At 47.8% G+C, this 262,735-nt stretch overlaps 1 protein-coding gene and 1 long non-coding RNA gene across 7 annotated transcripts; one reads left to right on the top strand and one right to left on the bottom strand.

Moving 5' to 3' along the window:
• Positions 1–27,826: 27,826 nt before the first annotated feature.
• Positions 27,827–31,479, bottom strand: LOC125633764 (uncharacterized). The gene is made up of 2 exons (XR_007355701.2): positions 30,686–31,479; positions 27,827–30,075 (listed from the first exon to the last, which is right to left on the bottom strand). It is a non-coding gene; the product is annotated as an uncharacterized LOC125633764 (long non-coding RNA).
• A 519-nt stretch (positions 31,480–31,998) lies between these two features.
• MDGA1 (MAM domain containing glycosylphosphatidylinositol anchor 1) lies at positions 31,999–222,737 on the top strand. Of its 6 annotated transcripts, none has more exons than XM_048843497.2 (17): positions 31,999–32,808; positions 94,896–95,035; positions 101,763–101,937; positions 106,788–106,984; positions 110,359–110,491; positions 117,194–117,463; positions 117,916–118,245; positions 122,064–122,357; positions 156,441–156,710; positions 161,575–161,726; positions 183,941–184,118; positions 185,145–185,168; positions 193,547–193,699; positions 195,426–195,560; positions 214,984–215,114; positions 216,702–216,810; positions 218,946–222,737. In XM_048843497.2, exons 1-17 carry the CDS (start codon positions 32,742–32,744, stop codon positions 219,134–219,136), a joined length of 2,949 nt encoding a protein of 982 aa, XP_048699454.1. In that variant the 5' UTR covers positions 31,999–32,741; the 3' UTR covers positions 219,137–222,737. The 6 variants fall into 6 exon arrangements, with proteins under 6 accessions (XP_048699454.1, XP_048699451.1, XP_048699450.1 ...); XM_048843494.2 differs by having other exon boundaries at positions 218,861–219,089; XM_048843493.2 differs by having other exon boundaries at positions 218,858–219,089.
• The last annotated feature ends 39,998 nt before the right edge of the window (positions 222,738–262,735 follow it).

Below are 262,735 nucleotides of genomic sequence, written 5' to 3'. Positions count from 1 at the left end.
AAACTCCTCTCCCTCACAGTGTGTTGTGAGTGTTTGTTCATATTTGTAAAGTGCTTTGAGTTCTTCAGACAGAAGTTGCTAAAGAAATGCCAGGTATTGTTATTTAAGACCTTAGATAGTTATAATATAAAGCATTTCAGTTCACAATTAAAAATGTAATTGAGTTCTATATACATTGTTTCTGTAATCTGCCCTGTTTCTGATGTATTCACATGGTAGTGCACATGGGAGAGAATTGCCTCCCTTTGGATGGATGCTCTAGACTAATTGTTTTATCCTGTCTTTTTCCTGCAAACATCCCTTACATATTAATGTGTGACAATGAAAGGATTATGATGCCATGCCAACTGCAACCTTTAGTTAACGTTTTTTCATGCAATCTCCATTTTTGCAATTCCAGCTTTAAAATGTTTGTTTTCCTACTGCTTTTGTCCTTTCACACTTGCCAACCAGATCATATTTTTTTTCCCTCCTGAGTTTCCAGTGAAGCGGAACATATGACATGACTTTTGCCTCTGTTTATTTGCACAACAGCCTTCATAACATAGTCACAACTCTGGGAATTGGGATTGCCGTACGACTGCGAAACCAGGTTTCACTTAGCAGATTAGTTCACACCCTAACAGATTTTAGTTAGGATGAACTTCCCCCCTCACATATTCCTTTTGTATCTTACCTTTATTCCTAATTGGATCACCTGCAATAATTCCTCTCCCTCCTTTGTGTGTTAAGTATTTTCAGACTGTTACCAAGTGCCCCCTTTAGTTGTCTCTTAGACACACTACAGATTTAGCAGTTTTTAAAATCTTTTCTCATATAAATCTCTAGCCCTATGATAATTTTTGTTGCTTTTCTCTGAACCACCTCCCTGTCCAGATGTGATATTTACTATCCTCTGAAGCCTTTTACCTGTTAATTGTTTTCTGTGGTCTGATGACACTGGAACAGATGAATGAATGTTCCTGTTCCTTGTTCGTCAAGCAGGACGTGGCCAGTCTGGATACAGGATTTTCACACCTGGCTCTACCCACCTCTAGGGCTCCATGCTAGCAGATTCCCCAGCTGATGACTTTCAAAGCTGCATAATATAGGTTAGCCTGTGCTACCCTGAGTGACTAGAGTTAGGAAGGTATGTCTACATTGCTCCGAGGAGGGCGCTTCCTGGCATGGATAGACTAACGTGCTAGCTCTACTCAAGCTGGCATGCTACGAACAGCAGTGTGGCTGCCGCAGCATGGGCAGTGGCTCAGGCTAGCCAGAGTCAGGCGGGGTTGTACTTGGGCAGGTAGCCTGAGCCCGCCATCCATGCTGCCATATATGTGTACCCATGATTGAAAGCATCTCCTAGCTGCTGTGTAGACATACCCTCAGCCTAGGCCTTACATTAATGGGACATTTGGGTGGGTGTTTGCATGAGTGTAACTTAAAACTGTAGTTAATGTGTGTAACTGTACTCAGAAGCAAGGATCCACAATGCCCATTGAAGTCAATGGCATTACTTCAAATTTACTGTATGCTGATGTAACTGAGATCAGAATCTGGCCTTTTAGTAAGAGAATTCCAGGCTTGTGGAAAGCTGCAATGTTATACCATTGCTTCACTCCTGAACATCAAACCTGCTTTACTCCAGAGCTCTCTGGCAAAAGAGAAATTAGAGATAAAAGAATAGCTGTTAGATCATGTATTTCATCCTCACTCCCCCCAGCCCCTTCCTGACCAGGACAAATTTGTCCTCTAAACGGTCTTTCAAGGTTTTATCTAGTCTAGTTTTCAAGTGTCCCAAGCCCTGGGGCTTGAGGTACTTTCCATGCTGCATGAACGCATTAGGACCCTCCTGCTCCCATGTCTGTTCTACTAGCAGTCCTCAACAGATGACCTGGCTGCACTGATCTGACTTGCTGGTGATTCTGAGGAACTCTCTGGCGTGTACTTTGCAGTACTTGAACTCCTTTGCAGAATTTTGAGGTAACTCAGTAATGAACGTTACCATCCCAGCTCCCTGAGGAAAGATGTTTTCTTCTTTGTCTCTCTCTCCTCCCTGCCCCCAACATGTGGGCTGGATGGGACCAGAAAGAGCCAGGTGTCTGCAGCACCAAGAGGCAATTTGTGAACTGCGGGTATTTTGTCTGTTTACTTGAAAGCACAAAATTTGTCACTTGTATGAGTAATTTTCTGCTAATTATGAGCTTACAATCTGCAGATAGAAAAATCAGAGCCAATGTGCATTTTCAGAGGAAAAGGAAAATTACCCCAAGTACTGTATAATTATGCACTTAGCAGAGATTCGCTCCTCTGCCCTTTCCAGAATGTTGCGTTTGCTGTACAACTTGGGATGTTTACACACAACTGTGTGTGTGAGCAATACATATATAAAATGCCATGACCAATTGTAGAGAGAAGTTGAGGATAAAATCTGGGGCTCTGAATGGTTGGAATTTACTTGTAAAAGTCCAGGGTAGCAGTAGCTATAGCCAAACACTGTGCAAGCTTCACCTAGCCCTGCCCTATACCTCAATCTTGGTCTACAGCCCCCCTGGTATCCCAGCCCTGGGCTCCCCACACACAGTTCTGTCAATGCCCCTCACTCCTGACCTGCAGCCCCCCGCTATCCCAGCCCTGGGCTCCCCTCCCACAGCTCTGCCCATGCTCCGCACTTGCAGTCCCCCTCCTATTCCTGTTCTAGGATTCTCATGGTCACATTGTGCCAAACTCAACAGAATTTTTGCTTATTACCTCTAAGTGAACATGAAGAATACTTGAGTATCTCACTTTCATTGTTGACCAAATGTGGGATTTGAACGCAGGGCTCCCAAGTTGAAAGGCCACAGCACTAATTCCCTGCAGCATGTAGCTGAATGCAAAGCAGCCGTGAGAAGGGATGTGCCAATACAATGCAGTACAGCTTTATTTTGTCTGTCTCCTACAAAGTGAAGCCCAGACCATTGTAGAGAATTAAATTACACTATTGCTGAGATAATAGCAGAAGCAAGAAACACAAGAGCCAGAGAGGTAAGAGATGTCATTTGAGATGAGATGGAGAGTCAATGAGGCAGAGAGCTACAGGAAGGAAAATGTTAAATACTTAATTGAATTTGCATAAGTGATTCTTTAATGTTAAACTAGGGACAGGTGAAGTGGAGAAGTTAGAGATGGAAATGATTTATTAGGCCATTTTGCCCATACACCAGTTCAGATAAAATAACACACTCCCACTCACTGCTGCTGTCACTGTCTCTCTGACACACTCTTCTCTTTCCTCCACCTCAAATATTTTCCTCCACCATGTCAAATATTTTCAGATTTTTTTTAAATATTTTTTTTCCTTTGAATGAAGTTCTGGGTTCATTAAAATCCTTGGAGACTGGAGCTCTTGTCCATCCACACAACAGATGCAGTGAGCATTCCTGCTTCTCCTCCACTGCCCCTTCCTTCTGATGTGGAGGGACCACCTCTCAGGGTGAAAAGGGAATGGGCCACAGTGACTGAACTCAGCTCTTGGTCTGTCTCCTGAGATTTCCATCTTCGTGGGCAATTAACACCAAATATAGCTGCAGTTTTCATTTTGTAGATATTTGTCTTCCTGGCACCCAGCCAAACTCATTATTCACAGGCTGTTGAATAGCTGTGAGTTGGTCATGATTGTGGATTCCTGCTGGGTCTTGGGTGACTCTCAAGACTGCTCCTGGGAGGCAGGCACTCTGATATTAATCCAACATCCCTTTTAGTCCCCAGACCTGCCCCGAACCCTTTCTCTAGTGGCTTGAAGGCTGGTTAACTTTTGCTCCTGTTTTAATTTTCATGCCTTGTGGTTCCATCTGGGACCTTGTGAGAGAGGCTGGGGCCGCAGCCAGAAGCCGGAATGTGTTCTAGAGACCCTGATAGGGCAGAGAAGCATACACACTTTTGGGTGCTTAACTGAACCTACAAATATTATGAGCTCTACCCGTGACAATAATCAACTCCAGAATAAAGCTTCATCTGCCAGCGCCTTTATAGAATTATTTATGGATTAGCAGACTTTTCTCCTTCCCACTCCTCAGAAGAATGGTTAGGAACAGCGCCAGCATCGCTGGAGACAAGCTAACACTGCAAACTCATTTTTTCATGAATAATTGTTTGAATTTTTAAAGTGAATTTTCTTCACCTGTGTTCGCACTGCCTCTGCCCTCCCCTTTCTCCAACTGTTGTCGCGGATGGGTTTGCTGGCAGGACCATTTGCAGAAGCAGTGAATTTCAAGTGATTATTGGAGAAAGAGCATGAAAAGCAAATTTCAGATTCACAGTGGTGAATATTCTAAGAGTTTACTCATCTAGTCAGAGACCAGAAACACACCAGGTGACCTATAATCCCCATCAAAACAGCTTCAATTTTTCACAGGGAATATTTGCAACAAACTAGCCACTAACTGAGAATTGTTTCCAAGACTTAGTCAAATAACAAGTCCAATAGCAAATACACTGAGAAAAGCACAATTTGTCCATACATAGCCAGAAGAAATTAAATTAATCAAATAACCAATTTATGAATTATTCTCCCAGTTCCAAAAATCACACAGGATTCCAACTGCAGGGTAAATTCTTTCTCATCCAAAACTCCTCTGGCTCCTTATTGAGACTTCTCCTCCTTTAAATGCTGTTGTATTGTTGGCCTAAATTATTCATGTGTTGAAATAAATTTATTAGTTGTGGATTTGTCCCATATTCCTTTCCCTTAGCTGAAAATATTATTTAACTTCAAGGTGGCAGTTATGCAATTTAGTCTTTGTCTTCCATTATTGATGAATTTCAACATAAAATATTTAGGCACTTCCCCTGTTCTGCCTTATGTAGCACTGGCCATAATTATGTCAGATGGAATTTTCTCCTTTTTTGAAGAAGTATTTAGTAGAAACCATCCTCTGTGGCCCTGACATTGGATATTTAAATGGAATAGTAATTTGTGCCTCCTTATTTTTAGCCCTTTTGGTTCTATGCTGTTTTTAAAAAAAAGGACTCTTCCAGTTCCTTGCAATCTGTTGGTCCTGATCATACAACCCTTACTTGTGTGATTAATCTTTACCCTTCCAAGCAGATCCACTGAAATCACCATGGCTATTCATGAGAGACTAAAGGTGGCAGATTCAGTCCTTACTTTTTGACCATCTTTTCTCCACAATAATAAGACTTTGCCCTGCATTAGCACCTGTAGACTATAAGAGAAATTGGTGAGAAAAATAAGATATCATGAAGGAACACGTATAAACAATATGCAGCTGTTGCTTATTATTGTCTGTAATAAAGGTGTAAATGCTTGCTCTAATTGTTTATCTTTAGAGAGACCTGCCTAGGTGGGGGAAACCCTGTGCACTCTCTCCCTCTGTGCAATTGCTTGAGATAATAAAGTGTATCTGACTTGCTGCACCCAACCTGAGAGTGAGAATTGTGTTTTTCTCCGACACACCGTTCACTTAGGTGATATCAAAGCATTTCACAAACTTTAATTAAACGTCGCTCAATTCCTGGGAGAGAAGTACTATTATGCAAATTTTACATATGGGGAAACTGAGGCTCAAGTTCATACAGAGACTCAGAGCTGGGAATAGAACCTTAAAGCACCGACTGCTTCCCCCCCTCCCCCGCCACTCTCTGCACTAGACCACACTCCCTCCCAGAACTGTGATTAGAACACAGGAGTCACAATGTTACACACACAGTTACACTAATGACTCCTATGGTCTAGCCTCACGAGCTCTCTCTCTCTCTCTCTCTCTCTCTCTCATGCTTTATGGTGCCAGTATTTTCACTCCTGTTTGCAGACACAGATGGAACTCAACAGATCATTAATATCATCCTCTACTTAATTAACATGCAATTAACCTAATGAACATTTTAACCTCATTATGTAATTATTCATCTTTATATGTTGGGTAAGTCTAGTGCCCAGCTATGGCCCTTTGTAAAGACAAGCCAAATGAGGGTTAGTTGTGCAGTTATTTCCACGGGACCTGTTTGGGTAGTTGCTCCTCTTGGTTCTTGTTTGGCATGTCTGTGCTGATGGGGCTGGGCTGCACAGTGCTGGGGAGCAATGAATGGCATCTGATGCGGGAAGAACTACTCAGCACACAAACGTAACCTTTTATGAGGTTTAAAACCATTCGATGAACATTCCCATTCAAATGCTGCTAGTTTCCACCTGCCTCTGCGCTTTCTGCTTTCCTCAGGGGTTGGTAGAGGAAATAACCTAAGATGGGCTCTTACAGAGAGAGGGCATGAGGGGAAATTCTGTGTCAGGGGCTGCTTCCAGTTAGAGCATCCCAACTCACCCCTGCAGGTAGCTAAGAGCAATCAGCTGTGAACATCTCTTCTGCCTGCCTCACTGCTGAGTTTGCTCTGCCTGCCTCTTGAATTTGGCTCCTCTGTGCACAGAGCCAGGACCCCAAAGATCCTATCTCAATCCGCCTGCCTGCCTGCAGTTAGGCTGTTCTTTGTCCATCCAGGCTATCTTAGGTATGAGGCATCCTGTGTGTTGTGTCCAGGTACATGTACTGAGGGAGTGGATAATGGCTCTGCATGGGGTTCAGTGGCTGAGCGCAGGAGCCTTATCTCAGGGCAGCCTCTTAGCAAAGAGTTTCAGAGGGCAGTTGCTCCATCCTTGGCTCCTGCCCCATCTTGGTCTTGCTACTTTATTTGGCTGTATAACGGACACCAACTGACATGGACTTCGGGAGAACTGCAGATTCAGACAATGTGGAAGCCTTGCAGAGTTGAGTGGAGCCCCATAGGCTGCACTGGGTATTGCATGGCATCTCAGGGCAGCTGATCGCTATGGAGCTGTTTCGGGAGTTTCACATGGAGAGGGTGTAAATTTTAGACCTCACTAGCATGTCACACACTAACTGGCCCGTGTGGATCCCACGGGCTTGCACTAAAAGTTCCCTACTGAGTGTTACTGTAGTCCTGTTTTGGGCAGTCCTATATTAATGCACACTCAAGATTTTTAAGTGTGTGTCACACAGGCCAGTTAGTGTGCAACACGCCTTTGTGGGTGAAAATTTACACATCTCTGATCTTGACCAAAGCACCATGTAGACAAGCAAGCCCAGAGTCTGCACTGGGCACGTGACGATGCCCTGGTGGGAGAATCTCCCTCTTCTGGCCAAAAGTAATGTAGGAAGCAGGACATGAGGGAGAATGTTTGTCCTCATCACAGTGATCTCATCAGCAAAAGTCACCCTCTAGGTGTCCTAGTACTGCCTGGTAGGAGGCTGGATTTGATTCTTAGTCTTCATCTCTTGCTGCCTCAGCCAACAGGCTCATGAAAGCAGAGTGCTTGTCTGATGAGGTGGAGGGAGCATCTTGCAGGTTCAATAGCAACCCCATTAGCTGACGACAAAGCAGCATTAACGGTGTCTAAAAAGGAGACCTGTTCAACCTTCCTGGGCTGGAAGGATGGTGGCAGGAATAGGGGGCCTAGGAATAGAAAGAGGGATGTGGAAGAAATTTTCACTCCCTTAGGAGGAAAATCAAGACTTGTTTTCTGTTGACAATTCGGCAGCCCCGTCACCTCCTCTTCCTTGTCATTACAGGCCAGGGGAAGGCAGTCATGCTTTCTACCCTATACCTGGGGAAACTTGCTGGTAAGAGCCATTCTGTCTTTATGGGAATCCACACAGAGAAAGCAATGGGTATCAAAGATATTAAAAAACAAAACCCCCAAACCCACTCCAATAAAATACCATTGTAAAGTCGGGGAGGGGAAAAACCACACTAAGCATTATTTCCTCCAGGCTGTGTCTGTTGCTGTTTTGAGTCAGCAAGGTTAACCAGAGAAACAGAGCAGAAAGTTGAGATTATTGGGAACAGATGCAGCCGGGTTCTCAGATCCTTCCCTGATACTTCAACGGAAAACAACAAACTTTATTTCCCTAGCACACACCCTTGCCTCTTCAACCCAGAACTGGCTTTGCAGAGAGGGGGAGAGATGAGATGAGAGAGGCGCACGAGCAAACAACAGGCACAGGGATGAAGAGGGGTATTTTCACCCAAGGGAAATTACCCCTATTCAGTCTCACCCAACCACAAAGCAAAGGGGCTGATCCTGCAATGTGCTGAGTGCCCTTGTTGAATTCACATGGCTTTAATGGTGCTCAGCTACCCCCCAGGTCAGGCCCAAAGTTCTCAATCAACTAGTTCCCACTCCTAGGGCTTAGCTACACTTTCACTTAGAGTGCATTAAGTCAGCCCCAGGTGCCCTATCTCCTGAGGTGTCCACACTGGCAAGGCATGTAGAGCACCTGGACTCTGCAGCGGGAGCACTCCTGGTAATCCACCTCCATGAGAAGCATAAAGCTTGCTCTGCCCCGGCTGAAACACCCGGGTGTCAGTGTGGATGACGTGTTGCATTACTGCACTGTGAATGGCCTCCGGAAATGTCCCATAATCCCTTGAAGTCAAGTGGCCACTCTTCTCATTGTTCTGAACTCAGCTGCAGGAATGCGGATATCCCCTTTCAAAGCTCCGTTTCTGACAGCCGGCTGCTTATCTGCTCTGGGACAAAGCAAACCATTACTGTGGAATGCTGCTTGCGGAGAGTGGGTGAGAGAGAGAGAGAGGTGGCAGTGGGGGCTGATGTCAGAGTTTCCCCCTTCCCTCTGCCACTGTCTGAACTTACAAGACAGCTTGCTGACACACTCTCTGCCCCCCAAAACACAGTCTCTCCCCCCACATACACACGACACACGGTCACACTCTGAATACCACCACCCCCAATTTGAAAAGCACGTTGCAGCCACTTGCACGCTGGGATAGCTACCACAATGCACTGCTCTCTGTGGTGTTGCAAGAGCTGTAATGTGGCCACGCCACTGCGCTTGCAGCTGACAGTGTGAACACACGGCAGCGCTTTTCTTGCTGCGATCTCCGTGGGCTGGTTTAACTCTCAGCACTCTACATCTGCAAGTGTAGCCATGCCCCTAGTTAGCACCACTTTTTAAAACTCCTGTGGTGGGATCACACAACTGTTGTCCTTATGCAACAGCAATGGTGTTCAGTGAAAGAGCATCTCCTTGACTATCCTATAGATACTGAGCAGGAATGATTTGTGGGTGCACATGGGTCAGGCCATGTAGCCTATATAAAGAGCAATAAGTCTGTGGTACTAATCTTCACCTGAACTCTTAGGAGAGCAGCTGTTATAGGTTCTGGCTTAACATACCAGAGGAAAATATAGCTAGGGTTGTGTTGCATCCTGAAATCTAGAGGACTGTCCCACATCCCGCAGTACTGTGACTGCTAAAGTCCAGAAAGAGACCAGGACTGAAACCTGCCCTCTCAAAACTGCCTCTGGCTGAATGGAATGCGCACTGAGCTAGGACGCCATGAGTTGAAGTCTCAGCTCTTCCTATTACTACTGTTAATATTTCTGGGCACTTCACGAGGTCTCATATTGATCAAGGCCTTCTGCCCCTACCCTAGTAGGCAAGAAAGTATCCTCCATGTGACAGGTGAGGTAATGGTGAAGCTGCATGCACAAGGCATGTTGCAGACCTAGGAATACGACCCAGGTATCATCCACTTAGCCACCGTGTCTTCGAGAAAGTATCTAACAACTCTGTGTATTTGAGTATCATAAGCCAAATCCTCAGCTGGAGTAAAATGGTGTCTAATGATTAACTTCAGTGGAGTTATACTGATTTACACCAGCTACGGATCTGGTCCCCTGACTGTAATTGCACTAACCAGTGCAGCACATTCCCTTCCCAGAGCCAGGAATCCTGGTTCCCAACATTCTGCTGGTCTTGAGCAAATACCTGTGTAACCCATTGGCAAAGTGTGTGTCATGTACCTCTTCAGTGGCTGCTCCACAGAGAATCAAAACTTGTCACTGCTACCAGTTACTCCTTGAGCACAAGTGGTAGAGTTCTCTACTGGCTGCTTGAAGGGCCTAGAGTCAAAACACGCTGATGGCCCCTGTGGTGGGGAGAAACAAAATACATGCCCTCCTCATCAGTAGTACTAATTTGGAGAGTGGAGACCTCCGAGCATTGCTCATAGATATTAGAGCCATACACCTGTAAGTCACCAGTTTGAATCCAGCCCACTACAGTAGGACCTCAAAATTGTTCCTATTAAATGGATTTTTAGTGGCCCATATAGGAGATGAATTTGGTGGGCCTCAGTTCTGGCTTCCACATCACAAAGTCACCATCATGCTTTGCACTAACTGGCAGATGCAGTGGAGGCCAAAGACTGCTCTCCTCACATCTGTCCATGGATGCCCTGCCAGCATGCCTCTATGTGTGTGGGAAGCTGGCCCTGCTGCTGGCCTTCATTCACCATGGCTGTCAATCTGACATATTTCACTAGCATTAACTCTACAAGAAAAAAATTAAAATGAAAGTGTATTGTCATCTGCACTTTATTCACTAATATGCAAATTATGATAATCAAGTCATTTGCATACAATATTTGCATGCCAGCAATTAAGCATCCCTATTTTTTCCTCTGAAGGTAATAACCATAGGTGCTGTCAGAAATTAGGGCTTGCAAATGAGCCTGGGACCAGCTAGCTTCGCCTCCCAACTAAGCAACAGAGGACTTGTAGCTGAATCACAACCGGCTTGTAGCAGAATCACCTGATTGACCAGACCACTTGACTGGCTGTAGGAACCAACAGATATGCTCTTAAGCCCACCAGAAGCATTAGGCTCAGTTTACACCCACAGCTGTGATCGCTCCTGCTCCTGCTCCTGCCTTTTTCCCAGGCTTGGACCAGTCCAAATCCTGGCTGCTGTTCTGCTCCAGCCTTACTCCCCTGCTCAGTTCCTGACTCCTGGTTCCTGACTCTAGCTTTGACCACGAGGCCTGACCACTACTGCTCAACCACTAGGCCTGGCTGCCCAGGCCTTGGTCCGTGACAGTTTGAGCAGCCCAAATAAAAGGGGGTAGCTTCCAGGATGGATCCTATGCAGCCTAACATCCCTTTGTTGGGGTTTGGAGACCCCGCAGAATTTACAAACCCAGATTAGTGCCCTTCAGGTGCAGAACTCTGATTTCCAGACCCAAGCTGTGCCCTAGGTCTATGGAGAACCGAAGCTCCCTTTACTGGGCAAGTTTGACAGGGATCACAGAAAGATCCATGGCTTCTTGAACTAGTGTCTGCGTCTGTTCCTATTATACTTATAAACTAGGGTGGTCCAGGGTGGGGCTCATGATCAGCTTGCTGACCATCAAGCTGCTGGCCTGGGCCTTTCCAATACTGGAGAAATCTAGCTCCTTCCTGGGCCAGTTCAAGAATTTTGTCTGTGCCGTGGAGGTAATTTTCAACCACCCAAATCAAGCGCACGTGGTGGAAGCTGCGCTCCAGGCACTGAGACAGGGATGCCGACTGGTTACCAACTACACCACAGACTTTTGGTGCCTGATAACTGATACTGAGTGGAACAAAGCTGTGCAGTGGTACCATTTTTGGCTCGGTCTGAACAACGAGATCAAAGATGAGCTGTTAGAGGTGGAAGCTCTGACTGATTGGGATGCCCTTATTGACCTATGCCAAAGACAGACAATTGCCTGTGGGAATGCCAGCAGAAAAAGAGGGCAGTTCCCCAGCTTCTACCTGGCTTCTCAGCAGTAGTCAGAAAACCTGCCATATCCAGCCTGAGCCCATGAGCTGGATATGACATGACCCCATCTCTCTCTGATGCAGAGAAACATCAGTTATGGGCATTGGGTCTAGACCTTTACTGTGGAGATGCAGAATATTTTGCTTTGACTTGTCTGGCAAAGGGCTGAGCTGTTTTTTGGGTGAGAGAATGCCAGGTTCCAGCCCCAGTATATGGGTCTAGGCAGGGCTGGCATTATTCCCTGCCTCCATTCCTCCTCACTCCTGTCCATCACCCCTGTACTTGTCCTCAGGTATCTTGACAACATTTAATGAGCACCCAGCACACCTTTGGCTCCTGCTCTGTCCATGACACCTCCAATGACAGAGTCAGCCTGGGAGCATTGATGGAGTCTGGTGCGTCCAGTAACTTTCTGGACGTAGAATTTGCCCTAAAACATAAGATCCTGACACAGCATAAGTCTATTCTTGATCTAATAGAAGCTGTTGGCAGTGCTCTCCTATCTTCAGGCCTGGTCACACAAGAAACTGCACCCTTGGAGGTCACCACCTTTGGGGTCATCATGAGTCCCGACAGTTTGGTTGGTACATTCCCTGCACTTTCTGGTCATTCTTGGCATCACGTGGGCTGTCATGCCTGACCCCCACATCCTTTCGGATTCAAGCACAGTGCATTTTAATTCCCTGTACTGCCAGCAGTCCTGTTTTTTCTGAGCCCAGTTGCAGTTTAGTGCTTCTCCCTAGTGTGACTCCAAGTGAGCCTAGCCCAGCCCCCCTGAGGACAAGAACAAAGAACAAAATTGTCAGACACATAGATGAACATAATTTGTTGGGGAAGAGTCAGCATGGTTTTTGTAAAGGGAAATCATGCGTCACCAATCTACTAGAATTCTTTGAAGGGGCCAACAAGCATGTGGACCAGGGGGATTCAGTGGATATAGTGTATTTAGATTTTCAGAAAACCTTTGACAAGGTCCCTCACCAAAGGCTCTTAAGCAGAGTAAGCTGTCCTGGGATAAGAGGGAAGGTCCTCTCATGGATTGGTAACTGGTTAAAAGACAGGAAACAAAGGGTAGGAATAAAGGGTCAGTTTTCAGAATGGAGAGAGGTAAATAGTGGTGCCCCCAGGAGTCTGTACTGGGCCCAGTCCTACTCAACATATTTCTAACTGATCTGGAAAAAGGGGTAAACAGTGAGGTGGCAAAATTTGAAGATGATACAAAACTACTCAAGATACTTAAGTCCCAGGCAGACTGTGAAGAGTGACAAAAGGATCTTTCAGAAGTGGTAATGAAATCGCAGATGAAATTCAATGCTGATAAATGCAAAGTAAAGCACATTGGAAAACATAATCCCAACCATACATATAAAATGATGGGGTCTAAATTAGCTGTTAACACTCAAGAAAGAGATCTTGGAGTCATTGTGGATAGTTCTCTGAAAACATCCACTCAATGTGCAGCAGTCAAAAAAGCGAACAGAATGTTGGGAATCATTAAGAAAGGGATAGATAATAAGGCAGAAAATATCATATTACCTCTATTTAAGTCCATGGTATGCCCACATCTTGAATACTGCGTGCAGATGTGGTCATCCCATCTCAAAAAAGATATATTGGAATTGGAAAAGGTTCAGAAAAGGGCAACAAAAATGATTAGGGGCATGGAATGGCTGCCATGTGAGAAGAGATTAATAAGACTGGAACTTTTGAGCTTAGAAAAAAAGACGACTATGGGGGGATATGATAGAGGTCTATAAAATCATGACCGGTGTGGAAAAAGTAAATAAGGAAGTGTTATTTTCTCCTGCTCATAACACAAGAACTAGGGGTCACCCAGTGAAATTAATAGGCAGCAGGTATAAAACAAACAAAAGGAAGTATTTTTTTCACAATGCACAATCAACTTGTGGAACAATTTGCCAGAGGATGTTGTGAAGGCCAAGACTATAACACGGTTCAAAAAAGAACTAGCTAACTTCATGGAGGATAGGTCCATCAATGGCTATTAGCCAGGATAGGCAGGAATGGTGTCCCTAGCCTCTGTTTACCAGAAGCTGGGAATGAGTGACAGGGGATGGATCAGCTGATGATTACCTGTTCTGTTTATTCCCTCTGGGGCACCTGGCATTGGCCACTGCCGGAAGACAGGATACTGGGCTCGTTGGACCTTTGGTCGGACCCAGTATGGCCATTCTTATGTTCTTATGACTTCAGAACATGGGGACCCAGTTTGAAGGGATCCCTACTGGCCCCAACAACCACTGTAGCAGCCTTTTTGGGTACCAGCCAAATACCAGGACTTTGACAGGAAGAAGGCTTAACTTCTTGCCCCCTCACCGTGCTATGATTGCCCTATAGACCTCCAACATGAAGCCCAGGTTTCCTTTGGGTGTATCTACTCTCTCACTGAACTGTAATGGCAGACACTCAGACTATTTCCCAGAGAATTTGGTAAAGGGTTTCATCCATCCTTCCATGTCCCCAGCTGGGCTAAGAAAGATGGCTCTCTGCACCCCTGCCTAGATTAGCAGGTGCTGAATAAAATAATCATACAGAATCAGTACCCACTGTTGCTTATGAATGAGCTCTTTGTGAGGCTTCGCTTCCCCAGGGTCTTTATCAAACTAGGCCTATAAGTTGGTTAGGATTCAGAAAGGGGTCATGGGAAAGACTGCTTTCTGCACCCGGTATGGCTATTTTGAATATCTGGTGATGCCCTTCGGGCTGTGCAATGCCCCAGTGACCTTACAATGTTTTATAACCAATATCTCTAGGGACATGCTAAAGCAGTTTGTGGTGGTATACTTTGACAATATCCTCATCTTTTCTGAAGTCCAGACTCTTTGTGATCAGTGTTTGCACAGAATCCTGGAAAGGCTTTGCCTGAATTGACTCTGCGTGGAATTAGAAAAGTGTGAATTTGATCAGAATATGATTGAGTTCCTAGGTTATATTTCTCCCTGGGGAATAACTATGGATTCCCAAAAAGAAAAAGAGTACTTGTGGCACCTTAGAGACTAACCAATTTATTTGAGCATAAGCTTTCGTGAGCTACAGCTCACTTCATCGGATGCATACTGTGGAAAGTGTAGAAGATCTTATTATATACACACAAAAAGCATGAAAAAATACCTCCTCCCACCCCACTCTCCTGCTGGTAATAGCTTATCTAAAGCGATCACTCTCCTTACAATGTGTATGATAATCAAGTTGGGTCAGAAATGGATAGCTAAGCTTTAGATAAGCTATTACCAGCAGGAGAGTGGGGTGGGAGGAGGTATTTTTTCATGCTTTTTGTGTGTATATAATAAGATCTTCTACACTTTCCACAGTATGCATCCGATGAAGTGAGCTGTAGCTCACGAAAGCTTATGCTCAGATAAGTTGGTTAGTCTCTAAGGTGCCACAAGTACTCCTTTTCTTTTTGCGAATACAGACTAACACGGCTGTTACTCTGAAACCTATGGATTCCCAGAAGGTTGCCACCATTTCGAACTGGACACTTCTCCCACACTATCTCCCCATTTCCAATGTGCATGTTAGCCTGTGGTCTTCTGTGTAGTCAGGCATAGCATTTGCACTCGGCCACCATGCCTTCCTTCTTTGCCAGTGCTTCATCCTCACCCCTTTGCGTGCTGCCCACAATGTAGAATCTCAGATCTTAGATGGGCTTGACAGCAGAGGAAATGTCTGTGATTTTACTTCTGAGAACTTTCTTCTCCATATGCCTTTATGTAAAGAGACTGGGGGAAAGAGGTGATTGGATTGTCGGTTGCTCTTTGGTATCTGCAGAACCTGTTTACCCATCTTCATCTGGAACTTTAAAACAGCTCTTTCAGGAATAAGAGACTGCTCACCAGCTGCAGGTCAGCAGCAAGTCCTTCTCCACAAAGCCAAATTCCTGATCGCGGCTGCCATCACAACAATTTTAAGGCAGACTTTTCCTTTTGTGACCATATTTAACAGTTGACCCTGGTCTGTTTTTTACAGACTCTCAGTGGCTTCCCTTGTAAGAGGGGTAGGCAACCTGCCACCCCATTGCAAATCCCAGTTTAAAATTACCAGTTGGTTCCAGCTAGCAACTAGGGTTTGGAACATGAGCAACTAGTGTATTGGTCTTCCAGTTCCTGAGACGCCAATAAAAACCAATAGAGACCAGCTGAAGGATCCTTGTTAAGTCTCCTGGAGTTTCCAATAGGTCTGCTAGCTAAAGATAGCTCATGGAGTTTTACAATATGGCTGGTTGCCTCCCTAATATTTAATATGGAAGTGTGGCCCACAGAGTGTCTCTGTGAAATGTAGGCCTCTCTTGGCTCAAGATAGAGCACGGTGTGCATTGCCTGCTGGGACCTGTTGTCCCTACAAGCCACCCTTCACCTGGTTCTAGTTTATGCATGTTTGATGCAGCCCTCAGACCTCTGGCAGGTGGCTAGTGCAACCCTCAGCTGGACAGTTGGGCACCCCCTTCCTTATGGTAAAGAGTTTGAAGTTGCACTGACTTCTTCTGGCTTCCACCTGCAACTCAGCTGCTGTGGAAAATGTGGGGAGAGTGGGAGGAGTGCTTGTGAGCTGCAGCTGGAACTAGAGGTCTATGGAGTTGTGCTGTTTGCCTCAAACACACAGGCAGCATGACAGACACACAAAGGGAGCAACTGGGGTTCTCCAGAGACTCCCAGGCAATGCACATGAAACTGACTCATCTCCAGCTGCCAAGAGGCTCTTCTGTCAGATGGAAAGAGCTGAGCTGTGACAGTTACAGCAGAGGATACAGTAGCAGCTGCAGCACCTTGTCCTCTTCATGAGCTTTTATCTACTCCTCTCTGCCACAATTCACAGCTATTTTGCCTCCTAGCCAATTAAAACCATGCCCTGGATTGTATTATTTGTGTATTGTTTTATTTCTGGCAGTTCTGGTCCAATCTCAACTGCGGTTTACAAAGAGAATCAAAAACTACCCCCTCCCTGCCAATTCCCAGGCTTAATCTCCACATCAGCTATTTTCCACAAATAGCCATCCATATGTATGGATGTGGGCTGCGTGTGAGAGAGTGGGTTGGGGGCAGGGGACGAAATGCAGAGTCTCGGAAGAGATTAGTGTGCAAACACAGCCGTCGGGTTTTCCTGGAGAAGGCAAGATGCTGGAAGTTCAGTATTTCCCCTTCACTGGTGATTGATGGTCTCTAAGTCTTGTGGGGGGATTAGAATTCTGCATTTTGATTCACTCTTGGCAAGTCTAAAGCTAACGAACAGTGTCCCAGAGATGTGAAATTGGGCCTCAGCGTACTCTCAGAAGACACATCTGTCTCTTGACTTTGCAAATATGCTTTTTTAACATACATTATTATCTATAATGTTTAATAATCTCTTATACATGTATGGGCTGTAGCACTTCTCATCCCCAAGCACTTGATAAATGACCATAAAATGAGTAAATGCCGCACATAGTGTTTCCCCAGGCTTTGGCAGATTAGTGCAGATTAAATTCTGCCCTAATATGCCTGAGGCCATGAATGTTCCATTAAATTTTACTGACTTCCAACAACTCTGCTGACAATATTTTTGTGCTCCTTGTGCAATACAAAATATTTTTAAATCAACACTAACTTGTGTGTGTGAACACTCAACATAATAATACAAGGCGCTCGGTGCTGTATAAGGAGTGGACAAGGTCCCTGCCCTGAGGAATTTACAATCTTACATATATATTTTTTTAATTTATGAGGAAGCTCAATTTATGGGACACCTTTGAACTTTTGTCTTGGGAAATTTTGGCTTGAAAATGACCAGATTGACTCTGAAACCAAGGGAGAGTGTGTGTGTCTATATATATATATATATATATATATAGTGTGTGTGTGTGTATGCAATATTTGAAGAAAAGTTTCCAAAGATTTGTGAGTTACAGTTAATTAAAAGTGTAACCTCTGACATTTCCCCTTTTGCATAGACCCTTCAAGCTCACAAATATCTTGTTTATTAGTCTTCACATTTTCCATACAGTTAAATCTTGTTGGAAGCTCATGAACTAGCTATAAATGAAGAAAATAGATTGTAAATAAGCAATGTTATTAATGATTTTGTTGGTGCCCTATATTGCTCCCATTGATTTCAGCGGAAATCGCCTGATCCTATTCCCACTGTTGTCAATAGAAGTTTACCATTGATTTCAGAGGTAGCATGAGTGGGCATTATGTTTGTGTGAACATATTGCCCTCTATTCAGCTGGTTAACTATAGGATTTAAACTAAAAGCAAAGGGAGTGCTACCCCTCCTCTCTGTGGCTTGGGAGGAAGGGGATGAGGGCTCTGGCTGGAGCTGTGGGCTCTGGGGTGGGCATGAGGGGTTGGGGGTGCAGGAGGGTGCTCCAGGCTGGGACTGAGGGGTTCGGCGGGTGGGAGGGGGGATCAGGGCTGGGGTAGGGGGTTGGGGCATGGGAGGGGGCCAGAGGTGCAGGCTCTGGGCAGTGCATACCTCAAGCAGCTCCCAGAAGCAGTGGCATGTCCCCTCTCCGGCTCCTATGCAGAGGCATGGCCAGGCGTCTCTGCACACTGCCCTGTCCGCAGGCAGAACCCCTGCAGCTCCCATTGGCTGTGGTTCCCCGCTCCTTGACAGAAGTTCGAGGGCCAGATTAAAACATCTGGAGGGCTGGATGCGGCCCCTGGGCCGTAGTCTGCCCACCCCTGCTTTGAGAGATATATTCTGTCTACTTGCCACTGTAGGATAAGAATTCTAGATCCAGTTTCTCAAGTGTATATGTGGCTTGTCAAAGCAAGGTAGCAACCTCCTCAGAGTTAAGATTACAGCTAGGGGGTCATTATGAGGTTGTTTTTGATCCTCTTTGTAAGAAAAAGAAGAAAGAAAATAAAATTCCTCACACTTGCACATTTCTACAATTAAGTTACATTGGCAAAAGAATATTTTTTGAAAATTTTAAATGAATTGAATCGATACGTTTTGAAATTAAAATACTTTAAATGGTCTCCTTTTAAAATGTGTGCAAAGTGCCTACTATTTCTCCCTACCCAGTTAAACCGCATTATATCGCACAACATACAAGATAGGTAGATTTTTACAATGGCTTCTGCAAGAGGCAATTTACAAGGTCAGGAATAGTAAATATTTAATAAATTTCCGTTATTTGAAAATTAGACACTATTCTTCATCAATAAAGCCAAAGGAGAGTCAAGTATTAATGGCAAATATTTTTGTTGTTGGTATCCGAACTCGCCCAAACTCCTTTTCAAAAGAGAGAGGAAACTCTAGGCTCTCATAAAATGATTCTTTCTCTCGCATTTCCCACTAATATGCCCTCTTGATCTAGGACAAAGTTCAGAGTTCCATTTTTCAAGAGATGGCAAATGAGGGACAGAAAGCTTAACTTGAGAAAGGTTAATAAGACATTTTAGGGCAGAGGTGGAAACAGAACCTGCTCTCTGAGTTGGAAGAGCTATATTTTATCCACTAAACCTCATAGCCTCTTATGTCAATTGCTCCAACTCCATGCAGCCAAATGCCATGCATTTGATATAACACTTGAACATTTGGTAACCCTGTCCCACTTTGCCCTGTCCCATCTGCTATAGCCTAACATTCAGCTGGGTTTTGGGAGTACAGCTGCAGTTGCTTCTCCTGGCTGCTGGGGGCCCCTGTAGCACTGGGTTCAGGCAGCCAGCTGGCCTTTCTGCATCTCTTCTCTGTGCTCCCCCTGCTGGCATCAGGTGTGTGGTGCCTCTAGGGAGGAGGTGGTGCCTGGGGCAGCTGGTAGGCAGGTGAAGGGAGCAATGGGGGGGAGGGGAAGATTGGGGAGGCTAGCGAGGAGAGGGGCAGGAGGAGGCCCAGGGTTACCCACATCCCCAACGTCTTCCCCGGCCCCATGCTCCTACTGACCTCCTAGCTGCCCTGCCCCACCCCAGTCACCCTTCAGCCTCTTCCCCCTGCCCCTGACATCTTTATTCCAGACCTTTCCCCCCACCAACGTCCCCTTGCCCGCATGTGACCTCTGACTCCTTCCCATCCCCTTGTCCCCATCGCTCCTGGTTGCCCTTGGTTCCCTCCAAACCTGCCTTGCTTCTGGGATGTGGGGGAGTAGGTTTCCTCCCCTCCCCCAACACACACCTACTGCCCCTGATTGAGGGGACTCAGAGGGAGAAATCAGAGACTTTTTCTCACCATTGAGAAATGTCACTCACGGAGCTGCACAAACTTGGCAGCAATGCACATTTCTGTGCTTATCTGTACAGTTCATCGTAACACAACAGCCTTAACTCTGATCCCAGCTGAATACCATTCTCTTAGCGATCAGGTTATTGTGTTGTGGAGCAATATGCATTACTTTATGGTTGATAAGAATAATTGGTTTATTATGTGGGTAGTATAAAATTTACAGTATCTTTTAACTATTCATTTCCTTGCCTTTAAGTGCTTGAGATTGGTAAATGATACACTAGGGAAGTTGCTGTTGTCACTCAGCAACCATAATTGGATTTTGAAATGAAGATTTGTCTGGTTTTGCAGTAGGAATCACTTCATCCGCCACTGAAACGCAGGATGGAGCCACTGTTTAAAAACACGTTGCCACAATATGCAAGAGTTTAGGACAGGATGGGAAGCGAATGAAAAATACTTCAGCTGCTGGAAACTACCGGAGGAATTTTGTTCAGCACAGTGGGCACCAGGGATAATGTTGTTGTTCCTTGGGGAAACCTGAGAGTGTTTGGGAGAAATGCATGCTCCTGTTATGAAGATATTATGATTATTGTGAAATAGCTTATTTCAGTGTCTCACAGGATTGCCATCCAGGAAGACAGCTACATTGTGTACAGAAGGCAATTACCAGCTAGAAAAACAAATCTGTAGTATGTGAACAACAGACCTTCCAGAGAGACTAGAGCAGATCACATGACATGTTCAAGCTAGAAAAAGCCTCTCATACAACAAGTAAACTGAGGCCCATCTTGGAAGCCAGATGACAGAGATGCATGGTGGAGCTACTATCCTCTCAAGCGGTCTATATTCTTCCCACCATCCCATTTGCCTTGTGCAATGCTGAGAAAGTGTGCGTCATAAAGTTGGTTTGTTTCATTGTCTCTAGGGGACTTATTGTAGGGACACTAATGCAGAAACACAAGTCTTACACTTCGTTCTGAAGATGATAACCTCCATGATCATTGTAGTACACAGTGACCTGATTCAAGTGGTGTGCGCTAGTATCAGCTAGCGTGATCATGCTATTTTTGTTTGCAACTGAAAGATCAAACTTCAACCCTTTGGAGGCTCTGAGAAGTGGAGAAGGTTGAAGCTTCCATTGGGGAGGGTTGGTATGTTTATTCCAGGGAATGGGAGGAAGTGCAGGGAAAGAAGAGGTGCGTCTCCTTTGCATTTTCACTAACTTCACTAGGGAGCATGGATCAACGTTCATGGGGCACTCCCCGTCAGTACCTGGCCCAAGCTGGGGAAGCTAATGATCCAACCGGCAGACCAGACTGGGTGATGAATCCTGGTCACGTGCCATCTAAGGCATGTTGCACGTATGCTAAGAAGATTGGTATGATGTACAGTTAATACAGCAAGTAACTATACAGTGGTAAAGTACCTGGCCAGTGATAAAGGGGTTTGGCTGCACTTGCAGTCGGGAATGTGGGAGGGCTGCCTAATTATTAGGGCAGGGGACTAGGCCCCTGGAGTCCTGGATTGTAGCTCTGACTTTGACTCTGATCTGCTTTCTGAACACGTCTCTCATTTTTCCCTATCTCACAAGAGGGGCTAAAGAATTTATGTGTCTAAAGTGCTTAGAGACCCTCAGAGAAATGAGAAGAGCACACATGTGATTGTTATTTCTGTAATCTCCTCACACTCTGATTTCTCACTTTGGTTTGTTTTAGGCACAATCTAACATTACTTGGATTTACAATAATGCCTTACTCTTTTTAAACTGAATCTGTATAGAAATGTACTATGTAAATCGGGACAGCTTGTTTTCTAAAATTTTACACTCTAACAGTTTTGGGGTGAAAAACTGCATAGTCTGCTTCCACTAGGCTTCACGGATGTAGGGCTTTTCTATTGTATTATGTGACGGAGTGGCCTGTCCCTGTAAGGGCAGTGCTGCCTAGGGATTGGCCCACCCTGTAATGTGGCATGGCCCTTTAAGATTTTGGGAGGTCTGATGTATACAAGGACCTAGGATATATTGGGAGAAAGTAAGCAGTGCTGGGAGGAAATCCTGCTGCTGTTTCTTTAAGACCCTGGGACCAGGAGCCTTGCAGAGTGGGAGGGACAAGGCTCCCCTCTGCACCAGCCAACTGGGATGAGCTTTAGGAAGGGGACCAGCATATATGCTGCTTCCTCCCTTGTAGTAGGATAGACATAAGCAGGAAAAGGCTGGTTTGCTGAGGCAATACTTGGGGAAGAGGGGTAGTTGAAGGAGAAGCTGGTTAAGGCCCTACAGCTGGCCTAAACTGCAACATCAGCTCTGAGGAGGAGAACTGGGTGGGAGGGCCTTCCTGTCTTAAAGCGGAAAACCAGAGAGACTGTTCAAAATAGAGCTCAGCTGCCAGAGAGATTTGTGGAAGCTTCTCAGTAGACAGCAGGGAAGAGGCTGTGAGAAGCCACAAATCCAGTGTGGGAGTAGCAGTCTGCAGACCTGGTGAAGACCCTGGCAAACTGGGCAAAGTAGAATAAGCCCAGGCAAGAGATTGAAGGAAGAGTCCTTAGCTACCTAAAGCAGGGTTCCTGGGCTGGAACCCAGGTGAGAGGGTGGGTCTGGGTTCCCCTATCTCTTCCCCCAGACCAAGAAGGGAAATACAAGTTTCAAGAATGAGAGGCTGAGAATGGGGATTCCCAGATAGGGTTGAGGGCCTGGCATAGAGGGCACTAGGCTTTGGTCTCTTCTGTTTTAGATGTTAACCCCAGAAGGGAACTGGACTGACAGGTGACCTAGCTGAAGGGCTAGACGATGGAAGTAGCAGATCACTCGCAACAAGGGGTGCTGGAGTGGAGGAACCCCTGCAATGCTGTGTCCTGAACCAACCGGGTGTTCTGGTGGTGAGTGTGCACCATAAGGGACAACAATACACTTAAAGCATGTAAGGGACAAGCTTGTGGAATTCAGTTGACAGCTCTCCCAAAAGATGTGGAAGGTGCTGTAATCCTTCTGGGGATCTGTAGTTTAAATGGAAGTAGTTCCAAATATTTTATTCACTTCCGTATTTCTTTGCATTCGTGGCTTTGTGTACATCTATAAAATACATTAAAATATTCACTGGCTTGGCCAATGTGATTAATTTTAAGTGTACTTTTAACTTTTTTCTGGACAGGAGGGGAAGGTGTGAATGCATATCTCTGTGTAAAGGCATAGGTCATTAGGCCCTTGAGCCCAGAGACCTCCCATGAAGGCCAATGGAATCTGAAAGTAAATAGCATAAACTCACTTCAAAGGTAGGTGCAGCCTATTTACAGCATCCGACAAAGGTCATTCTGTGTGTGACCCTTCCAAGGCTCTACGGTTGACCTGAGTCTTGCCCGGCCTGAAGAATCTAAATCATTTGGGCTGAACACGTTGTGAGTTGGTTGCATGCAGTGCCTGGATTTGGGAAACAGCTGGACAATGGCATCTACATATAGTATAGGTAAGAGGTCTCAAGAACCCCTAGTGGTGTCTTCCATGCTTCTCTTGGACATTTTGACTTTTAATGTCCAATATATGCCAAGCTATAAGCAATCAGATTAGCTGAAAGAAGCAGTAAGTACACACATGTGGCACTTGTTTGAGGAAACTGCTGCGAAATGGAAATATGGACTTTGAGACACAAAAAGCAGCTCTGGTACATGAGCTCAAGGAGAATATCCCTTAACTGGTAGCAGTTGTAGCACCTTACATTATCCCTTCAGGCCTGTGACCACTAGCAGGCGAGGCGATTGCAAACCAAAAGCAAGAAAAGCCCAGTAACATGGAAATTTGTCGTGTCCAATAAAGCAGCAACCTATCTCCCCTCTCTGGCTCTGAAAACCCTCTACATCTCAGGAGCGCTCGACTCCCATTTAGGCACCTGAATAAAAGCAGACATTCAAAATTGCTCAGCACGCTGGGTGTTGCTGTCTTTTGAAAACCTGGGCAAAAGTATCATTTTAAAATTATATAGGTGAACAACCATGTTCTACCACAAATGCCTGACTCTGCTGGCAATGTGGGAAATGGTGAACAGCCTGTGAGAGAGCAGAGGTGGAGGTCTGTCATGCTCCTGAGGAATTGTGCTGGCTAAGGTACACTGAATTAAAGCAGCATGTAGTTGAGGTGGGTGGATGGATGGATGATTGACCTAGGTGTGAGTGCATAGGCCTATGGTCAACCCTTCACCGTGGGGTGGAGCTCCTACTGTGTGTGTCGTGATTATTGTTATCTGTGTGGGGCAGTGCACATAGGCCCTATTCACTCTTCTGTTTAAAACTCCTCGGGGGTCTCTTCACTCTTGATGTTACAGAAATCCTGCCTGGAGATGCAATCAGATACCCCACTGATGAGCACAGTATAGATACTTAGATTAGATACATATCTGGATCAGTTTTGTCACAGAATTTCATGGTATCGCTGCAATAACTCTGCATTGTTGTTGGAATGGCTCCTCTGTTAGCTGCTTCTCATAGCTATTTGCAGTCTATGATCAATAGCGGGGGAGATTCTAGAGTGTTTGACTTGCACGTTCCCCTCTTCCATGTCCTAATGATAGCTGCTCTTCCTTGTCACATAAGGACCTTCTTTTCTGGGGGCATACAGGGACTGTGGGCCCTCACATGCTCACTTTCAAACCCATGCAATGTTGACAGATCAGCTTCCTGTGTATTTAAAGAGGATCCCCAAAACCAGATTTTAGTGACCCCACACTCAGCGGGATGTAACCAATGAGGACAGTCTCCTCTCCAGCAGCTAATCTTAGGGGGGGTGTGAATCTGGCACTCTATTGCAGCCTAGTCTCAAACGGATCCATAAAAAGATGGGCCTACAAGGTGAATTGAAGGGGATGCTCTCCCAGGCAAAGCTGCTGGAAGCCATCCTAAGCTGGTCCTGGCTGGGAGTTGCCTCCCCCCGGGGGCTGAGCAGGTAGGGGCTGTGCTAAACTGGCCTCCACTGGGAATGACTCCTTGCAGATTTTACATGGACTTATGCCAACCTGTTTCCTGTGGTGAGGTGGATTTTAAATGCTTTACAACAAGCAGCTCAAACTGCGCAGTCTCCTTGCAGTGACAATACCAGCTAGAGCTTACACCTCAGGCTGACGCCATCTGTTTCTGGAGCCGCTCTCTTATCCTTTCCAGCGATGTTGTACCATTCCCAAGGCAGAGCTCAGTGGTTTCAGATCATTCATTGGCACCAAAAGGATTAGCAGTCGACGCCATTTACTGATTATGGTGGAGCAGAGGGGAAGGGGAGAATTGAGACCTGGATAGTTCTGGTTCCCTTTGTATGAGGCTTTTTTTTTTTTTTAATCACTTTGACTTAGCAGTCAGAGAGGTGTGTGTTAAAATAGGTGGCTGGGGTGATGAGTGGGGGGAGAGAGAGAGAAAGGGAGCATGAATTTCTTTAACTAGCACCAGTTTGTGTGGGGTTTTTTTTGGTTTGTTCTAAGGGGGAGGGGAGGAGAGAGGAAGAAAGCATAGATACAGAAGGAGGCAGAGAGAAAGGAGAAGGGAGGAAGAAAACAGAGAGCAAGATGCTACATGGCAGTGGTTGGATACCCACACTTTGCATATTGACTTCAGCCCTCCGCTGAGCTGAAGCAGAGAAGCAACAGATCAGCAGCATGTATGACAAACCCTAAGGTAAAAGCAGTGCCAGATTGGGGGGGGGGGGGAGGTAGAGCCCAAAGTCTCCAGTTTTAGAGCACCAGGGGTGGGGCAGGGTAAAGGGCAAGTGCACTTGGTAGAAGAGCAGCTGAATGTACTGACCAAAGAGCTGAGGGCTCACAATGGCAATAGGAGGTCTCCCAAAAACCTTATCAATGAAATGTAAGCATCCCTCCCGCCCACCAAGTAGAAAGCAGGTGAAAGCTGGAAAAGGCAAACCCAACAGAATAGTGACCACCTGCAACAACTTACCAGCCTGTCACAGAGCAGCTGCCTCAGACTTGGGGGGAATGAACATTAAGGGTGAGAAACAGAACTGGATTCGCTTCTCCTTTCTTTCTGTACCGATCATTTGCTGTAAGGAAGGAAGCTAATCAAAAGGGCAGGGAATACCCGAGGGGTTCGGAGGCACTAGTAATGCTGTAAAATGAATCTGGGAAGGAAGCAAACACAGCCTAGGGGTGTATCCCCCAGAGGAGGTCTGACACCTGCTGAGAGCGAAGCAGAGCTCCTCACGTGCATTAGCCCACAGTGCCGCCTTGGCAGGGGGAGCAGCGTGCTCGGATGGGGCAGGCATCCCCCCCCCCACACACACACACATAGCATTCAGAGGGAGGGGGAGCTCCTAGGAACTGAAGCACAGAAGGGTGTTGAGGGTACTGGCTTATGTGCTGCCACCTGACAGGTGTCCCCCTGCTTTCCCGGCTCCCCGCTGCTGCAGAGTTACAGGCGTCCGGCCGCCTCCTTGCCTAGGTATCTCCGCTCACACCCGCGCTGCAGCGGTGGGAGTCGCCCTGTGTCCCCACCTGCCTGCCCCGGACCCGCGCTGCCCTGTTTCCCTCCCCCGCCCCACCCCCCCTTTTCTTTCTTTCTTTTTTTTTTTTTTTGATTTCTCATTTTAAGCCCTAACAGCGGGACCCTACTGTGCTTGTGCCCCCCTCCCCCCGGGGCAGTGGGAATAAGCACAAACCAGCCCTCTGGGTTACGTGGTAGTCCCGGGGCAGAGAGGGGACGGAAATGCCGGACACCAGAAGCAGGAGCTGGCTGGTGCCCAGGAAGAGCGGCTTCCGCCGGGCGGCCCCGCAGGAAAGGGACGGCCGGATGGCGGCCGCGTGCAAACCGTGACCCCGGGAGAATGGAGGCCTTTGTAACTGGGCCTTGGCCTCGCCCGCTGCATCCTTCGTCTCCAGCACGGGGCCGCTGTGCTATGGCCCCGACTGCCTCGCTGGGGACACCACATCTCTCCCAGCGGCTGCCTGCCTCTGCGGGTCTCCCTGGAATATGCGCTGGAGCGTGTATGAATATTTCAGACGGGCAGGGCTTGTTTGACAAGCGGGGACTGACAAAGAGACCAAAGGCACTTCCTTGAGAGGATGGGACAAATGTGTTCTCGATAAACGAGTTGGGGGGGGGGGGGGTACCGACCCTGATCTATCTTTCTGACAAGTGGAAACCCCGGAGGTTCTTGGTTCCCTTGTAGTTCTATGGCAGATAAACAGTGCTGGGGAGCGGTAGGAGGTTTTTGCCTTACGCTTCCCGCTGGAAACACTGACAATTAATATTTTTAAAAATGTTACTTGGGTAGACCTGAGCAGATCATTCATAAATAATTCAGCAACTGTCGTCTCTTATTGCTCCCAGAATACCCCACGAACAGAGCTGTTTCTTCTCATGACTCCTGATTCAATTACTTCTCTTAACTCCGTCGACTGACCTCAGCCTGTTCGCTGCAAGTATACCGTATTTGCTATTCAAGCCGCATTGTTCGAGCTCTGATTAGTCAGTTAATTGTGATATTTCTTCCTGGTCCCTAATTGGATGACTTCACAGGTACTTCTGGCACAAAGACTTGCGTGTGCTGATTTAAAATTTGGTGGCTGTACATGCTTTGGTGGCTTGCTTTAGAAACGCATTTTCCATGACCACTTGCTCAGTGAAACAGGAGCATGTGAATGTTCGCAGAGAGCTAACATAAAAGGGGTATGACTATAGCGGAAGCAAATTAATGTAAAACTCGGAGTGAATGTTGCTGGAATTGTGCACCATTCAGATAGCTCTATAAGTCGTTGCTGGTACAAATCCTTAATACGGGTTAATAACTAAATTAAAAACCCTGCAAAGGGTTTCATAGGTTACAAACTACCCCATACTTATGCTTATCCCTATAATCATTTAAAAATGTATTAAAGTGTATTTAAAGCTGAAACCCTGTAAACATCTGACACTTCTCACTGTTTGTTTCCTTTTTGTGCTTCACAGTTTTGATCAATTCCACCTTCTGTCTCGAGGCGGTTTCACTTCCCTGCTCTCCGCCTGCACTACCTTAAAGTTTCAGAGTAGCAGCCTGTTAGTTTGTATCCGCAAAAAGAAAAGGAGGACTTGTGGCACCTTAGAGACTAACACATTTATTAGAGCATAAGCTTTCCTGGGCTACAGCCCACTTCATCGGATGCATAGAATGAAACATATAGTTAGAAAATGTATACACATACAGAGTAGGTGGAAGTTGTCATACAAAGTTGCTCACTTTGACTTTTTGGGTCTCTCTGCAGCTGTCTCATGCGGCCCTCTTTAAGCAGCCGGGTGCAAGCAGCTGGATTTAAATTCCTCCCAAAACAGGGTTTATTGAAACTTCTTAAAAGTCAAGAAGACATTTCTACTTGTATGGAAGTTTGGAATCCCCTCCACTCCAAGCTGTCGTAAACCTATAGGGTTGAAACCTACAAGTACTTGACGAGTGTTCCTTTAACCCATCTTTACAAAACTCCTGATCCTGCTTGGGGGAAGAATATGGGCCTATTATAAACCCTATCAGCCTTCTCTGCCCCATTAATAGGAAACTGGTCCTTATAATCCAGCTAGTCTGGCTGCTCGTGCTACCTTTGTCGCTGCTGTACATTATTGCTCCTCTCCATGGTTGAATACAGTTTATAATAGAAATACCTGCTTACTAATTAGCGACTCTATCTGTTAATTGCTTATTTGTCAGAGCATGAATTAGTAAGCAGCCGTTCTCTGGGCGATCACTCTTTCTTTCGTGTGTGTGTGTGTTTAACCCTGGGTATGATTCTTGTTCACACGATGAATCAATCCCTGCCACTGCGCCTTTTGCAAGTGCAGTTTTTCCTTTTCTCTCTCTATCTGGCGGCGGCACAGGTTCCCATCAGCGATCCCAGGGACAGAGGGCTGAGTAACACCTCTGCCGGGGGTTCACTGTATAAAAGTGTGTGATTAGCAAAGGCAGCTACTTTCCTTAATGCTCTATTACAAAGTGTCTTCTAAAATCGCGGATAACTACAGCACCGATGATGCTGGTCTAGAAGCATATTTGGGGCCAAGGCACTAGGAAATCTCCTGTCTTGGAGAAGACTGGATATGTCTAAATACCTTACCTTCAGGCGGACTCTTGAGTGGGTCACTTTGTTTGTTTTTTTTAAATAGGGCTCGAGAGTTGAATGATCCTCCTAGGAAATATTCCTAGCGGAACAATCATACCCACTCAGAGAGGTTTCTAGAGATCTGGCTTTACAGCTCTAGAAGGAAACAGCCGGCTGCGCGAGAGACCTCGAGAAAATGGAAACTCCCCTATTTCGGCTTGCCAGGGATAACTTTGCTGGCGGATCCTCCGTTCGGCGTTTGCTGATTCCCTGCGCCAAGGGAAAGGGGAGAGGCTGGAGACACGCAGAGAGGCTTAAATCCCCTCCCTTGTTAGAGTGTAGTTAACCGCCCCTCTCCCAGTCCTGAAAGATCCTACCGGTATGGCTATCCAAGCCGTGCCCACACGCAGAGATAAATAACAGTGACAGGATAACGCAGGAATAACGAGACATACCGGGGGGGGAGGGGCGGGAACTCTAACCTCCCCTTCCCTGCCTCCCCCAATAATCCAGATATCTTGGAATTCCTGATTCGTCTTCGCATGTTTACAAACCCACCGCAAAGAGAGCTGATACAGTCTGCTACTATCTGGAATACAGCTCCTCCGAAACCTCAGCCGTGTGCGCGGTGAGAATAATATGAATGGGTTTCTCTCCTGAAAAACGTCAGGGCACTTGCAGTAGCCCCCACAGGTTCCCTGCTAACACATCCCCCACCCTGAGTCGCGTTGTCTAATCTGCTTCCTGCACAGGCTGGTTGCGAGGAATAAAGAGCGGCGTCTTTCCACGGGAACTCGGGCCAGGGAGCTCGATATTTCATGAGGCAGATTTGGCTTCGATTGGAAGCAAAACTCAGCAGAACTCCTCTCCCAGCAGCTCCTGTGCCCTCCCTGTTTAATATTGCAACCGCTTCTCCTACATCCTGGCTCCATCTTCCCTCCAGCCCCCGAACCAATCGTTTTTAACAACACTGGGGTGGGAATAGATTTGATTCTAGGAGCAACTTTGATTTAATACTCCCCCTACAAGGATGTGAAGGGGGAGGCGGGTGTTTGTCTTTCACATGGCGTTCATGGAGGGAAAAGAAGCTTCCTGACCTACTGAACAGAAGTAAGACTTTTGCTCCACCACCTAGGAGCAGAGGGGACAGCTGGAGCATCTCATTCACTGGGGCGGAGGAGAAGCGCCTTCTTTCCGCGAAACCAGGCAGAGACGTTGACAAGAAAGGCGGAGTGCTGCCACCGAGGCTCTACAGGGACCTGCAGCAATTGGATTATTATTATTATTATTATTCCAGGGGGTTGGTGTATTTTTCCCCGCCTCTCCGGATTGCTCTCCGCCGGGCTGCAAACTCGGCCGCGGGAGGTTGTCTTTCCCGTTGCCCTGCGAGGAGCACGAACGCACCAGGCGGCTGGCTGACTGCAGCGAAAGCATTAAGGAGCAGAAGGCAGCCTGGTGTAGACTCATCCGCTCCTCCACACGGCTGCCTTCGCGGCCGAGCCCCAGCCCGCCTGCAGACATGAAGGATGGGTAAAGGGAGCCTGGCGCGCCCCAGCAGCCTGACACACACCTGGACAATGTGCACATGCACGCCCCGCGACGCCAGCAGACGCGCAGTGCAGACACATCCCACACAACCCCACCTGTGCACAAGCATCCAGGCGCGCTTCCACCACATGCAAATGCGCAGCCGTGGAACACAACCATGCACGGATACGTGTGCAGAAACGTATACACTACACACGCACACCCCCTTGCCTCCCAGGAACTATAAGCGTGCAGGCCGTGCAACACACCCAACACCCCGGTGCGTTACCCACCTAGGCACCCTGCCTGCACACATGCTTACTGCACATCACGGCCACGTACCCCAGTGCTACACTACGGACACGGTCCAAGCTGTCTGTGTCGCACACATCCCCACGCTCATTGCACCAAGCGTGTGCACCACCAGCTCCTCCCGTCTCCTCTGCCCGGGGCCTCGAAGCCGTGTGTGTCCCCAGGATGAATGGATCCTTGCCTGGTTTCTGACATTTCTCTGCAGGGGGAAGGGAAAAAAAGGAGAAAGAATGCGAAAGAAAAGGAGGAAAAAGCCGCGCAGATGCGGGGTTTCCCCCCCCCCCCCAGCCCTGTTTTCTTTTCTCTAATTTGTCCTCGGGGAGGCCGGGGAATTGGGCAGGAGGCAGGGCTGTCTTCAAGCACAGCCGATTTAATTGGCTCTCTCCCCCCTCCCCTTTAACTGGAGGGGGGGAACCAAATAGTGGAGAGGAGTCAAAAAATGAAAAGCCCAAAGGGGGGACGGAGTGGGGCGGGGGGTGAGGCAGAACTTGCAGCCGGGGCTTGACGGATTATAGATTCAATTCGGGGGAGAGGCGCCGCGAACAGAGGAGCCACCGTCACTCCGGATCTGCGCAGGGGCCCAGGACACCTCACTCCGCAGGTCAGCCCGAGGCGGGAGCGAAGAGGCTAGAGAAGCGGGCGGCCAGAGGCGCCCAGCCCGCAAGGGTGGCCGAGTCCCTGCCAGGGCGAGCGGCATTCAAAGGGGCCAAGTGAAGCCGGATCCAGGCACTGGATGGTACAGGCGCACGCAGAGTGAGCCTCAGATGCCGCAACTGGCTTGAAAGTGCGGGTCCAATACCTTGGGGCGAAGGAAGAAAAGAATCAACCCCCCCTCCCCCCCGCCCGGACTTTCACACTTTGGGAGGAAGGGGCGGGGCCAGGACCTGTCAAGCGGTGTCTCCAAAGCCTCCTTCAAGAAGAATCCAACTTTCTCCAGCCTCCTCAAGCCGCCGCTGGCTTGGCAGCTCGTAGCCACCAACTGCTAGGAAAGGGAGAGAAGGGCGGGGGGACGGGACACAAAACCATTAAAAAGCCCCCATCAAAACCAGTCAACACGACCTCAGGGAAACTTCGGGAGCCAGAAAGATCTGCCAGGTTGGCTGGGGGAAGAGAGAGAGAGGGGGAGGGGAGAAGAGCCACGCGGAACAGCAAAGCACTAAGCAGGGGGCGTGTGTTGTAGCGATTCCCCCCCCCCCCCCAGGGCTAGCGGGGCTGATGTGATGCACCTGGGCGACGCCGGGCTGGGGATCGAAGCTCAGCAGCTGGGGGAAGCTGCTGGGAGCTGCTGTTAAAAAAAACAACCCTCCCTGGCTGTAATGAATTACAACACCGCCCCTTCCCCGAAAGAGCTGGAGACTAAAAGAGAGAGTCACCTATTCCGCCCCCCTCCCCTCCCTCCCTCCACCAGCTGGATCGCAGCCTCCCCCCACCCCTTTCTCCTCCTCCTCCCTCACTTCCCCTTGTTCCTTCCTGGGGCTTCAGCCAGCGCCTCCTTAGCGGCAGGGAGAGGACTCTCAAGTTGGCCCCAGTTGGCAGCCAGTTTGGGAAGCCCGGGAGTTCAGGAAGCGCTTGGCGTTTCTTTGTGACCCCCGCCCCCTTTGACAGGAGCGGGGCAGAGCCGCGGCTGGAGTTTGTCTGGGTTCTGCTCCCCACTCGGAGCCGTGTCTTCTGGGCTCCGGTGTGATCGTGCGTGTGTGTGAGTGAGTGCGAGGTTGGGTTTATTTTCCTGGAGCTCCTAAGGAGCCTGGGAGGGAAGAGGGGCCCTGGTTTTGGTTTTTCCACCTTCCCTCCTCTCTTCTCTCCCCCCCCCCCGGTTTATTTTTAACTACTGCTCCTATTTTGGGCTATTTTCCCCCCCTTCGTCCAAGTTGACTGTTCAGAGATCGGCGACTTCCAGGCGGCGCTGGCTGACTTCGCTGGCCGGGCTGAGGCGCTCTGAGCCCGGGCAAGCCTCTCCTGGATCCCTCCCTGCTCAGAGGCTGTGGATGAATTAGCTTTCGCTTGTATCTCGTTTCCCGCCGCCGGATGCTGCCTGGCATTTTGGGGGCTGCTTTTCTTCGCCGGCTATGAGGGATCTGCGTTGAAGATGGAGATGATTTGTTTTTTCTTGCTGGCGGTGGTGCCGGTGTCTATCAGGGGAGACGGGGTTTATGGTAAGAGACGTTATTGTTCTATCCCGGTTTGGGAGGGGCGGGGGGGGGGCGGACAAGGCGATCGGATCCAAGTTAAAAAGCACCTGCAGGAGAAAGTCAATGATGCTAGTTGCAGCCCGGGGGAGGAGATTGATGCAGCAATAGGGCTTCCAGACCCTGTCGCCACTTCCTAATTCCTGCCTGGAACCCTGCCCTGGCCGCCTGAAATGTACGAGAGCGGGGAGATTGCACCGTGTAACCCTTTCCGAGTCTTTCTGGGTGGATGCTGTTTAAGGGGAAAAGCGGCAAGTTGTGTCCCATGGATCAGCCCTGAGTCTCTTCCACCCCACGCCCCCCTTGCTCAAGGAAGAGACGTTCTAGAGCAGAGATTTGGCTGCAAAACTCGGTGTCACTCTTGTACTGACGTTTGCAACAAGAGCTGAAAGTTGCAATCTTTCCTCTTGGTTTTGTTTGCCTCTGTGCTGCCTTGTTTCCCTCGTCCGAGGACACCACGTCTGTTGGCTCTTTGCTGCTGGGCTTCCTTTGCCTTTAATCTTCCTTGCTGAGGCCGTATGGGAGAAAAGCTCGGTTGGTGTGTGCGTGTTTGGTGTTGAATACTCTTCTAACCGGTCTGGCTTTCATTATCCTGCTGATCTGACAAAGGGCCGCTGCACTGGGAGCCCCCGCTATCACCTGCTGCAGGGAAAGTAGTACAAGACAAATAACATAAAAGCGCTTGTGGGGGCGGGGGGGATGGATGTCAGTCCACGCAGTGCTGGGGGTTTTGAAAGCAAGCGGGTCCCAGGTAATTGCTGCAAGAGTCAGCGCACGTGCAGGGAGGCTATTAGGAGCTAGATAAGAGAGATGCTCAGGGAGCCGTGATCGAGGTGTAGACTGGATGCGCCTGGCTGGGTTGAGAAAGCATCTCCCCCAATCCCCAAGGATGGTACAGTGCTCACATCTAACTGAAAGGGGCGGTGGGGGTGACTTTGCCTTTAAATCCTACTGAGCTGTGTTACTTTGCTGTCATTCTTTAAAATTATTTCCTTGGCAGGGCTCAGGTTTAGCTGCTTTTTGTTGTTGCCATTTGCAAATGAATGCAGGCAGCGAGCAAACTGCAAGCGCAGATGACACCCAGCGTAGGACGGTTCCCACGGACATAGATTATTTATCCCTTCAGCTTCCAGGAGGGCAGCAGGGATGACCAGCAACACATGCTGATGAGAACAGTCCTCTGTCCTGAAGACAGGCTGCAAGTTAACAGTACACCCAGGATTTGCTTTGGCAAGCACTGCAGTTCCAAAATACAGCCTCCCTGCCCCCCTACTGACTCTCACAGTTTTTTGCTTTACCAGGAGAGCTGCATTTCCAGCAAATAAACTACTCTTCCCCCCTCGCACCCCCCCGGACATGCCTCTGACAACAAGCCTGCTTTATCTTGGCTTACAACTCCATTGTGCCGTGCTATAAAGTTCCTCTTGAAGATGTGCCTTTTCCTCTAACAAGGAAAGCGCTCTGAGCATAGACCTTCAGTGAGAGGGCTCCCAATCCCTATGTGTGTGTTGTAAGGTTTTAGCTAACCTCTTGTTTGAGCTCTGATAATGCAGAGTCCAGTCTTACTGACTGTGGCTAAGTCTTTGTAGGTCACTTTTTTTTAATGATGTATTTCTCTGATGGGAAACGAGTCTTCCTCTCCCCCTCAGGGCTGGGATGTTAATCTGAGTTTACATCTGTTTTGTACAATAACTACTTTAAGTAGAGGCTTTACTCTTTTTTTTTTTTTTTTGGAATGTGTGTGGGTAGAGGAGGGATTGATTGCAGGTTCAGGGGGAAATTGGCAGAAGCACCCAAGAGCAGTGAGATGGAGAGTCTAATGTATTTACGGCAACAGAAAGATGGTATGTGCAGCTTTTTTAATCCCTGAGGATGGGTATTGTGCTCCGGGACAAACTTTTATTTTTAATTACTATGAGTGCTGCCGTCCAACTGTTACTAGTTTTCTTTGCTTTAAAAGGCCTCTTCAATGAGTTTTAAGCGCTCTCACTCTTGTCTCACTCCTGTTCTATTTACACCTTCCTTCGAGTGTGGTTTATTATGCTGTTCATCCAGCCATCCATGCCAGGGAATTCATATTTTAGCAGAGATGCTGCAAAACTAGATCTTCAGAATATCTTCCTGATGTTTTATTTTTTTCAGAAAGAAAGAGACAGATACACTGAGATGAAGGCATCCTTTAAAGTCAGAATGGTGCACTGCCAATATTTATTTTGCTATTTCAACTGCACAAATAAAGGAAAAATCCAGCCTCCTCCCCCCCCCCCCCTTAAGCTATCTGTCAAGAGAATCAGGGATTTTAATATAGAGCTGTCTCTGTGAGTACAACTCAGAACATTGGATGCTGAAGTCAGCACACCACAAACTTTTATGGTGACTAATAGTTTCAGATTCTCTTTTCCAATCCTTCCTCCAGTCTCTTTCCTAACACTCGATCTGTGCACTCTCCAGCCAGAGCTGTTTGTTTAGATGTGAAATTGCTGTTATTGCTGGCTCACCCGGTGCTTGAGTGAGGCCATTGTATTTGCAAGAATGTCTAAAACAGGATTAGAAACGCACACTTCCCTTACTTTTGTCCTACATCTTAATCTCCAGCTATAGCCCCAGGCTAAATATAGTTGGAGTATTTTGTGGTTGAAATGCTTGTCTCATGTGGCACTTAATGTGGGAATATTGGGAATTCAAGAATCTTGTTTCAGAACATCTTCCTTCTTTTAAAATATTCTAATGGCGGAGATGGGAGCGGAAGAGAGGCATTTGTAGGAGGATTATAAATATATTTTATTAGAGTAAATCTAGTGTGATTTAAATCAGATTAAACCAGATAAAATAGCCATGTGATGTACCCTTTAAATAATACACCCCCCCCATGGGTGTGCACAAAAGACTTCTGTCTAGGAGAGCTGAGTTGTTGGAGAGGCTTATTGAGATGGATAGTATAAATAAAATGTATGTGAGGCATTGTAGGGGAAGAAGTGCCTACAAAGGAGACTAAATTTAATTTGGAGTCAAGGTACTTTTATCCTGTTACCTGAAGAGGCTTGTTACATAAATTGGTGTTTGTTATAATGACTGAAGCGTGTCTGAAACCCAATAATCTTCCCTCTCCTTGTTAGCTGATTCCATCTGTTCAACCCTGTTTGCTAAAAGGGCACGGTGAGGCTAGTCAAATTAGTTCATATAGTGTAGTATGGCAGTTCAGTGGCCAAGAGACAATGCTTATTAGCCCACTGCTGACTGGGTGATAGACCCAACCCCAAATGGAGTGTGTGTTTCCAGGCAGCTAGCCATGCTCATGCCTCCAAGCCACATGCTGAGGCAAGCAGCAGGTTGTGATACACTTACCAAATGATGCTCCAAAATGCAGAAAAACAGACAGGAAGAAATGCATCCCCTGTCTGGGAAGCTCTGAACGTTTAGAGCAAAGGAACCAAAATGTGGAGCAGGGAGGATTCTCTCTGGCTATTCCTCTACAAATAACGCATTGGAGTTTTTGAAGTGAGATGGGGTGGGCGGGGGGACGGGACGGGGACGTGCCCTTTTCCCATCACTTTATTTAAAGTTGGCCCCGAGGACTTCAAAATCTTCTCCAGCTTTGTCTTAGGCTGCTGCTCTGCTTACTCTACGTACAGCAGTTCACAAGCATTGATGGAGTGTTTTTATTGATACGTTGTCAGCTTCCCAGTGTTAACATACTGCTTTTGAGCTGTGTCAAAGTTGGTGGGTTGCTGTCCATTCCACCCAAAGCCCTCCAGCTGTAGAAAACAAGAGAGTACTACCTTTCAGGAATTTCTTAGGGTACAGATAAGGGCTCTAGCTAATGGGATGAAAAGGAAGATTTTTAGCCTGGATATCAGGGCAAATGTCCTGAAAGTAAGATGTGATGGCTTCTTAACAGGAGGGGCTGGAAGAGACCTGTCATTTGGGATATATAAATCTGACTGGGCATAGTGCTTGCAATATGGAGCAATCCTGTCTCGGCCTCTGAGGATGGATCTAAATGACGAGTAAATCTCTCTCTCTGAAGATATGACCCTGTGAGTCAGCTGTAGATTTCCCAGTCTGATGGGGTGGGCTGCAGGCAGCATAAAAATCTATGGGGGAATCTTTCCTTGCTTCTGTCATACGAGTGCTTTGGGGAAACATGTCCTAGGCTAGCACACAAACCCTCAATCTCTTTCATTTAACAAACACAGGCATTGTGTTTGTTTCCTGGTTCCTGACCCCTTGTCTCTTAGGCCAGGCCTACAGCTTCTACATCCCCTTCACCCAAGCAGGATGACTCCTCATCTCTTGCAAGCTCTGTGTGCTTCGGTGTTGGGCTGTGAGTGCACACAGCTATACTGTAATATTAATCTCTAGCCAGCTGATCTGAACCAACAGCTCCTTTCCCTCCCCTTCCTTTGTCCAGATGTTCTACCAGCTGAGCCACAGTGCCAGATGGCACGCTTTGCAGCCTCTTTGCCATTCTGCCCATCCCATCCTTCGGGGCTGCTTCTTTAGGACCCAATCCTGCTTACGCTGAAGTTGATGAGTTTGAACGTTGACTTAACTGGCAGCAGGGTTGCGTCTGTAAGCTGCTTCTTGTCTGATTTTTATTTTAGAAGGTGTGTTGTAGGTAGTTTGTATAAATACAGCATCTCTCTTGGCTCTACTCAATGTGTCCCTTCCCCTGTGGTCAGTCAGTCTTCCTTGTTAGCCATTGGATTTAGGTCAAAAATACCCTTTGTCTTATATCTATAAATTGCCATTTACGCCTGTGGTGCTGTATAAACATAATCTCCCACAGCATGCAGGTTGGGCCAACTCTTCCTGAGCCTCTCCAGCAACTCCTTAGTATCAGTGAGCTAAGTATTCTCAGCACCACTCTACAAATCCAGCTTGACTCATCCTGCCCTCCTCCTGTTGTACAGCATGCTGGTTCCTTCCCTTTGCATAGCCAGAGCCCTGTTTTAGGTCAGTAGAACTGTGCTCCAAACAAACTCTGGGATTATTTTAATATGCAGTACTTGGAAACTGACATTATCCTCCTGACAGGTTGTTTGCAACTTACTGGTAGAAGTCAAAATATTTCACTGTAGGTGTCGTCAGAAACCACTATCCTATGCTAATTTTTGTGGGAACTCGAAGACAGATGTTGAATAATTTGACATGAGCAACATAGTTTATAAAATTATCACCATGTCAGGTTTTTGTCGGATTTTGTGGAAATACATATTTCAGATGACTTGAAAAGAGTATGACAGAAGGGTGTGTGGATACAGTAAGCAGCTCCAAAGGAAAACCCAAGGTGCTGCAGGCAAAGACCCAGGTGGTTCAGTAGGTGGTGCTCTTCCCTATGAGTCTCTTCTACCAAAGAGGTATATCAGCAGTGGTGACGGGGCACGGCACTGCTGGGGCCGTTCTCTTTCGAGTATGAAGTCAGACTGCTACGTAGCTATTAACGATCCTATGTCACTTTCTGTAAGCCAGAGCACTGGCCCTCGTGCCCTGCACAGATCTCATTTTGCGTAATTCCATTCCACTTTCCTAAATTCATTCTGCAGTTTCAATTACAGAAATTATTTGTCATTCTTTTATCTCTGTCTGCCCCACGCTGCACCTTCTATTCCCCCCGCCTCCCCCAAAAGAATTTCAAACCCCAACAACAAAACCTTCCATACTACTCTGATTAGCTAGGCCTGGGCTACACTTACAAGTTTTGCCAGCACAGCTATGTCGGGGGGGGGGGGGGGATTACATCCCTAACCTTCGTACCTCTGCCAACAAAAACCTCAGCATAGATGCAGTTTGTTCAGGGAACTGGTATAAGCTATAACAGCAAAAGGATTCTTTTACTGGTATAAGCTTCATCTCAACTAGGAGGGTTTGAACCAAAGTTCAAATCCCTGATCCGATGGCTATTTTATAATTTAAACCCCATGGACCAGTGTCAAGAGGCAGGATTGCGAGAGACCTGCCTGATGCTACCCAATAGTCCAATGGCTAGGACGCTTTGTTGGCATGTGGGAGGCTCATGTTCAAAACCCGCCTCCATGTTAGGCAGAGGGGGGAATTGAACTTCGGTTTCCCACAACCCAGGTGAGTGCCTTAGTAACTAGACTAAAGGTTATAAAGGAGCCAGCTTTCCCCTCCCCCAGTTTTGTGACTGGTGCCTAAGTCCTGCAAAAATATTTTGGCTGAAACTATTTGGTGAATTTGGGTCAAATCCCCAAATGGTTTTGGGTGGGCTGAAACTGCCTTCTTTGGCAAATAAACTATTTATCTCCAATTCTACCCAGTTCTACCAGCAAAGACTTTCTAGTGTGGACAAGGCCTTAGTGTTACTGGTGCAAAAGGGTTGCTGGGAGCCATCCCCAGACGTGACGGCTTATCAGTTCCAGGTGAATGAGAATACTGTTTGTAATGTGCTTTTCTCTTTCCAGATGAAAGGCATTGTACAATGTTATTTTTTGTTAGAAACACAGCAGGTGCATTCACCTAAAAATACCTTGGCGTACATATCGTCTCTCTATTGAGTGTTTAGCATGCTCACCAAAGCTGAGACTAGGCTTACTGAGAAGAGCCTTCCAAACTTTCCGCTCCAGAGTGTTCTAGGCCTGGAGTGCAAGAGCCCCTGACCCAGTCACCCTTGTCCAGGTGGTGGCTGCCAGTGCTGCATTAGCAAGTTGTTTCATTCTGAACCGAGCCAATATCCTCCAGGCTTGGGCGATGTGGAGCTGACACCAGGTAGCAGAATGCAGATCTGGCGGATCCACCAGGAGAAAATGAGACATGGTAAGGAGTGCGGGGAGAAAGGGAGAATATTGGTGGGTTTTTGTGTGTGTGCACCAGTGTTTAATTAGAGAGATCTACCCAGTCAGGATCTAAAGTGTTTGTTTTTTAAAACTGCTTTAATCCTCCCTTTCATTTAAGAGACTCAAAGGTTTGCTTTTGAGCCAATAATTAGCTTAGCAATAAAAACGCTTCTAAAAATGCTTGTTACTCCATGGAGGAGATCAAAACCACAGCATACATTAATAATGAAAGGGATCAATAGTTGGAGCAAGGGAAGGGGAACCCGCTAGTCCTGGCTCAGTAAAAGAGTTAAGCTAGAGAAGGACCACTACCAAAGAGGTAATGGGTTACTTGGGAGTCCTGCTGAGCACAGCCTGGCAGGACTTGTTGTGAGGCAGTGACCTTCCTTGCCTTGCAGTGTGTGTTCCAAGAAACAAGGGCCCTGATTCTCCTTTTCCTCACTTCAGTTTTATACTGCTGCAATTCCATTGACATCAGCTGTGTTACTGTTGATTTTACACCAGTGTGCATGAAAGGTGAATAAGGCTACAAATGAGCTGCAGCCACTGCTGTTCTGCTCCATCTGTAGAGCGGAGAAGTGTCCATCAGCATCAATTCCATTGCAGTATACGGTTCTGTATGAACATCTGCTATGGATCCTGCTTCCCTGAGCTTTTACAACCCTTGTTCTGGTCTGGCCTGTCTCACTTCCGTCCACTCAGGTTTTTCACTGGCCACGGGTGGGTGGTGCACAGCGGGCTGGGGAGTCAGTGTTGTTGATTCACATCTGACCAGCAGGGGGAGCTCTTGCCTACAGCATTCCTTATCTGTAGTTTCGAAAGGTGTGTGCCTGTGTATCTGTCCTAAAGCCTGAGTTCCCCAGGGATCAGATGAACTTGCGATTGCTGTTTTCCATTCTAGTAGAGGTCATCTGAATCGTTGTCACTTGTGCCATGTTCCCACTCATACACACGCACTTGTGAGCGTGCGTGTGTAGATACACTCGTAAAACTGATGATAGTGAAATCGGTGAAAAACGATGAAAAGCTATTTGTTTTATTTCACTGCAGAGTGAAAATGGTGCTTTTAGTGACAGCGACTCTCTGCTTGTGGGGAAGCTGGTGCATGTGTTTGTGTGTATGTGTGGGGAGGCCCTTTAAGTTGTCCCCTGTGTCTGGAGCTAAGGTTGCACTGAAACGTGCACTTGAAGCAAGACTAAAATCTGTTTCGTATTTGAATGATTGAACTTAACCTCCATGTTTGGCCCAGTACTGGCCTCTGAGGACCAACTGAATTTTCTATGTAACCTCCTTGGCAAGTAGTTTACTAATTTTGTGAAAAGAATAATTTTAAAATAGCTCCTTTGAAAAAGCTTGCTCTGTTCTCCTGTTTCTTCGGGTTCCTCTGGCCCAACTCCCACAACCTCCAAATTTCACAAAGTCCTGTTCTGATAGGCCGCTTCTGTCCCTTTCCTGTTGTGCTAGGTACGCAGTACAAAGTGAATTTAAAGCAGCTAGAGATTGCTGCTGGAGAATTCCCCCTGTGTTAGCTCCCTCCTCCAAAGTGCCTGGGTGGACTGCGGTGCAGTGGAAAATCGGGCCCATCAAGTTATTCCCCATATTCAGGCCTTTGTGCTAAAGTGCATTGGATCCACTTCATTCCAGGCTCCTGCTTTACCACCATGAGCTTTTAAACTTGAGCTGTGGCTGGAGAAGAGAAGTAGTTAAGGTTGAGCAGGGGAATGGATGAATGGAGTGTAAATGGGAGTTGAAAACCGAGCTACTTATTTCCATGCCTTTCCCACTTTGCCTTAGTGGGATATGCGGTCTAGCAACTTTAACAGTGTTTTGTGAGGGGATATATCATTAATCTGTAAATCTCTCTGGGGATTTCAGGAACTTTTAAATTCCTCTGAGCGGGGACCTTTGTGCTTGTCTGTGAAGTACCATGCACATTCTTGGTGTTCTATTAATAATAAAAGGCTGTAGACATGTGGTGATATTTTAGTGGCTTCTAGGTGTAAGGGAAGGTGGACCATCAGGGAATTACAGTGGATCCTGAGAGTCCTGTCTTATAATGATCCCATACTTGCCTTTGCTAAGAGTAAAATTCCCCTTAGAGTGGCTGAGGTCCCCAGATGGCCAAGTCGCTGCTCTGTAGCATTGGAATGCAAAGCTGTAGACAACAGATGGTTTCCTTGTGCTCTGAAATATTACCTAAGTGGCCTGTATGGATCTGGCCATTGTTATGTTTCCTTGTGCTTCTCTCTCATTTTGCAATACACTCAGAGACGCAGTGTGTCTTGCTGCCCTTGGTAGTCTATCCCATAGACTATCATCTTGCATATGGAAGGTCCCACAGAGCTCACTCGGTGACCATTGTATGTGTGAAAATCTGCATCTAGCCAGGGTAAAATGGCTTGTGATTTAAACCACTCTTTGGAACTATTTATATATAGGGTAATCGGGATTGAAGTGCTCCTGTTGGTGTACTGTAAATGGAAAGAATGTCAGGATGAGGATAGAAATCATCCCAAGTGTTACAATCCCTGTAATTTCTGTAGAGAAATTTTGCAAATGTTACACTGAGAGAAACTGACATAGTATTGAACATTAAAGTCAAGCTGCAGGATAAAGGTTTTGAATGTCTGTGGGTGAGTGTAAAATACATGGATAGTTGTTTGCTGTTACTATTTGTTACTAAAGAAATGGGCCTTTGCTAATTGGCAGAGATTGGTTTAACAAGATAAATCTGGATTGGAATACAGTGCATCACTTGTATGGTCTGGTGATAAAATTCAAAAACCCAGAATCTGTTTTTGATTCAGGCAAAGGCTCAGCGAGAAAGCATAATGGCAAAATGACTTGGACTTAAGAGAATGTGGAATGATATTTTTAATACTCACTCTGTGCCTTGTGTTTTTTCAAGAACCTGCAGGAAAGCAGTTTGAGGAATTAGAGAAGCAAAGAATGATTTTTGCTGTTGAGTTTAGTGAACGGGCTGCACTGGGTGTGTGTGTGTATGTGAGAGACAGGGAGGGGGCGTGTTTTCCTAAAACTGATGGCAGGATAAAGATTTTGTGATGTCTATAAAGTCATCATCAAACTCCTGCTTGAGATAGTTCAGTGACTAGTTCCAAACCCATCAGCTGTATTTGCCAGGAGGAGTGAAGTTTACAAAATCTGGCCCAAGCACTTCCACTGGTTGTGTAAAGAGGGTTTGGGGTTTTTTTTAAAAAGGATCTTGCTCTGTCATTGAGTGTACAACTTTGGCTATTTAAGGACTTATATGGCCTCCATCACTGTAGGGTTTGATCATTTCACACATCTTTAGCAGAGCTATCTTTATACTGCCCAGCCTTTGGTAGTGTTACCCCATTTTGAACTTCGGGACTTGAGAGAGAGATTAAGTGAATTTTGCCCACAGGCCCACCATGAATCTATGGCAGAGTTGGGAATAGAGCTCAAATCTACCAAGTCTTAGTCAGGTCTAATGCCTTAACCATCTTTCCAATTTTTGAAAGACTACCACATGGCATAATTAATATCCCAATGAATAATTGATTGAATTCTCCAAAGTTTAAATTTTGTCTGCTAGTTTAGAGGAAATTTTTAAAAAAGTATTAATTTAGGGAAACTGTGGAGAAACCTTGAAGAGGTTCTAAAATGGTTACAAAAAACTAGAATGAGGATTGAGAGAGAAATGTGCTTTCTTCCAGAACTAAGTAGCTTGTTTAGGGCATAGCACAGATTCTGAGTGGATCCATCCTTTCATAGGAAGAAAAGGCCATTGAGACTCTGACTGTAAACCAAAAATATTTCAGCTTTAAGATAACTTTTTAAAGCAATGTTAAACTACTATGGAAGATTCATTCCAAATTTGTCTCCACTAATAAAGCCAAGGGTTGAATTCAGCTGGCTCCTGATGGCTCAGCAAATTGGCATTTATTTTGGAAGCTGCCTTCTGACAGTGGTCCAGAGTCTGAGCTTTCCTTTACAACAAACAATTGAAGTCTGTAGCAGTCTTTATGGATAAGTAACCCCTCCAAATATGAACCATGTGCAAACTGATGCAGTAGTGTCTGTCTGAGTCTGCAGACAGCCTGAAATATAGCTCTGCGAAACGTGTAAATGGCCCTGTTCATCACAATGGGGCGTTGATTCTAAAGCCCTTGATGATAGCAGTGTTGTTAACTATTTCAGTGGTCAAAGCAAACAAGGAAGGACTGTTTATGCTATGAAGAGCTGGCATTGCAAGGTGTGATAAAAGAGACAGACAGATAAAGGGGGAAAGCAGAGTTTTGCAAGGCCCTGAAAGGAAAGACAAGAAACTTGAATTTGATGCTATAGAGGAGCAGAAGCCAGTGGGAGGGGGAAGGATTCAGAGTTAGGGGGGTGACTTGGTCAGAAGATGAACAAGGAGGAGCATCTTGGGAGCAATGTTCTGCACAGACCAGAGGGTGACAACATGAGTGTCGGGGAAGCCAGGGGTGAGGAGCTCACAGGAATTGAGACTGGGGGTGATGAATGTAAAATAGGTTTGGATGGAAAAGAAAGGCAAAAGTTTTGAAAAGGAAAAGAAAATCTGAGGAATTCCACCATCCGGGTACATTTTAGTCCAGAGTTTATTACTATGAGCAAGTGACGCTCTTCATTATGTGCAGGAGCTGTAATTGTTTACGTGGGTAAAGATGGAAAAGAGAAAGCCATAACTTTTTACTTCACAAATGGTTAACAAAGGCTGCAGTGAATTACACCCTGTGCTGCCTTCTCAACTGAGGTATTTTTGGAACAATTAAAATTCACAAATATACATTTGAAAATAAATCTACCTTGATCACTGATCAACACCTTGAGTGAAAAAGACTGCAAAGAAAGTATTCCACCTATTGCAACAGCTAGGATTCAGAGGTGGGCTATAATCTTAGCTGCATATCCATGTTCTACCCAGCACAAGCCTGAGTGAAACTTGCTCTCTCAGTTGCCTCTAGAAGTAGGGACACAACTGGAAGTAGAATCAGGATATAGACTTTTCCCATTACTGCTTGAGAAAGAGTGGTTACATTTTTCTCCAACATCTAAATGGCTTAGGAGCCTAAGGGCTTGTCTACACAAATACTTAGTTTGCAGCAAGCAGGGGTGTGAATCTACCTCACCCTAGCCTGCTGTGCACTAACTGTCTGTGTGCGCCCTGCTGACATGTACTAACAGTTTAGTGTGCTTTGATCTAGTCCCATTTCAAAGCAGGTTAAAGCAAAGTGTACTGTTAGCGCACATCAGCGGGGTCCAGCAGGCTAGCGCAGAGCAAATCCATACCCCAGCTTGCCACAAACTAAATATTCGTGTAGACAAGACCGTAATCCTACTTTGAGAAGTGGTTGGAGGTACAGATCCTCAAAGGTAGTTTGGGACCTAAGTTATAAGAATTAGATGCCTAACTACCTCTTGAGGACCTGGAACGTAGTTCTCCTAATTCCCATAAACTTTCAAAGAGATTTAGGTGCCTATGTCACTTTTGAAAGTGGGACTTAGATGCTTTTGAAAATGCTACCCATAGAAATAAGATCTTTTGTTTGATAAGATAATGTGGTGTAGTTTTTCTGGTTGGCCAAATCATATAGCAGGTGAGAAATTTCATCCTTATTCCTGTAGAAAAATGGAGTTGACAGCAGGGAATTATTGTTTACTATCGGTTATAAGATTAATACCATAAAGCATACATGCTAAAATTACATGAACGTCACCAAAGCAAAGCGAAAATGAGAAGTGTGGTGGTCAGACTTAAACCAAGACATAGCAGAAGAAATTAGCCAGTGTGAACTCTGAAACATGCCAGAAATTGCTTCATGGCAGTGGGGTATTAGGCCTTGGCGAAGACAACGCATTGATTTATTTTTCCCCAGATCAGAGTAAGCATATGTATGTACTTGTAGCTGATGCATTTTCCAGGTGGTTGGCAGTAACATGTAGTATATTGCAAATGCTTTGGCTGTGCAGACTATTGAGCCATTGCCGACTATGTTGGCATCATATGGTTTGTCTAAAAAGATGAGACATTCGGTAAATCACACGTAATCAGTTTTATCTCTTGGCTTCAAGGGTGTCAGTGAGGTGTTTTGTGTGAACGCTTAAAAGCGCAATAGAGAGAAAGGAAGGTAGAGTTCTGCAATGCATCTTTGACTGGTTGTATAGCTCAGCACTACAGACCCCAGCCCAGGAAATTCCGGCAGCGCTAACTACTAATAACATCAGGTAAGAATTAAATTTGTTGAAGCAAATCTAGCAAAAGAAAGGAGAGGAATAAACAGCGCAGAGGAAGAAACCCATAATACAAGCCTCCCAGGCTTTTGTGTGTAAACCAAAGAGCATAAGTTTTAAATTACAGGGGAAGACCAAACCAGGGAAAGGTGCTGTAAGAAAAGCATGAGGGCTAGTGACACACTTGGGGAGGTATATAGAGAACGGATGATGAAGAAACATGTTGTCTAGCTGTTACTAGATTAAAATATAGTAATTACATGGTCACCGGCAACCTCAGTTCCTTTTCTAAAAATGAGAACGTTTGTTTCTCTCTCTCTCACTGGCCTGGTGATGATACCAATGGCATTGTTACGGTTGAAAACAAGGAACTGGAAGAGCAAGTGACAACAGCTGTCCCTGACATGCAAGTCTTGCCAAAGCAGAATCTCAGAGCTTCCAAAAGATGATCTTTGTAACGTGAATATTACACAGGAGGAGTCTGGAGTTCTTAAGAATATGAACCATGTGGTTCCTGCATTTTTTTTTTATTTTTATTTTTTTTAAGGTCTGGAACGGCGTATGACATAGGTAGAAAAGCTGTCATTTGGAAGCAGTTGTAGGCTGAGTCCAAGAATGGGGTAGGATGGGTAGTAGATAAATCCCTCAATGTGTTTGACTCAGATGCTATTGTGATGGGAGCAATGTAAGTACACAGACAGGCAAGCTTGGATTTTGGATGCGGGGGGAGGGGGGACGAGGTCACAGCCTTAGGGGTTTTATGGAAAGGTGTTTGACTTGGGTGACAGAGACTTCAGTAGCTGTTAGGTGTTGGTTCATTGAGACTCTTCTGGAAGCGTCTGCTTTTCCAGAAGCTACTGTAACCACCTCCTGTTATCCAGAAGCAACGGGGTGGAGGGGGATGTGTGTGTGGTTTTTTTTTTTTTTTAACGTTAGAGGAAAAGTGAGCCAGAATACATTTAGAAGTCTGTAGCCACAGGTTCTGGGAAACCAGTTCTCAGCCAGTTCTTTAACATCTGCTGTGCCACATGTGAAACTCAGTCTTGAGGAAAAAATCTCTGTAGTTTTTAATCAGTGCAGTTATAATGGATTCTTATCCTGGTTCCATACTTTGAACCAATCCATGTATCAGCTTGATTGCAGCCCGCGTACACCCAATGGTACGTGTACCTTAGCTTGAGAATTGCTCTTTTCTGCATGCCAGTTGAGTAGAGCAGTGACTGCGCATGGTCACAATAGAGCAGATGCCCTGTTGGGACTGAATCCGATGCCTGGGTCTGGGGCACAGTTATTGAAGAGTTCTGATGATCTAGGTAATGCTTCTAGAAATGCCAAGCTCTGCACTTTGCTTTTCAGAATCTGTTGCCTGAAGAAGATGGTCTGGAAGGGGTTTCTTCTTTTCCCTAGGTACTAAAGATCCAGTGACCACTCTGGCTTCAGGATTCAATTGGTCCCTAATTGTGGGTGGTTTCTCTTCCTTTTCCCGCTCTCCCACCCACACCATTATCCTTGGCCAGTCTGGAATAGTGGGGCTAGGGGTCTCTCTGTCTCTGTCTCTTTCTCTGAACCAGCAGCGGTTCCCAAATTTATTTGATCGTACCCTCCTCCTTTGTGTCTGTAGTAGATTACGGCCCCATCCTGCCACACAAGAACATATACCAATTAAAAAAAATCAAGATGCAACTCTCACTAAATATTAAAAATAGTACAGCATTGATTCAAACAGAGCCATTTAAGACTATAATAATGCAAATTTTAAGTGAGATATTGCTTATTGGCATCACACTAGTTACTAGTGCGATGAGTGCGCCTGGTTTTTGGAGCAGAGCAATTCCAACCTGGGTTGGCAATGCCATACCATGCCACCCTTATTTCTCTGCTGCTGCTGGTGGCAGCGCTGCCTTCAGAACTGTGTGGCCAGAAAGCAGCAGCTGCTGGCTGGGTGCCCAGCTCTGAAGGCAGTGTGCCCCCTCCCAACCTCCGCCGAATACATTCCGCACCCCCCAGTTTGAGAATCTCTGCCCCACGGCAGAAGAAGCTGGTGCTGTGTTGCTGCTGGTGGCAGTACCCACCTCTTCCCGGAGCCCAGGGGACTGTAATTGCCATGGTACGCAGCCTGGGGAGGGGGCAGGAGTTTGCTCTCCAACCTTTGCTTTCTTGCATGACCACTTATACTGCTGCTGTGCAGTGCTGGAGTATTAGGAGAATTTCCTTTTCTTTGTTTTATTACATTATTACTCTTAGCTATATCCACTCTCTGCATGTCTCTGGATCACCTTGAACTGCTCCCTGCCCTCCTTGGGGTGGGGTTATAAGCATAAAGATAAATGGAAGTACGGGGGATCATCTTCCAGTCCTGCTGGCTCCATGGGAGCTGATGTTGCTCAGCACCTTGCTAGGCTGAACTGTATGATTTTTATCTGGACAGTTGTTTTCAAAAGGTTGGTCACAAACTGCTAGTGAGTGATGGCTTGAGAGGGAACCCCCAAGAGGCTGTCCCTGAGTCTGTCTCCCATCTGAGGAGGCTGTCTGCTCTTCTCCTTCTCTTCCCAGGGATTACCATAAGGGAGGCAGAACCAACTCCACCTCCTGTTTGTTCATGGTGGCCCTGGCAGATGTGCCACAGCTTCCGGGGGCACAGGTTGCTTCTTTGTTTTGTCCTGCATTTTCTGAACACTCAGCGTGCTGGGTAAGATGCACAGGGAATGTTGCTGCTGACTTGGGGATCTGGGCTGCTCTGTCTTCTACAGATAGGCCTGCAATTATCCCAGGTGAAGGAACAAGAAGATGCAGAGACTAAAAAAAGAGCCACCTCTGATTGAGAAGAGCTTGGGGATGCTGTATCTCCAAACTCTGCTGCTAATTATTCTGAACACACATGCTTTCTGGCTGTGCCTCCCTCTCTCCCTTTTCCTGTCAGTCCACCTGCATCGGTTCAAACAAATCGGAGTAGGTCAAAATCACTATCAGTCTTCCAAAATATTCTCTCTTTAGGAGGAGAATGAGGTGTGGTGGTTAGCAGGGGAACTGGGAGTCAGCTCTTCCTAGGTCTGTCAATGATTTTGTGTGAGACCGTAGGTAAACTCAGGCAAAATGACTTGACCATCTGTTTTTATAATCTAAACCTTGGCTTCCCCCACAAACACACTTGTTACTTCTGCTCATGTCCTTTCACTGCTGAGCACGTGTGGGGCAAGTCATGTTCTCTCAACTGTGCCTTGGTTCTAAACAGCTTTGTCTCTCTTCTCAAACAGCCTCTTCTGTCTCCCATCCTGGCTGATTCTGCTTTGCTTTCTGTTCCTTCTTCTGGCCATTCTCTCAGCTTCCACCTCCTTCTTCACCCTTCCTTCACACAAACTTACTCAGACTTCTTTGCCTAGGTTCTCCCTAGATTCCTGAAAAGCAGATTTGTCAGTATTGAGCAGGATCTCTCACTGGCTCTCTCTCTCTCTCTCCTCCCTTTCCAAGCTCCAATTTTATCCTCCTCTGCTTTATTCTTGCTTTTGACTTGCATCTTGCTTCTGTTTGCCTCTCACTCTCCAACAGGTTTGGCAGGACAGACAGTCTTGAATCCTACTTAGTCAAAGGGCTTTCTGTCACAGTCTGATCTGGCTTACATTGGTTTTATGCTGCAGACTTACTCCTGACTTACACCCATGTATGTATAAGAGAAGGTTTCTTATTGAGTCTCTGGACTGGATTGTGCCCCCAGTTACATCGTAGAATAAGGCTGGAATAAATGAAGGTTTACAGGTGGGATTTGGCCAGGTGGCAGAATTTTATGTGGCCAGAAGCTGTGGGTTCATCCTGAAGCTGTCTGGTGTAGAGGCTGTCATCTGACTGCTTGGATGAAGAGGGCTCTGGTTTGAAGGGGTGAGATATTTTGGATAACTTGTCCTTCCTGTTGTTAAAGTGTCCTTTCTCTTCACACCAAATTGGGCCCTATAACTTCAGAGGTTGCTCCAGTAGAATTACTTGTCATGACCCTATTCAGACTAACCAGCCCCAGGGACAAGTGTAACCCCGCTCCCCAATTTTTAAAAAATAATTAATTAAATGAAATCCTCCTTCAAGTGTGGCAAACCAACTTCCTTCCCAGCCTCAGAGGAGGGGGGGCATCCCCTTCGCTGCAGTGGATAGTCTCTTCCATCCTCTCCTGAGACTGATTTTTCTCCATTGCTCCCTAGTATGGCTCCTTGAAGTATCAGTGCCCACACACTACAGCAGTTAGGTGCCAAAGCGTGAGTATGTATAATAATAAGGCTGCAGTTTGGAGAAGTTTTGGGAGAATTTTTCTCTCCTAATAATCTGTTGGAGTCCATTGGAATCTTTGCCTGGGAAAAGTAGCTGCTTCTGGATTGTTGTGTGTGTATTTTGGCCTTTTCCTCTACAGCCCTCCCAGGGGAAACAGTGTTGCTACAGGGTAATTTTGAAAATCAGTGCCTTTTAGAGAAAAAATATTTTGTTTCCTCAGAGCTGAATTTTGCTGAAAATGGTGGTGCTTGGTCCATCTGTGAGCCTCAGTCTCTGGGATCCCAGGGCTTGGGGATTATAATAAATAGAACTAAAGTCCATATAAAGATTCAACCAGGAACCCAATGGATGGGCTGAGTGAAATTCCTATTCATTGCACGCTCCCCCAAGAAAGGGCCTGTGTAAATAGATGGATTTTCAACAAAGGTGTCGGAGGATTTGGGATCCTCCAAACCAAAGTGTGAACAAGGTTTGGATCAAGCCTTTCATTGAAAATGCCCTGCCAGCAACCCACCGGTATGGAAATCTAGAGACTGTCATTACTAATACAAGTGGTGGTGTTAGGCTAGAGGCAGTCCTCTCTCCTCTTGCTCTAAGGCAGAGAGGACTCGAACCCTAAAGACCACGGTAAGTCAAGGACAACACATAGAGTTGCACTGAGCTATGAATGAGAAGCCAGTGTGCTAAGTGAACTACCAGCCGGAATGTGCTCCCTGCAAGGAATACCCCTAAGTGGGCAGCTGCCTTTTGCAGAAGCCTGGATGTGGGTGGTGAGATGCCAAATCCTAGAGAAAAGGTTGCAACCTCCTGGCCAGGAGCAGGTGGGAAATGTGGGGAGAGGACTCCTGGCTATGAGTGCATCCTACAGGAGCCCTGAACGATACACCAACTAACAGAAAGCGGCCAAGCCCTCTCTATGGAAAGGCAGATGGTAGCTTGGAGGCAATGGAATGGGCCATGTTGTGGATCTTTAGCTCAGTTTCTGAGGGGGACACACTGCAGAGGGAGCATCAGGGACTGCTCAGCCTCATGAGGTCTCAGCAGCTTTCAGTGTGGTTAATAAGCAAAAAAGGCCCAGACTCATGTGGTGTGTGCTGGGCCTGCTTTAAGTTTCAAGTTCTCTATACACACCCAGTTGGCAGCTTTGCACTATAGTGTGAAGTGTCGGAGTCTGAGGCTCAGTAACTCGCCTCGCTTTATGTTGGTCTGGTTGTATGTGGCGAGGGTGTTGCTGCGGGGAGGAGGGGGATTTTGTGGGATGCTGCAGGACGGATTTGAGGGGGTTATTTTACTCCCATCCTCAGATTTATTTGGGAAATTTGAGCACTTTTTAAACAATATTTTAAAAAGGTGCTTTAAGGCTTTTGATCACGGACAGCTCCAGATTAAAATGAGGCAGAACTTGCATGCAGATGTCTGGGTTGTGAGGAAGGGGTGGCAAGACTCAGGGGTCTGATGCAAGACCCTTTTGGTCTCCTAATCAAGAGCCAGTGAGAAACTGTTCATAATTTCTCCCTCTTCACTTCCACCCTGCCACTTTCTTACGTGTTGTAATGATCTTTTAAAGGAAAGGGATAGTCTCTGATTTCTGTCCCTCCCCCCTCCCGGGGTCTCAGAGCCCGGGCTTCAGCCTGAGCCTGAACGTCTACACTGCAGTTTTACAGCCCTGCAGCTGGAGTTTCATGAGCCCGAGTCAGCTGGCAGATGTGTAACTGCTGTGTACCCCAAGTGTCTCTCTGAAATCCAGCCCATGTATAACGACACAGCATTACATTTGGCTAAGCCACCTGACCTGTTTCATTGTGATGTTTGAAACCTTCTCATTGCTGCACCCCTGAGTTTTGTAACAGGCTAATGGGAATCCAATCCCTGCTCCTGTTGTGTGCTGCGGAGCATCTACACTGACTCTCTGTGGGTAAGAGAGTGAGTGAGTGTATCCCACTGCTACTCCAGAACTCTCTCCTCTCAGGGAAATGGCAGCCCTGCCATTTCACGGGCAAATACTAATGCGTGTAAACATTTTTCAAAAGGCATTACCTCTTTCTGCATGTACTTTGTTACATTCCCACAAACATGACTAGGTTTGATAGATGGGTAAACAGGGAACAAGGAGGGGAGAGGGGCGCGGGAGTGAAATAAACACACGAGCCTGCTGTAATTCAAAGCAAGGCAAAATCAGATTGTGCGCTTTGGCTAATTTTCTTATTCAGCTATTGATCTAGTGGCTGCTCTGGAGTCTATTAGCAGTCAGCCAGTGAAAATATTTCCCACTGGGGGCTCTGACCTGAGACGGGGGTGAATCTATAGCAATTTGTTCAAACAGAGGAAAGCTTTTCCCTCTGATTTGTATTCCAATTTGCACCATGTACAAAGGGGGCCCCTTCCTGGGGGTTTGCCGGACAGTGCTTGTCAAGTGGGAGTCAGGCTCCAGCCAGCTGAAGAAAACCTGGTTGATACCCAGAGCCACCCTCCACCTGTCTCTCTCTCTCTTCATTATCCATCCTCAGTATCTGCCCCTGTAACCGGTAAGCATCTGTCTTCCAGGGGAGCATCCTGGCCCTTTGTGCCCAGGCAGCAGTGGGAGGATGTAGGGCTGCAGCCTGTCAACGCTGCCTGCGAGGGGCGAGGAGGCACCTCCAAAGAGAACTGTTTATCAAAGAGGAATAGTTGTGCTGTTAAGGGGACATGCACAGACACTCCGCCACTTCTTGCTGAATTTAGTGCTGGTCTAAGGTGTCAGTTTGACAGCAGCCCTGAAGATTTAAGTCATCTATATTGTGGTCCTGGCCACTCGAATCTACCTGCCCTGAAGACTGAATTAAATTGAAGACCATTGAAGTGCTTCCCTTCCTGCCTTTCAAGTAGCCAGGACTGTACAAATGCCAGCAGTACAAGCTTCCTGTGCACCCCCTCCCACCCAGCATGAGCAGTGGTAGTTTAAACTTCCCTTGAAGGCACCCAGAGCCTGCTACCAATATGCTTCAGTTCAGGCTCTCTGCTGGTTAGATCCTTGCCTTTTCTGTTTGACAGTGCACACAAGGGTGCTAATTGTAATGAGTTCTTGTGTTGCGGGCTGTTTTCTATTAGGAGCTCAACTGAAACCCACTGACCCCTTTCATGGGGGGTGCCAAACAGCCATCTGGTAAATTTCAGTCCCTGTCCTCCTGGGATGGATTTGAACCGGTGTCCTAAGGATGAAAAGTTCCCCCTCTTCTTCCCCTGAGCTCCTGGTTTCCAGTGAAGGTAATTCTTCAGGGGTAACCTGGGCGAGAGATCATTTCCTTGGCAGCCTTTAGTCTTATTCTTGGGGGTATTTTGTAGAGCACTTTGAGATCCTCAGATGGAAAGCCCTAGAGCAGTGGAAAATATCATGGGAGAGCCTGGGGTGCGCAGCTGCTGGCTGGAGAGGTCACAAGCAGCTCCAGTTCTGTCTCCGGTCTCCTACTGAACTGGACTGACTAGATCGGGTGCCAAAAGCTCACTGCAACCCATTGTGTGGATTGCTGTGACTGTCCCTGTCTAGAAATTAGTCCAAAGGTGTCTGGGATGTATTGGATGGACTGGTTAAATGTGGGATCATGATACGAAAGGCTGAGAGGTGGCCCAAAAAGCTCCCTGTTTGTACAGAACGGGGTGGGTGTGGTGGGGAGAGGAGTGACTCTAGGAATCCTCAAAAGGCTTGGACTCTCCAGTGATCTGATAACCTCCCAAATGCTAGGGGGCACTGGGAATTGGAGGGCATCTTTTGAGGCTGCCTGTATGTTCTAAACTGAATAAATCCCTAATTCTTAGTAGGCCATTAGGCTTCAGTATGGACTGGTGACGACAACTAATACATCTCAGCTGTTTGTGGCCCAGGTGGGAGACTTGTTCTGGGATTTCAGCGTGGAAAGTTCTTTGGCATCCTGTATTTAAAGTGGAGGAAGAGGAGAGGGGTGGAAGAACAGGCAAAGGGAATAGGGGAGACAGGAGGGTTGGATTGACACTCCCATTAATTTTTCAGATTTTGGAAATTGACTAGGGCTTTGCTTGGCCTTTGCTGCTTTTGGCTTTAGTTTAGTGCCAGTCATTGAGACACCTGGACTTATGTAGAGAGAGAAAGCGAGAGAGCGAGAAGGGGTAGAGTGGGGAGGAGAAAATAAATCAGAGCCTTAAATCTTAAATCCATTCAATTTTTAAACCACAAGTTTATTTTTGACTTGGCCATAACTTTCAGGGAACCAGCCTGGATTCCAGGGAGAGCTGTAACTCCAGCTTCAAGAAAGAGTGTGCAAGTTTATGAGCTTTTTAAAGCAGTCAAGCAGAGGTCCCTGTAGGAGCTGACATCAGGGGAATGGGGGAGTCAGTGTGTTGTAATATTTAGGGGATTATTTAACAGTGTCAGGGGCAGGCTGGGACCTGCTTTTTTTATAGGGAGTAGAATGCTCATTAATGTGCTGGGGAGAGGGAGAGAGAATTACCAAAAGAGGCTACATCCCTTCTGTCCAGCCAGGAGGGATGTTGAGTGCAAAGAACCAGAACCAGCTCTTGTTATCTGCCTGTTCCCTACATTTGAGGGAGATCCTGATCCCATCAGCTGAGTACATAGCTTCAGGGCAGTAGGCAACATGGGTACTACACAGTTAAAGCAAAGGAAGGAAATTAAAATCCAAGGTGATGCTTGATGTACACTGAAGATTAGGTCCCATCAGGAGCAGGCACTTAAGAGTTTCACACCAGATAATTGGTCTAGTAATTCTAGCATCTTGCTTTGGGCATGGCCAGGCCCTGAGGCTTTAGAGGAAGGTGGAATGACTCATGTAATGCAATACATTCATTATTTTACATCCTCCCCTAGCCTCTTCATTGAACTGAACCTGCTGCCCTTTAATTCCATTGTCTTTTTGTTCTTGGGTTGTGAGACTGGCCCCAAGAGGGAGAACTGAACAGGTTTTCACTGGGTTCTTAACACTTTGACTACTGGCTGCAGTGCCAGTCCCGCAACACAGGAAGCAGGTTGTTGTCCTGGAGAAGATGCTGCTATGACTGCATAATGCCCTAGTGTGATTCCCATCTGGGATTCTGTGGGCAGGTCAGAGGACCATTCCACAGACAAGAAAGTGCCTTGGTGAGAGGGTACCAGGAGGCAACCAAGATGCACTGTCTTGAGAACTAATCTTAGTGAAAAGTTAAGGGTGTTGAGCTGATTTCCTTTGGAAAGAAAAGACTTGAGGTGATAGTCTCCTCAGATCCTCACATGGACAAGTCCAATGGCTTCCTCTGCTGAAGAGTCTGAAACCCACAGCAAATTGTAACTTTGTTATAGAACTTTTTCTGTAGAAGCCCTCTGGAAAAACATATGGGTTATCTTTAGAAAACCTAATAAGTTACGTATCAGAGCCTGGAGAAGTTCTGTAGAATATTAGCCTCTGGGCTCCATGTGGCTTGGTAAGAGCTCAGGGTTAGTGAATAATCATCCCATTTCTTCTCAGTAATGTTCCATGTCCCATCTAGTTCAGAACCAAGGACAGCAGCCCCCATTTCTTTCCATGGCTTCTGTGGACTCACCCATTCCAATGTATTTCCTTTAAAAAAAAAAAACCCACACATTTTGTACAATATATTATTGTGAGGTAACAGGGCTGGCAGAGGGGTTAGATTCCCTGAAAGGTCAAAGAAAGCCTGTTCTTCACAGGCTTTCACTCCGATTCCTGTTTACACGTGTCTGCCCAATCACACTGTAGAGGAAATCAGGCTGCATCAGAAGGGAATGAGAAACTTGATCCTAAGTCTCTCTTCCCATTCAAAATCATATGCTTCATAAGTGTGTGCACAGTCAGGTGCCAGACACTGATGTCCCCTGGAAAAGCTCAGCACAACCAACAGCAAGGCAAGTTTTCTACACTCCCCTTTTCCATTGTCTCTCCCTTGTCACCCAAGATGTGGACCTCTAGGAATGTGAGGGAGTTCAGATTCCATGCTATGGTGCAGCGATCCCCACCAAGAGGGGCAATAGGTCACAAAATGGGGGTAGTTGGTACTGTAGACATCTGGACACTAGACTGAGAGCCACCAGTTGACTTTCCCACTGGCCCTGAGAGCATAATGACTGTTCTGGGCTGACTGAGAGCCTCTCTGGGTTATGTCCTGAATTTGTGTATAAAGTAGAGAAGGAAGAACACTGGGAGGCAAAGGGAAAGCAACTTAGCCAAGCAGGAGCATTCAGGCCCATCTCTAAACTCCTCTGAGGCTCTGCCCCCAAGGTCACTCTATATTGCAAGAGGTTGAATCTCTTGGGCTACAAACTTGTCTGCTCCCTGATCCATGACTGGTATTGTGTTTGCAGCCATAGTCAGGAGGAGATTTTGGAGGTAATCTAGAAAAATAGCCAAAAACCAAAGAAACCAAAAATTCACTCTAGAATGAAATCAGCCCCTCTAGCTCCCCACAACAGAAGCTCTGCTTTCTCCCCATCACTAATCCCTCTGTCTCCCTCCTCTGAACAAAATAACTGCTTTCCTGGCCCCCAGCCAAGTGTAAGAAATCCCCTCCCCCAAGCAGACCTAAATCCCCCTGCTTCCTCTCCGATAACAACCCCACTTCCCTGCAAGCAGCCATTCCAGGCTCCTTAACTGTACTTCCTTATCCTGTATTGTCAGAGTGAACCCTCACCAGTTTCTGGCTTGAGGCTGGGTTTGGCCACCAGCAGCAATGGGGAGGCGGGGAGTGCTGAGAGAGAAGAGCAAGTATGTGTGGGTGGTGGTCTCAGCAGGACTTTAGAGTTCCAGCCTGACTTTGCCTGCTTAAGGCTGGAAACCCTCCCTGCCATGATGCCATTGGTGGCCATTCAAAACTCTTAAGGACTAGCCAGTCTCAGGTGACCACCCAAAGTATACTGGTACCCATGTGCATTCATGGTAGGATTAGCCCGTTTCCAGAAGGTTAATGGAAGAGCATAACACTGGAGGCAGTTCTGGACTATTTTATGGAGAGCCCATCTACCCACTCCTGTAGGTATTGCATATCAGCATGCTCAACCAATGAAATACGAGCCTGACTTCATCAGCACAAATGGAGGGCAGGACACTGTTTTTTGCAGTTGCTTGAAAGCTGCCTGTTACAGGTATTCTATCATTCACATCTTTTATCTGGGAGTGGGAATAATACACTTCCCACCAGCCCTGTGCATGCTAAGTGTGCTTTGCTCATGTGCCATTCCATCTGCCCGTCTTTAACCCCATCTCCTGTAGCCGCCGCAGACTGCACGCAGCTGTGTACTTCTGGGAAGTCTCGCTGAGCTCTGATGTGCAGAAGCACCGGATATATAGTTTCTGAGAACTCTTCTCAGCAACTGGAGCTTCTCCAGGAGGGGAAGGAGTGTTCAGCCAAGGAGATGTGCAGAGTACATGCTTGCCTGGTAGTGTGGTGCACCTGGAAAGCTGCAGGCTCTCTCCATTACACTAATGGCCCGACTCACCTGGATACTGTGCCATAGCTCCATTACACTGGTGGATTATTGCTCTGGCTTCTATTCTTCAGCTGAGGAGTCAGTTTCTGCCCATCTCTAATAGGCTGTCATGATGGAAGGGCTCTTTACTTATAGAGTTGATGGCACCCCCTTATGCTGCCCCAGTCTGTGTGTGAGGGCTGCTGAGTGCAGTACAGTTGCTATATTGCCTTGCACAGTTGCTGCTGGTGTCTGACTCGTGACTTTGTAGAGCACTTGCTGACCCTGAGACTATGACAAGCGCTAGAGAAACCCCAAGTATCTCTTGATTGATGGTCCTGGTGTCCTGTCATCTGGGGCCACTGTACAAAGGAGATGTGACAGGACAGGAAGAAACCTTTGCTTGATTTTAACCTTACTGGGGAATGGAGGAGCTCCATGTTTGGTACCGATCCCATTAAACAATAGGTGAGGTATTTTTTTCCCCCACTTCCCGTTGTAACAAAGTTCCTCCTCTACCTTGGTGGGTCTTGCACTTATTGGCGGATTTGCTCACCTTGGAGCTTCATGGCAGCCCTCAGTTTGACCGTTTTTGTGAATCCACAGTCCAGGTCGACGACTCCTGTGTCTGACTAGGAGTTGGGAGGTTTGGGGGGAACCCAGGCCCACCCTCTACTCCGAGTTCCAGCCCAGGGCCCTGAGGAATGCAGCTGTCTAGAGTGCCTCCTGGAACAGCTGTGTGACAGCTACAACTCCCTGGGCTACTTCCCCATGGCCTCCTCCCGACACCTTCTTTATCCTCACCATAGGACCTTCCTCCTGGTGTCTGATAATGCTTGTACTCCTCAGTCCTCCAACAGTCCGCGTTCTCTCAGCTCCTAGCACCTCTTGCTCCCAGCTCCTCACACGCACCACAAACTGAAGTGAGCTCTTTTTTTAAACCCAGGTGCCCTGATTAGCCTGCCTTAATTGATTCTAGCAGCTTCTTGATAAGCTGATTAGAACACCTGCAGCCAGTCTGTCTTATTTGTCTCCAGAAGGTTCCTGACTATTCTGGAACCTTCCCTGTTACCTTACCCAGGGAAAAGAGACCTACTTAACCTGGGGCTAATATATCTGCCTTCTATTACTCTCCTATAGCCATCCAGCCCGACCCTGTCACACTGTCCTAATCAAGTACTGTCTAACGGTGCGGTGCACCATTAAACAGTGGCTGTGCTCTGCCCTGACATGAATGCATATCCATGGGGGTGTTGGGATGGGTACTTGAAACAATTTGTGATGATGGCCCACGAAACTGTCTCTGCATTTCTGGTTATGAAGGAGGAGATAAATGAGAGGCACCACAGCCTCTCATACTGAGGGGCTCTGGGCTACACCAGGAACCCAGGCCCGATGTCAGGTGCATGCTTAGTAGCTGGTCACTTCTTGTTGAAACGGACCTTGTGCCTTTCCCAGGGCAGGATGCAGCCTGGGTCAACTCTGAACTATGTTGATGGGATAACAGGGAAGGCTGCACAGGTGGTTGGTTTTGGGACACAGCTTCCCCAGTTTCCAGCTGACTCCCATGATCCAAGCTGGCCACTTTTAGCAGCTGATGTGATTTTACTGCTAATAGATGAATGCTACAGCTCTGCCTCCTGTATCTTGCATTTCCCCCAAACTGACCCCCTCATCTATATGGATGCTCCTTTAGCTGGAAAGTGAAACTGTGCCTTTCTGGTAGATACTGCGGCCTGCCTAGCTAGTGCCTGAGGGGCAGAGCCTGCTGGGTGCATGGCTGGATCTCCAGGAGGAGGTCAGCGATTCCTAAGGAGCGTGCTCATGCAAGGCGACAGATTGGAAACAAAAGGCTCACAGCTGGGAAGGGAGCCGTCTGCAGCAAAGAGATAGCCAGACGGGAGCGTGATCAGAGGCCCCTGTGAGACAAGTCACATACTGCTTGTGTGCCTAACTCGGCACTAATACTTTTCTCCTGAAAGATTCAATAGCTGTGGAGCAGGCTCCTGCCTGTAGGTGCTGTTTTATAGCCTGAGTGCTACCGTGACCTCAGACTGCGAGAAGGAGTGACTGCCTGTGTTAACAGTTCCTAAGAAGGCTTGCTCCATTATTGCTTGTGTGGCTCTCTTCTTCTGCCCGTTATTCCACTAGGGCCATATCTGTCCACCACCAAAGAGGGTGGTTAGAGATGGAAAAGATTGCCTGGCACTTGCAACACCTTTCTTCCAGAGAGCTCCGTGTCCTGCAGTACCAGCTGTGTGTGTGTGTGTGTCTCGGGCTGTAAGCAGTTACTCCAATAGTCATAGGGCCCCGGCTGTCAGGTCATGATGTTGCAGGGGTCCTTTGCCTCTAGCGCCCCTATTCCCACCATTCTAGTTCTGCAGCACTCTAGGTCTTCTCAGTCGGAGCCCTCTGGCCAGGCCACCTTTCAGCTCAGTTTCCCCGGAATAACCAAGCTCTCCAAAAGAAAATCAAAACCCTTAGTGAGCAGGTAGCAGGCCTTCAGCCCCTGTCTGGGGTCAATGGTCCTTGCACCTCTCCTGAGGCTTACACTGTCCCTCCTGCAAAGAAGAGGATCTCTTCTCTGGATCTTAGCCTAGGGCGTTTTTGATCAGCAGCTATGGTCTGGTCCTTATGATCCCTTGCTGGTTCCCTGAGCAGCTTCCTGCCTTTGCCTGCTTGCAGGTATTTATGGAGCTGCACTCACCAGGCTGCTCTCCCTGCAGTTTTGTTCCTCCATTGCAGCATTTCCCAGGCTGTTGCTAAGCAGTTTTCCCTGGCAGCTGCCTGGAATCCATCACTTTTGCTGGTTTCTCCCTTTAAGGCCAATCTCATGGTATGAGCTCTCCTCTCTGTTCTCCCTCCCTGGCCCTGCAGTCCTTCCTGTATAGGAACCACCCAGTCTGGTTTCTCCTCAGATGGGTCTAATCCTTCATTAGTTGTCTCCCCTCCAGGTGCCATGGGATGGGCCCTCAGATGCCCTATTAACCCTCTACTTGTCAGTGTGGGACATGCGCCTTATCACAAATGCCAGGCAGCTGATGTTAATGCAGCCTGGCTACTCTACAGCAGAAGGCTCTTGCTCTCTCTGCCAGGCTGATTCCGTCTGAGGACAGATTGGTAGACATGTGGCCGAGCTGCTGGAACATAAACAACAGAGTCAGACCACTGGAGACTATTCCCCCTCCCTCCACCACTAATAGCTAGAACTATCTTCAGGATGAGACAAGGACAGAAAGCTATGGGTTGAACACCAAGAGCCTCCTGACTCTGCCACCAACTCCTTCTGTGCCTTGGGCAATTCCTTAATCTCTCTGTGCCCCAGTTCCCCATCGGTAAAATGTGGATACTGACACTGACCTACCACCAAGGCGGGACATGAGGAGTAATCCACTTTTTGAACAGCCCAGTCCTTTGCAGATCAAAGGCCTGCATCACTGCTGAGTGGAGAGGGATTGGACCAAAACCTGGATCCAAGCCCCACCCTCCGATCTCTCCCTAAACTGCAGATTGGCTCAAATGTAGAGCTGGCCTTTGTGTCTCAGGCCCATCTCTAGCGTGTGATTATGGGTGTTATGTGTGTGCCCTTTTCTGTAGCAGAAAGAGAACAGGCCAGGTAATAGTAATTCTCCTGGGGAAACAGATGTGATCACTTTCTTTACACTTGGTATGGAGCCAATTCCCAGAGGGGACCCCACACCAGACGAGAGTAGATGCGATTTATGCAGAAAGCAAGAGTAAGGGGATAATTAGAATTAAGGAGAAGAGGCATCCTCTATTATCTAAGCCTCCAGAGAGCCTCCTTCCATCTGGGTACCCCTAACTGCCCTTGCATAGAGAGACTTTCAGTGCATCAATGCATGGGCATTGCTCTGAAAATCTTCTCTCCCAGCTCCTGACAGACTGCCATCATCGTTGCTGACAGCTAATAAAATTATGCTGTTTGTGGCTAACGTGTCCACTAAACAATGTAATCTGTGCACAGTGAGAACAATGCATCATGTGGGTCCGCAGGGCCCAGTGATATTGAGTTACTGTTAGTCAGCAGAGAAGGGATGCTGAATTGAATGCAATAACATTCACTCAGCACTCTCCGGGGAGAGGGGGAGCAGAGGCTGAGTCCTGTAAGGAGGGACATGAATTACATGTAGAATCTCGCTTAATTCATCTCCTGAATTCTTGGGCAACTTGGTGCTCCAGGGTCTGCCTGGCTGTAGAGGATGCTTAGCGAGGTGACTCGGCTTCATTACAGCCGATTGTTCTGCAGCTCCCACCCCATTTCTCAACTCCATTTCCCCTCCTCACGGCTGCTCTGGGGCAATAGGACCGGGCCCAGTTCTCAGGAGTGCCTGAGCTGCTGCTGAAAGAGATCAGTTTTCTGCAAATAGCCCTTGCAAAAGGCTTCAGAGCTACTGAGCCCCACTTGTGTCAGATCTTGACCCCCATTCCTTCCTCCACCCCACAGACACTCTGAATACCTAGTCTCCTGCTCTTTGACCTGTATGATCCACTCGGTGGCTTAGTTAACAGGAAGGAAAAAGTGCAGCCATGGGTAGCGTCCCCAGTTACCAGAGACTCCTCAGCTCATGGTGCTAAGACTTGATAGTAAGGTGTGTAACTCTGACCTTTATTGCTTATGTCAGGAATAGTCTGGGCATCTGCATGGCACTGACTAGACTCAGAGTCCTGTCTCAGTAGGTGGCAGCCACTCCTGTTGCATTTCTCACTCACTCTCTGCTAATCGTATCTCTTTAAACATATCGTTGGGTTTGCACTGTGACAAGTGACCCATTCTGAATAGAATAAGAAATTACTTGTATCCCAGCTCAGATCTGAGCCTCTCAGAGGTCAGGCAAGGTTGGTTTAAAACTCCTTTGTATGGTGTGTGTGTCTAGTCCACTTACCTCACCAGTTTTCTATTTTGGCCAGGAGAAATATCCTTGAAGCAAATCAACACTCACCGGATGGTGCCTCCTGCTGGTTGTCATAGGAATTAGCTCTTGTTTTGCCTCAGAGCACCCTCTGCTGGCCAGTGGCTCGCCTGCCTCAGGCCCCATGTCCCTCCCAGACCCTGGTGCCCCTTTACATCAGGGTTCTGCTTCAGCAGTACCCCTACTCTCTGGGTCTCCCCTCCCAGGGGAACCCCCACCCCTCTATCTCCACCTTGCCTCAGTGACTACTGTGAGTCATCATCTAGCCTCCTTTCACTGGGGCAGACTGCAGTCTGTAGTGGCCACTCATCATCAGCAAGGAGGTTAGGACCAGCTGCCTCTGCCTATTCCCAAGCTGCACCTCTGTAGCCCCAGTACCTTTGTAGGACTTCACCAAGGCCTGCAGCCTGGGAGTTTACCAGGTTGGAGCTCCCCAGCTCTGCTTACCCTTCCCCAACAGTGCTCTGCTTCAGGTACCTTCCTCCCAGGCAGCTAGCCCTTCCCACTCCAGACCTAGAACGAGACCCTGTCTCCTGGCTCACTGCCCTTTTATCAGGGCCAGCTGTGCCCTGATTGAGCTAGCCACACCTGGGGCCAACCAGCCTCCCTCAGCAGCTCTTAATCCCTCTTCTAATTGGGTCCCAGCCACAGCCCTCTCAAAGGGTTGCTTTTAACCCCTGCTTTCCTGGAGTGGGGCAGCTGCCCCACTACGGTCCGCCAGGCAGCTGTTCTCATGGCATTTCTGGCCTGGCTGGAACCAGAAGAGTCTGGAAATCTCCTGATCTACAAAATTTCCAACCCACAATGAGGTCTGAAAGATCTCACCTGCACTGAGCTATGGCCACCGTGGATCCTTGCCAAGTAGGTGGTGGTAGGGGAATCTCACTCATTAGCTCAGTGTAGGTTGGATCTTTATCTAAAGTTGTGTGCTGGAAATCCTGTCGGATCGGACTTGCACAATCATAACATTGATTCTGCCCTCTGTTAAAAAGGTGTAATTCACATCCTCCTTTGTGAGAGCTAAGATTGTGTATCCGAGGGCAGAATTGGATCCATATGTATCAGAAACAGAAAACTCACTGTAGGTCTCCTGTGATCCCTCTCTCCAAGACCATTGGGAGACTCTTCCCTAGTGTCTGTTGACAGGGCTTTATCCAGTCTTGTCTGACCTAGCGTGCTCTCCCTCACACTCCGTGATGTGTTCTAGAGAGCCCCTTCCTAAATTCTGAAATCAAACAGCAGCAAAGTTTGGAGCGAGGTCACTGCTTCTTCTCTCTGGCTGCTCCTAAATGACTTATCCCCGGCTCATAAAAATATTTGGGAACAGCTTGTCTTTTTGCCTTTTGAACTGCAACAGATTGCACCAGATCCTGAGTACTTTCGTTGCATTTCCTAGTAAAAGACATCCCCAGGCCTCACTAAAAGTCCTTCAGCCCCCTCTCTCCACCCACACTCCTAATTACAAAATAGAGCAACAATATTGTTAACTGGAGCTGAGTGAATGATTTTTACCAAATAACAGTCAGTGATTTATTTATGTGTCTTCTCCAGTATATAATTCCTTATAGGAGGAGGGAATCTCCCACCCATCAGCTCCTTCAGGCCCCAGTTCAGGAAAGCACTGAAGCATCTGCTTAAAGTTACTCATGTACCTTGCTGAACTGGGGCTGGGTGACTAATAATAATTCAAATAGTATTTCCTGTATATCACTTTCCAGCAGTAGATCTCAAACCGCTTCAACATCTTTTAATGTATTGCTCCTCAACCCCTGTGTGAGGTTATTATCCCCATTTTGCTGTTCCCAAGAGTTTGCTGGGCAGTGCTGCCTTCGTTCTGGTCAAATCACCTTCCGTAATGGGACTGGGCTGCCTCTGGAGAATCCAAATGAGCAGTTGCAGTGGGATAAGCTGTAGGGTGCCCCTTATCCTGGAATGGTCCACCTGAAAGCTCCCATCCTTGGGGGAGGGGTGTGCTGGGACAGGCTCGGAAGCACAACATGGTTTAGGTGGCATGGTGTGGAGCCCCAGCAATGCTGTGCCTCGTCTGCATCTAGAGAAGGGATAGGAAGGAAGGAATAGAGATGTTTGCTGACAAGCTCTCCAGCAATGATTGGGGGGCCGGAGGAGGCAGTACAGCTGTTGTAATGATACGTGCTGTCTGTACTCACAAACTGTATATCACCACAGGGCAGCAGGGATAAGGGGGATAGCCTGGCCTCTAGGGTATTAGTCAGGCTCACTGTGATGATATTGGTGCCCTGCCAACTGGTCTGTTTCAAATGGCAGGCCCATATCTTCCAGGAGGTCTGATGGCGGAGTCCCTTCCCCCTGGTCTGGATCCCCAATCAGACCTATATCTCTCACTCACGCTGCTGGGCTGTGATTGGGTAGAGAGCCTGATCTCCATGTATGAGACAACAGGGTGCAGAAGAGTCCAATGCTGAGAGCAGGGAAAGATCTAAGCCCTTTGATTCCCCCACCACCACCATGTCCCTGAGCCAGTGCTCAAAGGGGAGGTGGAAACATTTAATCCCCCATTCAGCACAAAACTAAAGGGTCTGGATGTGTTTGGCTGGCTACTTATAATGTGTCCCTCCCTGGGGTGTCTGAGCACGGCTCTGTTTGCATGCAGATGAAAACTGTTTGAGTGTCATGTATGTGACATGTTTGAATGTGCTGGTGCACAAAGAATGCAGGTCATACTTACCGGATGGAGGACTCTGTCCAGGGAAGCAGTAACTCTGAAAAAGATTTGGGGGTGACGGTGGATAATCAGCTGAATGTGAATTCCCAGTGTGATACTGTGGCCAAAAGGACTAATGTGATCCTTGGATGCATAAACAGGGGAATCTCGAGTAGAAGTGGAGATGTTATTTTACCTCTGTATTTGGCACTGGTGTGCCTGCTGCTGGCACACTGTGTGTCCAGTTCTGGTCCCCATAGTTCAAGAAGGATGTAGATAAATTGGAGAGAGCTAAGGGAAGAGCCACGAGAATAATGAAAGGATTCAAAAACAGGCCTTATAGTGATAGATTCAAAGAGCTCAATCTGTTTAGCTTAACAAAGAGAAGGTTCAGGGATAACTTGATGCCAGTCTATACGTATCTAGATGGGGAACAAATAGTTCAAATAGGCTCTTCAATCTAGCAGAGAAAGGTACTGATTTGATCCCGGGGCTGGAAATAGAAGCTAGACAAATTCAGGCTGGAAATAACAGTAAGAAAAATTAACCATTAGAACAACTTAACGAGGGGCTTGGTGGATTCTCCATCAGGATTAGGTGTTTTTTCTAAAAGTTCTGCTCTAGGAATTATTTTGGGGCAGTTCTCTGGCCTGTGTTATATAGGAGGTCAGACTAGATGATCACAGTGGTTCGTTCTGGCCATGCTGACACAATGCATCTGTGAATGTGTGGGCATAAGTGTACATGACGCTGGGTGGAGCAGAATCCTTTCCTACCGGTCACCATACACTGCAGCAACATGGTCCTTACTCAGCCGGTCCGGGTAACTGCCTACAACAGAGTCCCCAAATGTGTATGTGACTGTTCTGCTGGTGAAGCCGGTGAGCAGCAGATGGGTTGGTTCTTGTGTTGTTCTCTTTTGACTCACAGCCTTTTGTGCATTTTGCTGATCCTTTGGGTCCAGCAGGGACACAGCACATGGAATATCCGAGGAATTTTCCATCCACCACGTACTGCAGACTTTTTCAAATGGAAATTTTGGCGATACCATGCGATCTGTGGATCCGTTAGAATGGGCTGTAACTGTAGGAGACACCATTACAGGCAGAGTGGGAGATGTCAGGTGTGCAACTGAGAAGGTGGAACTCTTTCCACCTAGGCTGTGAAAACAGCCCTCCTGCTCCTTACCCTATTGATTTTCAGAGCTCAGATAGCCGCTTTCCCGCATCTGCTCTCCGTCACAGTGGCTCTTCTCCCCATACTGCCTGACTCCCTAGAAAGCTCAGCAGACTGATGTTTCCAGGAACCCTCACCATGTGCCCTGATTATAAATAGCTGTTGAAGAAAGAGGCAGGCTGGCCTGGAGGGAGTTGGAGCAGTGCCTCTTTTCTCTCTGCTAAAGACTCTATCGCTGCCCTCTGTAGCACTTCCCTTCTCCCTGTGAACACACAGGCTGCCCGTGTAATTACACACCTATGCCACCGGCACTTGCACAAAGGTCCATGTTCCTGGACACGCCCACTCTGCTTGCACAATACAAATCTGGGTGCACAAATGCTCCATATACGCTTGCAACCCTTACCCAGGCGTACACCTCTCTGTGCACGCACTTGCATATCTTGGCAGATCTACGCCCTGTTGTGTGTAGGCGCCTATATTTACACACACTTGCACTCCCTCCCCCTCATTCTCAGTCATTCCCCTGTGCACCCGCTTGTGCATGCCCCCCTCTGCAAGCTCCCCCGCACCCGCTGCATGCAGTCACGCTGCAGGGCTACCTCCCCATACCAGCGCTCACCCCCCTGTACAGTGATGTTCCGATGAATAAAAAGCAGCATGTAGCACGCATCTTTGCTGGACGAAGCCTGCTCCTGGACCAGCACTGAAGTAGTTAATGTACAGGGCCAGAGGTGAAAAGGCAGGAGACTGGCCTAAATGACCTATTGAGGTCCCTTCCCATTCTATAATATGTCACCTACTGGTCCCAAAAGCCAGCATTTCCCAGCCAGTCACATATGTTCATCAGGAATAAGGGAGAGAAGGAGAGACCTCCAGAGGATGAGTGGACACCTGAGGCGGGTGGTTATAGACTGTTCAGGCACATCCCAGTGACGTACAATGGGAATTGGGCACCCTAGACTGCAGAGGGCTGTGAGACCTGGCATGCGCATGCTTCAGCAGATTTCGTTCTAAGGCCATGGAGAGCAAGAGAGGCTGCAGAAGAGTGAATGTCCCCTCACTAGTGCTTTACAAAAGGCCTCCAGAACTAACTGATTAAGGACTGGCTGAGAGTCAGTTGGGTGTAGCTAAATGAGCATTTATTTTATTAAAATCCCCTTCCACCTACAAAATGTATATAAATATCACAATAAAAATCCTACACTAAGGAGTGTGTTAAGGTTGCAAAGTCAAGCACTCAAAAGTTAGGAAATGCCACAATTAAAGGGACCAGTGCAACTTTAATTCGACTCCATCTGCATGTGCATTATTGATACAGCCTTTAATGACCTGATCACATGTGTAAATCCAGTATTGACTTGAAGGATGCAAGTTAAAGATATACATTGTGTAGATGAGATCAGGATCTGGCCCGGTGTCTTTTGGATGAAATGCACAACTGAGATCTTGATCACTTTTGGGCACTAAAGGGCCAGTGGCTCTTTTTGCAAGAGTACTGGCCAAATTCCAACTTGGGTAATTACATTTTGCCTCCATAATTCCCTGTGTTCCTTCAAATCCAGGCTCCTCCTTCCCTTTACGTCCTAAACTATTGGATAATGTTGTTGTGTACTGTGAAACAGATGCAGTGTACCACCCCAGAGGCAGCGGCATTTCAGTGCTGACTTGAAGTGATCCCTGGGTGTAGCTTGTAAAGCTCTTTTGGCATGAAAGATGCTATAGAAGTGTGAGGCCGCATTATTTCTCTAGTTTTGGGCTATTTTGTTTCTAAACTCTCCGTTAAGGGAGATGTGCTGAAGGGGCCAAATATGCCACCCTTCCCAGAACATGCACCAGCCACCCTGGATGCTTCTGTTAACGGTCACAAGACCGACAAAAGTGCATACAGAGAAGGGGAGTCTCTTGTATTTCAGCAGTGTGAGTGCTGCTTGGAGTAACAGGCTGCAAAGAAGGAAAGAGATAAGGGCTGTGTTGGGAAGGGGAGTGCAGCAGGTGTGACAGTTAAAAATTATCATCTGTGATATGGGGCGTGGGCAGGGGGGAGTATGATTCTGCCTAATGGCTCCATCACTGCATATATGCATCCAATTCTCCAAGCTGTACTTCTCCGCACAGCAGCTGGTGATGCTAATCCTTTGCCCTTATCAGGCTCACGTAACAGTGATTATAAGTGTGTCCTCTAAGGAAGCATTTTCCCCCAAAGAGGAGGGGTCTGGGAAGTGCGGATGGCAGAGGTTCTTGTGTCCTGGGGGAATGGTTTTGGTTGGACCATGTAGTCTGGGCTGGGAACTAGATTGCAAACAGGTGGGATGTTGCCTGGGTATTTCTCTTGAATGGAAGTTATTGTAAGGAATAATGTCTCTTCTGACTGAGAAGTGAGTGTCAAACGGTGCCTGTTACATTTAAGGATGCTCATTTAGTTTTGCATGGCCCCTTGTGGACTCCTCAAGGGTCTATGTCACTTTCATTGTGGTTTTTTTTATCATGTTGCTGGCCAGTGTTCAGAGTCCTGTTAAATGCAGTCCTGTTTTGTTGGCATTTTTAGCCCAACCAGAAGCTGGAATAATCATTTAGTATTACAGACGCTCCCCGGGTTACGCAAGACCCGACTTATGCAAATCCGCATTTATGGAAAAAGTTCCATAAGCTAGAAATAGGAGTGTGTTTTTTGTTTGTTGGGTTTTTTGTTTTTCTTTTGCGTAATCATGTCTATAAGGATCGGATCCGAAAGCCTCAACCAGGGTTGGGACCCCATTGCTGGGTGTTTTATGACAGCAGCTGAAGAAACAATCCCCGGAGACAAGAAATAAACCTTGCACAAGATGGAAGCTCTTTGCATTTGCTTTCCTTCCTTGTTTTGTACACCCAAGCAACGAGGGCAGTTCAGACTGAGTATCAGGGGATAGCTTCCAGTTGCTGAGCTCTATGAAGCTGTAGAATTGTCTCCCCAAGGGAAGCTGGGAGTCCCCTTGTCTGCAACATTTAAAACTAGACTGGACAAAATACTAGACAGCATGCTGTGGGGAAACAATCTGTGGAGATGGGTAGGTGTAAAAAGGCCTGTGTGGCTTCTTCTCAGAACTGTCCCTCTAACCTATCTGAGCTTCACCGGTTAACCCATTGAAACACCCACCCACCAACCCTGGTCTCAGTTTGATCTTCTTGGTGGCTAACCAGAGACAGCTGGCACCAGAAAGCCCCATGTGACCCAATGGAACTCCCGTGAAACAGTGATTAATACTCATTTTTAAAATGGCTTCATTTGGCTGTCCTGTGGATTCATTGGCCTGTGGATTCATGGCTGTGCCTGGGAAGTTGTCGTTGCTACACTTGGAGTCGCAGACAGGGAACAGTGTGCATATCCCCTTCCACCCAGAAATGGGAAATAAATTGCAGCACTGAGCATCCAGAGGGCTATTTTGTTTAGTGTGTGTTCTGGGGCCTCTCAGCCTTTCAGCATCTGCTGTGTTCAGGAGGCAGCTGGTACTCAAGCAGCTAGTGAAATTGCCACTGATCTCCCTTCTCTGGTGAGAATAATTCTCCAAGAAGATCTCTGAAGGCTCCTGTCTCCCCGCACCGTTTGTAAGCTCTTGGCTTGGCTGCGCAGCACTTTCTGCCTCCACCTCTGTGGGAATTAGCGGAAAGCTGGAATGGTGACAGCCTGGAATGGTTCATGCTGGGGTTTGGGGTCTGTCAAGTCAGCAGCACTTTAATTATACCCCTGTTCCTTTCAGCAGTGTCTCCAGGGAGCAGTCTGGGGAGTTCTCTCTCTATCTACACTCCTCACGTCTCGATCTAGACGGGTAACAATGGACCTCTCTACTCAGACCTTCCATGAGAGAAGCAATAATCGTGATGTTCTAAACACACAGGCACCATGTCTGCCAACGTGCTTTGCACACAAAGCATTCAAGAAGAGCTATCAGATCATGACAGCTTTTGATGACTGTTGATCTGGGCCATATTTGAACCACCAACCTTGGGATGACAGACTCCTAATTCCAATCCCTTGAGCGAGCGAATTGACCTGCCCTAGGATTGGATTGGAGACAGTGTCCTAGAAATCAAATGCCTCCATTGCTCATTTTCAATCCTTTGAGTCACTCAGAGGATTCACTGAGTGCCTTTTGCTTAAATATAGATATTTATTATTTGTATTGCTATAGCGTCTAAGAGCTGCAATGGTGGACCAGTACCCCATTGTGCAAGGTGCTGTACAAAAACAGAACAAGATGGGCCCTGTTTATAATCTTAAGCATAAGACAAGAGGCAACCAGTAGATACAGCAGACAGACAGGAGGGAACAGAAGGAAACAATGAGACAGTACTGGGCAGTAGGCTGGGTAGTTGTCTCATGTAGTAAATATACGTCTCTAAAGTTGGTTTTGTGCATTATATTAAGCTAAAAAGATAGCAGCTGCTGCACTCTAGGACAGGGAGCTTCATTCCACACAGGAGACTTGGCTCACCTTCTGCAATGTGAGTGAGCTTTCTTTGCTGTCCTTACACTACTCCACGCCAATGGGCTGGCAGTTGGAGACTGGGAACTTGGAGCACTGGTGAAAGTAGCACAGGTTGCTCTGAGTCTTCGGTGTCTTCCAGATCTGAGACTACTAGGAGCCCTGAGATACAGCTTTGTCTCCCTCTGTTTAGTTCCTCAGGCAATGTTTGCTGTTTAATAAGGTGTGAGGCTCAGAGCTGTTCTTCCTGAGCCTTGTTCTGCATTCTTAATTGTGAAGTGATTCTGTTTAGGGCACTTGCACGTTCCAGTTACCCAAAATGAGTTTGAGGGTTAATGCATGTTCATTGCAGAAGCCAGCAAGTACTTTGTACAATCTTATAAATTGATGGTATCTGCCTTAACACCTCGTGCTGAGCTAGCCATCCACACGTCCTTCTTATTGGCAACAGCTGAGACTTGCATTTCAACTTTCAGTTTTATTAAATCAAGTGTTGCACAGAACAATAAAGCTTAGATTAGATTATGGAGCATTTTAATCTTTTGCATATCTCTAGCACATTTCATCTGGTGATCTAGGATTGTTTTACAAACATTAATTATGAAACTGCATGGTCTCCTTCTGAGGAAGATAATAACTGCAATAATACTTAGCATTTACACAGGCTTTGGATGTACAAAACACTGTACAAACAATAAGCTTTAAAATTGAATGCAGGGTAGTAATTATTGTCATTCTTATTACACACGAGAGAAAACTGAGACACAAAGAGGTGAAGTATCTTGGCCAGGGTAATGCATCAAGTCAGTGATGGTCAGAAATAGAGCCCAGGGAGTGTGACTCTAAATTCCTGGCTTTAGTTACAAGGCTACACACCATTCCTTGAGTTGGGTCTGAATGATGAAGTCTCAGGGTGGCATAGATTATGGCAACTACAATTCACTAGCAGAACACAATCTGTAATTGAGCATAATACTGGATTCCACTTCTTCTGAACTTTTTGTTGAGTAGTTTGGTATATCCAGCTCCTGGGCCAATAAAAGATCCTTCATCTGGGTAATCGATTGTCCTTGGTGCTAGATGGTATCAAAGGGTGACTTAGTTGGAATATTTTTGCCATTTCAAGACAACATGAATCCATTTAACTTTTAATTTACTGGGTTTCCCAATTGTTTTCCTATTAGCATTTGAGATCAAAAGAAAAAGCAAGGTAGAAAAGTTGACCAATGACTAAATTTTTATCTCCTTTTAAAAAAAAAAAAGGAGGGGGGGATTGTGGGTTATGATCGTACAAGGGTAGAAGGGTGAAAGGTCATTCATTGCAATGCATGGGTCAGTGAATTCCTTTCCCAGGCAGTCAGCATGCTGCATATTATCATTGCATTATGAAGAAGCCCAACCTTTGTCTCACCTGTGGCTGCAACAAGGCCAAACCTACCTTTCTTCCCAGCCTTTGTCTATGTGGAGTGTAATCTCTTCAGAGCAGGGGCTGTCTCTTACTATGTGCCTCACACCAGGTGTCCCCAATCTTGGCTGGGGCCTCTAGGTGCTGCTGTAACAGTGCTTTCCTGCACTTTAACTATGCTACTCTGAAAATAAGGTAGACAACCAAATTTGCCCCATCTCAGAGGAGTAGGCTGATTGGTGCTTGAATGATCTGTGCGGTATCTGATTACTCATAGAACAAGTACTGGAGAGTGAATTCTGTTAGCAGGGAGGAAAGGAGCTAGGCTTCCTCCAGCTCTGTCCAACACCAATGCCTTCACTGGGCAGCAGAGATGGTCAGACTGAAGCAGCAGGAGGAAGTAGATATGAATAAAATTATGCTCTCATTGATGTGACTAGGACAACTAGTTGTGGTGAAATAAGAACTGGCCAAAACCAACTCTTTGAGGTTCAAATAATTGGATTCCCTTTTAAAAATATTTTTAAATCTCCTGCACTCTGGCCTTAGCCAGAACTTGAAGTGCTGAAATAACTGACCAATGGACCATCTATTTCATGAGAGAGCCTGTTCTCTGTAGACTTGTAGCCCAATTTTGCACACCAAGAGATTCAACTAAGCACACGTTTTGGGACCTTATCAACTTTTTCCTACTTCAGACTTGTGGCTCACCTGTAGTCTTTAGGCTTTTCCTGTTCTTTGGGTCAGCCGCTGCCAGAGCACAGAGAGCCCTTCAGAAGGGCTCCTTGTGTAGGCCTTGAACTAGGAACAAAGGTTGGATTTGGGACTAGATCTTCTTCTTGCTTCTCCTCAGAGGCCAAAGGCCTGTTGTTTTGCTTGCTATGGACTGTACTAGATTAGCTCACCGACAGCCACAGACCCAGAAGTGTTTTTAAAAATCCCAAATGTATGAGAATATCCAATAAAACTCAAGAAAAATGGTATTAAAATATCCCTAGGTCTTAGCCTGCCCCTGGACTTGCCTAACTAGGGCGAAGCCTTTTCAGTTACAGACACGAGAGTAGAAGACTAAAAGCCTTTGTCTTAAGAAATCGTGTGTTTCCATTGCTTGCCTCTCAAGGCTCTGCCTGTCAGCATTTCAGTCTCGCTGAGCTCCATTTCCTCGGTGTCAGAGATCATCTTGCTAACTTTGATGACTTGTCATCTATCCTCTGGTTTCTTTGATGCCACCAGGTGAGTCCCAGAGTCATCTGTTGTATGAGCCGCTTGACAACGGTGAGCTTGTGGAAACGGTATCTTGGGAAGCAAATTAATTTCTGCCCCTCTTCCCAGTGCAATAAGCCAGTTGACAAATACTCTTGTTTTTAAATGTCCCACGCACACGTTACACCTTTCCCAGTTTCCTCCTGGAGGCCCTAGCGTTTCAAATGGTCTTTTTGCTCTGCACAGTTATCAAGTAATAAATTCATAACTTTGCTTTGTATATCTCTTGCTCCAAAGCCCATTTGCATGGGTCTCCCACTGGGGAGGATGGGGGGTGGGGGAGGCTGTGTCAACCAGCATGCGATTCTTTTTCGGTCTCCGTTGTAAAGGTGTTACGTTTTCCCACAATTCCCCATTTTTCAGTATATATCAAATGTTTCATGATGGACAGTTACAGCTGGACACACCAATGAACAGTGATGGGAGAGGCTCAGATTTGGGGTGGAGCTGATGTGCTCTCTTAGAATTGCCGACAGCTCATGTGTTGTAGGAGTTTGGTGAGCTACAGAAAGCACCAGCTGGAAATTCAGTTTGGAGAGAGCTCTTCACAACCGACAGTGGCCCAAAGCCATTCCCAGGGACAGAACAAATACTGCAATATTTTGAAAGTTAACAGAATATACACAGACTGTGGCTCCAGTTGTACTGAGCAATAGCCCCAGGTACAGTGATGACTGCAGAAGGCCAAAGCAGATAAATAAGTCTTTAAGAAACCAAAAACTGGCCAGGGTTTCATCACTTCTGACATCTCTTGGGAGAGCTGCTCGCCCACAGAGCATTCCTTCCTCCCCCAGGGCTGAGCAAAGACAAGCAGAAATACAGGCATGACTGGCATCTGCAGAGTGAAAGCAGCCAGCTGTTCTGCACAGCTGCATGGGAACGTATGGAAAATCTATTAATTGGAGTCGGGACACAATACAAGCAGTTTGTTATGGTGTCAAGGATATTTCATTGCACAATCACACAGCAGATGTGAAGTGATGCAAAATGCTACATATGTACAGATAGCTGGACGGGCGGGGGTGGGGGAATCAGCTCTTTATTCTCTTATAATATGCTGAATGGTATGGAACGATGCCCAGAGTTTGTGATCAGGTAAAGAAACATCCCATTCCTACAATTGTACAAAAGGGGGCAAAGGGGAGATTAAGCTAGGAGCCTCAGCTCTGAATTTGTGATTCTTGTGAAATATAAAATCTCAACTTTAAGTTGTAATATGCTAGCTTTTAGGCATGCATCCCTGCTCCTCTACTGGGTGGAATGCTAGACATGCACAAGTCTGTCTCATAAACCGTTTGCTGCTCCACTTAAAGGGACACTCTCCATTAGTTCGTGACACAGGGAAGGGGCTATGCTTTTGGAGCAGAAGGACCTGAGTTCTGTCCCCACTAATGATCATAAGTCCCTGAATGTCCATAGCATGTATGTTTGTAGGTCCCATCCCAAGCGAGCCTCATATGCCTCAGAAGCATCTCGCTGGCTGGTGCTTCCTTGTGAGTGTGGTGTTGCTGGGCCTTCTCCTTGGTTGTTGCCTCTGTCTGGGTCTTCCATGGCCTAGCCCTCCAGCCAGGTTACTTAAAAGTTCAATCCTCTTTCAAGGCATTCAAGTCCAGCTGTAACTGGACAGACCTCAGGCTGGCTTCTCCCAGCAGACTTCTTTAGATTCTCTTCATCCAGCTTCTCCTGGGCCAGCAGCAAAGTCCTTCCAAAGCAAACAGAATCAAATCAGCCTTTCACAGAGCAGCAGGTTCCAGGGCTTCTCCCTGCCACTCCTCGTTGGAATTTCAAAGTACATTGGCCCCAGGACTTCCTCCCCAGAGTCTGGCCCCTTGTTCTAGGGGCCACCACAGAAGCTGACCCTCCACTCTTGTGGCTTAGCTCTTCAGCCACAACCCAGCTCAACTGGTCTCCTCTACAGCCTGTCCAGAACTGCTGGGCTTCATCTCTTTTAAGTCCTATATCCAGAGCAGCACAGGTGTGTCAGGGTGGGGCTAATGAAACAGGGCGGGCTAGATCTGGGCATCTTGGCTGTGAAAAGCCACCCTGTTATAGTGTGGCATTGTGGTGGCCAGGGACATATTAGTTGCATTGACTTGTGTGCATTATGGAGATGCTGGTTGCAGCTCCGTCGTTAAGGTTGAGTTTGACTTTGCACTTAAAACAGGGATTTAATCGCTTTGTTATGTATGAGAAATGCAGCATACCCTTTCCAGAATTACAGCACTTACTCTTTGAGCAAAGAATGAATTTACCGAACACTTACAAGTAAATCCATTAATTTGAGTTAAGATCAATTTTAAAATGATCCTTTTAAGAAATGTAACATTTGTCAGTCTTGTCTTTGTCCTGAATTATCTTAATAATGGAAAAGCACAGACTATTCAAATATTACATATAATTAAAATTCATTAAATCTTCTGCCTGGATTATATTTGAAGAAAGTAGGTTATAATTACAATAATTGTTAATAACTTAGTTTATCTAATTGTTCTGAGTATATGGGATACAGGCAGGGTCAGGTCAATAGCTCAGGGATTTTGTAGTTTCCAAAATGAAGCATTATAAAACCAGGAAATTCAAAGTTAAGATTACAATGAAAAGAAATCCAAACTAGTTAGACTATGTATATGCACAGTTAAAACTCCCAAACAGCCTTAGCTCTGCCCTCTCTTACTGTCATATCATAACCTTGCCATTATGATTTGAGGGATATTTGTGCTTGTTGTCCCAGATTAGATTAAAATTGATTTTTAAAGATGCTATTTCTCTTCCATATGTTTCTTGACTCATGGCATCACTATAGGGCAGACTTAAGTGTGCATTTCTATACCCTGACATGATTGACTTTCTTTAAGTGTAACTGAAATTCCTGGGTGTGTAATATTTGCTTTAGGGATAATTACAGCAGTCCTGTACTTTAACCCTTAATTAATTGCGTACTTTCAAGTTTAACACCTTTTAAACACTGGTTCTTGTCGTGAAGCTGACTGCACCGCTTTGCATTGTGGGCATCCCAAATCCCCCCTCGCACAGGAGGCAACTCTTACCAGGGAAGTTTTCTCTTCTCCTCCCTCCATCTTTATTTAGAGAAAAGGGGAAGTGGTGAGAAAATAAATAACGGACAAAGATGAATAGACTCCCTGAGATTGTGAATCAAAGCCTCTGGAAATGCCTCTGTCTTTTTAAGCCAGTAGGAGACTTGTACAGTTTCAACTTCACCCCCCTTGGCAAAAAGGCCTAAAAGAATTCGGACGAGAGCCCTTTAAACAGATCTCTCTAGCACTCCTTTGACTTTTTTGCTACAGCTATTTAAAAGAGAAAAGCCTTTTAATATTTAAGCACCATTAACTTGGCTGAATTATTAAATGTCAATTTGTATTATGTGCATAAAAGGATCAATAAACAAAGAGAATAAAACAATAGACTTGGCTGAGGTTAGGGAGATGTCAGCTCCTCTTATCGGAGCTGGAGGGAATCTCTCCCCTGCCTGTCGGGCTGTGGTTATTCATTATTGGCACAGGAGAGGGAAGGAATTAAGGACTGCACAGGACTCTTCACACCAAAGGCTTTGCAGAGATTTAAAGGGATGCTATCAAGATGAAAACTATTTGGCTTGGTTTCCAGGGGTGCTGAGCATCCACAGCCCCCTCAGCATCTCTGGAAAATTCCTTTCTGCAATTCCACTCTATTTACTTGGTGAAACTGGGTTGTGGTGTGTGTCTTTCTGTTTTCTGTCAATTTCACTGCTGATAGTTGCTTTTGGGTTGGAGTTCCATGTGCCGGAAGGGTGGGTGGGGAAAACCCAGTGAAAACACCAGTTTTTGTTTAATAATAAAAAAAAAAATCCTGAAACTGCATGACAACATTTTTCTGTTTGTGACTGAGTTTAGTGCTGGATTAAACAGCCCTGGAGACTTAAGGCAGGTTTTGCCATTAAAACATTGGACTGGAATTGGGAGAGGTGTATTCAATTCCCTGCTCTATCACAAACTTTCAGTGTGACCTTGTGCAAATCATTTAATCTCTTTGTACCACAGTTTCCCCATCTGGCAAAGGGTGGTGGTGGTGATACTTCCCAACCTGACAGCAGCAATCTCAGGATAAATGCATCCAGGTTTTGTGAGGTGCTCGGATAGTACAGGCACAGGGGCTGTCTGAGTAGATAGATCATTCTGTTTCCACAGAATGGGTAAAGCATGGGCAGAGGCAGAGCAGGCTTTCCCTGCATCATCCCTAAATGTGCCTCTGCAATCCTGCCCTGAAGGGACAGTGTCTAGATGTCAGAGGGGAGTTCAGTCTCTTTCACTGACTCCATTCTTCACTTTTCCGCTAGTGCTGCCAGCAAGAGGACTGGTTAATGCCAGTTGTGTTGGGTTTGTGATGTGAACACCAGTCCCCTGGGAGCTGGTTTGAGATCAACCAGCTTCCCTCACGCAAGCCGCAAAACACTCATCAGATAGCAACAATTCAGTCACTATTGACCTGTGCTGAATTCAGACCTAGGTACCAGTGTGCTTAGATCCTCTGTAAACACCGCGCCGGACAGAGTGAAATGCTCTGTCCCTGCCGCATACTGTTCTGCAGCAGAAAACCCCGATTGGAAATACTTGAATTTAAGGGAACATTTTTGGTTCCAGCTATTTCAGGTCCTAGTGAGATGAAAAAAGGAGGGTTTAAACATATTCTGGTTGGAATCTCCTTCTCCCCCGTCCCCTGCCCTCCATTGCAGGGGTTTAAATGGCTTCTGACTTTCAGATAAGGTATGGTCCAGTGGTGGGTAAACAGACCCACATGTTGAATTTTTCCCTTTCAGCTGTACTTTACAGGTGAACCTGTGTGGCACACGTTCAATACCTAGGAGTCTCCGCCTTCCCATACCTCGTTTATCTGTACCTCTCCTTCTGAGACAGTCACACTGTCTTAGAGCTGACGCTGAATATACTAGGAGATGTGGAAAATGAGTGTCCTCCAGCTCTCTCTGCAGAAGGTCCCTCACTTTCTTCTGACAATTCCCTTCTCCTTCTCTCCTCCCTTCTGTCTCCTATCCACTTCTTACATTTCTTCTGGATCCCAAGCTCCACCAAGCTGGAAGAGATTGGTCCTTTATCTCTCACTTTGAAGGACGTGGCTTGATTTGCATGAAAACTTTCATATTCCTATTCAGTGTAGGGAATTCATAGATTTAAAATGCCAGATGGGCCACTGTGATAATCTAGTCTGACCTCCTGCATAACACAGGCTGTAGGGCTTTCCGGAATTAATTTCTGTTTGAACTAGAGCATATCTTTTAGAAACCCATCAAATCTTGATTTGTTTTTTGAAGTCTCCTCTCCTCATTCGTAAACAAAATGTATGGTTTGGGTCTCCTTTATTTTGGACCTTGTTCTTTTTAAAAATAAACCTGCTAGGTGAGTCTGTACCTGTGTGTCTCTGTGTTTTGGGGGTGGACATGTGATTGTGGTGGTGAAAGTTTGCACTTGTCCCCAAATGTTCTCAGTGCTGCCTGTCAGGAAACCATGTATGGTACTGTTCTCTCTCTGCCTTTTTTTCCAACTTGGAAGTCACAGCTGTTGCCTGATGACTTTTTATATGAAAAGGAGCCCATACCCCCTCATTGATCAGGTCACATGCACCTTCGCTGCTAATCCAGTCGACAGATGATTAGCAAATTGACATTTTCCTTTCCCTTTTGAAGGGCTAAAGGCTGCATGTATGAGCTTGCCTTTCATCTCTGTTACATGGTCTAGCAATAAAACAGCAGCCGGAGTTTCAAAGTGCTCTGCTTTCTGGATCCATAGCCACAGATGCCTTTGTTGAAACATTGCAGTTGTTGTACCAAAGTGTGTGGGTTTTTTGTTTTTTTTTAAAAGAAAGGGAAAAAAGAAGAGAGGAAATAAAACAAACGACGCTAGCAGTGACCTTGGGAGTGAGCTGATCTCAAATGCAGGGATGACAGGAGAGAGGTAAAACCCTTGGGATGGTTAGAGCAAAACACACTTTCTTACAAAGGTTATTAGCATCAAGTGACAGTTTTCCTTAGGACATTCATCTATTAAACTCCACTACCTGCATTGTCCAGTTACTGTGCACCTGGCTGACTCTCAAGACTTGCAGGGTGTCTCAGTCACCGCCATTGGGAGGGGAAGGAGAAGAAAGACAGGAAACCAGAGGGCATGAGATTTGCACAGAGTAGCTGGCTTCTAGCTGAGTCCTGTTCAGGTCCAGTGGGTTTAGCCCTTCCAGCTCCCCAGGCACAACTGTTGCTGTCAGATCATTTGCAGCATGGTGGTCAATGGGAGCAGAATGGACCTGCTTGCTTGCCATGGGATACAATGGCAGTATGTTGAGATGCAGACAGCAGCCTAAGAGCAGGATGGCTCATGAAATGAAGGATCTTTGAGAGGTTTTCTGACTGTTATCATTCGGTGCTTGTATGGAGGTGCCTGTGTGAAATGAATTGTCGGGTCTCAGCCCAGCTCCTACTGGGCACTGGTGCTCATCACTAACCACCATCACTACTAGCATTAATCCCTCCCCGCCACATTGGCAGTCTCCATAGAGAAGCTAAGGATTGAATAGGACATGGAGGCTGGACTCCCCTTTCCTTGCTAGAGGAGATTCCTGCAGGGGATGAAGCTCCTTAGAAGTTTTTAAGGTCAGGCTTGACATAGCCCTGGCTGGGATGATTTAGTTGGGGATTGGTCCTGCTTTGAGCAGGGGCTTGGACTAGATGACCTCCTGAGGTCCCTTCCAACCCTGATATTCTATGATTCTATAAGTAAGATGGATGGATAAGTAAGGGAGTGCTCCACTGTCTGTGCTGGCTCCAACCCTTCACCAGTGCTGCATCTAATTGAAATGTTTTTAAAAGTTAAAAAAATTGGTTTGTAATTGCAGCTGGAGTGGAACCCAACTGGGCCACGGCATATCATCTGCTGCATCCCTTTTACTTTGTGGATGCTACAGCGAGATTCAGGGATACGGCAAAGCTTTGCTTTTGCAGGCAGGGAAGCAAGGCCCATGTAGTGAAGGAGGATTGAATCCTTTCCATGGCTGGGCTCAGAGGAGGAGACATTCTTCTTTTCCTCTCATTGTTTGGAGTCTGAGTATAATGTGGCTGCATAACAGGATCCGAATATAGCTAACCTCTACAAACAGTACTTAATGCAAGCGAAAGCAAGTCATTTTCCCCACCTAGAGAATTGCACTAGGGATATAAATATTGAGCTGCTGCAGGCCAAAGGGAAGGGATGGTCCTGCTTGGACAGTTAAATGTTTCATTGAAGCCCACAATATCCTTCCTTGTAAAACGAATCTAATGCCGTTGCCCCAAAACCAAGCCAAGCCTTCTGGGTCACACTCTCTGGGTGATACGTTCTGTGACTCCTGCTGGTTTTTTTTTTCTGTTTGCTTGCTTTGTTTGTTTTTAAAAAAGAGCAATGTTGCCAGAAGAGTCACTGGTGTTTCAGCGGAGGGTTCTCCCCGCATGCTGCTGGGGCGATGTTTTGCTGGAGGTGCCATTGCTTGGAGATGTAAAGCTAAGGTTCTGACCACTTCTGAGTCTTAAAGAGCCCATATTATAAGTGGCTAGCTTGCCTCCTGGGTGATTCCATCCTACATCCCTGAAATTCCTCTGTGCAGTTTCCATCAGAAACAATATTCTTCACTTGTTGTGTAGTGTTCTGGAGTGTCAGGCAGATGTTGCTTTGTGCACCTCCGCGACAGCTAAGTTTCTGTGGTGGGTGGAGTGATTCCTGTATATTTATGTAAATGCCACAGAGGCATCTGGCACTTTCCAGATGAAGTAAAGCAAGTTCTCTGCCCCCAAAGTACTGTATTTGTAATTGAATATAAGCAGACAATCCAATGAGCAAAGCTGGTACGAGCACTTGGGGTTCAGGGTGGGAAAAGATGGCTGGCACGCTGGGAAAAGAGATGTGCTCAGCAGAGCTTGGCTTTGTTTTGCACACTCTTTGGGTTGCAATCCTTAGCATTATCATGTTAGATTAGCATCATGGTGGCTTTGTTTTGTGATCCTCTCCTGAGTGGAGCCAGCTGTGCAGAGCAGCAGAGTCAGGGTAGTGCTGGAAGGGTAGTTAAAAGGAGTTTAGGGGAGTGGCTTGGTCAGTGCTTAAAGAAGTGGAAAAAGTGGAGGGTCTCTCATTTTCTACAGAAACGAGTGACACCACATCTGCCTGTCCCCCCAGCCCTGATCTGTTCTCTTCTGCATCAATGCTGCCCCTCCACATCTGTTCCACACCCCCCCACCCATCCCCAGCCTCACCTCTGCTCCTCTTGCAACTCCAGGGGCTCTTCATCCCCTCTACCAGGATGGGGAGGCTGCAATGGGGGAGGTGTCTTTCTCCCCCTCCAAGACAGGAGAGCAGCTCCAGGGGCTCTTTACCCCTTCTGCTAGGGTTGTCCACCTCTGAGATGCAGGAAAAAAAAACAGCCACTGGCTACTTACCCACCCACCCACCCACCGAAAGGGTCCCAGTGCTAACTACAGCTGATTCTCTTCCCTCCCCCCACCCCCAGTCATGAACCCCTGCCTCCCCCATCCTCCTTCTCACCCCTCCCCGCTGGTGAGCCTCGTGTCTATCCCACTTCCTGGCCCTCAGTGCTGAGAGGAGCCACCATGGTTTCAATGGGTTGAGGGTCTGGTGTGCACAGCAGGTGCCAGCTGCAGGGCAGTTACAAGATTACTGCATGTGCACACAAATTTCAGGGAAGGTTGGTCCCAAGTGGGGAAGAACTTGACACATGACATATTTTTGCCAGCGACTGCCAAGCCAGGACAAAAACTGGCCAGGTGGCAGCCCCGCCCTGCCCCTTGCCAGCCTGGGTGTTGCAGGGAGGGGAGCAGAGGAATGGTCCCTGTTGCGCATAGGAGGGGAGGAGGACACGGAGTTGCTCTAAGTAGCTGGACTCTTTCTGTTCCCTCCTCCCTCTGTCCTGAGAACAGTTCCTGAGGGGAGGAGTAGAAAACATTGCCTGCTTCTTTCAGCAGCTCTGGTTGGCTGTTTACACCTCTGGTGGATGGAAAGTGGCCAATCAGAGGAAGTTTTCCCCCAGGCAAGTCTGAAATGTGCTCCTCAGTGACCCAGGAGAAATTTTATTTGCAAGTCTGTCAGCTGTTGCGGCACACTTTACACAGGGGAGAGCAAGGTCACTAGGCCCCCCAGAGCAGTGGTTTTCCAGGCAGAGGGGGAGATGTGAAAGAAGGTCCAGGGCAATGAGTGGGTGGAGTGGGAGGGAGCATGAAGACCCTGCAACTCTTATATCTCCAGAACTCCCCCTCTTGGCATCTGGTTAGTGAGCCTCTTCCTCCCCATCCCCTTCCTGAGTAACCCAGCTCTCTTGGTGTTAAGGGTCTGACACCAACTAGACTCAGAAGTACCCAACTGCCTCAACTCAAGGCTACTCCTGGCTGGGACTCTGAAAACCCCCTGTGATGGGTTCGGACACAGAGACCCTCTTGAGGCTGTCACCTGACATGCTGGAATGACCTCTGAGCCCATTTGCCCTGCCAGCTTGGGACTGCAGAACCCTGCCTTGTTGAGCCAGACATGCTAGCCTGCTGCAACACAGACCCAGGTCTGGTTCATGACCCCAAACCTGCAGCCTTTAACCAGAAACTGCTCAGCAGGTCACCCATCTCCAGCACCTAGACACCCAGCTCCCTGTGGGATCCAAACCACAAATAAATCCGTTTTACTCTCTATAAAGCTTATACAGGGTAAACTCATAAATTTTCCACCCTCTAGAACACTGATAGAGAGATATTCACAGCTGTTTACTCCCCCAGGTATTAATCACTTTGTCTGGGTTAATTAATAAACAAAAGTGATTTTATTAAGTATAAAAAGTAGGATTGAAGTGGTTTTAAGTAATAACACACAGAACAAAGTAAGTTACCAAGCAAAATAAAACAAAACACGCCAGTCTAAGCCTAAAACATTTAAGAAGTGGAATACAGGTAAATCTCACCCTCAGAGATGTTCCAATAAGCTTCTTTCACAGACTAGACTCCTCCTTAGTCTGGGCCCAATCCTTTCCCCAGGTACAGTTCTTGTTTGTTCCAGCTCAGGTGGTAACTAGAAGATTTCTCATGACTGGCAATCCCCTTTGTTCTGTTCCACCCCCTTTTATAGCTTTGGCACAAAGCGGGAATCTTTTATCTCTCTGGATCTCCACCCATCCTTATAAATGGAAAAGCACCAGGTTTAAGATGGATTCCAGTACCAGGTGACACGATCACATGTCCTGTGAGACCCCAAGCCTCCATTCTTTCTGGCCTGACTCACATGAACACAGGAAGGCTTACAAGTAAACAGAGCCATTTGCAACCCATTGTCCTGATTAATGGGAGCCATCAAGATTCTAAATCACCATTAATGGCCCACACTTTGCATAGTTACAATAGGACTTCAGAGTAATAGTTCATATTTCTAGCTTCAGATACAAGAATGATACATTCATACAAATAGGATGAACACACTCGGTAGATTATAAGCTTTGTAATGATACCTTACAAGAGGCCTTTTGCATAAAGCATATTCCAATTACATTATATTTACACTCATTGGCTCAAGGGAGACCTGATAAATGACCTCTAGAAAGCAGTTAAGATCATTCTGATATACACATTCAAATAAATTTGTGCTAAAAAAATTTAAAAGACAGGAGATGTGGTGGTACTCTGGCTTTAATAAAGTGAATAGAAACAACACACAGGATTTGCGCTAATATGGTAGGAAATGCAAGTATTTCAGGATAGCAAGCAGAGACAAACATGGAGCATATTTCCATAAACATATGGAGTGCAACGTCACACCCCCATTAGGATTTAACTCACTGTCTGGTTTGGCAGGGATCTCCTCCTAAGGGTGTCACTGGAGCAGAGCTGCAGAGGAGGCACCAGGCACCCAGGACTTGTTCACGAGGCAGTGGTGGTAGTGCTGACCAATCAGACTCCTCCATTAAAAGGTGACATGAAGACATCCGCCACCTGGCCTCAATTAGATATCATCTGCTGCCTCCGCCCTTTCTTCTATTTGTGTTGCAGAGTTAATTCTGACAGACACAGCCCTGTCTTTCTTCAGCCATTAATATGCTATTGATTTGCAGCACTCATGACAGCGTTAATGGACACTGATAGTGTATTATTATTTCCATAATCAGCCTCAAGTCGGAGTGAATTTTCCTTTGCAAATGCTCTATCGATATTGTGCCCAGCTTTCTGGCCTTCCGGGGAAGGAGCCAGCCTGATTTGTTTTGTTTAAAGTTTCAGTGGAGCCTCTGGTTTCTATCATTAATCGCTTAATCAATGACACCTGCTGAATAATGAGAGAATGCCTCCCTGGTCCCCCCCACTGCCCCTCCACCCGAAAAACCCCAAACTTTCCTTCACAGCATTTGCCATCCCTTCCCAGAGCAAGTTTTATCCAGGGCTTCATCTTGAAGGTGCATTTTCATGACTATACAAAACTGTCCCTTTGTGCTAGACGCCCCTGCTCCATGTTCGTCTCTGCTTGCTATCCTGAAATGCTTGCATTTCCTACAATATTAGCGCAAACCCTGTGTGGTGTTTCTATTCACTTTATTAAAGCCAGAGTACCACCACATCTCCTGTCTTTTAATTTTTTTTAGCACAAAGTTATTTGAATGTGTATATCAGAATGATCTTAACTGCTTTCTAGAGGTCATTTATCAGGTCTCCCTTGAGCCAATGGCCATCTAACTTCTATCTTCGCTGGCTCTTATTACTTAGAGGAATGATGTCATTTTCATGTTCTTGCTGCTCTTGTTGCTGCCCTATATCATTTTTTCCTTCAGCCAAGTCTGATCTTGCAGGTAACAATTGCAAATGTCTCCAATTTCATCTATACGCTTGGCCATTACTAGTCATGACATCATAAGATTGAGGTGCGACCTCTTTTGTTACAGTGGCTTTCTGAGCCCAATTTCTACCATTCTAGATATCTGCTCAATCATTTGGTTTCAAATAAGGTAGTTTATGTGATCCTCTATCGTAATCATTCTTTTGATACAAACTTGACTAATATTTATACTTATTCCTTTTCTTATATCCTTTTTGAAAAAGCATAGGTAATCTGTTTCTACATTTCCTGTTACGTAACAACTGTGTAGGTGCTAAACCTTGTCATAATGGCAGTGTTCTATAATTTAACATAAATCAGTTTTGATTTCTTCAGCTTTTGTTAGTAATCTTTTTATTATTTTAACACCATTTTCAACTTGTCCATTATATTGTGGGTAATGTGGACTTGATGTAATATGTCTGAAATATATGCTATGCAAAACTTTTAAACTCTTGACTGTGAAATTGAGATCAATTTTCAGTTATTGCCCTATTGGGAATGCCATGCATTGCAAAAATTGATTTTAATTTTATTAATGACTTATTTGGCACATGTGTTTTCTAGTGTAGATATTTCAGGAAAATGTGAAAAATAATCGAGCTATACTGTATGCATATCCTTTATATTCAAATAGATCTAAATCTACTTTAGACCAGGGTCTTAAGTTTTCTTGAATAAATGTCATAGGTTGTTTAGACTGGGCACATCTATATTTTGATATTATCAATGGCTTGTATTCTTTATGAATCTTTATGAATTATGAGTCAGTGTGTCTTCTAGAAGCATTTATTCTTGCACTCTAAATTTACATTTATTTTTGTTAAGCTTCAATCCTGCTTCTTTTGCTCTAGATAATGCTTTAGTTAATCTTCTATCGTGCTCTTTTAAAGTTCTTCCCCATATTCTTATGTCCTCTATGTACCCTTGTGTGCTACCTATGTTTTCAAAAATCTTTTTATTGCTCTATGAAATATGTCTGGAGCTGAACATAAGCCAGAAGGTAATCTTTTAAAACAGTAATGTCCAAAAAGGTGTGTTAAATGTACATAGCAATTGGCTTTCTTGCTCCGTGATATTTGCCAAAATCCATTTGAAGCATCTAAAAAAGAAAAGTATTTTGCTTCTTACACTTGTCCAAATATTTCTTCCTGGTAGGTATTTTAAAATGTTCCCTTTTAGCATACTTAGTTAAGTCTTCTGGATCTAAATATAAATGTAAGTATCCATCTTTCTTTTCTACTGTTACTAATGAATTCACCCACTCAGTTGGCTCTTCCATTCTTTTAATTATATCTAAATTACCTGACCTTTCCAATTCCTTTTGTACCCTACTTCTTAAAGCTAAGGGTATTTTTCTAGTTGCATGTATAACTGTTTTTTTTTGTTTCATTTAACTCTATTTTATACACTGTATTCAATTTACCAATTTCAAAACATAGTTCTGTAAACTGATGTTCAATTTCCAGTGTTTCAGAATTTTGAATAGTCTGAATTCTACCAGTTAGATCTAGAGAGAAATGTGTTTCTAGAAATATCTTGTCCCTTAACTACTACAGATCTTATGTTTTCTCAATTGCCTTTAACTAAGGCCTGTAATTCACTAATACCCATAACTTGATTTTTTTTCACCACTGAAAGATTGTAAATTAATATGTATTTGTTCTTTCTACAGGTTTTACTTTAGACCTCCTATAATTTCTTCTGAAATTACAGTAGTTTGTGCACCTGTATCTATTGCATACAAAATAAATATTCCATTAGAAGATGGTGTAAGTGCCCAATTCTCCTTGTAATTTATAGAGTGACTTGGTTTCAAAATACCCAGAAACCAGTTTTCTTCATTTGTAATGTTAGTTCTGTATTCCTTACTTGATGTCTTCTCTGACACTTTTTTGAATTTTGAACTAAATGTAAATATCTATATCTTTTCAGACTTCTCTGTTTACAAACTTCTGTGAAATTATTCTGTTTCTTGCAGCTATGACAGGTCTGACCATATGCTGGACATTGTCTAGGTTAGTGCCTCCTTCCACATCTAGAACATTCTTTCATATGCTCATATGTTTTAACTTTAACACGCTATAGACTTGTTTGTTTCCTTTTCCTTAACAAGTCTATATTCACATCAATTTGTTTTCTTTCTAAAATCTGCAATCGTTAATTAAGTTCAGCAGTTTGGCAAATTCTCGCTGCTTTTTTCTAGATTTAGATCTGACTCTAACAGTCTCTTTTGTTACACAGATACCTTTTTATACCCATCATCATTTGATTCCTTATCATTGATTCGGATTCTGAAAATTACTTCTTATCTTTAGATCTGTTTAAAAATTATTCAAAAGTCTCTTCCTCCCTTTGATTCCTTGAGTGAAACTGAAATCTTTCAAATGTTTCATTTCTTTTTGGTAAACAGTATTCCTCAAATATTTTTAAAACAAACTCCTAGTTGGCTCATTCTCTAACGTTAAGCTCAAATGAATTAGATAATGAAATTGCTTTTGTACCTGCAATAGTCAAAAAGATGGCAATCTTTTGTTCATCTTCCTTATGAGTAGATCCGGATGCCCTCAAAAATAAATCAAATTCTTGTGTAAACCTTTTCCAATTTTTCTGCAGCGTTTCTTGACATTTTGAGAAATGTGAGAACTCTTAATTGATCCATCTTATTTCGTTCAAATTTGTTTTCAGGTCTGAGTAACTCTTACCTCCGTTTTTTTAAATTTCTTCCAGTTTTTTATCATTTCCTTCACTCCTGTTACCATGTATTGTTTTATGTTCAAGTAATCCACTAGTCTTCTTATTAGTAATAATAATAATGCATAGCTAGTAATTTAACAAACCTTTATTAGATACATAATTAACATAGATTGAGTTGAATTAAGATGCTCTGTGTGTATCAGTCTAACCTAAAACCAACAGCCTTTTCCCACTGTCCTCTCCCACACCCTTTAATTAGATACAATCAAAGCCACAGTAACACCACAGCATGTTACCGAGGTCTTTGTGTATGTCACTGTGCCATGTGTGCAAAGGTCTCTGTGGTTGCTCTGAACTCTGTGGCAAAATTGGGGTAAGACTCTGTCTATTGCTGCCAAAGCAGAGGCTCATACCACTTGAGAATCTTCCTTAGCTGTTAGCAGTATAAGGCTTATGACACACAGTGGAGCAGTTGTGATTCCATCCCGGAGAGGATGGTGATACTTAGACTCTGGGTAGCTGATTACAATACTATCTCAGCAAGAAAAATGGAATGATTTATAAGTTAATTCCAATAAACCTCTACACCCTCCATTTGATGCAACATGTTTTAGGATTTTTCTGCTTCTTTCTTGGCACCAACTGCAAAGGCTCATCCACTAGCCGCCTCTTGTGCGAGACAGGAGATGTGAGAGAATATGATTGGCAGCCAGCTGCCTGGCTCTTCAGGGCTTGAGCAGATGGTGCCAATCAGAGTAGAAGTGAGTGTTCAACACTGCCCTCTCCCCACTCCCGTGTTTGCTTTAACTCCAGGGAGATTGACCCAGACAGATCAACAAGGCAGGGAAAGGGCTCTGCCTTCATAGTTTGACCTACTTGCAAAAGAGGATGCTTTATAATCGCACAGGATACATAGAGAGTCATGTGACTGGCAAAACTGGTGTCTTGAGTAGTTCTGAAGAACTGTGTCAATGAGGAGCAGGAGGCTCTAGTCTACAGGGGGCAGCAGGGAGGAGCAAAACAACCCACTTCACACCAGAGGGGGACGGGACTGGAAGCTGTACCTGACGTGTGGATTTTTGGTGCTGAATTAACAGCTTTGGGGGCTGAAGTTCTTTATCCAAGGAGGTAACCCCAGGACAGGTACAGCGAAGGTGGGGGCAGGGCAGCACAGTGTGTAAGGATGAGTTGTCCCCCCAGTCCCCATGTGAAGCACCCTCAGATCTTTCCTGGGATCTGTGTTTAGGAGTGGGCGGTGTGCTGCGGAGGAGCTGAGCTGATGACACTTGTGGTCTCCTACTCAGAGACAATGGAGTGTGTAACCTATCCATTTTCTCTGGCCTGAACGGCTATCCAGGGTGAATGGATGCAGGTTTGCTGCTGTTAGGCTTGCTCCTGAGCCTAAGGCTGCTTGTATGGATTTTTCTATCCTTTTTAGAACAAGAATATTGAATATCTGGGCTGGGGAGCAGACTGCAGAGGGAAGTGCACCCAACAATAGCCCATGGAGACGAGAAAACAAACGGGCAGGTCACATTTGCTCACCTGGCTGATGTAACTAAGAGCCTGAGGGGATTTTGTGTAAAATCTGTGAAGAACAGCTTATAACGTAAGCCTCGCTCAGAGCACAGCAGACCTGACAAACTCAGCCCCAAGGGAGCTGACTCCAAGCCGACACTGCACTGAACTGCCTTGGGCCAAACCAGTAGGAGCCATTCTGAGCAGGTCTTAGCTGAGAGTCATCTCCTGGCAGGCTGTGCTGGCATTGTTATAAACTCAGCCCAGCGGGAGAAGACTCCCAGCTCAAAGAAGCTCCTGCCGGGGGAGGCTTCCTTTTGGTACAGCTGACAGAACTGCTGGGCTTGGACCCAGCTCCGATTTCTCTTTGGAGCTTAAGCTGTGGGGCCCCACTCACTTGTCTGGTACAAGATGAGGGACTTGGATAAAACTTCAGCCTCTTCAGTGTCCGGACCCCAGCCAGCTGACCCAGTAGGTTCTCTCCTCCAGGTTGGTTTTAGGGCCCTGTCATGAAATAGAGTCTGGAGGGAAAATGTTGACCTAATATGAGGAAGTGTGGCGTTCTTCCCATTAAGTTGTATGGTCTGAGTAGTACATGGCCTTGAGTGCACCCTGGGTGTCTTTCTTCTGCTGCCCCAGCCCTCACTACTCTGTTGCCTCCATCATTGTACTATCTGAGCCTCGTAAACATAAATGGATTGATCCCCACAACCCCCTCTGTGAAATAAGGAAGCAATGTCATCCCCTTTTTATAGCTGGGGAACCAGGGCACTGAGAGATTAAATCCCTTGCCAAAAGTTACACAAGTAGTGTGGCAGAGCAGAGAACGGGACCCAGATCTCCTGAGTCCCAGGCTGCTGCCTTCCCCACAAGACCATTCCTCTCTCCTCTGCTACTTATTATTAACACAATTGACCTCTAAAGAGCAGGTGTCTCATAAACTTCCCACATTATGGTGATAACATTGTACAGTACATTGCACTGGCATAAAGTTATTTTATCCTCTCGAATTTCCTTTCACTTTAATGTGTAAATATATCAAGTGAAAGGCTAGTTTGAAATCTCAGTGCAGAGGCCAAGCGCCCTGTGGGCCAGGCCTTTCAAGAGTGGGAAATATTAGGATGTGCTTTGCTTCGGTCATTGAAAAGTAGACTGAAAGCCTTGGAGAAAAGACTAGGGACACAATCCTGCCCCCGCCTCCAGCACACATTGGAGCGCTTCCTTTTCTGCCTCATGTGGTTCTTTGCATTTTGCACACTCAGAGAGGCATCCAGGTTTAGGGAAATCCACCAAAATAGATTGTGTCTCCCCAGGGCTCATACTTTATGGGACTCTCACAGGGATGACTGCTTCAGTCCCAAGCACCAGCCCCCTTGCCTCACAGTCTTATCTTCCTGTTCCTCACAGGAGAAAGTGGCTTCCACAAAGCTTGTTTATTGTGACAGATGCAGTCCCACCACCTGAGGAGGGAGGTATTCCTGTCTACTGTACTGGGGACCTGTAACCTTTCTGTGTGCTAAAAACCCCATGGGACCCAGGATGATGTGAAATAATAATATTCCTTCCATGTGTGCACCTTGCAAATGTAATTAATCCTCATCAGACCATTTTACAGAGGGACAAAGTGACTTTCCCAAGACCATACAGCACATCCCAGCAGAGTTGAGATCAGAACCCAGATCTCACAGCTTCTAATTCTGTGATTTAACCACTAGGATATCTTTCCTGCAAAACACTGAGAGTAGAGTTTGTCCTTGGCTATCTCCCTGCTGTCTCACTGAAGTCAAGACATAACTGATGGCAAAGTTTTTTCTCTGATCAGATTCCCATTATGTGGTAGCCAAGTGCTTTCACAAGCCGTCTGCAGATGGTACAGCTGGTTTTCTGAACTCTCCTTTTAGAGACCTGGGCTCAAACTGGGTTTAGAGGACAGATGAAATGACTGTTGTTGTTGCTGGAGACTCAGTGCTGTTACTGCAGGAGAGAGTCTACTGCTTTGTTTGGACCAGGGTTTATCAGCAGCAGTGGTTCACTCTCCCAAGGGCCCCTCTCTGTGATCAGGGGAAGGGGTCCTGCTGCAAAGAGGCTCAACCAGGGGCAGCAGAAGCTTCCTAACCGTGCAGGGGGGGGGTGCACTGGTGCTCAACAGTGCCCCTCCCATGCTGCCCCTTCTCTCTGAGGCCCTGCCCCTCTTTCCCCCCCGTGTTTCGTCCTTATGGCTGGTAAAAAGTGGGGAACCATGGCCCCCTGCTCCAGCACCCCTTGTGTCAACCAAGTTACTGATTCTTACCAATAAAGCTAAAAATATAGTCTTGCTTCTGAGCTCTATGGAAACCCGCTGGACTAGAGAGAGCTCTGTGGAGTGACAGAGGACAGGGAACATGTCTTAGGGACCGTGTATACATGGAAATGTACCAGCATAATTTTATCACTGTAGTTACCAGTATAACTCCCCCGTGGGCACTCTGTTCCAGAATGAGTGCTTTTTTCTAATTTATCTTATATCACTTCCAGAGCAACATAAACTAACCTGAAAAAGGCACTTTTATTCCAGAGTAAGTGTTTCCACATGGGAAGTTATACCGGTATAACTGTGCTGATAAAATTCCCCACGTAGACTAGCCCATGGAGGCTGTCTTGGAGATAGGGCTGGCAGGAGGGAAATGGTTAATCAGAGAGGAGCAAAAAAAGCGGAGACTTCAGTGGGCATTAACCAAAGAGAAGACAGCCACAGAAATTAGAAGATCTAAAGCGAGCTGGACTATACAGTAAGCAGGGTGCACAGAGGAATTTAGGGAAACATTTAAGTTAACAAGACAGAAGCTGAGCTGTTACCACAAGCTAAAGAGCTCCGAGACGGGAAGAGTCTGTGGGAATGCAGGCAGCCCAGCTTCAAGGAGAGAACTCGGGATGAGATTGGGGCTGGAGGGGTGTCTCTGTTTTAATCAGCAGTGGAGATTCCTCCCGAATCCAGAATTGGGCACAATCAGTGTGACTGATAGTCGGTGCTGCAGAGGCAGGATTGAGGTGCCCTGGCACGTCTGGAGCTGGGGATGGGGGCCCAGGACTGGAATAGCAGAGCAAAGGACTTCTGGTCAGCACTGAGGGGACACGGCAGAGCTGTGTGTGAGAAGATTGCACCACCTTTTCTTACCCCTCACTAGCCATAGTGCTAGCTTACCCTTACAGATACCAAGCCCTTTCTGTTTTTTAAAGTGCTTCCACTTTCTCCCCTCTCCCGACATGGTTAGCGAATAATAATCCCCCATCCTTTCAGGAAAGGCAAGTCTCTCATCTGCTCAGTCATATCGATGTAGCTTTGTATCCTGGTTTCAGTGTTTTAGTTTTTAATGATAAGACTCTTGTGAGAGCTATCCCAGGAGATCTCTCCAGACGCTATAGGTAGGAGGGGGAAGGAGCGGCAGAGATGAGTGTCCATATATTTGCTGTAATATTATTCCAATAAATGCATTGATTCTATTAGCTCACAGTTGATTGGACAATACTTATCTGATGATCCTGCAAATAAATTGCCATTGAACTGGACTGAGAGAGGAGAGAAGATGATAGAGGGGGCATGATCACCCAGCATGCAGACCCATTCCAGCACTGCAGCCTTCACCTTTGATGTGTTTTATAAATGGTCACCTGTTGGAACACGGTAGCCAGTCATTGAAATGCAACCCTCCTTCCCAGTTGGGGGTGAGAGCTCCGCTATTATAAATTAGCGTAGTTCGGGTAAAGGCAATGGAGCTGCCCCAACTTACATCAACTTTGGTCTCAGTAACACAACTGCAACCCCGCTTTTCCACTGTCCAAGCCCAACCTGGCCTGGGCCTCTGCTGCTAGTGAATACGGAGCTGGCTGTTTAGAGCTGCACAAAGCAGTACTTTCATTTCGCACTGGCTAAAAATATTTTGATTTTTCAACCCTGGTGGTTGCATGGTGACGGGATCTGTGGCTTACTCAAAAAGTCCCTGCACCTCAGCAAACTTTGTGCCAAAGCTGGTATTTAACTCTGCCTGTGTAACGGGGTTTCCTTGCAAACCCTGTGCTTGGTTTGGAGAGTTTTTATAAAATTCTTTGCTTTAAGCCCTTTCTTTGTTTCCCTCTCAAAGTTGTCCTGTATTGAATTACACTGGGGGTGGTAGGGCTGAGGGGCTGAATTCACAGGGAAGTGCTGCAGCAGGAAGGAGACATGCCCCACTGAACTAGTAACATCTGCAGGTTTATCTATGCCTTAAAGTTAGGCTGCAGTTTTCTCTCTGGCCAAGCACTGGTATCCAATGGGCACGCGCACAGTCACATACAACACTCCCCAGCTGCTGCAGTGATCATGAGCGCTCTCAGCATGTTGTTGATGCAGGTCCTCTCAAGCCAGATTTTTTATATATTCCCCCTTACTACTTGTAGAAATGGCTCCTGTTCTTGTTGATCAGGACTGACTGTTAGGGTTTGGGGTGAGGCACTGGTTTGCTTAAGGAATTGGTAATAGGATATGGAACCTTTCACCTTCACTTCCTTCTTTGTGGGGGGTTGGGGACCAAAAATCTTTCCTTTCAGATGCTGCTGCATTGGCCTCCATGAAAAGCATTGGTGGTCTCGGTTCAGTTCCTAGTGTTGTCACTAATTGGCCCTTGTTGGAGTCTCAGCAGAAATCTCAAGGATTTAAGGAGCCACAAAAAATGAAGTCCTCTCTCACCCCTAGAGGAGGATCCCTCTAGAACAGGGCTAAGGCATGTTGATGGGACAGCATGGGGGAGACTTGTACCTACCGTGGCCTGTGCTGTAACCTGTTCTGGGGATAAGTACTAATAGCCAGTGCTTATACAGCAATGCAGAGCCCTTTGGAGTGACTGGCTGATTAACTCCCATAACCTCACTGCAAGGTAAATCACAATCATAATCCCTCTTCTACAGGCACAGAGCGCTCCTGATTTGACCAGGTCACACAGCCAGTCCCAGACAACGCTCCTTCTCAGAGCTAGGAATATAGTTCAGAAGTTCCTGGTTCCTATGGATCCCTAGCTTACATTATCTCTCGGAGAGGGGCAGTGTACTCTAGTCTTCAGTCTCCAGAGCTGCTAATCCTAGTTTCTTCCCCTAGATTAAATTCACTGTTGCCAGGGGAGGGAGGAAATTCCCCAGTTTTCAGAGCAATGATGCCCTTGCCTCTCCAGTCTTGCTTTCACCTTCTGCAGCCCAGCAGAGGTTGCGTTGCTCCTGGGGCGAGGTGTGGCAAGTCCAACAGCTTTGTGAGGACTTGGATTCCACCTATACTTTGCTGGCATTCCTTTTTCTAATTAGTTCTCTCTTTCCCAGCTCCAGCTCAGGCCCAGATCATCCATGCTGGGCAGGCCTGTGTTGTGAAGGAAGATAACATCAGTGAACGAGTGTACACTATCCGGGAGGGCGACACGCTGGTCTTGCAGTGTCTGGTCACCGGACACCCACGACCACAGGTAAGCTTTCTGTAATGCCAGTCACCCTCACCCCTGTGGTTCTCTGTTGGGTTCACTCTAATCTTGCCTCGTAGAGGAGACATTGGGGGTGGTTGGAGGACACCATTCCCCACGACCTTCACTCTTCTACATTTTTGGAGGTAGGTTCCTCTCCTCTCTTTCTCTCCTGGCTTCCTGGGCAGCAGCTGTAACAAAAGAAAGGAAGGGCTGAGGAGCAGAGATACTGGATGAGTTGGTGTCCTCTGGAGCTAGGGCTGCAGCCTACAACGAGGCTAGAAGTCCTACCACTGTGCAGCATATGGAGATTCCCCTGTGGCTCGAGTACTCATGGGAACTGTGTTTTGGGAGCAACAGGACTTGAGGTGAAATATTGCCCAGTTCTGCCTGTGTTTCTGTATATTGGTAGCACAAGGCTCTCTCCAGAGCGCCTACCATTCTAATGGGCCAGAATGAACTAAAAACATGGGCTGTGTTGAATTCAGGGTGATGTAGGTAACACTAGAGACTCCAATCCTCTCTCCACAGGACAGGCACAGCTTGGACAGGGGTAGCGCAAGCTTCCCCTTCACACCTCACCAACGTAGGAGTGGAATCGAACCTTTATGGCCTGTTCAGCCTTGGCCTCTTGGACCAGGCCAGCAAAGGGGATCATTCAGTTTGGGTAACATTGCGGGAGGGGTATTTTTCTGATGTGGACACTTGTCCATGATGACCTGGACTGGGACCCATCAACTCATTTCATACGGTGGACGCCAAGCAGCTGCCAGTGGTGGTAATTTTTGATTGCCGCTGTCCAGAGCTGGATTCAGACACATGCCGTAGAGGTGAGAGGACTGCAGGGAAATTCTTACATAGCAGCTGGTGTGTGTAAATGACCCCAGAGCATGGGTAAAACTGTGGCTAAACTTGGGCCTTCGGGGCCAGAATAAACCCTGGGGAGTGAGCTACACTGGGAATGAAGCTCTCCAGGGGAGGGTTATAAGAGGGTTAGTGAGAAGTTCAGCAGTTCCTGCTGCCCCTGCAGCAGCCTTGCCAGCCGTAGGCACTGATGCTGATAAGCTGTAGTTCTGTGTGTGCCAGTCACCCCTTCCCTGCACTAACTGACCAGGTGCTACATGTCTCTAGGGCCTTGGCTGCTAGGAAATGACAAAGGGGAGAGAGCGGCTCAGCCAAGGAATTCAAGTTAGAATTAGCCAACAAAATGTCTTTTAAAAACCAAAAAGATGGAGACAGTTTGAGCCAGGATGTCGGGCAGCCGGGCCACTCAACAGAGCCTCTCAGGTGTCCTTGTGGAGGATCACCTAGCCTAGGCACTTGGGCACACTGATCATATGCACAGTGGTCAGATCCTGGGTGTGCAGAATAGAGGCATGGAGAGAGAACTGGTGCCCATTCTGCCTGGGAGCATGTAGAGCTTGCAGGCTTTGTGCAGCTCATGGGCGCTCTGAGCCGGGCAGGACTGGGAACAATGATGTACCATTGGCGCACACAGAACACTGCTGCACAAGAAGCTGTGGCATCCCCAGAATCTGTCTGTGTGTAACACTAGCACGTGCAGAGCCCAGGTGTGTACACGGGACACTGGCGTGTGTGTCCAAAGAGGGCAGGCAGGCATGGAACACTGGCTTACACGGAGCTATGCCCACATCCCAGCTCTCTCTTAACCCCACTCCCACGCATGCTCTCCCCCATTTCCCCCACTACTCCAAATCAAAGCTCTTCTCTTAGCCTTTGTCTAATCTTTTCCCTCCCTTTCTTCCAGTTACTCACTAAAGCTTTAACGTGTAGCCCAGATATTTAAACGAGGTTGAAATGAAAAGGCTGGGGAAAGATTAAAGAGCTGACTGAAGCGGCTGTGCAAACAAGAGCCTCTGAGATTTGGGGCCCTAAAACGATCTCAGCATAAGCCTACCAAGGTTAAATGAATCCATCACAGACGGCCATTAGCTGAGCAAATCTGCCCAGCAGGGGAGTAGACTGTAGAATCCTGCCATCTCTAGAGCAATGGCTCCAGTTCAACCCCATGTCTACTGGTGGTGGGCATGGACCAAGGTGCCCGCTCCCCTCCAGCAGTTCTGCCTAGCGTGAGGTCAGTCATGAATGAATGTCCTTTTACCGTCTGCTTTGTGTTCAGTGCAAAATGATCTGGTGGATCTCAACCCAGCTGCTAGGGGCTAGGTGTCCAGATTGCCGGAAGCCACCATAGCAACTGGTGCTTCGGGGATTACGGTATTGCAGTCAAAGGCATAAGAACATAAGAATGGCCATACTGGGTCAGACCAAAGGTCCATCCAGCCCAATATCCTGCTTGCCGACAGTGGCCAATACCAGGTGCCCCAGAGGGAATGCACCTAACAGGTAATGATCAAGTGATCTCTCTCCTGCCAGCCATCTCCACCCTCTGGCAGACAGAGGCTAGGGACACCATTCCTTACCCATCCTGGCTAATAGCCATTAATGGACTTAACCTCCACAAATTTATCCAGTTCACTTTTAAACCCTGTTGTAGTCCTAGCCTTCACAACCTCCTCAGGCAATGAGTTCCACAGGTTGACTGTGCGCTGAGTGAAGAAGAACTTCCTTTTATTTGTGTTAAACCTGCTGCCCATTAATTTCATTTGGTGGCCCCTAGTTCTTATATTATGGGAACAAGTAAATAACTTTTCCATAGGTGCTGGAAGTAGGGGTGCTGGGGGTTGTGCCGCACCCCCTGGTTTGAAGTAGTTTCCATCCTATACAGGGTTTACAGATTGGTTCAATGGCTCTCAGAACCCCCACTATACAAATTGTTTCAGCACCCCGGTCAAAGGTGTGACTGTGCCGTGTGTAGATATACCCTAGCTAGCTTGAAAAGCAATAGGAATGAATCTGCAGCAGCATGCGTGGCAGCTCAGGCTAGTCACTCAGGTACATACCTGGAGTCCTGGGTGGGCTTGTACTGAATGTGCGGCCATGCCTTCACAAATATTGTTGTTCAAGCTACCTAGGTCAAAGCTGCCTCAGGTATGTGTACAAGTGCTGCAGTCACGCCTCTGGCTGCAGTGTAGCTATACCCTGAGAGCAGAGGCAGCCACCAAAGGAGACTGAGAGGCAAATGAACAAGCGGGCCCTGGGCAGTGACCTCCTTTCATGCTCTCTGGGTTGGGGTAGGGGGAAGCTTGCACCGCTGCTGCCTGTGCTGTACCTTTTATGGGATATACAGATACGACTTCAGCCTCTTGGGGCACGTTTCTCCAGCCCCTCCGTTCACTGTGAAATGACCAACAAATCTGCAGGTGGTGTTTGAAGACTAAACATGTAACAAAAATGAATTCTGAGGGGCTCTTTTTCTTTTATTAAAGTGTGTTTACTACAAAAGAGAGACTTACAAAAATAAACACTGGTGGGGCCCCCTCCAGAGAGGGAGACAACAGGCTAACAGCAGTAGCTGCACTTCTCACTTTGGAAGCCAAACAGATGAAATATCCCCATTCATAGAATCACTGAAATGTAGGGCTGGAAGGATCTTGAGAGGTCATCAAGTCCAGCCCCCTGTGCTGAGGCAGGGACAAGTGAACCTAGAATATCCCTGACAGGTGTGTGTCTAACCTTTTCTTAAAAATCTCCAATGACGGGGATTCCACAACCTCCCTTGGAAGCCTATTCCAGCACTTAACTACCCTTATAGTTAGAAAGCTTTTCCTAGTATCTAACCTACATCTCTCAGGCTGCAGATTGAGCCCATTACTTCTTGTCCTACCTTCAGTAGACATGGAGAACAATTGATCACTGTCCTCTTTATAAAAGTCCTTAATATGTTTGAAGACAGTTAGGTCCCCCGTCATGTCATCCTGAGACTAAACATGCCCAGTTTTTTAACCTTTCCTCGAAGGTCAAGTTTTCTATATTTATCAATAATTTTTTTTGCTCTTCTCTGGATTCTCTCCAGTTTTTCCTCACCCTTTCCTAGAGTATGGCACACAGAATAGGCACAGTATTCCAGGCCCCACCAGTGCCAAGGAGAGTGAAATCATTACCTTCCATGTCTTCCATATGACACTTCTGTTAATACATCTCAAAATATGTATCTTTTTTCTCAACTGCATCACATTGTTAACTCATCTATTCAACCTGTGATCCACAATAACCCCTTTTCAGCAGTACTGCTGCCTAGCCAGCTACTCCCCATTTTGTAGTTGTGCATTTGGTTTTTTCCCCTTCCTAGATGTAGTACTTTGTACTTATCTTTTACGAGTTTCATCTTGTTGAATTCTGATCAATTCTCTCATTTGTCAAGCTCATTTTAAATTCTAATCCTGTCTTCTAGAGTGCTTACAACCCCCCCGAACTTTGTGTCCTCCTCAAATTTTATAAGCATATTCTCCACTCCATAATTCAAGTTTTTTAATGAAAATATTGAATAGTATTTGGACCAAGACTGACCCCTGCAGAAACCCAGTAGATTCGCTCTCCCAGTTTGACAGCAAACCATTGATAACTACTCTTTGAGTATGGTCTTCCAACCAGCTGTGCACCTGCCTTATATTAGTTTCATCTAGACAACATTTCCCTACATTGCTTATCAGAATGTCATGTGGAACTGCATCAAAAGCCTTACTAAAATCAAGATATACCATGTCTACTGCTTTCCCCCAACCACTAAGCCAGTAACCCTGTCAAAGAAGTAAATCAAGCTGGTTTGGCATGATTTGTTCTTGACATAGCTATTCCTTATAACCCTATTATCCTCTAGGTGCTTACAAATTGATAGATTGATTAATAATTTGTTCCAGTAAATTTCCAGGTATAGAAGTTTAGGCTAACTAGTCTATAATGCCCCAGTCCCCTTAGTTCCTCTTTTTAAAGATGGTTAACTATGTTTGCTTTTCTCCAGTCCTCTGGCATTCACCCATCCCTGATGAATTCTTGAAAATCATTGTTAACAGTTCTGAGATTGCTTCAGCTAGTTCCTTAAATACCTTAGGATGAATTTCATCAGGCCCTATCGACTTGAATACAGTACTTCTAACTTATCCTGATATTCTTTAACGTGTTCTTTCCCTGTTTTGCCTTGTGTTCCTTTCCCCTTGTTGTTAATATTTAATTGTATGGAGTATCTGGTCACCATTAGTGAAGACTGAAGCAAAATAGGCATTAAATAACTCAGCCTTCTTGATGTCATCAGTTATTAGCTCTTCTTCCCAGCCAAGTAGAGGACCTACACTTTCCTAGGTCTTTCTCTTGCTTTTAATCTATTTAAAGAACCTCTTCATATTGCCTTTTATGTCCATTGCCAGGTGTAACTCATTTTGTGCCTGACGCCTGGTCTGCACTAAAAAGTTAGGGTGACCCAGCTACATCGCTCAGGGGTGTGAAAAATCCACACTCGTGAGCTACATAGTTAAGCTGAACTAACCCCAGTGTAGACAATGCTAGTTCGATGGAAGAATTAGGTAGTGTCCGCATGGAAGCGCTTAAACAGCATTGCTGTTACAATGGCACAGTTGCAGCGTTTCAAGCATAGACAAGCCCTTTAGCCTTTCTGATTTTGTCCCTACCTGCTTGCGCTGTCCTTTTGCACTCCTCCTTAGCAGTTCATCTATGTTTCCACTTTTTGTAGGATTCCTTTATAATTTTTCAGGTACTTTTTAAAGAGCTTCTGATGGAGCCATATTGGCCTACTATTATTCTTCTCATCTTTCCTTTGCATCAGAATAGTTTGCAGTTGTGCCTTTTAATATTGTCTCCTTGAGAAACTACCAGCTCTCCTGAATTCCTTTATCCCCTAGATTTTCTGCCGATGGGACCTTACCTACCAGTTCTTTGAGTGTGTTAAAATTTGCTTTTTTGAAGTCCATTGTTTTGTTCACTCCTTTCTTTTGTTAGAGTCATGCAATCAGTCATTCCATGATCACTTTCATTCAAATTGCCTTCAGATTCGCAACCAATTCTTCCCTCTTAGTGTGCATCAAGTCTAAACTGGCCGTCCCCCTGGTTACTTCCTCCACTTTCTGAAACAAATGGTTGTCACCAGTACATTCCAAAAAGTTACTGGAAATGTGTTCTGCTGTATTACTTTTCCAAGGAATGTCTGGGTAGTGAAAGTCCCCCATTACTACGAGGTCTTTGTGTTCTGGAGATTTGCTATATGTTCTGTATGTTTATTTGTTCTCCATTATCTGGAGAATGATGAAAAGGTGCCAAGTGAAGTGGTGATAATAGCTTTGTAGCCATGAGCTAGTTGCCTGAAAGGCCCCCCCCTCCTGGCCACGTACGCTTGGCTTGCAAGCCAGTTTCTGCCCTCCAAGGATTGGCACAGAAAGCCCTGTGTGTGCGAGCACTAAGCAAACTGGGTTTGGCAAAGGTTTTGTGCAGGAGTGAGCAAATGCAATGCACGTTTGAGAATAGTAGAGGGAGTTTAATGGCAGGGGAACACACAGCAAGACGGGAGGAGCTGTTACATTTCGGGGTCACTGCAGGGCACAAGTGTGTTGGGGGTTGGTGATGGGCAGGTGCAGCCATCTGACAGGGACATTTTGGGATCAGCTGCTAGACCTGCCTAGGTTCCAGTGAACATAGCTGTGCCTGACTGTGTGGGCAAAGGGTGGGGAGTGTTGCCTTCTCAGATGAGGGGCACAAAGGTGAGTGCTGCTGTAATCTGAGGTCTTAAAGCTGTGTCCACAGCTCTGAGTCCATCTGTGTGGCCTTTTGCTGTGTTTGCCTCCCTCCCTCTCCTATTCCCCTGCAGGTGAGGTGGACCAAAACTGCTGGTAGTGCCTCGGACAAATTCCAGGAGACATCGGTGTTTAACGAGACCCTTCGGATTGAGAAGATCCAGAGGCTGCAGGGAGGCCGCTATTACTGTAAAGCAGAGAATGGGGTTGGGGTCCCTGCCATCAAGTCCATTCGAGTAGATGTGCAGTGTAAGTCATTTAGCGGCAGCCCAGAGCATCCCACAGCTCTATTGCGTGTCTATAACTAACTGTGTGACCAGTAGGACTCTACATGAACCTAGAACCATGCTCACCCCCTTAGGGACAAAGGGACCAAAGTGGTACCTCCGGAACACACTTCCCCCTGGGATGTTATACCCTTTGTGGGGCAAGATGACTTTGCCTGTCTAAGCCAACCCCTCTCAGCCAAGGGACCATGATCCCCCCCAAGGGTCCCCAGTGGTTGTCTGGGGTGGTGAGGTTGTTTGGCTTCTGTTCCCTTTCATTTTTCTCCTTTTTGACATTGACTTGCTCTCCACTCCAAACTGGATCCACCTCAGATGCCTGGAACACCTCAGAAACCATTGCACTGATTCCCACTGTGCCTCATCTGAAGCACTGTCAGAACAGAGCAAAGGATTCTGGGATGCCCCCAAGGAGGCTGAATTGTGAATGGCTAAATAAGGGGTGAGCATAGGAGGGAAGCCAAGAATCCCTCAATTTAAGCCATAAAGGAAGAGATATAATCTGAAATTCCTCTGGGCTTTTATTGCTCTACCTGGGTCTCTCTCACCTTTGAGATTCCAGTTATTACCCCTTGTAGGGGGCAACATTTATACATGGGCTGTTGTGGCCAGTTATGAGGAAGGTTAGAATGGGGTTGTGCTGCTGTTGGGTGGGTACCCCCTTGTGGGAGAGACCAAAGACCTGGAACCCAGCACAATTTTGAGGGAACTTTACTAGGTAGACACTTTCTGCTTTGCGGAGAATAGGCAGGCACAGTACAGCACAGACTCCCATCAAGCTGCTGCCTTGTGTGGTGGGAATTCTGCTCATTGCATGGGGCAATCAACTGATGCGGTTCCCTTCAAATCCTGGTGGCACCAAACCAAGGTCCTCGCTGACCTCAGTTGTGAGGGTCTAATTAAACATTAAGTAAAGTTTTACATTAGAGATGGGCCTGAGCACCCCCACAACTTTGTGTGAATTAGGACCCAGAACTGTATCTTGCAGCCTGGGCAGGTTCCTATTTTAAATCAGCTTTGACTGTTGCCTTCTGCTTTGGTTTGAGTTTCTCTCCTCCCTCATCTTGCCCCATTGCTTTACCCCACTGGGCAGTGTTGGGTGAGTACCATCCTACTACTTAGGCAGCGGACATATGTAACTCCTCCTGCAGCTAATCCTGCTGTGGGTGGGGTCACTGTTTCTCCATGGATTCTAGCTGCCTTTGCTCTGAGAAGTTTCCTAACCATCTAGGAACTCTTGGCTTGTCCACCCTTCCCCTTTCATGTATACAGTTCAGGCATTTAATTGCTCCCCTACAAAGGGAACTTTGGTTTTCTCAGCCCCTGGCACAGCAGCTAGTCTGGGCTCTGTGTCTTTAGGAATGGGATTGTGGGAAGACTCTTGATATGAGCATTGTAAATTGTGGGAGGTCCCTTTGCATCTGGGGTGCAGTTTGGAAGTAGGGTGATGTAGAGTCCTATGGTTCCTCATGCATCTCTGACCTTTAGAACTGTGGGGCCAATGGGGTGGCCAAGGGCTTTCTGATACTAACATCTACTCTGCACATGGACTTGGTAATGCATCTCTTGTTTGTGTGTTTTCTGGGAGAAGAGTCCGCTTTCTTTCACTATTTGCTATGCAAAAAAGGGAGCAGTTAGGAAAGATCAGGTAGTCAGTTGAGGGATCACCAGGGCCAGCCTTTAGTCAGCTGAGCCAGAATTTCAAACCATACCCTTCTTTCCCTCCCTCCTAATACATAATTGGAAATAGTCCCCATAATCTCAATGCTGCTCTTGGTTTTAGTGTCCTCAGTGACCAGCCCTGGTGCTCACTGGTGCACTCTGGAACATTCAGCAGGATGTATTGCAGATTGCCCAGGGAGCTCCATTAGGCACATGCAGATGGTTCCAAGGAGGGTACAGTAGCTTTCAGTGAATGATCCCACTGTCTTGGGCCAGAATCAGGAGGCTAACTGCTCCCTGTCCTGGTTTGGTGAGGGCTGGGGTGTGTCAGTCTCTCTTGGATCAAGATCAAGTGGTTTATGGGAAGAGCAAAACACAAACACACTTTTGGCCACATCCACCCTTAGTGTCGCTCTCCTGAAGTCAGGGAGTTGCACCAGGCATGGATTTGGCCTTGTCATGCTTAGTATGTACAGTCCTGGTTCTGAAGGCATTTTGCTTTCATGAGAAGGAAGCTCTAAACTGACCTGGAGACTGAAGCCCTAAAGAGGCCGAGTCTCATGGATGGAGGGCGTAGGATGTCATGTATGCACCCAGATCTTCCAGAGCTCCCGATCCTTTTGACTTTCACTGAAATAAGTCTTCCTTTGGGGAAAAAGCAAGGGAGTGTGCAGCTGAGTATCAACGGCTGCCAACCAGCCACCTGGGCAGGGGGATCTAGGAAGCTGCAGTTGCCAGCAGAAAGTTCCTAGGTCTCACTGCACTAGGCAGGGATGCTGCTTCCTGGAGCGGTTCCATGCTGGGGAAAGGGAAGACAAATGGAAAGAGGGAGATGCTGTTATTAAAGCATTCCATGCGGTTGGGTCAGTGCTAAATGTATCCCTAGTGCAACTCCATTGACTTCAGCGGAGTTACTGTGCACCAGGGACATATGTGTTTCCTTGGTACTTATTGTAGCTTCTCTCAGGAGGGCTGCACCAAGGGCTGGCAGCTATTAAAAGAGGGTTTGAAGGAGGAAATCTAGGAATATAAAGGAAGATAACGCTCTGCACTACCATGGGGAGAGTGCAACTGGACGGGGGCTGGGAGTTTTGGGGAGTTGGTGTGCTCTGTCCATGGGGGTTGGAGGAACATCTATTGTAATAATGACCCTCTTGCTTCCCGTTGACGAAGCATTAGAAGGCTGGAAGGATGTTAGCTGTAACTCAAGTCTTCTAATGTCTTGAGGGATAAAGGAAGGAAATAGAGGAGTGGGGTGGTGGTAGGCTCTGCCCAGGGTCATGAATAAAGGGGAAGGATAGTATAAAATTCAGTTAGCTCTCCTGTTAACAACATGTGTAGAGAAGGGTCTCATCTCTCTGTTTTTCTTCTGACTCTTTCTGTCATTCAGCTAACAGTTCTGCTCATGTCCCTGAGCCATGGTGCTGTCAGGCTAACAAATCTTGGCTCCCATTATAAATGCTGTCTTCAGAACACACGCCTCATTAAAATATGTAAATAGACTGGTCCATGCACACATCTCTGTGGGGAAGGCATGCTAGTCAGAGAGCGCATTAACAGCGATTAACCTTTTTCCTCTGTAGCCGGATTTCCAAAGTTGCAAACATCTGAACCAATATTTTAAGATCCAGAGACATGTAAGAACAAGGAGTGATGGGAATGCATCCTTTCCCTTCATGGACTCTGGGGTGGAGGGAGTCGCAGAGAGGCACAAATGAAGGCAGTGTGCATGAGTTTCACCTGATAGTTACCTCAGATGTAGCATTCACAGTCAAGTTGGGACCTGATTCTGAGCTTGGTGATGGGGGGGGATATTCAGAGTCACTCCACTAAGTTCAGTGGCCACCCTCCCCTCAAAATGTGGGGTGTTTGTGAGAGGGGTTGTGGGCATGTCAGATTCAGGGGTCCAGTTTGGTCCCATCTCTCCAAATCAGTACAACTTTAAACGGGGTCTGAATGTCAATTAATCTCAACGGTGATGCTGTCTGATGTTCCAGTCCAGGGGTTCTCCAGCTGCTGGAGTCTGGGAGCCCCTTTGTCTGAGGGAGCCCCATCTCCCCTTCCTGCTCCCCCACCAGCCCCTCACAGCGCAGGGGCACAGTTTGAGAAGCCCCTTTCGAGCAGGAAGGTTGCAGTGGGCAAAGCCTGCCAGCATGGCGAGCTCCCCAAATGGAACTCTCTGCAGGACTCTTCTTCAGATCCTCTCAAATTAAAGGTTAATCCCATCGCTGAGAGGGCTGGGATTCACATGATTTTGGTGCAGGGGAAGTGAGAGAGGACTTGGGAGGGTGTTTTTTTCTAGGGAGGGGAGAGAGAAGAGGACAGTCTAATGGATAGTTTTGGGGTAGGGAAGGAAGATATTTACATTGCTTTTTTAATAAGGGGAGGAGGGAATAGTGGAGGGGAGATAGGATCTGTGCACATGGTAATAGGAAGAAGGGCTTGGGGTACACTTTTAATGGGAGAGAAGAGGCTGCATCCAGATGTTCCTCTGTTCTTACATCCCATGTTCCCATGGTGGACATCCTGCCAGACTCTTTCCTGTCTGTGAGATGAATCTCCATCTCTGCCTTTCTGTCTGTTCCCATTTGCTCTTCAGCTTTAGGGTTTTTCATGTTTTTTTGCATTGTCTGGCCATGTCCAAGAGAAGACATAGCCCCAACTTCCCAGGAGAAATCCCTTCCCATTCGGGGACAGAGGCCATGGAAGTAAAGGGTGGGAGCAGAGGGGAACAAGGGTGGGGAAGGATAGTTCCTGGGGTTTGGCGCCCTTTGCCTGTCAGCTAGAACAGAGGATTGAGATTGGAGTGGGGGGAGGTGATCTGGGAGCATGAATGATGTCATTGGGGTCCTGCCAGATAGCTAATCAGTTCATCTTACTGCCAGCTGGAGGCTGCAAATCGGAGCTTAGTTCCTGCTCCTGGAATGTTGTGGAGTGGACTGGAGAAGGTTGGTTTCTCCCATCAGTTCCCTTCAGGTGCCATGTTTTGAGTCTGGTCCGCTTCTAGCTTAGTGTTTTCACTGGCTGAGTGTGTGTATGTGGGGTCTCCCCTCTTCTCCTCTCTCCTGGAGCTTTGTCTGCTCACCAGGCTGCGCGTACCCTGGCCTGAACCTTGCTAATGGCCCCCATGGACCTTCCCCCCCTCCCTTCCAGATCTAGATGAGCCCATTCTCACCGTCCACCAGACCATCAGCGATGTACGTGGCAGCTTCTACCAGGAGAAGACGGTCTTCCTCCGGTGCACCGTCAACTCTAACCCTCCTGCTCGCTTCATCTGGAAACGGGGTGCTGAGACACTCTCCCACAGCCAGGATAATGGAGTGGATATCTATGAGCCACTCTACACACAGGTGAGAGAGACATCACCCACCCCCAAACCTCACCACTGGCTTGTGTTGGCAAATCACCCACCAGGACCTGAAGATCATCATGGGTCCATCCCTACCATGCCTGGAGGGGAAATGTTGTCCTCCTCCTGGCACCCACCATAGTTCCCCAATAATCCAGGATCCCTGCAGAGTTTGTCTGTGGGTGATGCTTCTCTCTCCCCTCTTGGCTTGTTGCATATACTAAGGAGAGGGTGGTAGGAGAAGTGTGGATTGCAAGGACACTCCCAATACAGAGGTCGGTGATGGGTCAAGAGGACTCCTCCGCCTGCAGAGCTTCCCCTAAAGTGTTTAGTGTAGACAAAGAGAGAGGAGTGGAGCACGAGGGAGGATCATAGCTGGTAATTTCCTGTCCCACCATCAGAATGATGCCCGTGCCCAAGGGGCACTGCAGCCTCTTTGGCGATGGAGCCAGGGATGGCTAGGCAAGAAACCTCAGGAATCCAGGCCAGGTTATTCTGTTTGATTCTGCTCCTTAAAGAGAGAAATGGAATCCAGTCCATAGGCCCCCGGTACTCTTCCCCTGTCCTCCCATCTCTCCAGCTGCACGTCCCCTAGCCTCCCATTGCTGCACGTGTGCTGATGCGCTCCGAGAGCCGCATGCACTATTCACAGCCAACAGATTTTTATCCCTTTTCCCTTTTGGCAAACTGCCTGCAAGCGGCCAGGGTTTTCATGTTTGTGTCAGTTACTCCTAACATTAAATGAAGAGTTTGTGGAAATTAATTTGAATGGTTGAGATGATTCACTGAGCAGGCCATGTGATTGGTTCCCTAAGTCATGTGGCACTGTTTCTGTTCCTGATTGGATACCATACGTCTCCTATTTATGAAGAGTGTTTCTTGTCTGGAAATAAGCATGGGTGTTTGTAATTGTTGGAACTGACGGTGCTAATAATGAAGAGCTTTTCCGAATGGCAGCATGTGCAGCCCAAATACACATGTACTCTTCCTCTCTGTTTCTCTGTCTTTCCCCCTCTCCCCCCACCTTAATATGCAAGTCAAATTCCTCACGCTTTCTTATGCTTGTTTCCTCCCCCCTCCACACATTGCTCCTTAAGTCCCAATGTTTTACTTCTCTGCAACTGTAGTGGTGGTGGAAGGGAATGCTCTTGGGTAGTCTGCCATCCAAAGCATTCTGGGAAATGGTGCCCTAAAATCTGCTATGGGTTTCAACGCCCCTCAGTGACTGCCTTGCTGACACTGCTGAAGTTGGTTAATGAGGCAAAACGATGCCATGAGGCAATGAGGAGGAGATGGGGCGAAAGGGTAGTTCTTGAGGGGACAGCTTCATCCCTCACATCTCGCTGCCAACCCAAGGCCCCTGCAACTGGGCCTGGAGCAGATTCTGGCCAGGTTTGATTTTTTTTTTTTTTTGAGCCATGTCCCAGGCAAGCTCTCAGTTATTGAGGCATTGTTCATAGTTTATTGTAACAAGCCTTCCCTGCATGCCATGGAAATGGGCAGTTGGAAGAAAAACCGAAAGAGAGATAGGGACAGAGAGAGCACAGCCCTGTGGGTCTGTGATAGATTTTTTTTAAAAATATATTGTAGGTCAGTGCTGCTACTTTGGTCTTGAGGGGATTTTCCATCTAGTCCAGTGCTGTCTAATGTCCAGTAAGGAATTTCCAGGCCTTAGAACATCACCTCCTCCTCTGGCTTTCCCTTTTCAGGGAGTCTGAGGCTGACTATCAGGAGAAACTGGATAATGGTGAGATCTTAGGCTGTGGAATAGTGCCCTCCACAATAGTACAGGTCAAAGAAATTCTCTTCTGTGTTGCATCTGTGGGTTCCTGTCAACGGATGTCCCTGCCAGCATGGGTCATTCCTACAGATGCCAGCTAGAAGGAAAGTGGTGTAGGATTGCCCTGTTTATGCAGAGGTGCCCTGATTCTCCTCTTCTTTCTACTGGCTTAAGCCAGAAATTGAAGTTAGCAAAGTTACATGGATATAAAACTGGTGTGATAGCAGAATCAGTCTTGTCACTCAGAAGCCTCATGTTTAACAAATCACAGTTCAGCTACACTTGTACTGTTGTATTCTCAGCCAGTCAGGCCACATACACTGGTGTCAGTATAAGATTTAGATGGCTGACATTTTACAAATGAGCTAAAGGCTTAACAGTTTATGCTTTTGTAAACTGATTTACAATCTAGGTTTATACACATTTACCCGACCCTATATCTACTGATCAATAAACTGGATGCATATGAACCATGTGTAAATCACTAGTTGACATGCACATTGTAAATGCCCTTGTTCATGCAGCATAGCAACGGATCTCCAGGGAAGTGTTTTTCACTTGGGTATTGGTCCCCTAGGAATTTATCTTCTAATTCACTCAGGTCAGATACTACATGTTCAATGTATATTAATGTTTGTGAGCTCCATGTCCTGTCCCATGCAGTCATCTCGGGAGGATTTGTCAAGCTGATATCTTTTCACGTTTACAGATTTTTATTTAAAAAATCTGTAAAAAGAGATTTACAAAAATAAAAGAACAAAGGCAAACTGTCATAAAGGCATACAAGGTAGAGGGTGCATGGGGTGCATCTCAGAACTTCCCATAAGCGTGTCCCATAATTGTAAATATACAGAACCCATATCATGTGCATTTAACAGAGTTATTCTGTTTCTGCTGTGTGCCAGTGACTGACAGTGCCAGAATCTGATTTTAGTTACACTTGTATGAAAAATCCAGGGCAACTCCATTAAAGACAGTGTCATTACTCTGGAAATATACCAGTGTAAATGAGATTAGAATCTTGAGCAAAGAGAAAATAAAGGTTTGATCATTTCTTTTAATATTTCTCTTAATTACCCTTTCTTTCCTCTACTGCAAATTTTTACAGTTTAACTGTTGAGCATATATTTAGCCAAGTATTAAAAGACTAAGGGCTGGAATCTGATCTTGGTTACCCTGGTTTTATGACATTGACACTCCACTGACTAGAGCTATTGCTGGATATCCCAGTGCGAGATCAGAATCTAGCTCTAAGTAGTTAAGATCCTTTCAATCCTGCAAGATGATCCTGACAGCAATTGACAAGAGATTATCTATAAAGCTGCTCAGTAATGCTTCCACGTTACATGGTAGTGCTGCTGATTCTATTTATTTATTTAATTTATTTAGACAATGACTAGTGTTGGAATTATCAGCACGAACATTTTATTGCTTCTTTTACAAAGGAATGAGGGGCTGATACAGAGAGGTCCTGGGCGGTCTCAACTCCCATTGATCAGCACGTCTCAGAATCAGATCACAGATTTGTAGCCGAAAGCTGTTTGTTGTACATCTATCATTCAGTTATTCTGTTCCCCTTCTTTCCAAATTCCCAGGGTGAAACCAAAGTTCTGAAGCTGAAAAACCTGAGGCCACAGGATTATGCCAGTTACACGTGTCAGGTGTCCGTCCGGAATGTCTGCGGCATCCTTGACAAGTCAATCACTTTCCAGCTCACTAACACAACAGGTAAGAGAGCAGCAACAGAAATGCCTCTGGGTCCTGAGCACCTCTTGCTTGCTGATCAGCTGTCCTCCTTCCAGGGTCTGGTGAAGTGAGATCCAATCCAATACCTATTAAAGTTAGTGGATAGACTCCCACTGACTTCAGTAGGCATGGGATCAAGTCCACAATACAAAACTTAGCATGAGCCAAACAAAGAGTTGGAGCAGGAGGTGTCCAGCAGTCCTTGGAATTCTTATGAGCTCTCAGCTGCCATGGCTGGTGGGATGTCATGAGAACAGTCTCTATTTGGGTGTTGAGGGAACTATGTAGATTTTTAACTAGCCAAGAAAAATAAAAGCAACTTTCCTGATTTGCTTTTTGTACAGTTGATATCTGGGAAAATGCTGTGTGAACTTTCCTAAAAATACTCCATACAATATTTGGATGACTTTGCTCCACCCTGATTCACACCCCTTATGCGGCTGCTTTCCAGAACCACTCAAGCCATCAAGTTCTACTGGCAGAGATGTCTGTGGAAAGCAGATATCAAAACAAATTTCACAACCACGTGCACAAATGTTCATGACAGGAATGCTTGAGTGATCATCTAGTCAATGAACAGAAAAAATATCATGTGATCATTCAGAGAGGTCCTGACTAATTAACAACAGAATATCGTATATCAAATCCTTGCAGATAGCTGGTCACAACCAACAGATTAATAAAAAACTAAAAAGCAAAAAATTGTCAAATATTTTAAATAACAAATAAATATGAGAAAATTGCTTTTTTTGCTTTGGGATATTCTGTGATCAAAGAAGAGGCTGAACTAATTTCTGTAATGTCATGTAATGTACTATTCACCTAGCTCTAATATAATACAAAGTAGTTTACATCCCTTGTGTCATTTCTGTACAATGAAGGCAGAACTCTTGATGGTGCCAACTGTTGATGAGAAATAGTTAATACTGTAGAAAAATATGCTTATTGATCTAACTGAGCCTAGGGGCTGAGACAATGAAATGTTTTTATGTATAAATAATTAAATACCTTAATAAAAGAAAAACCTAGGTTAAATATTAGGGGAAAATGCTCCTAACAGTGAGATCTCTACAACTGTCTCAAAAGGTGGAAGCCCCATCACTTGAGTCCTTTCAAACTAGAGAGGACAGAACAGTAGAGCATTCATTATAAGACACAATCCAGCCCTAGTCAAGGGGAATGGGGTCTCATACAGCTTTTCTAGCTCTGACTTCTGAGACGATATGTTTATAGATTTATAGAATCTCATTCCTCTTCAGAACCACGGTCCCCAGATAAATGCAAAGAAAGCATCCTTCTTTTCATTTCAGCCCCTTTATTGAGTGAACAAGAAAGCAGGGTTTTCAAACTGATCAGATCTGGTACCAGTACATGTGCAGTACATGGCTATATTGACTCAACTTTTTAGCTACTTGCACCACATCAACATTTGGCCCACACAGTAGATGGGTGTAGCTCTCTTGCTATATATAGATATGTATTCATATTTATACACACACAAATATAAAGTCTTTCTCTGTATATGTGTGAATAATTTTTTAGATTCTCTCTGATCTTGCATAAATCTCTTCCTCCCCTCTTCTGCTCATGCATTAGTAACTTCCTTGTAGCATTGGCTGTGTCCAGAATTCTGAACAGCCTTATTCATGATGTCTTTGCTTCTGCACCTAGAGAAAAACTCAGGGAGCACAGAGGTGCGTGGAAATCAGTTTTTAAGTATCTATAGATCCAAATAATATGGACCTTTGAGGGGAAGTGATGGGTCAGGTCAGAGAATCTTCCTTCCCTGTCTTGTTTGCTGCTCCTTTGCCGTTTGGCTATAAAAGTGGCTCCTATGATTCATCGGGGTCCCCTTGCCACTGATTGTCTGTGGTGCAGATCTGTACTTCTCCCTGCCAGGGAGTCCTGCGCTTGGCCCTGAGGGTTAGGAATCTTTTTTTTTTTTCCTGGCTTGGCTCTTCGATAGTTACCTTGGGCAGCAGCTGAGTGTTGTGGTTGCAGCACAAATGTCTGCAGCACCAGTTTCAATTCCTGTTCTCTATGTGAATCCTCCCCTTGCAGGAGTTTTCTGCCTCCTCTTCCTCCTCCTTCCTGATGATGCTTTTAGATTCTAGAGCTCTGAGGCTGACCAGTGGGTCTGGCTGCAGAACTCAGTCCTGTCTCATGGGCCAGTTTGTTGCAGCCTGTGTGTTGGGATCCAGCTGTGATTGGGGAATGGCTGACATTTTCTCTTTTGATTTCTGAAAAGTTAAGCAGCCCAGCTGGTTAATTCTCCTGCAGTTTTACTGCAGCAAATTGGACTTCAAAGGGAATTGAAAGCGACTCTTTGTTTTTAATGGTCCCCTTGCTCCACAGCAGACTCTGCCAGCAGGTTTTCTGAGCCGAGGACAAAAGGAATCGCCACGGGTTACAAATAAATGAGATTCATCTCCTGCATAACAATGGTTGCATATTGTTATCGTCCATCCGCTAACTAGAGGAGGATGTGATCCAATCTCAGCTCCCAGAGCTGGGGCTGGGTTCATGCTGGAGAAGCATTGCCTTGAAATGTGCTGATGGCCATTTCAAAGGTTCCTCCTCTCCTGGTTACACACACCAACAAGCTGCCCTGAGGAAGCAGCTGCCCCACGAGGTCATATTTTCTGAGTTACCCTGCACAGAACATATCCTCACCCTACTACAGGAACTACAGGATTCTAGCAGTTAGGGCTGGTCAAATAAGTTCAGGTAAACTAAAAGAATAGCCCAAAATCTTTCCAGAACCCGAATAAGATCTGACTCATGCTTCGCTGCTGCCTCCCTTTCCTCCTCTCCACCCACTCCCCAAAAAACCCCTCCTTCAAGAAATTGACCTCTGCCACCTTCCAGGTCTGCCCAGGGGGAGATACTCTCTACCAAGACCATGAGTGCAGCTTCTACCAGCTTGACCAAGGAGAAGCAACTTCCAGCCAAGACCAGTTCAGTGTTAGGGGAGGTGACTACTATTCAGTATCAGCTGGACAAGACCAAAGGTCTCTTGGCTCAGGGCAGCCTTACGGATGGTCTTGTACTCTGTGTCATGTGGCGGTTTGTCCATCCAGGATGAGCCAGGTCACCCTATTAGGGGCCTCTTTGGATGTGTGAAGCCCATCAGAGCCTAAAGTTGCCACTGGCAAATACACAAATCATTTTTACTCCCTATTATACACTGGATTTGATATTTATTTTCCAAAACTCCACGTTGAGAGACCTTCAAGGGACCTGACCTTCAGCCATGGCCCTGAGAAATCAAAGGAATTAAACCCTGTGCCTCCAAACTGATCCTTATGGCTGGCCGCAAAAGATGATAACCCCCCCCCCACCCCCATACAAATATATAGCACTTGCACAGTTAGCCAGCTGCTCCCTGTGCATGTGACAAGAGGGACATTGGCCACTGTTAGAGACAGGACACCAGGCTGCAGTGCTCTGAGCTTTCTGGCCGTAGTTATGCTGCTAAGTTATGCCGCCTGCACGGAGGGGAGAGCAGCCCTCCTAGCCTTGTTTGTATGAGCCGTAATTCAGAGATCCAGCACAGCTCATTAACGCAGAGTCCGGGGAGAGGAGAGGCAGAAATAATGATGCTGTTAAATCAGGCTTCATGAATATGTAACAACATCTTATTTTGCATTATTATGGCCGTTACTTAAAAAGCACTCTCAGCCTTTGTGCTGTCGCCGGTTGCTTTCTGAGCTCTGTCTGGAGCCAGCGATGGAGCTGACAAGGGGCGTTAAAGGGCCTTTCTTGAGATGAAGTGGAGAAGGCAGAGGAAAGCTTTTGAGATCAGTTCCTGGGGAGAGCAGGAATGAAAGAAACCAAACAAGGATGTGAGCATCCAGAAGATGAGGAGCTGCGCGTGCACTTTGAATTGGCCCAACGTGTTCACCTGTGCCATAAAGGGGAGGCCATCTGGGTTGTACCCCAAGAGTGTAGAACCATGTATTTGACACATGCAGAGAACCAGGAGGGGAGCCACAGTGTTTAGCACCAGCTGGTGGTTGGGATACAGTACCATGAATGATCTAGACCAGCAGTTCCCAAACTTAATTGGCTTATGTGCAGCCTTCTTTAGTGATATTTGAAATATCACAAGCAAATTTCTTCTTTTAGTGCCCACTTCTTTTAGGCCTTAATAGGCATAAGCGTTTCTAGAGTCATAGTAAAATAGATTCCTACAGAAGTCTGAAATGTTAGATTACAGCATTTTTTAAACATCTCAGGTTTTTAGACCGTGAATAAAAAATAATAATCAATTATTATGTCTTCCTTGTAATCTAAGTAACACAAAACATTTGTCAAATGACCTGATATATTTTGGTATGCTGCTAAACGAAGCCGGTGGCTTCATGTTTTAATTTGTCTCATTTCAATTCAAAGTTTCTGCTAATTCTTACTTGGATTATTGTGGAAGATAATACAAAGGTGTCGTCTTCTATTGACAATAGGTCCCTGAACCTCACCTGGACACCAGGCAGCTCCAGCTCCAATTCATTCTGGTTCCAATGCTTCAGGTTCCCAGCTCCCCTTCAGTTCCTCCTGAACCAGGGAACTCTGCCAGTCTCACTGCAGCCTTTGGCCTCTCTGAAGAACCTTTCACACAGATTTCCTCCTTCTCTGGTCCCTGGACCCAACTCTTGCTCCCTTTGTAAGGAACAACACAGCCTTCCTTCATGGGGCTGTGCCATGATTCAAGCAGGCTTCTCCAGCCCACCAGTATCCAGATTCCAGCCTCATTCCACAGAGCCTCCCTTGGTCCTTGGACTCACACACTTCTTCCCCTTGCTTCAGGCCTCCCTGCAGCCCTCCTCCTTAGGGCTGGGTTCTAATTTAGGCAGGCTTTCCCAGTCCACCAATCTCCCTTCTGGTTCTCATTCTGGTGAGCCTCTCTTAACTCAAAAAGAAAAGGAGTACTTGTGGCACCTTAGAGACTAACAAATTTATTTGAGCATAAGCTTTGGTGAGCTACAGCTCACTTCATCGGATGCATGTTATGCTTGTGCTCAAATAAATTTGTTAGTCTCTAAGGTGCCACAAGTACTCCTTTTCTTTTTGTGAATACAGACTAACACGGCTGCTACTCTGAAACCCCTCTTAACTCAGCGCTCCCCTGCAATTCTTCTGTCTAGGCTTTCTGCCCTCTACTACTCCTGGGAGTCACCTGTAGCTCACGAAAGCTTATGCTCAAATAAATTTGTTAGTCTCTAAGGTGTCACAAGTCCTCTTTTTCTTTTTGCTAATCTCTTAAGCTGCTTCCTTAACACCTGCGCCCATTCTGCTGCTCCCTTGAATACCTGCTTCCTTAAAGGGGCCACATTGTGAAACAGGGCTTGGCTGGTCCTGGGACCCACTCCCCTTTAAAGGGGACAGACCACCCTTTTACAGCATACCACTTTCAACAAGCTCCTGTACCACCAGTGGCACATGTACCACAGTTTGGGAACTCATGATCCGGACAAGTTCTGTTCTTCCATCCCTTGGGGCTGAGCTGGCAGGCCCATAGCAATCAGAGGGAAGGTTGAGTGCTTGCCTCAAGGCTAATATGACCTATTTCAATGAATCTCTTATTTTCATATCTTTCCCCACCACCACTACTTCCACTCAGTCTCCGGTGTGCTGTTTCTGTAGGCGGCATAGAGATATTTGCAGTGACTTACACAACATTTTCAGCAGGGGGTATGCAGAAGCGTAGATAGGAGCCACAATGCAAGTAGCTGAGCTTTTATTCCATCTCAGCGTCTGCAGGCCCCATTTAAAGACTGGGGAAACTGATACAGAAAGAGCAAAATAAATTAACCTGTGTGCTGGGGATTTTGATGTTGTTGTTGTGAAAATAAACTTGGCACTGGTTCCCCATTTCTTTGTCATCTTGGCTGGTAATGTCCCTCTGAAGCCACAGTTACTTGAACTGGGAGCAAAAATCAACAAGCCTTAGGTCCAGATTCTCCACTGCTTCTGTGTTGCCAATTGTACTTATGCAAAATGGGTGTAAAATACTACTGTTCTGATTTGGAGTGGAGAATTGGGCCCTACATCTATAACAGAGCCAGAGCACCTAGTTAACATGCTGTTACAATGTTCAGTGTAGATGGGACCTAACCACACTCCTAAAGCTTGGACTGTTCAGGGTCTACGCTGCAATCACAAAGTGTCATTGCAGCTCATGCAGACATACCCAAGCAAGTTGTTAATCTCACTAGCTCAGTCCTGGAGCAGGGAAGCTGGGCAGTGCGTGCTTCAGTCCACTGGAACTCTGGGTAATTATTCATGGAGCTAGCCCATGCTGAAGCATGCACTGCTGCAGCTTCTCTGCTCTGGGACCATGAGCTAGCTAGATTCAAGCTAGCTCAGGTATGTCTACCCCAGCTGCAGTCACACCCCCTGATGTGTCCTCAGTTTTGGGTCTCCGTGAGGTCCTGTCTACGCTATGCCTTTTAACCCTGTTATGGCCTGGTCCCCTGACTTGGTTAGAGATTCAGTGTTGATGGGGTCCTAGATTCATACACATCATGTTTTTAATGAACTCATGTCCAGCCCACACTCACCCAGCCTGGTCCACTCTTTCTCAAGAACAAACTGAGAGTCTCTCCATTCAGATAGAATTGAGCGAAGCCCAGGCTGGTGTGAGTCTCCTCAGAGCTCACTAGTGTTCCCATTTTTCTCTTCCAGCTCCACCCGCTCTGAAGCTGTCTGTCAATGAGACCCTGGTGGTGAACCCAGGAGATAATGTCACTATGCAGTGCTCCCTGACAGGTGGTGACCCACTGCCTGAGGTGGTCTGGTCTCATTCACCCAGCCCTATGCCTCACAACAGCCTTATTCAAGAGGGTAACCTCACCATCTGGGGGATCCGCATGGAAGATTCAGGCTACTACAATTGCACGGCCATCAACAATGTGGGGAACCCAGCCAAGAAGACAGTGAATCTGCTGGTGCGATGTACGTCCTTCCACTGCATGCACTTTTAGGGCAAGACTCTGGGTTACCAGCACACATCATTGTTCATTTAAATAGGGGTAAATGTGCTACTCCAGCAAGGGACTGGTAGCACTGACTGGAGAAGGCACTGTGCAAGCTTCCCCACCTACAGCTCTGCTGATGCACCTCACTCCTGACTCACAGCACCCATGATTATTCCAGTCCTGTCCTTTCACAGCTCTGCTGATGCTTCCTGGTCCTGACATGCAACACCACAGCAGGCCTTGGGGGCGTGGGGCCATTGCTTCACATGGGGATCTCATTTGGGCATAGGCCTGGGGCATCCCTTTGCCCAGAGCGTGTGGAGCCATTGCCTCCCATCGGACAAAGGGTAGATATCTCACATGGGAATCCCCTTTGGGCACAGGGCATTTTGTCTTCACTAACTGGCTTTGCACCTGTGTTCATCCCAGCCATGAAGAACGCCACCTTCCAGATCACTCCTGACGTGATCAAGGAGAGTGAGAGCATCCAGCTAGGGCAGGACCTGAAGCTCTCGTGCCACGTGGATGCCGTCCCCCAAGAGAAGGTCGTCTACTTCTGGTACAAGAATGGGAAACCAGCCAGGGTCTCGGACCGACTGCTTGTTTCTAGGAATGACCCTGAGCTCCCACCAGTGACCAGCAGCCTGGAGATCATTGACCTGCGCTTCAGTGATTATGGCACGTATCTGTGCATTGCATCCTTCCAGGGGGCCCCCATTCCCGACCTCAGTGTTGAGGTGAACATCTCTTCAGAAACAGGTGAGCCTCCTCCATAGAGGCCTGGGGCTTTGAGGGAGTCGGGTCGGGGGTCATAATATGGATTAGAATCATGAAACCAACATATTCTTTCCAGCCTGAGCTCTTGAAGGCCCTCAAATGAGCCTTGATTTCAAGTGTAAGAGCTCTTGTTCCTTCCATTTGGGATGACAGCTATGCTGTGTGACTTGTAGTATCCTGAGATGATCCCTCTCGTGTTCCTGATGAGGAGACTGGACTAAACCAAAGAGAGCAGCCCCAGCATGCCACATTTTATGCGGGAGCCTGTGTGTGCTGGGCTGGATGCTGTGGGCATGTCTCGTGAGTGGCCAGTGACCCAGCTGGGATAGTTGTGTTCTAAAGTAGCTAGTTCCTTCCTTTAATATAGAGTCTCAATGGGTTAGTTTCAGGCTTCTAGTGACCTAAGGCACAACATGACTGAAGATGTCTGATTATGGATTGGGAAGGCCCAGATTGCAGCCCAAACCAACCTCGGAAGGAGATGGTTTTGAAGAAGCCCTGGCCAAGGACTTATCACGAAGGAACAGCGAGGGAATGGGATTTTACCAAATGTCCCAATGCTGGTGGTTGTGGGGAAGGAGGTAGTGGTCTTTCACCTCTTTGCATGGCTTAGGAGAGACACTCCCTCTGATATTTTTCCAGAGACTGAGATGGAAGGACCTGGCTTGTGTCCATGGGAGTGTACAGTGGGAGCTGTGTGATGGGTCTCATAAACCTTCATCCCATAAACAGCTTTAATGTTTAGTGTCCTAACTCTAATCCTCAGGACATCTCTTGAATATTTTCTGCAGGACCCCAGACACTATAAATCTCACCCTCTTTTCCCTTCTCCCAGTAGAGTCCATGGCAAAACTTTCTTATTGGTTTCAGTGAGAGCCCCAAATCTGTCAGTCATTTCTTTAGAGCTGGAACGTACAGATAAGACTCTTTCGGTTGTGCTAGCAAAACATCAGGTCAGATTCTGTTTTCAGATACACCCGTGCAGTCCCACTGCCTTCCCTGGGATTGCTCAAGTGTGACTGAGAGCAACGCTGTACCTACCTGTAGCTAAATGGTGAGAGAGCCTGAGGGAAGTCAACTGGCTACAGAATCTGTCCTGATTTTTCCAAACTGCTCCAGAAAGTTTCCTTTTTCATAATGATGTTAACCAGTTTTGGCTGGTCTGAATCCTGTCCTTGACCGATCTGATTCCCTGCCTTGTCTGTGCCCTTAGCAGAAAGTGTTGGAACTGGCTCTTGTTTTTCTGACAACCTCCCTACTCCGCAAAAATCCTTAGCAATCTGCTCCAAAGAGAATGCCCCCTGATGCTTTGTGATAATGAGATACTGAGCACTTACTGTGTACTGGGCGTTTCAGCATCAAAGAAGTTAATTAATTCATCCTCCTAACAGCCCTGGAAGGCAGGGGAATGCTGCTCCTCTTCTTTTTACAGTTGGGGAAACTGAGGCACAAAACGACATGACTTGCTTCAGATCCCATGGTGAGTTAGTGACAGAGCTGGGAATGTAAGCCAGATCTGGCTGTAGCAGTGCAGTTTCGAGAATACTTCTCCAAAAAAACCAACCCCCAATAGCTAATAGAATGTGTGTAGCGGGGTGGCTACCCTGCTCCTAAAATAGAAGGGGTTAAAAGCAGCCCTGGAGAGGGCTGTGGCTGGGGATGGCTGATTGGGGAAGCAGCTGCAGCTGGGCCACGCTCCAATCAGGCCTCAGCTGTCCGTATAAAAAGGCTGTGAGCCAGAGGCCCAAGGAGTCTCTCTCCAGGTTGGGAGAGAGCAGGGCCTGCCAGCCAGGGTACTGGGAGTGAAGCAGGGCTGGGGAAGGAGCAGGCTGAGCGGGGCACTCCAGGCTGGCAACTCTCCAGGCTGTAGGGCCTGGTCCAAGGCCTATAGAGGTACTGGGAGGCAGAGGAAGGCAGCAGGTCCGAACCCCCTTGCCTATGATGAGTGGCCTTTATACTGCAGTCTGCCCCAGGGAGTGGGGGCTTGGTGATGACTGGCAGTAGCCCAGACTGAGGCAAGGTGGGGATAGTGGGTTGGGGGTGCCCCAGGAAGGGGAGACCCAGAGGCAGAATGTGAGGGTGCTGCCAGGGGGCAGAACCCAGAGAAAGGGGCACTAGGGTCTGTGAGGGACATGGGGGCCAGAGCTGTGCGGATCACTGGCCTGCAGAGGGCACTCTATGCTGATAAGAGCTAATTTCCCCAATGACCAGCAGGAGGCACCGCAGGGGGGAGTCTGCTCCTTTACAATGTAATAGCTATAAAGTTGTAGGAGTAAAATGGCAAAGGTCTGTATGATCATAGAGTCTGTCCCCACTACAAGGGCTGGACAATATCTGCTGGCCCATATGTAGGCACCAGCTCAAGAGTTAAAAAATCTACAAGAAGCTGGCTGTGGTGGCCCAAAGTTTCTACAACCCCGCTTCCACCAGCAGGAGCAGAAAGGGCCAGCAGAGCACATTGGGGTTGACTGGGAAGAGAACATGGTGAGGCTGATTCAGGAATCCCAGCGATAGTCACTGCCAGCTGGGCTCCTCTGGAGCCAGGGAAAGTAAAGCTGCTGTCCCCAGCCAGAACGCCAAGTGAGGGTAAGCACCAGCACCATCACCTGCCTCCCTTCAGGCTGAATCCCCCCTGTCCTGCACACACTGGGTAATGGGGGGGGGGTTTGTTCACATTGGGGTATCCGGCCCTCTATGTGCATTTAAGGAGCAATAAAGACCCTCCCCCACTTCGTGTTTGGCTTGAACCCATTGAGTTTTTCTCCAGAGTCATGGTATTTAAGCAGCAAGGTGGAAACTGCTCTGCATTCCCTGGCCATCTGCTGCCACCCAGCAAAAAAGGCCCCCATTTGCTGAGATGGCAGTCTCCAGTGGGAGGCTCAGAAGAGAGGGCTTTAATTAAAAAAAATTTCCAAATACAATTTGCAGTTTTTCCCTGTGGTGAAAATTGCCTCTCGCCAGGTGAGCATCTGCTGGCGGTGCTGACTGGCGGGGGGCGGGGGGGGGCAGCGCTCTCTTCACACCAAACAGGAGAGCATCTGATGAGATTCCATGGCCCACAGGGGACCTGTAAATTGAAAACTCAACTTCTCTGTTGCATAGAGAGGTCACTACCAAAGGAGACTGATGCCAGAGCCATCTTAAATATGCTCTTAATACAGTTATGTGTTGTATGTGTGTGAAAACCGTCCCAGTGCTCTTTCTCGTGGGCAGAGGGTAAATTGAGAAATAGTGGCCAGTTTGGATTGAGATGGCCCTGGAGGCTGGGAGTGGAATATATGAAGCATGCGCCTGTAGGCCACTGTCTCCAATCCAGCCCGTATAAAGAGATTGGATTTGGCCTCCCGCTTCTGGGTACAGATGGGGAATTAAATGGCTAAAAAGATTGAGACTAGGATGTGGAGTCTTCCAGCTCTAGATTATCGGTTCTAGCCTGCTTTAGGCTGATAGCGACTGAACGTGTTTGATAGTAGTTCACTGATGTACGTGAAGTGAGTTGAGGTGTCCTGTCACAGCTGGCACTTTTTGTTGGTGCTGGCACACTCAGAGGCCATGGGGACGAAACACTACTCTCCACCTAGAGGTGGAACCTCCAAGGGATGGCTGACATTGGCTGGGGCAGAGCATGGGGAGCATTGCTCTGGCACTACCAATGCCATTTTTGATTGGAGGGCTGCAGTCTCCAGAGCTGCCAATATAACATCCTTCCCCACAAGTGCAACCATCCTTCAAAGGTTTCCCTCATGCTCTGCTGGAAGGATGTTACCTTGACAAACAGTCCCTTTTTATCTTCTTTTTAGTGCCTCCAACCATCAGTGTCCCCAAAGGCCAGTCCACCATCACCGTTCGGGAGGGCTCCAGGGCCGAGCTGCAGTGCGAGGTTCGAGGGAAGCCCAAGCCACCCATCATCTGGTCCCGGGTAGACAAGGAGGCCCCCATGCCCTCAGGTGCCATGACAGTGGAGACTTACGATGGGAAGCTGCGCCTGGAGAGTGTTAGCCGAGAAATGAGCGGGACCTATAAGTGTCAGACAGCCAGGTACAATGGCTTTAACATCAGACCCCGGGAAGCCTTGGTACAGCTCAACGTGCAGTGTGAGTATAACCGCATGATTCTGTAGCTCCTACCTCTGTGCCAGCATGCACTGGCATCTTGCTAAAGTCTGGGCAGGTGATGCTTATGGCGCTGTTCTCCAATAGGGTTGACGTCTCTTTTTTGGATTGAGTGTGTTTCATCTTGTGGACTTTGAAGGGTTTATTTACCTGACGTCCACACACGAGGAGACATGCTAGCCAACCAACAACATATGCCAGCCAACCGTGGGGGCCTGTTGATCCACTGTTGGTTGGGTTACCTCACTTGTTAACGTAGCACTTGCCTGTGTGTGTGTGCATATATGTTACCCCCACAAAAATTACATTAAAAGACCATTATTAGGGTTGCAAAGACAAGCGCTCAGAAGCTAGGAAATGCCAGAATTAAGGCTGCCTGTTCAACCTTGATTCAGCCCTCTTGTACATCTGCATTATGATACAGACTTTAATTACATGATCATATATTACTTTTTCTATAGGACCCTTCCCGCCCCATTCAGGATGGACCTGTTCTGGGGATGAATCAGGGTTGTGTAATGAGGGAAACTGTTGTAGGTAGGTCCCCTGCATCCTTTCATGCAGAAGTTGGAACATGCATAGTGAACGAGGCAGGGGACTGCAAGAAGAGAAAGGATCGTCTTATGATTAAGACAGTTGAATGCTGCTCTGGAGAACTGGATTCTATCCCTGGCTCTGCCACAGGGTTACTATGTGATGCTAGTCAAGTCACTTAAACCAGACTTTTCAGACGGGTCACTAATGGTTTGTTCCTCATTTTCCAGGTGCCTGACTTGACATCTTGTGGTGTGGTTTGCAAAAGTGCTGAACATGCACAGCTGCAGCTGAAGTCAATGGGAATTGCGATTTGAACATATAAACTGCTATATAATGCTAAGTACTCCTGAAAATCAGGTCCTAGGTGTCTCAATTTGGGCACCCAAAATTAGTGAATACTTTTGTCCTTAATCTTGCTGACCCAGTTCCCTCTCTAAAATGGGGTTAATGCCACCCACTTGCCTCACAGTGGTGTTGTGAAAATAAATTCATTCATATCTGTGAAGCACTTGGTTACTACAGTGATGAGCCCCATAGGAAAACCAATGAGGAAATTTGTCTTCAGAGCAGGGTCTGAATAGTGTGCAGTAAATAAGGTCTGGGACCACACGCTGAACAACGAGGAGAAAACAAAACCTTGAATAGTTACTCATCAAGTGAGCACTGTCTGTTCTGCACACTGAATGAGGCAGGGATCCTGTGGGGGGGGAGGGGAAGCATGTGGTCGTGTAATTAAAGACTGTAGCATAACCCATGTGGACAAGAGGGTCAAATTAAGCTTGCACAGGCAGTCTTAATTCTGGCATTTTCAAATTTTGAGTGCTTGACTTTGCGACCTTAATACTGTTCTTTTAACCTCGCTTTTTGTGTGTGTAATTTCCTAGCTTTTAAAAGAGAAACCTTTTAAAAAAAGGGCGGGGAGAAGAAATTCCATCGTGTGGCATCATATTGACACCCACATGGGTCATCAGCGGGGTTTTAACCTTTAGATCCACCATACAGGCCTTTGCCACATGAGCTAATAGAATAACTGATAGCAGTAGTAGGTTATCATCCTCTCTGTGGACCAGCACGAGAGGAGGATAGTGAACATTGCCAGAGGGTTTCACAGATATTTGTTGACAGCAGAGGAATGGTGAGACTCCGGAATCTTGAGTTCTGTGGAAGGGAGTGTGCTCGACTGAACACAGACTCCTCTTCCCCTATTCCCTCCATGACACCCTTCTGCTCCATCCTATTCAACCTATTTCTGTACCAGTCCTATCTCTTCCACTCCTTGTCCCAGTCCCCATTGTCCTCTCCTAGCCAGTTCCAATCTCCACCCCTCATCCCTGTCCCCTTGCCCAGCCAGTCCCAGCTCTCCCCCAAAACTGTAGAACCTCGTCAGATCTGTATGCCTCACCCTTTAATTCTTCCCCTCAACCCTACTAATTCTCAGTCCCAGTCTCCTTGCTTAGCCAGTCCCTCCGCGATCCTGGTTCCTCAGCCAGTATCTGTTTTCCCCAACCTGCTGGCTCCCAGTCCCCTTGCCCAGCCAGTCCCAGTCTCCCCATCTCATCTTCCAGTTTTCCCTCTTGCCCCCACCAGCCTCTAGTCCCAAATTCCGCCCCCACCCTGTCCTCTTGTCCTAATGTTCTCCCCTGCCCTCCCAGATCCAGCTCTTATTTACTCTGCATTGGAATCAGACAGTTTGCTCCTCCAGACTGCCTGGGCCTAGCAGGGGGACCACTGAGAGCAGATGAGATAGAGGCTCCCTGCTTTCTTCGTTCAGATGCCTGGACCTGGTATGGCCCGCAGCCGCCCAGAGCTGCAGCTGCAGGAAAAGTCCTACTAAGACCTGCAATGAACATGCACGGTGCAGATGGAATCTTCAGGAAATGCAGCTGCCAAAACTCTGTCTTTACTGAGCATGTGCAGACTGTGACCCCTCCCCCGACCCAGGCTTATATCTTGGCCAAATTTGGGCAGATTTTCATGGGGATAGTGGAAGGCACATCTTTGATTTGAAAAGGCCAAATTTGAAGTCCCTGCTCCAAAGCATAGGGGGTGCTAAAGCTTCTCAAAGAGAGGTTGCCAGAACTTAACATGGGCAAAACAATGTATTATTCCAAGCCTGGTTCTTGGATGTGGCAGATCCATTTTGGCTGGAATTCAATTTTTCCTCCCCTCCCTCCCCCCCACCAAAATCAGCCTGAGGCAGGGCACTGGTATGGAAAATTTCAACTTACTTTGTTAAAGTTTGGCAAAGTTGCAAGCAACTGAAAATAGGAAAGTTCAGGTAATATTAATAATGGACCATGCTATCAACCCTACCTATAATATATATACACACCCACATAAACAGGCAGCAGGAGAGTACTGAGTGGTGATAGGGATGTTGCCCTGTACTGCCATCCTTGCTGGTGCCCATGTCATGCCATTCTATTTAGATGCCTTGTTGCTCAGTGATACCTCCCTCGGCAGACGAGTGAGGCTGTTCAAATCCCAGACTGGAGTGTTTAGAAGGTATTGGCAATGTTCTGATGTGTGGAGCAGGTAGGGGTCTGGGATAATCTGTGCTCCCCTCTTAGTAATAGTATCTTCATCAGTCAAGTGCTGCACTGGGTGGAATTTAGATAAGGAGAATCCAAGCCTAGCCCCTTTCACTTTCCAGATTAAAGTGAAGACTGTGCTGAATAATATTGAGTGAGTTGGAGGGCTGAGGCCAGGGTGGTAACCCTGACCATAGAGCTAGTCTCATCAGGAAAGATTCAGTACTGAACTCCTGTGAAGTCCTCTTGATGATGTAGCAAGCATGGGATTGGTGGAGAGAATGTTAATTTGCACTAGCCTGCACCATCCATGGGCTGTGACTAAAGCGCCTAAGTGCTTAGCATAGTCATTCATCAAACACCAACCCCTCTTCCCCCATCCTCCCTCTGTCATGGCTCGAGAAGGGGTGAAACCTACTCCAATAACCTGGACGAAGCTGAGCAGACACACACATTCAGTTTCTTGCTGTCGGCATCTCCCATCAGCTCCACGTAAGGACAAGCAACAGTGAATTTTATTTGGATTCGGGTTTGACCCAAATTCCACTGGAAGCCATGCGTGATCCTAGAAATTAACCCCACCCCCTCCACTTCTTCAAGACTGTAGTCTTGGCCAAATACTGAATGGGTCACAGGGACTGAACTCACCAGTCCCACTCACAGTTTGGTTTCTCCGAGGCAGAGCAGCATGGCAGAAGTTTGCAATGCCACTGCCTGCCTGTCCATTTTGTGCCTAAGCAGTGGACTTCAGTCTCCGGTGCTGTCCATCTGGCTCCCTTTACCAGCATGAAATTCCAGTTGTTGAGGTTTGTTTTTAGTGAAAGTGGAGCAAGGCCCAGAGTCACCCCTGCCTCCCAGCTAAACAAACAACCCATCTGTTTATCCAGCTCCCTTTTTTGTGGAAAGAGCCGGGTGCCCCAGCAGGGGCTTGCTCTGGTTAATTGAAATGCTGTTCTCCAGTGCGGGCAGCTCATTAGTTTTGTGGCTTGCTCTGGAATTCTAATCTTGTTGGAAATGGGAATCGTGTGGCTTCTGAAGCCTCTATGATGAGCGTGTTCCCCCCCTCCCTCCCGCCGAGCCTGCTTCTTCCATCTGAGAATCCACTCGGGGTGGGGGGGGGGGTGTTTGTTTGTGTGAGCTCCTTTTGAACCAGCTTACACAGGGGAGAGTGAATTCTGGGTGATAATGTGGTTGTTTTGCTGATTTGTTCCAAAGCTAAAGTTGCAAAATCAATACGGCAGATCTGATTAGATGTCAGAACCTGTTTCTTTTTTCTTTTTTTTTTTACCCATATAGTTCCGTATTGTGACGAACAGCCCAGAAATGAGCTTTGCTAGCAGTGCTGCAATATGGGAGAGAGAAAAAGAGATGGGAACAAACCAATCTGCTGCCAAAAAAGTGGTGTTTTGATTCCTTTTTTTATTTATATAGTGTGAAAGTGGGAAAAGTGGTTCTCCTTTCATGGTGCATGCTGGAATTGGCTAAGGGCAGCTCTGTGACAGGCCACACAGTCTGTTCCCTGGACTCAGCAGCTCTAGTGGAATAATAGGTTTACAAGAGTGCTTTCCGGCTTTCATCTCTAAGGCTAGGCTGAGAAAATATGGTATAGTGGTGAGAGCAAGGGAGTAGGAGAGTCAAGACTCCCAGGGTTTGGGTCACAGCTTGGTGTGACTAAGTCACTTCCCATCTCTTTGAAAAGGGGATGAAAGTGACCTACCGCACCAGGTGAGAGTTAATGCCACAAAGCACTTTAAGATTCTTAAATAAAAGGGGCTATAGAAGGACCAAGTATTATTATAATAAATATAAAACTGTTTAGCGGCTTGTTTCAAGGCTTGGTAGTCACTTTCTGAAGAAGCACAGTTAAGCACAGTATATGTCATAGATGCATATTAAAATTAGGGACAGACAACCAGGTTCAGATAGAGATAGGGCTGATCCACAGATTATGGGCCTGGGTTAGTACCTCTGCAAAGTTCAGCTGTGTTTAGAATCCAAAGTGTGTTTTGGGCCATCTCAAACAGAGAGCAGCAGTAACTAGAATCTGGTCTCGACCACGCATCCCAAAGCCAGCAATAACATAGTAACTAATCATGAAAACTATTTGACCTCTGGATTTTAAGTATCCTAAAAGCAAGACAAAGAGTCTTTACAGTTACCAAAAATGGCAGAGGTTGATTTAAGTTCTAACCTCTTTGAAATTATTGTCCTATGTCCACAGACATGACATTTTGTTAGATATTTGCATTGTGGTGTCGCACCAAGATGTAACAAAGCAAACTGTATGATGTTATATCCTAGGTGCAGTATCCTGCAGGGATAATATTAAGTTAATCCAAAAGATTTTTCCAGTCCTGAAAGCCACACCTAGTTTATAAAATGTAGGACAGCTATGTCACAATCTGAATCCACCTATTCCAGTTTCCACCCACATGCCACACGACACCAGAACATCTGTTCCAGAATGTGTCCTGCTAATACACTGGATAAGATCAGTTGTCCATCTAATTCAACTGCCCCTGGTAGTGGCCTACACTTGGCACTTCAGAGCAAGATATATTGCCCTATGTGACGGGGCTTCACTTACCATGCTGGTGCCGTCTTCTGGTTGTCTTGATGATTAGCTGCGCAGGTTGGTATGCCTATTTCTGGTAATCCTTTACCCGCTGTTACTTCTGCTCCCAGACCCCCATCACTCCAAGGTCCACGGCATCGTCTTCATGACACAGCCCTCCCGACAGGTCACAGTCTTATACTCCCCTGCTGAGCTCTGATTGGCTGTTCCTCATAACCCTTCTACTATTGGCTGCTTCTTGTGCAGCTTCTCTAGGGCCCTCCCTTGCATGCCAGAGTGGGTGGATGCCCCATCACACCCTACAATACAACTGACCATGTGTCTGGGGATTCCCTTCTGGACCCCACAAGTCAACAGCTTATGCAAGAGAACTATTGACCTTTAATACTCTAAATTGTCATTCTTTTTCACTAGGAGGGTGGTGAAACACTGGAATGCATTACCTAGGGAGGTGGTGGAATCTCCTTCCTTAGAAGTTTTTAAGGTCAGGCTTGACAAAGCCCTGGCTGGGATGATTCAATTGGGGATCAGCCCTGCTTTGAGCAGGGGGTTGGACTAGATGACCTCCTGAGGTCCCTTCCAACCCTGATATTCTATTCTATGATTCATGCTAAGGTTCACAGATCTGTTACAATGGGTTCTTCAGCCTACTTACAACTTGGGGGCAGAACCAGACCACTCAGTCCCTGGCAGCAGGGAAACGCCCCATCCCCTGAAGTTCCCTCCATTTTTTTCTGCTTTTACAGCAGCTGGTGGCTCAGCCAGGCCTCCCTGTTGCAGCACTTTTCTGAGGGAAATGCCAAACTTTATATCCAGTGTTTAGACGAACAGTTTGGCTCAATAATGTGTCTAATTCCCAGCTGTGTCCCAGGGCTGCATTTTGGGGGGATTGTCCCCTCAGCTCTGATTCCCCACGGAAGCATCTGCAGTGGCTGGAGCGAGCTGAGAAAAGCCAGAGGGGAAGGGGCTGTGTCTCCTGCTTCACTCCTTTATTGACTGTCCCGTTAGGGAGCGTGGCCCGCTTTCTGGGCAGGCCACAGTTTTCCTACCATGGCCCCTTCCCCAGGCAGGAAAGGAGTCAGGCTAAACTGGAGAGGTCCGCTCTGCCGGACAAGATGCAGCACTGACTGGGTGGGGGTTGTCTTGTCCCCTCCCCTGCCCCCAGCAGGAAAGGAAGTAGGAAGGATTGAAAATGAAAACTTGGATGAACTGATTATTGGTCTCGTGGACCATCAAAAATAAATCAACAAATAGAACTTACTTTACTGGCTGGTGAAACATCCATTGTTAAACCAGTGAAGCAAAGCCTTGTGTGGCCGTAGCCCAAGAGGGCTTTATTGTGGGTGTATAAGAGCGTCCAAGCGAAAAGGTCAAGTCTCCCTAGTATAATACTCTCAATGTACTCAAGAGAGGACAGTTTGTGCAAATCTCTCCATTAAATGCTTCATTAGTGCATCCACCTTATTCCCAACCCTGCGTACTCATAGAGACCGACCTTGGAACCTCTATGCAGCACTACCCAGATGAAACCCCTACAGGAGGTGTTGTTACTTCCTATTCACTAGAGCAGGCTGCCACGTTGGGAGCTTCTCCTTAAAACTCACCTCAGAGTTGTACTTTGAATTCAGGCAGGTAGTCCTTTCAGCTATCACAGCATTCATTCCTGAAGTAAATTCAAGAAATACTCCTCCTTCAGTTAAGCATCTAAATCCAGTCATTAGGAACACTGACAGTCTCAGGGCAGAGCAGTCGTGTCTGCTGCATTGAGACCTATTAGATGGCCATTAGTTCACCACATTTTGCATATTGGTCATCCAGCCTTAGCCGGTGCCTTTCCTTTCTTTTGGCAGAATTCTTCTCCATGCCTTAGTGCCCAGAGGAAGGTGGAATAATTATGTATAAATCTCCCTCATTTTGGATGTCCATAGTTAAAAGGATAATCCTGCTTCCCACCCTAGAGGCACATTGCTATGAAAATCCCATTATAATGGATTTGTGGAGCTTAGTATGAGGGAGAACAAAAACATTTATCCATGCTTACTTGAGAATTTCCTTTCTTTGAGTAATAAGGTCCAGAGATCTGGCCCATCTGGGAGACAGATGGATCATTGAGAATAGAGATGGAAAGTAACATCCAAAGGGTTTGGGTTTGTTGGGGAGAATTTATCCTCAACCCAAATCAAACCCAATCTGTAACTTAAAGAAGATTTGAATTAGCCTGGTGGTAGAAGTTATCGCAACTAGAAGAGAGGCAGGGCATTTCCCTACTACTAGCAACAAGAAAGAAGGATTAGTTGGTGGTTAGGATAATCGCTTAGGACTTGGGAGACCCAGGTTTGAGTCCCTGCTCTGCAACATACTTAGTGTGACCTTGAGCAAGTCATTTAACTTCTCTGTGCCTCAGTTCCCAAATAGCACTGCCCTACCTCCCTAGTGGTGGTGTGAGGATACATACATTAAAGGTTTTGCAGCACTCAGCTACTACAGTGGGACCAGATAAGTACCTAAGATACATAGGTCTGGTTCTGCCCCCAACCTGCAAGCAGGCTGAAGTGCCCATTGTAACTATCTGTGGACCTTATTACTCAAAGGAAATTTTCAAGTAAGCACAGATACGTTTTCCTGTTCTAGCTCACGCACCTTCAAATGTTATTCCTGGTGACACACAGTTGCTTCATCCCTTTTTGGAATCCTGCTAAGCAGTTTGCAGTGCTGTACATCAGGCAAGTAATAGCCTGCATCAATGTGACCTGTTATCTGTGGTACTAACAGAAGCGCACAAGGGGAAGAAAGGGGCAAAACCGTAAATAAGTAAAAAAGCATCAGTGGATATACACAACTGAAAATGGAAATGCATTAAACTCTGCTTCGATCAGCTTTGGAAGCCATCCCTCAATGTCGGAGCTTTTTGCTGGTGCCCTACCTCCACTAAACCACAAGCGTGGCTATTCATTGCTCCATTAAAATGCTCTCAAGACTTCCTGGCATGGAGCCTATCCTGGGGGTTGGCTAGAACTGGGCTGTTGGCTCCCATAAACTTCCAACAGCTTTTTGTGATGGTTTATGTGCAGCTAGTTGCAGAGACATGAATCCATGTCTCAGATCTGGGATGCATGACTGCTGGTGAGGTGACCCATATCTCCAACTCAGAGCTGCCTTCTCCATCTTACTAGATTTGGCCATCTGAGCTGGAGTTTGGAACCACCTGCTAAGAATTTTAGCCTTGGGCTGTTTTATTTGTTGCATTATCCTTTTAATTCTCTTTGTCTGTAGTCTGCTGCAGCAAAGAAGTTCTCCTGGTGACCGTTCCCATGGGGCTATGGCTACACTACAGACCTTACGGTGGTGCACCTAGGGCAGACTCTCTCAGTCAACGGGAGAGAGCTCTCTTGTCGACTTAACTACTCCAGCCCCCATGAGCAGCGGTAGCTATGCTGGCGGGGGAAGGTCTCCCGCCGATGTAGCGCTGTCCACACTGGTGTTGAGGTTGGTGTAACTTAGCTCACTCAGGGGGGTGGCTTCTTCACACCCTGAGCGAGATAACTTATACCGCCGGAAGCTGTGATGTGTATGTAGATAACGAGGGTCAGAAGATGGCCCTCCTCCCCGCCTTTCTATACCTGCTCCACAAGAGAGACCCTGGAGGGTCTGAGAGCCCCCGACCCCTGCCCAAAACTCTGGGGTTGTGTTTTTTTAGCATCCACATGATTAAAGACCAGCTGAGGTTCTGGGAAGTAAGATCTTTCCTCAAAGCCATGAGGAAATCGTGCCTCATATGCCTCCAAAGTGTTTGCAACCCCAGGGGACTTTCTTAGTGCAAAGGAGAAATTAATTATGGTCACATGCATGCCCTTGGACTGGTACTCTTTAAATAGAATGGCAGCTACTCACAGCAGATGTAAAGTCTGATTCTGTGATCCAGTCCTACTTTGTGATGAACGCCTCCCCATGTTCATCCCCTGGCCACACTCTACAGTGGTGAGTTACATGGTTTTAGTGAGAAGACTGTTCTCGAGAGTGATATATGTAAATGCCTCTTCTAAGCGAGAGTTTAGTTACTCCCTATGCTTCTGACTAAACATGCTATGATCAACACCCAGTTTCTGTGCCTGGGAATACACTGCCCAGAGTCTGTGTATGTGCGTGCAAATGCACATACCACTGCCCTTTGAATAGTATTAGGACTGCACAGCTGTGTGCCATGGGCCATACGTTGTTAGTAGCTAACGGAGATTCTCCTTTAGCACTAGTTGTAGTGGCTTGCCCTGCTGGGGTAGGGTTCAGTTCCATCCCTGCTATTGCAGTGGTGTTCCAGATGGCCACAGTGCAAAGCATAGTGACACCCATGAAAACTTAGGTGACCGTGGGTTTGTTATGCTAGTCAGGGAAGGTATGTACTGTCCAGCAGCCCTGTGGTGTAGGTGACCGAGATCTTGACAGCTGCTCCATTGGCATTTTGGATTGACGTTTAGAAATGGATTGTGTCAAATCTGGGAGTTGGTGGATGTAACTCCTGCTGACTATAAGGCATCCTCAGCCTTACCCTCCTGCCAGCCTCATGGCATTGGAGAGGTGTTCCATTAGTCTGGTGCACTGCGCTCCACACCCTATAGCCCTTTCTGCAATGAAAGAAGCTCCGTCCCTGAGATCTATGGTGTTTGCAGTCATAGCCTTTGCAGGTCTAAACCACAGGATCCCCAGAGTAGCCAGTTCCCGGTCTCTGGCATTCAGTGCTGTGCTGAGCTGTGCCAGGGAGTTGCTCTTTGGAGGTAGTTTGTTCTGAGTTTTGCAGCATAAGAACTGGGAGGATTTAGACTCATTTAATTATGTTTCTCTTTGGTGTGTAATCGTTAGAACTCTCTGAGGGGCATTTCAGTCTCTTTCTTCTCTGCTTGTTGCTTCATGGAAAGGTTCACGCACCCTACCATTAATGGGAATTTTCTTGGGAAGCCTCCTTTGTGCAGTGAGCTCTCTTTTGGTTTTCTTTATGTGATCGAAATTGACCCAGCAAAGCTTGTCTGGACAGTGCTACGGCTGGGGGTTACCGGACATGGGGCAAGGTGAAGAAAGGGGTATCCAAATGGCCTAAAGGGGGCACACACGAGCAGTGGAGAGAGGGAGCCTCTGAAAGCAGTTTGGCAAAGCTGGCATGTTCCAAGCTTAGCACCGGATACATTATACTCAGAGAGGTAAAAGGACTGTCACTGCTGCTCTTGGCTGAGTGGCTGATTGGCAGCTGCGAGGGAAGGAGTTTCTTAGTTGCTTCTGATACCCAAGTCAGGGCTCTGGGTAGATTAGTGCTGCCCCTGCCTACATACCCTAATTGGGGTGGGTACAAGACACCATATGGCAGCCCTGTATCTATATCTGGATCCCAGCAGGAAGGGCAGGGGGAAATGTCCCTGGGATAGGACACATGACTGCTCCTTGGCTAGCATCCTGCCAGTGCTTTCATTCGAACCCTTATGCAGACTGTTGTTCAGCCCGTAAATATCTTTGTAGTTGTAATGAGGGACTGAGGCAAAACTTGGTGTATAAATTCCCAGTGCTGAGAGATTATATTTGTTTGGTTCCAGATGAGAACTGGTTTAAATCTGTTGTTCTATTTCTTGGTTATGGGGGAGGGGGACAAATACACTTTTCTACAAACTGCCTCGATCCTAATTTTTGGCCAGACTTTCCAGCAAAAAAGGATCTAATTTTATATGAGAGAGAGAGAGCGCGAGAGAGCACCCTGCAGATATTGGGTTGGGCCGGTGACTGTCATTTTCTCTGTTCATACTGTGCCTAGTACAACAGGGCCCTCATGTAGTGGAGGTCTCTAGGTGCTGCCATAATGCTCATAGTACTCCATCGTGTCAGATAGCCCTATGGGGATTCATGCTCCAGTAGCTCTCTTCCCTTGGCTGTGGCTGAGCCAGCTGTGTTAAAATAAGCCCCTGGATCCTCCCTGAAGCTTTGCCCCCAAACTGGAATCTGAAATCAACTCCCCTGAAGTTTGTGGATGTTCAGTTCTGGTCTAAATAGAAAGTACACATCTGGCACCCATCTCTAATCTATGTGAATGTTCCCAGGATGGAAAGGCTCCCTGGCCCATTTGTAGCATACCCAGCCCTCTGATGAGCTCCCCCACGGAAGGAACCACCATTTTGCCTAGGTCTCAGGGCCTGTCTGGGCTCGGGCCATCTCCTGTGTTGTGGCCTGATCTGTAGCGCTAACATCACTTGGATGCCAGAGAAGAGAGTTGGGAGGCTGCTCTTTGGCCCTCATTCTCTAGGGCTGGGAGCAAGGCAGGGGAAAGAGGGGTATGTCTTTCCATTGCTGAATGCTGCATGCACCCCAGCTAATTCTCAACGCCCTGGAGAGAGCCATGCTGAGTCTGGAAGAAGAGCCACCACAACTCAGGAAGTGTTGTGGGAGCAGAGGAAGAGGAGGTCATTGGGGGAGATAAAAGGAAAATGTGGGAGTCTCCAAAAGAAGTCCCCTCCCAATACTAACCATCAAGCTCTGCTGAAGTGCCTCAGGCACAGTGCAGATAGTCCCTACCCAAGCCGTTAGGCGCTAAACCAGGAAGAAGGGCCATGGGACTTTGTGACATTGAGAGCTGAAACCCAGCCAGCTCGAACACCTACATTTCCCTGCGGGAGGAGCAGTAACTGCTTGTTGCTGGAGTTCACCAGTTTGGGTATGTCTGTAGCTTTGTCCTTGTCCTAGCTGCAGGCTGTATCTTAGGGCATTTTCCTGTTTCTGCTCACGTGGGTTTTAATTTCCACCCCTACCTCCACTTCCCTGCCGCACAGTCTCCTCTTCTTCCTATCCTCAAATTTCAGCTGTGATTTTTGGGTTTAAATGGTCTCCAAAAATCAGATAAAGTTGGCAAGTAACTTGGTGAGCCCCAAGTGAGGCTGCATATTTTGCATCAGTTCACAGCAGAACTCGCATTGGACCCAGGGATTGACAGCCAGGGCCTGAGTCTTATGTTTCTATGCAGACCCACTGCATTTCATATGGTTTCACGCTTGACTGTGAGACTTTCACACAGCTCTGGTCACAACCGACCTTAGGGAACCTCTCATTGCAACTGACTGGGTGGAATCCTGTCTCTAAGCCTGGATTCTTCTCTTCTGAGCTCCAGGGGTGCGGGGAGGGAAGGTTGTCAGGGAGGGTTGAAAACTCTGCTCAGAAGGGGATGGGAAAATTTTGCATTGCTTCACAGTGACCTATGTGGCTGAACATTGCGTGGCAATGGTGAGTCATTCTGACGACCATTCCAGCCAGTCATCGATAGTCCAAGGAAGGTTGCTGCAACCTATTTCTGCTTCAGATCCGATGAGCTCCATAAATCTCACCCCTTGCAAATGTGCTGAAACATGGGCCCAAGTCTTCTGGGTGCAACTGATAGCAGGAGTTGGCTGTCATGCCAAAACTAATGCTGGTTCCAGAGAGTGGCTGAGGGCTAGCTCAAGGGACAATAAATGAAAACGGCATTTGCACTGATCAGGAATTTCCATACTTAGTGTTTATAGTGAAGAGACACTTTACCATCCTAATTGTGAGCCAGAATATAGTAGTTAATAGCAGTTTAATGCAATATAAATGGGTTCAGAAGTGATGGCCCTGCTGGGATTTCCTTAATAGTTCATAGCATATGCATAGTACATGGCCTCCTGGCCAATTACTTGCTGTGCTGTGAAATGGGAGACTGGGGCTTTGGCAAAGAAGAGAGAGGAAGTGGCACTCAGTGTAAGATGTTTTGCTGAGGTCAGGATAAAGGAGTATTTGAAGAGATGAGACAATAGCAATCGCTAGTTGGGTCTGAGGAAAATACTGGGACACGCGGGGGCCAATTTTCATTAGGCCTCCAATAGTGATTTGCCACATTTTTTGCTTTGCACTTGTTTGTGCATGCAAAACCTGCATTTGTATGTAGACACAAGCAGTTGTGCATTTTAGTTTGGTACATAGGCACCCATCACTGACTTTGCATGTGCACATGAAGAGTATTTTGTGCACACAAATGAAGCTATTTTGTTGGAAACCCATTAGAAATTTGGGCTTCCTTATGGCTAAAGTTGTGCCTCCCAAATTCTCCTCACAGGCAAATAGTTTGGTGAAAGCCCACCTTCTGCAGAATTGTGAGAAAGCAAAAGATCGTTTATTCTCACCTTGAGGTTTTTCTGCTGTCTGCACAGGTGGAAAAATTATTTAATTGCCAAGAATAGTTTTTTCTTCACTAACGGATCTAATAGATTAAAAAAAAAATTTTAATGCCAGAAGGGACCATTATGTTCTAATCTGACCACCTACATAGCTCAAGCTAAAGACCCACACCCAGGAATCGCTGCATCAAAAGCCATCACTTTTGTTTGAAATATAGCCATAGGACACAGAGGTGGGGGAGGGCACAAAGGCCATTGCCCAATCACTTTTTGGCCCACAGCAACCCAGCTTGGGGCAGGTGACCCAGTGATGCAAGGACCAGGAAAGGGGCAGGTCAGGGCATCACGGGGGACAGCCCCGCCTGCAAGCCGTGGTGAGAGCCAATGAGGCAAAACAAGGAGCCAGGACAGGAACCACTGTGCGGTAAGTAGTGGTGCAGGCTTGTTCTCTAGTGCCTCTCCAGGGGCAGGACACCCCCTTGTAAGGTTCCCCTCATTTGAAATGGCACTGTGTAGCCAGGGGCTGTTGTGTATCTTTTAGAAAGACACCCAGTCTTGACTTAGACTGCAAATGAGGGGTAATCCACAATGGCCTAGGAGCTAGGCACCCAAATACCTCAGGACACGGGTCCAGATCCTCAAAGGTAAGTTGTTCCAGTGATTTATTACCCTCCCCATTACAATTTTGTGATTTATTTCTAGTCTAAATTTGTCTAGCTTCAGCTTCCAATCATTGGAGCTCATTATCTCTTTTTCTGCTAGATTAAAGAGCCATTTTCTATTAGAAATCTCTTCCCCATGTAGGTCTTCTAGACTGTGATCAAATCATCTAACATTCTCTTTAACACAGTAAATAGATTGAGCTGCTTTAGTTTCTCACTATAATGCAGGTTTTCCAGGCCTCTAATCATTTTTGTATTTCTTCTGAATCCTGTCCAATTTGTCAACAGCCTTTTGGAAGTGTGGACACCGTTACTGGACACAGTATTCCACTAATAGTCTCAATACAGAGGTAATACCACCTCCCTACTTGATATTCCCTTGCTTATAGAGCCAAGGATTGCATTTGCCTTCTTAGCTACAGCATTGCATTGAGACCTTATGTTCAGTTAGTTATCATGACCCCTAAGTCGTTCTCAGAGACAGATTTCCAGGATAGCTCTTTTATGTGTGACTTTATATTCTTTGTTCTTAGACACATGACCTTGCATTTGGCTGTGTTTAAAAGACATTATTGTTCAAATGAACCCACCTTGCCAAGCAATCCAGGTTCGTCTGTATTACTGACCTGTCCACATCATTATTTACCACGCCACTATTTTATTCTACCAATTAACTGGAAGATAATATAAAAATCATTGTCGGTAAAATTTGCAAAGATATTGATAGCATTGATATTGAATAGCATTGGGCTGAGAAGAGATCCCTGTGGGACTGCACTAGTAACATTCCTCATTTACTATTACTTTTTGCATTCTATTAGTTAACCACTTTTTAATCCATTTAACATGGGCTATATAGATTTTTCTATAGTGCTAATGTTTTTTAAATCAGAATGTCCTGCGGGACTAGGTCAACTGTCTTACAGAAATCTAAGGGTGTTATGTCAACAACTTCGCTTTTCTCAAGCAAACTTGTGATCTTTTCAAAAACCAATATAAAATGTATTTGACAAGAGTGATTTTTCCAGAAAACCAAGTTTGGCATTAATTATGCTGCCATCTTTAAATTCTTTACTAACTGCATCCCATATTGGTCTTTCCATAATTTTGCCTAAATCCGTAAAGAATTAAAAGATTTCCTGACATTCAGCCTAAATTTTTATTTTCTTAAGTTGACCCTATTAATCCTGGTTACCCTCCGTTGGTCCATGCTAAATTACTCTCTATCCTTAGAGTTTATATCCTTCAGATATTTGCAAACGATGTTAACTTATCCCTCCCTTCCCCCAACTGTAGCTTAGCCAGGCTAAATATATTTAAATCTCTTAATCTTTTCCCTTAAGTAAGTCCCTCCACCTCTTTGATCATTTTTCTGCTCTTTTCTAAACTCACATCACTTTCACTATCGTTATAGTAATGAAGAGCTCAGAACAGAGAGCTGGAGTTTCCCCGAGAGCTGTAGAGAGAAGGCTCTCCACACTCTGGTCTGGGACATGATTCCTCTGAGACCAAGGTTCCCAGATCTGAGTGCAGTATCCCAGGTGGGTTCTCCACAGACAGGTTTAGCCCTTCCCTGATGGGATGGCTCGGCAATCGACATATGTTACCCAAACTCATAAAAATGCCATCGTCACTGCTGAGTGCTTTGAGTGCTAGAGGTGCCCCAGTCAATGAGGGGCATCACAAAGAGGTTTCAAAAAGCTGGATGCCATATTACAGAATGCATGATAACTGCAGCCATCCAGATAAGAACTGCTGAAGAACTGGTTCAAATCTGGAACCTAATCCTGAGTTTTGGTGCCCTGGGTGAGAATGGGGGATGTATGGCAATTCTTGTTGGTGTAATCAGAAGAGCCAGGAATGGGAGTGATTGATGCTTTGTAGCATGGACCCCCATCATTGCCTCCCGGGAATAAAATCCATCCTGCCCTGATGGAATATGGAAAGAAAAGCAACACGAGAGCGCTCCAGTCTGTCACTGGGAAATGTACTTCCTGCCCCTTGCCTTGCAAGCTCCCCTCTGCCGCAGATTAAATCCCCTCCACTTGATATTAAAAGGATGACTGTGTGAGGTGCTGCTGCCTCTGCGATAAGTGGACTCAGCTCCTCTGAGATGTTCCTTTGATGCCAGCCCAGTTTGAAGTCTGTCACTGAAGGAGTCTGGCAAATCAAATGTCAAAACGTGTTTATCTGGTGAGTGGGCTAACAAATAAATCTCTCTCTGGGTCTGAGTCCAGATGAAATGAGACAGAGCTGTTGACCAGATGGGGAGGATGAGGGAAGCAGGCACCGGGGGTGGGCAGCAGACAGCGGTCCTTAAGTGGATGCCAGTTCTGTCACTGGTCTCCTTCCGTTGCCCTCTGCTGCAGAAAGCACCCTTGTCAAGGTTCCTTCCCCACTCTGAACTCTAGGGACCTGTATGAAAACCTCCTAAGCTTACTTTTACCAGCTTAGGTTAAAGCTTCCCCAGGGTACAAACTATTTTTACCTTTTGCCCTTGGACTTTCGCTGCCACCACCAAACGTCTAACACCGGTTCCTGGGAACGAGTCCGTTTGGAAACATCTTTCCCCCCAAAATCCTCCTAAATCTTACACACCCTTTCCTGGGGAAGGTTTGATAAAAATCCTCACCAATTTGCATAGGTGACCACAGACCCAAACCCTTGGATCTTAAGAACAATGAAAAAGCATTCAGTTTCTTAAAAGAAGAATTTTAATAGAAGAAAAAGTAAAAAGAATCACCTCTGTAAAATCAGGATGGTAAATACCTTACAGGGTAATTAGATTCAAAACATAGAGAATCCCTCTAGGCAAAACCTTAAGTTACAAAAAGACACAAAAACAGGAATATCCATTCCATTCAGCACAGCTTATTTTCTCAGCCATTTAAAGAAATCAGAATCTAACGCATCTCTAGCTAGATTACTTACTAAATTCTAAGACTCCATTCCTGTTCTGTCCCCGGCAAAAGCATCACACAGACAGAGAGAGAGGCTTTGTTTTTCCCTCCCCCCAGCTTTTGAAAGTATCTTGTCTCCTCATTGGTCATTTTGGTCAGGTACCAGCGAGGTTATCCTAGCTTCTTAACCCTTGACAGGTGAAAGGGTTTTCCTCTGGCCAGGAGGGATTTTAAAGGTGTTTACCCTTCCCTTTATATTTATGACAACCCTGAATTCAGAAGAATGATCTCTATGAGTGCACAATGCCTGCAGCTGTCAGAAGCCACAGAGCTCTGAATAATGCAGCTAAAGCCAATTGCTGTAAGGTGCTCCAGAGTTTCGCTAGTGGGCTTGGGATGTTCCTCCCCTGTAGAAACTGTGTCCAAGAGCGGTAATAGGGAGAGAATATGTCAAGTGTCACAGCTTTGGCAAGAGAGTCCCCATCACAAGGCTCATTGCTCTTCTCTGAGACAGGCAGCATTTGCTAGTAGTCTGAGCACAAGACTGAGGGCCAGGAATCTCCTGAGTTCTGATCCCAGCAGTGACACCGACTCCTGCTGAAAGCCCAGAAAGTAGAGTCAGGCAATTAGACCTGGAGTCAGGGCTCCTGGATTCTATTCCAAATTCTGCCACTGACTCCTTGTGTGACCTTAAATCATGTAATCCATCTGCCTCTCTGTCCCCACTTAAGTGGTGCTGGTAATACCCCAGCTGACCATTCTTCCCACATTAGTAATGTCCCAAAGCTGTTACCATCTAATGCCTGATGAGAACCAAGTTGAACATTTCCATGAGGACAGATCCACGAGACAAACACCACTTCCAGGGCTGACATTGATTAGCTTCTTTTCCTGGAAGCCTCAACTTAAAGCCCAAGGACTGAAAGAGTCATGGAGACTGAACTTCCCTATTGCCCCAAGATCCGGACGAGGGGCTGAAACCCAATCTGAGGAGAGAGGTGGGGTATGGCGGAAGTTTGCTCTGTCCCTGTTCTGTAGATAAATAGGACTGTTGTTGTTAACCCTTAGCACCCGGCCTCTACATCTTATCTGTATAAAAGGTAATGGTTAAGAATTCAAATTAAACATTGTGACAGACCCAGACCAGTGGGATACAGGAGTCTGGTCGAAGGCAAATATACTGGCCGCTGGATGAACAGTTTTCTGTTCCCTGAGTGACCAGAGCAGGGGCTGCACTAGAGCAATCAGGAACCTGCCAGAACCAATTAAGACAGGCAAGCTAATTAAGACACTTGGTGCCAATTAAGAACATGCTAGAATCAATTAGGGCAGACAGACTAATCAGGACACCTGGTTTAAAAAGGACCTCCCATCAGTTAAGGGAGCGTGTGCAAGGAGTGAGAAGGCGTGCTGCTGGAGGACTGAGGAGTACAAGCGTGATCAGGCTTCAGGAGGAAGATCCTGCGGTGAGGATAAAGAAGGTGGTGGGAGGAGGCCATGGGGAAGTAGCCCAGGGAGTTGTAGCTGTCACGCAGTTGTTACAAGAGACACTGTAGACAGTTGCAATCCACAGAGTCCTGGGCTGGAACCTGGAGTAGAGCGTGGGCCTGGGTTCCCCCGCCCATCCCCCTCAACTCCCTGTCTGAGACAAGAGGAGGTGTCCTGGACTGTGGGTCCTACCAGAGGGAAAGGTCCCTGGCCTATCCCCTGACCCACTAGGTGGGTCAGCAGAGACTGCAGGGATTGTTCTCCTCCCTTTCCCCATACTGGCCAGTAATGAGGTTAGCTGCGTGAACGGCAGGTTTGAGCCACTAGCAAAAGTGGCCAAACTGAGGGCTGCTGTGAATCTCTGAGGCAAGCAAATCTGCCAATAAGTGCAGGACCCACCAAGGCAGAAGAGGAACTTTGTTGCAACATATTAACGATTAATAGTCAATATTTTGCTATTATAATTGTCTTAAACTGCTTTCCTTCCCCACCAGACTTTTCCTGGATTGGGACCTTGCCCCTTCATACTTTAGGCTCCACTCTTTGAGTTGACACAACTCTGGTTTTTAATAACTTTATCTGTTGCTGGCTGCTTTCCCCTCACTTCCTCTGTCTGTTTTGGGAGCAGCTAGGGAGTGTCTAGTGCTCCCAACTTAGCATGCAGACTCAAAACAGAAAGCAAGGTAAAGCTATAGCCCAGCTGTAAGCAAAAGGCTCTGACCACCTATGGCTTTGAGCATCATTGTGTTTTACAGCAGTAATTCTTCTCCTCCCTTATGACAGGTTTGCTCTTTTCAGCAGCAGTTTACCTGCAGTTTCACTGCTTTTAACTTTCAGTGATTTTTATTAAAAGGCCCAAACATACAGGGGATTGGAATGCCCGGTGGCTGGTAATGGGATACAGAACCTTTCCCTTCCACATTGCTACTTTGAATCCAGCCAGCAATGACCAAGAGCCATTCCTAGCTAATGGCTGTTCTGAGGTCCTTGGGAATTCAGTAGTGGGGGACCAGGGGGTCTCAGCCTGGTTCCTAGTAGGCAGCAATACACCACAGAAATCAAACCCACAGATGGTGGTAATTGGCTGATCGTTTGGCTTCCGCGGTCTGCTCAAGATTTGTCATTTGGTTTGGATGAAAGGTGATGTCTTGGGTGCAAGGAGACTAGTATACAGAAGGGCTGCTCCTATGTGGTTCAGACTCAAGTTATGTCCCGTTTTACTGGGGAATTCCTTAAATCGAGGTGCTGAAACTCCACAGGGAGGTGCATAAGTATGAGCTTTATTGATCAGGTCTGTGTTGCATGGGTATCCCAGCAGCATTCGCTAAGTGCCCAAAGTCCTGTCTCAGCAAGCAATGGGCTCAATATAAAACCTGGGAAGATTACCAGTCTCTTCTCCCATTATTCCAAAGTCCTGCTTGGGAATCTGGTGGGGCTTGTCCCTGGATCTGACACACTAGACATTAAAGGTTCTACTTTCACCTTCTCTTCACATTAGTGCTGGGGGCTTAGTTTCCCCACTTTCAGCATAAAATACTCCCTGTTTGTGATTCTTTTCACAGGGTGGAAGTGGTTTCAACTACCCTCAACCATTGCCCTTATTTCTGGGTCTTGTGCATCAATCTCTGGCAGCCATTGAGTGCTGGCTCCCTGCAGCCCTCTGTGATGCTCAGAAGAGTCAGATAGAGCAGCACATTCAATTTTCTTTCTTTTCTCTTTTTCCCTTGTATGTGACTCTTGGCATTTAAAACTCCAAGGCCATGTATGTCCCCAGGGAGAATTAAGCCGGAATATAAAATAAAGCTGTGCTCCTGGTTGGTGACAATCGGAGGGGGAGGAGGAGGGAAAGAGGAAATGTAAAGAGTTAGAATAAATGCCAGAGTGACCTTGTCAAGGGTTTGGATAGTCAGAGTGAAATGTGGCAGAGAGCTTCTCCGGGTGCTTCTTGTGAATGCAGCTGGGGCTGCTGCTTTTCAGTTCTTCCATAGGAACCGCACTGCCTGCCAGCCTGGGTTTGCTGGGGTACAGAGGTGTTCATCCATGCTGTGTGGAGGGCACTGGCCTTTGGAACTTCTTGCTGTGCAGAAGACTGGATGCTAACATTGGGACACTTTCATAGGCATGTCAGGCCTGGCATCTTGCCAAATTCTAGTCTGGGTGATCCCATTTGCCTCCCTGAATTCAATCCTGCAGTTTCATCTGGGACTGTGATTCTTTACTTCCTGACCCTAGCTGGACATGTAGCTTTCCTATGCACCATTAAAAAGCAGGATGAAGTGTTTCCTGTCCTAATCTAGAGAGAGAGAGAGAGACACACATTTGGAAAACATTTTGGGTAGAATATAATTGGCTGATGTTTAATGAGTAGTTGAGTAGAAACGCCACATAGACTGTTAGGAGTTGAAGGTTGTCACCATCCTGATGTGACATTAGAAAGGTATTACAATGAATTTGCATGCCTGTGTGTGCATGTACACCAATGTCTCCTAGAGAATGGAAACAGAACCTCGACTGTGTGTCATAGGTCCTATATTGCTAACAGCCAAATGAGATTCTTTTGCTAAAGTTGCAAAGGTGGGTGTTTTTCAGGGTAGGTGAATCAGCGTTCTATCCCAGCTGTTGCCATGAAGTTCCATGCAGCCGCATTTAGCAAAATAGCGAAGCCCTAATTGACTGTGGTTTGGTTACAGTATTTCTCTCTAAATTTGTGCTAAAATCCTCTATTTGCTCTATGCCATTGATGTCCTAGTAACTAAGACACTAGCATGCTGCGTCTTGTTCTAAAATGGGTATATTCATTATTTTAATCTTTCTCTCTTGCATACATGCCTTTTCTGATCTGGTGATGGGTGGGAGTTATTTGTATACATTTGTGTGTGTGCGCGCACCTGCTCGATCTTTTTTGACTCACTTTTTTTCAATTAAGGAAACCAAGTGTGGTGAAACCTAGCACTTCAAGGTAACAGAGCCATGGGAATGATGTGGCTTTACACTGCAGGGGAGTACTTGTTTGTGTAGTGTCTCATTACCATGAATTAATTGGACACTCATTCTAAGCAGAGAATGTCTGGACTAGGTCTCCTTTTAGGAGGAGCGTATGTGGGGCAAAAGGCCTTGAGATTCCCACCCAGAATGGACTCTTTTCCAACACCTGCTGTGGGAAACGGTGTAATATACTAAGCACTGCAGCTAATCTCAGAGTAAATCACTAAACAAAATCTTTATTACAATAAGATTTGACTAGTTGAGTTAATTGGCTTTGGCAGTTTGTAGAAGAAGAGAGCTGGAAAGCTGAGATTCCGCCGGCGTGTGCCTACATTTTAACTTGCTTGTGTTTTTTAAAAGAGAAGCACGTGACTGGCATTAGGACAACCCTGCTCTCCTCTGAATTCCAGCCCCCCCCCCCCCCCCCCCGCTCCAAACAGAGAGTGTGCTTAGACAGATTTGTTGTGTTAGTAAGAATGGCAATTCTTAGAGCTTGGCTTCAAAGCATTTTACGGACACACAATCCTTAGGACTCCACTGTGTGAGCATATTTATTATCATCCCCATTTTACAGATGGGGGAAACTGAGTCACAGAGCGGGGAACAGGTAGCAGCCGTGTTAGTCTGTATTGGTAAAAAGAAAAGGAGTACTTGTGGCACCTTAGAAACTAACAAATTTATTTGAGCATAAGCTTTCATGAGCTACAGCTCACTTCATCTGATGCATGCAGTGGAAAATACAGTGGGGGGGGGAGATATATATACACAGAGAACACGAAACAATGGGTGTTACCATACACACTGTAACAAGAGTGATCAGATAAGGTGAGCTATTACCAGCAGGAGAGCTGGGGGGGGGACCTTTTGTAGTAATAATCAAGGTGGGCCATTTCCAGCAGTTGACAAGAATGTGTGAGGAACAGTGTGTGTGTGGGGGGGAGGGGATAAACATGGGGAAATAGTTTTACTTTGTGTAATAACCCATCCACTCCCAGTCTTTATTCAAGCCTAAATTAATTGTATCCACTTTGCAAATTAATTCCAATTCAGCAGTCTCTTGTTGGAGTCTGGTTTTTGAAGTTTTTTTTGTTGAAGAACTGCCACTTTTAGGTCTCTAATCGAGTGACCAAAGAGATTGAAGTGTTCTCCGACTGGTTTTTGAATGTTATAATTCTTGACATCTGATCTGTGTCCTTTTCAAAACCACAGAGCATCTGTGTTGGAGCTGAGATTAGAACTGAGAGAGCGTTATTGATGCTCCCCTGCTCTAACCAGTAGGCAGTACCATTTCCTAGTTTACTAAACAGGCATGTGAGGGACATTTACACGTTCAATCTAGCATTTGTTTCCATATGGAAAACTGCTTTGGTTGGGACCTTGTGTGCCTTACTAGCATACTGAGAATAAGTTCTTCAATTAGCTTAGATGTGTGTGCGCTACTGGATGGCAGCCAAACGGCTCAGCTCTGTGTTACAGCAGTACAGAACCAAAGTCCTCTTTAGCTCAGGAGGGTAAGGGTCTGTGCTTCTGGAACAGGAGAATGAGTTCTATCTCTGCTGCTCCCCACTGTACAGTGTTGTGATGGCCATGGATTTGTTACAATATTACATGGGATAGGACAGCTGTGAGCAGTTACACAGAGCTCCATGTATCCTAGGGCCCAATATGCACATATAGCAGTAGCCACAGCAATAGGAGTAGGATCATCATAGACTCCCTTCCACCTTCCCCTGGCCTCTCTGCCTTCCTGTGATCTGGTGCTACAGATAGAAGTGAGGATTCCTGCTTGATTTCACTACTTGGTATGCTGTGCTGCAGGTCAGCTGGTAGGCCCCAGCAACCTTAAACTGTGTGGTGGTGTTAATACTGAACATCAGCGAACAGAAAATGAGGAGGCAGCCACTGTGTGTATGTAATGAGTGCCAGGCAGTTGGCAGCTCCCTCTCACAAGTTAGGAGAGAAATGGATGGGGTCAGGTGTGTCTAATAAGGCCCTGAGACGGGCACATGCTGGTTTCCCTGCCATGGTTAGAAGTTCCATTCATAGTGGTTTGTGTTTTTTTTTTTTGCTTTTTTGCTTTTTTGCAAGCACTTGGGATAACTTGTGTAACACAAAACCCAGTTCATAACCATCCCTTTCCAGAAAGGGCAGTCTTTCTCACAGGAGTTTGGGTGTTAGGTTCAGTGGCGGATTTAGAGTTAGTGGGGGGGCCTTGTGCGCAGCTTCATTTTCGTCGGCCCTCTCCCCCCCACTCCCGTTTTTCATTCTTTTTTTCTTCATCCTCCTATATTATAAGTAATAGGAAGTATTACCAAACGAAAATAAAGTGTGGTAGCTTGATTGGGGCTGGGGTGCAGGAGGGGGTGAGGCATGCAGGCTCTGGAGGGAGTTTAGAGGCAAGGTGCGGGCTCTGGGCCGGGGTAAGGGGATGGGATGTGGAAGGGGGGGCAGAGGGGCGGTGCAGCTCCTTAAGCGACCGGCACACGCACCCCTCTGGCAGCAGCTCCTAGGCGGGGCAGTTCCTGGCCAATGGGAGCTGTGGAGTCGGCGCTCGGGGCGGGGGCAACATGCAGAGACCTCACCCCTCCCCCTTCCCCTAGGACAGCAGGGACAAGCCAGCCACTTCCAGGAGTGGCACGGAGGGAGGGAGGCAGAAGGGGCAGGGAGCCACCTTAGCCCTGCCGCTTGCACGTCTCTGCGTGCCCCTTGTGGGGGAGGGGGCAACGGGTCTCCAAGCACTGCCCAAGGTGGGGGCAGTGCATGGAGCCACCTCCACCAGAGGCACGCGGAGACATGCCAGCAGCTGGCCACTTCCGGGAGCAGCGCAGGGCCATCAGTCACGGGCTCTGTTCCCAGCTCTGCTGCTGACTGTGTGACTTTAGGCAAGTCAGTTCCCTACCCTGTGCTTCAGTTTCCCTCGCTGTAAAATAGTGAGAATACCAGCTCTGAGGCAGCCCTGTAGAGAATTCATTTGTGTTAGTAAAGTGCTTTGAGATCTGAAGAGTATTAGTTGCTTCTTACTTTGTGTTGCTTAATACACTCCACTCTGGACACTTGACATTTCTTCACTCTGCTTCCCTGACTCCTGCTCTTTTTCGCCATGAGCGCCCTGGGACGTCTTCTAAAAATAGCCCTGCCACCCCAGCAGCCCCATTTGCTGCAAAGCTCCCAGACTGGCTGCTGTGAGGATGTTGGCTGAGGTCTCTTTTGGCTTTCAGATCCCTGGGATGACTGAGTGAAGCCACTTTACTTTGGTTGGTTTTATTTGTTCCTAACGAGCCGGTGAGTGATTATGGCTTTGACTGTTGCATGATAATTTTGTGGCTAAGGCGGGCTGCCTTGCCCTGTGTTTTCGCAGCAGCAGCATCTGAACAAGCCTGCTGGAGAAGTGTCAAGGTTCCTCCCCCATTCTGAACTCTAGGGTACAGATGTGAGGACCTGCATGAAAACCACCTAAGCTTACTTTTACCAGCTTAGGAGGTTTTCATGCAGGTCCCCACATCTGTACCCTAGAGTTCAGAGTGGGGGAGGAACCTTGACATGGTGGCAGAGTGGTGGGATTAACCTGAAATCATTTTGAGATCAATTTGAGATTTTTTTTTTTTTTGAACTAGAAATACAGATTTTAAAAAGGAAATTTGTTTCCTTTAAAGCTGCTGGAAAGCAGCTTTGTTTTTTCTCTGCTTTGGGGCCAGAGCAGAGACAAAAGGGGATTATCTTTGTGAATTGCAGGTTTTCTTTGCCTGGAGGCAGGGTACTTAACCTCCTGCAGGGAAATTCACAGTCTTGGTAAATCAGAAGGTTTTTTTTCCTAAAAGTAAAGGGCGGGGGGGGGGGGTGTTCTACCCATTTGCCTGGAGACAAAAGTGGCAGGGGCTTGCTTTTTGATTTTTTTTTTACAAGGAGCACAAGTTTGAAAAGGAATTCTTTTCCTTTGGGCTGCTGGTAAGCAGGTTTCCAAGTAGTTGAAGGTTTTTTGCTTTGATTTGGGGCCAGAGCAGAGACAAAGGGAATTGTCTTTTTGTGTAGGCTGACAATCACTATCGGAGAATAGGTATTCTATTACAGCACAGCAAAATTTTACAACCAAGTTTTGTTTGTTTGTTTCTAAACCTTGGGTGTAAAGTTAGTTAAAAACAGAGAGGTTAGGATGACAAAATCCACGGCTCAACAAAAGCTGGAATTAGCCAGATTTCAGGCTGAGGAAAAACAAAGGGAACATGAAAGACAGAGAGAACTCATGCGGCTGGTGGAGGAGGAGAGGGAAAAAGAGAGGAAGCATGCACTGGAGATGGAGAAGGTAAAGGCTCAGCAGAATATACCAACAAACCCTAGCAATACTTCTCCAGGTACCACTTCCCATCCCAGAAAGTTCCCCACCTACAAGGCAGGCGATGATACTGAGGCCTTCTTAGAAAACTTCGAAAGGGCCTGCCTTGGGTACAGCATTTCTACCGACCAATACATGGTAGAGCTGAGGCCGCAGCTCAGTGGACCCTTAGCTGAGGTGGCAGCTGAAATGCCTAAGGAATACATGAACAAGTATGAACTGTTTAAATCTAAGGCGAGAGTCAGAATGGGGATAACACCCGAGCAGTCTCGTTGGAGGTTCAGAGCCCTAAGGTGGAAACCAGATGTGTCATTTACCTGACATGCCTACCACATTGTGAAACATTGGGATGCCTGGATATCAGGAGCAAGTGTTGACTCTCCAGTAAATTTGCCCTTCCTAATGCAAATGAAACAATTCTTCGAGGGTGTTCCTGAGGAAATAGAAAGATACATCCTAGATGGGAAACCCAAAACTGTAAATGAGGCAGGAGAGATTGGAGCCAGATGGGTGGAGGTGGCAGAGAAGAAGAAAACTGGTCGCCGTTGGAGCGGAGACCAGAAGGGACAACCCCAGACCACACCCTATTAGCGGGGGCCGCCCAAAGCCCCACCTACCTCCCAAAGAACCCTCCAAACCCCTTATCATCCTGCCACCCTGTTCTCCAGCAACCCACCTCGCCCAAGTGACCCGTCAGCTGGACAGTGTTTTAAATGTAACGAGCTGGGGCATGTAAAGGCCAACTGCCCCAAGAACCCCAACAGATTACAGTTCATTGCACCAGAATCACACCAGAGGTCCGCAGGCCCAGATACCCTTGGAGCGGAGGGAAACTGTGAGTGTGGGCGGGAAGAAGGTCACCACATGGAGGGACACCGGAGCACAAGTGTCAGCTATCCATGCTTCCTTAGTGGACCCCAATTTAATCAACCCAGAGATCCAAGTGACGATTCAACCCTTCAAGTCCAACTCTTTCAATTTGCCTACAGCCAAGTTGCCTGTCCAGTACCAGGGCTGGTCAGGAACGTGGACTTTTGCAGTCTATGATGATTATCCCATCCCCATGCTGTTGGGGGAAGACTTGGCCAATCATGTGAAGCTAGCCAAGAGGGTGGGAGTGGTCACCCGCAGCCAGGCTAAACAAGCCATGAAGCCTAGCTCTGTTCCAGAAACTTCTATCAGGACCCGGTCAGAGGTGATGGACCCGGACCCCAGGCCAATGTCTGTAACAGCAGTAGTGGATCCAGTCCCAGAGACCCAGATGGAACCAGTCCCAGAACCGGAACCAGCGGAACAACCAACACCAGACCCATTGCCAGCACTGAATCCAGTACTTGCAACCTCAACACCAGAGGGCCCCGCCGAACCTGAACCAGCAGCAGCCTATAACCCTACACAGAGGCTCAGCCAGAGCCTGAACCCCAACATAGTGTCCCAGCGGGAAGCGGTTCACAGTCAACGGAAACAGCCCCATCCCCTATATTGCTTCCAGAGGGACCAAGCATAGGTCCACAATCCAATGAGGAATTGATGTCTCCAGCATCAAGGGAACAGTTCCAGACCGAACAGAAAGCAGATGAAAGCCTCCAGAGAGCTTGGACGGTGGCACGGAGCAACCCACCACCTCTCAGCTCTTCTAATCGATCCAGGTTTGTTGTAGAAAGAGGACATTTATACAAGGAAACTCTTTCTGGTGGACACCAGGAAGACTGGCATCCTCAGAGACAGTTGGTAGTTCCAACTAAATACCGGGCCAAGCTCTTGAGCTAAGCCCATGATCACCCTAGTGGCCATGCTGGGGTGAACAGGACCAAAGACCGTTTGGGGGGGGTCATTCCATTGGGAGGGAATGGGCAAGGATGTTTCTACCTATGACCGGTTTTGTGAAGTATACCAAAAAGTGGGAAAAGCCCAAGACCAGGTCAAAGCCCCTCTCCAGCCACTCCCCATCATTGAAGTTCCATTTCAGCGAGTAGCTGTGGATATTCTGGGTCCTTTTCCAAAAAAGACACCCAGAGGAAAGCAGTACATACTGACTTTCATGGATTTTGCCACCCGATGGCCAGAAGCAGTAGCTCTAAGCAACACCAGGGCTAAAAGTGTGTGCCAGGCACTAGCAGACATTTTTTGCCAGGGTAGGTTGGCCCTCTGACATCCTCACAGATGCAGGAACTATGGAAAACCTTTGGGAAGCTCATGGGGTAAATCACTTGGTTGCCACTCCTTACCACCATCAAACAAATGGTATGGTAGAGAAGTTTAATGGCACTTTGGGGGCCATGATACGTAAATTTGTAAATGAGCACTCCAATGATTGGGGACCTAGTGTTGCAGCAATTGCTCTTTGCCTACAGAGCTATACCACACCCCAGTTTAGGGTTTTCCCCATTTGAACTTGTATATGGCCGTGAGGTTAAGGGGCCATTACAGTTGGTGAAGCAGCAATGGGAGGGATTTACACCTTCTCCAGGAACTAACATTCTGGACTTTGTAACCAACCTACAAAACACCCTCCGAACCTCTTTAGCCCTTGCTAAAGAAAACTTACAGGATACTCAAAAAGAGCAAAAAGTCTGGTATGATAAACATGCCAGAGAGCGTTCCTTCAAAGTAGGGGACCAGGTCATGGTCTTAAAGGCGCTCCAGGCCCATAAAATGGAAGCATTGTGGGAAGGGCCATTCACGGTCCAGGAGTGCCTGGGAGCTGTTAATTATCTCCTAGCATTCCCCACCTCCAACCGAAAGCCTAAGGTGTACCATATTAATTCTCTAAAGCCCTTTTATTCCCGAGAATTAAGGTTTGTCAGTTTACAGCCCAGGGAGGAGACAACGCTGAGTGGCCTGAAGGTGTCTGCTATGAAGGGAAAAGTGCTGGTGGCGTGGAAGAGGTGAACCTCTCCATGACCCTTGGGCGTATGCAGTGACAGCAGATCAAGGAGCTGTGCACTAGCTACGCACCAATGTTCTCAGCCACCCCAGGACTGACTGAACGGGCATACCACTCCATTGACACAGGTAATGCTCGCCCAATTAAAGTCCAACCTTACCGGGTGTCTCCTCAAGCTAAAACTGCTATAGAACGGGAGATCCAGGATATGTTACAGATGGGTGTAATCCGCCCCTCTGGAAGTGCATGGGCATCTCCAGTGGTTCTAGTTCCCAAACCAGATGGGGAAATAAGTTTTTGCGTGGACTACCGTAAGCTAAATGCTGTAACTCGCCCAGACAAATATCCGATGCCACACACAGATGAACTATTAGAGAAACTGGGACGGGCCAAGTTCATCTCTACCTTGGACTTAACCAAGGGGTACTGGCAGGTACCGCTAGATGAATCTGCCAAGGAAAGGTCAGCCTTCACCACGCATCTCGGGCTGTATGAATTTAATGTACTCCCTTTTGGGCTGCAAAATGTACCCGCCACCTTCCAAAGACTTGTAGATGGTCTCCTAGCGGGATTAGGAGAATATGCAGTCGCCTACTTTGACGATGTGGCCATATTTTCGGATTCCTGGGCAGACCACCTGGAACATCTACAAAAAGTCCTTGAGCGCATAAGGGAGGCAGGACTAACTGTTAAGGCTAAGAAGTATCAAATAGGCCTAAACAGAGTGACCCACCTTGGACACCAGGTGGGTCAAGGAACTATCAGCCCCCTACAGGCCAAAGTGGATGCTATCCAATAGTGGCCTGTCCCAAAGTCAAAGAAACAGGTTCAATCCTTCTTAGGCTTGGCCGGTTATTACAGACGATTTGTACCGCAATACAGCCAAATCGCCGCCTCACTGACAGACCTAACCAAAAAGAAACAGCCAAATGCCGTTCAGTGGACCGAAAAGTGTCAGAAGGCCTTTAACAAGCTTAAAGCGACACTCATGTCTGACCCTGTACTAAGGGCCCCAGACTTTAACAAACCGTTCCTAGTAGCCACAGATGCATCCGAGCATGGTGGGGGAGCAGTTTTAATGCAGAAAGGACCTGGTCAAGAATTCCACCCTGCAGTGTTTCTCAGCAAAAAACTGTCTGAGAGGGAAAGCAACTGGTCAGTCAGTGAAAAAGAATGTTACGCCATTGTCTAAGCTCTGGAAAAGCTACGCCCATATGTTTGGGGACGGCGTTTCCACCTGCAAACCGACCATGCTGCACTGAAGTGGCTTCACACCATCAAAGAAAATAACAAAAAACTTCTTCGGTGGAGTTTAGCTCTCCAAGATTTTGATTGACATCCAACACCTCTCAGGAGCTTCTAACAAAGTGGCTGATGCACTCTCCCGTGAAAGTTTCCCAGAATCAACTGGTTAAAATCGTCCTTGAGATGTGGAAAATATTGTTAGTCTTTATGTACTTGGTAGTATATTTAGAGATGCATGTGTCTTATTAACTCTGTTTTTCCTAGAGCTCCAGAAAGAAATCCCAGCCAGAGTTTCACCCTAGCTGAGATTTGGGGGGGCATGTCATAAACATAAAGGGAAGGGTAAACCCTTTTAAAATCCCTCCTCGCCAGAGGAAAAATCCTCTCACCTGTAAAGGGTTAAGAAGCTAAAGGTAACCTCACTGGCACCTGACCAAAATGACCAATGAGGAGACAAGATACTTTCAAAAGCTGGGAGGAGGGAGAAACAAAGGGTCTGTGTCTATCGGTATGCTGCTTTTGCTGGGGATAGAACAGGAATGGAGTCTTAGAACTTTTAGTAAGTAATCTAGCTAGGTATGTGTTAGATTATGATTTCTTTAAATGGCTGAGAAAGGAATTGTGCTGAATAGAATGACCATTTCTGTCTGTGTGTCTTAAGGTTTTGCCTAGAGGGATTCTCTGTTTTGAATCTAATTACCCTGTAAGGTATCTACCATCCTGATTTTACAGGGGTGATTCCTTTACTTCTATTTCTATTAAAAGTCTTCTTGTAAGAAAACTGAATGCTTTTTCATTGTTCTCAGATCCAAGGGTTTGGGTCTGTGGTCACCTGTGCAAATTGGTGAGGATTTTTACCAAACCTTTCCCAGGAAGTGGGGTGCAAGGGTTGGGAGGATTTTTGGGGGGGAAAGACGTGTCCAAACTACATTTCCCAGTAAACCCAGTTAGTTTGGTGGTGGCAGTGGATATTCCAAGGACAAAGGATAAAATTAATTTGTACCTTGGGGAAGTTTTAACGTAAGCTGGTAAAAGTAAGCTTAGGAGGTTTTCATGCAGGTCCCCACATCTGTACCCTAGAGTTCAGAGTGGGGGAGGAACCTTGACAAGAAGTATTGCTGCTTTAATGCTGGCTGGCAGGGCAATGCTCTGCCCTCTTCACCCCTTTCATAATACTTCTCACCACGTTGCTGTTCTCCCGTTTATTTGGCGCCAGAGGAAACCAATCATCCTTGTACATTTGCATAGCGCGTTTCATGCAAACGTATCCTGGAATGCTGCGTATGGAGAAAGTGCTCACCCAGTGCTGAATGCAGCCACCCCTGGGGTGGAACATAGCCCGCGCTTTACGGCGCACACCAGCACTATACAAGCGGGTTTCGGGGAGAAATGGAAGGGAGTTTAGGGAACCTGTATGTAGTGGCCCATGTTGGAATTTGGCCAGGAAACCAGGGCTAGCTCTCTAACTCCCTAAAGCATGTAACCAGAGCTGAATGGCCACAAGCAGCCAGGACGTTGGCTTTATGGTACTTCTAGCAGGACAGCTTCCACAGCCCCATGCATTAAAGTTTGTGAGGTGCTGCTTTGTGTTTGAGGAGGTGGGCATCTCCATCCAGGGGAAAAAGTGACTAGAGGCAGCAGCTTATTTTACCCCTGCACGTGCACACGAGAGAGTGATGGTCACAGATTCTGGTTGCCTTGCAGTCTGAGTAGGGAATCTTCATTCCCTCCCCCATGCTGCAGAATGGTGGCAGAGACCCAGAGCATCTGCAGTAGCCCCTGCAGCTTCTGGGCCCTGAGGAAAGAGCTGGGTTCTACCAGCCCTGCCCCTACTCCCTTGTCCCTCTTCTGCCCTCATACAGTCCCTCTTTACTAGGGCACAGGGTGTTCCTGGAGCCAGGAAGGGGCTCCTAGCCCCCCTCTCCAGCATAATGACCTCCACTGCTTCCACAGATCTCACAGACCTCCATAGCCTCCTTAGTGCGATGAAATGGCGACTCCCCCTGCTAGCTCACTTGCTTTGGCTGAGTGTCTGTCGCCACCACGTCACTTTTGAAGCCTTCTCTTTTTCACTTCCCCAGCCGGTCTCGATTAGAACATGAGGCCCTGCTGGCTTCAACTGAGGAGCAGATGTGACCCAAGAAATGGGAGAGCAGCTGGGGATGAAGATGACACCAGATCAAATCAAACAACATCTCACATTCTAACTCTGTGAGGTGGGAGACTGGCAAGCCAAAGGCAAGTCAGTACTTGGAGCACCTGCTGAGACATGCCACTAGCAAGCCATCTGTAATGAGCTGACCATGCCACTCAACAGGGCAAGGCACGCTCCATCCAGGGCTGTTTTTAATCCATTTAATTGCAGAGAAGGACCAAACAGCTGAGAGTTGGGCCAGGTACCTGGAAAATAAGATGGTTACTGTCAAGCAAAGGTGACCTGGCAGAGGAGGTGCTGTTGTACCAGACCTGGAGACGCTCTTGCCCCGCTTAGCAGAGGAGATCTTTTCATGTTAAACATCTAGGTGGCCTATGTTGCCCACAGGACTGTAGAGGATACCAGGCTCATGGAGGAAGAGTAGTTTTTGTATTAGATGTACATAAAGACATCTCTGCTTTCTCTATTGGAGCTCGGGCCATCCCAGAGCCAGATTCTGCCCTCACTTACACTGGGGCAGCCCCACTCATTTTAGCAAGAGAGCTTTTGTGTTTTCTGTTATTCTTAATCAAAAGTTTCATGCTGGTGGAAGGTGCTGGATTGATAGCCCTGGCGACTGAAGTCCTCTGTTAATACATAAAATAGGTACAGCCCACGCAGTGGTGATTCACACTACCCCTATGCCATGTCCCATCTGCATGCCTCACTCCTACATTCCAGAGGTCTCTGAGTGTTACAGACACTAATGGATTTTCATAGCCTTCTTACCCCCGGAAGGCAAATATATGTTGTTAGCCCCTTGTGACTGATAAGGAGACTGAGGCATGGAGAGGGGAAGTGATTTGCCTTTCAAGGTCAGTCAGTCAATGGTAAACATGAAAACAGAACCTGAAGTCCTGACAACCAGGCCCCTGATCTAACCACTAGACTGCGCTGTCATGCATATCTCTGGCTTCTTGCATCCACTTTAGCCTTCTAATGCCCCACAGCCCTCCCAAGGGCTCTGTGTTCTGTGAGGGTGGACAGGTTTTATCCTAACTAGGGACAGGGATTTTATATAGCTGATATATATATTTTTTAACCCTCCTCTGTATTAAGTTGCACAGGAGAAAACCGATTTCAGTGTTTAGGAGCTACTTTGCTATGCTTTATGATTGCAGATCACACTGGCTTGGAGGAATTACTACTGCTCTTGTTCTGATTTAGGGCTTGCAGGGCAAATGCCAGCTGTGGAGCTTAACAATGTGGGCTGTACATTTTAATACGAAGGTGCAGCCTGCTGATAACCCAGGACTCGGCATACAATGTCCCACCTTGGCAGAGTGGATGTAGATGAAGTATTGTATCCTAGGACCTGTGTTCTCCATAGGCTGCCCCTACATATTGTATATGAGGGTGGCTACAACCTGCTCCAGCCCAGTCACAAGTTGCTGGGAAATGGCTGATGCAGCTGTTGCTTGGGCACACCCTAGCAAAGGAGAGCAATATGCAGTCAAGAGTAGCAGGGGCATGTGTACTGGGAGATATGGCAGCCATTGAGGGTCTAGCTTAGGAGACAGACTGCTGCTCCAATGACTGGTTTTCTTCCTGTTCTTGTCATTATGATTTCAGTCCCCCCAGTTGTGGAACCAACTTCTCAGGACATCCGCCAGGGCATGGGCCGTAGCGTCACCCTGCGGTGCACCATGCTGAAGGGGAGCCCCATGAAGGTAGCCACAGCCGTCTGGCGCTTCAATGGGAACCTCTTGACACTGCTCCCCACAGAACAGCAGGACTACTCGGAGCTGAAGGTGGACAGCGTGAACCGGGAGACCAGTGGTAGCTACGAGTGCAGCATCTCCAACGATGTGGGGGTCGCCATCTGCCTCTTCCAGGTGTCTGGTAAGTCTCACAGATTGACTCCTTATGTTTTTAATTGACTTGCTTATAGCGAGTTTGGTGGCTGGCGAGCCCTGGAGACGGACACCCTCTCTCCGTAGACTGGATACAGTACAGGCAAGCTTCCGCCATGCACTCTCCCCACCAGGGTGCTTCAGTTGTGTTCTGGGAGGACTCCCTCTAGGACTGAGTAGGGAGCTCGACCTCCACGGCTCATGCAGTCCTTGGTGCCTCTGCTGCCACTGCCTAGAAGGGGGCTAGTTAGTGCCAATTGGGTTGGAGCATTTTTGTGGTGTGAACACTTGCTCGAAAGGAACAGGAGTGACAAACACCAAAATCATTTCACGTAGGCCACTGTACAGCTATCTGTTAGTATCCACTCTCAGCTAAAGACAACCTGAATCGGATTTAAATGTTGACCAAGCAGGTGTGTAAGACTCAGCATCCCATCGCCCTCCAGTTCGTTCTTTTAAAACAAAACCCTTCTTTTAGTGTGTTCCCCCGAGTTTTGTGCAGCGACATCTGCTTAGATAAAAACTAGGCAGGGTCTAATGCTGTTACTCGGTGGATTTGCTGCTGGGATTTGTGCGAATCCAGCATGTACAGTGAGTGAAATCCTTTCCGACTCCATGGGCAGCAAAAAGGGGGAGTGACGCTTGAGTTCAAACCACACGTCTGATCCAGCCACTTCTGCTGATTGTTAAAGCTGTTTTTTCCCTTGACCTTAGGTTTGACTTGGGCCCCAGTTTCTACAGAGGTAGATTTACACCCCATCTTGTGGCAGATTAAGTATTTGTACCGACAAGCCCTTAGTGTGTGTGTGTGCTGGCAGCGAGTGGTTGGAAGGTTGGTGGGATCTATTTTATGTCACACCTTCCACTTAGTCATTTCTCAGGCACTGGTACCATGCTGGCCTTAGTCTTTTCCCTTGACACGCTCCCAGAACATCCTATTTTGACCAGCTACATCCCCTTCTCCAGTGACCCCTCCCCTATCCCTTCAGACCTCTGCACATTTGTGTGGCATTAGGTTTCTTTCTGTAACTTATGCCCCTTTCTTCACTAGCCTGCAGCCAGCACTTATGCTATCACTGCAAAATGAAGTCCATTGTGCTCTGTCAAACAGAACTGACTCTAGAAAGCTTACTCATTCCTAGGGGACTTGGAAATGCTTCCGGCACATGGATTCCTTTCTGGAGCTGGTACTTAATGGATTAATGCCATTCAGTTTGTGGTGCTCAGTCCCATGAGACAGGATCCCGTTAGCAGCCAGCATGTTCCTTCTTCTCCAGCCTCTCTCAACAGCCAGGGCATAGCTTTCTAGTGCTAGCTTTCGGATTCCAAACTTCTTTGCCCATTCTTATGACCAAACATCTACAGGTCCAGGGAAAACCTCGGCACTCATACAGCTGACTGAAACTTTTGAATTCTTTCTTAGCACATATATCTGAGAAGGATAGCCCAGTGATTAGGGCATGAGTCTAGGTCTTGGGCCGCTTGGGGATCTATTCCCTGCTCTGCCACAAACTTCTAGCATAACCTTGGGCAAATCACTTAGCCCTTCTGCGCTTCAGTTCCCCATCTGTAAAATGAGGATAATACCGTTCTACTTTATGGGGTGTTGTGATTCATTAAAGATTGTGAGGTGCTCAGATACTGTGGTCATGGGGGCAATGTCAGTACCTAAAATGGATGGGTGTATAGGGGTGTTAGCTTCTTCCACAGCTAAAAAAATTTTAGCTTTGTTACAAAGTTTTACAGGCACAATGTGACTTCTAGACTGTCCCGCACCCATTCCATGCCTCCTCCCTTCCCCCCACACCTTTGTATAGGCAAGCAGCACTACCATCACACTCCTATGGTCTGGTCAGTGCTAATCCACTCTCCAGCTTCACCTACATATAAGGCCCAAAATATAATCTGAATGTGTATCTGGTCTGGTTCTCCTTTCACCCAAAAACAAAGTCCAGCAACAGTTCAACTTTCCAGAAGTGAAGTTTTAAAAGTATCGGATATGCTGCAGTCATTATTAAAGGGTTTCTTTTTTCCTCCCTCTTTGCTGCCATCTCAGAGTCAATTAATAAGGAATTAATGTTATGCAAGATGATGATTATCATTTCGGAATCCATTATGAAACTCGACTTCCACAGTCAATACAAAGTTGAATATGCAGTAATTAATCTCTGAGGTGGTTCTGAACTTCTAACTTATTATTTTTATCAACAAATTTTTGCACAAGCAAGAAAAAAAGACTTGGACATAACTCTGATGGATAATATGAATGTTTAACAGAAAACACGGAATCCTTCTAAGTCTGATTACACCTCCACAGAATGACAGGGGCCCATGCTTTGAGTGTAAAGTGACAGTGTGCTCTGCGAATGGGAGTGTTTGGGGGGGTGATATTTATGCTCTGCACTCCAGCAGTCCATGCTATTTAGAGATGGCCCCAATCTGGGAAATTCACACCTGCATCTGGACTCCCCCAAAGTCCAGGGAGAGTTCTGATTCAAGGCCATCTCTTGCCTTGCCTCTTTGGGGCCAGATTTTGAGCTCAGTCACAACAGTGTAAATCTGGAGCTACTCCATTAAGCTGGGTGCAGTGACTCTATTAATTTTATCAGTGACCTGGAAGAAAACGTAAAATCATCATTGAAAAAGTTTGCAGATGACACAAATGGAGTGATTGGTAAACAATGAAGAGGACAGGTCACGGATTCAGTGTGATCTGGATAGCATGGTACCTGAGCGCAAGCAAACAATGTGTGTGTTAATGTGGCTAAATGTAAATGTCGTCTTCTAGGCACAAAGAATGTAGGGCGTCCTTAGAGAATGGGGGAATCTATCCTGGGAAGCAATGACCCTGGAAAGATTTGGGGGTTGTGGTGGATAATCAGCTGAACACGAGCTCCTGGTGCGACACCATGGCCAAAAGAACAAATGCAATCCTGGGATACACAAACAGGGGGATCTGGAATAGGTGCAGAGTGGTTATTTTAACTCTGTATTTGGCACAGGTACAACCACTGCTGGACTACTGTGTTCAGCATAGGCGCCGACTCCGTGGGTGCTCCAGTCCTGGAGCACCCACGGAGAAAACTTGGTAGGTGCTCTGCACCCACTGGCAGTTCCCTGCCCCGCCCCCCAACTCTCCTCCCCTGGAGCACGCTGCGTGCCAATTTTTCCCCCTAGCTCCCAGCACTTGTGCTGTGAAACAGCTGTTTTGCACGGCAAGCACTGGGAGCAGGGAGGAGGAGGAACGCAGTGTGCTTGGGGAAGAGGCGGGGCCAGGGCAGGGATTTGAGGAAGGGGTCCAATAGGGGCGGGGAGGGGGTGGAGTTGGGGCAGGGACTTTGGGGAAGGGGTTGGAATGGGGGCGGGGCAGGGGTGGGGAAAGGATGGAGTAGGGGCAGGGGCAGGGCGGCGCCAGGAAAAGTTGGTGCCCACAATTCAAGAAGGAAGTTGATAAATGGAGTGGGTTCAGAGAAGAGCCATGAGAATGATTAAGGATTCAAAAACTCATAGTGATAGACTCAAGGAGCTTAATCTATGTAGCTTAGCAAAGAGAAGGTTAAATGATGACTTCATTCCAGTCTGTGAATACCTACGTGTGGAACAGATGTTTAAGAATGGGGTCTTCAGTCTAACAAAAGTGTAAAATGATCTAATGGCTGGAAGTTGAAGCTAGACAAATTCAGACTGGAAATAAGGTGTATATTTGTAACTATTGGAACAATTTACTAAGGGTTCTGGTGGATTCTCCATCACTGACATTTTTTATAAATTGAGATTGGATGTTCTTATAACAGATCTGCTCTAGGAATTATTCTGGGGAAGTTCTCTGGCCTGTTATACAGGAGGTCAGACCAGATGATCACAATGGTCCTTTCTGGCCTTGGAATCTGTATGTTCAAAATCACATTTTGGCGCCTTGATTGGCGTCCAAGGATGGGCAGCTCTCTCCAGTGGTGGCTGAACCTCACGAGGCACAGGATTCCATTCAATTAAGACCTTGAAAGTTTGGGCACTTCCCTGAATCCTATTCAAACTCTTCAAGGCTGGAGAGCAGCTGAAAGCAGCTTTCCATGTGGTATTTTGGTGATTGTCACCAGAAGCCCAGGAGCACAGAGGAAAGGGGTTCAGGGGCAATCTTGAGGAAGGTTTTGGGTTGGGTCTTTGACCCAACCCAGTTCCTACCACAAAGCCAGCTCACTTTGATCTTATCTGTGGAAGCAGAGGCAGATAAAGGGCTGCTGCTGCCCCCATGGAAAATCCTTCTGTTACCAATCATCTAGCTTCTTTCTAGGGCATATTTTCCCCTCTCTCTCTCTCTCTCTCTCTTCATTTTCTAGGAGGAGTCATTGGCTCAGAAACACTATCTTTCCCACTTAAAGTATAAATATGATCTATTGGCCAAAGGATATTTTCCCCAGGGATTGTTAGCAGGAGGCTCTCTGAAGCAGCCGATGAAACAGGAGTTACAAAAATACTACTTTAAAGTTGTCTCAATCTAAACTGTTGCCTCAATCGGAGATCAGAGTTAGTTCAACCACAGAACTAAACCCATTGCCACCTTCACTGGTGCGGTGTCATGGTGTGCTGGGGGTCACTGGGTTGTTGCCTTCCCCCCAGTACCTTAGCCAGTGGAAGTGGAAGCATAAAACATATGGTTTGAATGGCTTTTAAAATGTAAATGAGGTGTTTGGCATGATGCCAGCCTGTGCCCCTGGGTACAGAGGACCTCCTCAGCTGCAGTGGGCTGATGAGTTGGTCAGTGAAGTCTTGCTACCCTTGCCATCTCACTTTGTAACTTTTAAGTTCCCACCCCCACACCCATCCCCTTTCTCTTCTTTCTTTTTCTTTCCCAGCAAAAGCTTACAACCCAGAGTTTTACTACGACACTCCCAACCCCACCCACAGCCAGAAGCAATCCAAGAACTACTCTTATGTCTTGCAGTGGACACAGAAGGAACCTGACGCAGTGGATCCCATTCTCAAGTACCGGCTGGATGTCCGGCAGGTAAGATCCCTAATCGCTCTTCTCCAGCACCATGCTCGTACTTGGGAAGACCAGCTTTCAGTGAGAGCTGTGAGGAGCTCACCTCCGATACTACCTGCAGATTGGGAGCTGCTCTTAGCAGAGTAGCCAGAAGTAGCCACTCTTTCCTCTAAGAAATAGAAAAGGAAAGTCAATTGTGCAGGTCAGTGTTTACGTTCAAGTCTGTTGTAGGGAGGGATTGAGAGCTAAAAGGTCCCACTTCTTGGTCTTTTCATGCTCTATCTTCTGAAAGGGGTTTTAATATGAATACCCTCCCTCCCCCTCCCCAGTGATCAGTAAAATAGTGTAGATTTATATAGGTTGGAGACTCAGGCAAGTGGAATTTCAGCCTCTTCACTAGTTAAAATAAAGGGAATAAAGTGGCGAGCTCTCCAGGCTGGAACTGCAGGGAAAAGCCATTCTTTGTGTTACAGAAGGACTTTCATACAGTCACAGTAATGAAGTCATTGGAATTATATAAACTCTGCAGGAGCAGGGGTTTTGGTTTCTAGTTCTGTACAGGCTGAAGGGCAATTGTGGAGGGCCAGAGAGGATCAGGGGAAGATATGAGAGGGCACTGGCTAGAAAGGATCACAGTTTGACACTTTTAAGAGTGTGGGAAGCTAACCAAGTATCACAGGATACTTCCATCCAGGCTTCGCCGCCTTATTTGGGGCAAAATGCCCAGATCTCTCCAGTGTTTTATAAATCCCAGGTTTTTAAGATTGACGCTTCTTGGGGCCTGGTAGTAAATGTGTTTGCGTGATGTTTGGGAGTAAAAGATTATTTACTGTACATACAAAACAAAATAATTAAAAAAGAATCCAAGTGCCTCCCTCCTTTGGGTCACATAGTGAGTCTCATCTTTATGTCTCTGATTGTGAGCTCTCCAGGGAAGGGACTTCTTATATTTGTTTCTCGTACAGCGCAGAGCACATTTTCCATGCTTAGCAAATAATCACCACAATACAGGACACAGGGGGCCTTCTTATAATGAAGTCACTTTATCACTGAACAGTTTCACTGTAAAATGAGATTCACTGTAACCAGAGTTGCCATTTCCGCCTTTGCAACTCTCTGAAATAATTTAGGATTTTCATTCTTTTTCATCCTCAACCAAGTTCCTCTCCACCTATAAGGTGAGTACATGTAGTCTCAGATCTGATTCTCATTTACACTGAGGCCCCTTTACACCTTTTCCTGGAAGAGGAGGAAAATGACATTTACTCTACTGGAGTGGTAGGAAGGCCTTTGTGGAAAGGAGAATTAGTGCTATTGTCTTTGTCTGCATTTCACAATATATCGCTGTTGGCATTATCTGTTTCTCTTTTGGCATCATTACATTCTTATAATGAATATTTTCCTGCACTTGCAATCTAAACACGTTTGCATAAATTTATTACTGGTTGAATGCTGCATCAATAGCTAAAGCTCCCATGGGGGGGAGAAGGGGTAGGCACTGAACATTGGGGGCCGGGGGAGGGTAAAAGAGAGACTGTTCATTCCCCATTCAAGGCAGTGCTTGTCCACATGCAGACCGAGTGGAAGGCAATAAGTTTCCACGATACTGCACTGGTCTGGTTCTTCTCCCACAATGCTGATCAGTGTTCTCGCTCAGTGGGTGTGTTCCTCCTCCACTTTCCATAGTGGGGTTCACCTTTCTGTTCCTCCCCTCACTTTCCACCCTCTTTCTGGGTGATCTCATCCGCTCTCATGTTCTTCATGCTGGTGACTCTCAGATCTCTCTCTCTACACTCCCAACTTGTTTCTCTGCATCCAGTCCGTGCATCTCAACCTGTCTCTCTGACCTTTCCCCGGATCTCTCATCAGCTAACACTAAACATGGCCAAAACAGAGCTTCCGGTCTGTCCTCTGAAGCCCTGCCCATCTTCCAGTTCTTATGTCACTGCAACGCCATGCTGCTCCCTGTCACTTGGGCCTGTCAGGAGGGAGTCCCATCTTCAACTCCTTACTTGTTTATGTTGGTTTCCCCAAGGGGCGATGGCAGGGTAAACAAAAGGCAAAAAGATGTTGATGTAATCTCCTGGGTTCCTCGCCTAGTGGGGAACATGAGGATGCTGGTGAATACAACTGTGAAAAGCAAAAAAGGTGCTTTCCTCTGAAGAGCCCTTAAGGGAAGAAAATTTGTGTGGATAAATTATAAGAGTGTGTTTTGTCTGTGAACTCTTCTCCCTGGATACTACCTAGCTTCAAGGTGCTACCTATGGTGGAATGAAAGTTCTATTATGGGAAGTCTGAGAGTAAGGATTTCCCTCCTCTCCCATTGTGATGGAACATTCTGCTTGGAGAAAATATGCTTTCTGATCAGTCATGTGCAGTGTCGGTCCCAGGACATGAGAGACAAGGTGGGTGAGGTAATATCTTTTATTGGACCCACTTCTGTTGGTGAAAGATACGCTTTTGAGCTTCACAGAGCTCTTCAGGCCTAAGAAAAAGGTACTCATCAGTCAGCTATTCCTAATTAGAGATTCTAATTTACCAGCCAGCTGGAATTCATCAATTCCTCAGCATCCTGGGAGCTGCTTGGGTTCACTGGCCTGTCAGAATTCATTCCTCAGCACCATGACACACCCTGAACATGTCTGAGCCAAGAGAGGGGATTTTTGGGTGCTGACTGGTGAGGGGCAGCCAGGCGATGACTAACTCTTGCTGAGCTGGAATTACAGGAGGTGCAGGAGGAGTAAATGTAATCATCATTGCTGGGTCTCATTTCAGTCGCCTCAATTTGGTTTAAGGGCTCTTGGGGCAGGGGGGGAGTGTAATATATAATGCAAAGATCCCTAAACAGCAGCATGCTCTGCAGCGCCCCAGGGACCCCTTGAATTGAAATTGCCTACTGCAGTTGTTGTTAAACTCTGCCAGTCAAACAATAAGCAACGCTTCTTCTCCCACCCAACAGAGTGGCTCCTAGCCTTCTGTCTCTTCCTGTGCAGCAGCTTTGGACAGACAGTAGGGTTCAATGGGGCTGCACATTCCAGGGTGACAGATCTAAGAGAATCAAGTACTTCAGAGATGCTGGTGTTTCCAGCATGGGGACTCAACACAGAAGGCCTGTGCATTTTAGATGGGATTTGATCATTCAGGGCGCTGCTGATGATGATTATAATGACAGACAAACCAGTTCCATTTGGATACAAATTAACCTAAACTTAAAAAATAGCCTGAGAGCTTGGAGCCACCCCCCAGGGACAGCACCAGTAGTAGCAGTTCAAGCCTCTTGAAAAGCCTCAGTTCTCTCTCTCACTTGAACAACCACTCCTCCAGCAGCCCGCCACCCAACTGCACCATGCAGCAGCACTGGCCTCATTAGTGCTTTGGAGGGAAGCTCATTCTGTACCAAAGACTCTGCAAAGCCCTACAGTGTTCTGTTGGGGGATTCTTTTATTTCTTGCTCCAGGAGGTATCCCCTTGCAGTGCTGACCAAGGTCGATCCTGCTTATGAAGTCTAGTGAGTTGCAGCCTCAGGTGGCTTGACTGTGGGCAGACTGTAAGGCCTAGGGTTATTTTTCTTCCAAGCATAGATATGTTCCTTTAGCATGGAAAGGCACCTGGCACTCTCTGAAAGCTTCCTGCATCACTTGGGGATTTGGAGCAGCCCACTCAAACCAAACCCTGGCTTAAAAATATTAAAAAAACAACAACCCTTTCAGTTGCTTGTTTCTCTGTGTGGTTTATGCCCTCCCAGGGCTCTGCTCTAATATTAAAGGGAAATGAAAAGCCTTCTAATATTGCATGCAGGTTGCATCCTGGAGGAAGGAGCTGAGCTGGTGGTTACAGAGGACAATGGCAGAATTACTCTGCGCTCAGTGAGACGGAACCTATCCCACCCAAGGTGGAGGGAGAAAGAGGCAGGAGAAGGTACCAGCGCAGAAGGAGTGTTTAATCTTCATGCAGCCCCTCAGGGGGACCTGAGGCTAACATTTTCTCCTTAAATTCTGATGCATCTCCTCAGACCAAAAGCAGACCAGTTTAACACATTCCTGCTATTCCTCTGATTAGCACAGCCTCAGATTTGCCTGGCAAAGTGTTCCTCGGACCCCCTCAGCAGCCTGCACCAGCCAACCATCTGCAATGTAGGCTGCTTGCTTCTCCATTAACTCTAAAGAGCACTCCCCTCCTAGACCCACACACTAAAGTAGCTAACCAGGTGGCTATCTCCAATTAATTCCTGCCAGGAAACCCAGTCTGGTTTTAATGAGAGCGGCCCTGTGCGACATCAGAGTGGCTGGAGGGGGGGAGAGAGTGACTTTCTCTTTGTTGGTGCTTTCATCCTCTCCCTATTTGATTAAACCTCCTCACTTGTCTACAAAACTGAGCAGGGCTTGGGAGCCAGCTGCTGCTCACACCATCAGCCAGCCAGAGGGTGTTAATGAGAGCTAAGGCCGTGGGGAGCCAGGCTCACCACGTTGGAGGTGACAGACAGACAGCCGCTAGGCCATACATAGGACAGGGGCGTTAGCAGGGATTTAATGATGGAGATTAGAGTGGAAGGTTAACTCTGCTGATGACCATTGCAGCACAGCAGGAGGTGTATACTGAGTTCTGTTTACTGTAACATGGTCTCTTTCTTTCTTGCCTCTAATGTGTTTTTACCCTCCTCCAACCCCACGCCATCAGTGTCTCTTTAGATGTTTTTCTGTCTCATTAGTGCAGAAAGCCAAAAGCCCCTGCAGGGGCAGACAGGGCAGGAGGGGATCCCTTAACTGTGCTCTCTAGTTCCTCCTCCTGGCTGACTGAAGCCATGGCATTGGAGCTCCAAAGTGAGGTGTCACCAGCCCTCCATGCTGTTTGCTTTCATTTTAAGAACCAGAGTTCTCAGCTCAGCACACAAGCCAGCCTGTAGTAACCCACCAGTGTATGTATTTCCCCATTCAGGAGCAACCTCAGAGCGACAAGCTCATGTACACAATCCCGTGCTCATGAGCAACTGAACCCTAACAAACATAAATGTCCCAGCACTCACCAGCTAATGTGTGCGTCCCAGCAGGTACAGACAACCCTTCAATGACAACTCAATGGGCCCAGCCCAGCACTCACAAACAGTAATAAACCAGGGCTCGGTTCAGAGCTCATGCTTTAGGAAGGGTTCTGAACCAGTGAAGAAGGAAAACACGGTGGTGGGTGCCTCTCCTAGCATTTGGCACTCAAGGCCGGGAGATGAACCAGGCCCCTTTTCCAGACATGGTCGCCGCTTCGGGTGAAACTGCTCTGGAAATGGTACCAAGATGTCTTGAGGGGGAAGGGTACCTTGGGGCTACAAAAACTGAAACTCGTCCTAAGATGGACTCAGGTGTCTGAACTCGCTTTACAAAAACAAGGCTAACATTTTGCCAGCTCCTGGGGATTATGCGCTGTCTAGGCAACACCATGATCATCACCAAGGAAACGACACCACATGAGGCTATAATGATAGGCCTGTGTCCATAACATAATTATCCTGAGGTTCATTGCTTGTGCACATATTGGGCCACAGTCTGCTCTCCCACACATTGGTGTCTGACAGGATTTTCATCTCAAGAGTCCCTGCAGGACTGGAACGGAACGGAGCACAGTCAGAGGAACCTAGTTCAAGTTCTTAAATTTAAGTAGGATTTAGTGAAAACCGATCAGTCCCTTTTGCCTAATAGTATCCTATAATGTTAGAACAAGAGGTCAGAGAATTTACCAGTGGCTGGTAAATTTTCAAAGACACAAGTAAAAGTTCTACACCTAGGAATGAATTAAGCCAACTTAGAGTTACACATGGAATGGGTATGGCCCACGGTGGGTCGTCTGCCTGCAGAGTTACTTCTGGAAGTGGTTGAGTCCCACACAGAAAAGCTACATAGCTTTGGGTATGTCTACACTGCAGTCAGAGGTATGATCACAGCACATGTAAACACACCCGAGCGAACTTTGATCCGGCTAGCTCCAATAATAATTAGCTGAGGCTGCACAGGCTAGCCACTTGAGTACACTCCCAAGCAGGCTTATACAGCCCGTGCTGCTGCTTTGGCTTCACTGCTACCGTTTGAGCTAGCTAGCTTGGGTGTGTCTAGACGTACTGCAATCCCACCTGTCGCTGCAGTGCAGCCGTACCCTTCATGACCAGTAATTGTAGTTATGAGGTAATCGCAGCTCAGGGCATAAATTCATTGCTTTGTGGGTTGAGAAGGTCATTTCTAGAGCTGATCAAAAAAATTTCAATGAAACAATTTTCCGTCCAAAACGTTTAAATTTAAGTTTTGACAGAATTTTCATCTAGGTATCTCAGATCCAGGGTAGACTTTCTGGTCAAAACCAGAGAGCGAGAGACCCAGACTAGCTCCAGAATTGCCAATGCTCAGCTGGGATGTGGAAGACCCAGATGCATATTCCTGCTCTGAATCGGGCTGAGCAAGGATATTAACCTAGGTCTCCTCCCACACCCCAGCGGAGTGCCCTAACCACCGGATTATAGAGTTAGACTTCTCTCACGTACAATGAATATTCATTTATACAAGGTGGAGTAACTCCAACAAGCGAGATTGAGAGTCAGTTTCATCAGCTTGCCATCCCTTTCCCATACAGCTGTGGTGAGGACTGGGAACTGCAGATACCTGGCCACAAAGGGCCAAGTGCAGGCACGAGATTGAGTTTCATAAAGACGTCTCATATATGGGATGGCTTATGACTCTGGAAAGGTTTTTTTTATCAACTTCCTTTTTGCCTTCCCTAGCCACCAGGCTGGTATCTGCTCATGAAGTGCTGCTATAATAGGACACCATCAAAGTAAAAATTGCATTGGCTGCAAAAATGTCCTCCCCTACAGTGAGTAACACCTGGAGAAGGTTCTCTGATCTAATTTACTTTCCACCATTGATGCAATTTGTTTACTTTTTGCTCATTCAGTGACACTAGACTGGTCAGTTTCACTTTCTAGCACCATTGCCTTCTTGAGGCTACATTAAGGGTGTGCAGGACAAAGCCCTTAATGAGGCAGAGGCCATTGGAGGAGGGTAAACAGCAGGTGGGGGTGGTTTGAAGTTCTTGGTTCACGCGGCCATGAGGCAGAAAAAGCAGGAAGGAGGTGACTGCGTCTTTAAGGTCCGCGAGAGGAAAAGTGGTTTGGGATGCTCAGTAGAATTGAATGACAGCTGTGCTGGGCGAAAGGGGATCTGTAGGCAGAGATCAATAGCGCATGATGGACAAGACTCCTCCTGAAGCATAATAAGATTTCTGTGTCAGGCCCCGGGAAAAGCAGCAGCCTCCCCATTGATATTTGGGAACAGAAGGGGCAGGATCATGCTCTATCTGCTCCCACCACTGCTCAGTACTGGGCATGCAGCTGCAGTCGCGTCTGCTGACAAGTGTTTAGTCTTCTCTGCTTTCCACTCTGGATGTCTGTCAGTGGGTTGTGTGTGTGAGGGCAGCTGTTAGCATGCAGGCTTCTCTGCTAGATCTGAAGGGTTGGAAAGACTCCAAACTAGTTGCATATTTTGGGGCTGGGAGAGGAGGGAGCTCCCGTCTAGTTTCAAATATATATGCTACGCGGACCAATTTCTGTGCTAGCTAACTCCACAAAGGTTTGCTTCCACTTGGGACTAGCACAGTGGCGCCAGGGGAGGTGACTCCCACCTGGGGCTGGCTCACTGCAGCCACGCGATGGGGGCAGGAGGATGTTTGCTAAATAATGCAGTATGGTTCCAAAGGGCTCTGCCAGGGAGAGGCTCAGAGTGATACCTGCAAGCTTAGCAGTTTACTGCAGAATCCTGTATGCCAGCAGCATCTCCAAGCTGATACCGGTTCAGCTTGGTTCCTGTTGGATGGGCCAGGGGAAGGTAAATCTGACATTAGATCAGCCTGACATCTGTCAGCTCTGCTAGTGAGATTCTGTTTTAGTGCACCTAGGAGGAGTTCAGCAAATTATTCACAACAAATAATTTGATTAATTTTGACTTGTTTTATTCACAAATTGCTCATGAGCGATCATTAAACGGTCAGATTTATTTGTTATTGAATGTGATTCAGGAAGGTATGCAGCCAATAATGCTGGGTCTGCAGCTCATTTGCAAGTGCTTAGTTGGGAACACTGGCAATTTCAGCTGTGCAGGTTAGTTACATCAGTTCTGTGGCGTTTCCGTTCTCTGACTGGCTGATTTCTATAACTAATCTACACAGCCCAGAGAGTAACTTGTGGGTGTTATTTAGCAATTCAGAATTTACTTTTCAGTGAAAATTTGATCTTAAAATTCACTTTTCATGAGTATTTGTGCTAGTAAAACTGAAGTGCTTGGTTGTCCGAGAGAAAACACAGAAAGTGGGTTAACTTTCTAATACAAACAAATAATTATGGATAATTTTTTTCCATCATTAGCTCCACTCTAATTTGGGTTATTATCAGAGTTTGACTAGGACAATAGAACTAACGCTCCAACTTTTATAAAAGGGCCATATGCTCTCTAGTGACTGCTAATTGCAGGGCCTTGTCTACCTGTCTATCTTCAGCAGCACAGCACCTCCAAGTGCCAGAAGCTGGGAGTGGATGAGGGGATGGATCACTCGATTGCCTGTTCTGTTCATTCCCTCTGAAGCACCTGGCACTGGCTACTGTCGGAAGACAGGATACTGGGCTGGATGGACCTTTGGTGTGCCCCAGCATGGCCATTCTTATGTTCTTTCCTTGCTGGGGCTTTGGCTCAGTGCTAATTCAGGAATGGCGGGGAGCAAAGAGCACCCGCGCTGTATCCCTATGCCAGCCTTACAGGTGTGAGATGTTGAGTCCACCTTGGCTGTTCCTGTCCAGCTGGCTGTTCACATAGTCGGTCTGTATTGTACAGAGCTGAGCACAGGAAGAGAAATGCAAGCCAGGCATCAAAGAGAAAAGCAAGAGAGTCTTTCACGCCTATCTCTTATCCCCCTGCCCCCCTCCCTTTGGTGCTTTTAAGGAGTACACGCTAGTTACTGAGTCTTTCTGAGAGTCCCTGTTGGAAGGTTGGGACGCTGCTTGGGGATGCTTCCTTTCTTTACTTCATTTACCATTTTCAATAGCTTCCTCCACTGTTCGCCCACCCTTCTTGCCCTTTTTCATGTATATTTGCCCTCTCCTCCCCTCACTTTCTTTCCTTTTCTTTTTGTTCTCCTCTGGTTCATTCATGAAAACTGGCTGTGTGTGGCTGTGGAGGAGAGAGAGGAGCCAAAGCAGGGGGAGTGCACGTTGGGGTTTGTAATCTCTCCCGTAGCAAGTATCAGCTAGCCAGGGGCATACTCCCCATGGTGCATAGAGGTGTTTCTTTGTAAGAGAGTGAGCTGAGTGCCTTGGGGGAGGAACATACTTTGTGGCTATGCTTTGGTGGAAGAGTACATTATCTTGTCAAAAAGAGGAAAAAAATCCTCCTCTCTAGAGCTAGACTATGAAACGGTTGCAGGCTGGGTAGCTGGATTTTCACAGCCCAGAAGCAGGGTTATAGTCACTGCTAGAAATTGCTTTCTGTAACTGTTTGAAATTATGTACAATGACCTTTTCCCATCAAATAAAACACTAAAAAGCTTCATAGCCCAGGGGTTCCCAAAGTGCGGCTCACAAAGCTCAATAATGAGACCTCTGGCCAGCCACCTTTCATATCCAGGTTAGGGCCATGGGGATGACAATCCCAGTCTGTAAAGCTCCATCTTGAGCCAATTGGGCAGGTGGCTTGGATCAAGAAGGATTTTGTGCCGGACTCTGTATTCTCCCTTTGTACTAAAGGTGAGGGCAATTGCAACGAAATTAGGGATAGCCCTTGGGGACCCAGCCATTTGCCAGCATGCCCTGCTGTAGGATTGACTTAGGTAAGTGGTTTCATTAGGCCGGGTGGTGTGCCAGCAGGTTCCATTTAAGGAACGCTGGGCTCGAATAATAAACAGTTCTGCACTTTGTTTTGTTTTAAAATAAGTCTCCTTGCCAACCCTCCCACAATGGATTCTGTCATCGGCACGGAGGCCAAGTAGGCAGGCTGTGCCGATGGCATTCCCCTCTGACTCCTAGATGTCGTGTCTCTTTGGCAGGAGCAGAGCCCGTTGGTGCAGCGGTGGCCCTGACCCGGGCTCTGCCTCTGCTGGGGTTAAAGTGAGAACTTCAGGCTGTGTGGTGTGAATTCGGGCACCTCCCAACATGGGTAGATGAAGACAGGATCTTGGGATCTTGGCCTTGTGGTCTGAGAGGCCCTAGCCCAAACAGCAGGGAGAAAGATAATGAGCATAGGGAGATATGAAAGAGATAATGAAAGAGAGAAAGATAATGGAGCATAGGGAGAAATGAGGAGGAAGAGCCTGTTGGAGCACAGGGGTAGGAGGATCAATCTGAAAGGAAGTGTTTCTGTGATGGGGAGGTGGGGTAGTTTGGGGGCACCAACATTCTGGTTGAGCTAGGTCCCACTCATGCTTGGTACGCACCTGGCTTTCACTAGCACTAAATTCATTTAAATTCAAGGGGAGAAGGAGCAGGAGTCCGTGGTTTCTCCTCCTTTCCTGTCCTGATGTCTGACCAGATACCTTTATCCCAGCCCCAGGCTACCGCTCACCTCGGGATCGGTGGTGTGGTGCAGTCTCTGTAAGGCCCAAAGCTCAGACATCTGCCAGGCATCCTTTAGCTTGGCTGAACATTTCACTTGATTCTCTTCCTGAAGAAGTGAAGATTAGGTCTGTTCTTCTTACATGGGGGACATATGTTAATAAAATACATATTGCTTTCTCATCAGCCCCTAATGAAAGACATCATTGAAGAGTGTGGAACAAGCCGTTACAGTAATTCATGACAGCACCAATTTGGCTTCTCTGGGAAGCTGTAAACTGCTGCTCTTGGCACCTAATGAGGATGGGCAGCTGATTGTGTGGGTAAGAGAGCGGGAGAGAGACTGTCTCCTGCCTTCACTGGCTCAGGCCCTCCCCTGCAGCCCAGCTGAAGATCGCAATGGCTTTTCCATTTGGAACTGGGATTTCTTTTCCACTCAGCCCAGGAGGGAAATAACTCTCCTAATAACAGTTTACTGCCAGCCGAAATATGTTTCGGGACCATTCATTTGGCTTTGATAATGAATTTGCTTTGGATGTCGTGCTCGCTTACCAGCGACATTCAAACCATCGTATTTGACTAGATCAAGAGCTCACAAAACAGAAAGACATGAATTTTTAGTTCACCCATGTGCATGTCTGTGCAAAGTGGATTTTATATCTGTAAGCAATGATTATTTTCCCCCTAAAGCCTAAAATTTGAATCATGCTTATCCAGTGGGGGAAATGGAAACCAAACCAGTTGGGAAATTTCCTCCAGTCCTGGGACCTCTTCTCTTGACATATGTCCATCCAAGAGGACAGCATGGCAGTGAACTAACACTCATTCTGCAGACTTAAAGCATATTCTTAACTTTATGCATTGTGCGTAGTCCCATTGGCTTTAAGTATGTGGGTATTTTTTTGTAGGATTGGGGCCTAAATCTCTTTGCTTTATGAAGCTGTGCTATCTGCTGTAGTTTAACTTCACAGTGTTACCTAGATTACTTCAACTGTATTTATGGCCAATATAAAATATATTACACAAAATAACACTACTTAAATACTTAAGTACAGCTTTTTGTATTTAAGCTTCTCTCATGCATTTTGTAGCTCTAAACCAAACAAGAATAACACTTTTTTGTTTGTTTGTGGTCTTCCAAGTGTTGTAACATGTTACAACTTCCATAGGAAGCAGTTTTTAAATGTACCTCATGTGTTCCATTTGTAATGTTCCTTATTTTCCCCCTTGATGTAGTGTTTATACTCCTATAACTTTGTCTTCAAAATATTTTAAAAGCATTAACTAGATGCTCACAACATAGAGGGAATTTTACAGGTGGGGAAACTGAGCCACACAATGACTTGTTCTAGTCTGGGACAAGCAGAAAGGATGACGCAGTTGTTAGGTGCTAGCTTGGGACTTGGGAGACCCACGGTGAGTTCCTTACCCTACACAGACTTCCTCTGTGACCTTGGGTAAATAATTTAATCTCTCTGGGTCATAGTTGCTCATCTGTAAAATGGAGATAGGGCAATGTTACTATCTCACAGGGGTACTGAGGATAAATACAGTAAAGATTATGAGGTGCTTAGATACTGCTGTAATGGGGGACTGGATATGTTCTAAAGATATGGGAAAATAGCGTCAGGACTGATGAGAATTTGGGGAGTTCTAGCTCCCATCTCCAGTCAGAATGTTTTCTGAGATTTGTGAACCTTTCAGGTGAATCAAGGCTCGGTCTGGAGCAAAACTGCTATTCCCAGCTTTGCCATTGATTCACTGTGTGCCTTCTTTAACAAGTCAGTCCATACAGAATGCAGCTGCCCAAACTCCTCCTCTTAGCCCATCAATTTGATCATGTCTCTCCACTCTTTGAATCCCTACACTGGCTCCCCATCTGCCATATTTAAGCTTCTTGTTGTCCCCTTCAAAGCTCTAGAGAACTCTGCCCCAAATACGTATCCTCTCTTGCTGAGCTTGTCACCCCCCTACTCCACCAGCGTTCCCATCTTCCTCAGCCTGCTTGTCAGCTTCTTGCACAGTGCCTCCGGGCCTTTTTCCACATGGTCCCTTATGCATGGTACAACTTCTCCGAGCTCCTCAGCAAAGCCCCTCACCTGTCCATGCTTAAGTCCCTTAAAATCCCACTGCTGCTGTGCTGCCTACAATGAATCTAGTTGATTTATATAGAAATGTCTGGGGAGTGGCCAGCACATTATGGGCCCTACCATTAATAAGTAGCAATAATCACTTAAACTCTGTATGTTGTTGTAGGCGAGTTGCTTACCCACTCGGTGCCTCAGTTTCCCCATCTAGGAAATATGGATGCGTGCCCTTGTCGTAAAGAATGCTGAGGCTTAATTAGTGTGAACAAGTCTTTGAAGATGTAAAGCTATACAAATTCCTTATTTTTATTTTAACAAGGCCATGAACATCTGGGAGCTTCACAGTTCCCTATACAGGGCTCCTTTCAGCTTCACAGCAGCAGCCGGAATAGAACTTCAGGGCAGGGCCTGTCTGCTCTGTGTCTGTACAATGCCTTGGTAATGGAGCCCTGTCCTTCACTGGTTCCTAGGCACTACTGTAATAAACATGATTAATAATGGAATTCGCATCCTCCACACTCCAAAACAGAGGCAACTCTACCACAAGCCAAAGGAGACTCTCCATCAGCTGTTAGCAGCAGAGGGTTGATGACGCATGGCTGGGTGAGTCTGAGTTCCTCCTGTAGAAGGCCGTGATGCAGTTCATTACAGCGTTGTTGGTTTTATGTATGGGGAACCACTTGGAACTCACTGGGTTTGTCTGAGCTGGCGCTTGTTCTGTTAAACTCCCAGCCAAAGGAAAGGTTTGCAGGCATGCCTGTGAGATCACAGCCCTAGGGGAAGGAGCTCACTTGGTATCATGGGTCCTTCTCCTGCTCCACTCAGACAGGCTGAACTGGAAGGGGAGGCTGTTTTGCATCCTGATTTGTGCAGCCTTTCAGAGTAAAAGTCCCTCTTTGCTGCCATCACCTTGTTCTCAATCACAGCCCAAGCACCTGCATGGCTACTCCCGGACTGGACATAAATAGGCTGCTTGGTTGAGGCTGTGAGGCGCTAGTGGGCATGCAGGAGAGACAAACCGGACTCATCGCTGCCAGCATCATTGCATTTGAAGCAGTTCTTAATTGCCTACCGTTGCAAAGAGGCTGTCGCAGAGGCAGCACTGGTTGCTGGGTGTTATTTACTCAGCTCTGTTGCTGATGGGTTGTTTTTTATTTCCAAGCCCCATTGAGCAGCCTGTTCCCCAGCAGGCAGGAGTAATTACAGGCCTCGCACTCTCCTGGCCCCAGCTCTGTTATCACTCCTGTCTGTGCTCGATTGAGATCAGCTCAGGAGAGCCCAGCTGCTTACTCGTAACAGGATCACTGCCAGCAGGGCAGCTCCAAAGGCAGCTGGCTCCTAACAGTCCAGTGGGGAGAGGTGGGCATCTTACCACATTGCACGTGTGTGTATGCCTGAGAGAGACGGTTTGTCTACAGAGCTGTGTGTGTGAGAGAAAGAGAGAGAGAGACTGAATGGTGTCTGTGTGCCTGCGGTTTTGCACCAGCTTGTGTTTATGCATCTATCTTCTCTCCCTTCGTTCCCTGCACAGGGGCCCATGTGATTGGAGATGGGAGTTGGGAGTTCTTTTCCCAATACCCTAGCTATGTGCTCAGCCGATGATCGTGTGCACTCAGCCACCCTCTCCTCATTTGCTGCCTAGGAAGGAATGTCCAGGAGAATTAGAATGATTTAAAGAACAGAGGCAAGAGATAAAGGGTTGCGAGAGGAGATATAGGAGAGGAGGGCTAGTGCTCACGCTCCAAGCTGAGACGTAGCAGGGAGCTGGGACAAATAAGGGCAGAGTGTGGCAGGAATGAGTAATGACTCTGGGAATCATGATGTTTGTGGTTGTTTGTGTCCCTTTGCTCTAATCTGCTTGTCGTGTATTCAGCAAAATTTTAATATACTTTTTTTTTTTCTCGTCAGTTTTGATAATCCCTCTGAGGCTTGGGACTGAAACTGGTTTCCTTACTGCTTGCTTGCTTCTCCATCACGCACACACTGCTGGTTTGTTAATAGAAGATTGCTTGTGAGGCTGCATATACTGCTGTAGGGAGACTCGCCAGCACTAGTTATGGCTACGTTATTGTAGGGTTGAATGCAAACACTGCGTGTTGTATGGCTTGCTGTATTGGTGCACACCCTGGTTTGTTCGTGTAGGGTTGCTCGTGAATCCCAAACCCACACAAATGCAGATTTGTTATTGTAGGGTTGCTCATGATGGCTGTCCGGTGTGCTCTTGCGTTTGTTATTACAGAGCTGTGCAAGAATACCGGGATGACTCACTGATTTGAGATAGGGTTGCTTGTGACTGCTAGGCTGAATGTACTCTTGTGTTTTGGCAAGGTTCTTCAGAAGTGCCGTGCTGCACAGAAACGTTTATTATTGTAGGGCTGCTAGTGTTGGCCAGGAACGCCGTTTTCTTGTTGTAGGATCATTTGTAGCACTTAGCTATTGACAGACATTTTATTTATTTATGTGTGAGTAAAACATAATTTGATTTGAAAAGAAAAGCCCCTACTCCACAATGCCATGGGCTTTGCAAGCAGAAGAAAGGGCAAGGAATGGGCCTCTTGCATTCAACATGTCCCTGTGTGATTTTTTTTTTTTTTTTTTTAAGCAGCTGGGAGGGGTAAGCTAAACCAGCCCAACTCCATGCATCTCAATTTGAGGCCCCTGAACATGGAGTCTGTCCTCTGTCAGCCTGCCCAATGGCCATGCTGGAAGCTGCACCTTGTAAATGCCAAAGGTATTAGGTCAAGGGACAAGACTGGTTCTTTAGCAGGGGACGAGCCTATAGGACTTGCTGGCAGTGTGTGATGGTGAAGGATTAGAACTAGGAGACACAGTCCTGGATGCTCTTGTGCAGGCAGCTGTCAGTTGGTGGGGTTTGGGTATGTAAAGCTTCCTGCAATGGCTCAAGAGCATGAGTGCCAAGTAGGAAAAGAAACCAGAGAGTTATGTATAAGGTGAAAGCAGATACACACACACACACACACACACGTACGTACGTTACAGTCTTAAGTTTCAAAAAGTAATAGAAGCTTCTGTAATCAGCCAGTCCTATATATCCCTTAGTGCTTCGCCTGAGTTAGCACTGAGGATCTCTTGTTTCTGCACAGTAAACCTTGCACTCCCTTGCCACCCCCCAAATTCAATCAGCACAGAGATACAGTTCCTTCTTGTTAAGGGTTTTTATTCCCTCCTCCCTTGTGCTCTGAGCTGTGAATTCAGCTGATGGGAGGAATCCTCTTGCATGACTTGTCTTCAGAGCGGGGAGGGCAGAACAACCAACATCTTTTTGTCCTCTTTCACGTCCCACAATCATCTGTCTGGTGTTGATATATCCTGCCCAACAGGAAATGTCTAACACTTTCTGTTGTTGGTGTCACACTCTTGTCTGATGACTTACACAGTCACAGAACCTCACAACACAACTGCTCAAATATTACCTTACAATATGCAGACGTTAGAAGTGAGATTAATTCATGCAGCAACTCGCAAGCAACTATAAAGTATAAAGACTAAACACATTCTTCTCCTTCTCATATCTCTTTTAACAATACTAAGACACAGGTGAGCTGGACTGCTTCCAGCAATGTATTTGTCCGTGTTCAGTGGAGACAGGGGGACCTTGGCATGAGCCAGCATCACAGGGCATTTATATGCTTGTGGGATATTCATGACTGTTTATGTGTCCACGTGTATATGAATGCAGGAATGTGTGCAAGTGTGTGCACCTGTTTGTGAGTACACACATGTTGATTGTATGGGTGACTTCACCCTTCCCAAGCACTTTGGTGCACCATTCTCCACATGTGCTCTTCCCCTTCCCCCACATCAGCCTGCATAATGTCTGCAGCAGGCACTTGGAGACTGATGGGAATGGTATGTTTTTTCCTCCCTCTCCTTATTGTAAATGGAAGGAGGTGAAGGCAGAGATGAGACTGTGCATTGCTCTGGCTCCCCTGGCAGCTTCCCGTGTCCTGTGATGAATGAGCTCGTTGCTGAGTCTTGTGTGCGCCCCTCCGCCGCGGCTTGGGAATTTCTAATAAGGGGGCCAGCCTCAATGCTGGTGCGCGTGCGTTGTTAACGGCACAGAGTGATATTAGCTCACAGCGCTGGGGCAGCATGAGCAGGAGGAGAAAAGAGGGTGGAAGGGAGAGAGTGAGCCAGAGCAGCACGCAGTGGAGTACAGATTTAGGGGAGAATGGAGCTGGCAGCCTGGCATTCCAATGCAAGAATAACAGAAACTACTCCCAGATTGCTGTGCGCAGCTGCAACCTGCTCTGCACAGAACTGCTGCTGTCAGTCCTGGATGGAAGCACTCCGGAGAGCTGGATCCGGCCTCCACCCTGCTATTGTTGTCTGCTGGGCCTGAGCTGGTCATCATTACCAAGACCTGCTCCAGGCTTACAGAGCAAATGGGTGGCTGAGGCTGCCTGGAACCAGCCATTATTCTCGCTCATGCTGCAGTTTTGCACTTTAGACGGTGCCTTTACCAGTGGCCATGGCCCCTCCCCTTCTTCGTAGCAAGTTTGGGTTTGTGCTGCCACTGATGCATAGACACCCGTATTTCCAAAAACTGTGCCAGGTCAATTCTGCAAGGATCCCAGGCCGTGGGGACTGCAGAGCGGGTGCTTAGTGAGTTCTGGGGCTTCAGGAGGTAGGAGGCGATCCCTGGCAGGAGTGGGCTCCACTCATCCCAGGCTGCATGAGGGCCAGCAGGAGGCTGAAAGGAGAGCTGCTCAGTAATTGCTCTGCCCATTCCTGCCAGTCACCCCAGGACATAGAGGGGGATGTCTCTCTTGCCAGGGTGGGTGTTTGAAAACTCAGGATCATTGGCAGGGAAGATATAGGTACCTGTCTCCACCCAGAGCACCTCCGGACAATCCTAGCAAGCTGCAGCAGCTGTGGGCTGCTCTCTTTGATCTACCCCTGTAACACTTATGTCACCTGTGTGAAATGTGCTGGTTGGTGCCTGTGAAACTGATAATGTGGATGAAATGACCAGGGCTCTATATCAATTGCTCTGAATGCCAATAGAACTGCCTGTGACCTCCTGGCTGTAGGAATTTTGAAGCATTCTGTAGATGTCTAGGGTATTCTATTAAAAGACTATAGGACCCTGCTGCTGGGTCAGCCCAGTTCCCAAGGAACAGGGGTCCACAGCCTGAGAACTACCGCCACATATTGGCACTTGTTAGCCCCACTGTGGACAGTCTCAGCAGAGGAACCAAAGTCTGAATGGGCCATGGAGAGTGAGTTTCCCTCTCACGCCTAGCGAGGGCCATAGGAGTTGGAACTATGGATGCTGGGAGGGCTGCTGCAATCCCTGGCTTGAAACAGTTTTCATCCTATACAGGGTTTACACTTTGGTTCAATGGCTCTCAGCACCCCCACTATACAAATTGTTCCAGCACCCCTGGCAAGGGCTTCTCCAGGCTAAGGGAATGTTGGTGGGGCAGTGTGGGGAAAGAGAAAGTATTTTTAAGTGCATTTCAAACAACTGAGTAAAGCAAGCAGGCCCCTGTGCGCTCTTTTCCTCCCCTCCCTCTCATGTCTAGGGAAAAGCTAAGATCTCCAAACACCCCAGATGTCACCGGCTGACATCCACTGTGCTTTGATCGCACCAGGCCTCACAAACTGAGCAAGGCCAGACCAGTTCTGCCTTGGATAGGAACCCTTGAAGGACAGCCTGGGTGCTGCAGGAAGTAGTGCTGATTTAGTAGGGGGTGGGCTCTACTGCAAGTCAATGCCCAACCCAGTAGAGAGCCATGCAGTTCAGACCACCCCGCTCCCACCCCCTGACCAGCCAAAGTGCCCTGGTGTTTTCATGTCTTTTGGCTTCTCTATTTTGTTTCTCTACTAAAGGGAATGGCTAGAACAGGGAAATGATCCCTGGCTCCTGACCACCTTCTCCTGGCTGGCTGTGTCTGCCCAGGGACTGAGGCAGGTGAACACAACAGCCTTAAAGGAGGAGTTGGCCCTAGCCTTTGGATCAGGCTCCCCCTATCAAAGAGCCCCAACTCAGGACTGTATTTATCTTTCCATTTTGGCATCATACATCCCCCTGCCTCTGGCTCATGAGCTGCCATTGCTTCCATGGAGTTGCTGGTGTGGCACTAGCCAGCGCATGTGGGGTCACTGCCACTGGGAGCTGGGTACTCTCCAGCCTGGCAGAGCACACGGGAGAGGTGCTGACAGCTGGGCGGGCTGAGCTGTAGGGATGCCAGCTAGATCAGCCCCCAATGTGCTCGTGTGCAGATGCGCCACTACTAATGCAAAATGGATCCTGACAGCATCCAGGTCACGCTCTATTCCAAGAGAGGCTACCCCGGTCCTGCCTCTTACACAAGAGGAGCCTTACACATGAGGGAATCAAAACGGGGCTTGTACCTGCAACAATTCCAGCAGCTGAGCAGGATTATGCAATGACCAGTCTTCCAAATGTTCATTTGGGAGCTGTGGCCAAACAACCTGGGGTGAAGGAACTAGGTCTTAGCTACCCCAGGAGTGCACCGGGCTCTGGCATAAGGACACTGTGGTGGTAGCCACTATTTTGAATTCTATGAGTGCATTCAGTGTCTGTCGGTGAGGGGCTGGAACCTGATAGAGAAGAGAGTGTGTAGGCCTTCTCTTCCAACAGCTATGCTACTGCACTGCAGTCCTCACCAGCAGCCCCCAGTGCTGGATCCTAGACACACAGCTCTGCTGCGGCCCCTCACCAAGGCCAGAGTAACCCATTCCTGAGGCCTAGGCAAACATTCACTTCTGGGCCCCTACCGTGTTGGAGAAAGAGCAGTTTGTTTACTCAGTGCCCTTGGCTCTGTTGGGCGTGGCACAGTGTGGCTCAGCTGGGTGTTAGGACTTCCTCTGCCAGCCCAGCCACTGGGGCCGATTTGTGCGCACGCTGAAAGAACTTCACTTATTCGAGTGAGCGGCGTTGCAGCCTGAAGCACGGGGTCACAGTGCCGCTCAGCTTTGGCCTGGTTAACCCCTTGTCATGGTGGAGGAACGTCCGGGCCAAATTTGAGTGGTGGCGTGACGCTGTGTTCCAGCTCGCTATACCATTAACTCAAGTATGTGAAGTTCTTTCAGGTCAGGGGCAAACCCACATCGGGGCAAACCCACATCGGGGCCTTAAGCATGTGCCTCATTTGCCTATGTGTTAATCTTGTCCTGCCCCTCAATCCTGACCTATGGCTCCCCATTCTCTCCCCTGACCTTCCAAGTCTGGGTGCCGCACACACAACTTTGCCCATGTATTTCGGCCCCAGCCTATCCTACCCACCTCCACCCCTCTGCTATTCCAGTCGAATCAATTCAAAATTAAAGCTGAACAGGTAGGCTGAATATCAGGTTGTGGGATAGTCAATCAAAGGAAGTGGAGGAAGCCCCGTTGCTTGGGACGTTGAACACCGGACTGGGCAAGGCAGTGTTGAAGAGACTATAAGCAGGGCCCCATGTTCTCTGCAGCACAGTGGGACCAAATGTTGTGGCCAAGGGCCCCCCTAAATTCTGCATCAAGAATCCCTACATTGCTCAGCAACGTTAGTGAATTTAATGTATTTCCATGAAATACACTCCATTCCCACCCCTCTGACACCCAAGCACACACCGCTATGAGTCATCATTTAAAACACTCATATGATAGATCATTCACCAGGGATCGTTTTCAGCAACAGGCATTTTTGACAATGGATTTTGTTGCTCATTTCTCCACAGGTCCCAGCACTCTGGGCTGCCTTCAGGCATCATGATGTTATCTAGGCAGCCTGATTTAGTCTCCCAACCATGATCATTGCAGGAACCATCCTACCAATATGACTCTCAGGTCTCTGCTGGACCTGTCCATACCAACGCAGCCTAGCCTCACCCAACTTGTCTTCAGTTGGGCCAACCTGGATTAGACCCCTCCCAACCTTATTTCATTTCATATCACAGAGCATCCAACTATTTGACCGTCTCAACATCTTCATTTCCATGGTTGAGAGCACACTGATTTCATGTCTTGTGGCTGGCCAGGTCTCTGTTCCATGCATTCAAATGGGTCGAATTACAGTTTTGTACACTCTGCCTCTTAACTTTACTGGTATCTTTGTATCACTGAGAACTGGGGTCAGCTCCTGCATTTGCACCAAGCAGCTTTGGTACGATGCCAGACATCACTCAGGAGAACGCCCTTGTCCACAACCATTGATCCTAGCTATTTCAGTTCTTCCACTCTTCTAAGCTCTCTGCCTGTGCTATCCTTTATGGTAGGTCCTCCTTCCTCAGCCTTACCAATGCTCACACTAAGTCCTGCCTACTGAAAACTGTATTGTCACTGTTAAGTGTTGGTTTGCAGGGTCTCATAGTCTTCTGCACATATCACTAAGTTATCCGCGAATCGCATTTTTCAAGGCAGTTCCCTTCCGGGATTCTCACTTATCACATCCAGGAGAGCTGCAAACAAAAACGGACTCAGCGCAGACCCTGGTGCAGGCCAACATTTACTGGAAATTCTCTCCCGTCGCCCCATTTGGTTTTTGACTACAGTACTCGCTCCATCATACGTATCCTGGATAAGATGGACATATCCTTCCAGTACACCTCTCCATCACAAACTAATTCTTTTAGAGTACGACCATACCCCTTCTCCAAGTCCACACAGACCAGGCCCAGTTGCCGTCTCTTTACTCTGACCTTCTCCATGGCGATCCATAAAGCAAATATGGCATCAACTATGCTCCTTTCCATCATAAAGCCGTGCTGACCCTTCCAAATTTCAACTCTTCCTCATGGATACTTTTCAGTAATCGTCTCCCACACCTTCATAGCAGGTGACGTCCACTTAAGTGGGCGATAATTAACACACAGTGTAATATCTCCTTTCTTTTTAAACATGAGCACCACAAAGGTTTTACATCATTCATTCAGCATTTTCTTTTTCTTAAGAATATCATGGAACGGACTTGTAAAATCCTTGATGCCGTCCCTTCCCAGTGACTTCAGCACATCCAGACTTCATCTGGTCCAGGTGCTTTCTCCTTTTTCATTTTCCTACATGTCTGTACAACTTCTTCCTCCTTTATGGAGGGGAAAAGGGAAACTCTTATTTCAAACCCAGGGTGTGGGGCTTGAACAGCTGACCTGTACTGCTTGTCCAGTAGATATGCTCACGGGAACTGATGCCCGGTGCGCCTGGCTGCAGCAATTTAATGGAATGTGCAGCAAAAATGCTGAGTTCTGTGCTACGTTGTGGAAAGGCCATATTCCATGCGCATGGAGTTATGGAGCCCATGGGCCCTGACTGAGAAAAATGGGGCAATTCTCCTCAGAACCAGTGTTTCAGGTTTTCTGTCGCATTTTTGAGGTTATCTTCCCACCTGTAAGGGCTAGAAGTTTCTTTTCTTTTAAATGAAAGCTGAGATTCTGGAGCACAGTTCGGTGGCAAGAAGTGACTTCTACAGCCAATTTTATGGCCGTGGATTACACAGGGCCTTGACTGTGAGGGAACGGAGGCCTGGGCTGGATGGCCCACAGAGCCTTTCAGACTCTCATTTGCAGGACACTAACATTGATTCCTTGGGCTCTAATTTTTTTCCTTGCAGCTGAATCAGAGGAACACTGTCCAAACGTTAATTCCTGTGAAGAAGATGGAGAAAGGCCTGCTGCTGGAGCACATCCTGCGCAACCTGAAGGTTCCCCAAAGCTATGAGGTTCGCCTGACGCCCATCACCGATTTTGGGGCTGGTGATATGGCTGCCCGCATCATCCGATACATGGAACGTAGGTATCTTCCCCCTACATCCCACCCAACAGAGCAGGGGCAGGATCCTTTTCAGCATCGGGTTGTTGGGTTATGATTACGGGAGGGAGTCTCAGGGTGATGCAGTGTTGTGGTGACGCAGTGCCATCGATGCCCTTTGACCATGGCTCTGCAGCCTTCCTCACCATGGGACCCCATGCAAAGACTTGGGGTAGGGAGCCAAATTCATTTTACATAATGTTATGTTCTTTGACTTCCAGCCCGTTCCCAGTCAGGCTACATGGCCCCTTTACTGGTGGATGATATTAGGCTCCTCCGTTCATGTTAGGGCACAAGCCATGGGCATTGTGTTGTAGCCGGACTGACCACAAAGGAGAGAGGATCTGGGGGGGCCTTGGAGCAGTTTCTTCCACAACTCTTTTCGTAGCTAAGCCAATGTGTTGTAGCTGTGTTCTAACTCCTGTGGAGCGCAGGGCCCTCTCCCTGATCCTGCGGATCACTGGACATACACTCCGCTCCCACACCACATTCCTGCAGGACACCAAGCTGCTTTGATATGCTGTCAGATAGTTGCCCTCTCAGTTTCACTCAGGAGTTTGGGCTCCATCAGTTCAGCATGCAAAACCCACCTATTTCAATTCCATGTGATTTTGCACAACTTTCCATTCCCACGGGGTACTAATGTGCCTTGGTTTCCCTAGGGATTCCAGTCCCCTTTAGTTGCACACCAGCAACTAGGCCCTATTGATTTCCTGCAGGGTGGCAGACCCTATTCTAAGAGCTACCTTAGTTTTCCACTGGGTGTTAAGCAATGTTGCGCTGAACAAAAGTTTTGCATCTGTGGTTCTGTCTGCATTTTGAAAATAGAACTGTGAACCCACAAACTCAGGACCTTGGTGTGTCCCAAACACAGGGATTCTCTCATTTGCAGCTTAGGGGCTGTGGGTGCTTTGGGCATTAGTCACATTTCTCAGTTTTGATTTTTTTTTTCCCTTGGGGAAACACATGCTGTTCTAAACCCTCTTGTTTTCTGTTTCCTTTCCCAGCGATTAACTATCCCAACCCGGCAGGTAAGCAACGAGGCCTCCAGTTTTATTTTTGACTATACTAAGCAATACCTGCTGGGGCAGCCATGGGCAACTACCAGACTTGCCAGAAAGAATGGGGAGGTTGCAGCCATGCCTGGGGTGCTGTGTGGCACAGGTGGCTTTGCCAGTTCCCTTCCCCTAAAACAGCATGAAATTTACAAGCACTGAAAATTTCCTCCACCAACAAGTGCTCTTTGTTGTAACCCTTCGTGTCGACAGGAGAAATACGGCAAAGAAACACATCCCACTTACACCTGCTGTACATATGACCTCCAACACAACTCTCCTAACTTTAGCAACATGCTCCTATCAAGAGGGGCATCAGCAACTCGGCATTGTCCCAACAATGTCTGGCTTTTTCGGAATAACCCGTCTGGTCTGAATTGGGAAGGGAGCTGCCTGATACCCCTGCGGGATGTTGGAGAATGTTTTTTCCAGCATGGATCTTCTTCCCTTGCAAACACCCACACCCCCGTTCCTTATTCTCCTTTCCCAGCATTGTTCTTTTGCCCAGCAATTGCTCTTCCAGTTATGCCCTCTGGGGGATACACTTCCAGCCCAAAGCTTTAAGAGCTGGCTGCAGGGCCTGATTTTTCTTAGGTACTGAGCACCCATAGTTCCCGTTGACTTTGAGCTGAAAGTCCTCAGCATCTCTGGATAATTAACAGGAATAGGACGGTGCCCAGATTTCTTGAGAGAGAATTGTTTAGGGTGGTCCCAGAAAGTTAGAACTAGTGGTGGAATCATCTCCTCCGGGTGGAGGAGGGGATGCCCCACTGGCTGAATCACAGGGAACTTGGCAAGGTAAATTGGGGAGAAGTTCCCAGGTTGACAGAGCACTGACTGGTGGTCCACAGAGAGCAGGCTGGTCCCGTAGTGGTGGCTCCTCCTCCTGTTTCTAGCTGCCAAATTGAATGGAATGAAATGAAATGAAATGAATGAAACAAGGTGTGGTCCACACTCTGAAGAGGTTTTTGAGCCCCTGCGCTAGGGAGTTTTCTGTAGGAAAAGGTTCTGCCCTAGCTAGGGGCAATAGCTTCCTATCTAGTCATGAGGCTTTTCTGTCTGTAATTCGTATGATTCTGGGACTTCCCTCCTACTAGCATGTCCCTTCCCACACGCTGCAGCGTGGCACCTCAAGTGTCTCGTGTGCTTCCAATTCCCACGTCTCTTGAGTGAGGGCTGCAGCTTTGCCCCTTCTCCCAGCTGCTTGCCGTCTCTGGTGAAGACGCACTGAGAAACATTAAACAAATTGCCAGGGTCCTGTATTCTGTGCATCCAGAACACGTTCCCTTCTGCACCTGGCCTGGAGAGAGATCCCATCTCAGTGAATGGGGGAAATCTTTCCTTCTGCCACTTCTTTTCATGTACACATAGCTCTCGGGAAATCCTGTGGGGACCTCTATCTCAAGAGTGACCATGTCCTTGAGCACTTGAGAAGTGGGGCCTCCAAAATCTGCCATTTTGGCTGCTTGACAAGGGCCACAAGACTAAAACAGACCTGATGCAAATGGGTACGGTTACAGCCCCCCTTATATTTCAATACAGGAGAACAGTCGCAGGTCCCACATGGTGTGCTCCATCTTGAGGCAAGCTGCACTGAATGCTGGGAGCTATATGCTGCTCCTTGTGGGTCCTGCCCACCGCATGAAAAATGTGAGAACAACTGCATTGTCGTTGGTTTGGCCATCCCCACTTTATAACAACACCCCTTCTCTTCAGACCTGCTGACCAGCGAAATATGGTCACAAAGGCTGCTAGCTTTGTGTCCATGCTGCAAAGATGATAACCAGAATGGTACCCCACCCTTTGGAGCTGCTGGCTCCACAGATCAGCAGAGTGTGCCTCTTTGCCCTTAACTCTCCTTCCTTCCACTTTGAATTCCCTCCCGAATACCCAGCTGTCTGGAGCAAAAGGCAAAGATGAGATGATTAATGCCCACAGCAGCCTGATCTAGGGCACACATAATGGTGATTAATGTACAGACTTGGAGTGTCACTTAATATAATTATTTCTTCATGCATGTTCTCTTCTGGCCTAATAAGATGTTAATGATGTTGGGCCATGCATGCATGTGGCATGGTTACAGGTGCTGGGGTTATACAGTATAAGCGATCCAAAGGGAGGGGAAGGGATACTTAAGTTTCATGCACTTTGAGGTTAGAGACAGGAGTGACCATAACCAATAAAAATATATCCAACTCTAAGAAGTTAAGTGATACCTTCTGTTGTTTTTACTGGATCCCTAACTCCCTGTGGTCAGTAAAGATCTCTTGGCACTTACTGTAAGACTAAGAGTGTTAACCCAGGGCCAAATTCTAGCTCGGGTGAGTCTGTTCTTTCTCCCAGAACTCCTCCTGCTGGTTCAGTTGATTACAATCTTCACTTCCTATTCTAAACTCTTCTTACTCTTGTGCAGAGCTTGTGTGTGCAGTCAAACAGCTGCCATGTTCCACTCCAGAAGTGTTTGGTGAACTGATTTCTTCGTATGTCCAGTCCAGCATTCTGACATCCTTGGAAATTATTCCTAGTGAAATATAAGAGATTATTGTTTTCTCTGCCACAGGTCATCCCCTTCCTGAGCAGGAGCAGTGTTCCAGTCTCAATGCACTTTGTGCTAATGCGATCTGTCATCTATTGCACGCAATAAAGGGTGATTAGCCCATAGGATTTACCATGCCTGAATAGACCTAAGGAGATTGATTCATCCAGGCCATTGTTTACACTTAGTGCTTCTAGCCCTGCCTCGGACAATGGCCAATGGCAGATGCTCTGGAGAAAGTTGAACCTCCTCCCACACTGTGAATGTGCGGGAGTAAGAAATGAGTTGAGTGGTTAGAGCATGGGTCTGAGATTCAGATTTCTCGAGTTCTATGCCCAGCCTTGGGAAAGGAGTATGTGTGCCTAGTGGCTCGAGCACTAGACTGAAGTTGGAGACTCCTGTTTCTATTCCCTGCTCTGTCATTGGCTCTTTGTGCAATGAGTGCAAATCAGGCTGTACATCGTGCTCGGTCTTAATTTGCCCACCTGTAATATGGAGATAATGGTTACGTATCTCCCCGGGGTGTTCTGAAGCTCACTGAATGAATGTTTATAAAGCACTTTGAGATCCTTAAGTGGAATGCATTATGGGTCTAATAATACTGAACACTCTTATATAGTGCTCTTCATCCTGGCATCCCAAAGCACTTTACAAAAGGCGATTAAGCATCACTGTCCTCACTGTACAGCTGGGGAAACTGCCACACCGAGGGGAAGTGACTTGTCTATAGTCACACAGGAAGTCAGTGGTAGAGTGAGGATAGAACCCAGCTCCAGACAGTTCCATGTCTTAGCCATCAAACCACTTCTACTATATCCTTTTTGAGACGGGGTGACCAGAACTGCACACTGTATTGAAGATGTGGATTTATTTTGTGGCATTTTGGTATTATTTTCTGTCTTATTATCTGTCCCTTTCCTAATGGTTCCTAACATTCCATTAGCTTTTTTGACTCTTGCTGCCCATGGAGTAGATGTTTTCAGAGAACTGTCTCAGAGCCCAGAGAAATGTTGACCTCTTCAGAGGTTGCTTGGTTTTGCTGTTTGGCTTGGATGGAGTGGAAGCATGGTCTTCTATTTTAAAGCACAGGACTAGGAGTCAGGACTCCTGGGTCCTATTTTCAGCTCTGCCTCTCTCTGTCTGTAACCTTGGATGAGTCCCATCCTATATTTGCACCTTGGTTTCTCCAATCATAACATGGAGATCATTATATTTCCCTACCTCAGAGAGGGACTGAAAGGCCTAGTTCGTTAATATTTGAAAAATGCTTTAAGAGCCTCAGGTGAGAAGTGCTAGAGACTGGCAAAGCATTACACATATTAAGGTCCCCACCACAGATTCTCAGCAGCCTGTGTGTGCATGCCTCACAAGCATTGTCAGGTTCTGGTGTCTATTGGCTCTGGGATGGTTCTTCACTTCCTGCCCTGGTGTGAGAGGTGCTTCCTTGAACCTGAGAATTGGGTACATTTCAGTGAAGGGGAAGGGATTCCAGCCTGGGGGTATTTTAATATTAAAGGAGTTACAGGCCATAGTTCTGTTTCATGCCCAGGAATCTATGTCTTGGGCTGTGGCAGGTGGTCCCCTGTGGAACAGTAATAGTGGTTTCTAATGTTAACTGCTCAAGTTTTCTGTCCCATTCTGTGAGGGGCTTCATCTCACAGGGTCTCCATTCACGTGGCTGTTTTCACAGCAATTCTGTCCCTCCTCACCATCGACCCTGGTCTCACAGGCTCCTGGGCACGCCCTGTTGTTCACCATCAGAGGCCCAGCTAGCGCTAAGAGCCACCCAGAAAGATGACTCCACATACATTTGTACTAGCCGCACCTGGTCTTGAGTGTTCCCTGGGCCCTGACAAGTCACAGTTCAGTATCTGCCTTTCTGTTCTCTCCTCCCACCCCTCTGCCATCTTGAGGGGTTTTTTGGGGGGGAGGGTCCCCGTGTTCAAGTTCAGTGAATTTTGCGCTGGTGAAAAGTACAGCCTGTCACCCCAGAGACAGAATTGCTCTGCCCGTTCCTAGGACAGGCTTCCCAATCTCCTAGCATGCCCTGCCCCTGCCAATGTGCCTTTTCATGGAGCTGTTCCTTGACACAGTCATTTACAAAGATGTAACTTCAGTGGATGTCACCGTGTAGGGCAATGCCGTTGTAAAGCGAACTCTGTGTCCAGACAGCCACAAGGCACAGGTGGACATGGAGCTGAGTCCTCACCAGCACCCCCAAGCCCTTAAGGGTGTCCCCACAATTCAGATGCTGTTCCTTTCCATGTTTTCACTGTGTCACACACCAGCCTGCGTGCTCAGTCACTCTGAGTGGGAAGTATGTTTTGGGTAATGACACACAAATGAGCACACCTTGCATTCAGCGAACCACAACCAGCAACCCGTGAACTGTAGTTGGGATTACCCAGGGGCTAAACCATGGCAAGTAGTTCACTCTGGCAGGGCTGATTGTGCTGGTTTGGGAGCTGGGCCTGCTGGAGGTGAAGCCAGGCATGTTGGTACAACCTAAGCACATTGGATACTGGTGGGTACCAGCCTCCTCTGTCGTGATCTGAAGGTCTCAGCGCATCCAGCAGCACAGCAGGTCTGGATCTCAGCCATCTTATTCACATAACCCCCTGGAAAAGACACGAAGCAGCGGCTGTCTCGCTTCTTCCCCTGCCTTTTGGAGCTGAAGATAAACCAGCCATGGAGAACATATGACAGTGATCCCCATGCCTCCAATCTCCCAGGCTCTTGCCAGGTCCAGTCCCCACTTCTCCCTCCTCCTCTTCCAGCTTCAGCTGCAGAGCAGCCCCCTGTGCTCAGCACTACAAAGCAATAGCTAATTTGGATTAGGATGCTAATTAGAAATGAATGGACTGAACGGAGAACACTTAGCCAGGGTTAATCAGGAGTTAAATGGGCAGCCGAGCTCCCTATGACTGCATTCGGCAGTTTCCTGCTGAGCTCCAGGGGCCTGCATTCAGCAGCAAAACCCAGCTGCCCTGGTCAGTGAACCACTGTGGTTGAGTCCCTCAATGGACGGAGCATATGGCTCAGGTGGTAGTAAGGACCGTGTATGGATCCCAGTGGATCTCAGAAGAGGTCAATTTTTCTTCCTTTTAACCCTCCCAAGTCTAACAAGGTGGGTGCTATCCAGTCCCCATAGTGATGTGCCATCAAGGAGAGACAGGCATACAGTAGAAAGAGGGGACAACAATTTAGAGCCCCAAGTTCTATACTCTAGATAAGGTCTCCGGAGACACTGACTGAGCCACTGAAATCCACACGACCCCAGGCTCTCTCCCAGCCAGTTCCTGAAGCGAGCCACATCTGGAATCACACTTGCTGGGGATACAGGAATTTGGAAACATAGGAACTGATGTCAGAGCACAATTCTCATTTACATACCCACAGGGGAAATGTGTTGCTGGTGCTTAGTGCTCAGCTTGTGTCCCAGAGCAGGAGGATTGCTAGCCCCTGTCAGTTTCTCCTTTTAAACGTGTTGCTTCCCAATTTCATTGGGTGCCCCTTGTAGAGAGGAGCTCTCCTGCAGTAGCTCAGGGCACTGTTAAGAACCAGGGCACAAACGCCCCATTGGCTGTGAGTGCTATTCTTCGATTTCACCAGCCAATTATCAAGCGTAAACACCTCAGGTGCTATAACTTTACCTGGAGTCCCAAACAGTCCCCTTCGGTACTCCAGGTAAGCCTGCCCTTGTGATAGATACACCATGAATCACAGGAATATTCAGGTTACTCACAGTCCCAAAGAATCAGTCACTTACTCCAGGTCAGCTGCACTTCAGCTCGCATACCAGAGACAATGTTTGTAGCCGATCCTATACTAAACTATCTAAAGATTTATTAACTAGGGAAAGGAAATGAGTTATTTACAAGATTAAAGCAGGTGAACATACATACACAAATGAGTTACAATCTTAAAATTCAAAAGGTAATAGAAGCTTCTATAATAAGCAAATTCTATATGTCCTTTAGGTCTAACCGAAGCTAAGCAGCTGGGGATCCCTTGCTTATGCCTAGAAACCTTCTCCCCCTCCCCCCGAGTCGAAGCAGCAGAGACATCATTCCTCCTTGTTAGGGGGTTTTATTCCCTTTCCCCCACCCCTATCTGCTTTGAGCTGCAAACTCAGCTCATGAGAGGAATTCACTTGCGTGACTCATCTTCATGGGGTGGGCAGGGGAGAGTAAACAACAAAGTCTTTTGTCCTCTTTAATGGTCCACTCTAGTCCTTCTGATGTTGATGGGCCTTCCTTGTCAGTCAGGACATAACAGCTTCTGTTGGATGCTTGTGTTTCACACTAGTTTATGTCTCTGTCCTGTCTGGTATTTACACAGTTACAGAGGCTTACAATGCAAATGCTCAAATATTACCTTGCAATATGGGCTAATGATGTTGTAAGTGAGATCATGTTGAAACACTAAACACATCCTTCTAATTCTAATGCCTATTTTAACAATACTAAGACACAGGTGAGGCAGACTGATTCTAGCAATGTATTTGTCAGTGTTCAGTGGAAACATGGGGACCTTGGCATGAGCTGGCACCTGGTCTGTCAGGGTCACAATCCTGATTTACCTTTGCTGCATCATTCACTAGTTTTTATAGCTCACTTGTGTTCCCTCCAATTCGCTTCCTCTCTAAACTGAGCAGTCGCAGTCTTATCCAATTTCCTGACCTATGGATCTCTCTCTCCAGCCTCTAATCATTTCAACTGCCATCACTGGACCCTGTTCTATTTCTGCTCTATTTCTTTCCTACATACAGCTCCCATTGGCTTCAACAGAATCCCAGTGCAGGCATCCAACGTCAGTGGATGGGCCTTGATCTCCTTGACCTAGGACTAGTCCTTTATCATAAAAGTTAAAGGTGGCGAAGCCTTGTCAGGTCCCATTTGGTCCACTCTGTGGGAACCAATGTAACGTCAGGTCTACGCTAGAAGCTTTTGCGGAGTAGTATTGTTCGTTGCGGGAGGAGGGTGACTTTTTAAAAAAACATTTCTGTACCAGCAAAAGTGGCCAGGCAGTTACATTAGCATAAAAGTGCTTTTGCTTGTATAGCTTGTTTCACACCAGATCTACTCTACAAAGATTTGCTGCCATAACAGAGTGACGAGAAAAAATCATTCTCCAACCAACACAACTGTGCTGGCAAAATCCCCTGTGTCGATGCAGCTTATATCAGCAAACGAGTCCTTTGGCCGATGTAGCTTTTATGTCATTCGGGGAAGTGGTTTAACTACACAAGCAAAGGAACTTCTTTGCCAATATAAGTTGTGTCTCCACTAGGGGGCTTTGCTGTTATAGCTATGTCTGCAAACCTCTTCTAGAGTAGCCCTGGCTTCAGATTCTTCCCTACGGTGCATTTGCTTGTGTTTGGTCCAGTCTGGTTTCAAATACCCTGGCGATGTGGCTTCTACTGGGAGATGATTCCACAACCTAGCAGATATCGCTTTCAGGAAACTTTTCTGGTATATTTAGCTTACATGCTCCTTTTACCCTTCTATAGCTCTTCCCCTGTGGAGCACCTACTGATTCTCCTTTCTCCTTGGTCTTAATACCCTTATTCCACTGTTGTAGACAATTGCATCCTCTACCCAAGCTATATGTGTTTAAGCTGATTAAGCTTTCCTCCCTGGTTAGTACCCTGCCCACCTATCCCTGCGATGACATGGATTCCTTCTGCCCTGACGCAGCATTACAGTGCAGAGTCACAGACACTGACTTGCGCACTCCCCCCAAGTGAAAAAGGCAACCCAGCAGGTTTGGGGAGTGGTGAAGCTCAGTAACTGATCAGCCCCTTTTCTGCCCACAGATAACACCTGCCGCTTTGAGGACGAGAAGATCTGTGGCTTCATGCAAGACAAGATGGACAACTTTGACTGGACCCGTCAGAATGCCTTGACTCAGAACCCCAAGCGCACTGTCAACACAGGGCCACCCACAGATATCAGTGGCACGCAAGAAGGTATGCAGGCTTCCAGTTTTCCTGTTGCTCAGCTCTGTGCGTATTGTGAGGGTGGAGAGCCACTGAACTGTGTCTTGCCAAACCCTTGTCAGGGGCTCCTTAGCCCTCAGCCCCCTGCCCCCCCACCCCCATTCCCAGGATCCCGAGGATGGAGTGCTGATCTGCTTTCCAGGCACACACGTCTGCTCTGCATGGGGTGCAGGGAGCAGGCGGTTAATTTGCATGCTACTGATTGGCATTAAATATACAATTAAAACGCCCACAACTTTGTTTAAAGGAATAGTGAGAGCTTGTTACCAGCTAATTGCCCGCTGCAAAATGCCCTTGTCCTATCTGATGCTTGTTTTGAAGTCACAGAGGGAGAAGAAAGTAGGAAACTGCTCTAGTACTTAGGAATGTCCAAGTTGATTCCAACCAGATGTTATCTTAAGGAGGGAACCCAGTGAGGCCACCAGCCCACTAAGTCTCCTCTGTGCTGCATCCACTTGGAAGCGGTTTGGGTGAGCCCTCGAAGGCTGGGATTATAAATGTGAATGGTGAGGGTAAGTACTGAGCACCCTGCTTTGGAACAGCCTCCTTATCTCTGCTTTGTGGTCTCCTCTGATTGCCAAGTCTCTGGTGCAGTGCAGATGTGGACGGAGCCCCCTGGATGGGCAGGGAGCATATTCTGCTGTTTTAACCTAGCAGTATTACATTCCTCCTTCCGTAGGAAGGGAAATGAGCACAAATATCTGAACCAAGAGCACATGGGAATCACCCATTTACCATCCAAGTAAATTGCTTGTCCTGTAATTGTTCTCCAGCATGAAAGGGACACTGGTAAAATAAACAGCTGGATTCTAAATCTGTATTGCATTGTAAAGCTGTTCTTCTTCCCTGCATTACTAAGAGGAGGCCTACACTTAAAACACCGTATCGCTGTAGCGCTTTAATGAAGACGCTCTGTGCAAACGGGAGAGTGCTCCCCCCTCGGCTTAGCTAAGCCGCCTCGCCGAGAGATGGTAGCTATGGCAACAGGCGAAGCTCTCCTGCTAACATAGCATTGTCTACACTGGGGGCTAGGTTGGTATAACTGGGTTGCTCGGGGGTGTGGATTTTTCACACCCTGGAGTGACAGTTATACCAGTATAGGTCTGTAGCGTAGACCAGTTCTAAGAACCCCTCTGATATTGTTATTTAAAGATCTTGCCACCCAGGGCAAATTTGTTGGAGCTTCTCACTCAACTGGGCACAGTGAAATTAGAGTGATCAGTTTCACTTTTTCCTCTCTCTCATCCATTTCGCTCCCCAGTTCTCCTCCTGCACAAAGCAGTCAGATTTGGGGTTCCCAGTGCGACAGGGGTAGGACTTAATCTCTCTTCCCCACCCCGCCCCATCCCCAAATTTGAAAGGCACGAGCTCTGCTATGCCAGCTCAAACTGCTGGCCCATCTAGTTTACTGTCCTGCTGCCACTCCTCAGGACACTCCAATGGAGGTGAAAAACACCTGAGCAGGATCAGCAGGGCACGGCTGGCCAAGAACATGGCTGGGTGCTTTCAAAGCAAAGGCTGCTCAGCCAGGGGTGAGAAGAGCAAGGCTGACTCCTTCTCCCAGCATTTCTCTCCATGTTAGGTTAGTTCAGAACCTGCCCTAAATGTTGGTTCTAAGTTGTCAGCATCTCCTTTGCTTTGCAAGGAGGGAGACCCAGTGCGTTGCCTTTCCCCACCTTTCCCTCTTGGTCTGTAGGTTATTACATGTTCATTGAGGCCTCCCGGCCCCGGGTGACAGGAGACAAGGCCCGGCTCATCAGCCCCCTATACAACATCACCGCCAAGTACTTCTGCGTCTCCTTCTTCTACCACATGTACGGGAAGCACATTGGTGAGTCACCTGAGAAGGGGCAACACTGGCCTGGGGTGGGAATCCCCCATGGAGGAGGGTCTTCCAGCCATGTCTGCTCTGTGATCCTCTGTTATCCTCAAATAGTCCTTTTCCACTGCCCCAGTGCAGAGCTGAATGGGGCTGTGAGCCCTGCATTTAAAGCCTTCTCTGAAAAGGGCACCAGTTCCCTGCAGTGCCTACCCTGTACCTTGCAGTAGCCCTTCCACCCCTGAGTCTCGCCCTCCCTACCACACCAGCACCATGCCGCATTCCCGCATGAAACAGTGCTGTGCTCCCTTGATCACCCCCTTGCTGTAGAATACCTGCTCCCCATCACCATCCCCTACAGCAGCCCCTCACCCCTGCTCTTCTATCCCCAGCACTGGAGCATAACGTCACACCCTTGCATCTGAGCTCTCGTTCTCTCGCCACACCGCAGCCATCCCACAATCCCCCTCATTCCCTTCTTGGCCAGCTGTGGGTGTTCCCGTCTCTCCCCTTGTAACAGTGAGGTGTGATATCACAGGAGAGACTGTGGGCCTGGAGGGGTGCAGAGGGAATTGTATCAGGGGCGTATTGTCCCTTTGTGGGACATAAGGGGAGAATGGGGCTCCGTGGTTCCTGGAGTGGTTTTGGGGCGGAAGCCAGTTCTGGCAGGATGACAGATCTGCGGGGAGGGGATTGCATCCTGAGGCAAAGCTATTCTGAGGAGGCATCTTCCCCCATCCTGCTCCTCTGACTACTGAGTTGGAGCCCATGTGCTTAGCAAGCACCATGGAAGAGCCTGGCACGCTAATGAGTTTCCATATACAGTCATGGAGTAATTGCTAATTTGTCACCTCTTGATTATAATTTCATTAATTTGAATAATAGATGCACTCTTCCCAGAGTGCACCGGGTTATTAATCACCTGCTGGACTGGAGCCTGACTGAAAAATCACAGCCCAGACAGGAGTGTGTCCGCCTCCTGGTAAATGGGGTTAATTAACAGCTCTGCCTCAATGCTATTGAGGTCAATGGCATGGAACATACTCCAGGGACCAGTCCCTTCCTTACACCATGGCTCCTGTGTGTGGCAAGACAGAAGAGGCTGGGGTGCAGGATCTGGGCACTTCCTGCCTGGCTTGGATGATTCTGATTATGTGGCTGTGAACTGCTTCCCAGCAATGAGGAGGTGAAGGTTGTCCCAGCAGTCACTTAGAAGGTGTCCACCCCTTGACCTTCAATGAGGACTCAGGGATGGTCTAGATCAGTGGCTCTCAACCAGATGTACACATACCCTTGGGGGTACGCAGAGATCTTTCAGGGGGTACATCAACTCATCTAAGATATTTGCCTAGTTTTACAACAGGCTACATAAAAAGCACTAGTGAAGTCAGTACAAACTAAAATTTCATACCAACAGGGACTTAATACTGCTGTATATACTATACACTGATATGGAAGTGCAATACTTATATTCCAGTCAATTTATTTTATAACTCTATGGTAACAATGAGAAAGTAAGCCATGTTTCAGTAATTGTGAGCTTTGTGACGATTTTTTCTGTATTTTTTTCTGATTTTGTAAGCAAGTAGTTTTTAAGTAAGGTGAAACTTGGCTTACGCAAGACAAATCAGACTCCTGAAAGGGGTCCGGTAGTCTGGAAAGGTTGAGAGCCACTGATCTAGATAATATTTAGTCCTGCCAGGAGTGCAGGGGACTGGACTAGATGACCTCTCGAGGCCCCTTCCAGTCCTATGAGTCTATGATTTTGCCTCGCACTCTCAATGTCGTGACGATTCAGCGGGATCTCAGTATGCTCGTACTTGCTGTATGAGTGGGCGGGACTGTGCTAGGCTCTCAGGGGTAGGTTGTGCTGAATTTACACCCATGTCAGTCCCACTTCACACCAGGATTTTCTGTGCCTGCTGGACTCCTCCAATCGCTCCACAGCGATTGGGTCACAACGGGGTACTGGCATGGCTTTGTGCATGGACGATCCTGACCTCCTCTGATCAGGTCAGCCACAATTGCCTGTTGAGCGAATCAGGAGCTTTTGCTGCGGACTGACCAGTGTCTGTTTTTACCCAGCCCTTCTCCAGACATCATAGGGCTAGTCTACTCTGGCAATGTTAAAGTGCTGCCGTGCTTTCAGCGCTGGGGCACTGATTACACCGGCGCTTTACAGCGCTGAAACTTGCTGCGCTCAGAGGGGTGTTTGTTCACACCCCGGAGCGAGAAGGTTGCAGTGCTGTAAAGCCAGTGCAGACAAACCCTTAGAAGGCTTTTCCCCTTCATCAGTCCAGCGCAGAGTGAGACAGACCAGTGGCGGAAGGAGAAGTGGCAGGGGGAAAAAGCTCCTCCGGCCTTGCTTAGTTTGGGCATAGGGCATTGTGTCTCATACTGGGCACTACAAGAAACCCCTTCTGCAGGACAGAAAAAGACCCTCTTCCCATTGGAACCGTGAAGCACCCACATTTAACACGGTGGTCTGGGTTTGGTTTGGAGAGAGGATGAAATGGATGCAGATGGGAACAGATGCACTGGAGTTCTTTTGCTATGGGCATTTTAACCCTTTCTGCATTGACTCCAGCTACTAAGAAGCCAGAAAGACTCAGTGACTCCAGAGATTTGGGAAAACCACTGGGTCCCATTTCCATGCCCCACCCTCAGGAATCTTTCAGCTTCTGTTCATTTCTCCATTCAGACTTAATATGATCCTTCCTGTCTGGTCCCCGCTCCCTTCTTGGCTCCCAAAGGGGCTGTTAAATTTGTGCAAGGTGGCTGGATTGGTTCATGTTCATGGTATGTGATGATTTCCCAGGGTGGGTGCTGCTGAGCTGACGGTGAATTGATTCTTTAAAATGCAGACTGACTGGATAGAGTCAGAGGGGAGAGAGGATGAGAGAGAATTCTTTTCCCTCTGCCTGATGGAGCTGTGGCCCTTGTGCTGTGGCCCAACAATGCATCCTTCCATAAATCTGAGTTCATATACTTACCTTCTCTCTGTTTTAGGGTAGTGCCCATCACTACAGTCTCGAATCATTCTGGCTTCAGTATAATTTGCTGGGACACCAGGGCAAAATCAGCATGTTCCCCATAAATCCGAGCACCCACTAACCCTAACACTGCCCTGCCTGTCTCACCAAATCTTGTTCTGTAAGGTGACCTACTATCCTACTGCTAGCATGAAGCTGACTAGTCTTCCAGTGGTGGCATGTCACCAGCTCCTCTTCTCATCCCTCTGGAATCTGACCCAGCATTGGGGATCTCCACTAGTATCCACCACATTTTTGCACCTGATCCTTCCCTGGATGCTCCTGCCTTCAGCAGCCCTCCAGCCTGAGGGCTCTCTGGGCAGTAGCTAATCTCCCCCATTAAGGACACGCTGTGTTCCCTACAGAAGGCTCTGTGGTTAAATCTTGAGTTCCAGCCTGTATTTCTTGCTCTAAGAGCAGTTTTGCTTGCACGATCAGGGGATCAAGTGCGGCCAGGCCCTGCAGCTTTAGCACTGCTGAAGGGTGCCAAATGTGATGTCCCTTGAGGCTGAAGTCATCCAGCCACAGAGCAGGACCAGCCCAGTCAGGGCTCCAGCTTTCCAGTTCATTCAGTCATTGGTCTCTTCACTGGGACCTGTTGTGCCAAATGAGGAACTGGACTGAGACCTCCCACCCAGCCATGTGTCACACCTGACAATCTGATGGCGATGACTTAGTCACTGCACATCTGAGCCACTTTCCTTTCACTCCCCCTAAGCCGTCCCCACGTGCACCGTGCACACTAGTGTTTATATCCGGGCCAGCACAGCTGTATCAGACCCAGCACTAGCATGGGCCCATCATATCAGTGCCAGCCTGTGTCCCATTTGCATGACCAGAAGTATGACAGCAGGCCCAGGGCCAGCATGCATATGAGCCCCAGCTTCTCCCGGCAGCTGGCTCTCCACCACGGCGCCATGCAGTCCTGTGCCACCATGGAAAGAAGCAGGGTAAAAGTCAACATTTATTTCTTTTTAATCACTTGTTTATTACCTTTTATTCCCCACCACCACCACCAGGACTTGGAAGCTGCTTTACTCTCACAATTTGACTATAAAATATCCATAGCCATCCATGCAAATCTTCCCTGGGAGAGTTCTAAGCCACTGCTCGTTTATAATAGATATGATGAAGGAGAGAAACCGAATACAAATGGAGAGTTTGTAGCCGGGGTATAAAATATTCAGTGACTAACAGAGCAGGGCAATGTTGAATGTCTCTCAGCTGAGCCGAGAGCTGGATGGAGGGGAGCTCTCTGGGGGCACTTCCCATTCCCCTTGAGTTATTTGGCTGTTGCTTCTTCCACACACACACACACCGCCTCAGAATTAGGGTTCCCGGTGTCCTGTGATCTTGAGATGCCCTGAGGAACCTAGAGGTGGGGGATCCCCTTTCTACAATGCAGGGTGGCAAAGCATTTTGTTTGCAGTAGAAGGAAATCTAGAAAACAATTATCCTTAGCCCTTCTTTGGTGTGTCTCATTCAAGGATCCCTTTACATTTCACTTCACCCACATGAATGAACGAATTCACACACCCCATGAAAGGGTTCAGTACCATTAGTCCTGTTTAACAGCAGAGGAAGCTGAGAACCAGAGAAGAGTCTTGCCCAAAGTATCACGAAAAGTCAGTGCCACAGCGGGGAATAAAACCCCGGAGTCCTGACTGCCAGTTCCCCACTTCAACCATTACACTAAGCTCCCTCCCTACAGGATACTAGCATAAGAGATTAATTGCTGGAGCTGCAACAGTCTATCTTACCATGACTAATCATATCCAGATCCACAGCTATTTATCTATGGTGCTTCTTGATGTAGTAGTGGTTGGGCTTTTGATCAATGCTGTGCAAATGATCCACTGTTCCAGGACAGCACCACGTCTCTTCTCTCCTGACACACACACACACACACACGCCATCTACCTTACAGTGAAGATTGGGATGCCTCCTTCAGTTACTCGTGTTGTCCGTTGCAGTCCCAGATGGTGAATGGTTTGGGGATCTCTCGGAGCAGAGGATTTGGCTCCTCTCAGGCATAGCACGTTAATGTGTGGGGCCACCATGGTAGGAGGCCTCATTAGCACAGTCAAGTGCCCAGACTCCAGCCCAGAATGCTTCCTGTCTCATAAAGCAGTAACTGTGCATGCATTGGAGGTGCTTGGGCTGAACAGCCAGTCATATGACTACTTTCATCCAATCAGTGAAAGGGATTTTTTCCCCTGCCTTCGGATTCATGATGTCACTGCTAGCCAGGATCAAAATGTTCAGGTTTTTTGCTACATTTTTACCAGTGCTAGTCGCTGCCATGTGAGGTCTGCATCCGGGCTCATGGTGGGATGTGGCCACAGAGAGGGAGGGTGGGAAATACCCCTCCTCCTATCAGATGACCAGTATTAAAGGTGCTTTTAATCCAATCCACCTCTGACTGTGATCCTGTCTGGTCACCAAGTTAAATGGGGTCTGGCCTGGCCATCAGCTGGATGGGACGCCTCTAAGGGAAACGTGAAGTGATGCTGGTGATTCAGCGGGAGCTGGGTTTTTTGGGTCAGTATTGAAACAATGGTACAGGGATGGGGGCAGAGAGGTATCTAGGTAGACAGAGGTGTCAGCTTTCAGATGAAACAGAGGCCCTGATATTTGCAGGCATTAATGATCCCAGGGCACTTGTCACAAGATTCAGGATGTTAGCCTCCAGGCTCCTGACCAGCCTGCAGGGTCGGTAAATTCATCCTGTAGACCTGTATGTTCATCACTTCCTGTGTTGTGTAGTGTTACTGAGCAGGGTTAAAAACAGCTGCTACTTTCCACCCTGCAGGTGGCTGCTTTTTAGTAGTGGGTGAAGGGGGTCCCACTAGATAACACATAGTTTCTGAAACATGTTGAATTATCTTTAGAGGTCACAGCACTGTCTCATGTAAGATTCTGTCATTGAGCTTGTCATAAATATAAAGGGAAGGGTAAACCCCTTTGAAATCCCTCCTGGCCAGGGGAAAGCTCCTCTCACCTGTAAAGGGTTAAGAAGCTAAAGGTAACCTCGCTGGCACCTGACCAAAATGACCAATGAGGAGACAAGATACTTTCAAAAGCTGGGAGGAGGGAGAGAAACAAAGGGTCTGTGTCTGTCTGTAGTCGTCTTGGCCGGGGATAGACCAGGAATGGAGTCTTAGAACTTTTAGTAAGTAATCTAGCTAGGTATGCGTTAGATTATGATTTCTTTAAATGGCTGAGAAAAGCATTGTGCTGAATAGAATAACTTTCTGTCTGTGTATCTTTTTTGTAACTTAAGGTTTTGCCTAGAGGGGTTCTCTATGTTTTTGAATCTAATTACCCTGTAAGATATCTACCATCCTGATTTTACAGGGGGGATTTCTTTATTTCTATTATTTCTATTTTTTATTAAAAGTCTTCTTGTAAAAAACTGAATGCTTTTTCATTGTTCTCAGATCCAAGGGTTTGGGTCTGTGGTCACCTATGCAAATTGGTGAGGCTTTTTATCCAACATTTCCCAGGAAAGGGGGGGTGCAAGTGTTGGGAGGATTGTTCATTGTTCTTAAGATCCAAGGGTCTGGGTCTGTAGTCACCTAGGCAAATTGGTGAGGCTTTTTACCAAACCTTGTCCAGGAAGTGGGGTGCAGGGTTTTGGGAAGTATTTTGGGGGGAAAGACGCGTCCAAACAGCTCTTCCCCAGTAACCAGTATTAGTTTGGTGGTGGTAGCGGCCAGTCCAAGGACAATGGGGGGAATATTTTGTACCTTGGGGAAGTTTTGACCTAAGCTGGTAAAGATAAGCTTAGGAGGTTTTTTCATGCAGGTCCCCACATCTGTACCCTAGAGTTCAGAGTGGGGGAGGAACCTTGACAGAGCTGAACTAGAGAAGGCATATTTCTCCACATGGGCATGATTCACATCCCTCGAGGCTCTTGGGAAATAAGTTGCAATAGGAGCTGAGTGAACAATTTGTTATGAATAATTTATTCTTTACATTTAACCCTTTTTTTGTTCACGAATCATCCCTAAATAGGCTCTGCCTTTCCCTGATTTATTTGTTTGTTCAAAATGTATTTGACTATTTTATGCAAACAAATATCAGTTCACAGGTTGCTTGCTGTGGGCGAGGAGCATTCAATCCTCTGCTATACTTCAGTGTACTCTGATAGCAGCTGTTTGCTTGTTTATTTTATTTTTTGGAAGTTGCTCAAATGTCATGATGAGGAGCAGGGTTATAAATACTTGGCAAGATAACCAGATATTTGTACAATGTTGTTCAGACTCTCTTGATTGAACACATAGGGGCTGACCCAAAGCTCATTGAAGTCAATATGAGTTTTTCTGTGGATTTCAATGAGCTTTGGATTAGGACCATAGATTATTAAGGCCAGGAGGGACCAATAGATCATCTTGTCTGACCTCCTTTATGTCACAGACTGAGAAATCCAGTTACTCCAACTTGAGCCCAATAACTAGTATGTGTCTATCTTCTGATTGGATGAGCTTGATTCTTATTGTTATTTATTTGCATACAGCACCTAAAGCGTGCCTGACACGTTACAGATGTAAAACAAAACTGTCGCCTGCCCCGAGAGCTTAGAGTCTAAAAACTAAAGAACTCATCAAGGACAAAGAAAAGATTCACTTGATTTTTAATTCTGTGACTAAAACCCCTTCTCCCCTCCCTCTTTTTACCATAAATCCATCTGCCCTTACCTGCCCACTCCCCTGTGCTCCCCCACACTGAAAGTGTGGTCCCACAGCATCAAGTTTCCAGTGCACATACAAATACACATTCAGCATTTGTATTCTTCAAACATGCTCTCATGTTTGCTTACAATTCACTGTTTTGGCAGCATTCCTGCCGGGGAATTCGTTTACAGGAACATCAGTGGGAAATGAATCGTCATCGGATACAAACAGGCAATGCAGATTCACCTGCAGACACCAGTGAATATCTGCAGATTGCCTTTGGCACTGTTCGCCCACTTCGAGTTGCCATGAAGGGTGTCCCTGGGGGAAGCAGCTTAACCCAGTCACCCCCAGCTGCTCAGAGGAGACCCCACTCCATCTCCAAGTATGGCCCTGGTTTAGGATTACAGAACCTTTGCACCAGGTTGAGCAGCTGTTTCTAACTGCAGCCCAACCACCTCTCCAGGGCACGAGGAGTTTTCATCAATTATGCAAACCCTCTAATCAAAACTTATCAAGCATTTAAGAGAAATAACAAGAACGTGGGATATCTACCTGCACAGCCGCATTCCCCTTAAGTATTTCTAGGCCACCTTTCTTTTCTCTAAGTGGAGTTTTAATGGCTTCACCACTGCCCAGTGATAGAGCTATGTTAATGAAGAGTGCATCTATCCTGTAGTTAGCTGATCTAGGTACCTTTCAGCAGAACAACCAGATGTGCTAGTGTTCATTCCTGCTGCACCAGCTGGATGTCCCCGGTGTGTCAAAGTACAGTACTGCCTTTTGGCTGCTGAGGCTAAAATCTTCCAACAGGCCTTAGGGAGGCACAATTGTGCATTGGGAATTAGCACTTTTTACATGAAAAATCCTAAAATACATGAACCTGTTGATGCAGGTGCAGCTACCGCCATCACTTCCAGTCGTGGCTGCCCAGCTAGTAAAAGGCTTTGAGAGATTGGGGAGGCACCCCAACATCTAAACCTTTTGAGGTTGCAGGAGCAGGGTGGGAATCCCATCAGAACAGCCTGTCTCCTGCAGAATTTCCAGTCGCAGCCCAGAATGGGAAGGGTCTGTCTTGCTATAATCTGATCCTGCCAGAAAACCAGAAGTAGAACAAATTGGAACATGTTAAAACATCCTCCCTGGACTGAACCATGAGGCCGCTACCCTCTCCTGCATGCTGTCCTTTGGCGAGGCTTACCTCTGATCGGCTACTGAGGGTGGGGAGTGAGTGAGAATGGACTTGGAGCAGCACCTTCAGTTCCACAGCAAAGATAAGTGCTCCCTCCTGCTCTTCTTTCACCTGCTCCTCCCTGCTATTTGCCTGCTGGGGCATTGCATTGAGCCATCCCAGCCGTCTGGCATGCACCAGCTGCTACAGATCTGGGGCCCAGCAACTGTCCTGCACTTGGCCTCTGGTCTTGGGGTTGAGAGACCACAGGGAGCCCAAGCAGTGTGTAAATTGTGCATCCACTGAGTGGCTGGCTGAGTGGCTGAAGGTGCAGGGAGCTACTCTCCACAAAGCAAGGTGAGTGTGTGCCAGGAGCTACATGCAAGTATGTGACCCATAGCCCAGGCCTAGAGGAAATGGCGGGAGAAGGATGCTGACAGGCAGAGAACAGGGATGGGCAAATCCTCCCCAGTAAAACATAAGTCAGTTTCATCCTGGTCTGTGGTATGTTCCCAGTTCCATCTCCGCCTGCTCATTGCAGGCTCCAGGAAGCTTTTTACCCTCTGACTCTGTGACTAAAGACCCAGCTAAGGCAGTGCCTGAAAGTGAAGCAGCCAAGCCTCTCTCTCTCTCTGCCTCCAGCTGCTCTGCTCTTTTGAACCCTCTGTATCTTAATGACGCAGACTTCTGTTTCAGCTAGACTGAGAGTGAGCCCAGCGCCGTGCTCTGGCCAAGGGAGCTGAGAACATGAAGGGAGCGAGGGCCTGGCTGTCTCCTACGGCAGAGATGAAAGGGGCGGCAATCAAAGCAGCGAGGGAGGGCTCTGTGTTGCGCTGCACTGCCAAGGAGAATTCTCCTGGAGGCAACTGAACACGTCCTGGAACAAACAGCGGGTGAGCGAATGACTGGCAATCCTGAGAAGGGTCAGCGTTCCCTCTGGCTCGATCCCAGCCTCTTCGTCTGCAAAGCATGACAGCCTCTGAGCATAGGCTCCCTCTTGGCAAGTACTGCCCATTTCCCCTCCTGGCAGAAACAGCCCCAACATCTCTCCTCTCTGCTAGTATCCAGTACTTCTGGGACACTCCTGGTCGAGAGGTGCCACACACAGGAACAATCAAAGTGTGGGGGAAGATAAACCTTTCAAAACCCTCCAGAGGGCCTGGTGCTAGAACTAGGCAAAGCTTCCAGAGGGAAGGGCCCCTGTGATTTCTGAACGGATCACCCATTGTGGAGAATGTGAGAAGTGTCTGTATTTGTTTTATAAAGCAATGTGTGACTCAGTTTACTCACTCACTTTGTGGTGTTACCCACTGGGTGTGGAGGTGTTAATTTCTTCTCTGAGACAGGGGGCGGGGGGGGGGGGGGGGGGGGGGGGGGGGGGAGAGTGTAAGAGATGGGTGTTGGTCCTGTAGGCAGTCTGGGTTGGTATGAATGAACTATCAGGGGCTGTCAACAGATGACTGGAGTTGCCTTGAAGACCAATGACTGGCCATTAACTGTTAACAGCTGGCAGCCAGGAGAAGGAGAACATGTGGAAGCTGCATGATTTGAATTGGAAACAAAGATCTGAGGTGTGAGCAGACTGGAATAGGAATCCTACACTGCCCAGTGCAGGGGAAGGACTGATCCAGGACTGATGGGCAAGGCAAGGCTTTGGAGTCCGCTTCCCAGGCCAGGGCAAGGAGGGGCTGCCTAACTGGAAAAGCAGAAAGCTAGCAAGTTAGGTGAGATCCTAAAATACTGTACTCCAGTTGACTAATCAATAGCAGTGGCAAAGGCTAGCTGCCCCATGTCCAAACCGGCCTGGATCCTGCTCACTGCTGCCCGTGTTACTGCAGTGACACTCCCCTTTTCAGAGTGCTAGGTGGATGAAAGAGCTAGCCTGAGTATGTCTGCATGCGCGGGGAGTCACATCCCCAGCTCCATGGGTAAAAAGAGCCTAAGGGTGAAGAGAAAACCAAAGTCGTGCCTACCAGTAGCTGGTGTTCTGGTCCTCTACCCTGAACAGGATGTGAAAGCTGAGCTCCACATTGGTTCGATGGCAGTGCCATTGGAGAGACATTTTAGATCCGAGGAAAGGTGGCCGGCTAGGTAATAAAATGCAGATCAGAACTGGAGTCTGGGATGCAAATCTCCACCCTGTGAATCTTCTCAGGTGCCCTACAGAAATTCCTGCAGAATCCACTGGGACTGGGTATATTCCCTATCTGTGTGGGGATCTAGCACATGGTGCTGGCGGCCAGCCCCACTCCCCCAGGATTCATTATATCTGCCCTGCAAAGGGTGTTTTGAAATGATTTCTCTTCCTCCCTTCCTTCACCATGGTGCTGCAGTTGAGAACACAAGCCTGGTGCTGATCGCTTTCCATTATTGCTCATATAAATGAGCCAGAGGATGTCCATGTTTGTTCTCAGGATTATGAAGAGTAATAGAGTCCTTTTGAGGACTGCAGCTCGCTCCTGGGATTGACCCTGCACTGAGCTTCAGGCTTGTGCTTGATGATCAGCTGCATTACAGATAAACCTAGTGGAGGGTTGGGGGAAGCCATTGCAGGCACTAGAGGCAGGCGGATGGGTTTTCTTTGGTGTGGGTTGGGATGTGTGGCCCTTTTGAAAGGAGGTGTGTCAGGAATCGGCATCAGGGTCTGCATGCAGGCATGCTGTCTGTCCTTTATGATGGTAAAAATCCAATTTCTCTCTTCTGTACCATGATCAGTCTTCCCATGACAGAATGCGCCTCCGGGTGTATATTTTATTTCACTATGGGTCCATGCCAGGGCTTTTTTCTTAAAAAAATGGTTTTTTTGGATGAATTTGATCCATCTGCCTAATTTGTCTGTCACTGCAGTATCTAGGCACCCAATACAGTAATTAAGAACAGTAGCTCCCGTTGTGTGGGGAGGGGCCATTTTCTCTGCCCCCTATCCCTCTCCCCTTCCCCCCATAGGTTGTATGGCTGTGGGTTAGACTGGAGAAAGATCACAAGGAGCAGGAACAGTCATACTTGCTTTGTGTAGCCTGCTTTGGAGCAGGATGGGGGTATGGAAAGATTGCTCTGTGATGTGAGGGCCTCATCCTGCTGGAGGAGCTTTGCCATAGACTTCAATAGGGGCCGTGTCAAGCCCTAAACCAAGTGACGCCCTTTCCTCCTAATCTCTAGAGTTGGAGTTCCAGTCTAGGGCTTTCTGCTCAAATATCAGCCTGGCCTCTTTCAGAATCAATGTTCCTCTAGATTGTTGATCAGGGATGCTGAAGGAGGGCGGTCCCTGAAGTAGCTGGGCCTTTGTCACTCTCAGAGCTCTGAGAGTGACAACTAGACCCTTGAAACTGACTTGGGCTGAAGACGAGCAAGACTAAAAGGCTATTTACTGTAGTATATGGACAATAGTTCCTTATAATGGAAATGCCTTCCCTTCCCTGACTATGACATTTCTAAAAGGATAACAGATACCAGGGATGGGGCTCTTGGTAGATAGGTGCTATACAATATCATATGTCCAATGTATAGCGGAAAGCCATGTTTCAGGAACAGGTCTATTAGCAATATCCAAAATACCATGGTAGGGTGATTGAGAGTCCTGTTGAGTAGGGATGCTGTCTCCCGGTACTCTCAGTACTAAAAGAACAACAGCACTGCAGTTGGGACCCAGTCCTTAGCCTGCCGTCAGCTGATTGGAAGCATCTAGGGGGAGCTGGTGTGAAGTGGAGTCCATAAGGGAATGACAACTCTGGCCAGAGGCACAACCTGCCTGTGTCAGCACATTGGCAGCACAGAGCAGCCCACAGAGAAGGTAAGGGGAGGCTCAGCTCTTCATGACATTGAGAGAGACCTGAGGGCCCTGAGCTTCAATTCCTTATCTCAGGGGAAGGAAGCACCTCCACCTCACCAGAGATAGAGGCTAGTCCTATTGAGAGAGGTAGAGAGCAGGTATGGTCTCCAAAGACGCCAGCTGAGATACAGAGCTGTAATCGAGGCTCTCCCAACCCTTCCTCGGGCTGCCTGGGGGAATGCAGGGGTTTGAAGACTCATTCAGTTCAAGTTGCTCTTTATTTTCCACATTGCTGGGCTGTAAATAATCAAGTGTCCAGCTGAGAGAGTGGCTGGCTCTGTCCTCCTCTCTTGCCTTCCTTATCCCTGTCAGGGAGGGGAGCTCCAGAAGAGACTGATGGATTCATAAGCCCAAACGACTGTTCTGAGGGCATCCAAGGATGGGCCCAAGCTGGTGACAGGAAATGGGAATCTGCTATCAAGGCAGATTTAGTTCCCACTATACTCAGCTCTGTTTGAGCTTTGTAAATGAGCCTTGGGTCTGGTGTGAGTGATCCCACAGACAGGACTAGGGCTCGAGAGAGCTTGGATGGAATCCCATCTATTAAAATAGGAGTGAAATGAAGCGTTGAGCAAGCAGGATTGGGAGGCTGTTGAGAGTCTGTAATTGTGTTTATTACACATATGTTGCTATACAAAGCATCATTAGAGACAATGGAAGAGTAAATACCTCTTATCATGGCACAGAGACAAATTACAGTCCTATAAATTACAGCTCAGTGCAGCTTGATAGCATTTCTCTCCCTCCATCACCAATATGATCATTTTCCCCACTCTGTGTCTCACCTCTGAGTGGTAACTTTCTGCCACAGCACCATAATGAGAACGCAAGTCTGCCGCTGATTGCTTTTCATTATCATTCATTTAAATGAGAAAGAGAAAGGCCTGTGTTTGTTCCCGGGATTATGAACAGTAATAGGTTCCTTCTGAGGGCTTTAGCTCGCTCCAGGGATTTGCCTGCTCTGAGCTTTGGGCTTGCTTTATGATCAGCTGTGTTAAAATAAACAATAGTGCCGGGGATGCAGTCAGAGGCCTGGTTACAGGAGGAAGGGCTTCGTCTCTCTGGGCTGGGTCAAGGTCTGTGGCCCTTGTGTGAGGCTTACAGTTGGCTCTACCCTGTACATCTACTGTATGGAAGATCACTCTGTTATTTACATCTCTGTTTCTCTAACCTAGAATCCAACCCCCTTTTGAATTTCTGGGATTTGAATCCCCAGACTTGATTGGTTTGAAGTTGGACCCAAGTCTAATTTCTGGCTGCAGCCAAAATCGCCTATGAACAGCTGATCTCATGAGATTTCCACCTTTTGGGGCTGGAATATTACAGGGACATCTGTTCTGAGTTTCAGCACCATTGAATCTGAAACTGTACCCCTGCCTACAGCTAATCTGGGTCTGCTCTGTGATCCCAAACACCACCTGGCTTCACACTCCACTCCATCAAGCTAGAGGGATACAGTCTTATGAATACTACTCTGTGGGTCTCTCTCCACTCGCCGTACCCTCCTCCTTTTCCTAGCTAGACCTCATCTCTCAGTTACTTTCCTTCCTTCCAGCCATACTTTTTAGATCTATTATCCCTTTGGTTAGTATGTTAGTCTCGCCGTACAGCTCTGTGTTGCCTAAAACTGCTGTGGAAAATGCCACACTGCTGCTTAAGCTGCCATTTTTCCCAGGGGTTGAGCCTGTCCTCAGGTACTGTGCCCACCCTCATTCCCTGGCTCATTGGCCCACCCGTGCCAGCTGTTCCTGACTTTTGTCGCGGTTCCGACAGAGTGAAGTTTCTATCCCATGGCAACTGAAATAAGACCTTTTCATCCTGCAAGCAGGTAACATTTAGCAGCATCCCCTTGGGTTACTGTATCTGTCATCCCAGATGGTGCTCTTTTGTGTACACGCCACTCTTCTGAAATGCCAGCTCTGGGCTAAAAGGAGCCAGCAGAAGGCACAGCTTACTCACACAGTAATTGATTCCCCCTCATTTATTACAGGTCTTTATTTTCCCCTCTGATTAGAAAAGATGAAATAATACAGATAACAAATAAAATACCAAGATCACCCCATTGGAGGGAGATACCAATGAGACTGGCAGTGCCCAGGGATTTCCTCTGTATCTCTCTGTCACTATGGGCTCCGACCTGCTGCGACGTTCTAGCAACAGACACCTGGCCTCCCCTTATCTGTGTATCACTAGCAGGTGTTTTGAGGAAAGGCCAAACAGATGGGGAGGAGGTGGGGGAATGAAAAGAGGCAACAAAACTACCAGTAAGAATGTGGATTTCTAAATGAGAAACTACATCACGGTAAAATAAAACTAGGTTGGTGGCTAGATTGCAAGTACAGATGGTCGGGAATTTTTTTGGCAAAACGTTTTTTTGCTGAAAAATGCTGATTTGGCAAGACCAACACACTTTGTGAACCAGGATCAGAGTCCGCGAAGCACTCGACTCAACACAGTTTTGGTAACAAAAATAAGTTTGAGCTTGTTGAACCAGAAGGTTTGGGGGTTTTGAGTTTGAAGCAACTTTTTGTTTGGAAATATTAGTAAATCTACACATTTTAATAAAAGGAAAAATGTCAAAATTGAAACATCCTTTCAAAATTATCGAAACATTTCGATTGACTCGAATCTTTTTTTTTTTTTTTTTAGATTTTCTGTTTGTGAAAATTTTCGAGATTTCAACTTTGCACCCAATTTCAGATGGGAAAATTTCAAAAATTCTCATAAGCTAGGAAAAATGTTTCCTGTCCTGCCCTAACTGCAGGCAGCCATCCTGCACTGGCCCCCAGGGAATGAACAGAACAGGCCTTGCCCATCTCTGGTGCCTGTGAGCTGAGGACTGGAGGCATCTCCCAGTTAGATTTTTCTCCTACGTGGAGCCATTGGAAAGTCAGTATAATTACTACTCTCCCACTCACTGGCATCTTCCACCCAAGGATCACAAAGCATTTGCAAAGTATTAATTAATCCTCATAATCCTGCTCTGTGAAGTGAGTTAATATCATTATCCCCATTTCACAGATGGGGAAAACTAAAGCACAGAGCGAGAGGGAGTAACTTGCTCAAGATCTCACAGCAAGTCATAGAGGGATAGAGCTGGGAATGGAACCCAGGAGTCCTGATTCCCTGGCCTGTGCTGTAACCACCAGAGTATCCTTCCTTATCCCAGGAACTGTACAGTGTCTGCTACTGAGGAATGCCCACCTAGAGCTGTTAGGCAGCCTTTATAAACAACTGGTTGGACATGCAGCCTCTGTTCTAGGAGAAGAACATTTGGTCCCCTTACAAGCGTAAGGTGTTTGGCTTGACCTGAACCCATCTGAAGTATTTATCAGGGGGTTGAAAATTACGCAGGGAGTAAGGAGGATTAGAAGGGATGAGAGAAGTGTCCTGTTACACAGAGGTGCCTAGTCACCAGAGCTGCACGTGGTCACTGGTCAGGACTTTGTGGATTTCAGCTGGGTCCTGCTCGCAGAGTTTGTTTTCAGAGAAATATCCTGGAAAGCATGAGGCCGTGTGCCATGGGCTCCATTGATCACATCCAGCACTCTGGGCAGGATCAGCGTGGCTCATGACACAGGGCCCTCTCCTGGTGCTTTCCTCACCCCCATACACACAAAACCTTCTGCTAGGCAGAAGGTTGTTGGCAGTGGGCCACATATGTTCACAGCCCATCTGCTGGGGTGGCATGGAGCAGACCTGCATTTGCTGATCTTCAGGCTGGCTGGGATTTACCTTCTCAGCCTGTTGTTCCATCTCTTCAAGTAAGCTGGGGTCTGGTCTAGGAAGAAAGAACCTTCAGTCCCCCACAATCCCAGCAGAGGGCGTCTGTGTGTGTCATGCCACCCCAGCTGCCCCATCAGAAGACGAGGGGTGGGGTGGAGCAGGAGGCACCACTGTCATCTCAGTGGAGCTCCACCACGCCACCTGTCTTCCCAGCTAAGTATTACCAGCTGTTACACTAGAATGGAAGCTGTTCTGCTTTTTGTAGCCCAGGACCAACAATACCCAGATAGTCCTATCTGGAGGCCAGAGCCAAGGGTTTGTTGCCAAGAGGAGGTACTCCCGTCATGAGGCATTTAAGATAGGCTGGACCTTGAGAGCATTCTAGGAAACAAACCAGCACTGACTGAGTGAAGAAATGGACTCGAAGGCCTCATAAATCTTCCAAATCTTTCATTTCTATGACTCTGAGCCAGATCAAGAACTGGCGTAAGTAGCTGCAACCCTGTTGATTTCAAAGGGCTTGCACTCTTTTTGCCATGTCTGAACGTGGCCCTATGAATCCATCAGAGTAGCGAGCAGAAGGCCATAGTCACTGAGATCGGCGAGGGGAATGTCTTTCCAGGCACGCTCAGGGAGGCAGCGTGGGTTAGTAATTAGAGCACAGGGCTGGGAGTCAGCAGACCTTGGTTCTCTTTGCAGCTCTAACACTGATTTTTAATATAATCTTGGGCAAGTGACTTAGCTTCTCTGTGACTCAGTTTCCTCCTCTGTAGACTAGGGCTAGTGATACTGACCCATCTCACAGGGGAGTTGTGAGGCTTCACAGATGTTTGTAAAATGTTCCGAGATCCTCATCTGGGAAGTGCATATTAATTATTATTATTTTATTTATTTATTTTATTAGTATTATTTTTATTACTGGAGATCTTTGTTGGGCAAAAGGTAATAGCCTTGCTCCTTTTCCCTTGTTACTGCAGAGCAGAGGCTTGGAGTTGACAGTCAGGAGTGTGCTCAGGATTGGTTTGGGCTTCGACCAGGAGTTCACAGACAGTGCTTAGTTGGCACCAATTCACATTCCAGTGCTCCTTTTAGTCCCTTTCCATTTTGCCTTCTCTTTTTTCCTAGGGCACCAAAATCCATTTACTGAACAATTTGTCCCACCAGTGGCTGTTCAGCCAGGCTCTTACATGGCAGATCCTAGTGTCACTCACTGAATGAGGTTAGAATAGAGGGTGGCTGTTTTTAATCCTGACTTGCTGGCAGCTTCATGCAAATTCTTTCCTCTCTCTGCACCTCTCACCTTCCCAGCTCTAGTGGCTGTAATTAGCTGTGCTCAGCATAACCCCATAGATCAATGTCAATGAGACTATTTAGTTCCTTCTTGGACCATCAATTCACCCTACAGCCTCAATGAGATTTAGGCTTCATTCTTCTTCAATCAGACATTCCTTCACTGGGAGTTTCTGAGGCCAGTGGGCAGGGAGGACATAAGGACACCTGTGGCTCAAAGCTGTCTTTTGCTAGAGACACGCACAGTGACTTTCCTCATTCCAGTCTCTGTGTTTCCACGGAGGAGAGCCTCGATTCACTTATCTCAGTCTTCCCAAGGTCACGCAATGCCAGCTGACCTCTCCAGAGAGCGATGTGCTGGGTCACATGTCACCTCGGCTCGTGGTGTCAATCCAAGTGCAAAATGGGCGCCTCCAGGGAAAGAATCTGCTCTTACCATTCGAAGGATTTTTTTTTTTCCCCTCACTTGTTCAAATTTCCTCCTAGGAATCAGAGATGGAATGTTTAGATCAGCTGATCCATCCTGCCTCCTCACCAGTCCTGGCTTAAACCCAAGGTGATGTTTGAATAACACCAGACATGGGGGTTTCCTTTCCTTCTCTTTGGAGACTGTTCCACAGTCTTGTGTCTCACCATGTTGGGAACTTTTTCTTGATGTTCAGCTTGTTATAATCCCATAACTCCTACTACCAGTCCCTCGGACCTCCCTGACCAATCCCTCTGCCCCATTCATGCTGACACTCTTTGGCCATCTCTCGGCAATCTCTCTCCCTTCCCCCTTAGTGTATGTCTACACTGCACCTGGGAACTAGCCTCCCAGCCTAAGTAGACAGATTTGCACTATTTTGCTAAAAACAGCAGCATTGTAGTTGCGGCTGAGTCTCCCCGGCTCACCCAACCCCTGGGTCTGAGCTCAGGTGGGTAGCTCACGTCTTTGCTGGAGCTGCAACATGTATGCTGCTATTTTTAGCGCACTAGCTCAAGCTAAGCTAGTGCATGTCTGTCTACCTGGGCTGGGAGGCTTGCTCCCGGCTGCAGTGTCACTGTGCCTGTAGTGACGTGTTAGCCAAGTTACAGATATTTCATGCTTTTAACCTTTCCTTCTGAGTCAGCCACTCCAAGTCTAAACGTTTCATCATCTTTATTACACATCCCTGAACATCCTCCAACTTGATAGCTTTCTGACAGTGCAGCACCCCGATGGGGTCCTTCCACAACCAGAGAGAGCGAGACATCAGCTGCTATGTGCCAGCCTACCTCTGAGACTTGGCTGCCACGTATGAAATGCTCCTAGGTGCAGTGTGACCAGAGCTGTATGGAAGGGGGCTGCTCCCTCCCTGCCCTGTGCCTGATGCCTCTGAGAGTGAAGTACCGAGGTCAGAACACAGCAGCCCAGCCCTTCAGGAGCAGCAGTGGCTTCAGCCCAGCCCTTCAGTGCGGGGGCTGGAGATGCCACGATTCTATTCAAGTCCTACAGACCTCCCCGATTCCCATCCCCTTCTGTCCTCTTGCTCTAGGAGCATAGTCCTGCCCTGGATGGTCTCTGTGGCCCAGATTTTCAAAGGTATAGGCAACTGACCCTTGTTGAAATCATTGGGCAGCTCTGTTGGGCCACTGACAAAGGGTCCTTAATGTCAGCAGGACTCTCTGGGACACTTGCAAGCTGATGGAGCCTGACCCAGGCCTCCAGTGTCCAGTTTCTTTCTTGCAGGCTCCTTGAATCTTCTGGTTCGTTTGCGGAACAAACGGGCCATTGACACCCAAGTCTGGTCGCTCAGCGGGAACAGAGGAAATGAGTGGCAACAAGCACACGTCCCCATCAACCCCCCAGGACCCTTTCAGGTAAGCAGGCATTAGAGCTTCCCCTCCTTCCCCCCATCCCCGATGCATGCTATGCCCAGGAAGAGCCATCACCCGAACAGCCCTAATAGGGAACAGGGGAGGGCACAGAGCAGTTCCCCGCTCCCAGGGTTGTGGGGAGGGAGTGTGTTAAAAGTCACAACCAGTTTCAGGGAGGGAAGAGAATGGAGTTTCATGCCTCTGCAGACCTCTTGCCCAATTCCATCATGCACAAGCACAGATTTGTTACTATCAATCTGTGGTTGAACACTGGCCTGGGAACTGGTCTGATACTGCGGAGTTGCTTGTGAGTGCCAGATCTGTGCGCACTGGTCTGTTACTGTAGCACTTGTGAGCTTGTTGTTGGGGGTGGGGTTGTGAGCTCTGGAGCCATGCACACTGGTTTGTTGTTGTAGGGTTGCTTGTGAGCACTGGGCTTGGCACTCTTTTGGGGCTTGTGAGTGCAGGGGCATTCACCCATTAGTTGTTGTAGGGTGCTTAATGCAATGCCCTGCATGCTGGGTTGGTGTTGTAGGGTTACTTGTGAGTGCTGAGTCTGTGTGCGTTGATTTGTTGTATAGTCGTGAAGGGCCTATACTTTGGGGTGCTATAAAATCACAAAGAAGAATGTAGTTACTCATGAGAGTAACTATGTGAGTCTGCGTGCAGCTCTGTGCTGAGGGGCGAGCAGGGCGTGTGTGCTCTCTCCAGGGTAGCTGGGCAGGGATTATAGTGGCCGTGCAGGACTAGTGTGGGTGGGGGCAGAAGAGGGGACGAGCCCGAAGCTGGGTTTTACCCCTCTGCACAGTGAGTGAGAGCTGGCCCCAATTGTGTCCTCCCTGCCGCCAGCAGGTAGTGATTGAGTCTCTGCCCCTGGGCTGCTGGCAGAGTTTGGTAACCATGGGAACAGAAGAGGGAGCTCAGGCTGATGAAGGACAGGCTCTGAGAAGGAAGCAGCCAGTCTCTCCAGGATTCCTGACCAGGGTGGGGGGCATAGGGAGGGGAGCCCTACAGCCCCCCAAATGGAGATGCCCCAAAGGTGGAGTGGGAATCGCTGTCTGCTATCTGTGGGGAGCAGGGGCTGCCCCAGTTCAACTTACTCCCACCCCAGGGCTTTGGTGACACTAGGTCCCTCACTGGCCTGCCCAGGGGCACTTAGGAGAGGGACCCTCTGCGCAGTGCAGGCATGTCAGGTGATGAGCACAAGGAACCCCACGCGGATGCAGCCGGGGGACGGGGGCTTGGAGAGGGAGAAGGGCCCCATGGGGAACAGCCCAGGGGCTGTGGGGGAGTGACCAGAGGGCTGGGAGAGCAACAAATCCCACTCAGGGGGCTCAGCCAGGGGGGCAGCCATGTTGCTGTAGGGAACAGAGACTGTTCAGGGGGGTGACCAGTGGGCTACAGGAGTCTGGGACCCTGGGCTGGCGGTGGGACCCCCTCACAGTCAGGGCACCTCTGCTGGGCAGTTGGTGACTGTGGATGTGGCACTCTGTGTCCTACCTGTTCTGTATACATGGGCCTGGCCCGTCAGTGAGGCCATTCCCCTGTCTCGGGGCAGCCCCCCTCACTGCTCATTGTCTCTGTCCGCAGATCATCTTTGAAGGCGTGCGCGGCACAAGCTACGAGGGGGATATTGCCATTGACGATGTCACTCTGAAAACGGGAGACTGCCCAAGGAAGCCGATTGGCCCAAATAAAGGTGAGTATGTGACCCGGCTTGAGTATGCATGTGAGTGGGCACCTGGGGGGCTGCCAGAGGAAGAAAGGGCATGGGGGGGATCTGATGCATTGATATGAGCATGTATCGGTGAACAGAGAGGGAGCACATGTAAGTATAAGTACTCAGTGTGTGTCGCTCAGTGAGTGTTAGTGGGATGTTTGTGGCTGTGGTGTTTTTATGTCAGTGTTGCTTGGCATGCGTAGGTTGGTGTGTGTGCTGGGGAGGTAGGTGGTGTGTTGGGTAGGTGTTGGTTGTCAATGGGGTCTGTGTGAGTGTTTGAGTTGAGGGGATGTTGGTTGGTTTTTGTAGGGTGGGTGTTGGATGTTAAGTGGGTCTGAGTGGATGCTAGTGCAATGGGAGGTATGTAGAATTGGGTGTCTGGTATGTTGGAGGGTGTTGGATATCAACTAGATCTGTGTGGGTTTTGGGAGGGGTGTTAGATGTCAGTTGGGTCTGTGTGGGTGTTTGTGTTGGGTGGACAGTGTGTAAGGTAGGTGTTGGTTGGGTGTCAGAAAGGTTGTGTTGGATGGGTGGCATGTAGGGTGACTGGATGTTGGTTGGGTGTGGGGGGAGGTTGATTTGGGTGGGTGGTGTGTAGGGTGGCTGTTGGGTGTTGGTTGGATCTGTGGGGGATTGTGTTGGGTGGGTGGTGTGTAGGGTGGGTGTTGGATGTCTGTTGGGTCTGTGGGGGAGGGTTGAGTTGGAGGGTGTGGAGGGTTTTATGGGGAAGTATTTGGTTTACTGCTCAGTGTATGATGACACATTATTAAAGCAAAGCCTTCCAACAGGAAAGGGGAGGAGGGTTTAGCTGCCTGATAGGGTAGGACAGAGATCTCTCATGGTCAACTTGACATTGCTGTTGGGTTGCTCCAGAATCTCTAACCCCTGAACTGGCAAGTAACAGCCCAGGGTCAACGTGACCTTAAAGAATGATGCAGAATCCATATGGATGGTGTTGCTGGACCTGCTAGCTGGTCAGAAGCCTGCAACTGGGCACTGAACTCTGTATTAATATGCCAAGGTTTTGGCCAGGGTATTGGGCAGTTTCAAGATCACTATTTCTGGAGAGGCTTATGAAGTATCACAGATCTTGTACCAGTGGAGCTGGTTAACCCTAGTTATTTGAGCAGCCTTGGAGAGGGGGTAGATCTTCTTTGAGCCTTTAAGGCTCAAGTCCTGCAATGAGGGACAGACTGCACCAGAACAGAGGGTACCAGCTAACCCGAGAATCCTAGAATTTCGAGATTGGACAGAAGTAGCTGTACTGGGGCCTATTTAGTCCACCTCTGAGGCCCAGGCAGGACTGTTCCCTAGAGTATATGCCAGGGTTGCTTGTTCAGTCTCATTCAAAATGTCCTTAGCAATGTGCCTTTTCCCCGGGGAGACAGTTCCCCAGCCTAATGAATCTTACGGTCAGGAAATATGTTCTGATATTCAGCCAATGTTTTACTTGGCTTTATTTCACCATACAGCCCATCCCGCTCTGAACAATCTCTCTTGTTACTTACAAAATGCACCTTTCACATACAAGTAGGTGGATCTCACATCACCCTCAGTCATTGTTTAGGCAAGAAAGATTTAGTCTTTCATCTTCACTCAGAAATAAACCCCTCTAGCCCCATGATCATTTGTGGTCCTCTTCTCTAAGCCTCTCCAGTTTGCCAATATCTTCCTGACATGAGAGGTTTCTAAAGAGGGATCCTTCCCTGCTGGCTGTAGGATGTGCAGCCATGGCTGTACTATACTAGCCAGTTTGATGCCACGTTGCACTGGGAAAGAGGGACGTTGTTTTTTCCTTGACTTCTGTCCCTGAGCACGAATGCTGGTGTCCTATGAGCTTAGTCCCAGCTACGGTCTCAACCAGATCCCCAAGAAGAGAAGAATGAGGGTAGGATGGCAGATATCTAGTGTATGCTGAGCTTGCAGTTTCCTGTGGGGCCAGCTGGCACTGACATTGGTTGACTTGCTCTACAGGGTATGTCTCGTTTCCATAACCAATCTCTCTCTCTCTCTCTCTGGCCTGCAGCAGTCGCCCTTCCGGGGAACAGTGTCCCAACCCTGCACAGGTCTTCTCTCGGTGGGCCACTGACTTTTTTCCTTTACATGCTGCTCAGATGATGGCAAGCAAGTGCTCCGGTCTTCTGGCCAAGACATTCCTGCTCCTTTCCTACTCAGCCACCTCTGCTCCTCTTCCTCCCCCTCCTCACTGGCACACCAAAGTGTCCATACGTTACCAAAGACTGACAAGCATGACCACGCAAAGGGATCTGCTCAGGACCTGGTGGATTCCTCAAGAAAGTCATAATGTCTAAAATAAATAAATAAATAAAAACAGAAAATGAGAGAGAGAGAGAGAGGAAGGAAGGAAGAAAACAATCACACAAGAAGGAATGAAGAAAAATGGGAATGACAAAAATGTAAAGAACGAATGAAGGAGGAAACTCCCCCTCCCCGTGTTTCCTTGGGAACATTGGACAGGACTTCCTCAGGGAAGTGGGAACTTTGTTTTAAACAAAATATATATATATATATATTAAAGCACAAATTTCTACCAGAACTGTTACCTTCTTTACTGCAGAGCCCACAGCTTAGGAGACAGTGTACCGCAGCGCTCCCCTTTTGGCTCTCCGTGTTCCACCTTTATCCTTCTGGCTCTGGCTACCGTGTACCAGCTGCAGTGCCCCTACGGTAACATCCCACCTGCCTCCATGTGGGGCAGCTCACCTCCTGAGTGCTGGTTGGCCATAGCCTCTCGCTCCATGCTGCATGTGCTTCAGTGTCTCCATCTGCATCTTCCAGACTTCCGTGTATTCAACTGTCTATGTGTGATTTGCTTTAATCCACACCGCACTCCTTCCCCCACTCTCTGTGTCCTCCCGCCCCGACTCCAACCCAAAGAAGACAACAGCGGAGTGGACCCATCATCTGGATTGTACTGAGTGGTGGAAAAACCCTGGGTCGATCCAATTGCAGCACCAGCCACCGAATGCTCCCAGGTGCTTCTCTCTCTGCATCTCTCACTTCCCACTGCTGGGTGCACAAACTCTGATGATGGAGCCGAGGCTGCAAACAAAAGCTGCAGGTGGCAGGGTGGTGACATGTGGACAGCACTTGTCAGTCAGTGGACATTGGAGTGGGAGCTGCAGCAGCCTTGGGGCCAGGATCTCCTCTCAGCTTTTTTTGGTTAACTAACTTATTTCTTTCTTCATTCCATTGTTAGCCTTCCCCGCCCCCAAGCTCCTATTTCCTTTCAGACTGTGGGGAGGGGCATGGATTTGCACCCTTTACATCCCCCCACCCCAAACCACAGGCCTCTCCTAGTCTCCAACCCTTGTGCCCACTGAATGGATCTGAAATTGCAGCTGCTGCCTTGAGCTCCCAGGACTTGTGGTTCCCCAGATGTGCAGGGGGGCAGCTGTGTTCCCTTCGCTGGGGTAACAGAGGAGCCAGGGGATGGAATGGGCACTAAAGCTCCTGGGTAACTGGGCAGAGCAGGTGGCTGGATCCCAAAGAGGGGATAGTTCTGGTTTTCACTTCTGTTGGCTGCTGGGGAAGAGGGTGCAGGTAGGGAGAAAGTTGGGATTTCTTCGTCATGGAGTTCATGCTGCCACCATGAAGGAATAAAGCCAATGTCTCAGGAGAGTTGCCTCTTGGCTCTGACCCTGTTCCAGCCAGATCCATCCTGCTCCCTACAGCAGCCATGGCTTAGCCTGGGGATGACGTGGTGGGTAGGCATCTGCTGTACCATGTGAACTCAGGAGCAAGGTCTCCCATAGGCTAGCCAAGTAGGAGCCATGCTGACCTTGTTGTGGCTGGAAACAGCTCTAGGCCTATCTTGGTCTCATCCCTCCCTCCAAAGAATAATGTTAGCTGTACCTGTGTGGATGGCTCTCAGTGGGAGTGCATCAGTGCGTGCTGGGGAGATTCAGCGAGGTGACATGCTTTCCTCTGAGGCACACCCAGTCTGCATGTTACTCCCAGGGCACAGCAGAGGTACACTGACCTGTCTCAGGTGTAGAGTCAACAGCACACGTGTCCCCACCCCACCCTCTCTGATGACTTTATCATAAATTTAGGCTTCTCTGGACAATAGCGTGTCACTAAATCAACTCAAAGTATCACCTGCCCAAAGCCTTCTGCAGTGCTTGGCTTCCCAAAATGTCTGAGGCCTGGCTTCCCCCTCACACCCAGTGGGGAGGCCTGTGTTCAGTGCACTACCTTACTGTCCAAGAGACCCATCCTCCAGTGCTGGATCCAACTGCTCACTCCTCAGGCCTCTAGGAGATGACATCTTGAGTCATTCTGCAGTGACCCTTGTGGCCAGCGTAGGATGTGTGCTGATGGGCTCCAAAGGGAGTCCCATCCAGTCATCCTCAGCCCAAAAAAAGGGTGTTGGGTTGAGGAGATCCTTCACAGAGGACTTCCCAAAAGATATCAAAGGGTCCAGCCACGGGGTTCCAAAACTCCATTCCCTCTATGGCTAACTGATGGTTTTCCTGCTCTCCAGGACTGAGGACTCTGCCCTCTTCATCTGCTTAGTCCCTCCATCTCCTGAGCCAAGATCTTTGTTGCAGTGAACATTTAGCAAGGGAACATGGTACCATTGCTATTGGCCAGGTATTGCAGTGGGGCCCTTGCAGAGTAACCTCTCCCCACTGCCAGCAGACCCCAGGGAATGCAACCAACCAGCCCCCAGCTTTTTAGAAAGTCTCCTTCAATTCTATGCCCTGGAATGTGGTCTCTCCAGGAAGCAGCTTTCTTTCCTCCTTGTATGCTTTCTAGGGGGTCTGATCTTAATCCTTGGAGGAGAGTTGGTGCTCTCCCCAGGCAAAGCAGGGGCCTAGTGCTGTCTAATGATTTGGGTCAGCTGCAAAAGTTCCCTCTCATGTTGCAGCAGGCCTTGGGGTGGGGTGGAGTATGTTCCCTTCCAAAAGAGCTAGCCATGAGAGCCCATATTTCCTTCTCGATGTGGGGGTGGGGAGGAGGCAGGTCATGAATTTGCACCTTTTGACATTTTGGGGGGATGTGGGGTGAGCTCTTGTGATAACGTTCCCCTGAAGAGGAACAGCGGGAGGCATCCTGCAGAGCTGGCAGGGGAGGTGGAGGAGAGGGATCAAGGTCTTGAGCAAGAACTATCCCTGAACAGACATAGGTGAGAATGGACTGATTCTAAAAAGGGAAACCTGTGACCCCTACGTCCCTGCTCTGCTGCAGCATCTGGCCCATTCACCACACACGGAGGAATGTGCCAGAGCCACTGAGCTGACCCACCACGCTCAAGGTCACCGTCCAGTCCGTGGTATTGGAGCAGCGTAGATTTTCCTTTAGACAGCAATTGCCTTCTCCAGCCACTGGGTTCAAATGATCACTGCTTTTTGGCCAATTTGCCCTTGTATAAATCTCAGGGAGCCCCTGTTCATCCCTCCCTTCCTAGATTCCTTTCCCCTTTATGTGTGGCTTGAAAGCAGCTGGTGTTGTGTTTACCAGAGATTCATTAACCCAAGTGCCTCAGCTTGTCAGATGTATTAAGGATGAAAGGAAGGAATTCATTGCACTGTCAGCAGTGGTGAGTGTGCGGGAGCAGAGGAAGGAGCCAGTTCAGCAGCAAGGCTGCCTAAATTCAGGGGGATGGAGGCTGCACATGAGAGTAGGAACATGCTGTTATTCCTGAGAGGCCTGGCCACCTTGGCCTGGAACCTCACAAACTAAGCTGGGTTGTGTTAAATAGATGGGAGACTCCGTGGAAACTCCAGGTCCTGCAGGAAATAGTATTTTTGGTTAGGTAACCCCAGCCTCTGCACTGAGCTTTCGGAAGAGGTCTAAAACTATATTCTGTATCCCATGTCATTAAAGATCGCCTGGCACTTTAAACTGATGTTAAACCCAGTGTCCTGGGCAAATTATAATCCTTACATTTCATTAGTGTCCTTCCTTCAGTTTCTGATGCAGTTTCAATGAGATACATTATCCTTCACTTCCTGACCTTCACTGTTGTTGTGTGACTCTTAAGTTCCATTCCAGAGGTGGCTGCATTTCAGATTATTACTCGCTATAGTTGGGAAACTCCTGCAGGAGAAAAGGTGCTTATATCTATGTTCATGACTGTGTTTATTTACAGGGCAATCTTTGGTAGGTAGGTGTAGAGATGAAGTAGGGCAATTGCTATGTGGGTGTAATCCAATATATACTCAGCCCTTTTTTTTTTCAGTACGTGAAACAAAATGTGCGTGCACAGGCATAGATTGCAGGTATCCGATGTCGTGAGTGATATTGTATAGTTAGGCTTGCAAGGGAAGTTTTATTTGAAACCTCTCTGCAGTTGCTCATTGCATTCTGAAAAAAAATATTTTGTTTTTATTGTAATTTCCCACATTTGAGTAACAGCCCCAGTCACAGATCACCAACCTAGGGTTTTCAGCTCTGCAAGCATGCACGCACTATCACCCCTTGCAGTACAGGTGCAACTTCTTTTGCTGGTGCAGTAGTAGGCTTTTATCCTTTTATATGGCTCAGCCACTAGAAGGCAACACAACTGGCATGTTATATTTGATCTCAGGTCATGAGCAAGTACATTGGAAAGTCTGAGGGAAAATCTTTCCAGCCACTTTGGAATGAAAGCGAGCAGGAAAAGAAATACGTCTTTTTTGCATTATTTAAAAAATTATTCAAACTTTTTTTTAACTCACAACAAGTTCAAAAACAACTGAAGTTTAAAACATTACGTTTGACACGTGTACAAATCTAACTCTGTATCATCTCTCAGTGCACCAGCTAAGAATCAGTCTTGAAAAAATGTTACCCTGGGGGAAGCAGTTTTATCGGGTTGGGGGGAGGTGTTGGGGAAGCAGTACAATACAAATGTTTGTTCACAGGATTAGCCTGGTACATTTCATGATAGTTTTGCAAGGCTGATTGATGGCATGTATATGTATTAATAATCATGCTACAAATGGCATTTCGTTCCCAGCTGCTATTCAAGGCCACTGAAATTTTAACTTCTTAGTATACTAGGCCCTTTAGGCCCCAGCCCACTCAGAAACACTGCAAAGAGTCTTCAGTATCTGTGAGAGAGCAGGCACCCTACTTCACCTCCTAGCCTGGTCTGTTCCTAGTCCCTGCAAGCCAGCAGCACCAGGAAAGCTGCTGTATCTCTGGACTGGTGTTTTGTGCTTCTCAGCCAACAGACGGTACCGGGTTTACAATGGTGCCAGAGGTGCCATGGAGCTGGGCCCATGCTCAGAAGGGGCCCCGGCCTGCTCCGCTTGCACTGTGCCCCAAGACCCTGCCAGCCCGTTGTTCCCCTCCACACTCTATCACTTGCTCCTCTTGGCCTGCCCGCCACGGACTCCTCTCTGCCCCCTGGCCGGACTCCAGTGCGCCTCCGGCTCCGGGCAGTCTCTCCTTCCCACCGCCCCTGGGACCCCACCTGTCTCCTCGGAGCTGATCCTCCTGGGACTGGTACAGAAGCCCAGGCAGTCGGAGGGGGAAGGAGGGGACAGTGGGGGGGGCTGGCTGGGCCCCTCCAGGCAAGTGGGTCCTGAGGGAGCCCTGGCCGGGGCAGTCCCTGGCCTGGATGATCGCGCCACTCCTGAGGGGCCAGAGCGATTCCCTGCCCCGGGACCAGCCCTGGCTGCGCTGCTGGCTCAGCCCAGCAGACACAGTCGCCTCCCAGCAGGGCTGGTGAATGTGACCAGGAGGCAGGGGGTGGGGGAGTGGGTCTCTGGGGGCTCTCAGGGGAGGGTGCTGGGAAGATGTGTGTGTTGGGGTGCTGGGCAGTTGTGATGGGGCTGTGGACAGGGGGGCACTGGGTAGGGATGGTGTTGTGCAGGACACTGTGCATTTGTGGGAGGACCCGGGAGGGGAGCTAGACATAGCAAGTCTGGGCGGGATCTGGCCATCGGGAGTGAGGGGGGCTGCGTGGCATGGCATGGGCCCACCCCCGACAGGAACAGGCACGCTGGCAGCACAGGGCCAGCCGGGACACTATTTACAAACCGGCAGTTGCCAGTTGCAGAGTGCCCTCGTGCTGGGCGGAGTGGGGCCGCCCCAGCCGTACCATGCCCCTGGCCAGCCCCTCGCTCCAGGGACTGATCTCCCCGCACCATGTTCCATTGCCCCTATGGGGCCGCAAATATGTTTGGCACCGGGCCCACAAAAGGTTAATCCGGTCCTGCCTGTAGAGGGGATGGGCACTGGTGATTATGGACCAGGTTCTGTTCCAAGATGTCCATTTGGATGTTGCCATATAGCTAGAAAATCCACTACTGAGCACTGAGTCTCCACTTTGAATCAGTCCCTGTTTTCAGTCATTGGCAAGGGCCAGTTGCTAGTGCCTGTTTCTCCCACGCTCCCAGCAAAGTTGAGGCAGCAAGTTGAGCCTGCACTGGTGAAGGGGGAAAGATGGCACCTCCTGCTGCTCTGAGTGACCCCCTGTGCAGAGTGGCATTGACAGGTGCCCAAAGCAGTGGCCCCAGGACCCTTTGTAGAAGGGCATGAATGGATCTGTGCCTCACCCCACTCAAAGAGGGGCTTTTGCCTTAATTATTATTTCATTTTCTGTAGCCCCTAGGAGCCCCAGCCATGGACCAGGACCCCATAGTGCTAGGCACTGTACAAACACAGAACAAAAAGATGGTCCCTACCCAGAAAGTTTTCAGTCTGTGTATTGGGCAAGAGACAGTGACTGCAAACAGACAGACCAACAGGGGGAGGACGAGGAACCAGCATTGATCAGCGTGACAGGCAATGGTGTCTGCACACCTGCAGCGTAGCCATGGACACGTGTTTTGCAGGCCTCGTGGCAAAGGCGAATTTGGAAGGAGGATGCAGAGGTGGCTTTCTGGATGTTTAAAGTGCGTGGCCTGCCAAGCATGTGGGGCAGCATGAGAGGAGGCGTGCTGGCTTGTTTGAAAATGGAACAAGCCGGTGGTGGAGGCTGCCAGCATGGGCTGATCAGAGGCAAGAGTTGACGTCTCAATAATAAATGAGAGAGGATAGGGCGGGTGGGACAGGCCATGAAGGGCCTTAAAAGTGAAAACAGGCAGCTTGCGTTTGATACGATATGGGAGGGGCAGCCAATGGAGGGATGCAAAGAGGGGTGATGTGGTCAAAGGGATGGGCTAGGGAAATGATGGGCTAAGCAGCATTCTGAATGGCTACAGGCAAGCCAGCAGTTGTCAAGGCCAGAGAGAAGAATGATGCAGTGACTGAGACACAAGGGGATGAGACACAGGGGATGAGAACCTGGGTGAGAGTTTTACCTGTGTGGATAGGAAAAGCCGCATCTTAGGCTATGTCTACATTACTGCAGTAAGTCAACCTACGCTATACAACTCCAGCTCTGTCTGTAGCTCACGAAAGCTTATGCTCAAATAAATGTGTTAGTCGCTAAGGTGCCACAAGTCCTCCTGTTCTTTTTGCGGATGCAGACTAACACGGCTGCTACTCTGATAGCTGGAGTCGATGTACTTAGGTCGAGTTACCCTCGGGTCCGCACCACAGGGGGTTGACAGGAGAAACTCTCCCGTCGACTTACCTTACTCTTCTTGTCGCGGGTAGAGTACAGGGGTTGACTGGTGAGCAATCTGCAGAGGGAATCTGCAAGATTGGGACGTAGCTTGAATGTAAGAACCTGGAGAGAGGTCTGAGTTAAAGATGATGCCCACCTCACAGGCCTGAGTGACGGGCATGATGGTGGTGCTGCCTACAGCAATCAAGAAAGGAGAGATTGGGAAAGGGAACGGAGAACTGTGTTTTACGCACATTGAGCTTGAGCTGATGGCTAGACATCCATGAGGAGATGTCCAAGGGAGAGGCCAAGATTTTACCATGGACAGAAGGAGACATCTTTGGAGCAGAGGTAGATCTGGTCGTCATGAGCAGGGACCCGGCAGTCGAATTTGTGTTTGCAGATGAGATTAGCCAGAGCTGAACAAGGAGCTGAGAGTGGTGTTATTTCGATCCCCTTTGTATGCTGCAGCCCAGCCAATGAGAGACACGCATCCTTCCCCCAAACTGCAGTATCCCCATGCCACCAGTGCCAGGGACGGGACAGGCCGGTCACTGCTGGCTCTGCCCCTGGAGGCTGGGTTCTGTGGGGAGTGGTATTATAGCTCCAGGCAACTGAGATCTGTTCCTGGAAGCTTTCCCCTGCCTTTTTGGTGGCAGTGTTGAGAGGCACCAACTTCCCCAAGAAACCCAGCAGCCCTGCCCCCACTCCACATCCCTCCTTGAACCCCCTCTCCATGATTCCAATCCCTCTCTGCATCACACTGTCACTATTCTCTTCTTGGGTGCCCCCTACATACAGCGCTCTCTGCCTCTCAGAAGCACAGAGCACGTTGCAGCTGGAAACCTGCATGTCCCAGTGGGGCTGGAGCTGCCAACCCTTGTAGTTTTACCTTTGTCCGATTGTTTTTGCCTTCGCCTTATTCGACCTTGGACGATGCTAAATAAATGAGCAAGACATTTGCAGAGAAACAAGTCCCACAGTGCTTTGGAAATTGCATTTTAACAGGCCCCAATTTACGCTCCACAGTAATAGCCAGGAGATGGTGGTTCACAGCAGGAAGCTGATAGCACCAATCCACTCAGCAGCCTGCGGTGAGGGCAAGGGCCTTCGAGTGCCGCTGAGTCCCCCTTGAAGGGCATGCAGTGAGTCGGCTCCCAGCCGTCAGAAAGGAGATGTGCCAGAGCTACTCCATCACTTTGTTTCTGTGCAATGGGATTCTGGGGGCTGTGAATGGCAACTCAATGCCTGGCAGTGTTGCTTTAACCCAGCAGCAGCAAAGTTTGGCCCCAAGGCCACATCTAACCTCTGGAGGTATAGGGCAGCCTTGAGCTGCCTTCATCTTTAACACGACTGGGGGTCCTGCAGAAACCCTGCTACTGTAGGCCGTGTGCTCAGGCTGCTAAGGAAGGTAGCATGTTGGGAACGGTCGTCTCCGAGGGCTGCACCTCCATTCGAGAGCAGCAGCAATCTGCTCCGTTTCGGTCTAGTTTGGTGTGGCCCCTGAGGATCCCAATACTTAGCAATGGAACCCTGGGTCGGGCTTAATTTGCAAGTGAACCCTGCTTTCACCTTTGGGTCCCTCCTAAACTAGGATGTTACATCCCTCCAGCTCTGATGGGCTGCAGCGTGGCAGGAAGTCAGAGCTCCCCAGTCCCCGCCCTTTAAGGCTGGAGGCAGCCTGAGCACGCAGGTGCCTTTGCAGCAGAGATCCTTTACAGAAAAGAAGGGAAGCCAGAGAGAGGCAGAGCAGTTTAGCCAGGCGAAGCATTGCTTGCCAGCCTTGCCGCAGGCTGTGTGGCTCAGTGAACTTGCAGCCACATACAGCGTGTGTTGTGCTCTGCATTCATTTGGTGTGGGACCCCCATGTTAGGAAAGCTCTCCCTCCCACTTGCCTCCTAGCCTTGCCTTAGCCTGTGTTGGCCTGAGGGTGTCATTTAAACTACCTAATGATTGAGGATGGGGCTAGTAGCCAGGAACGCCTCCGTTCAAATCTGGACCCCTGCTGTGGCCTTGGGCAAGTCACTTAATAGCTTGATGCCTCAGTTTCCCCACTGGTAAAAGGAGGATTGTAGCTGCTCCCGTGGGTGTGCCGGGAGTAGGGAACGTTGGTAATGTGTGTTGTAATGGTGAAGCTCTAAGATTAGAGAGGTGATGGACAGTAAGGAAATCTGAACTTCCCAGCTGGCCCCCGGTAAAATGGGCTGGCCCAAATACCCAGCTCCAAACTCCACATCCTTGCAGGAGCTCTGAGCAAAGTCTGCAGCTCAGGCCTAGCTGTTAAGTGCTAAGCTGGCTGCCAATCAAACCGCAGGCCTCACTTCAGTGACTAGCAAATGGGGCCCCATGCCACCTCAGTAGTCACACTCCCTGGGGTGGCAGTGCCCAGGAGGGAGCAGGGGCTTACCTGCTGGATAAGCCACCTCACCCCCTCCTCGAGCCCCACTCAGCCGGGTAGCGAGCTGTGCAGTGTTTCCTTTGCGAGCACATGGCACCAACGCACTGCCTGTACAGACTAGGCCTCGGGGAAGGCTGTGCAACTGCAGAGGGAGTTAGAGCTGAGCTCGCAGCCACAGGCGTGCTCTCGCTAACCCTGCTTCCTTTCATGGTGGAGATTTGCTGTGTGGGGGACAGAAGAGCAAGAGTCAGGGTATGGCCGGGGCTGTTAGGAACAGAGAGCCTGGCAAACGGGGGTGGGGGGGTGGCTCTGAGGGCAGAGCTGTGAAGGCCTAGGGCTTAGCCAGTTCTGCTAGGTTTGGGCTGGCTTAGGAGCCATGTGCTCCCATGGGAGGAGGTGGAACCTCATTTCGCCATAAGCTCTAGTCATAGGATAGGGGATTTCCCCGCCAGCCCGTGTATAGCACAATCCTTCCCCTAGGATGGCTGAGACACAGCGTGGCCCATAGAAGGTAGCACAGGACAGGGAACTGGCCTGCAGCCCTTCATATCATTTGCTTTCGTTGGCTGTGGCAACTGCCTGCTCTTTAACTTAAGCAATGAGCAGAGGGCAGGGCTGCATCAGCTGGGGTTGTGTGTGTGAGAGATGTTACCCTCTCATGGCTGGGCCTGCCGAGAAGATAGGAAACCTCCTTCTGCCACCAGGAGTTCTTTAATTGACGAAGTTGGGTTCTAGTCTGGCTCCCAGCTCTGGCTGTGATTCAGGCAGTAATTGTGGCTGCTATTTGCAGAACAGTGATGTGTTACAGCGTTAGGTGCTACAAGAGGGATTTTTCCATCGGTGCCAGGAGCTTAGAGCCAGGAACTGTTGCCCTGGGGCTCAGCAAAGCTAGGGGAACAGGCCCTGAGTAGGAGCTGCAATGGGCCAGACATTAGCAGCCCTTACCTTCTGTCCCTGTCTGGACGCTGAGGGTGAGGGGTGCCTTCTGTGCTCTCAAAGGAAAAGATGAATGTCTAGTCAGGCCAACCAACCAGGTCTCAAAGCAGCCGTGAACAGACCGTCTGCCACTTTCCCGTCCTGCATCTCAAACACGGCTCACCTTGATCAGTTCTGGCTGGTTTTCTCTTGGGAACCCAGGCAGTGTCGTACCTGCTGGGTGCAGGTATTGCCATTGCCTCTGCGGGACGGGTAAAGGGATGGAAGAGTTGTTGACAGCATGCCAGGGCGTCAGGGTTGGGAACTGACGGACAGCTGCTGCTAACACTGCACTGGGGAGGGACTGCAAGCAGGGGATTGAAAGGATGCATCCAAAGGCAGCATTGTCAGCAACTGTTCCAGGCCCCTGTGCTAATTTACCAGGCAAGACTGCGGCTGGGGGCACTTAATACATTGCATGACTAGGCACTAGGGTAGGGAACCAGTCACAGAAAGCTGCCCTACCAACACTGAGACATAGAACAGTGGCAGGAAACCACTGTAGTGCCATTTCTGTTTCATAAATACTGAGCAACACTGAGACCCCCCTGCAGCACTCACTAAACCAGGCAATGCTGCAGCGTATTCTCGTCAGACTGTGCACACATTTTAGTGGGAGAGCAAGATCAGTTTCTGTATCTTTTAAACGCCACAAACACTGGCGAGCTGTCATATTGTAAATCTTCTGCATACACCACCAAGGCGGAAATGATCAGAAAGGCAGAGATTTTCCCTTGGGACGTTCAGCTGCTGGAGTTAGAAGGACTTTCAGGCTGGGGAAATGTTCATACAGCAGGGAGTCCCGAAACCTTCTCATGCATTTTTCTGATTGTCCTTATGGATACTTTGTTTGTTACTGAGCGGAGTAGTAGGAATCTCCAAACATTCACCAGGGATAATCCTGCCTCCTGTCCCCCAAAACCTGGATGTTTTTTCTTACACCTCCTAGGTGTATCCTTATAGGTGGAACCGTAGCAACACTGATACTAAGGTTGCCTAGCAGAAATGTTTTCAATTAGATTAGCTTTTGACCTATATTCCCTGCTCTTAGAACCCCGGGGTTTGCGAAACCAAGCTAGAGCTCTCCCCAGTACATACTCACACTCTCTGATGCCATTTGCAGTGCAGGCCAGAAATGCGGCAGGAATGTGGCCTTTTTGTATTGTGAGTCCCAACTACACCCTTGCGCTGTAGCAGAAGCAGCCAAAATGGAAAATCCTTAGACAACATTAACCACCTGCTTTTGGATCTGAGAAATGTCTCCACTCAGGTCGGGAAGATCAGCCCTGTGGGGTTAGTTTTGTTTTTCCAGTCAGAACCTTGCCTATTTACCAAAGCAGGGTGCATCAGAGAGCTGTCACCCCAACAAGCGATTGTCCCATGGGGAACTGGCTGCTGCGGGGGTATGTTCCAACCAGCATTCCACATTCCCTCCTCCCGAATTTGTGTCACCACCCATTTCATTTCCAGTCCGGAGAGATTGGGGAAAACTTCCCTGCTGCGTCCCACAAAGGGGATCACACCAAAATCCTGTCCTCGACTGCAGGCGTGATGGACAGAATCAGCTCAGGCCAAACTGTGAGCCACTTCAGTGGGATTTGGAGCAGGGAGACCCTGCCGCCCCCACCCTTCTGCTTCTAGGTCATCACAGCCAGTAGAAAGAACACGTTGACCTGACCAAAGCATTAGAAACCCATGACGATGCCACAAACAGACTCTGTGTATTTGGGGGATTGTGTGGGCACTGGGGAGGTTCTTTGATGTCTGTTGTTTTTCCCATTGGCGTCCTGGGTGGAGCCCGGGAAAACAGCCCCGTTTTCCACCATTTGTCTCATAGCCACATCAGACCATGCTCCTACTCTGTTCCTCGTCGGGTGGCCTGTCGCCAGCACCTACCGCAACATCAAAGGTCACAATTCTAAAAGCACAAACTACAAAGGGACCGAAGGAGGAACCTTTGAAACAGGGTGAGATGTTTTATAAACAATCCCCCGCCCTTCTTCCCCTCCATGTAACCGATTGAACCAATCCACGCTGAGAATCTTTCAAATAAAGCTGCAGTATTCAAATGACCATGCATGTGTGTCAGTCTGTGCTGGGTGTGTATGGAGCTTAATACCTCCAGACACGTGGGAGCACTTGGGTCTGGGAACACAAAGGGGTGGTTAGCTCCAGGGCCACACTGCAATGTGTGAGGGTGTTGCTAATGCTTAGCTCTTGGGAATGCACTCAAAGGTTTGGGGGTGCTGCTATTGGGGGATTGCTTAGATCTGAGTCACCCCATTGAAATGTTGGGGGGGGGGAGCTCACATCATTGACACTTTTGTAACACATGGTGCTGACAAGATTTCTTTTCCAACGCCCCAGCTCCTGCCCCAGTTGCCCAGCCAGAGGCTGTGCGGTTGCTGCTGTTGCTAAGCAGTAGCAGGTCTCTTTCTTTCTCGCACACAGACCTCGCCCCCCAGGGACTGGGCAGCAGCTCGAAAACAATTCTAGTCTGTGAAACAAGCATGGGGCTGTCTGACTTTATAGCAGCGCTATCCCCAGCAGGGATGTTCCGCCAAGGGACCAGGTCACATATGCACTGGGCCTTGTTCTACCTGTATGGACATCCCCATGGCCCAAGCACCCAAGAGGGATTCTCAGGGGGAGACGACTGTTCCCTACCCAGGGAAAAGTCCTGTCTCTGTGTGCATTGCTTTATTAGGGCACTGTGGGTAGAGTGCCACTCTGCCACCCAAGAGCCCTGGGCTTGATGCTTGTGCTCAGATTCTCATGCCCTGGGCTAGCGGGAGCTGGATGCACTGGCCTGGGACTTAGTAGATGAAAAAGCCATAGCTGCTAACTGCAAGGTGCCCACCCACAAGACTAATGGCAAACAGTAGGGGCAGCTCTGCTGCAACTGGGGACAAGCAGACTATTTAAGCAATAGCCATGCTGACTACCTTTGTATTATTAATGCATTAACTCAATGCCAGCTAGGAGTTTCATAGAATATCCGGATTGGAAGGGACCTCAGGAGGTCATCTAGTCCAACCCCCTGCTCAAAGTACACACTACAGCTACTTGGAATTTGATAGTTCTGGCACCGATGGAACTCAGACCCTCCTGCTTCAAAAGCACAGCCCCACTAGCACGTGTGCCATAGGAAAATCCTCATTAGTCTTATCGGTACAGGACACATGATATGCAATTGAGCAGTTCTAATTCTAGCCAGCAGAGGGCAGCAGGGTGTGTGTGCACATGCACACACAGCCACATGCTATCTATTTACATCTTTAGAGGTGGAGCCGGTCACGCTGCCTAGAGTTAAGGTTATCTAACACTTTCCATTTTTAGGCCCTGTTTTCAGTTGGTTATAACTTTACTAAATGTTAATTGCGCAGGCTGAAATTTCTTACATGGGGTGTCTGCTTCAGGCAGGTGGATTTTCTTTTTTTTTTTAAGTTTCAACTCAAACAGTTCAGCTGTTTCTGAGACTGAGGCTAGGAGGGAAAAAAACACATTGTTTTGTCCAGTTTAAAAATTCTTACAGCTGCTTAGTTGAGAAGCTCTAGTCCCTCCATGCTCTGGCACAGGGAGTTGAAATCTTTAATGACATGATCACACACTATTTTTTCCCCAGTGGACCACTTCTGCCTCATTCAGCACACAGGCTGGACCTGCTCTGGGGATGACTCAGGGGTGGGTAATGAAGGAAACGGTTGTAGGTAGGACCCCTGCCTCCTTCACTGCAGAAGTTGGAAGGTGCGTAGTGAATGAGGCAGGGGATTGCAGGAAGAGAAAGGATGGTGAAGACAGCTGAATGCTGCCCTAGAGAACTGGCTTCTCTCTCTACATCTGCCACAGAGTTCCTCTGTGTTGCTGGTGAAGTCACTTGAACCAAACTTTTCACAGGTGGCCACTAGTTGTTTGCTCCTCATTTTCGAGGCATCCAATTTGAGACACCTGGAACTCAATTTGCAGAAGTGCTGAGCACTCCCACCTGCAACTGAAGTCAGTGGGAGCTGTGCTTTGACCAGCTAAAGTGCAATGTAATGCTAAGAAGTCTGAAACAGTATGTCCAACGTGTCTCATGTTGGGAGTCTCACATTGACGGTTTTTGACCTTAATCTCGCTGGGCTGCAGGTCTGCGTGTGTAACATGGAGGTAATACTAATAATATCACTTCCCCCAAGCAGCTGCTGTGATGTTAATTTCATTAAAGTTTGTGAACAGTATGAATGCACCAGAGAAGTGTCCATGATGATATTACTAAGTGTTTATTCCAGGCAGGGATTGGATAGTGTATGTAAATAAGGCCTCGGGCCAGACGTTGAACGATGAGGATAAAAAGAAATATTGACTAACTAGACATTAATTGAGTAGCATCCATGCTGTGCACTGAATGAGAATGGAGAGGTCCAGTATTAAAAACAGTAGGTGATCATGTAATTAAAGATTGTATCATAATGCATATGCATGCAGGGGCTGCTTTAAGATAGGAAGGTGGTCTGGCCAAACTTTCGAGTGCTTGATTTTGCCACGTTACGTAGCTTCTTTTGGCTGCAAGGCAAAGCTCCAGTGTCATAGATGCACAGAGCACTTCACAGTAGGTAAAATGAGCTCTGGCCCCAAAGGAATGGTGGCTGAGGCCATTTCCACAGGTGCTCGGCCCCTTTCTGCAAAGCCAAGCCCAGCCCTGCAACCCCAGCTCCCTGAATCAGAGGAGCAACTGCCATTCTTATTTGTAAGCAGCATGGCATGTGCCTCTTTTACGTCAGGGGTCCCTCACACTCCCTGAATCTCTTCCACAGTAAAGAGGGCCCCCACTGGCATTGGAGAGGGTTTCAGGCAATGGCTGTCACACCAGCACCCAGGTGGGGTGTTTCGAGAGGACTCGTGCCTTCTGGGACGTGAAACGCAGGCGGCTGCAGCAGGAGGCAAGCTGTCAGACAAACCAATTATAGATATTAAGTGGCATGGCCAGCAAAGAACAGGCCTGGCTCTGCAGAGCATGCAAGTGCCACAGGATGGGCACAGATTTTACAATGCTGCTACCCTGCTCAGTCAGCCTCACTGCGGCTCCATGTGCCTCAGCTCGTCTCTCCCCGGCCCCGACGTAGGTGGAAGAAAAGTTGGGGGAGGTGTGTGGGACGGAGGGTGAGGGGTGTGGAATTCACCAGAGAAAATATCTCCAGCTGCTTCAAGCAAATCACAGCTGGATGCTGGCGGGGAAGGTATGGCATGTGCCTCATCTCTCACCCCTAGGGTTACCAGGTGTCCAGTTTTCAACCAGAACACCCACTCTGGTTTTCAACCAGAACACCAAAAGGGACCCTAGCGACACTGGTCAGCACTGCTGACCAAGCCGTTAAAATTCCAGTTGGCGCTGGGCTGGCAGGCTCCCGACCGGGCACTGTATGGCTCCAGCTAGCATTTCCCTCCAGCTCCTAGGCATAGGGGCAGCCACAGGGGCTCTGAGCACTGCTCCTGCCCTGAGCACTGGCTCTGCAGCTCCCATTGGCTGTGAAGCACGTCCAATGAGAGCTGCGGGGCCAGCACCTGCAGACAGGGGCAGCTGCAGAGCCTCCTGGCTGCGCTTCCGCCTAAGAGCCAGAGTGACATGCCTGCCACTTCCTGGGAGCTGCCTGAGGTAAGCGCTGCCCAGACCATGCACCCCAAAACCCCTCCTGCACCCCAAACCCCTGCTCCAGTCCAGTGAAAATTAACAAGTGAGAGAGGGTGGGGGGAGAGCAAGCAATGGCAGGAGGGGGGAATGGTGAAAGCAGGGGTGGGGCCTCAGAAAAGGGACAGGGCAGAGGGCAGGGCAAGGCTGTTTGGTTTTCTGCCATTAGAAAATTGGCAACCCTACTCACCCCCTTCAGATGCCCTGCCTTCCTCGGGTGGTGCGTTGGACTAGAGGGGTGGGGACTCAGCACAGGAGTAAAAACCAGGACACCTGGGTGCTCTACTCCAGACTCTGCCACCAATTCACTGCACACCCTTGAGGGCAAGTCCCTGCCCCTCCCTGTGCCTCAGCTGTAACATGGGGATAATGCACGGGGCGGGAGGTGGGGGGGGCTGCATCAGCTACTCTTACTGCCTTGAAGCTGGAACATACAAGAGAAATACTGATCTCTGCCTGGCTGGCAGGACCAGGCAGCAGCATCCCCCACACAGCAGCTAGACTTGGGCGTGTGCGTATGGGGCCTGCAAGCTGCCACAACAGAGACGCAGGGCAGGACACTGGTGGTGCAATGACAACTTCTCTACTTGGGAGTTTCCCCAGGCAAAACCTGTAGATCTCAGGCAGGAGTCACCATCGGCTGCTGTCATACAATGGGGCCATGCTAGGCTTGTGGGTAGGTGAGGACCGTGGGACCAGGAAGGGGAGAGAAAGCAAGACGCCAGCAGGGCCAGGGAGGAGCATGTGTAACCCATGGGCAAGCGTACATTACAGAGGATATGGGCTGTGACAGCCAACAGCCGGGGAGGACTGGCTCCTGAGCTCACGCTAGAGCAGCTCTTACTTTTTTGGTCATCGGGTCCCTAGTTCAGTCCCCGGTGTGAGGGCAAGAGGGTGGTGATCACACAGTCCCTGTGTGGAACAAACAGGGAGAGCGAAGAGCGCTCAGCCTCGCGACAAACAGATTCTTGCCTAACCTTATTTGCCCTTGGGAAGCTCGACAAAAGGCTCACCCAACCTCCTTCACATGTGTGGGGCTGAACTGCAGAACCCCTGCTCCAGATACACCCTCACTGAAGCCATGTGCCCAAAGGATCAGGGCACAGAAACTTAAGGAAGGTTCCTGTGTCCCACTCCAGGGCGCTGATCCCAGCCAAGAGCAGCAACATCTCATCTGGTTGCAAGTGAGGCGTGGCAAGCGCGACAATCTGGGCTGGGCTGTGGGACACCAGTGCACAACTGCGGTGAGGGGGAATGGAGTGGTCTCTGTCTGCACACTGTGTCCTCAGGCATGTGCAGCATGTGGTTAGGGAAATTCCTGGCAGGGATTGAAGATACTTTTGTGCTGGCCAGGTGCAGGCTTGTGCTCCCTGTCCCTGCTCCAGGGGAAATTGCTGCCAGAGAGGACTTGGCTCCTTGCACTGACAATGATCTATTAGGCCTCATCCGTGAGCACATGCCTGTGTGCAGTAATATCCTGCACAGGGCAATGCCAATGCCAATTCCAATCAGAGCGAGAAATTCACGCATCCTGGGTACACCCCAATGAGGTGAGCTGCTATTTCTCACACAGCCGCTGGTAATAGTTACGTTACCTCTGCAGCTCAACAGCTAAAACTGGCAGGTGGGCCGGGGGGAAGCATTAGCAAAAGCAAAAGCATCTGGCAATCCAGCATCTTAGAGTACTGGCAAGTTCAAAGGCTCCCACAGCGCTTCCTAGACTGATATGCAAATCCCTCAGTCCACCACTGCAATGCAGCCAATTCTGGGGTGAAGTAAGTGGTAGATGATTTGAAGGGGGCATAGCGATCCCACGTAACAGTTTAGGACAGGAAGTAAAACAGACTATTGTATCAAACTGGAGCTTTGGGATGCATTTAGCAATGCATTGTAATTTACCCAGGGCTAACTCCTTGATTCTTACAAAAGTCACCATGGAATCATTACTGATGAACCACCCACAGCTTTGGCTAGTCAAGGTTTAGTTGTTGCAAGCCATGGGGCTTCAACCACTTCCCTTGGGAGTGGATCCTAATGCAGCTCATGGTTTCCTTTGCTTGGTTTCATCCCATTCGTCTTGGCCTACGCCAGCCCCTGCCTCGCCCTTCTTGGTGTTCATGCTTTTCAAAGACTCTCACAAGATCATCCCGCATCCTTATAGTCACTGGTTTGCCACACAACAGAGCCTCTCTCTGCAGAACAATGCAGCTGCATCCCGGAGCTCCTGCCGCATACCCAGCCCTGGAGAGCTAGTAAGGGCACGTAGCGCCATGAGTGCAACACTCCAGCGGTAGGACGTGTTTTGCCTTGCTCTCGGGCGCTGGTTTCAGACTCCCAGCTGCAGCAGTCTGTTCCACCTGTCCCCAGGCTTCCAGACGTTCCTTCCTCAGCTCAGCTCGCCATGCTGTTTTCCAGCAAAGTTCCCCTTCGGAGCCTTGTGCAATGACTGCAGGGGAGCAGCAGTGCAGCACAGATCACGCCATGGCGGGAGCCGAACCTCTAGGAAGGGACGTTGGGCCAATCTGGCAGCAAGCCCCAAAACACTTTTCCTAGGGAAGGGAGAGGCAAGCATGTGGGCAACAGGGGCTAAGGCACCCGGTCAGTTGATTGCAGGACAGACTCCAGGTCCAATAGAACAGCTAGCCAGGAGACCAAAATTATGGCTCCGCCTTTCTTCCGTCTCACATAGTCACTATCCTACACTTACACAGGTGCCTACGGATTATCAGAAAATGACCAGCACCTCCTAAAACAGAGGGAGTTGGCTTAGTCCCCTTAATGTCTGAAAGGAGAACTGCCGGCCCTAGCCACACATGCCACTCTGCTCCATCTCTGTCCTTTCACCCACAGCCTCTGAATTTTGGGATGCAAAAGACACTAGCTTCTTAGGTGGCCATATCCATCTGTCACCCTCCCTCCTCCCCACACCCCCAGGTCTGTTCTCTGCAGCCACACCTCTCCCTGCCTCTCTAGAGCTATGGCTGCCTTTGAAGAGAATAAAAAGGAGGAGGGAAACCATTCTCTCTGGCCTATTTTCAGTCAGGCACTACAACTAACAGATGCAGCATCGTCTGTCAGGAAAAGCAGCTGGCAAACTACAGTTCCCCTAGGTTAGCTCCATCCTAAGGGGTGTGCACTGTTGTAACTGATTGGATCCAAAAGCTCTTCCTCAGTGCTGGGCCCAAAAGGGTTAAATTGCAATCTCAAGATGAACAGGAATAAGTCACCATGAGCAGGACCCTAGCCTGCAGACAGGGGAGCAACGGAACGCGAGAGCTGCCGGAGTTCATGCCGGAAATCCAGTTCAAGTTCTTCGCCTGCTGGGTGCACAGGCTGCCCTCAAAGCCCAGGTGCAGAGCGTGAATCCCTTGCCAGCTGTTGCCTTTCGTGCTAGCATCCCCTGGCTGAGAGCACTCCGCTGCCGCATGCGTTACAGCAGGGGTCATTAGCACCAATGGTAGGTACCGATGGGGTGGTACTGGGTGTGGTTCCCCTACCATGGCCTAAGGTCATTCCAGAGGCCCCAGGAAATATCAGACCAGCCATTACCCCCGTACAAGCGAGGAAAGAAGAGGCCAGAGTGCAGCTCTGCAGTGCTGGCTGTCTGCCTCAGAGGCCTGCACTCCCAGGCAAGGAGTCCCATTTACCTCCTTGCAGTGTAGGTTCACTGCCCTGCGCAAGTGGCAGGAGGGCTCTGCTTTGCTCTGGCCTATCCCTCATGCTGCGAGCCACCTCCCACAGAGGGAGAGAGTCTTCACACCGCGAGCACTTACCTCAGAAGACAGTGAACTACCGCGCCCTGCCCTGCCACCCGGGGCGCCATGGGGGGCCAGAGGGAGAGAGCAGCGGCCAGGTCCTCTCGGTCAGAGGCAGGCTTGACGCGACAGCAAGCAAACCAAAACAGCTGGCCTCTGTCTGCGTGGAGTTCCCCAGGACTCTCGTCCAGCCCCTAGCCAGCGGCGTTTCACAGAGACACTGGCGTGTGATCGGAGAGGGCTGCACAGGAGGCTCTAGCAGCCAGAATTGGGAAGGGATTGCCCCGTTTTTAGCCTCCGCATATTCAGATCCTCTGGGCTGCACTCTTAATATCCATCTTTTCTTTGTTCTGCCAGTGAAAACTGCCTCTTGCTTTCAGGAACAACAACAAACACAAACACAAAAAAAAGCCTGAAAAGAGCAATTCCTATTATCAGCACTCCCCGGCTCTGCCAAAACCTCAACCCTGACTCACAGACCCACCCCTGCTATTCCAGTGCCACACACACACAGCTCTGCCCATGCCCCTCACCCCTGACCTTCAGCGCCCCCGCTATCCCAGCCCTGGGCTCCCCACACCCAGCTCTGCCAGTGCCCCGCACCCCTGACCTGCAGCCCCCCCACCGCTATCCCAGCCCTGGGCTCCCCACACCCAGCTCTGCCAGTGCCCCGCACCCCTGACCTGCAGCCCCCCCACCGCTATCCCAGCCCTGGGCTCCCCACACCCAGCTCTGCCAGTGCCCCGCACCCCTGACCTGCAGCCCCCCCACCGCTATCCCAGCCCTGGGCTCCCCACACCCAGCTCTGCCAGTGCCCCGCACCCCTGACCTGCAGCCCCCCCACCGCTATCCCAGCCCTGGGCTCCCCACACCCAGCTCTGCCAGTGCCCCGCACCCCTGACCTGCAGCCCCCCTGCTATTCCAGTTCCACCCCAACTCCACAAGTTCTGCTAAATGTCCCTCATTCTTCAGCAAGATCACTCAGCTAGCAATTCACACCCGGGCCGTGAGGAAATCAAAGAGCCTGAAACCATTTGGTCCCTTTTTTCGAAGGAGCTGACAGCAAAGGCATAAAAATGAAAGATTCTTAAAATAACATGCAGCACGGAGAAGTCATGCAACTCCAGTGCCCACCACCTCTCCCTCCCGACGTTCCTAGATGCCTGCACCAGCCTCATCAGCCTTCTTCTTGACTGTCTCTGTGATTTATGGTGTTAATAACCAAGCCTGAATCCAGCTGCACCCCTGGGGCTCAGAGCCAGCCACTCAAATGCATCACGTTGCGTGCTCCAGTGCAGCACAGAACATTGCTTCAGAATGACTCCGTCATTACTCGTCTGCCCAGGAGGGCTCTCTGGACATACTGTCCCTCTTGCTGGGCTTGGAAGATGGATCTTCCATGTCCTTCCTTGGTGAGAGTGGGATTCTGCATCTTTCCTGGGGGCACCCATCATACCCCAAAGATGGGCCCATGAGACACCAGCCACACCCTCCCCTCCATCCTCCCCTAGGCGATCTCAGGGGTCCAGAAGAAGGCCTGCTGCCTCTTATGGTCAGTCACAGACCCTCCTTACAGACACTGGGCAAGTACACTGTGTATATGGGCAAGGAGAAGTGGGGAGCAGCTGAGGGGACCCAGGACCACCAGGCTCAGCTTGCGTTTGGGGGTTAATTTGACTACTGGGCCATCTGACTAGGTGACCCTTTGCTGTCAGAAGGGCCTTTAGGATGAGAAGAGTGTGGAGGCCAGGCAGATGGGGTCAGGAGGGGGTTTCAGGGGACCAGTGTGGAAGAAGTGAATGCGAGGAGCAGCCAGTCTCATGGCTTGGGTGGACATGAGGTGGGAGGCTAACTGTGCGAGGCCCTGAAGCTGGAAGTGGAAGGTGCCTGGTTAGTGTAAGCCAATGAGGCCTTGCCCAGACTGCAACTTCTAGTGGCGTTTGGAACCGCTTCGTGGCCTGGCTGACTGTACACATGGCTTCTCATCACAAACCACCATGTATTTCTGGGTTGGCAACAGGTAGATAACACCACGTCCCTCACCAGCAGCCCAGGCCGGTGCATGGCTGACAGGGTGTAAGGTTCCATACATGCCCAGGCTGCCCCCAACACCATGCTCAGCAGGAAAGATCCTATCACCAGCCCAAGCTCCCCAAGACCTTTTCCCAATAATGCAGGAAGGGCGCTTGGAAGGGAGGATTTTGTCAACAGTCTCCCTGCTCCTGTTCCCCCTTCCCCCCACCCTCCGCTCCAGCATGCCCCTAAGCCCCAGCTGGCTCCCCACCCCCCTCGTGCCTGTTCCTCAGGCTTAGCCCCTCTGCTCCCATCTACACTGTGAAGCAAGTCACTTAGAAGCTGCAGCAAGGGGGTGCCGGGCTCCAATTAGTCTCTGAAGACCCCAGACTTTCCAAGCTCTGCTCCTCAGCACAGAGGCAGAGCACTTTGCATGTTTGCCAGCGAGCGGGGAAATGAGACTGTCACCAGCTCTGCACTAAGCGGCTCCCTTTGCTGTCCGTGATATGCCAGCCACTACCACGCTGCAGTCCCAGGGCCCCAGCTCAGCCCCACTGCCACTTGATGTCCTGGCCCTAAGCAAGTCTCACCTTGTGCTGCCAGGAGCCCAAAGGCAGACTGCAGGCCTTTGCTGAGCCCAGCGGTGGAGCATAGGGACGCTGGGACAATTTGTATAGTGGGGTGCTGAAAGCCATTGAACCAAACTGTGAACCTTGTATAGAATGGAAACCACTTCAAGACAGGGGGTACTGAAGCCCACCCAGTACCCCTAGTTCCAGCACCTATGGGGGAGTGAGGAGGAAAGGAAACAGAGGGGAATGGGGAAGTCCCACATCTGTCCAGTCCCTGAGGAACAGGAGCCCATGAGCTGTTCAATTGCGGGCATTTGCTTTGCTTTTAATGCCCTTTAATAACTTCAGCAAGGAATCAAGCCCTTGGGAAGGAATCCCAGTGCCCATAAAGGTGGCATCAATGGGGTTAATGGTATGTGTGGGCAGGTTCCCCTCCTCCCATCCCCATGGGGTCTGATGGAAGCAAGAATTATGTCTGGTCTGAAAGTGGGCCCGACTTTGAGCACTGCATCTCCCATTGACCTCAGCTGGACTTCTGGATCCTCAGTACTTTGCCAATGAGACCTGTTCCTGTGCTGGGAGGTGCTGGGCCCCGCCCGTCAGTGACTGCCAGGGCATCTTGGTGGAGGAAGCAGAAGCCTGGAACTGCCTCTCTATGCTGCCAAACAAGGGTTCAAAAGTGGAGGTGAAGCAGGGACCTGCCTAGTGCTGAGAGGGGACAACACCCCACCTACCTTGTCACAACGTCACTGGGCCTGCTGAGCCCAGGCACCTTCAGGGGTGGAGCTTGAACAATGGCTAGATGTGTCGTCTCCTGCCTGCCTGGCAATCAGTGCACGCTCCCCAGCCCCGCAGAGCAAGTGTTCCACGGACACAGCCCAGGCCACGTGCACAAGTACCAATTTAGACGTGCCTGCAAGAGCAATGGGCAAGCCTCCAAAGGTTGGGGTCTGAGTCCAGCTGAGAGCAGCACCCCAAGATGCACCTGCCCTCCCTGCCGCCATGAAGCTGGAACCGCTCCTGCTCAGACCCGCCCCGTGTCGTTCCCCAAGGGCCCTCCCCTCTCAGCTGGGCCTAGCTCCCGGGCACCGTTTGGGCATTCCCTCTTCAGGAGGACCCAGGCTGGCACTTGTGGAGTGAGCATGAGCCAGGCGAGTGAGCCAGCAAACAAGCCAGCAGGCTGTAAGCAGTTAACAGCTTGAGTCAGTAAAAGCATCAGCGGCGCTTTCATGATGAATGAGCCCTGCCCCGTGGAAATGTCACTGTCTGAACAGCATGTGATCTCATTCTCCTTTGCCTCTGATCCGAACACAGCAGCCGCCTACCCTTGCTGAGCTGTGGTGACGGGGGCAGCCCCAGCCTGCCGTCCCTCCCCGCATCGCCCCAGGGTAGCGAGAAGATGCCCAGGCATTCCTGCAGAGGTGCTGGAAGATTTCATTAACACAGCCTACCCGCTTCAGCCCTGCTAGTTAATGAGACAGGGGCTCCCGCTCCCCTGCCGGAGAGGGGGAAAGTCTAAGGATGAAGGATGGTTTAGTTGAGGATTCAACCTTGTTATCTAATTCAAAACGCGTGCAAATGAGATAATTACGGTGAAATACTGATTCACAGCAACATGCCCCACGACTGCCAAAGCAATAACTCCCAGCTCAGTCACAACAGCTGCCCCAGCTCCTCCCCCAGCCAGAGGTGCAGCTTCATTCTTTTAGCACGGATGAAAGGTGCTGGATGGACAGCCCTGGAGATGGAGCCACGCTGAACAGGTACAGCCTAGGCAGGGGCAGAGCAAGCTTCCCGCCCAGCAGCATTTCCTCTCCCACGCCCTGGTTTGCCTCCAAACCCTCTCCTAAAGGCAACACCTCTGGGTGCTCAGATGTCATGCTCAGGGCTCACAGCTGGGAGCAAGACAGAGGAAGAGGGGAGACGAGAGATGGTCTTGTTGAGGCACTGGACTAGGACCCAGAAGATCTGTGTTCAATTCGCCACTCTGCCACGGACTTCCTCTGTGGCCTGGGGGAAGTCATGAATTAGGTGCTGTCTACTTAGGGCCTGCTCCCACTGAAATATAAATATAAGTCTCTTCTGCCGCACTTCTCCAGCCGTACAATAGGGATAATATTCCTCACCAGTGTGTTGTGGGGACAACGCCATTAATCAACGTCTGGGAGGTGCCCAGATGCTCTGGTGATGGGAGCCATGTAAGTACCTAGAGGAGCGCTTAGTCTCCAGGACCCTTCAGTCCTGACCAACGACAGGACTGCCAACACGAACGTGTCCAGTTAAGTCCTGATCTTCAAAGGCTCCTAACTTCCATAGAAATCAATGAAAATCAGGAGTCTAAATACTGCCGAGGACCTGGGCATAAGTGCACAATGAGATGGGTGATGATAGCAATAGGGATATTGGACTGAGGCCCACACAACACATTTCACACTGGTCATTGAACAGCCATCAGACTGGAGTGGTCACCACCAGTCTGGGTCAGATGTGAACCTGTGACCCATTGACAACTGGCCAGGCCAGTCCCCCTGGAGCACCAGTGTAAAGGAAATAGAGTTTGCCATGTTCTCCCACGGCCCTGCCCCCTCAGGCAGGAGCATGGCTGTACAGTTCAGACTCCAGTCCCCTGGCCTTGGACTGGCTAGCACTGGAGGAGGGAAACCAGGCACCCGCTTTTCCGTGGCAGATTGATTGATAGTGATTCGTGCCTGAAAGGACTTCTCAGATCCCAGTTAAGCTTGACAGAGTGCTCTTAAAGGGCTCCCGCCCTATGGGCCCCTCACGAGAGGGTTTGGAATAGTGGCACCAAAGACATTGCTCTGTTTAATGGCTTGTGAGTTTCACACAGAGAAGAGGTTAGGACATTTGTGAATATATGTCACAGCTCCAAGTTTGAGCACTCATGGGATATATACAGCATCGAAAGTGCTACCAACCACCATGAATAGGTGCATGCCCTATTTATACAGCATATGATTTACCAAGATATAAGATGATAGATCCCCTGCCCCAGAGAACTTACAATCCAAAGGAACCTGTCTTGTAAGGTGCTAAACACCCTTCACCTTCCAGGACAGTGATGCAGTCAGGAAGTTGATGCTGTATAAGGAGAGGAGGGAAGGCTGTTCCCAGAACTGGGAGTCAGGAGATCTGGGATTTAGTCTGAGCTCTGTCACTTAACCTCAGTTTCTCCATCTGTAAAATGGATGGCCATTATACTTCCCTACCTCCCCGGGGGTGGGGTGGTAACCCTTACTGTAGTCATGTCTTTAAAGTGGTTTGAGATCCTTGGCTAGAGAGTGCGATAGAAATGCAAAGGTTTATTATTATAATTATAAATGGCATCTACTCACTCCTATCGTCTGCTTCTAGTGTAACTTCAAGTCATATGACGATAGTTTCCTGGACACATGAGATTTCACAGACAATTTATGACCTTTTGTTCTAAAAATACAAGCACCTGCTCTTCATGCTAAAGGAGGAGCTACCTTCTTCATAGACATTGCCTTAGGTTTCTCTCCTCCAACTCCAGGTTGGATCCTGTCTGTCCTCTCCACTCCACCAAAACTGCTCTCACCAAGGTTTCTAATCATCTTTCTGGCCATCTGTAAGGGCCTCTACTCCATCCTTATCCTCCCTGACTTCTCCATGGCATTTGACACTCAGTCACATCCTTCTTCTCAACATATGGTGCTTCCTGGGCTGTCACAATGTCCTTTCCTGGGTCTCTTGCCTTCTCTGGTCGGTCCTTCAGTATCTCTTTTATCAGTTCCTCTTCTTTCCCCCTCCCTTCCCTTCTCCGTGGTGATCCCAAAGGACTCTGTCCTGGGCCCCCTCCTTTCCTCCTTCTATACCCTTTCTTTGGGCAATCTCATCTGCTCATACACCTTCGATCACAAGTATCATACCTTATGTCTCACGAGTCTGCCTGTCCAGTTCCTCCCATCCAATCATGCAACTTGACCTCGTGGACATCTCTTCTTGGGTGTCTCACTGTCAGCTTGACCTCAGCCTGGCTGAAACTGAGCAACTGATCTTTGCTACCCCTCCCCACTCCTCCCATTCTCTGTCACCCATGAACACATCCTCCTCCCTGTCACTCACTCAGACCTGTAACCTGGGAGCCACCTTTGACTCTTCCATCTCCCTCAACACTCACACCCAGGCTGTGTCCAAATCCTGCCCCTACTCCTGACTTCCTCCTCCCTAAGAGGTGACCTTCTCTCTCTGTCCAGACAGCAAGAATTCTAATCCGGGCCCTCACCTCTTGTCTCCCAGCCTCTGCAGCCTCCCCTTTACAGGAAGATGACCCTCTGTGCTGACAGCTCAGAAACAGAGCTTGTGCTGCTTCTCTGTGCAGGGGCAAATTTCACCTGTGGAGAACACAGCTGGATTTTCACATCCTAGGAGAAGCTTACCTTCTGTGTACTTGAGCTTGGTCCTGTTCCCATTGAAATCAATGGGAGTTTTCCAATAAAGGCCTCAAAATAGCCTCACCCACTAGCACTAAAGCAGATGCTTTACCAAGGAGTGAAGGGCGTGGTCGCATTTCCTCCTTACTACCCCATTAATGCCCTAAGGGGGGTGGTTTTTATTTTCAAATCTGTTTGATCCTAATAATTCGCAGGTACTTAATAGGCTACACTGAAATAATTCATCAACTCCTTCAGGACACTGGCTGATGATTGTTATTTCAAATTTAACGCTCCCAAACACTGATTAAAAACTATCCACTGATGGAGAAAATATTTGTTTAGTTTACTCCAAGTTTATTAGATGTTAGACCTAATTAAAAGTTCTAATGCGTGGTAAATGCTTCTTTAATTACAGAGAGAGGAGGAACATTAGAATTGTGTTTTTGTAGAGAAAGTACATCTAATTAGGCGGGTATATTTAGGGCATTATTTCTATCTGTTTGAAATACTCTGCACTTTCCAAGTGTTACATATCCCCATCTGAGCTTTAAAACAATTTGTTCCAATTTAAAAATAAGGTTTTAATTTTTTCCCCACCACCAAGGAAATTTATCCCGAATGAAAAGTGTTAGAATGACAGTCATAGATTTAGCGAATCTAAGGCCGAAAGGGCCCACGGTGATCATCCCTCTAGTCTGACCTCCTGGATAGCACAGGCCAGACAACTGCCATAAAACAATTCCTAGAGCAGATCTTTTAGAAAAACATCCAATTTTGATGTAAAAATTGTCAGTGATGGAGAATCCACCATGACCCTTGGTGCGTTGTCCCAATAGTTAATTACCTTCCCTGTTAAAAATGTATGCCTTATTTCCCAGGAGAATGAAGTCCAGTTTATCTGCAGAGCTGGTAATAAGCTTTGCATATATCACTGGAGGGACCTTCTCCTTTAAGAGTGAGAGGGGAGCTCAGTCTACATAGCCCAATTCAGTCCTTCATCTTGCCGCATAGGCAACCAACAAGAAGGTCAGCAGTGGTGGTGGACGTTTGTGAAGGGAACACTTGCTCCCTGGGAACTGGATTGAGACCCCGTCCCCACCCCCCAAGTTGATCCCACCAAGCAGGGGCCACTGATCTGCCACCAGATTTCCTAGGACAATATTGCAAAGCACCCTGATGTGGAAAGCAAATAGTTGTCATAGGGTGAAACTCCCCCCTTCAGTCAGGGCTTATGTGGTGCACAGGCTAGCAGGGGCCATCTGCACAGAGGGTAACCTTCACCACAAAGAGAAGCATCAACAGAAACTGCACAAAACCAATTCATTAACTTCTCTCTCACTGACCTAACACACAGTATTTTGCAGTTTCCTCTGGCTCTCTTGAACAGACAATATCATCAGCGAGACAGGCCTGAGACATTTGTTCCAGGAACAAAAGCTTTGTAGGCTCTGTCTGATAAGCCTCTCAAAGTTCAGTTACTCACCCCCAAGCAATCAGAGCATTTGGGGCCTGCAGCTCTGCTGGGAGACCTCCAGGAGGTCCTGTTTCTAGTGATGCTGGAAATACCTTGAGGTCGGCAACCCGCAAAATGGAAAAACGTAGGAAAGGGAAACATTTACCTTTCCCCTCATCTTTTATAAAACAGTCAACTAGCATTTTCCAAACCTCAGGAAAGCCCGGGGCTCTGGTTTGGGGCAAAGGTTCAGGGCATCACTTATTTGAGCAGGATTAGTTTGTTCCAGATGGAGACAGCAGTTTTTGTCCCGAGAACCCTGACATCACAACTATTTTATTACAGGTCCAGGACAATGGGGGTTGCACCTTCTCTGCAAGCAGGGGCCCGTATGGAGCTGTCCTGCTGACTCCTGAGTGCTGGCATGGAGCCCCTTTGATCCTCGTTCCTTGCTTACTGCCACACCAGCTAGGCCTAGCAGGTTACACACAGGAGACTAGCTAGATACTCCTTTCTTCTCCACCCCCTAGTTCTAGTCCTAATCTGGACTGACAGCCTTGGACCTTGGACCTCTAGCAAGGGCCCTACTCTGAATGAAACCAAGAGAACCTTACTGGTGAAGTGACGCATTCTCATTCTGGGCCTGGAAAGGCACTTGGGAATACAGGTGTGTATCACATCAGACATGTTCTGATCCAGCCCTCTCCCTCTTTGTGGGGAGACGGGTATGTGGGGAATTTGGTAGGAGCAGGTCTCTCAACATACAGCCTCGGGTTATTCCCAGTAAACATCGGCCATCAAGCCCTCTTCTGTGTGTTCATTTTGGACAGTATCAAATGAGGTTTCACAGCTCTCTGCATTCTGATCAGGCCTATCCATGCCACGAGCCTCTCTCTTTTGTTTGCAGTGGAGATTTTATTAACATTTTGTTATCTGTTGTAATCCACTGAGCAGTCAGTTCTTTCTGTGAGATGCTGATCTATTTGCAGCATGCAGGGATTCACACAGAGTGAGCGCTCTGCTACCCTGGCTCACAGCTCTGCAGAGGTTTTGCTGGGACCCTGAAATCTGGCCCTTGTTGGAGCAGGACATAAAAGTAACAGCTGCCTTTATTAGATGCAAAGCTGACAGGAGAGTGAGTACATTGTAACAGATCCATGCCCGCCTAGGACCCTGGATTTTTATCTGTACAGGTACTTATGCCACCCTCTTCTCTGTGCTATCATATCTGTCATGCTGCACACAGGTACTGCGGCCTCTCGTGACTCCACAGTGACAACAGAACTAGAGCTCAGATCCTCCTGCCATGAAAGTATAGGCCCCAAAGGAGAACCTGTTAGCAGTACAGCCCCTCTGACACACAGATGAGTCTCACCCTCCTGACCTCAGTGTAGAATGATTCAGAATGAAAAGGGTCTAGCTGAGGCTGGAGAGTTCTGCTAGCGAGAATTGCATTGGCATAAGCACCAGCCGGAACACAACCGACAAGAGTCCTCCATCCTCAGAGCTCCAGGTGTAAGCTGATCAGCGGAGAAGTTTCGCTCCAGGGTAAATCGTGGCACAGGTGGCCAGATGGATCTTTTTATACCTTTCTCTGCAGCATCAGATACAAGCTACTGTTGGGGATGAGAGAAGGAGCTAGATGGACAATGGCCTTGTCTGGTACAACTTTGCCCTCTTTTATCCTTCCCCCCCCCCCCCAACCCTTCCTCTTCTGCTTGTCTTCATAGACGGTGAGCTTCTCAGGGCAGGTGCTGTCTCCCCCTGTGTAGCTGTAGACGGCCGAGCACACTACGGGCACTGCTGTAATACTAACACCACCTAACCCCTCAACTGCAGCTCCTGGAACACCAAAAGCCTCCCCATATACACAGTGTGGTCCTGCATGCCCCTACATATGCCAGTGCAGGACCCCTCCCAGTGACATGGTCCCCCAACTGGCTAATACAGACCCTTACCACCCCTCCTAAAAACTGACTGAGGTTTTGTCTTCAGTGCAGAAAAGGTGTTTATTTGCAGTGTGAACCATCCCGCTGTAAATACATGTGGTTTGGGGCAGCGAAGAGAGAGCCTCAATATCCCCCACATCAATACGACATCCTCATTTGATGTGACGCTTGGCCATAGTGTCTCGAAATCCCTCAACCCTGCCAACTGTTGAGTCCCCTCTGGGCCACGAGCACCACTTTCACATCCCTGCTCACCACATCCTGCCGAGGACTGAGCTTCACCTCATCTATCTCCACCCCTTTGCCCCCACTCGCATTCCCTTGGCACTCCCCGGCTAGTGCCTCGCCATAGCAGCTCTCCCTTAAGAGTTATTTTTTAGTAAAAGAGATATACAGAGCAGTGTCCAGACTTTGCACTGGTCTTAAATACACCATAAAACATTCAGCAGCTTTTGCGGCTGGCTCCCTGCTCAGCTGCATTACAGATACAGGGCCTCCAGCCACTCATTTGTGCTCTGCCTCATTCTCTCTCCATACAGTTCTCTGGCTTGCGGGGCTGGCACAGCAGAGAATGGGCTATTCTAGTGCAGGTTTGGGAGGGGACCTGGACCTGACGGCATAGGCAGGACATGGGACCCCTACCTGTATTTACCTGGCAGAACATTACCAGAGACAAAAGACTGGTGAACCTCAAGAGACGCACCTCAGAGAGTCCCTGCTTCTTGCTCATGTTGGGCTACACTGCTCCTGAGGTGAGGGAATTCTCCTCCCAACCCATCATGCCTCTGGAGTGACAGGCCCTTTTGCACAGGGCACCACCATAGGGCAACTGCAGCCCTGGGGCTAGGGCAACTGACTGGCCTGGGATTTCAGTCCAACATGGGCTCCACTACCTATCTGAACCAGTCAGGTCTGCATCTTGCAGCCAGGGCCCCTCCATTCAGACTTCTCTCTCTCACCCTCCCCCCAGTGAAATAGTTACAGGCTGCACAAAGAGGGAGGAGTGGGAGGAAAGCAAGCTGGCAGGGAAATCCGTCTATGAAAGAAAGTGCAGGGGAAAGCAACATGGGGCATGGACGGACTGCTTTCCTAGACGCTTGATCTACTTGGCTGAAGGATCAAAGGCCCCTGCTCAGACCAGAGGGCTGGCATAAAAGGAAGCTTTCAGATAGTAAACTCTGAGCCCAAAGCATGATCCCAGCTGGAGAGAGCTAGACTTACAGAGCAGCCAGATTCACACGGCGCTTTGGCTCAGCCATGTGGAAGGAACTTTAAGAATCCCATTTCCTTCCCTTGTGCCAAAAGGGGTGAGGAAGAGGTTAATATCCACTGCCCCCTGTGGGGTGGGTGAGACCAACCTTGGTTTGCAGGCACCCAGCCTTTTGAAGGGGAGATCTGAGATGCCCCAGTTAAAACAAAACCAGAATCAAAGTCTTCTCAGCCGTTCCATGTGTGATTAGTTATAGAGCATCACCTGGGGATGCAAACGGTTTATTAATCGTTTGTATTACAGTGACTAGATGCCCCAGCTGAGATCAGAGTCCCAGCGGTGCTGTACAAACACACAGCCAGAGACGGTCCCTGCTAGGAAGAGCTTACACTGTAAGTAGACAGGTCAGAAAAAGGGAAACAAAGGTGACAAACTCATGCTCCTGGGCAGTGGCGGAGCCAGGACTACAACCCAGCTCTCTTGATTCCCAGCCCAGTGCCCTCGCCAGTAGACAGCACTGCCTCTTTGAAAAGCTGCATGGACAGAATGGTCCCTAGAACTGCAGACATGTCGCTGCAGGGAACGGAACTCCCAACCCTCACCTCCAAAACACACTGACCTGTGCGGAAAGTCAGCTAGTTCTGCCGCTACGCGGAGTGGAGAAACACTTGAGCAGTTCTGGTGGGATCTACCCAGTAGGGGGCAGTGGGACACACACCAGACAGCCAATCACAATTCATTGGAGTGACACAAGGAGGACATATTCCACCCCACGCCTGTGATGACAGCTTCTGAGGCTCTCAATAGAATGAAGTGAGGATTATTTGCTCATCTAAACCTAAGGGAACTGGGTGACTGACAAATGTAATCTGTAACTCCTCTGCATGCTCCCGAACAGGCTCCCAGAGCACTAGTCAGTTGTGGGCTGGCATAGGAATGTAAGGGCATTTGCACTGAGCTGCTGCTTTCTCTCACTGCTGTGGTTGGAGCTTACTATTTCTGAGTCCGGATACTAACTGGAATAGAAATGTAATTCAACTCCAGGAGCAAGATGGTAGGTGCTCTCTCTGAGCCAGAGAAACCAGCTCAAAGTACTGCAGAGGGACACTGTGTGACAACACAACCAGCCAACCCCCAGGGAAAAGGATTACATCAGAAGACCACGCATTGACTGCAGATCCTGAGGGCAGAACCCTTGGCAGATGCTGTGCCTGCCGAATCTGGAGTCTCCCAAGCTGGGGTGAAGACACCTTGCTCAGGCACCAGGCTTATATTTCTGCCATTCACCCAGCCCTGGTCAATACCAAATGGCATGTCCTGATGTCTGGTGATTCAATCACAAGGTGACCTCGTGTCAGCCTTGTACTAACCGGCAGGCAGAGAACCAAAGAGCATTATCCTGCACTCTCTGCTGAACTCCTTCTGTCCCGGACAGACCCAGCAGAGAGCCTTGAGATGGCATAATCAGGGAATATTGTGGGTTTTACCCTTTCCTCCAGCATACAGCTGGAGATAGCATACCGGACTAGATGAGCTACAGTCATAGAATCAGAGAAGTTAAAGATGGTGCCCATGGGCTATATTAGAAATGCTGAGGGTTACGTAAAAGAGTCCAGCTATTGGGGCATCTGTCCCTCCCACACAGAGAGTGCAGGATTGTTCTCTGCACCTCTGCTCCTAATCCTAGGGGTTGATGAGTTCAGCTGGGGGCTGCTGGCATGTCAATATCAGAAAGCACACAGATTGACCATTACATGAATATTCAGAGGAGCTTAAGCTGAGAATCTGATGAGATTAATTTTTCTACATAATGAAAATGTTGTTTTTAATGTTGGCCACAAACTAAATCTGCTTCAGGATTTAAATATGATGAAAAAAAGTAATTTCTTCTTTCCTTGTTTCTGCATTTCTCATTTGGTGTCTTTTTATCTCACATGTCAGTGGGGAAAAATCAACAACAGCACCTGCTTCCATGAACAGAAGGAATATCTGTTGAGGAGTAGAAGGTCATGGGAGGAGGATGATCAGAAAAGCTAAGCCAACCCCAGCCATTCTATCAGAGCAGCCCCTTTCATATCGTCCATCGAGTGGTGTTTGCAATCTGATCAGGCTGGTATCAGAAGCAGCAGCATCCAGAATTGGCAGCTTTGGCAGGATTATGCTAGCAGAAGCTTGCATCACTAATAGCTTTAGCTGCATCCAACTTCCTACAGAACAGCAGAATCTGCTAACTGCGTTCTATTAAAAGCCCCTAGCTTTACATTATTTTATGCAATTGTATCAAACTGTGGCCACACATTCATCATCAGCAGGTATCAAACCTCAGACTTTCGGCACTGGCACCTGCCACTTGAGCTGAAAGAGTAACTCCATTAAATGTGAATAACTAGCAGTCTGCTATAATCACTGAGGCCAGCCAGTGTCTAGAGAGAGGCACGACTGCATGCATTAAGCTAGTGTGTTATGCGATATTAGCACCAGGGATATCGAATTCTGTGCCTTATGACTCTCTGGACTGCATCAAATGTACATCTAGATTTACATGATAGAAACATAAAAATCTGGACCCTAATCCCTAGCATCTACTGGTACCAGTTGTATCTTCCCTGGTAAATTAATAGAAATTGCTTGGTGCTGGAGCCACTAGCCAGAGGAACCTGCAGCTGTCAGCTTGTGTGTTAAGTACAGCCTTGCTTATACAGAAACCTCAGGGTCGGAGCAGGGGAGGGCATTTTATGAACAGCTCCAGTCCCATGAGCTATCACACTGCAAAACTGAAGGGTTGGATATTTGATGAGCCCATCTCCCCAGTGAAACCCTTAGGGGGACCTCTGCATTCTAAATCACAGGGAGAGAGGAACACAGAAAAGAGTGAATTTTGTTGAAGTGCAAGTCTTTTCTCCCCACTCCTAAACAGGGACCATCCACAAATCAAGAGGGAGCCATTTCATTTGACACCAGAGACAAGACTCCCTCTTTTGGCAGGATTCTAGCATAAGAAAGGTTCAGACCAGCCAGAAAGTGGTTTGGTTCAATATCCCTGAACAAAAAACTGCCTGGTGGATGTTCTGAACGCATGACAGTCACTCTACAGCTAAGTCTGTAGCTGGTTTCAATTATAAACCAAGAATTGCACACTCTCCCCGGAACTATCTTAAAAGCTCCTTGCCCTGTGCTTTCTCCTGTCCAGAAGACAGGTGGATTGCGTGGGTGTCTAGAAAATTTGCTGTTAATGGGACAAGCCATTTTGAGAGTTTGGAAAGGATGAAAACTAGCTTTTATTTGCTCATCCAAAACTCCAAAGCAACTGCAGAGACGACCCTCCCATGTGTTTATGCACTAGCCCTCACTGAGAGCTGCTGCCCAGGGTGATGTCTGACAAATTGAAGAGCAAATTTTTTCAGTTATTAGCAAAGATGGAGCTGATCCAACCCCCCAGACCAGAATCCCACTGAACTTTGGGAACTTTTGGCTCCCAATCTGACCTTTGTGACTCAGGTCTGTCCTTCTTCAATTTCTAAAAATGATCTCCACGTGCACTGATAACGTCTCTGAGAGGTCTGGCAAGTGCTACCAGGCCCATTCCAGCTAATCAATGTTTTTCTTTCAATAAAGCGAGTCTCCAGTCCCTATTGTTGCGGAAATCCTGGAGCCTCCAGAACAAATGCTGGGCTTTTAAGTCTGTGTCACAAGGACTCTTCTAATAACTCAAAAGATTATTCAAGGTGAATTTAAAGGGAAAGGGGCCTGATTCAATATTGTGTTACTCAGACGTAAAATTGGAGCAACTCAGTGGTGAATTAGGTCCAATGAGGTTGTCTAACCTAGTCCAAACCTTGTCTGCCCCAGCCCCTGCGCTGAGCTCTTGTTCCTGGCAACCCGCCTCTCTCTGAAGATACAGAGACTAATTCATTCTCATCTCCAGGAATAGGGTTGGTGCAAGCTTTGCTCTTATCACTTCTTGTGTTTCTTTTGATCCTAACTTCCTGGCTGGGATGCAATGGAGGTCTCGGTGGTATGGACCGAGAGGGTGTGTTACGGGTGCCCATGCCGTGTGGCACCCTGTCTCTCCCTGGCGGTGGTTAGGCCACTTAGGGTATGTCTACTCTGCAAAGAAAAACCCACAGCACCGAGTCTGAGAGCCCAGGTCAATTGATTTGGGCTCACAGAGCTAAAAATAGCAGTGTAGACATTCCCCCTCGGGCTGGAGCCCAGGCTCTGAAATCTGGCGATGGGGGAGGGTCCCGGAGCCCAGGCTCCAGCCTGACCAGGAATGTCTACGCTGCTATTTTTAGCCCCACCGCCCGAGGCCCACAAGCCAATTCAATTGACCTAGGCTCTGAGACTCAGGGCATGGCTACGCTGGAAACTTCAAAGCACTCCCACGGCAGCACTTTGAAGTGAGAGTGTGGTCGCACGCCTGGGCACTGCCTACAGAAGGATTGTCCCGAACCCCTCGGAGCAAGCACCATGCTCCAGGGCAGAGAAGCAGCATCCGTAGCAGTTTAATGATCTGCAATCCCAGAAGAGGGGGACTAGGCCTGTGTCATTCTGTGCCCGTAGCAGCTCAGCTCGCAGACAGCATGGGCCCCTTGGTGGCTGCACTGCCTGCCTCATTGGGACATGTGACAAGTGCAGCAGCTTTGATTTGTTGCCAGGTGGCTGTTGACACACATTAAGACCAAGCCCTTAAGGGGCTGCACAGTCAAGCTCCTCCCACCCGTCTTGGGAACTCCGCCAAGGATTTCATTTCTTTCTAGCGAGGTTACATTACAGCTGCCCTCTCCGTCTCTATGAGAATCTCTTCCCTTCCTGCTGCTGCTAATGTGGGAAGTGAGGGGCATGGGATGGGCAAGGAGACCAAGCAGGCTCAGGCGCGCAATGCCACTAACATCTGCAAGTGCTTGAGCCGCTCCAGGCCTTAGTGCCACGTGGGGAATGTTCATCACATAACACCAATCGGGACCACATGACTGACGGGGCACCACACTGATACTTCTAAGTCCATAGGGAGCGAAGCATCACAGCCCCTTCTGGTGCAGCTCCCTGCAAAGCCCCCAGTCTCCTTGCACAGGAATTGGAGCTCCCTTTTAAATAGTTTGTGATCCCTTTAGTGGCCTTCAGAGCCTTCTGCGTTTGAGATGCCACCAGAACCCTGCCGCAGCAGCGGTGCCTATAGGTAGCTAGGTCTTGCATGTGGTGTATAGGTTATTTGGGCCCAGATGCTCCCGGTATTCAGGTGCCTAACTCCCACTGATTTCAACTGGAGTTGGGCTTTAGACTCCACTCTGCCCTCTGGTTCCTTCCTGTGACATTTGCTGTGAAAAAAGCAAAAAACACACTCCTTGGCGAGGAGGATGAGCTCCTGAACCAGGAACACAGTGAATTAGACAGTGATTCCTGAAGCCAAGGGGACATGGAAAGGAAACTCTAGTCTGCAGCCTCTGGGACTGTGAGTAACCTGCTCATTTACAGAAAAATAATTTTAAAAAGGACTAAAATTGTCTGTTTTGGGGAGGGAAATGGCCTTGTTTGATTGCTCAGTAGAGGACTGGCCCAGTTCTATTGAGAGACTAGAACAGTATACAGTAATAGCTAATAGTATAACTGATGAGAAAATGGTGGTGGTTTTACTGAGCGTAATGGGGGCTAAGATTTATAACCTACCACGTAACCTAACAGCTTCTATTAAACCTGCAGACAAAACATTTGCTGAGATTGTTTGCTGGAAATTTTACAAAATGACCTCTCCCCAAAGCCACTGGTGATTGCAGAGCCCTTCTGCTTTTAGAAATCGAATCAATAAGAAAATGAAACAAGTTCTGAATATGTGGCTGGATTAAAGAAATTAACAGAGCATTGCCAGTATGGAAAGTGTTTAAATGATGCATTAAGGAACCAGCCAGCGTGTGGTATTCAAAATGAAACAACCCAAAACTGTTATCGACTGAGGCTCATTTGACACCCAAATGTGCTCTAAAAATTGCTGTATCAATAGAAACAGCTACTAAGGATGCCAGGGAACTACAATGACATCATGTAATCTGTGCAACAAATTAACTGGGGTCAAGCAGAAAGCACAGCACGGACAACCCTCAAAGACTAAATGCTTTCATTGTGAGAGAGTCGCACCATGCAAATAATGGTCGATTCAAGGACAAGCCCTGTAGAAACACACAGAAATTTTCACATGCAGGTCAGTGCAAAAAGCACAACCATCCCACCAGGCCACAGAAACCATTTACTCTTGGCTACACATCAACCACCTCTGATTGCAATTTTTAACCCAAAGACAGTACAAGTAATGGCTGCAGTTCCTGGGAACTCTCTGTTAGTGCTGAGTTCAAAAGCATCAACCAACGAGTGAATGCAGCTTGCTTGTTACACTTGCCATTGGAAGTTGCAGGTAAGGCTACGGAAGTGAAATCAGAGATGGTCACTCAGTTCTACCTTACGATGAATGGATGGATTTATGTACACAAACAACAGTTTCCAGCTTTCTCTGCCTGTAAAGCACAGTAGAGTATATATCACGGTGTGACCCAAGCCTGATTATTCCTATGGAGCTCAGGTCATGTGTACTCCAAGAATTACATGAAGGCCATTTGGGAATTGTAAAAATGAAAGTCTTTGCCAGGAGTTTTGTGTGGTGGCCACAGATTGATACACAAATAGAGGAAAGGACAAAACAATGTTAAGGTCATCAACAAAACACAACACATGCCCACACATGTTCCTTGGAATCCTTGAGAGCAACCAACTGCTCTGTGCCAGCAAATCCACATAGACTACACTGGACCATTAATAGGACATATATTTTTGATTGTAGTAGATGCCCATTCTAGATAGCCTGAAGTATTCGGTATGAGTTCAGCTAATTCAGCACAGACAGTGGAAGTGCTTAAGACTATTATTTTCATGGATGGGAGTTCCCAAACAGATTGTAAGTGACAATGAAACTCAGTTCACATCTGAAGAGTTTCAATTGTTTGTCAAAAGAAATGGTATCGAACGTCACATCAACACCTTCCCATCCAGCCACAAATGGATTAGCGGAAAGGTTTATCCACACATTCAAGCCAGCGATTCATGCTCTGGCTTTGGATAAAAGTAGTATACAACATAAGAGTACAGATTTTTATTTCACCTCTAGAAATGCGGCACATGCTACTACAAATTACACACCAGTTCTGTTGGTTACGGCTGTAATTTAAGGTCTCACCTGAACTTGTTAAAGGCTGATCTAGAAGGGAACATTCACAGAAATAGCCTGATTGAATTGCCACAAGTAGTCACATCCGAGAGTGCAGTTTTCATGTTGGAGAAAATGAAGATACTTTCAAGATAATTCATAGGAACCTGGAGCAATTACATCGCAGATGAGACCCCTGTCTTAGCAGGTAGAAGTGGCACCAAATATGTCATGCAGAAGACATGTACGCCTTGTTGAATGCGTGCTTACAAGCTGATGATCTATCCCTGGGAGGCCTAGTGAAAATAAGCCGATAATAAAGCCGCAGTTGGTGCCTTGTGATAGCACCAGTGAGCCTCAGGTCCCTGTTTCTCCTAAAAGTGACCTTAATACTACAGAGCAGGAAGATGCTGTTGATACAGCTACACCACAAAGTGCAGACATGGTTCCAGACACTGGTGTGATGCCGATGAGACGTTTTCCAGAGAGAAGTCATAATCCAGCTCTCAGATTTGAAGTGGAGCACCTTGTCTATTTAATGGCAGTAAGGCATTGGTAACTCTTCTTTAAAATTATGCCCTTACACATTAAGGGGGAAGGCATATGTACTGCACAACAATGGATCGTATCCTTTAAATAGTTTGTGAGCCCTCAAATGGACCTCATTGTCTTTATGTCCAGAAGCCACCAGAACCCTGCCAGAGCAAGTGTGTGTACATAGCTAAGCTTTGCATGTTGTGTATAGTCAGTAAACACCCCACTGAGCCTATTTTGTTCCTTCCTGTTAGGCAAAGAGCAAAAGACACAACAAGAACCATGGCTATTATTAGGGAAGGGGAACTCTGTCAGGCCCTCCAGTCTGCCCGCCTTGGTAAGGACAGCATTGCTCTCTTTCTTGCAGGTTTCCACCTCCTCCATTGAGTAAGCAGTTACACAGCTGCAGTGTTATAATTTGGGTAGGCAGGAACTCAGGACTGATCATCCCATGTGAAGTGTGAGTGGAAATGCATGCAGCCCTGAGATGGGGATATGGCAAACTAACAGAGGAGGAAGGGAGGAACTGTGCTGGAGCCAGTGTCTATCCAGGAGCAGTCTCCTTTTTGGCTCACATAGAGAAGATGCTCAGAGCCAAACCTGACCTGCTCTGGGGACTCTGCTGTCCCTTTGGATACTCACTGGAGTTTTCCCTCACTTGTAACGGACTGAACCACATGACACCCCACAACATGGGTGCCCTCCCTACTCCTCCCTATGGGGGACACAGAGCCATGCTGACACAGGGATATTGGGATAAGTGCCTTGCTGGTGGGGGTGGGATGGGAAAACCTAGGGGCTGCAGGAAGTAACATTAGCTATGGTCTTCCTTCAAAATCAGTGCTGTGGGGGGCACCGAGATGCAGGGAACAGACATGGATGACTCGTATCCTTCTGAATCAATATTGACACCAGTGGTCCAGTGCGGCACGAAGGGGTGGTCCGGTGGTCCAGTGCAGCTGGAGGAGCCGAGCTCCTGTAGCTAGACCCTTGTTTCCTAGGCTCCCATATTCCAAGGGTGGTATTTTAAGATGACTAAACATGTGACCCCCGGTTACATGGAGTGGGGCATGCATGCTCCCTAACAGCATCTCTCCAAGAAGTGCCTCTCTGTCATCACAGCTCTTGCCAGCAAAGGGGCCAGGGACATCCCCTGGCCAACACCTGTTCAATTTCAGTTGGGTTCCCCCTTCCTTGGCACAATCCCCATCTGTCGTCCCATTCCCTCTCTCCCTACCCACATGGCGGGGGGGGGGGCTGTTAGTGTAGGAGTAGATCCAATAAGGCATCACCACAGGCTAGTCAAAGCTCTGGCTCTTTGCAGTTCAAATCTGCTGGCTCCAGGAGCATCCTCTCAATTAAAAAAGACAAAATAAACAAAAGTACTTGAGAAGCACTGGGGTTTAAGGAGCCGAAAGAAAAACAGGGAGGGGGCAGGCAGTCGCTGGCCTGCCTTTGGCATCCAGCCAGCATCAAAGCTTAATTTAATTAAATGTATTTTTTATTTAATAAGATGCATCTGCACTCAAGTTGCGGAGTGCGGTGCCAGACACGGTACTGAATAGCTTACATGGGAGAGACGGCAGCCGGTCTCCATCAAACCCCTTCCCGATGTCCCCATCAGGCACTGCTACAAAGTATGACCAAGTAACACTACCTACTCTTCTATGGCACTTTTCATCAATGCGTCTCAGAGTGCTTTCCAAAAGCCAAGCACCTTACAGGGCATGTATACGGAATTGCTTCCCCTGCCAAGGAAATGCAGCCACCTTTGGGACAGGAGCACATTTACCATCACACAGCAATGCGATAACCCTTTAGGGGGGGAAGTGAAGAATACCGTATTCAGGTGAAATTTCCGAGCACGTTTAGATCAACACGACATAGTCACCCACTTTGGAATATGATCAGGACACCAAGGCTGAAAACTGCCACAGGTTCTTTATTGGCCACAAGAGGTCAGAACCTGAGTTTTAGGCCTTATCGGAAAGATGGTACAATCAGCAACCAGAGCCCTTTGCATCATACTGAGGAAGTGGGTTCAGTGCTGATTCAGAGGAAAATCAGTCACCAACACCATGTGCTACAGCAGCTGGGGCTTTCCTTTGGGTCTTCCCATCCAAGTAACAACCAGGCCCGACTCTGTTTGGTAGGTGATGAAATCCCAGCTGCAGGGGAACAATGATTGGGCCTGATAGATTTCAGATTATTTTAAGGATCTACTAAACATTTTTAAACAATGCCTCCCCACTTTTTACACTAGTACGTAATCCAAGAATAAGGGGAGGGTGGATGAAATTGGCAGCCTACACACACACCCTCACAAAACAGGTGGAATGCTCTGCTGCAACATACTATGGGACTGAGGTTTTAAAGGGGTAGGAAATTGTATGGCCAACAGTAATGTATTTTGTTATGCATTAAAATAGGAAGAATCAGCTTTCATGCTTCAGAGCATCAAATAATCACCCAGAGAGGTCAAGAAGGAATTCCCTCCTCCCCTAATAATTCTCATCACTTTTCCTTCTGTAGATTTGAAAGCGCTTTCCAAAGGTTGGTTAGGATCATTCATCCCTCTGACAGATGGGGATACAAACATAGAGAGGCTAAGCCTCATGTTGCACAGCATGTCTATGTCAGAGCTGGGAAAAGAACCCAGGAGTCCTGGCTCCCCACTCTGGGGTCTTTCTCCAGTAGGCCATGCTGCTGTACCTCCCTGCCTGTGGAGCACTGCACAGGAGATCAAAGACACTCCAGGTGTTCTTCTGAAGAAGTGAATATTGGCCTCTGGATAGTGAGCTTGCTAAACCAGTAGTTTGAGTTGGCACCATCAAGTTGACACTTCCTAAGTTATACACCAAAAGGGTGATTTTTAAACCTTGCTACAAAGTCTGAAATCTGCTGGGGCCTCCAGTGCACCCTGATTTTCAGAGGCTCTCTCAGGGCTCTGGTCTCCACTTACTTTTCCATCTTCCTTTATCCTCATTCTTTTAAAACCTTCGCGTAACATCAGAAATAAAGCTGCTTTCAAATCTCTTTTCCTGCTGTGGTATTCCATCGCCTTCCACTCTCCATTGTTTCCTGTTGCCCTTGAAAAATGATTTAAGCCAACTGCGCGCTCCCATCTCTGAGTAGACCTTTTCATTCCTTTTTAGCATGTCAATTTAAAATGAAAAAGCAAAAACAAACAAACAAAGAAGGCTACAAAGGCTCCATATGTGTCTTGCTACCTGCAAAGCAATTTAATCCATTTGATTTTCTCTAGCATCCTCAATACACAGCATCACAGAGCTCTGCACACTGAGAGGTAGTCATAAGCTAATGAGAAAGAGAAAGGCTTAATAACATCTTCCATTCATAGATCACCTTTCATTCTGAAGGGCCCCAACGCGCTGTATAGTTATATCATCTATGCAAGCACCACTGAAATGCAGCAAGCTCTGAAGAGGGGGTGATCAAGTTGTTTGTGCACTGCACAATTACTATGTAAAGTCATACTCATAACTGGAGTGAAACACCTTCCTAAGTCCTATGGAGACTGGCTTACAAGCTGCAGCACAAGATTTTATTACCCGTAGTCAGTGATGAGCTGCCAAAATCTTAACAACCGGTTCCCTCCTCACTCCACAAGAGGGTCGTTGCCCACCCCCGCTCCCCGGGACTCCTGCCCCATCCAACCCCCCGCGTTCCTTGACTGCCCCCAGAACCAGGCAGGAGGGTCTCGTGGGCCACCCTAGTGGGTGCCCACCCCACCCCTAAGAGCCAGAGGGACCTGCCGGGGGGCGAGGTGGGGAGTCCCGGCAGTGCTTACCTGGGGCAGCTCCCAGGAAGCATCTGGCAGGTCCCTCTGGCTCCTAGGGGTGGGGGAGCGTAGCTGGGGGGGGAGCAGGGGGAACGGCCGCTCCCCACACTGATCACATCAAAAGTGGCACCTTAGGCACCGACTCCATGGGTGCCTCGGGGCTGGAGCATCGGGGCTGGAGTGCCTCGGGGTGCCTCGGGGCTGGAGCACCCACAGGGAAAATCTGGTGGGTGCAGAGCACCCACCAGCAGCTTCCCGCCCCGTGCCCGGCCCCAGCTCACCTCACCTCCGCTCCGCCTCCACCCCTGAACGCACTGCCCCGCTCTGCTTCTCCATGCCACCTCACACCGGCTTCCCACGAATCAGCTGTTCGGCGGGAAGCCTTGAGGGCTGAGAAGCAGGCAACAGCTTTGCACTCAGGCCGAGGGTGGCAGAGGTGAGCTGGGGCAGGAAGCAGTTC

Source organism: Caretta caretta, chromosome 3 (genome assembly GCF_965140235.1).
Source record: "Caretta caretta isolate rCarCar2 chromosome 3, rCarCar1.hap1, whole genome shotgun sequence".
In the NCBI taxonomy this organism is placed as follows: domain Eukaryota; kingdom Metazoa; phylum Chordata; order Testudines; family Cheloniidae; genus Caretta; species Caretta caretta.
This window is presented reverse-complemented; position numbering and strand designations above follow the sequence as displayed.

What these genes read in the sequence shown, in the direction of transcription:
- MDGA1 (XM_048843497.2), top strand. Translation starts at nt 32,742, where the DNA reads ATGGAGATGATTTGTTTTTTCTTGCTGGCGGTGGTGCCGGTGTCTATC. An exon ending in AGTGAATCTGCTGGTGCGAT is followed by an intron (nt 117,464 to 117,915) that starts GTACGTCCTTCC and finishes TGTTCATCCCAG; the next exon opens with CCATGAAGAACGCCACCTTC. An exon ending in ACCCCCCAGGACCCTTTCAG is followed by an intron (nt 215,115 to 216,701) that starts GTAAGCAGGCAT and finishes CTCTGTCCGCAG; the next exon opens with ATCATCTTTGAAGGCGTGCG.